Source organism: Aythya ferina (assembly GCF_964211825.1).
Source record: "Aythya ferina genome assembly, chromosome: 8".
Taxonomy (NCBI): Eukaryota; Metazoa; Chordata; class Aves; order Anseriformes; family Anatidae; genus Aythya; species Aythya ferina.
The window spans coordinates 28,026,558-28,303,801 of record NC_140304.1 but is presented as its reverse complement, the minus strand read 5'-3'; the positions used below and the strand labels follow the sequence as shown (position 1 = coordinate 28,303,801).

The 277,244-nt window shown below is 43.4% G+C and overlaps 10 protein-coding genes and 1 long non-coding RNA gene across 17 annotated transcripts; 8 read left to right on the top strand and 3 right to left on the bottom strand.

Moving 5' to 3' along the window:
- Positions 1-3,460: 3,460 nt before the first annotated feature.
- CDCP2 (CUB domain containing protein 2) lies at positions 3,461-8,165 on the top strand (the record flags this gene model as incomplete). The annotated part of the gene is made up of 6 exons (XM_084528464.1): positions 3,461-3,536; positions 4,231-4,578; positions 4,653-4,991; positions 5,440-5,793; positions 7,304-7,482; positions 7,608-8,165. The coding sequence occupies 6 exons, from the start codon at positions 3,461-3,463 to the stop codon at positions 7,920-7,922; spliced, it is 1,611 nt and encodes a 536-aa protein (XP_084384590.1). The 3' UTR covers positions 7,923-8,165.
- Positions 8,166-14,549: 6,384 nt separating this feature from the next.
- On the bottom strand, positions 14,550-19,408 carry TCEANC2 (transcription elongation factor A N-terminal and central domain containing 2). Its single transcript, XM_084528463.1, has 4 exons — positions 19,276-19,408; positions 18,783-18,920; positions 17,518-17,711; positions 14,550-15,675 (listed from the first exon to the last, which is right to left on the bottom strand). The coding sequence occupies exons 1-4, from the start codon at positions 19,379-19,381 to the stop codon at positions 15,487-15,489; spliced, it is 627 nt and encodes a 208-aa protein (XP_084384589.1). The 5' UTR covers positions 19,382-19,408; the 3' UTR covers positions 14,550-15,486.
- LOC311440928 lies at positions 16,513-19,022 on the top strand. The gene is made up of 2 exons (XR_014695653.1): positions 16,513-16,620; positions 17,430-19,022. It is a non-coding gene; the product is annotated as an uncharacterized lncRNA (long non-coding RNA).
- Positions 19,409-19,547: 139 nt separating the features above from the next.
- On the top strand, positions 19,548-29,865 carry TMEM59 (transmembrane protein 59). 2 transcript variants are annotated; one of them, XM_084528462.1, is made up of 8 exons: positions 19,548-19,755; positions 21,918-22,023; positions 24,061-24,155; positions 24,353-24,505; positions 24,777-24,861; positions 25,210-25,291; positions 26,678-26,786; positions 27,510-29,865. In XM_084528462.1, the coding sequence occupies exons 1-8, from the start codon at positions 19,591-19,593 to the stop codon at positions 27,663-27,665; spliced, it is 951 nt and encodes a 316-aa protein (XP_084384588.1). In that variant the 5' UTR covers positions 19,548-19,590; the 3' UTR covers positions 27,666-29,865. The 2 variants fall into 2 exon arrangements, with proteins under 2 accessions (XP_084384588.1, XP_084384587.1); XM_084528461.1 differs by having other exon boundaries at positions 25,207-25,291.
- Positions 29,866-32,006: 2,141 nt separating this feature from the next.
- LDLRAD1 (low density lipoprotein receptor class A domain containing 1) lies at positions 32,007-36,745 on the top strand. The gene is made up of 6 exons (XM_084528098.1): positions 32,007-32,238; positions 32,657-32,711; positions 33,888-34,022; positions 34,346-34,483; positions 34,653-34,781; positions 35,634-36,745. The coding sequence occupies exons 1-6, from the start codon at positions 32,218-32,220 to the stop codon at positions 35,777-35,779; spliced, it is 624 nt and encodes a 207-aa protein (XP_084384224.1). The 5' UTR covers positions 32,007-32,217; the 3' UTR covers positions 35,780-36,745.
- Positions 36,746-39,109: 2,364 nt separating this feature from the next.
- Positions 39,110-45,459, bottom strand: LRRC42 (leucine rich repeat containing 42). Of its 4 annotated transcripts, none has more exons than XM_084528454.1 (8): positions 45,320-45,459; positions 44,461-44,948; positions 42,171-42,302; positions 40,964-41,082; positions 40,462-40,550; positions 40,268-40,381; positions 40,019-40,103; positions 39,110-39,599 (listed from the first exon to the last, which is right to left on the bottom strand). In XM_084528454.1, the coding sequence occupies exons 2-8, from the start codon at positions 44,931-44,933 to the stop codon at positions 39,343-39,345; spliced, it is 1,269 nt and encodes a 422-aa protein (XP_084384580.1). In that variant the 5' UTR covers positions 44,934-44,948; positions 45,320-45,459; the 3' UTR covers positions 39,110-39,342. The 4 variants fall into 4 exon arrangements, with proteins under 4 accessions (XP_084384580.1, XP_084384582.1, XP_084384581.1 ...); XM_084528456.1 differs by having other exon boundaries at positions 45,316-45,397; XM_084528455.1 differs by having other exon boundaries at positions 45,232-45,321.
- A 36-nt stretch (positions 45,460-45,495) lies between these two features.
- On the top strand, positions 45,496-49,858 carry IFT25 (intraflagellar transport 25). The gene is made up of 5 exons (XM_084528460.1): positions 45,496-45,730; positions 45,926-46,032; positions 46,702-46,770; positions 47,990-48,033; positions 48,540-49,858. The coding sequence occupies exons 1-5, from the start codon at positions 45,633-45,635 to the stop codon at positions 48,645-48,647; spliced, it is 426 nt and encodes a 141-aa protein (XP_084384586.1). The 5' UTR covers positions 45,496-45,632; the 3' UTR covers positions 48,648-49,858.
- DIO1 (iodothyronine deiodinase 1) lies at positions 49,375-54,247 on the bottom strand. Of its 2 annotated transcripts, XM_084528459.1 has the most exons (4): positions 53,586-54,243; positions 51,956-52,099; positions 50,547-50,746; positions 49,375-50,067 (listed from the first exon to the last, which is right to left on the bottom strand). In XM_084528459.1, exons 1-4 carry the CDS (start codon positions 54,130-54,132, stop codon positions 50,002-50,004), a joined length of 957 nt encoding a protein of 318 aa, XP_084384585.1. In that variant the 5' UTR covers positions 54,133-54,243; the 3' UTR covers positions 49,375-50,001. The 2 variants fall into 2 exon arrangements, with proteins under 2 accessions (XP_084384585.1, XP_084384584.1); XM_084528458.1 differs by lacking the exon at positions 49,375-50,067 and having other exon boundaries at positions 50,310-50,746; positions 53,586-54,247.
- Positions 54,248-55,261: 1,014 nt separating this feature from the next.
- YIPF1 (Yip1 domain family member 1) lies at positions 55,262-60,267 on the top strand. Of its 2 annotated transcripts, none has more exons than XM_084528453.1 (9): positions 55,262-55,396; positions 55,511-55,674; positions 56,097-56,177; positions 56,293-56,380; positions 56,488-56,604; positions 57,600-57,766; positions 58,214-58,396; positions 59,363-59,454; positions 59,962-60,267. In XM_084528453.1, exons 1-8 carry the CDS (start codon positions 55,366-55,368, stop codon positions 59,447-59,449), a joined length of 918 nt encoding a protein of 305 aa, XP_084384579.1. In that variant the 5' UTR covers positions 55,262-55,365; the 3' UTR covers positions 59,450-59,454; positions 59,962-60,267. The 2 variants fall into 2 exon arrangements, with proteins under 2 accessions (XP_084384579.1, XP_084384578.1); XM_084528452.1 differs by having other exon boundaries at positions 55,263-55,396; positions 59,874-60,267.
- Positions 60,268-60,633: 366 nt separating this feature from the next.
- NDC1 (NDC1 transmembrane nucleoporin) lies at positions 60,634-77,660 on the top strand. Its single transcript, XM_084528451.1, has 18 exons — positions 60,634-60,755; positions 60,842-60,962; positions 61,622-61,723; positions 61,915-62,089; positions 62,582-62,720; positions 64,060-64,168; positions 65,650-65,701; positions 66,333-66,465; positions 68,464-68,556; positions 69,828-69,909; positions 70,813-70,968; positions 72,055-72,309; positions 72,441-72,559; positions 72,811-72,861; positions 74,010-74,073; positions 75,082-75,182; positions 76,156-76,316; positions 77,401-77,660. The coding sequence occupies exons 1-18, from the start codon at positions 60,702-60,704 to the stop codon at positions 77,462-77,464; spliced, it is 2,031 nt and encodes a 676-aa protein (XP_084384577.1). The 5' UTR covers positions 60,634-60,701; the 3' UTR covers positions 77,465-77,660.
- A 9,261-nt stretch (positions 77,661-86,921) lies between these two features.
- Positions 86,922-275,756, top strand: GLIS1 (GLIS family zinc finger 1). The gene is made up of 10 exons (XM_084527455.1): positions 86,922-87,712; positions 170,898-171,096; positions 177,336-178,437; positions 237,158-237,319; positions 240,725-240,835; positions 244,012-244,144; positions 249,885-250,035; positions 264,627-264,811; positions 271,886-272,053; positions 275,106-275,756. Exons 1-10 carry the CDS (start codon positions 87,367-87,369, stop codon positions 275,240-275,242), a joined length of 2,694 nt encoding a protein of 897 aa, XP_084383581.1. The 5' UTR covers positions 86,922-87,366; the 3' UTR covers positions 275,243-275,756.
- The last annotated feature ends 1,488 nt before the right edge of the window (positions 275,757-277,244 follow it).

Genomic DNA, 277,244 nt, shown 5'->3' with positions numbered 1-277,244 from the left:
ACCTTTTTAGATCACCATGTTCACTAACTTCACCTGCAAATACAGCCTTTCTGCACACCTTTGTGTTTTTCCCTTCATTTCTTGTTCATCCCGTGTTGGGATTTCCCAGGGTGACAGATTGACAGATGATGATGCATCGTCATTCCTGGCCCGTTTTTACCATCTCAAACAATACACCTCGCACAAAGAAGATGCGCTGTGAGAGTTACTCACAAGAAGCAGAGCACACTAAAGTGACGGGTGGGTCTGCCTTCCCATGCTGAGCAGGGTCGGAGCTGAGAACAGTTTTGGCCCTGAGGACGCAGTCTGCAGTGCTTGCCATTAAACCACAAGGAGTCCAATGCACTTGCACAAGTGTGAGCATTTACAAGGCATGATTTGGTCTTAAATGGCATGAGTTCCCCTCACATCAGTGAGATTTGTCTCAGTTACCAAATGCCAGGGCTGACTCCAGTATGGATGCAGCTTTTATGCCGACTTCATCAGAGCAAGGGCCTGCAGGAAAGCTGTTCCCTTAGCCCAGAATGGGCTTTGGCTTTTAATGCAAGCAGATGCCATAGAGCTGCCCACATGAGGTCCAAGACAAACTCTCAGCTCCCCTCCAGACCACGTTTCAGCCACCATAAACCACTCTGTAGTGGAGGTGTTTCTGTGCAGCAGCAGGCTGAGAAAATAAGGAGTTGCTCTCCCTGCTTTGTCCCTAGCTAGGAGCACAAAGTATTTTCCTCAGACATCACACGCTCTGAAAACCTCGCTCTTGCTTTAAGCATTCTGCCTTTCTGAGATTTTGCTACAAATCCACAAAGCCTTTTTGCAAAAGGCCCGAGGTAAAACTTGGTGCCTGCTTTGGGAAAGCGACGAATTTCCGAGCAAAAGCTGGGACTGTTCCTTTAAGCGCAACCCCAATATGTCTGGGTATTTCAGCACATATGGGCCACGATGGTTAAACCCTACCCAGCTGGTCTGGCCATTCTGCCGCGAAGCCTCCTGTCTTTGTTCGTGGCTAAAAGGGAGGGTGGTGAGAGACAGAGCAAGCTGTGAATGCTGCGGGTTGCAATCCTGCAAAGGCAGCCTGCAGGGGAGCGGGAGGAGGCGACGCGCTGAGCCGCCGTGCCGGAGGGGACAGGGGTCCCTGCAAGATATTCTCTGTAGGGGAGGTGATGTCCTTGGCATGGTGAACTCGGAGGGGCCTTTGAACAGCCCCCGGCACTTTGTTCTGCGTTTTCTGCCCTTCTCTCTCCCTTCCCCCTCTCTCCTTTTGTCATTTTTCAGGCTGGATGTCAGCGTGCCGCGGGTCCCCTCTGCTGCCACAAGGCACGCGGGATGGAAAGGCTCTGCCCCATGGCAGGAGGAGGAGAGGTTTCCTTCTCTTCCGAGGTCAGGGTGGCCGCTGCCGGCCCTGCTGGGTGCTGGTAGGAGGCTCGGGTGCCCCGGCCACCCCAGCAAGGGGCACGGGGACCGGCCACCCCCGGAGGCCCCCACAGCTCTGCTGGGGAGAGCGGCCTCGCTTCGCTTTCTTTCTTCTTCCTCATGGGCAGCCTAAATACCTTCTTAATTTCATCTCATTATTTCCTGCCTAAATAATTCCCGTTCCTCCTGGGGACCGTGTTTAAACCTTTGATCTTCTCTGAAGTCTCGCAGCCCTGATCACATCCTTTCTATTTAAATGAATCAAACGCCTTTTTGACTCATGATTTATAGATTTGCCCGCCGAGGAATTCAAGGAGCCCCGGTACAGCACGCCTCAAAAAAAAAAAAACCCGCAGTGTCTCCAGCCCGAGCCAAGGCACCCTGGGCTGAGCCAGAGCACCTCTGGCAAGAGCTGCGTGCTGCAGGCCCTGCCTGGCTCCTCGTCAGGGTTATTGCTGCTCCTCGGCCTCCCTTCAGCCCTTCTGCCCTCCAGCCCGCTCTGCCGGCTGACGGATGGCGCTGCCTGGGCTCGGGCCCAGCCTGGGAATTGCCATCCCCAGGTCAGGAGAGGGTGAACGTGCCTGAGGCTGATGGATGCTGTCCCCCGGGATGGGGTCACAGCTGCTGTGCTGCACAGCCTCAGCCTCCTGTTTCCTGGGGGGTACCGGGGCATGGAGCAGGACGGCTGAGAGCGGCCGTGTAGGGGTGGGCGTGATGGATGCGGTGCCCAGGCCAGCCGTAGATTAACTGGAGGGAGGTGGGTGATGCTGGCAATGGGGTGATGGCGAGGACGGCCATGTCACAGCGATGGAGAAGCCAGGAGCAGCCTGTCCCTACACCCAGAGACCCAAGGCTTGGAGGGCTACTCTCAGCCCCTCATGGCCATGGCTAGGGCAGCACGCCGGGCACACCAGGCAGCTGGAGCGCAATCAGCCAGCACCACCGGGCATCTCCATCCACGTGCAGTCCCTGGGATGTGCTCCCAGTGCTCACCAGCACGGCTCCAGCCAGGCCGGGCATGGGGCAGAGAGCCCGGACGAATGTTATTGTTGTTGTTATTACCCATAAATATATGCAGGCACTTAATGACCCTGGCACAGAGCACTTCCTGGCGATTAATGGCCAGTTGGTGTTAATGGTCTTCAGCGGCACCTCGGGCCATCGGCTCCTCCCAGCCCATCATTAATCCACAGGAAATGTCTCAGGCATCGATCCTCATTGCTTAATTAATAAACACAACTTGCCTCCCCGGCTGAGATTTAGAGCTACTTGCTGCTTCTTTCCCCACTGCTCTGAAGGTGACTTCTAGAAGCACGGGTCTCTCTCGCACCTTGCTTGATTTTTTGAGGCCTTTGTGGCTTTTTCCCTCCCAGCATTCATTCAAGAGTGGGCTAAGACGTCTTTTTGCTCCCGGGCAGGCTATGAAAAGCCTGATGCTGGGAGGTTTGCATCTTCTGCCCTCCATCCACTGCAGGACGGTGAGGTCCTGGCGCTGCAGCATCGCGCCTCCAAGCCACGGCCGGGCATCCAAAGCAGGGCCAGAGCACTCGTGGTGTTTCTCCAGCTTTTATCAACAGTTGGCTTTGTGCAGCGAGTGCCGCAGTATAAATCACGTTAATTCCTGAGGTACTTTTCCGTGGTGAGTCTGAAATTCCCATTTTGGTTCGCTGTCTTGCCTGGCGAACTAAATTATTTTCATGGCCCCTTAAGGGCATATTGTCAGCCCAGACTTACTGCCGTTATACACCATATCTGAAACATTAATATCTCTTCTAAATATAGTGTATTGACAAGGTATCTGGTATAGTGTAAATCCTTGGGACATTTGATCCAGATCATTAAAACTGAGTGAAGGAAGGGAGGAATAGATCAAGTTACCTTGCCGCTCTTAATTCAAACAAGCAATGAATTATTCATTCCGCTATTAATTCTGCAGTCCTCCTGCTTTTTATTTATTTCTCCCTGTATTTATTTTTTTTTCTCTCCTGGACAGACAGCTCTGGAGGGATGCTCGGGCACCGGTGACGGGAGCGCTGCCCGCGCAGGGAGGATGGGGCGCAGGGGCACGGGCTGCCTGGCGGCGCTGGCCCTGCTCTGCGGGGTGCTCGGGGTGGCTCCCAGCACAGGTAAGAGCCTGAACACCACGGGGACACCAGGGCTGGCCGGGGAAAGGATCTGGCCCGGGAGCCATCCAGGTGTGTGCAAGTGTGTGAGACAGGAGTGCACTTGGTTTGCTGCATCACGTTGGTTTTATTGAAGATTGAAGTTAGGGATTGTCCAGCTGCGGTTACAGGCACGTTTCTGAAGGGGTTATTAGCTCGTGGAGTTGCACACGTGTGTATGTATACCCACACACACATATAGATGTGTATATATACACATAAATGTTGCAGTATATGTGGTAAACCCACATTTTATCTGTACAAGGTGCCCCTCGGATGCAGGGTGGGTTCAGCACACAGCACAGTACCTGGGGGACCAGGGGGGCAGCTCAGCCCAGCAACTCGCTAACTGGCAGCATCCCTCCCCCCAAAAAAAGGCACCAAGTCCCTAATTACCCAGCTGCCTGCACCACGGCTGCTCCCCCTTCCTGCAGACTTCCCTCCTGGAAGTTTAGTTCAATAACTTCAGTCCTTTAGCACAGCCCCACATCGCTTAGTCACCTCTCCCCGGTAATTAGCAAAGCAGTGGTGGATGCTCCGGTGGTGGGATGGAGCTGGCGTTGTGCACCCTGTCCCACTGCCCAGCCACCATCCTTTTAGGGTTTCCCTCAAAATGGGGTGTCACATCTGCCTCCCACCCCTCTCTCCTGCCACCCAGGCATCAAATGTGGCGGGGTGCTCTCGGCACCCTCCGGCAACTTCTCCAGCCCCAACTTCCCGGGGCCGTACCCCTACGAGACAGAGTGCACGTGGCTGATCGTGGTGGCCGAGGGCTCCTCCGTCCTGCTCTCCTTCAGCCACTTCGAGCTGGAGTACCACGCCGCCTGCGCCTATGACTACCTCCAGGTCTACAACGGGGCCACCCGTGACCGGGGCAACCTCCTGGGCACCTTCTGTGGCCACAGCGCCCCGCCGCCCTTCGCCTCCGCCTGGCATGTCATGGCCGTCGTCTTCCGCTCCGACCGCCACGTGGCCAAGCGTGGCTTCGCCGCCGCCTACCGCAAAGGTAGCAGGGGATGGCGGATGTATCTGTCTGTCTGTCCATCCGTCCTCCCTCTGACCTCAGTTTCTGTGTCTCAGATGCCTGCGGCGGGCAGCTGACGGGGCTGTCCGGGGAGATCACCAGCCCGCGGTACCCCGAGAGCTACCCCAACGACGCCGAGTGCCGCTGGAGCATCGGGGCGGCTGGTGGCCCCGTCACCTTGGTCTTCGCTGACTTCCAGGTGGAGGGTGGCCAGGGCTGTGGTTTCGACTACGTGGCCCTCTTCGACGGCCCCACCGCCGCTGCCCCCCGCCTGGGTCGCTACTGCGGCAGCGCCCGGCCGCCCCGCACTGTCTCCTCCACCCAGCACCTCCTCGTCCTCTTCAAGTCGGATTTCAACATCGTGGGAAGGGGCTTCAAGGCCCATTTCTACTCGGGTGCGGGGTTGAGGGGGGCTGGGTAGAAGGATGTGGGGAGGGGTGGTGGTTTGTAGTGCCTTCCCTCCTGCGGCAGCTCAAGGAGATGATACTGGAGGGAAGATCTTTGGGGGGACTCCATGAGGTGATGGTGGGAGTTATAGACCATGATGCAAAGCAAATAGCTTCATTATGGCTCTTCCAGGCCTTAGCTTGACTTTCTCTCAATCAAGAGATGCCCTTCTTATTGCTCATGATGTGCCATGGGTTAAGTGTCCCCCCTGTCTTCCCCCATAGGACACTGCCCATGGTCTTTACCCAGGTTGCTGCCATCCCCCAAAACTCATGGGTGGACATTGGCCAAACACAAGGCCAAGGAGCAGTAATGTGGAGGGTAGAACAGGCTTTAGCAATAAAACAAGTGCTCAGCAGCCAGGAGACTTCAGCTTTCCTCTTTTCCCCCAAGCAGGAGAGTGCCAGGAAGTCTACACCGCCATCAAGGGGAACTTCTCCAGCCCTCAGTACCCCAACTTCTACCCCAACAACCTCCAGTGCCAGTGGAGCATCCAGCTGCCCCCAGGCTACCGGATCAAAATCTTCTTCTTGGACCTGGAGCTGGAGGCCCGGAGCAGCCTGACCGGTGGCTGCGACTACGACCGCCTGTCTGCCTTCGACGGCGGGGCCGAGAACGCCTCGCTGCTGGGGACGTGGTGCGGGCACGACAGCCCGGCGCCCGTCACCTCCCACGGCCACCGGCTGCTGCTGGTGCTCCGCACGGACCGCAGCACGGCCAAGAGGGGCTTCTCCCTCACCTACGTTGGAGGTAAGGTGTCCGCTCCTCCTGGTGGGGTGCAGGAACCAGGGGGCTTTTAGGGGATGGAGGAGCCAGGGGAGGTGGCCAAGCACTCAGGTGCCAGCTCATGCATTAACACCAGTCACTTTGTGGCTGTGCCATCACATCACGGCTTGCCCAAAGGCCACCAAGTGCCCTGCATGGCACAGCCACAGGTGGAAATGTTGTTTTCTCCTCCACTGTGAGCGGCACAGGAGGATCAGGACCCTGCTGGCCCCATGGGCTCATCCCCACTGCATTTGAGCCCCATCTCCCAGCCGGTGCACCCAAAGTGGGAGGAACGCTGTGCAGAGATTTGTCAGCCTCCGCAAAAGCTAGCGAATTTATGGAGTTCGCTGTATTTCAAGATAATTACATCTGAGCTGACCCGTGTGTTGGGGATGATTCATGCCTGTGCTCGGCACAGGATGAGCCTTGGGTCCACAGAGTGGAGGAGCAGCCTCAGCATCCGCGGGTGGACCCGGGTGCAGCATCCTGCAGAGCTGCTCGCACGGCAGCACAGGAGCCATGGCTGCTGAGCCAGGTTCTCAAGCTTTTATCCCTCGGCAGCAGAACCGTACATCATCTGGGGTGTAGCAGGAGGGATTTTGGAGTACACGGCTGTGGGAGTCGGAGAGGGGATGGAGTTTTCCCCTAGGCCTCTACAACCTGAGAGGGAGAGAGCTCGTACCAGGCACCCAGCAGGGCTACATATCATCCCCAGGACCATGGAGATATAAAAAAGGGGCATCTCCGCTTCCACAGCTCTTAGTCCATGCAAATATTTCCCTTTTGTCTGGGCCCATGAAGTGAGTTGGGCAGGGCGTGTGTGATTTACGGCCGTTTGCATGAAAGCCTTCACGCCGGGAGAGAGGATCCATTTTCTCCTCCTCCTCCTCTTGATCTAATGCACTTTAGTTATTTGGTAAATCTTCTAATGGTTTTATAATGCACTAAGTGTAGCAAAGTGACACTGTTTTTTCATATTGATTTTATTGCATCTTACCAGTTTCGTAAGGCCAGGATTCAGAGGGAGCTGGAATAATTCAATAATTCATACTGCCCAAGTGCTTAGTTCAAGCTCAGCGAGGATTAACCTTAGAGGAGTGGGGCATTCTCCTCCCTACTGCCCTCCCTGCACTGCTGCTTTCTGCACCCCGAGGAGCCACACAGGGTGCCAGAGGGAGGGCAATGGAGAGGGACTGTATTTTGTATAAAATAACACTTTCTACATTACAGGTGTAGCTCTTTTTTTCCCCTGAAAAATCATTTATTTGCTTTGGTCCACAAGCCAGAGCTGTGGCAGTAGTGGTGGGTACCGCACGAGGCACAACAAAGCTGTGAGGCTGGCGTCCCCACCAGCCCCAGTGCCACCACCAGCTCCGTGTGTCACGGGGACAGTGGTGGTGGCTCTGGGCCGAGTTGCAGTGGTCTCTGTAGGTGGCACAGCTGGGGAAATGCCAGCAATGCCTCACCCATTTCTTGTTTTCTGCCCCAACAGTTGTGCCCATGAACGTCAGCTGCACACGGACAGACTTCCACATCCAGATCCCCGTGCGGGCCCTGGCCCAGCTGGAGAGGAACAAGATTTATTTGGGGATGCCCTCCTGTGCGGCCCACATGGTCGGCTCCAACTTCAAGATACACACCCGCTTCGACACCTGCGGCACCGAGTCCCAGGTAAAGGTTTGGCAGACATTCCCTTAAAGCCAGCCGGGCAGGGGCTAGCCCTGGTCCCTCTCAGAGACTGCTCAGAGCTGCCCCATGGAGCTGAGCCCTGAGGAGCCTCAACCCTTGTCTTGCAGAGACGAAACAACACCAATATCATTGTCAGCACGCTCTACATCGACTTCTCAGCAGGCAACCAGGAGGACATCCACCGGTACGAGGTGCAGTGCGAGCCGAAGAGGAAGGAGGCCGCGGTCACCCTCATTGCTGGCCCCGGCCCGCAACGGCTGAGCCAGGCCGAGAACCTGGTGGAGGCCCAGCAGCGGGAGGCAGGAGGGGTGGACACCCGCGAGGCCAGGAGCCAGGACACCAGCGACATCGTCTTCATCAGCATCTGCATCCTGGCCGGGCTCCTCATGGTCATCGCCGTGGTCGGGCTCGTGCTGCTGTAGTGAACTCATCCCTGCTCAGCTCGGAAATGCCCCCCAAAATTGTCCCTCAGCCCAGGCTTAGCGCTAACGCAGCTGCTGAGACAGAGGCCCCGAAATGGAGCCCAAGCCCAGCCTCCACCTCCTCCCCGCGCCTGAGGGATCTGGGCAATAGGCAGCCGCTTCCCTTCCCCATCGGTTTTCCTCTGTCTCTCAATCTGTCCATTTGGCTCGGGAACGCACTTCTCGTGCTCCGTAACTCTTCCCGCACCTGCTTCCATTTATTTTCCCTCTGGTGCCGCTACTTTCGGGAAAGTAACGTTGTTTGCCGATGGCTGCAAATAATCCTGTCAATTATTTCTCGCTGAATTCTTGAGCGTACAGACTACCCCCCAAATATAGCAATATTTCCAACAAATATTTTCCGTGCTCCCATCCATGCCTGTGTGGGTGCCATGGATCCCTGCTGGAGGCGGCTGCAGACGCCGACGTCTCCCCTTGGCACGCAGCGATGGGTGCAGCGCACGTAGGTGCTTCGGGGAGGTGTCTCCGGTGCCCATATGCGGTGTCTGAGCGGTGGGGATGTGACGAGACGCGTTCATCCTCGAGCTCCCCACTGCTTCTCCACGTGTCGTCTTCTCACAGGGCTTACCTGAGCGCTTCAGCCACCCAAAGGCTGGAGAAAATGAGAGCAATCTGTCCTTTCCCCTGTGTTTTCCTCCTTCCCAGTGTGCCCAGGAGAGTGGTGTGCCCCTCAATCCTAAACCCGGGGGCAGGTATCGCTGAGCACCCGGGGAAGTGTCTCTTACATAAAGCAGGGCGATGGGTCAGCTCCTTCTGATTTACACCGACCCCTCGCTGGGGGCTGGATGCTGCCAGTTCCAGCTCAGCATCGCTCTCTCCTTGGGATTTTGCTGTAAGGAAGGCTGGGAAATGTCTTGTCCTGCCCCGATGCAAAACAGGGACAGGCTGGAGACCACCCGAGGTCTCCTGGGTGGGAAAAGTGGTGGCAGAGGCCAGGAAGGGACTTTTTGGCCAGCAGTTTTTAGCCACAGCCAGACACCAGTGATAAACCACCCGCATCCCCATCCCAGGGGCATGGTGCAGGACCAGCCCCAGTGTCCCCTGCCCCTGCACGCAGGAGCTGGCCACCGGCACGTCCCCTCCCTGTCCCCAGGACGGGGCAGGTCACCGTGCTGGCACTTCCCAGGCTGGACAAAAGCCCCTTGTAGCCAGCTGGGGCGCGGGGCCGGAGCACAGGCTGGGCTCCCTGCCACCCTCCTGGCCTCGGACAACCTCTCGCCATCAATGGGGCTCTGTGCACAGGGTGCTCGCCGAGCTGCCGAGCGTGACGGGGGACGGCGAGTCCCAGGATGCGAGGTGCTGGGTAATCACGGGGATTTGTTCCACCTTTTATTGTGGCTGCCCAGTGCTGGGCATGCCGCACACTCCCAAGGGCATGGTCAGCAGCTGGGGTGCTGTTTAGATCTGGTGCCTTGTCCATCTCTTTTCCAGGGGTGGTTTATAAGGTCCAGGTTTGCACGCTAACCCGGCCATAAAAGCTAACGCCGTCCCGATGCTTTCCCAAGCAGATGTGTCGCACACTCTGCTTGCCGGGGATTTATGTGGCCCGAGGGGCACAATTCTGCTGATCCTCGCCTTTCTTTCAAGGTAATAATACAACGGTTGTGGGCTTGGTGGCTGCAGAAAGAAATAAAACCCTCTGAGCACTGGCTGGGTGCTCCCCACTTAGCAGGCAACCCCTCTTTGGTGGATTTCTCCATGAAATACCCAGTGAGAGCTTTTTCCTCGGTGATCCCAGCAGTGCCCAAGGTGCTGGTGCTGGGCACAGCCCCCGCTGCTGCAGTGGGTCCCTCGGTGGGGCTGTTTCTCCTTCCCACCAAGCACGCCCTGTGGCTGGTAGTGTGCTGCGGTATGCAGCAGCACCGTCTGCCTTGGGGAAAAGACGCTTTTTAGCGAAAACAGCTCCAAAATACTGAGCAGATGCTGGTGCTCCCTGTGCAGGACACATTTGGGGTTATCCAGGACACCGGGGTTTGTAACACCGGCAGCCCCAACGAGCTGATGTCCCATGCAGGGGCCGTGAAGTCTGGCTCCGAACCTGCTTTCCCTCTTTATCTTATTTTTTCCCTTCTCCAGGAATGCCAGGAATGAGGCAGCTCTGCTCCTCTAATCCACTCTCCCCGCCCAAACCTGCATCCCCTCCTGGAGCAAGCCTCTGCATTTCATTTAATAGCGACTGCCCCGGGGCGGCGGCACGGGGAGCTGGTAGGCTCCCACCTCCTTGCTTGCTGGTTTTTGGGGTCACTTAATACCAACTTCCCCGAGCACACGGGGGTAGAGGTGGGCACAGCACAGGGACACGGCCAGCCCCAGCCCCCTGCCACCCTGTCACCTTGCAGATTCAGGCACCTGCCGGAGACCCTCGGCGGCACAGATGAGGAGGCAGCCGCTGTCAGCCCCGCCAGCTGGGGAGACATAATGGAGCAAGCATATGGACAATTAAAAATGCAACGGCGGCGTTTACCGGGAGTTGTTTCCCGGTTTATTTTCAGCAGCGCTCGCTCCCATTTCCTGGCCATCCTGCCCCATGGGGACAGCAAGGTCGTCCTCCCCCCCATGCTTCCTGGGGGTTTTGGTGTGTAGAGGTGAAACGGGGGCATTTGGGGAACGTGGGGAGCAGTTATTTGGAGGAAAGCATCGCCTTGCAAGTCACCCCAAACCCTGAGCTGCCAACAGCCTTGCCTGAGCACCCCTGGGTGCTGGCAGGGCTCCCCGCTGCAGCACAGCCCTTGGGGTGCCCGCTCCCAGCCCTGGCAGCATGGCAGCTCCATGGGGTCTGGCTTTGAGGCTGCCCCTGCCTCCCTTTTTGGGCTGGCCCTGCCCCTCACGGCTACTCTCCTCCTCCTCCTGCCACCCAGGACAAGAGCGCGGTGTTTGCAGCGTGAGCGTTTCAGCTGAAGGAAAATATTGGCTGCAGGAAAAAAGGGCTTTGCCATCTGGGCTGGCTGTGTTAAAAGAAGAGGGTTTGTCCATCAGAGGGGCACCCTTTATGGGGAGATAACTGCTCGGTATGTAATAATATGTAATTAGCAGGGATTATCCCGTAATCTAGTCTAATTGACAGCGATCGTAGATGTTGTTCAGTGCACTGCCAGCAGAATTAGCGCGTCATTAATTGCAGCGTAACCCTGGCATGGGCTCCCCCTGTTTGCATCCTCCAGCCTGCCGGAGCACCTCCATGCCTCAGTTTCCCCTGCTGCCCTCATAACCCAGCTCTGGGGTTTCGGGAGCTGCCTGGCCAGGCTTTTGCAGCTCTTTGTTGGCTCCGTGAGCCAAATCGGGTCTGTCCCCACCACAAGAGCTGCAATACTGCAGGGGGAGGTTGGGGACAGGGGGGGGCTGCGGTTCCCCTTCATCGGGGAAGGGGCACGGGGGGGATGTGCGAGGACATCTGGGGCTGCTCCTTGTCCGAGCACCTCCCAGCCCAGGGCCAGCCACCAGCCAAGCAAACCCTTCGCATGGCCGGGCTGCCAGTGAAGGAGATCTGAAAGTTTGGGTTCTTTGTGGAGAAACCTTTGAAGAGCCTCTCGGAAGATGAAAAACGCCGAGGCGCTGCGTGCTGCCTTTCAGGAAGGACGGGGAGGTCTCGGCTACTCCCTTCTCCTCTCGCCCAAGCAATTTGCAGCGGGATGAAGCTCTCCTTCCCCCGCCTGCTGATGGGGATCGCTGCTCACCTCCGGGAAGGGCTTCCCTTCTTTTTGCTCAGTGTGGCAGGACTCTCCAGATCCTTCAGCTTCGTGTACTCTCTGAAAGGAGTGTGTGGGCTGTGCTTAATCTGGCAGGAAAAGGGGAAAAAAGAAGTGCCTTTTCTGTAGTTTGGGTGCCTCCTTGGTTTAATGCTCCCCTGTAAAAGGGCACCAGCTACTTGAAAGGCACTGCACCGGGGAAACACAGCCCAAGGGAGCCACGGCTCAGATCTTCCATCCCTCCTTTTAGGCTGAAAGGGTTTCCCCAGCGTGAAGACAGGAGCTTGTGGAGTCCCTGCCTTTGCCAAGTGTCTTCCTGGCACCCTGCGACTGCCACCACACAGCAGTTCCAGGGTAAAACCAGAGGCGAAAGCAGAAGTGCACACCCAGATCAGTGAGACCCAGCCCCAGGATGCCTGAGGGGCCTTTTTGCCCCCCAGCTGGGTGTGTGACCTTTGTGGTGGGAGAAACCAAGCTGGGGATGGTCCTGCAGGCCCCCATGTCCCTGAACCATGGCTCATCAGTGCTGCTGGCACAGGGACGTATTGCAGGGCACTCAAACCCATCAGCTCACTTCCAACAGCCAACTTCCAACAAAGAGAGCAAATCTGGTCTTTATAGAGTAATTAAAAACTTGGCTGCTGAGTACCAAGGTGCTGAGCATCCCCTCATCACACTCAGCATCACTCTTTGAGAAAAGGAAGCCCTATTTTGTCCTATTGCTTTTTCTTCTCAGTTTTTGTCTTTTTTTTTTTTTTTCCCCACCTTCCTGGTTTTGTCCTCACACCATTCCCTTGTTCTCTGGTTCCCCCTGTGCTGCACGTCTCAAGCCCAGCCCTTGGAGATCTCTTCCAGTTCCTCCAGTCGTGTGTAATGCTCAGCCTGCAAATCTTCATCCCAAACGTTGCTGCTAGCTTCAACATCAGGTTGCAAGAGCTGGACCCAGAGCTATATGCTTAGGTCCCTTAGAAAACAAGTTGTAAAAGTATTAGTCCTTAAACTGAGGAAATTTAGATGAGTTTTCTGTTATGCAGTAACTGCATCCCTGCAGTTAATTCTCCAAAGAAAAATATTTGGTACGTACTGAGAATGAGGCCAAAAACTCTTCTCTGCAGCATGTGCTTCAAAGAGCTGAAAGGCATCCATCCAAAATAGATGGAGCAACAACAAATCTCTTTTCCCTGAAGCCTGTTCAGAAAAGAGAGGTATCAGGGACCAGGAGCGGACGTGATAAAGTCACCTAAAAGAGATGGGCCTGGCAGAAGTTTGCTTGTACCCCAAAACAAAGCCTGATGGCATAGAAGAGACGGAGCCTGTAGTTTGTGTGGAGCAGAAGGGCTCACGTGCATCTCCAGGTTGTTCAGCTCTGTGACTGCACTGTTTGGGCAGCTCGTGAGGTGAGCAAACGGAGCCCAGGCAGGCCTGCTGACAGCTGCTATCTCTGAGGGCTTGCACCACTTCGAAAGCTAACGTGCACAGGCTGAGATGCAAGCAGGTTTTGCAAAGGAAGTACTCTAGGCCATGGTAGGTCCTCGCTGATGTCCACATTGACCTTGTTTTTAGATTTTACAGTGCTGTTGTGAATGGTATCCCTGCCCCAGGACTGTTTACTAGTAAGAGAGGAAAGCATCCCCATCCCTCCCCACTACTGCAGGGGGTTCCCGGAGCTAACCTGTAAAAACAGAAGCGGATTTTGCTGAGTTGTTCTCTGAGTTGAACTGCCACTGCTGTAGAGCAGCTCGCTTTCAGACTGCAAGTGGGGACAGGCAGCTGCTACCTGCAGACAGGTTGAGCTGTATCTATTTGGGTGATTCCTTACTCTCTCCATGAGATGAGTTTTGCAATCCAAGGCACAGCACCACATAGGTAGGCCGAGGTTCTACTGGTGCACCTGAGCTGTGTGGGAAACTTCTCTGCTCTGGCTTTCATGAGGACCAGCAGTTCCTCATTTCCCACATTTGTGCTTCTCACACATTACCTAAATATAGCCAACGCAGCCTAGCACCAGGAACAGAAAGCTGAAAATAAGCACTGCAGGTCATGGCATTGCAGCTCTGGAAGCAAAACCTAAGACACTCATTGATCCTGAAGCCCTTTCATGACAGTCCAAGACACGTGAATTCACTTATAGCTGTGCAGTCTGAGGTTACTTACATGGGAAATGGATCTGATTGCTTGTAAGAAATTGAGGGGTTTCACATCTCTTCCTACAGACTGGTCATCAGGTGTCAACGTCTTCACTGACGCGGTATCCCTATAGTCACCACTCAGGCTGCCAGTTTGTGGTGTACTTTCTCCAACACACCTATTCTTAACTTTCTACCAGTAAAATGTCTTCAAATCTAGGCTCAGCCAGAGCTCTGGTTTTGAGAAAACCCAGCTGAGGACACCTTAGCAGCACACACAACAGAAATGCTCTTGCACTGGCCCAAGCAAACAAAACAGGGTTTAGATCTTATTAAGAGAACCTGCAATTGCATAATAAATTTTACAGAGTTCAACATTTAAGGTAAGTTAGCCTTTGTTAGTGTTCAGGGAAGAAAAAAGTATTTAGCAGATCCACTTACTGACCCCCAGTCCTGTTTAGGATGATGTGAACAGACTGATGGGCAGTTCTCCCACTGCATTATCTGTCCTTAAGTGACTCTCTTGAGATCAGAGTGCTGACCATGACAGATCAAAGCACACTCCCTTATGCTATACTAGACTTCTCGCCCCTGTTAACTCGGAAAATGGTTTGTGGCCAGTCCCTTGTACCAGCACAGAGAACAGAGAGCGCTTTATTGCCTACCAGCAGAGAAAGACTGTGCCTGTCACAGCCTTAATAATAGCACACAGAGAACAAGATGACTTGTGGCACTAAAGAAACCAGAGTAAGTACGAAAGGCAAGATTTTCAGTTTTTAATAACCAGAAGCAATTCATACAATAGTTTGCTGCTTAAATTTGTTTACACAATCATTCTGAAACACGATCTTTTTGGAGGAAAAAAGCCTTCACATGGAATATTTTCCTTACAACCTAATTACAATTTAGAAAATTAATTTCATTTTATTTTCTTGTTACACTAAAAACAAGCACCAGATTTTAATCATGGGGGAGGTATGGAAGTCTGAGTGAGTTGCTCATTAAGCAGAGGTATTAGATAGCACCTATACCCCAGGGCATTTTGGTTTCCACCCCAGGGTTTCAGAAAATGCCCACCATCGCAGGCTGACTGAGCCTATGGAAGGATGGATAGAGAACTACTGAAACCCATTTTGTATCCCACTGTGGAATGCACGGGAGGTCACTTGGCTTGGGTAAACAGGTAGCTCTTGCCACATTCAGGGTCCAGGTACAGCAGGCTTGGCTGATTTATGGTTAACCAGGATTTGCGGTTATCCTCTAGGAATCCCCTCCCATGGAACAATTGCCCTGAATTCCCACTATTTCCTATCAGCCTAGCACAAAGCTGTTAAATGTTATTCAAATAATTACACCTGAAGACCCATCTCAGGGATGGAGCCAAACTGAGGCATGACAAACTGACAGACATAACAAACAGGTGAGTCTGCACGGATGGCTTTTTAGCAGGAAAATATACAGCGGAGTAGAAGAAAATCTTTGAGCAACAACCCTACGCAGACTTCCACCAACTCGGATTTACAGCACCACTTTCATCATTAGTAGTTCTTGCCTTCAGCAGCCCTGCTAATAGAGCGGTGCCAAGTGAGTCACACTGTCAGCACTTCTGCACGCCCCTTACGACAGAAAGGGTTCCCGGTTCCACGGAGATGCAGGCACATGAAGTTCTCGTTCAGCAGCAGGCACGACACCTCACTTTTTATGGCTCTGTACAAACGCGGGGACAGTGAGCGTGCCAGTCTTGACTTCTGCTCGGATTTCAGGTTTGTGCTTTAATGAGAAGACAAGAGCTCGCACCGTTCTGCGATACGGCGTGCTAATGAGACGGGAAGAGAGATGAAAAGCTTCTCGCTCAATATTTTCAGCCAGTGGGTGATCAATCTGAAAACAGCAAAGTATAAAATTAGATCTCTCCATTTAATAAGGAGACCGACTGATTGAAATTGGAGTTTGGTGTTTTTCAGTGCTTCTTCGTTAATCAGCATAGATTCGAGGAAATCTACTTCTCATCACAAGTGCAACAGGAAGAACAATTTAATTCCACCCTAGCAATTAAGGAACACAGCAACACGGTCAGTAGCAGGGAACATATTCACATCTCCAGCTGGGTGGCAGCGCTTTGCCATCACGACAGGAAACTAATCTGCAGCTAGCTTTGGGTATCCAGTTGAACTACAGCTGTAAGCTCCGCTGTACTGTCTCCACTACGATCACTTTTTGATCTCACTGATATAAGGCACCTTGGATACTATTTTAAACCCGATTCCAACAGCAACTCTAAGACACGCCAAACACTTGGCAACTCTGCCTGGCGCTATAAAGGGAAATGTGGGCTCTGTGTGTGTGGAAGGAGGTATAATTAAGAACGCAGAAAGGGATTTACTAAATGTTAATTACGTAGTTATTGCTTCAACATGTGCCAAAACCTGTAATTTAGCACAGCTTAGAAAAAAATCCCCTGCCCATCAAGAAATTGTTTTAATTTCACTTCTGCCTTTTGTTACAGGGAATCTCCCATGCTTCACATACAGGAGATTCCCACATGCCAGCCAGTATTCCTCCAAGTCCTTTCCCAACACTTTTACTCTCTTTTTGCTACCCATCATTAAATTGTCCCTCTGCCAGTCTGCGCTAGAAGTTCAGCTGAATCCATTCAGCCCCCACTCTCCCTCTTCATCAATCTCTCAGGTGTCCCTGCTTTCCATTTGCTGGACCTCTGTGGCTCCCTGTCCTATCTGTGCTGTTCATCATGCTGATATAAGCTCCCTCTGCAGACACAGTGGTAGCTGCAAGCCAGAAGGGCAGCTTTCCTCATCATAATTTCAGGTGAGTCCTGTTCTGAGGTGATTCTGCCTTGTCCTGCCTTACACAACAGTACTTGTTTGAGGGTGATATCACAGCCTTCATGTCCCACAGGCTCAAACTTTACCAGCAGCCTTATTGCTGTGCACAGAGCTGCCTTCCACAAATTAAGCTTGACCCATCAGCCCAGCAAAAGGGAACTAACTCCCCATAAAATCATTCTGAGGCATTCCCACAAAAAGTCATTCTTTTGTCCTGCCTCAGTCCAGGTGAATGGGAAGTTGGAGAGGTTCTCATAGAAGCAAACACACAGCTTTGCAACTCGAGTGCTTATCACTTTTCTTGCCATTTAAAGGATAACTAATGAATAAATTAAAAGGATAATTATTATAGAGTTTCATAGACTAGTCATTAAGCCTTACAGTAAAATCCTGTTCGTTTACTTAAAGATACCAGAGGGATCTGGTATTTATCGCCACTTTATATATTGTCAACCTTGCCTCTGTGTTTTCGCAACAGATGTCAATTTACAAATGCTTAATTACTTAAATATGAAACACCCAGAAGGTCCCAGTGTTGTTTTAACTGCTGATAAGTAACAGTGAAAACTTTGTTCTGCTAACTTCTTGTACAGCCCGGCTGCAGGCGATATGCAGCTATTCTGTTGGCTGGTTACGTAAATGTGCAATATACACCTCGCTTACAATTAGCACGTTTACTTGGTTAATAATAATAATTAAAATAAAATCTACCTTTAAAACAAAGACACTGATAAATGGGGACATGGGGAGAATCACTAAATACAAGAACTCTTGTCCCCACTCTGCCAGCAGGACCAGCTTTATAGAAACTATGACTGAAAAAGGCTTGTCCAGCTTGTTCCTACAAGGAATTATCCTCTGAGCCAAAGATTAATGCTACCTCAAGATCCAGGGCTTCACAAAGCAGCTTCCGTGCGTTCTTTCTGAAAGCCTCAGTCTTGGGATCACTCCTGACTTCTATGGAGGGCCTGTTTGAATGGTTTTTGATGAAAGTTCGCCACTGCGTGTAAACATCTTTGGCAAGGCTGGCCACGTCGTGATCTGAATGTTTGCGCATCTTATTCACGGTGTGACCTGGAAAACAGCAACAGCTCCTTCAGCTTCGGTAGGGGGACCAAATACACCAGACACCAGCCAAGCTGGTGCTCAAACAGCCAAACATTTTTAATTCAGGCAGCGTCAGTGAAACAAGCAAATCATTGACGCAAAGTTAAATATAAAATTACTAGGAATGAAGACTGAAGTTCTCACTCATTGACTCCTGCAAGTGATTTTGCCTGAGCAATTAGCAAGGAACTGAGTTATACAGCTGAAAATTACTTCCTCACATCACCAAGGTGTGAAGAGACACTTACATATTACTGAAATTTTCTACACAGATAGTGGATCTGGTGAAAGTGTTTAAAATTGGCCAACAAAGAGTACTTTTTTTTCTTTTAACTGAAGTTGCCTTTAAGGAAGATGTTGCTGGTGATGGCTATAGTGTTTTAGCATACAAACATCACGGTGACACAAACAGAATCTTTCCAATCGACACAAGCTTGGCAGTGCAAAGACACTTTCCTTTGAGAGACAAAAGGGATCTTTTTCCAGCGTGGTATCTCTCTGACCAGTAGCGCCGTTGGCCAGAAGATGTCACTGTTAGGCTTCTGTGGATCTTGCAGCAGCTCCTCTATTCCCCCCTTGCCTTAGAAAAGGAGATGCTATCTGTGCCTTTCCCCTTGTTTCTGAGTTGTCGCTTGCCACGTTTGGTTCATTCAGGCTCTTCCTGAGACTTTTTCAGTGCCTGCCTGAACGTGCTGGGCTGCAAGATCCACAGAAGCCTAACAGTGGCATCTTCTCACTGGCAAAAAGAAAAAGGCCAGCATGACCGTCCGTCACTCCTGGACATTCTGTGCCATGTATGATCTGCACAGGCAGGAAAGGCAGGGACCATGCAGTGTCACATCATCCCTCCCCCAAGTCCCACAGAAAGCAGCCAGGCACAGACCTGTGCTATCTACATGGTGCTGCCCTTCTGCTGGGGATTTCTCAGAGCAAGGGTGCAGTAAAGCATCCTCTTATCTTTAAAAAGCTTGGGGGAATGGTCTTTTTTGCACCGACAAGCCGAGCAGACACAACAAGCAGGTGAGATCAGAGATGTACCTATTTTTGTTGAAAGCAACACTTCCTTGGAAGGTATTTTCTTCTTCAGCTCCTCCAAAGCCTCGATCAGGTTCTCCTTCGGCTGCCCAGGAAGCTCCAGCATAGACTTCCACCGCTTTATGTCCTCCACGACCACAACTCTCTGAAAACGAGAAAAGCATTTAGGAAGGCGGAATGGTCTTGTGATAATTAGGGACCCCAACTAACGGGGTTGCAATACGTGAATTACTGATTACGGCACGCAGCGGGGCAGGGGACACACCACAGAGCTGCTCAGGGCAGACAGAAGGGGCAAGGTATTTGATCTTGTTACGTCAAATTTAAGGGAAACGGTGCAAAACAGCCGCTAGAAAGGAAAATTTTGGAATTTAGGGACACTTCACTACGAGTATCTCAACAGCACAAGGGTTTGGAGGCGTGTTTGCCGCCGTGGGGGCCGCAGGACCCCCCCCACCCCTCCCAAACCCCCTGAGGGGCCGCGACCCGCCGGGACCTGCCCTGAGGGCCTCGATCGGGGCCTGCCGCAGGGCCGGGGGCTGGGGCCGGGCGCTGCGGGGGCGCTGCGGGGAGCGGGCCCGCCGCACCACGAAGCGCTCCATGCCGCCGCCGAGTTGCCCTCCCGGAAGCGGCCGTGTAGTTCCGCCGGGCGCCAAGCCCCCTTAAGGCATATGGGGCCGAGCCGCGGAGAGGACTACATCTCCCAGCAGGCTGCGCGAGGAGGAGAGGGCGAGAGGAGGGGGTAATCTCGCGAGAGGGCCGCGGGGCGGTCCCGTCAGCGGGGCGGTGAGGGAGGAGGAGGAGGAGGAAGATGGCGGCGCTGCCCCTCGGGCTGCTGCTGCTGCTGCTGGCCGCCGCCCGCCAGGCCCGGGCCGTGCCCGCCGCCTCCTCCGAGGCTTTCGACTCCGTGCTGGGCAACACGGCGTCCTGCCACCGCGCCTGCCAGCTCACCTACTCCCTGCACACCTACCCCAAGGTACGGGCGGGCCCCGCCGTGCGGTGGCTGCGAGGTGTGGGGAGGCCGCGGGGCGCCGCCTCAGGGGGCGGCGGGGCCGTGGTGCCGGTGGAGGGGGTGTGTAGGGGCGGGCAGGGGGCTCGGCCTCGTCGCGGTGTGTTCCCGCTGTAGGTGCGTCAGGTAGGGCCTTGTGAAATCAGAACTATGTGGCAAAGTAAGTGCAGAAGGAAATGAGGTGATGAAAATCATTATATTCGGTTGTTTTGCATCTAGCATGAACAGAATTTGTATGTAGGCAGCACATGTATGCAGTGTGACTTTTTTTCTCACAAGCCAGGACACGAAAAAATACTTCTTTCAGATTCTGCATTCCCCAGTTGTGGGGAGAGGTCCCTCTCTCCTCCTGTTCCCAAAGAGGCAGCTGTCATTTGGCGTAGGGTGCTGCATCGTTTGGCTACAGCAGTGCCCGGGACACCAACCGGGATGCCAGGGTGACTCTCACATTTTGAAGGATGAAGCATAAAAAGTGGCCAGGGAGTAGCCTGGCAGGACCTTCATTCTGTTGTGATTCGTTTGCACAGGGTTTCTCCCGCCTCATGATGAGACAGTGGAACAATATTTAGAGAATACAGCTGCCTGCTGCAGAGTTCACTGTTGGTTCAAAGGTTTGTGCAGCTCAGAACCGCTGCTGTGAAGGTGGAAGAGCTGTCACCGTGACCTCATCTCCCCTGTTTTGTTTTTTCACTGGCAATGTATCGCCTTATCAGCTGCAGCTCTGTAGCAGTCTGAGCCCTGGATGAGGGGCGTTCTTACGTTGGCTTTGAGATTTCACTTGAGGGCAGCAGACAAGCGAAAGTAGTGACAATGTTAGGTAACGGGGCTCTGTTCACTTTCACATGAAACTAAAATCAGCTTTTTTCACACAGCAGCTGGTGCTGGTATCTCCACAGAGGGAAGTAGCAGGGCGTTGTGTGCCGTACAGGTAGCATTAGATCTGTACGTGACATATGCTTTGGTGCCTCCATGCAATGATAGGGAGGAGAAGGAACTAATCTGGGAAATTAGGCCTAAGCATTATCCTAAAATATTTCCAATTAGTTTTTGTTCTATTTGTCACAAAGCTATCAGTAGAGTAGAAGAAAATTGGTTGCGTTAACATTGGAGAATAATAGTCAATTTTCACTAAGACTTTTTGTGGAGGACTGCCACAGAAGTGTTTTTAAAGTTAAGTTTGGTTGGGTATCAAATTATAGAGTGTGGTTTTGGCACCAGTGTGACTGTTTGAGCCACCCTGCCTGTGCTGTCAGAATTGAGTTTTGTTCTGTGGTCCGTTTTCGACTTTTCTGCCTCTAAAGCACCTGAACTTGTGCTCTCAAACAATGGCCAGTTTGTTTACAGTGGGTTATGCAGCAAGGTGTGGTCTGTTTGTTTTCGTTAGGTTAATTCAGAGTCTGTTCACCACCTGCAAAGCAGTTGGGAGCAATCATGTGAGTGGCTGCGTAGTTAAGAGTTGAGATGGGTCCAATTCCTGATCAGAAGTCAGAGCACTCAGGCAGAGGAGGCTGGCTGTGACCCTGCAACGGGGAGAGCATCGTCTGTGGGAAGTGCACGTAGGTAGCTAGCCATGGCATTGCTACCGAAGGCAGCCAGAAGTTCATGTTTTATTTCAACAAATCAAAACAAAGTTGTACTTCTAACTAGTCTGGTGGATATATTGTAACACACTGACAAAAAGTCGTTTTTTTGTCCTCACCTGTTGGGTTCTGTGCTGAAGTTGCACGATGGAGGACTGTGCTCGTTCCGTGGTTGAATGTCAGTAAATCTTTTACAGCGCTGTCTTTATTTTTAAAGCCAACACTTTTTCGAAAATACAGCGTAACTTTGCTGTGAGTTGTAGTACTGGCATTGCAAAATGGGATTTGCTGTTCCAGGTCTGGCTTACCACAGAGCAGAGAGCTCTGTCTGAAGTAAATCAATGGCTGTGTTACAGCCTTAAAGAGCTGTAGCTTGGTTTTATTTCAGGTCATCCAGACTGTCAGCTTAGCTGACTTCTAGGTCCAGTGAAGGGAGGAAGGATGGTGTTCTGGTGTGGGGCTTTTTATAGCACCTCTAAAAAACATATTTTTTTCACGTTTTTTACTTGAATGGAGGCATGCAATCTTCTCTTGTGCCTTCCTTCCCAGGAAGAGGAGCTGTATGCGTGCCAGCGAGGCTGCAGACTCTTCTCCATTTGCCAGTTTGTGGATGATGGCATCGATCTGAATCGAACCAAATTGGAATGCGATTCAGGTAGGAATTTGGTGCTCCTTTAACATCCCATAGCATGGAGGTGCATGGAGGGAAGAGCAGAATCAGCATTAAATTGGTGGGATTATTTCAGTTGCTTCTTGTTTTGTTTAACAACTTCTTGAAGGTTATGTATAGGATATGAGAAGATCTTCTTGGAGGGTTGTATGTTCTCATCAGCTTTCCTTCTTCTGTGATCCGTAATGTTACCATTTTCCTGAATTTCTTAAATTTAATCAGTTGTAAATAAGTTACAAATACTTAAATTCACTTTAATTTTTTTTGTCACGGAAAGCAAAAAATGGCTGGAAAAAGAATCCAGTCAATACTTTTCCTTTTCTAATTCCGTGCAACATCAGGCCTGTGTACAATTCCTAACAAATTTGTTTGTGAAAGTGAATTGTTCAGTCAGAGTAAGAACACAGATTGTAACGTACTGTCTGCTTTGTAAAGGGTGGTCTGGGCTAACCCCTCAGGAACAGGTATGTTTTGTTTGAAATAGACCATTAAATGCCTCTGACTAATTGTCTCAGATCCATGTCAGAGCAAAAATCTCATAGTGAAGATAAAATATGTGTTCTACAGGCCAAAAAGTATTATTTTGGTGTAGAACTTATCCAGTAAGGCAGCTGATGAACAGTTTTACTCAGAGATTAGGTGGGACATAACCACCCAGAGCAGGAATGCCAGTAAGTAGGTCCCCTTTATATTCCAAATATAATTAAGCACCGAGTCAGTGCTCAAAGGAGGCTTTTGTCTTCTCGGGAGCTCATAAAAATCAGAGGGCTAGTGGCTGTCTCAGGGAGCTGATAGAAGGTCTGCAAGTAGAAAGCTTGACATGCAAAGATGTTAATGTGATACAAAACTGTATTAAATACTCCAGAAATGGGCTAATGCTCGAGTCTGTCTTAGACTGTGCATAGCTGTGATACAGCACGTCAATCTAGTTGTCAAACCATACAAGAAAGAGTGCCATAAAAAGGGTGATGTAGCAATAAAGCACATGTAGAGGTAATTGAACAGTTGCTTACTTTGAATTAACTCTCCTTCCTGAGGCTGTTGTCTTTTGCTGGCTTATGTTCTGTAATCTGTTACTCTGGTTGGTACCCTGACTAATTATTCTGTGCTTGGCAAGATGCATCTTGGCTGAGCTGCTCAATTCTGTCTTCTGATGTCTCTACGTCTACTAGTTTGGTGGCACTTTTGCCATGGAATTGCTGTTCAGGTGCTGTGAGCTGTGCTCCAACATATCACTGCTGAGGCTGTGCTTATTGCTGGCGTTCTGGCCTTTGGTGGTGCGTTTGTCACTGTGGGGAAATTTGGAAAGCTACTGTCCGTGTTGTGTTTGAGGCTTTAGTTCAAGCAGTGCTGCGATTAGTCCATCTCAGCGCTAGTATTCTGGGAAAGAGCTAAGCTCATAGGTTGTCTGACTGGCTTCTCTGTGTGTAAATGGGAATAATTTCAGGGTTTTTTGGTCTTCATGATCTCTAGTGAACAACTGCTAGAAGATACCTGTAAAATGAAGAACTGGCTTCATTTTTTGTTTTTTAAAAAAAGTAATATTTTCAACGCAGTTTTCAAAGGAGAATGCTCCTTCAGTTTTCTTGTGATACCTGGACTTCTGCTGTTACCTCTAAGGGATTTAGTCAGCCTAAGCTTCCTCTGTCCTTCTAGGATTCCACCTCTGTTCACTGAGGTTAAAATCCATATATTTATTTGACATGACCTGTACATGAAAAAATGCAGTGTCAGGAGGAGGATCAATGAAAAGTTGCAACCCTGTGTTTATCTTTAACGTTTCTGATCAGTTGCTCTGACTGCATTCAGTTTCCAAAACGTGATCTGTAAGCTCTGATTCCACAACCTTCGTTAGACCTCACAGCAAATGCTAACCATGGAATGATTGCCACATCTTTCCCTACAGATAGGATTGTCAGTCTTTTAACTGCTGCTTTGTTTCTGATCCAACTTATGCTGAAAATGTTTTCTTAACTAAAATGCAGAATTTATCTTCTCATTTGGGGAACTTCTTCCTTGCAGCTTGTACTGAGGCATACTCCCAATCTGATGAACAATATGCTTGCCATCTTGGATGCCAGAACCAATTGCCATTTGCTGAGTTAAGGCAAGAGCAAGTAAGTAGATGACATGTTTTTCAAATACCACCTACTTGTTTTCTGTTCAGCATGTCTTCTGTGCTTTAAACTTCTTCAAACGGAAGACAAATCTTCCTAAGGACTGAAATAAAGACAAGGGGTGTGGGGTGAGCGTGAATATGACTTCTGTCCTTTTCATATAAAAACAAATGGAAAACCGGCTAATATATTTGCAGTTAATGTCCCTGATGCCAAGAATTCATCTCCTCTTTCCTCTGACACTGGTGAGATCGTTCTGGAGTGACATGATGGATTCAGCTCAGAGCTTCATAACATCCTCATGGACTTTCTACCTTCAAGCAGATGATGGCAAAATTGTCATATTCCAGGTGCTTGTCTTTTTTTCATTAGGATTAAGGTGTCCTAGCCACTAAAAATATAATTCTGCTCCTTCCAGTCTCAGGAAAAAAAAATGGAGCACTGTCAGAAGTGTTTAGTTTTCAATAGTATTTTGCTGCCTTTAGCACTGGTACAAGGAAAAAAAAATCCATGTATGGTGTATGTCTTAAGGTTAACTTCCCTGATAATTTTGAAAATGTGTATGATCAAGATCAATGGGAGCTTGCTAGCAGGATCTTCTAACCCCTTATTTTGTTTTAGTCAAAGCCAGAAGTACAGTATGTTCCACAGCTCGAACAGGAAACTGGAGACACGAGAGGATCCTTATCACTGAGTAAAACAGCCGGTAAGTTGTTCTTTGTGATTTGGAAGAGCAAATGCAAATGTTCCGTGTCATGGAAGGGAGAGAGAGGGGGGGAGAGAGAGAGAGAGAGAGAGAAACAGGAAGAAATTGCAGGTGGCACATGAAAGCGAATTTTTAGAAAGCTAAAATATAATTGGGACGTATACTTCTGTATGCACACTTAGCAAAGCCTGTGGTAGAAACCAGCCTCTGCTGGAAATAGAAACATGCAAGCCAGGGCCATTTTAAAAGCTTCCTTTTATGTTCTCTGCACCGACAAACTGTATGAAGTTTGGGGCTTCTACTTCTGTTGCTTTTCTGACAGCTGTTTCTGCTGATCTGTTTCAGCAGACCTACGCCCAGGAAGTTCGCAGATGTACCGAGGGCTTTTTGAAGAGCACGGAAGCGACAGCCTGTTCAAGTGTCTTTCCATGTACGTCTGTCATGTACTGTACCCCGTACGGAGCGTAGCGGTGGCTCCTACCTGTGCGTGGTGGCACTGCTGCAGTGTGTCAGTGCTGCAAGTTTTAGCTTCAGGATGCACAGCAGTTAAATCTGTGTATCTGTCGTGGTTTAACCCGACCGGCAGCTAAACACCACGCAGCCGTTCGCTCACCCTCCCCCCTCCCTCTCTGGGACGGGGGAGAGAAATGGAAAGTGAAGCCCGTGAGTTGAGATAAAGACAGTTTAATAAGACAGGAAAAAAAAATAACAAAAATAATAATAACAATAATAATAATGATGATACAATGGTGATAATACGAAAGTAATAATAGTATGTACAAACAAGTGATGCACAATGCAATTGCTCACCACCCGCTGACCGATGCCCAGCCTAACCCCGAGCAGTCCGGCCCCCTCCCCCCGGCTAGCCACCCCTATATATTGTTTAGCATGACGTCAGATGGTATGGAATACCCCTTTGGCTAGTTTGGGTCACCTGTCCTGGGTCTGTCCCCTCCCAGCTCTTACTGCACCCCCCAGCCTGCCCGTTGGCAGGACAGAGCAAAGGCTGAGATGTCCTTGGCTTAGTATAAGCACTGCTCTGCAACAATTAAAGCATCGGGGTGTTATCAGCACTCTTCTCATTCTAAGCCAAAACACAGCATTCCACCCGCTACTAGGAAGAAAATTAATTCTGTGCTAACTGAAACCAGGACAGTATCTGACCTTCTGTTATCGCTGCTTTCTGTGCTAGCCCAGTGTTGTTTGTGAGCTAGTCTGCCAACTTTGATCCTCTTTCACATTTCAGTTGGCAGAATGTTGATAATTCCTACGCTTTGAGTGTGGAACATAATGCTGACTGTTTCCTAAACTTATTTTTTATGAGTTCTTCTGCAAACTGTTTAATCGATTCTGTGTTCTGCCTGTTCTTGACTTCTGATAATGTTTTAGGGCAAAGCACTTTTATCTTGTTTTGGGATTTTCTGATATGAAAGACACTGTTGTGTCTCGTGTCTAGGCTGAAAATGCCCACTGTATCTTTAAGCTTTGCTGAAGATCAGTGCGTTGGTTCTTTCTTCCCTTACTGATATCTAAATTTTAAAAGGAAAAAGTTATGAAGGATCAGTGAACTGTGCCTCTTTTCTTGAAATTGTGAGTGGGAGGATGCTTAGGGCCCAATAAACAGAATCCTACAAGTCCTAGTATCTTTCAAGTCTAAAATAAGAAAAAAAAGTCTAAATTGTATACTAAGAACTCTAAAGTAGACTAGAAACTAGTGAATCCACATGACATACAGTCAAAATTGAACAGAACTTTTTAGGTCCATACTTTTGTATTCAATATATCAAGTCTAGTAATGTTCTTTTCATTACAGAAATTCCAGTTGGATTTTAACCACTACACTTGTCCTGTCAGTGTTGGTGCTGCTCTGGATTTGTTGTGCAACAGTAGCTACAGCTGTGGAGCAGTACGTTCCGTCTGAGGTAACCCTACCTTATAATTTAAAATACTTTTGAATTTATTTGTGATATTGCTTTTATGTTACAGCTTTTTACAGGCCAATAAACATTTGTGGGAGAGGGATCAATTTGAAAGTTCATTTCGCAGATGCGGTTAGCAAACAGATTTTGTTGTTTATATGATGATTTTATATCTGAACAATTCTTGCTCACTCCTGTGGCCGATAGGTGCTCTGAGCCTTACTCAGGAGGACCAGGTGCTACGTCTTTGGCTTGTAGCACTGCCCTCTGAACTTCTAGGTTGCTTTTCACTGGAAAGCAGCCTCTGTTTGTTTCTCTGCTGAGGGTGGGATGGTGTGGGTGGAACCCGGTATGTCTGTCGTTCAGGAGAATCACCAATGAACACAGAAGTCACCGCAGAGTCTGATCAGAGGGAAACCAACTGAGCTAGTGTGCCTAGTGCCCAGAGAGATTACTGTGCTTCTGAAATAAGCAAGACTCACAGTATTTACAAACTAAAGAGTCTGGTACACAAGCACTACATCTGCTATTGTTCTGGCAGACTTCGTATTTTTATTTGCACTCAAATATAGTTTGTCATGAATTTCAGCTGATGTAGAAAGCCTGGGCTAACTTGTGTTGAAGGGTTACAGCCATCAAAACCAAGAATGTAGTTGTGTAACAAAATGTGTTTTATTCTCAGTATCAAGAGCCTTTGTCTTAAAGTAATCTGTTTAAATATTCCAGAAGCTGAGCATCTACGGAGATCTGGAATACATGAATGAACAAAAACTGAGCAGATATCCATCCTCTGCACTTGTTGTGGTTAGATGCAAGACCGAGGAACACGAAGAAGCAGGACCTCTTCCTACAAAAGTTAATCTGGCTCAATCAGCAATTTAAATAAGCCTCCATTGGAATGAACAGACTAATTCTAACAGTGCTAGAAACTCCTGATTGTTTGTGGTGGTTCTTCAGATAAGAAGCTTAGCAGCCAGTCTTTAAATGCAAATAAAGTTACAGAATCAACAAATGTCATGGGATTTTGTTTTCAGGTAGTAGTGAAGATTTCAGACACCTTGACTTTGTTTCCAGACATGATCACTTTCCACTGGTGTTTGCTATGTGTCTTGCTTACCAAAGCTGTAAGCATGCTTTCCATACTTCTGCCACGACACTTTCAAACTTATTTGTGTGTTCTAGGATGTAATGTGTACATTCCGAGTTAGCTTTGTAAAGGTATAAGAAATTTTAAGTGGGCAGGAGATGCCTTTTTAGTGTTGCACTTTCTGTTGTAGTTAAGAGAAAATATTATAAAATTATCTGCTGAATTTTTTTTTGTACTTGTTAATGTCCATGCACAAACAACCCTTTCTGCAGAAATAAATATATTTTTTTCTACAGTGTGGCAATATCCACGATGGAAAGCATTTGTGAGGTACTGTAGGCCAGGACTCCGTTTGTGAAAGATGGAAACTGCTAAAACGTGTGGACATACCCTTCCCCACACACACCACATGGTCAATTATTTTGTCAAACTTTATCCTTTATGTCTTAAATTGCTTGTAAAGTTAGAGCCTGTGTTTTCTGAAGAAAATCTGCTTTCCACTCTTGATTAACTACTCTAGCCTTGTAACTTCATTTACAGAAACAAGTTGATTCCTGAGAAATGAGGACAAATAAAAATGACTGTATAGAAAACGTTGACTACATAGCTTTTTGCTACGGTTGATTATTGACTACGGTATGCTCAGCACTGTCTGTAGCATTCCTCTCATGGGCAGTGTGACCTGATTTTGCTCTGTGATTCACTAACACAACAACTAACAGTGTCCCTCACGTTTCTAATACATTTTTGCTGTTCTTTTCTTTGAGATTGCTATCGCTAGCTCCCTTAGTATTCACAGTCTGTGGATGTGAGATTTGTTTAAAGGGCTGTTTGTAAGTATTTGGGAACTGGCTAGAAGGCATGGTCTCCAACTCATATTTTGTTGATTATGCAGAAATCCTGTGCAGGTTTAAAAGCAGAAACAAAATTTCTCCAGGTTCTGAATTTGGTGGAAATGGTTGATATTCTGGAGAATACAATATATTGTCCCCTTTCTGTTACAAATGGCTCCGTAGCAGTGCCTGATCGGGCTGTGATGCTGGTGGTTGTGTAACTGCAGATGATGCAGCCTTGCAGGAGCCATTAAGCAGGAATGTGCATTGTTGCCTCCACAGTGCTGCTAGAAACCGCAGCCTAGATGCATTTAAGCAGATTTTCTCTCAGTGAGGCTTAAGAGCACCGAGAGGTTTGTTTTAATCAGGCTCGTATCAATGTACAGAAACTGTAAGTTGAAGTCTTAAATTACTGGTACCTCTTGGTGTTAAATTTGTTGTCAGTGAGCAGTGTTGTGGCCCAGAAATTTGGGTGTCACCAGACATCAGCGTGTACCTGTGTGTGGGTGGCGTTATTGCAAAGGCCTCAGACTTGACTGTCGTGAAAATCAGTTGTGTGATGTTTTCAGAACACCGTTAGCTGCGTGACAGCCATGGGAAATCCCTGTCTGCTGTAGTACTTCAGCTGAGCCATGTGTTTCTGCTCATGCAGTGCAAACCTCAGTGCACAGCCCTGCTCCAGCACAGAATGGCATTGTTCTGCGTTATCAGATGAGATGTATGTGAACGGGTGTTTGGAAATCTGTTAATACGGGCTCAGTGGTTGCCCATATTCTTAGCACTACATTGTTCTGGATCGCCTTTCCAGAAGAGACTTTAGCAATCCCATTTTTTTGTAACTGAATAAGTAACATGTAGATGGTTGAGTCTGTTACAGTATTTTACTTTTCTGTTACTTGTAGTTGCAGAGCGAGTGTTACAGCTTCAGGAAAACACGGCTATTGGCCTGTTTTAAATGTGTACAGTACGGCCTCTGTTATGTTGACTTGATTTCATGAATGTGAAACTCCTTTCTGTTCCAAAATGTCTGACTTTATTGCTTACATTCCTAGGTTTGAGTTAAACAACTTCTGCTTTTATTTGGCATTGTATCTGCCTATGCATCTACAACAAAGGAAGAAAACTCTACAAATGGATCAAATAAAGTTTTACGTGTTTTGTCTCTTGTTCGCTGTTTAATAACGACACCTCAGCTAAGTAACGTGTGCAGTGAAGCCAATGATTCAGTTAGGTCACAGGAAACTGTGCCTGTAGCAATCTGTCACTTGGCACTGCTGTTTCCAAGGTAAGCCAGAGCCTAAGGAACTTGTTAAATGCTGTGCTTATAAGCTCATGTCAAAGCAGCTTTCTTTAGTAAAATTGGATACTGCCTAGGCTGCGATAATTGAACTGTTTCTCAAGATTTCTAGTCTAAGTGGAGTATTTAAGCTATCTTGGCATTTGACTTTGCAAAATGGCTTCTCCTACTTATTTTTTTAAAAAACGTTTAACTTCCTGACATCTTCATTTTCAGAGGCTGCAATTTGGGTTTGATCTCTGCCCAAGACCACTATTTAAGTGAAGGGCCTTAAATTATTGAAATCACAGAAAGAAAGCATTTTATATTCTCTTTAGGCTTGTGTTCCATTGAACTTCCACCAGCTTTTAAATAGAGTCATCCTGACATCAGGGAGGCATCTCTCAAGTGTGTGTGATTCACCACTGGCAGAAGCAGCCATGGCACTTCTGTGTGGGTGTTAGGGTTTTTGTTTTGGGTGATAGAATTAGCGGTCTCCAATCATTCTCAATATATTCATCTTTATTTCCTTTTCAATACTCTGATCTTGGGCTTCAGAAGCTTTTGCGCTTCAGAAGGGTTGCTTGTGTGTGTTACCTCATTCTCAAGTCTTTTTTTTTTTTTTTTTTTTTTTTTTTGGACTGGTGGTCTGATGTGGTGTAACTGATCTGAAACCAACTGCCTCCTTGGTTACAGCTGAACTTGATAACCTTGCTGTAGGAAACAGTGGTAGATGACAGTTCTTATGGACATTTGTCTCTAAGGATTGTTTTACTCCACATCTTAAATGCTTTTTTTAAGGGTTGGTTTGTGGGATGTGCATAGGGAGTCTGCTTGACCTGGTGCGTGGCACTGTTGCCAAGCTCGCTATCACCGAAAGCTTTTTGAAGGTTCAAAATGCTCATTCTGTAGCAAGTCAGATTAGAAACTTAAACATCCCCTCTGAAAAGCAGAAGATCTGGAATTTGATACACAGGTTTTAACCCTTAGTCTCATTCTTCCATGGTGTGGTGAGTGCCTAGAGTCACGGACTGTTTGTGAACTGGCGTTTGGTGTTCTCACCCCAAATTCCTCTCCAACCAGGAGAGCTTTCTGGCACAAAGTTTAATTGTGATAGATTTCAGTGAGAAGCTTCTGCTTTGGACAAATGGGTGTTGCCCTGCTGAAGGAGGAAGGCTGTATTTAACTTGGGCTGGTGCAGGTGAGTGCAGGGCTGGCACGTGCCGTTGCCAAGAAGCCTGTAACTCACGGCAATCACGAGTGAGTTGTGTGCTTGGGCATGGAGAGGGCAGTAGTTACTCCGTATCAGGCATTATTTGTTGTTTTGCATCAATTCACTTGGTGAAACTGTCTTGGGGCCAGCTTTTAGGCAATACAGCTGCCAACTTCTCCAAGCCCTGGTTAACTGGTTCTTAGGAGGGAGGATCCTGTGGGGTGGCAACAATTTGGAGGTGCTTGAGTTCTGGGGACCCTTCTGCAAGCATGAGGAAGGTGAGCTCACAGCATTTTGTCTTTGAAATCGCAAATCCGCTCTGCATGCAGTGTTGAAGCCTGCAGCCAGTTCAGAAGCTGCAATCTATTTCATGCGGAGATTTACTGCAGGCCTGGAAACTTGTGTACATGAATAAAAGAGGACCCGGGAGGATTTGCTCTGCCTGTGCTTATGGCCTAAGCGAGGAAGCTGTTCCAGGTGGCTGTATCCTGCACAGCTCTGCCGAGACCTGATCATCCTGTAGGAGCCTGGGCTTATGGCAGAGGCCAGTGTGTCAGCCTTGTTTTGGGAAAGAGGTGGGGAAAGGAGTTTTGGGTGAAGATGACCTGAATTCCCTTCCTCAGGCCTTTTCAATTCCTGTCCTTTGGTTCCTGGCTGGCACCAAGGCAAATTCAAGCTGTGTCAGCTAGGGGGTGAGCATTTGTCTTCCATGTGTGTCAGGAGCAGCAGTGGGGTTGACAGTATCCAGGAGTCTCTGGGCCCTTTATCAGCTGGGAGGGATGAGAAGCAAGCCTGCAAACCCTGCTTCCGACCAGAGCAAGCGCTCAGCCTGCCTTCCCTGGCCTCTCCTGCACATGTGCTGGGCAGCACCGTGCTCCTTGCTTTCCTCCCTCTGTTGCATTTTGTATCCTGGTAACATCGCTCACGTTACAGCCGGTGTATGCTGGCACCATGGTTGAATTTTGGGGTGCAGAGAGCTCCTTGTGGTCCGCTGGGCTGTTGTGAAGACTGTGGCTGCAGGAGGAATGAACAAAACTCACCCCCAGGTATGGCCCTGCTCTGGAAAAATCTGATGTGCAACTGTTTCCTAAAGTACACTTGTTCTCGATAACGTTGTTTAACTTCTCTATCAGCGGCTTCTGAGTTTTGTAGTCATGTCTACTTCATCTGCTTTGATACAAAAGGGTATCAAGTCCGGCACTTGATATCAATACTTCTGTATTGAGTTAGCACATGTTGTACAAATAGGAAACGGAGATTTGGAAGGTAATCTGAGCGCTTTGTGAGCCAAATCTGGGTCAGGTTTCCACTGAGGTAATTTTTGTTTGTATGTAGAATATTTATCGCCATGTCTATCCATATTTACATATTAATTCCTGGATAAGATGGTACGAGAACTAGAAAAGCATACGTTGCATGGTTATCACATGTCACTTCTGTAAGCGGTGTTTCCTTTCCTTCTAGAGGAACGGTGATGTAGCTCCTTTTGATCCAGCAAAGCCCTTCTCTGAAGAAAGAGGTAATGAATTTAATGCCGAGCTTAACGTTTTTGTTATTGAACTGTAAACCAACTGAAACTATCTAGGCAGCGTAAAATACAGGCAGTATTTATGATCTGTTGAGACTGATGTTTTCCCCCTCTGTAGTGAAACATCCAGACTATAAAATTAATAGACTTCAGCTGCTTTTTGTTGGCCTGGAGTTGGCAGTCTTATGGTATAGTAACATGATATGTAATATTCCTCTGTTGCAGATGAGGCTTATAGCTATTTCTGTGGGCTTTCTATATGCTTTAAGCTTCAGCAAATTTTGTCCACACTAAGAAAGAAAAGGTGAGATCACATACAATCAACAGGAAACCTGCAGATTGCCTCATAACAGCGTTTCCTCACTGCTATTATTTTATACTCGTGTCTGTTTGGTCAAAGGCATTGTCTTGTAGGCACAGACACGTTGTAATTCACCACTTAGCTTTTAAACTGAGATGTCCTGCCTTTGATTCCTGTTCATGCCTGATGGAGGGGTTGGTTACTGCAGCCTGGATCCCTTTGTGGCTGAGCCATGGGTGTGTCTTTGCCTTCTACAACACGCAGCAATTGAGCGAGTGTGAGGCACAGCTAAGAAATCCTAACTTTTTCATCAAGGCTCTTCACGTTCAGAAGCACCAAAATCCAGTTATTCACACAGGGTTGTCTTAAGTGACCCGTTACGCAAGTGTGTGTGTTTCTCAGATGACCACGTTCATTTTTTCCTGTCGGTCTGGGAACAGAGAGGAATCTGAGAGAAGTTACTGCTGGGTTTGGACACGCAGCTCTGGCGTTGCCAAGAGCCAAGGCAGCTGGTCAGCTCGTACGTGTGCTGCTCTGTGTTGCAATGGCTGTGGTTTTGGCCTTTAACTTCCTGATTTTGCTTGATTTATGTGGGTAACCTTCTGCAGGCTGGGCTCCCTGGGAGGCTGCAGCCTGTTGTATCCTGCGATGTCTTTGGGGAGGGAAAGGGGCTGCTCGCTGTCCAGTTCTCACCATTTTGAGCTGCTAATTCACCCTTGGGTGACAGAAGTGCCTGAACCCAGCTATTAAAACTCAACTGCTGGCATGGCAGAGGAGTCACACACACACCTCAGCATCTCCCCACCAGTCCAGAGCCCCCCTGGACCCTCCCCAGCCCCTCACCTCTCTCCTTTGCCTCCCGACAGGCTGCTGCTGGCCGCGTGGGGCCCGCCTGTGCTGCCCGCCGAGATGTGTCTGTGTCACCTCACTGCTCCTCCTGGCTGCCATGGTGGCCATCGTGGGCCTGGCGGTGGCGCTGGGGCTCCCACCACGCTCACCAGGTCAGTCCTGTGAGGGTCGTCGTTGGCCCTATGGGAGAGGTGGAAAGTGGTGCTGAGGGAAACGGTGGTGGGGAGAAGGAAAGGGGCTGAGAGGGGTGGCTGTGAACTGATCCTCGGCTGTGGAAATGCCAGGTGGCACAATTCAAGCTGCTGGCACTCACCAGGAGGACACTGGAGATGGGTTCTGGGCCCTGGTTATTTCCAGATGACAAATAAATTTCTGAATTCCCCCCCTTTTGATTTTGAAATCTTCTTCATCTCTTCCCCATACCATCCGTGAGCATGAGACTGTCAGAAAATAGTGTCCCTTGCTTTCCCTTCAGCGAACCGCCTCTGTGCAGCCTCCAATAACCGGACAGGTTTCTTGTGCGATGACAGAGTGACCTGCATCCCGGCCAGCCAGGTCTGTGACAGAACCTCCAACTGCAGAGACGGAGAGGATGAGCAGGAGGAACTCTGTGGTGAGCACTTTCATTGAGATCTTCCCACCCAGGTCTTCCTGCTGTGCTCTGAAGACCTGTCTCACCAACTGGGCTGTAATTTAACCACTTCGTTAGCTGCCTGTCCCTGTTTCAGCAGGCACAGCCATGCCCCAAGAGCTCAGCATGGGCTCTGTCTCTGCCCTTGCAGGCGACCTGCCCCGCAGCCTCCCCACCTACCTGGTTTTCCGCTGCGGTAACCCTGCGCACTGGGTCTATGCTGACAAGAGGTGCAACGGGATCAATGACTGCGGGGACTGCTCTGACGAGATGGGGAGCTGTAAGTCTGCCTTCTGGCTACAGTAAGCAAAGGGCCTGCTCTCATGAGAGACTGAAGAGGTTTTACAGGAGTGGTGCTCACTAATGCTGCTGGGAACAAGTGGAGGCTCGTGTCCTCTTCTGAGACACAAAATGGCTGGGCTAGGTCTTGAGAGAACCTTGTGGGCTCCTTCATGTCAACATCCAAAAACTGGAGGCAGCAAAGAGGGGAGAGACTCCATGCTCTGAAGGTCTTTTCCAGCCCGAATGGTTCTATGACTCTATGGACATGGCTCTAAAGGATGTAGCGTAGTGGTGGGATTTGGTAGGTCAGGCTGATGGTTGGAGTTAACAGTCTTGAAGGTCTTTCCCAACCTAAAGGATTTGATGATTCTTTGCTCCCAACCCCAAAAGTTGTTCCTTCTCTGTGGTTTGTTGAGAACAGAGTATTTCCACCTTGATGCACAGCTGTAGCAGCAGCAATCGTTCAAAACCAGCCTTTGGTCCTTGGTCAGGAGACAGGTATGTCCCGAAGACCAAGGGGGGACTGAGTGTGTCTCTGTGACTTAAATCCACCTCTACTCAAAAATGAGCAGCAGCTTTCTTCCTAAATCACCCCTGAGGTTTTGAACCCCCGGTGAGACCTGTCTGTAACAGCAGCTTTGTCTAGGGTAGCCTGCTAAACAAGTGAATTACAGCTGGCCATTCCTCCCAGGGTGGCATCTCTGCCCCAAGGATCATAAAAATGTCTCTTTGGTGGGTTTGCAGACTCAAGGTCATCACTAGTGTCCTTTCAATAGCTGCCGGCGTTAGGAAGGAGGCTCCTGGTGAGTGCAGCAGCAGCATTTCTGTTCCTGGTTTCTTGTCCCCACAGTGTCCGCCTGCCCTCCGTGCGGGTCAGCGTGGTGGAGCTGCAGCCCCGTGCTCTACGAGTACTGCGCCTGCGTGCCCAGGTCGCTGTGCCGTGACAGCATCCAGCACTGCACCAGCTGGTCCGATGAGTACCTCTGCACACCGTGAAGCCTCAGCACCAGGAGATGCTGGTCGTGGTGAGGTGTTTCCTGCACTGTCACCTCCCATGCTGCTGTCCTGCTCTGGAAGCTCCGGCCCGATCAGCAGCACGGTGTGGGGACAGCAGCGCCATGCTACTAGCTTGTGGGACACCTTCAAGAGCACTTCCCTCTGACACATCTCCATGCTCCTGATGTCCATGGGCAGGAGAAGGTGGTGTTGGTGTGTAAAGCACGTCTGCGGGTTGTTTCGGCAGCTGCTTTGAAGGCTCTGTGCTGATGCAGCTGGGAGGCTTCCTGTGGGGCCTGGTGTTGGGTGACACGTCTGGGGAGCCACCATGTGGGCCACCTCCTGCACAGAGCTCAAACCATGAAGGTCAGCGTGGAGAGAGTAATGGTGAGGGAACTGCAGTGGATGTATTGGGGTTTGTGGGGAAAAATCAGTGTTCCTGTGGGGTGTAGCTGTCCTTCCAACCAGCCTGGGCACTCGTGGGGGACCAGGGCACATCCAAAGTGTGTTTGTCTTGAGGCTGAGCAGTTTTGGAGTGGCAGCTCCACAAACAGCCACTGGGCTGGGATGCATTGCACTGCGTTCAGTTAGCAAGGAAAAAAGGTTTGGGGGGATCCACAGCAGCCTTGGAGCAGTGAGCAGAAGAAAACCAGAAGCTGCAGCCACTGCTGGGTGGCTGTGGGATGACCTGGGATCTGCTCGGTTTGCTCCTCTGCCAGCCAGGCCTTCAAAGCAGTCCGCAGGATAGTGATGCCATTGAAATTTAAGAAAGCTGTGCTCTTTCTCTGCTCCTTTGAAGAAAAGAAAACCAAAACACTCATCTGTGTCTAAAATGTTGATTCTGAGGAAAACACGGATTTTCAGTGAGTGTTCCTACTGTTCTAGGCCCAAAATAAACATCAGGCACTGTTCTCCCCACCGCCATCCCAGGTCACATATCTTTAAAAATAAAAGCCAGTCCACTCATTTCCTCTCTCTTCTGTGATCTGTAACTCGGCGTCTCTCCATGGCTGGTATAAATGGTGGATGTTTGTTCTAATTTGTAGCTGGGATACAGCCATAGATCTGACAGATCTTTTAAAAATAGCTTTGCTGTGTTCTGACTCACGCTTTACCTAGAATGAGACGGCAAAATTCTGCATAATGGAACAGGTACCATGGAAATTTTTAGAGCTGTGTTTAATAACCCCTCCTTTGCCATGCCAGGCCGGGACGGATGGCTTGCTTTCGCTATGTCTGTAAAGCATCACCTCAGTGCTGCAGCTCAGAGGAGGGACTGAGTTTTTTAGGAAAACATTTCTCACTTTCAAGCTTCCAGCCTCAGCCAAAACATGAAATAGAGATGCATGTTTTTACCAGAAAATCACAAGCATCTAACATTTCAAAAAGGCTGATTTGGGGTCGGTAAATCCTGGTTTGTTGTAGTTGCTGTGCTCCTCTTATTACCCCAAAGCATTTCCGGGGGAATCTACAAGGAATTTCTGCAGCACTTCTTCAGAAGAGCTCAAGGAGGGTCGGTTCAGGGGCAACTCTCTCTTTTTTGGGGAAGAGATGCTTTGTGATTCGGATGGGGTTCAATCACCGGCTGTTTGCCTTCTTCATGGGCTTTGAAATCTTCATGCTCAGCACTGAGACCAGCAAATATGGTTAGTAAGAAACTTGTTCTGCCTTAAAAATATTGGGATGACCATGACTTTGTGGAGCCTCTCACCTTTGCTGTGGGTGGGAAGAGGATGCTGGTTAGGCTGGGCCATGTGGCAATTGCTGGATTCCCCCCATCCTGTATTTGTCAGTCCTGTCAGTGGGGGATTTGTGCCTCAGAGCTCTGAGGAGAGATGAGGGGGTTGAGTACAGAGTGGTAATGTGCCTAACTCGTCTCAGGATAAAATTTACACAACGGTGTGTTTAAAAGAGGAAGTCTGCTGGTCAGCACGAGGAGCTAAGAAAAGGACTAACTTTACCAGGGGTGGAGAATGTAATAAGCACAGTGCTCTAAAATGCCTCTTCTGAGAAGTGAAGCTACACCGTGCTATTTTACTGACACTCTGTGACCTGGGCAGGCCATTCATGCCAAATCACAATGCGCCTGTTTTCTGCCTCAAGGTGTCAGCTCCCAGCTGCTTTACTGATGTGAAACGGAGAACACAATGCTCCGAGGCTGGCCTCTGCATGCTCAGATGAGCAGATCTCACAGTCACAGAAGAGCTAGTAAAAGAAATCCACGTTGGCTGCTGAACCGAAAGCCAGCTGCAGGAGGAGGTTTGTGTGTGAGTGTCACAGCCTTCTTCCTCCCTGGTAGCGGTTCTGCTAAGTCACTGTTTGTGCCATTATTTGTCTCAGAAGAGGGCTGATGTAGTCTTCAGTGGAAGCTATAAATAGCCTAGAGTTTCTGTGAAAAAATGTAGGGCTTCCAAACAAGCATACTTGCATTCTTTGTTTGTTTTTGGAGAAACTTCAGCAATACAGAAACAAAGAGGCAGGGGCTTCCCTCTCATCTCTACTTATTTTTGAGGTGAAGTTCCCTTTCTTGGCATCTTTGTGTTTGTGATTGCCAAGGATGGGCTGTTTTCCTTGTTACTGAATTGTGACAAACACTGAACTGAGGATATCTAAATTGGCACTAGTAGAAGAAGCCTGTCCTTGGCCTTAAAGGGCACAACGATGGCTTCACTGTGCACCTCAGTTTTGTTTGAATTCCAGTCCTGTGTTGATGATAAACAAACCTGTAGTGTTACAGCTGTACTCCTGGCTTCAGAAAGACCAAAGCAGAACGATTCTGAGTATCTCTGCCTTTTGCAGCAAGCGCGTGCTGTTCAGTGAACACTTCCCTTTATGTTTTAGATGAGATGCAGTTAGCGTATGGCAAGCCTGCACACACACTGAGAGGAGGCTTTAAGGCACAAAGCACAGGCAGGATTTGCTTGTAAGGCAGGACATGGTACAGCTGTAGAGTTTAATCTCTGCAGTAACCCAGTTTCAGCTTTCATTTCCTGGGTTAAAAGGAAGGAGATAGGGGACTTCTGTTCTTTGAATTTGTGCGACGTTACCGAGGGGTTTCTGTCTCCGCTTCCCTCCCTCCCACAGGCCCGTCCTTATCCTGTTTGCTTCCTCCCTTTGTCAGAGCTCTATCAGCACAGCCTCTGCTTTTACAGGCTGAGCCTTCTGTGCTAGCAGCACTGGTAAAGGCCCGCTGCACTTGACAAGCACAGCACAGCTTTACTTCCAAAAAGTTGCAGTGATTATTATTAGTCTTTGGCCCCTGAGGAGACAAGAGATGAGAAGGGACAAGACCAGTATTTTTGTGAACGGTATCTATGTCAGAAGAATTAGTTAAGGATGACAACAAAAACTTTATTTGAAAAAAAATATGTATTGAAAATATACAGTAGTAACATCACCCTTCTCCTGGACTCTAGCCCTCCCCTCCCCAAGCCTACGATAACACAAGCAGATCACAGCAACCAGCTTTAACAATACTGGTCTGCTTTGTTACTCCCTCTGAACGCCTCTAAAATCCGTTGTCAGCAAGAAAACAACAAACAAAAGACTCGTTTCTTTCTGACTCAGTAGGTATTTAACAAATCCCAGTCCTCCACTGTGAGGCACAGATGCTTCTGTTTGGAAGTCCTTTCTCTCTCTTGTTCAGCCAAAGCTCTTTTTTTATTGTTCTTTGATTCATGGCTGCCTGCAACCTCCTTTTTCAAAGGTGAATGGCAATTTTGAACTTTTTCCTTATAAAACTGCAAGTTTCCAGATGCTTTGGTTTCTGTCTCCTCCAACTTGCATTTGACTGCTTCCTCTGTTCTGCATGTCTTGCCATCTACAGGGGGATAAACAAAAAGTTCAGAGTTGAGGAAAAACAGAATTATGCCTTAAAATGTACATGTGTGTTGCAAATTGTTTTGGCCAAGCAAACCTGGAAATACTGTTTGTTTTACTGAAGCATACATAGGGGAAATGAACATTTTTATTTTGGACTCAGGGTTTTAAGGAGAAAACTCAGTGATTAGATGTTGCCCTGAGCCTGCTGTCATGCTGAATTTTAAGTGAGTTATCCAGCAATCTAACAAATATATAAAACAAAACAAAACACATGCAAAAAACCTCCCACCACACTGTAAAGCAGTTGCACAAATGGCTGAAATTGCACATCTGAGATGCTATTTGTACTACCAAAATGCATGAAAATATTTCTCCTAGATAATTATTAAATAATGTGGTCTCTATTCAACTACGTACAGAAGTGCTGAGCTGCTGTTCTGGATCTCAAGTCCTCTTGTGGCTTGACAGCCTCCATAACTGCCTGCTCCCACTGCAAAACTGTCTGAAAGAAGATTTGAGAGAGTTAAAAATATTTCTTGTAAAGTTTATAGAAATGTCAACAGAAACAACTCTATCCCTTATTATTTCCTATTTGGTGATTTAATACCTCATAGGCATTATATAAGAAACATTTCTAGAAAGTAAAATAGACTTAAAAACCCATACCTGCTCTGCCCATCCCTCTGTTCTGCAGTTACTATGATCAAATTCTTTCAGAGGCACTTCTGAGTGAACCAAGCCTATCTGCGTTTGGATTCGTTTAATGACGGCATTAACATCCTAGTGAAAAGGGAAATGAAGTGGTCAGAAGGAAAGACCATTTGGTTGTATTTGTCCGTTAAACTTAGGAGCTCTTTTACCTTGAGACCTGTCCCAGAAATGTCCAAACAGTTCAACTTCTTGAAACAAAGAATGTATCCAATTCCCACATCTGTGATTTTAGGGTTACCTGTAATGTCAGGTAAAGTTAGTTAAGTTGCAAGATGTAGAAGAAGACAAAATACCAAGAAACTATTTGTTCCAAAACCTAATACTAGAACAAAGGATTTTTGGCCTCTTCTTTGTAGGATGATTCATGTTTGGAAATTGAGTCAAATGTGGTGTTTTTCCTCTAATGATCAAAATACAAGTTTTACAATATTACTTCCCATATTCTTAGAGACATGTACGTAATTAACAAGTAGCTGAGACTTAGAGGTATGACCTGTGCCTTGTGGAAGCTGGCAGTCAAACCTGGGACTGGGTACTAGGCTCACAGGAATTGTTATTAAATTATTTGTATCCCTTCAATATTAAGTAGAAAAAATTCTTTATCAAAAAAAGATACAGTTTGCTTCTAATATTATACCATGAAGCACTTACAAGACAAGTCTAATACCAAAAGATTCTCAAGTCCCTTTTTCAATACTCGTACTGGTGCTGTCATTCTGCGAAGGCCCGCATCTGATAAAGCGTTGTCTTTCAAGAGAAGCCTTTTTACACTGGAAGGAGAAATACAAAACAATTGTTTACAGTCACTTTATTTAGACAGCTTTGCAAAATATCTTAGAACTCTATGCAGAAAGTCTGGGCTCATCTTGTGCCAACCCCTCAGTCTACTGAAGGGTTAATAAGAACTTTTTATTAACATTAATAAAAGTAGCAAGAAAGAAGCCTGGGTTAGTAGGACTGACAAATATTTTTATATTCCTTCTGCTAGCTCAACAGAAGCACTTATTTGAGCAGTTATTCATGGAACTCCAGTGACAAACTCATCCTAGAGCACAAGCATTTGCTAACAGAGACAAGGAGGTTCTTTATAAATTGAAGTCATTTAAATCAGGACTGCCAATCTCAACTTCACTCAAAACTGAAAAGAGAAAAACACTTGGCAAAATGGGAGAGGACAGATTTGGTAAGAGATGCAGCAACAATTTTTAGGTAAACAATGAGGTATTATTAACACAGATGAACTCAGGGAAAACATAACATTACAACATTTTTCAAAGTGCTTTGAAAACAAAATCTCATCTCAAAATGCATCAAAGTATCGAAGTTTTATATTACTGTAATATCCCCTAGTTAGTAGCTATTCTGCCTACTGTTTTCCCTATTTTTTTACTTTTCAATCTTCAGTATCAAACATAATAAAATTTATTTTCCAAAGTATTAATTAACTAAACATCAACCTAGTGCTTACACAGATCTCCATCTGGCCTATTGGTTTGGTTAAAAATTTGTCTTATAAAAGTTACCCATTAAAGAAGGAAATAAAAATGTAAAGCTGTAACAAATGCTTAAGATGTATTTTTTTTTCCTGCCCAATGGAAGTTATAAAAATACACAAGAATTATCTTGCACATTTATAGCACCTTTGAGATTTAGCATGTCCTTTAGAGCATGTTCTTTTTGTACAATAAATTCTGTATTTTGTTTACCTCAAGAACAGGTTTTATCAACAACCGAAATCTTCAAATTTACACACTACTTTCTGTGAAATTTTTCTGTAAAGTCACACCTGGATTCTTTGAACTGCTTGGTGATAGGAAAAGAAAGTGTCATCTTTAGATACACATCAAGCAATTAGTACCTAGACAGAGCCTCTTTAGTGAGGTGTTCTAAAAGTTCATGTTCATCTCCGAGTTTACAACAGGAAAGATCCAAACATGTCAGATCCCGGAAAGACTTAATTTCTTCTAGTTTTTCAGAGATAAGCAGGTATCTGTAAAGAACAAAAAAGCTATCAGTGTTCAGGGCACATAAGAAGGATCTTCAAGTATTCTCAAGTGTCACAAGCATAAGGCAGTTATTTCTCATATGAATCTGTGTAGAAACTGACAGAAACTGGCCAGCTGTTGTAATTATCTTTTTTACACTGCATTCTGCACACAACACATCCAAATCCCCAGCCTTCTCCTTGAATAAATATTGTTTTGTTATGACACAGAATAATGGACTAACAATTACAACCTCAATTTGCAAACACCACTATTAGGGGCCTGTTTTCAGGTTATTACTGTATTATTTCAGAATAATGTAGAATAAATTACTTTAAATCAGATTCACAAGTTGCTCTTCCTTAGTATCTAGGTGGCGTGGAGACAAACCAGCATTCACACAGGTTTCAAATCTATTCTGAATGCATCAGCATAGCTTGCCAAATGGTAAAATTTTACTTTCCACATGTGAAAATACAATACTTCGCTAGAGACGTGGCCCAGCTCACTAGACTAAGTCCAACAAGAAGCCTGCAGGACCCTGGACTCCAACTGGAGCGGTGATTACACCCCAGGCAGTGGTTACTCAGTGGGTTATTTTTTTTGAGCTGCGTTGGTTCCCGGATCCAATTCACTCCGCAGCCATGCAAACATCTGTGCTGGAACTATTCAGTAGGAGGTTTAGAGGTAGGAATGCACTGAAGAATGGCACGCATGAATATGCAGTAACACCCTGCTTGCACGTAGCAGTTACTACCTTACCCCCATCTCCTTTGCTTTTACCTCTTATTTCCACGGCAATACAACCCCTGAATTCACTAATCTGTCCTGAATTTACCTCATAGTCCCCACAGCAAGACAATTGCTGAGGATAACACCTGCAGTGCTGAAATTAGGTGTGTTTACTAATTGCATCCCTCACTGAATGCCTTTTTGCCCATGGAAGTAAGAGCACCTTCTTGGTGCAAGTAGACCTACCAAACTACTCCACCAAATCCTAGGAGGCAATACGTGCAGTCAGAGGGCAAAGCAACTCTCAGTAGACCACAGAGGGCTTGTGAAGAGTGGGCTCTTTCACAAATATGATTAATCAGAAAGTGCTTTAGTATCTTACTTCCTGGATTTCAAAGACTTGATACTTAACTGAGCTTTCTGTAATAGCAAACTATGCCAGAGGTAACTTCACTTCTGAATTAAGCTCATAAAAAGTATCTGTACTAAAAATAAAGAGGGAGTAGGTTTAAGGGATAAAACAAAAGATAATTGACCTCTGATCAAACATTCCTACTGTGCTTAAAACACCCTTGGCACTTCAGATGAATATGCCTGTACTTTGATTCTAAACTGGATAAACCATCCTTTTTAACGTGTATGGATGGAAAATAGTCTCATTACAGTACTTGGAAAGACTTCAGTAGGAGCAAAGCTTTAAAAGCACATTCAGTTTTAAGCTTGGTCAGACTCTCTTGTAGAGAAAGAAAACGTGAACACTGAGAAGGTAGGAAAAAAAAAAAAAAAAAAGAAGCTGTATTCTAATCAGAACCTCATTAAGATATGTTCAGTATGGGGCTAGGAACCACAATTACCGCTAAGGTAAAACCTGCCTGACTTCAAAGGCTCTAACTCTCACCTACAAGACTGTATCTTCTGCTCAGCACCCAAAATGAAACGGGATAAAAAATGAAATGAGTTAAAAACTTATAGTAAATAATCCGAGATGGTCTGCAAGGGTGTATTTTATCTGAACAGTCAGCTAGGCATGTTGAAATGCTTCTAAGTACAATTAGAAAAATGACCCAAGAAATACCTGAGGTAGCATTACACATACAGACTGCTATGCAAATACTGATTAGCATTGTTAAAAAATAGTTGCAAGTTTAAACCTTCAAATAAAATCCCCCTTTAGTTTACATGGATTTAATCTATTACCTGTATTGCCTTGTATCTCTGTGTGAAACCAGCAGCTATGGGCTGTACTTGTTAGGAAAGGAATGGTACGAAGGGAAACAAGCAGCAGAGTAAGATGAAGCTCAAGTCAGTTGACTAAAAATAGGTGGTGCTATAAGGCCTAAATTTTTTGGAAAGTTACTTTTGAGAGAAAGTAAGGGAAAATTTAAGCATGCTAGCAAAAAGCACTAGATATTTGTTACTGAATGCACTTACCTATTCCTCAGACATAATGAACATAGCACCAAATTGCCATATGCTTCAGTAAACTTCTGTAGAGCTCTCAGTCCTGTAACTGGTTCTGTGAACTTTTGTCTTGCTTCGGCAGCTGAGAAGAGCTTTTCAGCAATCTGCTCTGGGAAACCAATCAACGAGTCAATGTGGTCAACGTTGTCAGAGATGTACCCCAGCACCAGGCTGAAGAGGGACTTGGCCGAGTATCGCAGGTTCCCCTCCTTGGTGTACGTGAAGATGAAGTGATCGGTCCTCTGCCTCCTTGCCCTATCGTCCTCCCTGTTCATGCAGAGCTCCACAGAAAATCCTCTGGAGAACAGCCTGAAAGGTCTTGCTTTGGGAGGGACATTGTGTATGCCGCCCGCACCCTGGTTTACCACGTGCAGCTTCCCATTTTCACGCACGTATATCGGCCCGGTATCCAGCCAGCTTTCCGAGTGGAGCCAGCACGACATTCCCCTGGTCCAGTTCTGCAAAAACAAACCGCAGACAGGTAAAACACACCTTGAAACAGACCCCCAAGCCCCGTCAGCGATCCTGGGTGCCCCGAGTGCAGGTTGTCACGTAACCCTGCAGCGCCAGGAGGGCCGGGCTGGGTGCTGCCTGCCATCAACCCACGGACACTGGGATGGCGAAAGGGAGCTGGGGTGTGAGGGGGGCCACAGCTGTGCTGCAGGAAGAGGGGAACGAAGAGAAAGAGAAAGAGGAGGAGGAGGGTAAATGGCTGCCCGCAGCAGGGCAGCCGAGCCTGACCGAGGAGCCCCCTCCCGGCTCTCAGAGCAGGGTGCGCAAGGCAGGAGCGGTGCTGAGGGGTCCGGGGGGGGGCTCTGCCCTCACCTACCTGCCCCGCCGGGGCCGCCCCGCCGCTCCCTCAGCCGGGGCCGCTCTCGCCGCTCCCATCCCGCAGCAGGCGGGGCCGCGCCGGGGGCGGGCAGCGGGAGGGGAGCGGGGCGCTGAGGGGACGCTGAGGGGACGCGGCCCCGGGGTGGGCTCTGAGGGGGGGGCGCCGCCGCCGCCATTTTCTCGCCCCCCCCCCCGTGAGGGTCCCGCTGCGGCACCGCCTCGCCCGGCCACAACCGCGCTGCTGCGGGGCGTCCCCGCTGCCCGGTACCGGCAGCACCGGGCTCGGCCATCCCCTCCGCTCCCGGTCCCAGATGGGGGCCACCGACTGGTGCCGGAGCTCGGCGGGCGCTGCCCTCGTCCTGGCCACCTCCAGCGACCCGCAGCACCCCGCCGAGAACATGGCGGACGGGTGAGGGCGGCGAGAGGGGCCCTGAGGGGGGGTCCCCTGGCAGCGCGGTGCCTCTCCTAGCTGGAATATTTTCTGCCCCCACAACGCAAACTAAAATCTCCCCCAATAATAACGGCCTCGCATTCTTTATTTATTTAAAAAATTTCTTTTGAGGCTGCTATAAATAGTCCTGTGTGGTTTTCTTTTTCTCCACAGAAGTTCTGAAACGTTCTGGACGACGACAGGAATGTTCCCGCAGGAATTCATTATTGGTTTTCCTAAATGTGTAAAAATCAGCAAAGTCGCCATCCAGTGTTACTTGGGTAAGGCTTCGTGTATTGCAGTACGCAATACAGATCATTCAAAATGTATTCGCTTACATGCACGTTCTCTCAGTAGCCTCGTATGTTTAACTAGTCGCTTTTAACATGTTAATAAAGGTACAGCTTAGCAAAACACTTGTCTTGCATGTCCAAAGTTTTTCATAAATGTGTCAGAAAAAGATGGCCAATCTGCCCCAGCTGCAGTTGTTACTGCGTTCTCATAGCAACCTTGTATTGATCTTCTAGTTAACTTCTGTAGTACAGTGGTGGCTGATCTAATTTTATGGATAAAACCGCAATGCTTACTATTTTAATGATTTATTTTTAATACTGATTTTTATAATTGTGTATAGCAACTCTGAATTTTATTTTCTAAAATAAGGTGAGGGAAAATGTGAGGTGTAAGATCAAAAGCACTGTTACAAGGTGAGAGCATGGGTACAGGAGCTTGACTGTCAGCAGAGGCTGCACAACACAAAATGAAAACTTGTCCTTGTTTGTCCAGTCTGAAACAGGAGTGTGATGGTTTTATTGCAGTCCTAGTCCCTTAACTAGAGGAACAATGGATTAGTTAATACTGATGGTTTGTAGATGGAAAGTGATGCAATAAATATCATTTTAAATAAACTGCAAAATTTATGTTTATATTTTAAATGCTATGTATTTTAGTGCGGACCTTGAGGATTGAAAGAAGCATATCTAAAGACCCAGTAGATTTCGAACAGTGCGTTGAAAAAGGTGAGATTCTGAATCTGAAGTGGATGGGGTTTTGTGGGAGTGATATCGATCTGTGCATTTGCTGATTGACTTATTTCAAAGTTTTTGAATAACAAAGCTTTTGTTAGGCAAACCAGGAAGGATTCCAATTGACTTTTATTGTTATTATCCCAGCACGTATCTGAGAACAAGACTAGTCACATTGTCAGGCTTTGGTAGAGCCTTGTGACCTAGATTTCTTCTGATAATTTCAGTTAATATTGATTAGTTTTTTTAAATTTCACTGGAATCCCTGTTTTCCTGCAAAAATTCCTTGTAGTATTGTAGTACAGAGTAACTTTCACAGTAAAGCATTTACATTTTGACCACAGTTGCCTTAAAAATGCCAGTGGTGCACCTTCTGGGGGGAGCTATCACTTCTTGCATAAATGATACCAAATTTTTGGAGTTCCCCATTGATTTCTTTGGACATCAAGTGAGAATATGGGCATGCTGGAAATTAATAATGTTTCCTGGCATGTAGCCTGGTGCTATACAGTGCCATTTTCTCAACTTGAAAACTGCATTTTCAGATGGCTAATGGTACACAAATGCACCAGGAAACAATACATTTTTTTCTATTGTTAAATCTTAGTTTTACGCCTTTCACTAAGTTTGCATAGTGTGTAAAAAATTATGCTTGTAAAATTGATCTTAGATTTTATATAGGTTCTACTGAGACGTACAGATAAAACCATCCTTTTTATCATTGGTGCACTCTGGATTTTTTCAGTGAGTCATTTTAACTCCATGTCGAGTATTCAGGTCTGGCTTGATGATGATGTTATTAGATATTTGTTTAATAGACAAATTTAAATAAAGTTTATGAACACTGATGTTCTGATTAGCTGTTTGGAGATGTAAAATGATGTAGAACTGCTCGAGCCTACTTGTACAATCTTTTTTGTTCCAAAAATTAAAATCAGACTTACATAGTATAATAGAGTGCCATTTCCTGCATTATTATGTTGTTTTTAATGCCCCTTGGGTGATGTTTTATAAAGCAATGTAATGAATTATATTTTTACACTTGGATATTGTGAAGAGTATTTGTTCTCTTAATTAACCTTGTAAAGAACAATTTCTGTATGTTGTGTGACTTCCTGCTCCTTAAACTCCCATGAACTCTGACATCCAGTGAATTTTTTTCACAGCATTGTGCACTGTTACTCATTATTTGCTGAAAATATGTATTTTCTAGATTTGCAACACACAGAAGGACAGCTTCAGATGGAAGAATTTCCAGTGAGTATTTACAGGATACACCAGCAGTGCTTCATGGAACAGGTTGTCTAGGCTAACTGGGTGGAAACCATGAAAAATCAAAACATGTTTATTTATAATTATTGTTAACTCAACATTAGATTTGGGAATTCATAGATCAGGACATAAGACTCCACTTTCCTGCTGCTCCTCTGTAGATTGGGGTATGAAGTTGCACCTAACTACTGCTCTTGTGTGAAGGAGCTCCTTCCAGAAGAATGGTGGTCTTTCCTCCCTGAATTGTTGTGGTGAAGGCTGCAATCAATATTCAGGGGTGGGGAGGGACAACTGTTTTTAACTGGTCTCCTAAAGAATCTCTGAAGCTGGCTAAATTTTTTAGAACACCATGATTTATGTGTAATTTGGAAACAGACATAGGAACACAGGTTCTTCTAACAAACTTCTGCAAATAGTTTGATAGTTATGTTACTACAGAGACTAAAATTAGCTTTTTTTTTTTTTTTTTTTTTTTTTTTTGTCTTCTACAGCTTCCTGAATTCCCAGCCACTTACTTGCGGTTCATCATCAAGTCTGCCTTTGATCATTTTGTATCAGTGCACAGGGTGATGGCAGAGGGCATAGCAGAAAACACTTAAGTCCAGCTTAAATTTGTACCTTTTTTTTCCTTTTTGTATTATATTTTGATATCTGTATTGCAGGGAATATTTATTATTAAAACTTCGTATTAAAGTGCTTTTCAAAGATACAGATGCAGTGTGTATTCACCACTAGTTTAATGTATGTAATGCAGTTAATTGGTAAGCAACTGCATAGATACTTTTGCCAGGGGCTTGTGTAACATTAGTTTTATAAATACATAGCCAGAGTTCTGTTTGGACAGGAAATTGCAGAAATATATGGAAAGCAGGAACGCCTGTAGTGCATGACTGAGAAGTCTGCAGCTTCCACTCGGCTCAGCTTAGAGCGGACACCTCTGAAAAAAGTCAAGACATGTCCAGTTGGTTCATGAACAGAATTAAGAGTCTGTGCTTAGATGTCCTTAATTATAGTAACAGCTGTCTAGCTTTATAATCTGGAGTGTTATCAAGAATACTTAAACATAGCTAAGTCCATTTAAATCATTGTGTTTAGGTCAGGCTTTCTTAATTTATGAATTAAAACCCAGTTTCCTGTGAGATGTTTCCCTTGCACCCTGAGTTGAATGGAAGAAAATACGAAATACTTACATGGGAGGCATTACTTCTTACTCTCAAAGAAGTTATTCAAAAGTTCTAAAACTGGAAACCTCATTAACTCAAAAGAAACTGTGCAAGAATAATAGGATGTGTATAAACGTCTACTAATGCTTATAAATAACCGGAGGGGAAAAACAAGCTGGAGCCATACAATGCTCTGATAGTTTTTTAATAATTGCAGATCAATCCTTTGTTTCTATAAATATTTTCTAAAATCAGGTCACAGCTGTCTGCGCTTTAAGCTATGACTGTCATAACAAATATTAATAGAAACAAATGTTAATAGAGATTGTCTTATTCAGAAGCCTTCTGAAGTCTGTGGAAGTGAACGTTTAAGAAAATTGGATGTGTACAAGAGAGAGAGAAACTTATTAATGTGAAATTGGTTGTTTTGCATGCCAGTTGACTTTTGCAAATATCACCACCCCTGAGGTTTATCCTGTATGGTATTCCTTAGGAATGTAAATGTCGATATCCAATCCTAATAGCTCAGCTACTGTTTGTTACTGCTGCTGGTATAAGTGCAGTAAGACACTACAATGTGATAGATGAGGTTGTAGCGATGAAACCTGGAAACCTCCAGACAAATAAATGATGAACCACACTGTAAATGCTCTTTAGATGCATGTGTTATTCCCTGTCTAGGTGTTCTCTTATTTGTATTTTTTTTTAACAGTTTTGTCCATGAAAACTTATTCATTGAGCTTTTTTTTATCCAGCTAGTCTTTACTCTGAAGTCCTCTTCTTTCTTTTTCTATTTCAGTTTTTCCAGGATGGCGCGTATTTCCTGGGGGTGATAGTTCCAAGGCCCCACTCCTCCCTGCAAAGGCAATAAAATTATACAGTAATGCTCAAATACACAGAGCAGAAGTCCTTTAGAGCACAGCAGTTAAATCAGAGCTGTGGGTAGGTGTACTTGGGTTTCTTTTGCTTGGCAGCTGTCGCATAGGAGGTGGTATGCGCACAGGTCACACCCTGCTGTGTAGCTGGGGCAGGGCCAATGCTGGGATCCTGGAGCTGGGGAGTGTTCCTGGATCTCACAGCTTAGACGTAGCTAGGTTTTCTAATGAGCCGTGGGATAAATATTTGAGCAGGACTGAGGTGTACATCAAATATGTACACTGCAAAGGCCCAGACTGGTTTTACTGCAAGGCCTTTTCTTTTTTTCCACAGTTAAAGTGCATTGTGTAATTAGCAACTATGAAATAGAATGAAATACTTGCATAAAATACAAAACATTCTTATTTTAAAAGTTGAGAATCTAAATGTATTGTGCCCATTATTGTTGGTGGGTTTTACCTTGTAGATAACCTTCCCCTCTTGAAGCAGATACAGTCTTTCTGGCAGTGCAGCATATTTTGAACTGCTGAGGTTTTCCATAGTGTCTAAAACCACTGGACATAAAGGATTATTTTTCTGAAGAAATTGTGCTGCAATTTTTCGATCTTCAAGGCTTCTGTGATTGTTAATAACGATATTGTTTTTAAAAGCCCATCCATCTGGAACAAATGAGAAAGGTGTTTAGCAAGGAAGATGTGGAATAGACATTGGGGTGGAGATATCCTGTGTGTCACGTACCAAAACTGTGTTAAAAGAATAATGCAATTCACTTCTAACACCAAAACTTGCCATGAAATTAAGGTCCCCTTCAGAGTAGGAGAACACTACAGCTTTGCAGATAAGTAATCACGTGTCTTTGTTTGTTTCCCTACTTTAATTTGAACAAACTGCATTTCTTCCTTGCCCTGGATTCAGAAATACTTGATGTATTTTAGCTGAAATTTTCCCACGTAAATCAAGCCTGGAAAGATACCAGGTGTGGGAGATGCATCCCATCCAGATAAAGTTTGCCAAAATGATTGGTGCAGAGAAGGAGATTTTTAAATTATAAGCTGATTATCAGCTGTTACCTGTTCATTTAGCAGTCTCAGCAATAGTGTTGTTCATTCAGCTTGATTCTACTCATTAAGCCTATAAAATTAATTTTAGATCTGATAACTGAAATATGCAAGAGAGAAGGCCCTTCCTTGTTTTTTAGAAATATGCAAATTAACATTTGCATATAACTTCCTAGGAAAGAGGAAACAAAAGATTTTGGTGGCTTGGCTGTCTGTTTCTCAAGAGCTCTAAGTGATGCAGTGTTAGAAAACTTGAAAACTGTAAACGTTGCCTTTTAGAAAACCACCTTAACCCTGGGATAAAAATCTCTGCCAGCATGTTACTTAGTCCAGTGTAGATAAAAGAGTGTGTGCAGTTTGTTTGCTATTTTTTAATTAAAGTCTGCATCCTGTTCTTGACACATTAAAAATGATTTACAAAAACTACACTGTTTTGTTTTTAAAACACATAACACATGCTGCCATTGCACACTTAACCTTTGTTCTATGAAAGGCTCTTTTCATTTTTGTTCATATTTTTCAAGAGGAGCTCTGCTACAACTGGGAGGAAGTTTTGCACAGATTTAACTATGTGCTTCCCTTCACAGAGATAAGCATCTTCAACAGGAGTATTTCAGTGTGAAGTCAGATGTGTGAGTAAAATCGTTGGAGAATCAGGGATGCAAACTGGTGCCTAGATTTGGTGTGGCCGCTTTTGATTTTAGGAAGATTTCTTTGCTGTTTGTAGTTAACTCCTTTGCTAAAATGTTTTTCTAACAGGAATGATGCATATCTGAAGTTAGGGTAGGCATTAATATGTTTGTACTGCACCTGCTGCGTGAGCTTCTTCAATGTAGATGATAAGGAAATCTGCTATCGAGCTGAAATCTTTGACGAGCTTGTTGAACTCATCAAATTTTAACATAAATGAAGGTCAGGTGCAACTTCCAAAATTCAGGATTAAAGGCCGGTTACCTAGGAGAAAACCAGGGGACACTGTGGTTAAGTTGGTGGTGGGAGAGAGGCAGCAGAACGAATGTATCACCAAGTTTCTATGCAAAACAAGCACCGAGATGCTTTCTGTCCCTTAGCCTGGCACTGACCAGTGCAGGATCCAACAGTGAGCTTAACCAAGGAGGGGCCTTCCTGCGCAAAGCCCAGTGAAGACAGAAGGTACCCAACAGATACACATCTTGTGCCTTCCCCATGACAACCACTTCTCAAGTCACCAGCATTTTGGGATAGCAAGCTGCTCTAAAATGGATATACAGCATGTAGAGCCTGGCAGCCTCCCCAGGATCTTTCATGCTAAGGACTTTGAAAACTATTTAGCATGATCGTTTGCAAGGTTTCTCAACAGACAGTGATTCAGAGATGGACATCTAAGCACAGATTCCTAATTCTGTTGACTCAACTGGATGTCTTGACTTTTTTCAGAGGTGTCAGCTCTAGCTGAGCCGAGTGGAAGCTGCAGACTTCTCAGTCATGCACCACAGGCGTTCCTGCTTTCAATGGATTTCTGCAATTTCCTGTCCAAACAGAACTTTGGTTATGCCTTTATTAAACTAACGTTACACAAGCCCCTGGCAAAAGTATCTGTGCAGTTGCTTACAGATTAACACAGGGTGTACCCATGTGTTTGCATCTGCATTATCGATTGCAAGGCCTCAGTTTAATAGAACTTACAGGATTTTTAGTCCATGGCCATGCTACATTATCTCAAGCATGTTCAAGATCTTCATTCTGGCTGGGCTTAGCTTCAAGAAAGTGCTGCCAGCATATTTTGCATCTTAAAGAATCTAATAGCAGGGGTACCTTTCTGTAGATACTGTGTACCTTGAATTGTGCAACCCTATTTTATATATAAATAAAGAGAGAGAAGGATTTAGTGCCTCCCATGGGGACAGACGCTGCTGCTTAATGATTAATTCCACGTTCTGCAGAGATCTCGGTGGGAGGCAGTGGACAAAGTACAAAGCAACTTCTTTTTCTTCTGCCTCATTTCTAGCTGCTTTAAATCTGCAAAAACACTGTGTGCTTTCTAGTTTCTAGGATCTATTCTGGCTTTCGGAGCTGGCATGGGACTTTGTGTATGTACAGGGAATGGCAGCCAATGGTCGTGACTCACTGCACCCGGTTCTGACTCTGGATCTTCTCCCCCTAAAACAAATTATCACTTTTGCTGTCAAAAGGAGCCATTTCCAGACAGAGCCAACTTTTGCAAGAGGTTCACAAGCGTACTGGCGTGCAGGGATGTTGTATCCAGGACAATAAGCAGGTTATTTTAGAAAATCAAGAGGCAGGCAGCTGGCGTGAGTGCACAACACAGCAGAGCAGGCTGGCGGCGTTCATTTGATGGGAAAGATGCAGCACGTTCCCTGATTGTCCCTGTCCCCTCGCAGCCTCTTGTCCTCACCAACCATTTTATCACACCCAAAGCATTGCAAGGATGTTGACTGACCTCGCATGAAGTCGAAGAGGTGCCGGACGTCCCCCTGGGATGTCACCACTGGCGTGTTGGGAGCAGGCCGTCCCTCGTAGGCTTCGTCCTCCAGCCTCTTCCACTTCACCTTGAGCACAAAGAGTAAATACTGGAAGCTGAAAAAGGTCGGGCCCCAGTTCTCGTAGCTGAACTTGGGGTTCTGGTTCATTCTGCTCTTCTCGCCTTGTTTTAGGATGTGCCTTTTCATGGCGTTGGGGAACAGCACCATCAGCGTTTTGCCGACCACAACGCTCACGGTGACGTGCAGAAGAATGAGGGCTTTCTGTAGCAGCAGCCTGACGCTCCGCATCGTGCTGCAGGTGAGGGCTTCCGATGGGAACGCAGCGAGGCAGCAGGGGCAAAGGTAGCGAGGTGGGGAGGAAAGGCGTTCACGTGGCCCGAGGCATTTTGGCCCAATTTCTGCCTGGCCTGGCCCCCCTTCACCTCCCTGTGGACTCCACATGTCTGGGAGCGAGGAACCTGCCCGTGGAGCTCCTCTGCCTGCACCAGGGCAGGGCTCTAACATGGACTGCACAGCTGCAAGGCTTGTTCAGGGAAATTGGGTGTGTTAGAAACGAGCGGGGCCGCTTTGGGATGTTCTCACAGATTATAAACAAAAATTAGGGGAATGGTGCCCCAGGGCTGGGCCTGTCAGCGCTGAGGCACTTCAACCTATGCCTTCAGGTTCGGGAGCCACCCATGTCCATGGTGGGGGCCTTGGGGGTGATGTGGCCGATGGCACTGGGGTAGCGTGGTGTGTGCTGTGCTGCCGTGCACCGGGACCCGTCACGCAGGCGGGGAGGACACCCAGAAAAGTGTATATATATATATATATATATATATACACACATATATATGTATATAAATGCATACATATACATATATGTATACATATATTTTATAAAAAAATATTTTTATTGTATAAAAATGTATATATACATATATGTGTACATATATTTTATATATATACACACATTTTATATGTGTCCATATTTTATATGGACACATATGTATATATACATTTTACATACATATATATGTATAAACATATATTTTACCATATATTTATCTATACATATATGTATATGTATAGATATGAAAAGTATTTTATGTATATTTGTTTGTATTTTATATACATGTATTTTATATACATTTATTTGTATGTGTGTATATTTATTTAAAATAGAGACACAAAATACACATGTATTTTGTATATGATATATGTAATAATGTATTTTACCCACATAATACTTTAAAATACATATATATTACCATATATATTTATATATAAAATACACACTGCATTTGTATTTGCAAAATGCAGACTATATTTTATATATAAGCATATAAAAATCGGTATTGTATCCATTTAAATACCCATATATTACTGTGTATGTTGACACACGGGGCATTACACCTACACAAGCACGTTAAGCTGTGTGTATATACCCGTAAGACGCCCGCCAGCAGGCACTTTTTATGTCCCACCCCATAACCCCACGTTTCCAGCCCCCAGCCCCGCCTCCCACCCGCCCCTCGGGGCAGGGCCGCGGGCCCTTTAACGGCGCGGGCGGAGCCGGAACAGGAAGCGCCGCGGCGCCTCCGATTGGCCGCCGCCCCGCGCTACGCCGCGAGCCTCCTCCGGAGCGCGAGGGGCGGGGGAGGAGAGGCGAGCAGCGCGGCCGCCCATTGGCCGGCGGGGCGCGGCGTGCGCGGCCCCTTTAAGCGCTCAGAGCGGCGGCGGCTCGGCGGGGGCTGCATGGCGGCGGCGGACGGGCTCCAGTTCCCAGGTGAGGGGCGGCGGGAGCCCAACCCGCGGCCTGGGGAGCGGGGCCGGGCCGGGTGGGGCCGGGCGGGGGCAGCCTCTCACCGCCCTGCCCGGCCCGCGCTGTGCTTGCTCGCAGAGTTCGCCGACGCGGCCAGCCTGCTGGCGGCCAACCCCGACGCCACCACCATCAGCATCGAGGAGCCCGCCGACGGCACCAAGAGCCAGCGCGGCCGGCAGCAGGAGCCCGGCAGGGAGGAGGACGACGAGCTGCTGGGCACCGATGACTCGGATAAAACGGAGGTGAGGGCTGAGCGTGTCCGGAGGGGTTTGTGCCGGGTGATTTAAAGCCCTGCTGCCTTACGTGCCTGGGCTCTTCAGCTGTCGCAGCCTCTCCTATCCATTTATCCATGGATAAATCGCGGTGATTTGAGCCAAGCAGATGTGCCCACCTGCTGGCACAGCAGCAGCTGAAAGCCCTGCGCGGTGTCTCTGTCAGTTCTGGGGGTGGTGGCTCCGCCAGGAGAGCAGGAAGCTTTGAAACGCCCAGGGTTTGTCTGAAGGCTCCGTTAGTACAGCTGTCAGTCAGGGAGCTTGTGACACGGAAGGAGGCCTGTGCTATAAATGATGTCATTTGCGGACGTTTAACTACTGTGTAAGCAAACCACGAATGCATAAATTGCGTGCTTGTAACGTTTTCCACGTTTCTTTTTTGCACCATGAAGCTGCTTGCGGGACAGAAGAAAAGTGCCCCGTTCTGGACGTTTGAGTACTACCAGACATTCTTCGATGTGGACACTTACCAGGTTAATGCTCCTCGTCAGAGGAGGAGAACTGTTATCTGAGTCATGCCTTATCCAGACACTGAGGATTTTTCGTTTTTCCATGTTTCCAATCAGACAAATCTGTGTGTTTTCATAGGTCCTGGACCGAATCAAGGGTTCTGTTTTTCCAGTACCAGGGAGGAACTTTGTAAGGCTGTATATCCGCAGCAATCCCGACCTCTATGGTAGGTATGGGGTGTGAGGCATTCTCTTCTGCACTAAGCATTCAGAGTTGTATTGTTTTACAATTATCCTGCCTTATTTTCTTACTGAACTTGTGTTTCCTTTTAAGGTCCCTTTTGGATATGCACCACGCTTGTCTTTGCCATTGCTGTCAGTGGCAATCTCTCAAACTTCTTCATCCATCTGGGCAAGCCGACGTACCACTATGTGCCCGAGTTCAGAAAAGGTTTGTAAGTACAGTCCTGAGGGTTTTTTGTGTGTTTGCTTGTTTGTTTTAATGTGCTAGTGCAGTGATGTGAAAAACAGGCCATAGCTTTGACTTACTGCTTTCTTTAAATTTTTAGACATGTTAAAGAAGTCCTTAAAGTGGGCTGTAACTGGCAGACCCCCCCTCCTGGGAAGCATAAAGTAGCTGCAAAGTAAAGTTTTAGCAGAGCAGCCAGGAATAATTAGAATAGTTATTTTTCTAGCTTTAGTGCGTGTGTCCAGCAGTGGCAACTGTGGTGCTTTTGTAGATGCCTTCGTGGGCCCGTGGACACCCAGGAGCCTGCAGGCCTCAGAAAGGAAATGACTGAGTTGGGTTTTTACTCACATCACCTATCGAGGGCTGGAAGTGGTTACTTTCTGGAAGACTGAGCACTAAGCCCAACTGATACGTGCTCCAGTGAAGTCAGACTCAGAAGCCAATTACATTTGCCTGTTCTTATAGCTTGAAGGAGACTGCTGTCCCTGCAGAACATAGATGTCTGCTGGGAAACTACTTGAGTAGATTTGACACTCGTGGCCGTGTTCTCTCAATTTTTTTTTTTTAGCAAAATTTAGCATTGAGGGCATGAACCTGCAGCATGTCTGCATTCTGCTCTCACTTTTCAGTATCTGTCAGTAGCTGAATTTCAACTTCTAAGAAAGATTTTCTTTCCTATGTGGCTCTTCTTTTCACACTGAAAATGATAGCATTTTACACCCAAGTATAATAAATAAATTGAAAATGACAATAGAACAGTTTCTGAACTCTTTACTTCTAAAATAATTTGAAATGCTGGCAAAATAGTTGGTATGAAGTGGTTATAAATGCAGAATTCTCAATTTATTAATAAATTTATGCTTTACCTTTTGAAAGTAATTTCAAAAGCAGCTTTCTAGTTTTCATGCTGGATGCTTCATACGTTTGATTCTGGCTTGTATTCTAATACAATGTTAAATCTTTTGACATGTTTCCAGTGTCCATAGCAGCAACAACAATTTTTGCATACGCTTGGCTTGTTCCCCTTGCTCTCTGGGGATTTCTGATGTGGAGGAACAGTAAAGTTATGAACATCGTCTCGTACTCATTCCTGGAGATAGTGTGTGTATATGGCTACTCCCTCTTCGTTTATATCCCCACAGCGGTACGTATGGCCTAAGGAGCGTGTCCCTACATTACATGCCCTGAAAAAACGTCCTGGTTTAAAAACAGGGCTATTTCTTACAAGATTGTTCATATTAGTCAAAGTCTTGGAGAATGGACAAATTTTGCTCATCTTGCTTGGCTAAAACAAAGCTTTTTGTTCAAGCTTGTCTAGCATCAAGTGGTCCCAAAAAGTCTGGGGCAGGTCATTTCCCCAGAGGCAGCAAATACAAGTAAGGGATAACTCAGGGGATGTGAACTTGTCATGCCTGCCAGTAAAGCTTCTTGCTTCTGTGGCTGCTATTAGCATTGTTCATTCCTCAAATAAAGCTTGAGTTAATTTGTGCACAAATTGTCTGGACGTGGTGAAATGTCAGAGAACAATGCACTCAATAAATGAATCATTGTTTCACACAGTCTATTTGACGGTTGTTTTCCTCCCTTGCAGATTTTATGGATTATTCCACAAAAAGTGGTGCGCTGGGTCCTGGTGATGTTCTCCCTATGCCTTTCGGGGTCTGTTTTGGTGATGACCTTCTGGCCTGCTGTCAGAGATGACAACCGGAGGATTGCACTGGCAACTGTGGGGGCCATTATTCTGCTCCACGCCCTGCTGTCCGTCGGCTGTTTGGTATAGCACTGCCTTTCCTCTTTAGCCTGCTATTACCTGGGGCTTGCAGCATGGTACGGTGCAGGGAGGGAGGGGCTGGCTCGTTGCTAGAAAGTCTTTTTTAATCAAGAAACAAGAAGTACCTTTGAAAAGGCTCCAAAGGAAAATCTCTCATTATTTCAAAAATGTATGCCAATCCGACTGACAGTGCCAATAACAAACAATAATGAAGATAGCTTTAAAACACAATTACTCACAGAACAGAATTTTTATCTGGAATTCATTGTAGTGTCAGCAAAGCATTAATCTTTGTTGTATCCAGTGACAGCGTATTCCAACAAATACTATGCTTAGTTAATCCTTTAAAATGATTAAATGCTCAGTTTATAGTGTGTGCTTATGAGTTTAATATATAAAAATACAAACTTGCCAGAACTTAGTAAATCAACATTTTGAAAGCAGAAGACCATGATGCTACTGAAATGCATAATGTCAAGGACTTAAATGATGTTTTGTCTCCTTGTTGCGCTAAGCGGAATGATACGGTACTGGCTTTAGTTCTGACCCCACTTCAGTTTCCAGAATAGATAAATTTGCTCAGCATGCAGGAAGAGGGCAAAACACAGGAGTCAGCTGGGAGTTCCTGTTCCTATAGGAGCTTCAGGCTATAGAAGCCTGGAGCTTCATCTGTTAATCAGCAAACAGTCAAGTAAATTTCTGCAGTCCTGTCTCTTCCAGTACAGATCATTTCAAAGGCCTTGAGAAGCTAAGTGCTGGCTGCTGTTACATTTAAAAGTCCTGTTTCGAGTACTATTTTGAATATTTCTAATCTGATAAAAACACTTAGAAACAATTGAAGTCTTTTGTTTCAGTGCTGTGTTAGCACCCCATGAACAGTGGATGTGGAAAGTGTGAACGGGGGTTGGTGAGGCAGCACTGTGTTTCCTTCTAAATGGTCTTTTTTTTTTCCTCTCTTCAATAACTTAGGCTTACTTCTTTGATGCCCCTGAAGTGGATTTTTCTGCACCTATTGTCCCTGCTCACAACGGAACAACACTAATAAAAGCTCAGTAAATAAGGTAAGGTTCAAATCTCAGATTTCTTCTGTAACCACTTGAAAACATTATCCTCTGGTTAGGGACACAGATATTTTGAAACTCTTTCCAGAAAAGGGTTTAACAGCTGGATTCTGCCAAATGGCGTCCACATATAAATAACATTTATTAGCTTTTCTTCCTGTTGTAATGTTAAAATATAGCCATAAAAATGTGAAAGACTGAGGAACAATGACAAATTACCTTTCTTTTATTTAAGACTTACTCTTGACAAAGAAATGTTTAAATAACATGTATTTAGATAATGTACTCTATCCCTCAGGTCACTTCAACAGCGGCCTTTAGTCCTTTCTAATAAGTATTTATTAGAATTTAATTCTGGAGGTCAAACTTAAGCAAAAATCAATTATATTTGCGTTCCCCTTTGCTTTTAATGCTGGAAGGAAGCAGTGTTTCCCCCGTGGTGTCTGTGACGTGGTATTTTGGAGCAGCAGCTGCGTGTACAGGGACATGGGTGTGCTCTCTGCGCAGGGCTGACGCTGTGGCTGAGCCGTACACCCGGTCTGCATTCTGCATTCCTCCCGTGGCGTGGTTTCAGCCTCAGCTCCCTGCTGGCCGGGCACGCTGCCGGAGGGAGGCGAATCCCAAATCCCATGGGATGGAGGCGATGACGGGGAGCGAGTCCAGGAGACAAGCCACGGCCAGGCCTCCGCGAGCACACCATCCAGAAGCATATATGTGAAAAACCAGAGTATTCCCTAAGTAGAAGTTATGTTAGATTTAAATAAATATCTATGCCAGACAAAAATGATCATTAAAAGCCGTGACACGATTTTATTTGCGTGGGTCAGTGTGAGAATCTTTCCTCCTGCGTGCCAACTTCCTCTTTCTGTGTACCTATAGGGACACAAAAATACCGGTTTTGACACGTGTTACTGTCAAAAATGTTTTAAAAAACTTAAAATTCTGAAAAAGGGGCTGGTTTGGGTCGGCGGGCACCTCAGACTCCCCACAGGTGCCCCTCCCCCCCCCGGGGTCTTTCCCCGCCTCAGGCGGAGCCCGCCCCGCCCCCTACCCCTCCGGCGCGCGGTGCATGCTGGGCCTTGTAGTCCTCCCCGCCCCCTCTCCCCCTTACACCTGGGCGCGCTCCCCCCCTAGCGGCCGCCTTCCCGCTCATTTCCCGGCGTGCCTCGCACCGGAAGCCGCCTCAGCGCTCAGCGGAAGGGGGCGGTGGCCGCTTCGAACGGCGGCGCGGGCGGCCGGGTCCGGCCATGGAGGCGGCGGCGGCGGCGGCCTCGTGCCGGCAGCGGGCGCTGCTCCGCCAGGTGAGCGCGGCCCCGACCCCCTCCTTGCCCCCCACCCGGTCCCGCCGCACCCCCCCGACCCCCTGACGCTGTTTTGCCTCCCGCAGGTGCTGGGCTGGAGGCTGGCGGCCGCCGTCGCCTGGTCCGTGCTGCTGCTGCCCGCCTGCACCGCCGCCTTCGTGCTGCTCGGCCGCGCGCAGCCGCTCCGCCCGCTGCGCTGGATCGCCGGTGGGTGGCACGGGCACCACAGCTCCTCTGTGGGTTTTGTCCCGTCTTGGTGTTGGGCTCGGTCTCACGATGAGTAGGGGCTGCCTGGCGTTGCGTTGCCCCTCTTTGTGCGTTGCTAAGCGTTGTGCAGGCTTTGGGATATAAATTTCTGTGTTACTTACAGCTACCAGAGCCAAGGCTTTCTCTAGGTAGTGATAACAAGCAAGTATATCCTTCAGAGACAAAACATGAGGTGATAGAAGCAGCCCTCTGCTTTGAGTACTTGAATGCACTTCCCCTTTCCCCCATGGGCAACTGCTCCTTCCATGAAGAACTTCGGGTTCCTCTCATCATAATGCTTTGAATTTCAAGTGGAATTCCCAAAAGACCATGTTCAATGTGGGGGACTCTCTCCCTCCAGTGTACGCCCATAAAACTAAGGGAAGTATTTAGCTGGAAGTTTGATACCTGTGAGCAGTGAGTTGCTTGAGGCAGAGAGACTTGATTTCTTTTCCCCTTTGAAAATGTAAAGGCCTGAAAGACAACTAAAAAAAAATCACTTTGTCAGGAGTTTCTTATCTTCCTGGTGTGTATCTTCCTTCACTCTGTTAAATGTCTGTTAATGTCACTGCTGTGTTACTGCACTTTTCTGAGCCATAATTGTTTTTTTCTTATTTTAGATTCCTTCAATGATTTGTATACTTCGTACGTCATCTTTTGTATCCTCCTCATGTCTGTGGTGATACTGGTAATAAGCATCTTCAACGTTGAATTCTATGCAGGTGGGTTGTACACATTGCTGAACTCGCTATAAAATCTGCCTTAAAAGGGATGGCCGTTTAAGGGATTTGCGTTTACATTCAGTGTACTTAGCACTGACAGATTTCTTTATAAATTAATGTAGGGAGAAGCTATTTTTATCAGTATTTTTATCAGTAACCACTGAAAATTCACTTTTGGCTTTTATTTACAGTTGTGCCATCGATACCGTGCTCCCGATTAGCGCTGATAGGAAAAATTATTCATCCTCAGCAAGTTATCCATTCAGCTGTTCATGCTGTAATGGGAATGCTGGTTGCTTGGTGCGCTGCAGTTATGACAAAAGGGAAGTTCCAGTTTCTTGCTGTGCCCTGCACACCTTCAGAAAGGTAATCGTGAGTGTTAAGGGTAAATTATGCAAAGAATTTATGTTGTAAAGTGCATTTACTGATGGCCTTTATTTAAATAGAAGGCTAAAATTTGAGTGCTATCAAAAAAGAGCAAATCATTTGTTGATGTCCTTTAAAATAGGCTGCTGCCTAACTTTTATTATAAATATTGTGATGCGTAGAGAGATAACCGGGCCAGAAAAACGGAATTGCTGGAACTGTTAATGGAAAGTTGAACGATGACAGAATGGTTATTTGAACTGATTCTCAGTCTTCTGGTTGATGTGATGTACTAAATATAAGAAACATCCTTGTACATAAATTACAAAAGTAGGTAGTGGGAGTTTTACTTTAGGAAAAAAAAAACTTACTGAGATATCATCATGTGTACTGATCAGGAGAGTAAAATTGAACTTCTGATTCAAACTTCTGAAGATTAGAATGACTACTTATTTTTTAAGCTTTGATTTAATATTAAGTTCTCTATTTTAGCCCAGAAAATGCTGTTCCTCAGATGTGCCTAAATGAGTATCACCTCTTTTTTCTGCTTTCTGGAGCTTTCATTGGATACAGTTACAGCCTCTTGTATCTTATTAACAATATGAATTATTTGCCATTTCCAATTATACAGGTAAGAAATTTAAACACCTTTGCAGAAAGACATGTCTAAGTGAAACTGACAAAAAAGCCTTGATTTTTTTTTCTTTTTTTTTAAATATGGCTGTACCAGCTGTCGGCAAGCTTTCACCAATAGATGAAGCGTGTACTCGCATAGCTTCAGATGCCAGTGGTGTTCACCTTCCTTCTTCCTGCTCAGCACCTTTCAAATGAACATAGAAATCCAGACTGACAGAGCCCCTCTGTTGTGTGTTGAAAGCTGATTAAGGTTGATCACTGCGGAAAGTGAGCTGCTGAAAACAGAATATCCACAAACTGATCATTAACTTCAGGATTTGACAATAAGGGTCACCTAAAAGCTGCAAATCATGAGTATTAAAAAAAAATAAATCAGATATAATTTAAAGTCTAAAGAGCATATAGAATTTTGCTTACAACTCAACATCCAAAGCTATTTCATGTGTGTGCTGCTATGAAACAGGAATTGCATTAATTCCTTCAGAGGGGCCTCTAGCAGTTCTGAAATCTTACCAGGGAGAAGTGGTAAGGGGCACTTGTGAAACATCAGCTCAGAAATATTTCTTCTGTTCATGTAGTCCCAGCAGCCGCTAACTTTGCATGATTCCTAGATTTACAAAGTCCAATCAATTTGGCAAAATGTGCCTTTAAACAAGGTTGGTTGTACTGGTGGAACACGTTTTAGTCAATCTGTAACCATTTGGTTTGTCAGCACACTGAGCATCGTTTTGGTGATGGCTCTAGTTAGTATTTTTTAGAATTGTATTATTCAAATATTATTTCTTTTTTCTGTAAATGCAGCTTAGCTGAATAAAAAATAAAATTGCTTTTGCCTCGTTTACATACAGTGTCAGACAGGTTGCTTTGTTCTTTTGGAAAGATGCAATTTGTTTGCACGGAGAAAGGCATCAGTATTACACCGCTGTTGCTGCTTGGAGGATTACTGACAACATAACTCAGATATCTGAATTTTCCCGGTGTTTTAATGGAACACTTGTTTATCTAACCTGAAATCTAGCAGATGAAATGTCCCTGTTGTTTGTTTTGTATTAGGCAGCTTTTTAAATTGTTTCCCATTGTATACAGCCACTTTTTCCCTATCCTTTGTTTTCATACTGCTACAAGGAAAGGGATGAAAACTAGAGAAAATTATAAAATGACAGAAATAGCCTGGGAGAATAAGTAGTACTTAGCATTGCCTTAACCTATTTTTAAAAAATTTGTCTAGACCGCGAGTGTTTAAGTACAGTGTCTTTTTTTTTTTTTTTTTTTTTTTTACCGTTTCATTGCCTTGTTGTGAATGCAGAATATTAAACTAATGTTTTTGTTTTTAGCAATACAAGTACTTACGTTTCAGAAGATCTTTGCCTCTCCTCGTTAAACACAGTTGTGCGGAATCGCTGTATTTGGTCAGAAACTTCTGTGTCGCGTATTACTTCTTTGGTAAGGATTCCTAAGTTCTCTAATTTTTTTTAATTCCTGTATTTTTGAAAACTGAGTATTTCAGGCAGGCAGGCATTTTATGCTATTTTTCAGCCCCTCAAGTAGCTTGCTGCAGGTATAGAGGCTTATTTAAGCAAATAGATTTAACAGCTCTCTAAAATGGTGAGAAAAGGCACAGTGCTCATACACTAGTATTAATTCTTAAAGCATCTTAGAATTTTGTTTAGTATCTGAGAAATGTTTCTTCTCCAAGGAGATTAGCACCTTCTGTAAGGATTTCTTATCTAGTTGGTAACACTGTAAGAACGTGACAGTATTCCATGAAGACAGTGGGGAACAGTAATTTTCTAGCCTGAAAATCTGTGGTTTTGGACACTGTGCTGAAACATTGGTCTTCCTCCAGAGGATTGTCTCTGGTTGGTCTCTTCAGTGAGGGAAGGCTCACTACAGGCAGCTGTGAAATAACTCGCACATAGGAGGAGCTACCAAACTAACCAGCGAGCATTTTACAGGTCTGCGTTTGAAAACCTGGCTGCTGTTTTTGTGTCTGTCCTGATCTGTGTCAAAAAGATCATAGACCTGAAAATACTCAAAAAGATCCCAAAGTGCGAATGAAAAATCTTGTTTTCAACTATAATTTATATTCCCTTTTTTCTTTAAATATTCCTAAATCTTCTATAACATGGATAAATATCTCCATGCCTTGGCCTGCTCCTTCCATTGCCTGGTGTTGGGAATGCAGTCTTAGAGCTGAACCCGACATACTGGCAGTGGGTATGACTTCAATGTATATTTTTACTATTTTAAAGCAAAAATTAGCGCTTTTGCTCTATTTCTAAATACATTTTTTATTACTGGGAGAAACCTGGGGAGAAAAAAAGCAATATGCCTCCCTTCTGAGTCCAAAATTTATTCTTTAAAAGTATAGTGAATAATCTATGCTAATGGGGATGATTGGGCTGGACATCCTAAAAATCAGTGATTTTTTTTTTTGCTATGGTTGTAGTTATACTCCTAAATAATGTGAAAGTATGCTAGAATTGTTTCCATTTTATTTACGTTGGGGGTAAATTACAATTATAGTGCATCTCTATCAATTTCCACTCTCTTAAAAGCACTCTGCTGCTGCCTGAGCTGTGGTGAGAATTAATATTAATTGATGTTAGCCTTCTTTTGTTAGGGAAGAAACAGAAATAATTCCAGTGCTGAGAAGCTAGCAAGAAAACTCGAAATAAGATCTACATCTCACTGTAAATTTGCTGTCCCGAAGCCTTTTCTCATTCTCTTGTTCCTATTTTTTAGAAAAACAAAACAAAGAAAACCCAAAGGCAGATTGTTGTCTAGTGCACGCGTTACGAGGCCATTCTGTCTCTATACATGCATTCTACTTTGATCTTTCTTTTGGCCTGTTTGTGTACGTTTGTCAGTGTTTTACTTGTTTCAGTGTTTTTTTTTGTTGTTTTGTATTTTTTCTCCCCTAGGTTATATCCCAAAAGTATGGATAAGTACCACAATGGATCTTCACATAGACAGGTGGGTAACACATTGTGCTTACAGTACTTACAGGAGAATATTGCCAACAGCTCCCTTTCCTAGAGTAGTCCAGCGTAGCAACTTGGTTTTTCTTTGCAACTTTTTTTTTGTGTTTAGTAGGATTCTGTTCCTCACTTCCCAGTGCAGAATCTGGGGAGCACTGGAAGCTTCTGAAATAAATCCAAAGAAAGCCAACCCACCCCCCAGCAGGAATCATCTTACAGATGGTCGTTAAGAGATCCTCTTTGATAATCTTTATTTTCATAAACCTAAAAGAGGCTGATCTCTCCTAATCTCACATGTGTTTTGTCTGCTTCTGTGTATTTTTAGCATATTTGCGTTTTAAATTTGGCTATCATTTCTCTTAAAATGGGGAAGCTGGAGCTCTTAGTACCTTAAGTGACTGTGGCCATTAATACTTTAGTATTAATTTTTCCTTAATTTCAGTAATTTTAGTTTAATTTAATCAGTTACTGAAAAATTAAAGAAATGGGATCCCATAGCATCTTTAAGAAACTTTTTGGAGGAAAAGAAAAAGGCAACTACAATAGCATCAACTGCAAGAATACAGGTTACTATAGCTGTCTTCCGTAATAAAAATATTTGTATCTTCTCGATGTTTTCTCTGCAGTAAATTGCATCCCCTTGACACTCTGAGTGGCTTACTGGACCTGTCTTTGTTCTACCATACCTGGTTATGTGGTGCATTTCTCCTGATTACCTGGTACATTGCCTGGTTACTCTTCAAGATCTATGCTACAGAGGTTAGTATTTGCTGACAATGCTGAAGGTATAGTACAGTGTTTCACAGATACTCTTTTTTTCAAAAAAGTATCTTTGTACTTCATAGGAACTGCCCCATGTTCTTTGTCCTCTTTGGGTGTCAGGATGCTGTGCCAGCACAGGGCCCTTTAACGCCTGGCAGGACTTGTTAGCTTGGTCTCTGCCTATGTTCCCATGCAACGATTTTGTATTTGAGTGTGAGTCTATCCAAAGACTCGTGACAAACAGCTGCAGGTTACATGGGAAGATAATATATCCAGGAAACACATAACTCTCAATCCAATTTCTGAATAGAAAAGAGAAGAAAATGATGTCAGTATTCTCTGAGCTAAGCTCTGGAAATGTCAAATTTCAACAAGCCATCAAAATCCACAGTTCTCCTAAGCAGAGACATGTTAATAGAATTCAGGCCGCAGTATTAAAATAGACTTCAAGCAATCTTGGGAATTAACACATTTTTGCTTTTTCATTCAATCATTGTTACAAATTAATATGGCTAAAAAAAGATCATTTAAATATATAATGAATCTTATTAAAAATAAATCAGATGGTGATGGGGGGTAGTGGGGTGAGGAGAAAGTCTTGCCAGCAGAGAATTGGGGTTTTGATATTTGGCTAACCCAGGTATTTCTTTGTAAGAATAGAGGAAAATGTGTTCATCTAACTTGGATTTTTTTTTTTTTTGAAAACTTCCTTAAACTGCATATCAGTTGGAAAACTAGAGAAGTTTAAATCCCTGGCCAATGTACTGTATGAAGCACTCTTAAGGGATGAAAGGTTACACAGTGCTTCTTGGAGTATTAGCTTTAATTTTAAAAGGTCTCTGTTGTGATTATATGTGGAAAAAACTATATGTTGTGATTATACATGGAAAAATTACCAACAAGTCAAGCATAACTGCTACAATGATGTCAGAATCTGTAGACAGCTGAACAGAAGCTCTGATGTGTGAACAACCTGTTTCAGAGGATAATAGTTGAAGTGCCAGTGGACGTTGTAAGTCATTAATTATTGTATCAGTTACAAAAGTATGGAAAAGAAAAGAAGCATCCAGTTGTGAAGGTATAAAATGGATGTTGCCCTTTTGACTGTTGAACAAAAGATAAGCTGACTCGCCTGAAATTTTTGATTAGCTGAAAACACTTCCAGAGCTGTTTGCAAATGGTTGCAGTGTGTTAACTGAAAAGGCAGTAAAGGTGTAAACTTAGATCAGTTCTACACAAAATCACTTTATTAACCCTTTGAAAGCAATTGCTATTATAAATTTCCATTTTGTAGTTGGAAAGGGAAGAGGAGAAAAAACAATGGTCTGTAATACAAGTTCAGTGACATGGGACAGACAGGTAATCTGTGCCCAAACTCGTTCGTGTTTAGTAGTATTAAAAAGATGAAATATTTGATAAAACTTTTAAGCACTGTACTTTACATTTTAAACAATGTAGCTGCAAGATCAGAAACTAATTTGTCAAATCACAGAATGTGGATGTCATGGCTAAGAATTTCTTAGTGTATCAGTGAAACAGTGTAAGAGAGGAACTCTAAAGTCTTTCATTATTTGATGAGGAAACCCCTCTGGTTTTCAGCACATTGGTTACGCTATACAAGACAGATGTATAGTGTAGATTTGTCTTGTTTCTGTGTGTGGTGTTACTAGATTTTTTTTTTTTTTTCCCCAGACATGTATTCTAGAGTACTGTTGTAGCAATATGATGCACCTAACTATATGGATACGTGGAAGGTATTTGAAGATAAGGGTAGCTGGATTTTCTAAGACTGCGGTTTTAAATGTAAAGAGTAGACTTCTTTTCTTGATGTTTCTGTTAAGTTTCAAAGCTATTTTACAGGAAGTTGAAGCAATTGTGTATGTGCTTTTGTAGTTCATCATTCCTCTAACAAGTAGCGGCTCAGGTGTGGTGTTTCATAAGCTTTTTTCCTTATGTTTTGCTCTGAATAACACAGCTTCTGATGTTTATATTCAGACACATCATTTTCCTGTTCAGCCAACTTTTGCTGAGGAGACAGACCAGTGCCTGCCTAAAATCTTAAACAGCAACCCTCCCCTGATTATAAAGGTAAGTGGTCTTCCACCATCTTCCTGGACAGATGTGTGCTAGGAAGGTGATTCTGAAACCGTGATCTTCTGTGTAGCAGTTACTTTAGCAGCGGTGCCAGTTCTTAGTTCTTTAAAAAGCTTCCTCAGAACACTCAACAAGGCAGTTTCACTCCGTGAAAACTTGGTTAGTAGTGACATCTGCTGGTGCTCACTATGCTGTACTGCTTTTAGCCTGAAGACAGACTACTTTAATTAGAGGTGAGATGCATTTGTCTGCAACACATGTGCTAGTTTGAACTGATGCTAATACAAAAGGTTAAAAAAAATATATATTTTTTTGTTTTATTTTTTTCAGCTTTGGGTCTCTGTCAAGTAAACAGGAATTTTGTCATAGCTTTGTACACTTCTAACGTTTTGCCCCTACTGCTTACGTTTGAGTTCTAACATGTGATCTCTCTTGAAATTAAAAATTATTTCCATATTTCTGTTGGGAATTGAGATTTTTTTTCTGAAAAGACAGTAATACAAAAACAACTGAAATCTGTGAGTAAAGGAGAAGAATTTTGGTCTGTCTGTGGTAGACATTAATCAAATTTATTGGTTATAATTAAATAAAATTGACCTCATGTAAGAAGCATCACATAAATGAAGGTAATATTCTGCACGTGGAAGTTCCATACTTAATGATTATATGGATCTGTGATAAAACTAAAGGTATAATAAGCTGCAATTCGTTTGAATTCTGTTTTAAGCTTTGTGTTATCAAAGGATCTGTGGGGAAGAATTGAGCACAGCACAGTCTACTTTATAATCTCAGCAGTTACTGAAGTGTCTAGCTTATAATTGGGTCTTGCATAGTGAGAGAAATCTGGCTGTCATTGGACTGCCACGTTAACTACTTAATTACATGAAGAAAGCAGTATTAGGTTTTGTACTGTATGGCACGCTGCAGCTGAGCTCTGGCTTGCTAAAGCAGTTCTGTCTTCAGACTTCTGAGCTCTTTCTGTCTGCGTTGTTAGCTGTTAAGATTAAAAAAAAAAATAAAAAAAAAAATAGTGTGGTAGGTCATTTTTAAAGAACGGTAAAGTTCTCTGAAGCTCTATTCAGTAGCTCCATCCAAAGTGGTTCCAGGGACATGGCAGTCCTTTGCTGCCTCTTTTTTTCTTGTCACTGTGCTGGTTTTAGTCTTTGTAAACTTTGTCTCCATTAGCGATTGTATTTGTTTGTGGAACTACAGTTTTTAAGGAACCCACTTGGACTTTGTGTGAACTAAAACGTTTTCCTTTGCAGTTCTTAGCCTTACAAGACTTGATGCTGCTTTCCCAGTATTCCCCCGTTCGACGGCAGGAAGTCTTTAGCCTTAGTCAGCCAGGTAATTACAAAAGCGCTCTCATGTTGATTCTTTTTTTTTTTTTTTTTTTTTTTTTTTAATGCTAGTTGATGCTTTGACTAGTCTTTTTTTTTGAATGCTATGATGTATGCTATGTAAGCTGGAAGACCTCATAAGTAAAAGCATTTCTCTGATGCTTGTTCCAAAAGAATGCTTAATTACCTGTATTCATATTGTTTCATCTACTAAACTCAATAAATATCGGTCCCTGTTGTTTGATTTAAATGACAGCCATGAGGAAACACAGGTCTTAAAGTATTGAAAGCAGGGTCCTCTTGACATCACCAATCAAATAGTCTAAACTGAGTAATCTAACAGATGTGTATGTAAGCCTAATGGTCAGATGTGAGATTAAATTGAGCATAAATAATGAGTCACCACTGGAGTTTTGAAAGCAAACAATGGCTATGATTCTAATTAGTACACAAGCCTCTTGCTATATACAAAGATAGGGCAGAGAAGGGCAAGTGAAACTGCCTAAAAGACTTCAAAAACTTTATGGCACCTCATCAGGAATTCTGATGTTTGCACTACTTCAGAATTGTTTACCATCACCATTGGTATCACTTGGTTCATTTTAGTTGTTTGGCAGATTTCAAATCTGATGGGCCAAACTGCCTGCATTTTCCACTTGCTTAATGGGTTTTGCTGAAGTCTTCTTTAGAGTTACTCATTGACAGGGAGTAGAATCTGTCCGTGTTTTCATTTTCCTTTCAGTATAAATAAATGGTCACAGTGAAAACACTGTGGCTTTTCAGAAATTGAATGGTGCTATAGTCTTTGAAGCTTAAGCTGAGAGCAAATGCGCACTGTCAGAACAGATGCAGTGATGAACATCAGGATCAAACATGCCTACTGCATTTCATTTTGTCTGCATACTGCTAGGTGGGCACCCTCACAACTGGACTGCAATATCAAGGGAGTGTTTGAGTCTTCTAACCGATCTGACCCAGCGGCTGATCGCACAGCAGGAAGCTGCAGCAGCAAATGGGAGAGCAAAACAGCAAGCAGGAGAGATGAAAGTACTTCCACAGACTCCAGGTATTGTGAGGAGATGCTCGTAAGAGTTTATAAAGCATGGAAATACCTTTGCATTACACATAGGTATGTTAATGGGAATTAAATTATATGGAAAAATGAGTAGTGGGGTTTTCTGCAAATAAATGAAACAATAAAAACAAACACTTCCCACCCACAGTTTCATTTCAATTATTCTTGTTGCAATAACCCCAGAATAAATGGAGAACTTTGAAAGAGCATGCTTGCTTGGTTTGCTTTGTGCGATGTGTTCTATACCGTGTATTTTTCCACACTTGCATTAATTAAGAAAGTAACTATCGCAATTCAAGTAAGTGGTTGAGCCTAGTACAGGGAGAACTTCAGTCTTGCCAAGAAAGGTTTTATAATCTGTGTGGCTGCTCTTGTGATTAGTTTAAGATGGTAAAATTGCTCTTTGTTTTGTTGTTATAGGGACTTTGAATATGTTCATGCAATTTACCGAGTATCACGGTAGTGAAAGAAAAGCCAGTTTGACCTGAGTGAGCTGTGTGCGGTTGGCAGGCATTTGGGGTGTTTCACATGACGGACTCAGGCATCGTTCCTGGCAGCAGAGCTGTGTTAGCACGAGAGCTGCCAGGTAACCGAATCCCATAGCAGTCAGTGCCTGGGACACAAGTATGCTCCTGTCCTGGGAGCAGCAGGGAATTGTTGGCACGTCAGAGGTGGATTTCTTCTAGTGCTGCTGTTGCCTTGGAATTTGACACTGACGTGTCTTTCTAACTTACCAAGCAGAATCAGGAAGAATTGGCATTCTTATGTAGGGATTGTCCTTAAGCAGCTTTGTTTTCTGGTACTTAATACTAAAAGTACACTTTACGTTGATACACACCAGCACATAGTAGTGCTAGTTAGCAGTGGGGGGGAGGTCCAGAAAGATCTTCTCCCTTAACTGATGAACTTTTAAAATGTTGATTTTTACTACTTTGCAAGACCACAGTGGGAACAATGTCTGTTAATGAGAATTCTGACAATACAGAAGTTGTTGAAATAGCAATCAAATAGCAGACCCATTACCTATTGCACACGAGCCAGCCTGTTTGTTTACATGCAGTGTGTTTGTGTTGTCAGGAGCTGCGGTGACAGAAGACATGCCATTCCAGTCACAGAGATCTAACGTCATTCACAGAGCCTCCATGGCATCCCTGGTTAAATCGCCCCTAATACCTTCAAAGACATCACCTGGGTCTGATATCGGCTCTCCTTTCAGTTCACCTGCTTTAACCTCCAAGGTGGGAATTCTGGATTTAAACTCACCTTGGCACGGATCAGTCCAAAGTCCTCATGTTATGAGAAGGGGACCAAAGCTGTGGACATCAGGATCAGGTAGACACTTTTCCACTCCACTTGTCCTTAGCCTTCTAGTCATAGCTATAGCAAATGTCAGTACAGATGTATCTCTTTAGGGCTAAAGTGACAGCAACTGCTTTTTTGAAGAAACTGCATTTCTCTTGTAGGTCTGCAAATGAATGGTTCCCACCACGAATCCTTCCCAGTGGTCTCCCTTGCAAGAGTTGGCAGTGAGGCGGTACAGCCCAGCTTTATTTACACATGGCTTCAGAACAAGCAAGAACAGGTAGAGTAAGAGTTGCAGCACAGATGTAAGTTACAGCCAGCACAGCTTAGGTGTTCCCTCTGCTGAAAGAACTTTTCATTTTTTTTGAATGAACACTTCCTTCTCTAATTATCTTATATAACTTAATAAAAAAACCTTTCCCCGCACACCCAATTCTTTTTTACTATGGAAAAAAATAGTAGAGTTGAAGAGGTCCAACTGTGCATACCTTCAGATAAATGCAATATTTTTAATCTTCTGTTTCTTTTCAGATAAAAAACTTCTTGTCAAGACGAGCGCTGATAATGTATTTCTTCAGCAAGGTAGTCATGGGCTTGTTTTGTGACTGAGCAGCATGGTCTATAAATGAACAAGCAGATGGGATCTGCTTTGTCATTGTGCTTCTTACATGTAGCAATGATTATAAAATGATTTCTTTTTAATTTAAGGCTTTCCATATGTACACTGTTGTTTTTACTGTGAGATTCACACACCAAGTGCTACAACGAGGGGAAATAGTGGAGTGGCACAGTTTAGTGGTGGACTTGTTAGTAGTAGGTTAAAGGTTGGGCTAGATGATCTTAGGGGCCTTTTCCAACCTGAATGATTCTGTGACTGATTCCTACTGCAGTAGGCATTCTATACACACATAAAATAATCCAAATACTTGTTTAAACTAGGCTGTTTATAAACTGCACTTTGCTTAAAGTATTGTGTAGTAAAACACAAGTGAGAACATAAAAATTCAATTGTTTCTGTATGCTAATTGTTAGATGGTATGGCCTCTAGTTAAAGTTAGAATCCAGTTAATTTCTTTCCGTCAGTTAATTTTATTTTTGTGGAATATTGGGAATTTCTCATTTTGAAATAGTCATACTAACGTAACTACTGCCTTTCAGGTGCACTGGAGAGCTTAAACTAAACCTGCATAGCATTTATGCAGAAAAACAAATGAGCATTGCTCTTCACATAATTGAACAAGATTCAGTTAAGTTTTACAGAAGCACTCTCCTCTACAGTAGATCTTTGTTTTTCATAGTTGTAAATGTTTCCTGCAAGTAAAGCTCATATTTTTATATGCAGATCTTTTCTGTGCATGTGAGAATGACTCATGCTTACGTGTACAGCAGTGTTTTCTGATCAGTTAGATTGAAATGGAGACTAAATCAAATAAGACCATGCAATAGGAATGGAGGGGTTATATTGCTTATTTAGCCCTTGGAAGCTTGTTAGCTAATATGCTTTAATTTTTTATTGGTAGTTCCAATTTGTAGCTATTGTTTTGTGGGCAGCTCCTGCCACAAGAAAACTTTTGATTTATTGAAAGATCAGATTTTTCTATGCGTTCCTGAAAATTTGTTAGCCTTGCAGATCTTTTCTGAGGGAGGTGACCCTGTCAAATGTCTAATACCTTAATTGAAACCTGCCATGTTGGTGACACTGCACTCAGAATGCTTTGATTTCTTCTCAGCATCCAGAGGCTTCCATCCAAGCTGTTTTCTCCGATGCCCAAATGCACATCTGGGCATTGGAAGGTAAGCAGTTTCTGTTCCCAGCTTTTCTGCACCTTTAGTTTGTTCTGTAGAGCTTTGGTAGCAATTCCTGAACTTGATTTCTGTTGCTTCTCTCCAACATGAATCTCTTTTACATTAGTTTCAGTAATAAACTTATGATGTTTTTAGGAATTAAACCTTCTGTAAAAAGGGTCTGAATTTTTCTCTTGTTAATCACAGAGAGTGGGGGGAGGGAGTGATGGAGGCACTTAAGTAATAAATTAAAAAATAATTGGGAAGAGATAGTCCAGAGAGACTTAAAATAACAGTGAGTATGCGGTTGCACAACAGGATTTTCTTGTTTGTTTCAAAGTCAAGAGCAAACACCAGTGTTTATGGAATCTTTTATAGTATTAGACTGTGCAAACATTGATCAGCTTCCTAGGTTAGATGTTTTATGGGCAGATAAGACAGGCTGTGCCAGACTGAAGGTGATGAGCCAAGAAATACAGTTCTCGGATGAGAATAATACCTACAGCTTCACAAATGAGTGGGAAGTGCTATCTGTGTCGTAACAGGGGCCAAGGGGCTAGGCTGTACAATTTAAAAAACATGATAAGGTAATAAACCAAGAAGAGGAAGCTAAATCCAGATTTTCCTTCAGAGTAGTAAAGTTCTTGTACAAGCTGAACAAAAAACTAAATGATCCAGAAATATTTCTGTATAGCTGGGATTGCAAAACAGGTTTTGTCTTTTGGCTGATGTCAGGTACAGTTCCGATTAGAGGAGTACAAAGGGAGCCAATCCTCTTTTAAAATTTATCTTATTTACCATATCACTTCATTTATTAATCTCAAGCAACTGTACAGCTGTCAAACCAGTGTCTGATTTAGTCCTGAAGCAAGTCAAAGCTGAGGTGCCTGTTACTTGCCTGTAGTCTTAAGAATTCTACCACATTAGTAGAATCTTCAGGCAAAAATGTGATTTTTGTAAATGGTTCGCAGGTTGAGAGTCCTGTAATTATAGTGAACTTTTTTTCTCTCCCCAAAGGTCTGTCTCATCTGGTAGCAGCTTCCTTTACAGAAGACCAATTTGGAGTTGTTCAAACTACACTGCCAGCTATCCTGAATACTCTACTGACGCTTCAGGAGGTGAGAACCATTAACTGTTCCTTACCACTGAACAAGTTTATTACAGGAGAAGGAGTTTTGTTAATTTTATATTTGACCAATCATAACATTAAAGTTGTCACTGCCATAAACGGCTTCTCATCTGCAGTTAACCTAAACAAAACAGCTAGTAGCCACTATGTTCAATATGGAACAGATGAATAAAAACCTCGTTAGATTTATGAAATGTAGAAGCCACATTTTTTTTTTTACTGGAATTGTTCACTTAAAAATAAGTGGTGCAAAGTGTTCAGTTAAACCTTGTTTCAGGGATGCAGCAAACTTACTATATTTTAAGCATAGTTAGGGCTTCATCTTTAGTTGCTGTACACAATTCCTTGTGCAACCCGGAGCATTTGGAGATACTGCAAATTACAGGAGATAAGATCAGCGTGGTGTTTCTCTACTAACACTAAGGCATTACTGAAATTGCTCAAATTATCGAGGTTTGGAAATGAGTATTAAAAAAAAACAAACAGATGTGTTTTCAAGGCATGTATGTCTTATTGAAATACACATTTTATACTTCCTTAATGGAGGAGATTCTTGGAAAGAATGTTGAGGTTATTGAAGCTCTTCGGTGTAAGTCATTTATTCCAAGATCCAGCACTGGGGGGAAGGAAAGGGGAATGCAACTTTTTTTTTTTTTTTTTTTTGGAAGGAAACATGTAATAAAGAACAGCAATGGTTTTGTACTGCAGTGTGTGTGCTGTACTTAGCTTTTAAGACTCATAATCAGAGGCTCTTATTTCACAGAGCATGTTTCTGTGCTCATATTGATGGCCTAGAAATGAAAGGTCTTAAATACAAAGCTTGATCCTAGATGCATATCTTAGTGAATTTCTGAACTTGTGCTTCATTTTTTGTTCTTTATTTAACATAGACATGTTGCTAGTTCTGTTATAAAGTAATTAAACAGATGAAATACGCTCATCTATGTTTTTTTCTCAATTAGGTTGTAGACAGACACTTCAAACTGCCTCATGTTTCCAGCAAACCTCCCAGGATCTCGGGAAGTCTGGTGGACACATCTTACAAAACGCTAAGATTTGCACTTAGAGCGTCTCTGAAAACAGCACTGTACCGGATAACTACTGTCTTTGGAGAACACTTAAAGTAAGAACTGCTTCATGATTCCTTGCTTGCTAAATTTAGTTCAGTTAAACCTTACTGCAGAACCTACAAAAAATGGATATTTGTGCAAGAATCCCTTTAGGACATTATTCTGACATGGTGTTTTAGTATTTTTTGTCTTGGTCAACCTTACAAAATTACTGCATAGGTATATGTTCCATGTTAGAAACTTCACCAAAGATTTCTGGGCAAATGTTTAGTGATTTTTTTCATGAACTCTTTAGATGTGGTTCATGAATACCACTCATTTAATAAATTGTAGCTGTTGAAAAGAAAGTAAATCAGCTAGAGACAAATATCTGTTTAGTGGGGAGAGAATTCTAAGAAACCTGTGGAGCCCCCAAATAATCAAATTCCCACCCTTCTTGGTTGTCTGATTCAGCTGCTGTCACAGTAGGCAGACTCTTAGACTTGGCCTAAATATGTGGGACTGAAACATCCTTCAGAACCTGCCCATCTCCATGGGGATGAAACGTCACTCAGTTTGGAAGCACTAGATGTATGGGAAAGATCGTTTTTGAGAGATTCTTTCTTAAATGATTCTTGCAAGGTAAACAATTGCTCATGAAGCTGAATCAGAGAAAGTTCATATTGGATATTAGGAAAAGGTTTATTCATCAAGGGGCCATTTGGGCACTGGAAAAGGCTTCAAGCCTGCTGGAGTTCAAGAAGCATTTGGACAACGCTCTCAGATGCATGGTTTAATTTTAAGTCGTCCTTTGTGGAGCCAGGAGATGAATGATCCTTGTGGTTCCCTTCCAATTCAGGATGTTCTGTCAGTGTATGATTCCGTGATTTACATGGCTAAAGAAATGGATGAGGTTTCTGAGGACAAGTGTCTTTCAGTAGTGAAAGCTGTTGGGGTTAAGAACTGACACTTTTAATTATTAATATCTACCTTTGTTTGTTTTTCTTGGAACGTGGGTTTTTCATACAGCTGGGTTTTCTAAATTTCAGCTCAAGTGTAGTTGTTTATTTCAATGTATACTTAGTTTTGGCTTGAGGCTTTATTTTGTGGTGTATTACATTTAATGTAAAACCTTATGTTCTGTGTTTTCTTTTTTAGTGCAGTGCAAGTGTCTCCAGAACATAAGAAAAGACTTCAGCAGTTCTTGGAATACAAAGAATAAACAACAGATTTTGATACAGCTACAGTTGGTTCAATACTCTTGGTAAGAAGAAGGTGGAACTACTGAGCTGTTTTATCGTGGCTTTTTGGAAAAGCACGTAGAAGCACAAGTTGCAGAATAAAACTCTTAAAGTTGTAGAAAATGTTTCAGTCTTGGATCGGTTCGTCTTTTGTACAATAAAATGTTTTAAAATTCATCTTGCCTTCTTTTAATATCACTCACAGGTGAGAGTGTCAGTGTGTCAGCTCTTATTTCATGTAAGACTGTGATGTTTGAGATTGTCAGTTACTTTGCCAGTCAGATCCCTCACTGTCCCTCTCCCCTTGCCTTCTTTTCCTATTCTTTCTTGATAAAGGGCTGAGTAGAGATTTACAGGTACTTAATGTGCCTGAGTGTTTCATAAATTCAGCTGATAGTACGTTTAGTGCAGATGAAGGATGTACTTTAAGGATAGGGAACAGATGTGTCAAGGAATAAAACATCCTTCTCTTCTGTCAGATGGAAATACTCCTTCTGGGCAAAATGGGTGTGCAGAAAAGCATTGTTAATGCACAAATACTACTTGAAGCTATCAGCTTGGATTTTATCTCTAAGGTGACCTAGAAAACAGTTCTGATCTACCCTGAAACATCCAGGAAACATTACTCTATGTGGTAAAACTCCAAGTAGTGACGTTGTGACAACATACCCAGATATCTCAAAAAAAAATATACATTATTGGTAGCTTCTGATGAGAAATACGATTTTTTAAAAGCATTTTTAAACCGTATTCGTAAGCAAACCTGACAAAGTTGTTTGAAGGAACGATTCTGTTTTTAAACTGACTCCAGTTACTGTGATGTCTACACGAAACTTGTATGGAATATGAAGTGCTGAGAGGTAGCTGCAGTAGTTGTATCTCAAGGCTGAGTTGGTAGTGAAAAGAATATAGTTCTAATATCCACTATATTCCTTTTGGGGTGGCTTACAGCAAACACCATACGGGGCTGGCCAGCCTTTCATTATATTTAGGGTTAGACACAAAGTTTTTTAAAGTTTTCCCCAAGGTTTACTTGTACCATAGATTTGACTTACGTCAAAACCTCTGCCCGTCTGGTTATTAAATAATTTGCTCTTTTGCTGGTATTGCAATGTGCACCTGGAGTTAAATGATGCTTTAGCTAGTACCTCAGGTGTTAACTGTTGACCCAAATACATTGGTTGAGAGTTTCAAATAAATTTTCTGTGCATTAAAACAGGTGCAGAATGTTTTTTTTTATTGCTCTGGTATTTTGTGCAACACTCCCACAACTGTAAGCTCTAAGTTGTAATTAACAGTGTTATGGCTGTCAGCAGGAGGCTTAAAATGCAGACGTCTTTTTGATGCCAAAGTGCTTGAGGTCTGTCGTCCTCGTGTTGCAGCAGAGATTTGCACACGACATCTGCTAATGTGCGTGTGATTCATGGCATTCTCTGGGTATGACAGAAGAGCTTTCCGAAGCTGATTGCTTCGTGGTTTAAAAGCTACAATTCTAGTAGTGTAGTGTTTATTTTTTGTATTTTTTTTAAAAAGCCTTTACTTAAAAGTGAATCTTTAACAGTGTCTTGTGCGCATGGATCTAAGTGTACAAGGATATAGAGTGTATGATGGGTGCCCTCTGAAGCTGCAGTATCTGGATTACAGAACTCCAGTGCATAACATCTCACTCCAGTTTGGGGTTTGGGAATAATTTTATTCCTGTGGCAAACTGTGCTGGTGTTTCAAGTCCCTTTACACTTCTGTCTTAACATGAAAACAATCACTGTGAAACTTCTGAGAGGTATGGGAGGTCTCCTGATTTCCTTTCTGCATTCTGGGTAATGAGGAAAAATCAGAAAGCCTTTTGACAATTGGTTTCTATGTAACTGCAGCTAAACTTGTTCCCTTAAGCCCGATAATATTTCTCATCTGTTTAATCATCTCTAAGCTGAGCTGCACTTTTACTGGCTTGCCTACTACATGCACAAGTGAAGCTGATAGAGTTTGGTTGATTGTTATTCTGGCAGCCTTGTGAACTACCCGCCTCTCCCCACAGGTTAACTGCAGTCAACAATCCCTGAGATTATTTTCGCTGCAGCTGCAGACGTAGGCAGATTGTTCAGATCTGTTTTCCCCTTACATCTGAGTAATGAGTTGGAGAGTTTAGTTCTGAAGCAGTCCCTTATAAATCAGAACAAGCCGCTGTCCTGCTTCATTTTCTGAGACAGAACTTTGACAATTCTGAGTGAGCAAACAGTGGCCCCAGCCCTTTTACGCTCCTGTATCTGAGGGCACTGGACTTGCTCCCTCGTTTCACCCCTTTGGAGAGCTGTCTTGATGCCAGTTATGCTCAGGGCCTGAATGCACCCTTGAAATGAAGTGGTTGCAATTCTGTCACTGCTTACTCTGAACAGAGGCTGCATTGTGCGTGCTGCTCCTGCTGCCCCAAGGCCCGGAGCTGCCCTCTCCCCACCTTCCTCCAGCATGGAACAAAGCTGGGGGGCTGTGTGGGGTCATCACAGACGCTGCAACTGGAGGACCCCCACAATGCCCATGTACATTCCTTCCCCTGTGGTCTGGCAGATTTTGGCTGTGGCACTGTTGATGTATTTGCTGTGTGGATCAAATGTGTCTGGGTGCTCTGACTGTACCTGGAGGAGTGTTTTTGCCAAGCCCTGGTGCTGCAGGGGGATGTTCCCACATCACCATCTCGATTCCCTGCACTGCAGCTGTGGGCACAGGACAAATCTCATCCGGTGCTGCATCAGCTTCAGACGGAGCTGCAGTACAAACGAGCTGTGCAGCTCCCTCGTGTCTGGACAAAACAGGCTCTGAGAAAGAGAGTAAAACATACACTGCTCTCTGAAATCAGAAGACAAAAAGTGAATTGGGAAACACCGCCCCTTTCAGCTCGGGACGACAGCAGAGCTAGTCAGACAGGAGCGAGATGAACAGCTCTGAAGAAGTCTACCCTGCGATCAAAAACACAGGCTCAAGGAGGAATAGTGCCCTGGGTGGCCTGCTGGATACACTAGCTGATTCTTCTCATAGGTGGTGATGGGACAGGAGGGTTTTTTCCTCTCTCTCTCGTATCCTCTAAAGTGTAAATCAGGAGGGTGAATTTCAGAGAAAACTGGCCTAAACAGCGTGTGTGTGTGCTCGTGCAGTCATCAGAGGAACTAAGTGCTGAGTGAATAGTGAGCCCTTCCCTTTCCCCTTTCCAAAAAACACACCAAAAACACAGGCTCTGCCTTTTGCTTCTTGAATAACCCAACTTTTGTACATGACTACCCAAACAACAGTGCTGGGGCTGGCTGTTGTGTTTAACTGCATCTCATCTGTAAAGGTATGGGGAGAGCCCCGCAGTGAATTTTGGAGGAATAGGGAGGGGGTTATGTAGCCTTCTGCAAACAGAAGGTTGTTACAGGATCTGTGTAAGTGCCATGGGGTGGATACCTTCAGGGCAAGTTGTGAGGACCACGTAGGGAGGTGTGAGCTCAAAGGTTGTTTCGGGCAGTGCCAGGCTGTGGACCGTGACAGTAGTGGTTGGGTTTTGTTCTGAGCACAGAGCTGCTCAGGACAGGAGCTGGGGGCTGTTGCCTTGCAGATGGTAGCTGCTGGGCCCAGGGAAAGTCGTACCTGCAACTGCAAAGAGCGTTGTAGGAAGAGGAAAGCCCGGTCCTAGAGTTAGTGCAAGCTGAGCGCTGCCAGGGAGAAATGGTTTGTCCTTGCCTTTATCACAGAGCCCGTCTGGCACTTCTGCTCTTCAAGGGTGGTCATTATTTGCAAGACTTCCATGCTCCATTTGGGACATCAAGGGTTGAATTGAACTGATGGAGCTAGAAACGTGTTCTGCCGTATACAGTGATGGGAAATGCTAAATAACCTGGTGGTGGAGGGAAGCAGTCAGTCAGTGTCACAAGCTTAGCACCCAAAACAAAGGGATGCCTTTGGCTTCTGGGCCTCTGTTGTAAAACGGGGCTCAGTCTAACCCCACCCTCTCTCACCTCGGATAATGATAACTAAGTCTTTGCAAATCAGTAGGCTGCTGCAGTGATGGACACCATAGAAATGCCCTGGAGAGAGCGAGTAATTCTGTATTCTGTGCAGGGTTTGGCTGATGTGCAGTAAACATATTCAATGTGTGGTCCAGATGCTCTGCCAGTGAAGAGAAGACAGAAGAGTGACTAGCTGCTCATTCAGCAATCGCTATCTTCAGTGCATTGAATATATGGATCCCCGGGCAAAATGACTGTGGGGCCATGTTATAAGCCAGTGTTATAACTCATGTATAGTAGGCGTGAACTGAGGTTGTACAAAATTCTAGTTCTGGCATGTCCCAACTGCTAAGGATTGGATTTTACAAGCTAAATGTTCTCAAATTGTGCTGGCCTGTTTATTTTGTTTGTTTGGCTTTTTAAATTTTATTTATTTTACTGCCTGTGTTCCCTACGCACAATGTGAGAGATGAATCTATTTATGGACTTGATGCAGAGGGATAATATGTGTAGAGATGAATGCTTGAGGAAGCTAATTGCAGGTGTAAACAGCAATGTTCTCAATGGAGGCTGACCGAACCCTTGCTTAGAGGTGTTTTATTTCTTTTCTTTTTCTTCTGGATGTCTCTAGAATGATCTGCCAGCTAACTGGGAGGGCAGGAGGCAGGGAGAGATCTGCAGCTTACGGTGCCTTTTGGAGATACTGATCATTTCTTGCAACCTCTGCAAGACAAAGGTGGGCTCAGGATTACCATATGACTTTCCCAAGATATGCTAGTTATTGAAAAGAGACTTGTTTTTCAAAGATAAGCCGCACTGATCTGAGGAACGTCTTCCTTGTAACTACAAGAGCTATAAACAAATCTGTAAGTTATGAGGCAACAGCTGAGTACATCACTAGATAATGTGTGGTCAGTTTGACCCTGCTGTCTTAATTTAAGAGGTCATTTTAAGACCGCTATAAAGAAGGGCTTTGTGCTGCCTTAAAGGGATACGGGCAATCTCTAAGAAACGGGCATACTTATAGAGACAATCCCTTTGGCTCAGTTTTTGTTTGGTTGTTTCTTTTTTATTATCTGCGGTGCAGTAAATTAAAACAAAAACAAGTCTGGACTTGGCATGCCTTTGTAAATAAACTGCTGTGTGTGAATTGACAGCTCGTTTGCAACCAGGTTATTTATAACAAAGTTTTTTTTTTTTTTATTTCTCCCACCAGAGAGGTTGTTTTGCTCTATATTAACAAAATGCTTATGGTAACAACTCCCAACCCCTGTCTATGCTGAAGCAGTTACACAAAGGCCTCACAATTTCAATTGTGTCTCTTTGAAAGAAAATAAAACAAGCAAAATTTTAATTTTGCTCCCTGCTGGAGTAGGAGCAGGGATTGCAGCACATGAACTAGAGATGAATTCCTTAACTCTGTTTGCTCCATACAGCTCACCTTACATGCAACCATTCTGCTTCATTCATCTACTCCCACAGAGGAACTATGCGGGGAAGTGGAGTTTTGGGCTTCTACGAGTTTCTTGAAGATCTGGTTTGTGACTAGCCATCTTGCTGCGCCCAGTCACAACCATCTGTTCCTGAAGAAGGTAAAGAATACATGTCCAAGAATGGATTTGGTGAACTGGGATCTCTGTCACATAATGCCCCATCCCTGCTCCTGTTTCCCTTACCTTTTACAGATGATCTCTCTCATTGTCTTCATCGTGGTCAGTTCCCAGATGGAAACACTTCAAGCCAAGGCAGTAAGGCCTCTGCTTTTTCAGCTGGGATCACGGGCTTGTGTTATCCAGAGCAAAGAGGTTGGGTGCATAAAAAGTACCTGCAGGCCTTAGCAAGCCAACACTGTAGCTATGACCTGACCTTGGCTTATATCAGCTGAGGAAAACTGATGTTTCAAACTTGTTAAAATTACTTTTCTCCTCACCGCTGTCTAAGTTTTCAACTGGACCTTGTGCAATACAGCCTTTTGTGCATGCTCAGGCAGTTAGGCTAATGTGCTGTGGTGGTGTTGGGCTGCCCAGTTCCTGTGGCTTAGTGTGGTCCAGCAGATAGTTTTGGTGTGAGCACCTTGTCCCACCACCACCAATTTCCCAGAGCCACGAGGGCAAGGAACTGTCTCATTGAAACTTGGTGCTTCAGTGCTGTCAGGAGACAAGGACCCAGGTCAGCACCATTACACCAGCAATTGCCTGTGTCCTGGCTTTTTCTTGGTTCCTGTGAGGTAAGATTTCACCCCAGGCTGGGTTCTTCTCTTTCTTTGGTCACCAACTAGGAGTGACTGGGCAGATGGGCAAGTCTCTGGTTATTTATCACTTGTGTCCTACCCACTGACCTAGGGAGAAGATATTCAGGCAAGCAGTTGCACTCCCCTGGGAGATTTTAGCCCACATTGCAACCTCATCTTTCACATCTGACTCAACATAAAGCAAATCCCATGGAGCAATTTTAGGACTGAGGGTGTCCTATCTGTCTCAACTGCAAGGTCTGTTCTGGTGACAGAGACTTCATTAACAGAGGGAAGAGGTGACTGGGATAGCTGTGATCTCTTTATGCTATGACCCATGACCACAGTCCTTAGTAATGGGGAATGTGAAACAAAGAGGGCTCATACGGAGAAATTTCCCCCCTCATTCTATTAGTGGGTATTACTGTCAATGGGGAAGGAGGACAGTGACTGATTTTCATGAGGACACCCCCATCTAGTTGATGGTTGTAGTGACAGCATTGGGTGAATCACAATTGCTGCACAGCCCATGCATACAGCAAAGTCATGGTGACCCAGGGCACACAGCAGTCAGAGCCTACAACACTTGCTTGGCCTTTGTTCCAGAACGGAGACATGTGAAGCATCCTCTGATTCAGCTGGGAGAGAATGGGAACCGCTTAACACTTTTGTAAGCATGGTGATTCAACGGGCACTTGGTCCTCCCAGCCGGGAGCCGAGGCATTGCTTTGGAAGAGCTTTAGGCATCAAGTCTCTTCTGGGCACAGCTAGGTCTGGAGGTGGGTGTCCATCCATTGCCTGCTTCTCTTGCTCTATGATGGACATCCCCACCTAGACTTCTTCTTTTCACCTCAGAAACTAAGGAAATCGTGGTGTGAGTGAAGTTTTGAGTCCACGGGGTCTCATTCCCTACTGTGCTTAAAGGCACTGACCCTGTGAGGTGATCTGCCATGGAGGATCTACCTCACGGTGCTGGGCCTTGTGCCAGGCGCTGCTGAAGCTCGGAGCTGCGATGTGCTTCACTCCCAGCCCCTCCTTGCCCACTATGTGTAAAAATCCCTCTCCTGCCTCTCTCACAGCCCGGCCTGGGCCCTGAATATTTCTGTGGGGTGATCTCTGGGTGATCCTGCCCGGCAGGGGGTCGCACTAGGTGATCTGCAGAGGTCCCTTCCAGCGCCGGCTGCTCTGTGATTGCTGGGCCAGTGGCGGCACCTGCCGGTGTTGTGCAGAATATTCTGGATAATGCTGAGAGAAACATCTCAAAACAGCACTTCGGGGCAGGGCCAGCACGGCCCGGGTAGGAAATGCAGCATGATGCGGGTTAATGGGGTCAGAGCAGCGAGGTGCTAAGCGCTGTCCTTTTTCCTGCATGCTGTGGGATGACTGCCAGCCAAGAAAGAACCCCCCCTAGGAAGTTATACAACACCTCCAATGCTCCCTGTTTTCCAGGGAAAACCCTGCGTTTTAGCTATTCAGTCAGTTTGTATTGATACAGCTAATCTGCACGAGCTGAGGCCGTGTTCCGGATCTACCCAGACCCTGGGCTCTTCCTTCACTGGGAGCGGTGGATTACCCTGGTTACACTGTGTTCTGGAATAATATTTCCCTCAATAAATTTTACTGCCTCTTCACATGTCGCTGGGGCTTAGGCTGTTACCGCAGTGTGTTTGCGTCTTAATTATTGTTTCTGGTAGTGCTGCCAGGTGACTCGAGCATTTCCAAATAGAAGAGAAAGAGCTGCTCTGTGCTGAGCGCCTCGCAGGCTGAGGGGCAGGGGATGGCTAAAGGCTAGCAGAGCGCTCAGCGATGGGGCAGAGCTGCTCTCTGCAGAATAACATAGGCTGAAAGTTTTTACTTTCTGCTTCTCAAGGCCCAGGATATCACCATTAAAAATCAGTGTTTGTGCCAGCTAGTTGATATTTAGTTTTGTTTCCTATAGAGGTAAGGGGGGAATTTCTCCCTTTGTGTAATGTCTTGTTCCCATTAACATATTCTGAGGACACTGACCAGTTTTTCAGCCAAATTTGACAGACAGCTATTAACTTCTGGTGATTTAAGACACTGCCTTACTGAAGAAAAAGACCCCCATGGGGTAAGGCTGGCAACCTCCCTGTTTGGTAGACCTCGGGGCATCCGTGGTGGGCAGAAAGGGGGAGAGGCACTGCAAATGAGACTTCGTACTGCTGCTCCCAGAACTGCCTGTTCCACCCCTACATCTCACGTCTGTTATGGAGAGCTGCTGCCCTCCCACCAAATACACAACATGCACAGCATTTGCCAAAAAATAAAGTCATGCCCTCCTGTCTTGACTGTTTCTTTATTCCATGGGGTAGCACATGTTATTAAGGGGATGGATAAAATACTGTGAGTGAAGCACTGTGCTGCAAGACGAAGATCTCTGTCCTCTAGCAGCAGCATGCTCCTCAGGAGGGACACAGCGAGGCGCCAGCTCAGTAGCTGTCCCTCTTCCTCGTGCTAAACCTCCCCTCTGGGTGTGCTGTGAACAGGAGTGATTTCCAACCAGCTGTCTGAACGGTTTATTCCATGTAAATCGCGTGGGTCCGAATCACCCCTACTTTGAGCTGTGTCGCAGGCCTGTGTCGCCACACCTGTGCCGAGAGCAGCAAGCGGGGCAGCGGAGCGCGGACACCCCGCAGCCAGCAGCGGGCTGGTGCAAAGCTGCGCATCGTGGCTCAGCCTGCGCTCGCCTGGAACGAGGCCCAAGCTAATAAACCCGGCTAGATTGCTTCCAGACCCGAGCTGGGCCACGAGGAGCCGGCGCAAATGTCACTGCTGCTGCTGCTGCAAGCTCTGCTTGCTCGGAGCCAGCCTCAGCGCCTCGGCCGAAGCGGGCCAGCTCCTTAGGCACCTGTAGGGCTGCAAGGGGACGGTGTGGCAGGGCCGGGCGCTGTGTGCCTCTGACATCTGCTTGAGGCCGCTGCCAAGGCTGAGAGGCTGTGGCGAGGCTCCCGAGCACGGGGCGCTGGGGGTGACCCCAGCAGAGGGGTCCCGACCCCTCAGGGCTCGCCCCGGGGAAGGGGGTCCCGCTGTTCCCCTCGCCCCCCTTCCCTTTCCCAGCGGGCGGCCCCCGCTGTCAAAGCCCCGAGGGGGCGGCCCCGGCGGCACAGCCCTCCCCCTGCCCGCCCCGACCGGCCCGAGCCGAGGGCTGGCCCCCACCACCACCACCACCACCACCGCCGCCGCCGCCGCCGCCGTGTAATGGCCCGGGCCGCCTTCCCTCAGGCAGCCGGCCCTGCGGCGGGGCGGAGCGGCTGAGCCCCATGAACCCGGCACGGCGGCGGCTGTGGTGGCAGCGGGACGGGGCTCGGGGGCGGCGGCGGCGGAGGGAGGCGGCGGGCAGCGCGTCCCCAAGGGCGGCCCCTGCCAGGTAGGAGCGCGGCTGTCCCCGGGGCTGCCCCTCACGGAGGGCGGTAAACACGCGGCGTTCCCCGGGCGGCCGGGCTCCCCCTTCCCTCCCCTCCCCTCCCGGCTGCTAGGAGCCCGGCGGCGTTGCCTAGGCAGGGAGGGAGGCAGGGCAAGGCGGGCAGCCGCCCTGACGAGCCCGGGAGGGTTCAAAACCCTCCCCTCACCACCGCCACCGCCGCCGCCGCCGCCGCCGCCGCCACCTCGGGGGGTGAGGTGGTGTGAGGAGAGCGGCGAGGGCCCCCCCCCGGCCATGCACTGCGAGCTCGCAGCGGGGCAGAAAGGCAGCTCGGGCCGCTTGGAGGTGACGGCTAAATGCCAGGGAGCTCCTCCGAAGGACCAGCCGCGAGGGATTTGTCCCGGCGCCGGTAAAGCTCTCTTGAATCCTCAGATGTCCTTGAAGAGAAGCGGCAGCACCGGCAGCGAGCGAGCGGAGCCGCAGCAGAGCCCCCCTGAAATGTCAGCGCCCCTGCTAGACTTCGTCCCCAAAAGACCCAGCATATTCGAGAGGATCCCGATCCTGCCCAGGGCGCAGGAGCTGCGATGCGCTAGAGGCTCCAAAGATTATTTCCAGCAGCAGAAACACCAAAGCGTGAAGGGTGAGTCTTAAAAACGCACGACCCGGCCACCACCGCCACCAAAGCGGCACCCACCAACCCACCAGAAACGTTTATCGAGCTCCTTTGTGTGTGTGTGTGTGTGTATGTGTGTTTTGCTGTCTTCCCTTTTGCTCATCAGGCTGCTTTCTAACTTATTTATTGAACGCTGCAAACTTTCAAACATTTTTCTTCCATGCACCTTCCCCGGGCAGGACGCACCGGGCTGCCTTTTTGCAGATGGGCAGCACATTTTCTTAATATTCCTTAAGAAATCCTGAGCCCAGCATCTTCCCTGGTCCCACTGAGTGGCCGCTGCCCGGTGCGGCTGCTCCGTGGTGCCGGCGGTGGCTCCCCGGTGGTGCCCAGCACAGGGCTCGGCTGTGTGCATGGGGAGCGTGTTCGCGGGGGTGCCTGGCTGACAAGAAATGCCTGCTTCTTACTCAACGGTTTCACCACGGTTGCTTGGATTTACGGTTTGTGTTTTCAAGGAGGTGTTGCGAATGTTGGATTCGGGCGGCGAATCCTCGGGCTCCGGGATTCCTGGTGCCTGAGAGGCATGGCGTGAGGTCAAGTTCTGCTGGTTTAACAAATGTCCGATTTTCATCTGTGCGTTGTTCAAGAAGTGGTATTGAAGTTAGGTCAGGAATTGCTCGCTAAAGTCTGCTACCCTTTTGAGCTAGAACTTGCTAATTGAGCTAGAATTTGTTAATCAAGGTTTAGTTTTAGAATAATTCCTCTGAGGAGTCGCTGGATGGATTCTGAGGAAATTCAAGCATTCCTTTGCGCTTCAAAGCCACTTGCAGAGACCTACGTGCACCTAAAGTTATTAATATTAAGGCAGTGTTTTCTGTAGTGTTAACAAGGTAGTTCTTCTGTTTGCCTTCTCGGTTCTTTCCCATTCTTTATTGTAGACATGTAGATGCTGCTACCTTGTTGGGTTGAGACAGTTCCCACTAGGATTTTTTCAGTGCATCCCTTTCTTTCCATCCTGAAGAATAAAACGGATCGTGCACCCTTGGACTAGTAACATTTTCTTTTGTCATCTTGTTACCTAGGGTGATGGCACCCTTCATTGCCATGAAGTTATGTTAACAAATACCTCGGTGTGTATTAGGTCTGTCCTGCAAACTGTAGGACGTGTTTGTCCATCACCAATGAGTACAGAGTGGAGCAGCAGGTTATAAATTACCTTTTTTATTTTTCTGTTTGTTAATACTGCAATTCTCACTTCCTTATTTTTTTTTTAAAGTTTCTTTGTGTTTGGCAAGGGACTGTTACACAGAACCAGATTTGGAGGGGACAGATGGAGGGAAGGAGGATTCACAACGTACGACGGGACAGCTAGGAGCTCGGGTACTGCTGTGCTGCTGCCTGTAGAAGGAACTCGTGAGATGTTCGTGTTCCTTTTGGTCCCAGAAGTGAGGTTGTTGCCACTTCACTTGGGTTCACACTGGCTTAAAACCCGACCTGTGCATTGTCTTACTCAAATGGACTGTTGAAGCACTTTCTTTTTTCCCCCTCCCTTCTCTCCCCTCCCCCCCCCCTTTTTTTTCTTTTTTCCTTTTTTGAGCTACTTACTCCTCTTTTCATCCATATTCCTCTTGTGTCTGTTGCAGAGGGTAGGGATATAGGGGAGAGAAGAGTAAAAATGTAATTTCCACTTAGTTGGGACTACTTAAAACAGATGTAGGTGGGCACTGGGAGAAGGATGCAAATTCATCTTGTCTGACTGATCAATTCTCCCTTTTTTCGACTGGGGGAAAAACAAAAAGTGTTGTAAGCTTTGTTGCTGTTTTTTGTTTAACGCATTTTCTGTCCAGGGTGGTACCTTGTGGTTGCTTCAGCTTATGCATGGCTTGACTCATGGGAGTACGTAGGAGGTCCCCATGGCCGGGATTGGGTTCGTTTACTGAGCGTGGTGATTTGATGGATAACACTGGATTTTTCCGAAGACGGCAGTGCTGTTTGTTTGGTTGCTTTTTTTTTTCCCCCCTCCGAAAATATTTTCAAGAGAAGCTAGGGAAGATAAATTTAGGGCTAGATTCTGACCCCAAACATGTGGGCTGTCCTTCTGGCTGCCCAGCAGCAGCATGTGGGCAGCGGGGAGCTCTCCCACCAGATGCTGGGAGCTGCCGGCCCCTGCTCAGAACCCAGCGCTTCTGAGTCAAGTGTGCTGCAGGCAGTGCCGCAGAAATAACTGAAGTCACTCCATTACTCACTGTGATCTAACCGTAAAATCAGAGCTCTGGGCATCACAAGTGAGCTCTGCTGCTGATGGGAGAGCCACTGTTCTTTCAAGGAGTGGTGCGAACCATCTCCCAACACCAGCGGTTCTGCCGGGGAGATAAAGAAGAGGGCCAAGGACAGCTGTACGTAGATGTCAGATAACAAGATAAAGCTAAGGAGCGGGAATGAGGGAAGCATTCATGTTTACCCTGTCATAGGTTCTGAGAAGGAAATGGGTGACGGCTTGATTTCAGATCATCACGCTGTGCGTCTCCTGCTCTCCAGCCCCGGCGTACCGCGTACCCAATAATTCCTCCTGCAGTCTGGGTTGGATTACAGAACGCGCCTCCTGCTTTTGGTTTATCCACAGTTGAAAGCTGCAAGTAGGGAGAGAAAAAGACTCCCTTTAACAAGAGCAAAAACGATTTTTATAGTTGCCTGTAAAAATATATTTTTTTCTAAACACATACATACATATTTCAAAAAAGAACGAATCAAAATGATGCGCTGCCCTGTTAATAACATGAGCAGCTTTGAAATAGTCACAATGGGGAAAAGGCATCCTGCTGGGGTAGTGTCCCTGCAGCGTTACTCCAGTGCTTCACGGTGTTTCGGATGGATCCTGCAACGCTTCTGTGCCTGAGCAGGGCTTTCTGCATCAACAGCCAAACAAAAACTCGAGGGGCGGTGGGAGGATTACTCTTGGGAGTCAGATTGTTTGGCGCTAAGCCTTGTAGGATGGAGCTGTTGTTTGTTTACCAGAAATATCAGTAGTTTGGAATTGTACTTCATGTTTTGTTCTGTTTGGGAGCTGTTTATTTTAAACACCCAGTTTTCACCCAGCCTCCCCCTTCTGGTACGGTTGGCTGTGATGCACACCAGGCATTTCTTGATCATTGGTTTCCCCGTGTGTCACCAGGCTGAGTATTTGTGCCCAGACAGTACTTAGAGGAATTCATGGTCTGCGTGGCATAGAATAATTGTACCAAGAGGTATGACGTGTATTTTACAGTGCTGTCCTGTGATTGTGTGGGTTTGATCCTGTTTCATTGAATTTTGTGCTAGGACATTACCATTTTGAAAGTAACACAGAACAAAATAATTGTTGTCAACAGGAAAGAAACTTGGGGGAAAGCAAGCTTTAGTGGTGACAAAAGAGCAATCTATAAAGATGTCAAATCTCTTTTTCTTTTTTTCTAAACGACATTGATTATGGTTGTTACCAGGAAACACTTCTCCTTTTCATTCTTTTCTAGTTTCGTTCGGTGTATCTAATTCATGACTCAGTAGAAATGACGAGATTTATCCTGTTGGTTGTGCCACTGGGAAATCAGCCAAATGGCCCAGACCTTTGCAGTAACCACTTCAGATATTAACTTTCAGTGGGCAAAACAATAAGCTGTTTGGATTGCAGTAGCTGGATATTTCCTTGTTGAGAGTATTTATTATTCAGACAAGGAGAAAGTTGTTTTTTTTTTTTCTTTCTTTTCTTTTTTCAATGTAGCCACGTTTGGCAAACACACAACCAATGTATAAGGGAATTAATTTTCTTCTGCTGTTGAGAAGGTGCATTAAATCTTGCCACTGCAACCGCCTGTGCCTACTCCCTTGGTTAGCAGGACAGTGCTTGCCTAAGCAGCAGCTTATGCTGTTGGGATCTTAAGTAAAAGCATATGTTTGGGTTGTATGACTTATTAGGTGTATTGGCCGGTCTTGGGCCTGATTCTGCCATTTTCTTTTGTACACCTTGTCTGTGCTCACCTAAATTATCCCACTGAAGCAAATGGGACTGTCTAGGGCTGATAAATATTATCTGAGCTAATAAGGAGACAGGGAGTGGTGATCACTGGTACAGTGATCCCTAAACTTCCTATTTTATATAGAGCTGTAGCACTGCTTTTTTTTTTTTTTAATTTTCTTTTTCACTGCAGTTCACTTACAAGCCTGCTTGTTGTATTATGCATTTGCATTCTCCCCTACAAACAGGAATTTAAAGGTTTATTGGAACTGAACTCGCGGTTACACAACTCCTTTTTATGTCTTTTTTTTTCTTTTTTCCTGATTTCCCTGCTTTGTAGGGGGAGAAAGGGGAGGAAGCTTCAAATTGGAGAATGTGTGCTGAAAATCCATTTGGGTTAAATTGTGACTGTCCCCTCCTCTGTTAAACTGGCTAAAGTGCTTACTCATTTTGAATAGGAAAATAACTTTCGGTTACTTGCTGCTGACGGTTCTTCTAGTGATTTGTGTTGCAAAATCAGAGTCTCTTGAATTGAAGATGACCCTTTCATGGGATTAATTTAAAAGAGGTTTAGTTGCATCTAGTAATTAAAATCTTGTCATTTAGGGATTGTTAACAGAGAACGTTTAGTGAATACAAAGCAGGAGATCTAATGATAGACCTACTGGATAAAGACATTCAGTACTTGTTAAAGCAAGAAAACCCTTCTGCTTCAGGGAAAAAAAAAAAAAGCTGTTGGAAAGAGGAAGATAATAAATGTTGCATCTATCTTAATACTGTGTAGAATTAGTAAATAATGTCAGATTACAGGAAATGAGTCTGATCTGTGGAAGAGATTTTGTAACTTCTTGAGTTTTACTTGATGAAATAAAAGCAAATAAGAAATTACTTACTCTGACTTTAAAATGGAATAAAAATGTGGCTTATTATACACTCTGCTGAAAGAGACGAGAAGAAAAAGACCTTTTCCTTTCTTCTTTAACGGGAAGGAAAAGTTTAAAACCCAAATCTGCGTGTCACTGTGTTCCTGTCAGTAGCCTTATCTTCTACAAATACTTGGGACTCCAAACATTCTCAATGATCTATTCAGCTGTATCTAAATGATTGCTTGTATGCTAGAGTTCAACCCTGTAAGCACATAAGCTGTTGAAGCATACGCTAAGGGGTTTTAGCAGATTTGAAGTTACATTCTGGAGGTGCTGGGAGATTCGATCGAGCAAAGCTGCTAAATGTAAAGTGAGTGTCTTCTGGGAGATGGCACTTCCTTATGGCAACAGAGCTTTATTTCACTTCCAGTGAGCAAAGATGCTCAGTGTGTTGAATAGGAGGGACAAAATTTTACTCCAAATGATTAAAATCAACAGGAGTCTTGCCACGAACTTCAGCTGGGTCAGTATTTCAATCCTAATATTACAGAAGTCCTTTATCCTGTGTACAGGGCAAAGCTTGTAGAGCAAATAACAAGCTTGTATTAAATCCATCTGTAAGCTCCGAAGCAGAATAATGTATGGGCTATGTACGAAGGGAAATCTGGACTTATTGTGAATGTAATTTCCGTGTTCGGCACCATGATTAGCATTATTCCAGGAACGCGAAGCTCTGCCGCTCGGTGATCTGAGAACGTTGAAGATGCTGATGGCCAGGTAATTGGAGAGGGAATACAGACGTAAACCGCTCCGCGCTGTGCCCCAGGTTTCTATCATTATATGTCAACAGGCTTGAACAAGGCATGCAATCTAGTAATTATTTCACAGTGCCTGAGAACTGCTTTTAATAGAGCGTTGTTTTTGTTTGCTTTTTTTTTTTTTTTTTTTTCCCTCAGCCACCAAGCGTCGTTTCCCAGCACACTGATGCAACTCAGAGAATACAGGGTTCCAGCGCAAGGGCAGTGCTCGCTCGCTGTGGTACAGCGTAATCTGGCTCTCCAAATGTGCAAACAATAGCAAAAGTATGTGTTTCTGAATATGGCACAGCTGTTATCTTCTCCCGAGAGCAGGGAGCGTTACAGTGACACAGACAGCACGGCCAGTTAAAACCACTCATGCCATTTTATTGCGTTTAAATGGGGCATGTAAGAAAGCAAGGGCCGGTTCTTCCATCCAGATAAGTATCGGGTCCTGCTACTGCAGTGCTACCTTTCTACACGGCCTTTGAAGAACAGAGGCAAAGAATTCCCCTTTTCCCTTCCCCTCCTCTTACGTTTCTGGCACCCACTGTGTGAAATCTCGGCTGGAACCTGAAGCTTTCTGTTCTCAGAAACTGCGCTTCACCAGTAATCTGGAACAAGGATTTTTTTTTTTTAATTAAACCTGGAACAAGGATTTTTTTTTTAATTTCAGTCATTAGTTTGGATATGTTAAATGACTGTTAATCATTAAGGCTGCTTGTAGAAAGAAGACTACTTGGAAAATAAAAGAAATGTTGCCAGAGCTACTATAGGAAATAGACGCAAATTCTGTGTTTTAGGTTATTTTAAGGTTTTGTGTGTTTAGGAATTGCAAGGTTGAATTTAGTCAAATCATCACAAAGTGCTTGAGCTCCCTCTTTCTAACAAAATATTACTTTATTTTATTTTTTGTTTCAAGCAATTGTATTAGTCTAAATCTAATACTCATGTCTGACTTTCCTATCATTATGTCTGAATGTATATGTGATTATTTTGCATAGTGGACTGGTAAGGAGCACTGTAATTGAATCTACCCGATCAAATTTATTCTAGGGGTTAAACAAATGCAAAACATCTTAAACTGCTTTTGATTCTGGCATTACATGCATGATAAGAAGAAGGCTTTGTGAGTGCTATAGCATTATCAATCTTTTTAGATTGAGAGAAAAGCAAATACATTCTTACACGTGTTTCTTTTTCTTCTTTTCATATTTAACCAGAGGGAAAAATGACACTAAGGCGACATCATCAAATACTGTAAAACTAATTTTTTCATACAGATCTCCATTGTTGTTTTAAGTGCTTAAGGGGCTGGCTGGTTGGTTTATTTTGGAACTTGCTGAACTATATGAAGTGTGTCTCCAGGGGCCTGGTATTTTAATACCTAGAAGGTTGTATAACAGTAGATGATGTATTTTGCCTGCCTTCCTATGTTGTAAATAAATTACATGTGCCGGCTTGGGAGAGAGTATCTGAGGTGTAAATCAAAGCCTAATATAAGAGGGAAAAAAAGAATTAAGTGATATTTTGTGACTGATTAATTTTATTTATACATTTATCTGTAATCAAAAGATTTAAGAGCAACATTATGTGTAACAATGTTAACACGAGGCGCTTTCCAAGAAGAGGTAGAGGGTCTAGTGTTGCTTTAAATAAAGTGCTGTGATTCATTGCTTTTTCACAATTTGCTGTGGTTAAGTTGCTTAAATACTGAAGTCAACAATCCCCATGGCAAAGAAAGATAATGTGATTTTAAGCGTATTGTAAAATTGAAATGTCATAGCTTCCAGTATACAATCCTAGCTAAGTCTTGCTTGTAATAAAAGGAAAATACAGATTTGTGTGTCAGTTTTTGGAGCACAGGCTTCTTTGAGTTTTAAGAATCATAAAAGTGCTTCAAACAAGCCACACAAAAGTTTATTAATATGAATGTTTTGCTAAATACTGCATGCTTAATGCAATCCCCATTCCTTTATAATAAGTTTAAATATTAATTCTTTGGAATGCTAGATGCCTAAAGCTAGATAGAAATGCTGTGCAGTTTCAGATATCTAGGAGTGGGCTTGTGAAACAGGATATTTAACTGGGAGAGATGAGTAGCACATTTCAGAGTTATTAGGGCAGAACAATAATGCAAGAGGATGGCTTAAAAAAAAGTTATGTTTTCTGTGCATGAGGCTTAAATACCTTAGACTTATTTATTTGAAATACAAGAGTAGATTTCCTATGTATGGAGGCTCTAGATTGCATTTTTTATCGTTATTTTGCTTTACTTCTCTTTACCCGCCTGCCCCTCTCTGAAGCAGCTGGCTTTGATTTAACCTGAATCCTTCGCAGAGCCCAAATGATCAGTCACTGCTGATGACTGCGTGTTGTGTTCTTTGCTGGAGCATCTCCACAGACTGGATGCATAAGGGAGAAAACCAAATAGGCCAGGAAAAGTGTTGAGGAAAGCAGCAGTTTGCCTTCGTTTCACCCCAAAACAGATCTCTTCAGTTGCTGTTCACTTGTGTAAATCCTGCCTGCCTCCCAGCCCCTGTCTGGGCTGGGCAGAGAAGGGAGAGTTAAAGTGAGAGCAGATAAAAAGAGGAGATCTCTGTTTTATTTCCCACTGTTTTCCAGAAAGGATTTAACTCCTAACTCCTGCTTTGCCCTGCTGCTTCCCCTGAAATTGCTGGGAGTTGGGCCATTGACTTCAGGAGCAGGCCAGGACTGAATGCTTGTGAAAATGCCATGCACAGAAGAGCAGCACAGACCAGAAGATCCAAGTGTTAAACCTGCTCCCGGAGAGAAAAGTGCAAGCAGAAACAGCCCAGTAGCTCAGATGCCAAGGTCAGACAGTCAGAACAGCATGTTCATCTGTAATTTCCCTTCCTGTTCGGGACCCCACGTAGGTCTAAGGTCAGTGCGATCTGCTGTCTCCCATGAGGCAGGCAGAGAAGTGGTGAAGGCAGAGAGAGAACACAAAGACTGTGCCAGCAGCTGGCATGGCCAAGGGGATGTAAACGTTTGGGATGAAGAGGGTTAGGGTGCTTGGACTCCGTTCTAGGCCGTGCCATTTACTTGCATTGTTCGGGGGCAAGCCTGTTTATTATTCAGGACATTTCTTCAGCAAGAGCGTAACGGAGTGTGGTGTGGAGAAATACAAGCCTGCTCTGGAGCCAGAAGCAGTGCAGTTGTGTCGGCACACCATCAGGGCCAGCTGAATTTTCTCTGCTGAGGGACAGGCTCTGTTGGTGCAGGTGGTGTGGCTGTGTGCTGTTTGAGGTCGGACCTGGTGTTATCGCGGGATGCCACACTGCAACGTCTGCGGCGCTTACTGAGCCTGGCTGCTCCCCTTCTGCTCAGCGTGCACGTGGGCTGGATTTCTTCCAGCAGGTGGGAAGGTATCTGACGGCTGCTGTTCTTCAGGCAGGGAGCACCCGTTGGGTTGTGTGCCTGCACGGCTTGGGGCACAGGTCGCTGCTACAAGGTTCCTGAGATCCTCACCCCTCCAGCAGAGCAGGCTTTCCACACAGCTGAAACTGCCTTCCAGGACTCGAAGAGGAAAAGGCAAGAGTAAATTCCTCTTCTCTGGATATCTGATTGTGGTAACGTTCAGTTTCCTTGAAGTCATCAGAGCTGGTTTATGTTCAACGGCAAATGAGTTGGCTTCCTTCCATTCTCCCTAGATCTGGTGCAAATCTGAAGCAGCACCATTTTGAACCAAGAGTGGATAAAAATGGAGCACTCGAGCCGCGGAGGGCTAATACACAGAAGTTTCTCTTTGTGGTATGGACTTAGTTGACGTGGCAAAAGAAAGATATCTCAAGTTTTTAATCTGAACAGTTTTCCTTCGTACTTTTCCTCCTGCCAACTCAGTGCGGATTGGTTTCTATTCTTTTTCTCGGAGTTCTTGAGCTATTCAGTAAAGTTTGTTGACTTGTCATATTTTCATGAGGATAAGCTACAGGCTGTGTGAATGGTTCTCTTTTCAAAACAAAGATGCTGCATTTCAGCATCTCTGAATGAATAGACAGAAAATTTAAGGGGATGTTTGCCCCTAGAGCCCACGTGCTCTTCCCCTGCACTCGGACCTCAACTTACTCATTCTACTTTCTCAGCCTACTGGCCTCCGTCTTTGACTTTGTACAACTTTTCTGATGGCTTATTCAAAAAAATATACGTATAAAGGGATGTAACTTACTGGAATTGTGGGTTAGATACATGGAAATGTGGCAACTCGTGTAAATAGCTTTTGGCCTGTTGAATGTGTAAATATTCAAAATCTGAGAGGGTGATTTGGCCAGCTCTTGCTGGAAACATTATTCATGAGAGATTCTCTTTCTGTTGCTGCATCCTGTCAGAAGCTGTTCAGCAGAGATTACTGGCATGGATACTCAGACCACTTCGTCAGAATTTGCTTTTATGCCTGTTTCCTTGTAAAATCACCACTTCCACAAATACTTTTACAAGTGTGTATATTTTGCTGGATTAGTCATAGAAAGCAGATATAAAGGGGGGCAACAGCTAGAAAGTGAGAGCAAACCATCTCAGTGACTAATTGCGAATTGTGTTTGGGCCCTAATGTGTGATGGCATTGGCTACAAGTGCAATTTTTTTTGGCGAGTTTGGGTAAAAACACAGCATTTTGCAGAGGCTTGCTGCTTCAGTGGTATCCAGGTTGAGTTTCTTAAAATGGGACTAGCCATCTTGGGGAGCTTTCCTTGCCAAGAGTTAGTGTTAACGTCTACAATGGGGTTTTTATTAGCTGCTGGAGAAGTTGCTGGGAGACATGGAAATTAAGAACAGTAAACAGAGGTGAGAAAGATGCTTTATGCATGGGATGGCTGTTTTGGCAGCCAGCAGTCACTCTGAAGTGACAGTCAGGCAGTTGCAGAGCCTGGAGATAATATGTGAGTTGAGGAAACTTGGTGAAAAATAGCCCCACCTTATAACCAACTGGAATTTAGGTAATAATGAAATCTGTTACTGACTGCCACTAGAGAAAGCAACCTGAGAGGCTGGCTGCAGCTTCCAGTGTGAAGTCTCTTGACTACATTTGTTAGTTTGATGAGCAGCCCAGGTTTAGAATTAAACCTGGATATTAATGGTAAGGATCACCTAAACATGAAATCTGCTGGTCTATGGATGAGGGTTACACTGCATGTGCACGGTACCCACACCAGTCTCGTTCTGCTTGTGTGGAAGGAAGTATCCCATTGCATCCTATCCAAACCTGAGCGTGGCAGGAGGTTGTCCCCCTGGGTACTAATCACAATGTGAAATGCATGAGGCATTCAGCACCTTCTGTCTCTTCTATGTTGGTTTATTCTTCCGCAGGATTTGTGCAGGCTGGATACTAGGGAAGAACTTTAACTACGAGTACACTAACCCTTTGACATGCTTTGCCCAAGCAGGCTGTGAGGTGTTTGTCACTGGAGTTTTTAAAGACAGCCTGAATGGAAATCCTTCCAAGGGATATAACTGCGGGTACACCACTGTCTTTTCTGCAACATTTTCATTCCCACACTGAACTGCTCAGGCACGATGAAGAGTTATGAGAGGTTTGTCGAGCTCTGGGCTGCTGTTCTCTGACCTACTGAATGAAGGTCAGATCTCCCCTTGCCTCATGTTGGTGTTCCTGGACGCTCATTTGTTTGTCAAGAAAATGCTGGGAAGGCACTCGGACTGAGTGAGGGGCTCAAAAGCAGCAGTGGGGAGAGCCAGCGGTGGGACAGCTGGGCATGGAGAATGATTGATTTTATGTGCAAAGCAGTTGTGAAATGTTCTGTGGCATTCTGGGGACATGCCATTGCTAACACACGATTGCCTTTTGGGGATAGAAAATGCCAGCCATTGTTCTGAAGAAGGAAATAGCCTTATTGATACTGAATTAGGCTCAGATTGAATTATTATTATTCATTTGTAGTACATCCTGTTTTCCAAATACAAAAATCGACTGGCCATACTGACATCCTCCAGCACTATCAACCTTTTGCTGCTGGTCAATCTACAGCGTTATGTTATAGGTGGAGTTTACACTGTTTTGAACTGAGGTGAGTTATGACAGAAATCTGCATTAACAGGGGAGCTGTTCTGCTTCTTCCAAGAGGCAGTCTCATCAAGCGTGTTCGTGTCTCAGAACAAGTCCAAGAGTGAGGCTGGCAGAGGTAAATGTGTTGGTGGATTAGACTTAAGCTTCTGGGAGACACTTTGAATCATCACGTGCCATGTTGATGGGAAAATAGCTGTCTAGAAAATAATATGTGGCCTTTTGAATGGATGGAAAACTGATTGATCTATAGAAAGTGAGACGCACACCGAACTATCAGTGGCAGTATTTTTACAGGACTCTGAAATGTTGTTTGGTTCCCAGTGTTATCTAATAGGTTCTACTGAAATCCTGACAGAAAATGTTTGCCACTGCCAGTGCAGTTTATCTGTTGCTTCAGATTAAGGCAATAATAAATGAAAATTAGAAAGTAACTAATGTGAGACATGGATTTCTTAATCAAGGATTAGGAACTGGACGATGGATATTTTGACAGAAACACTTGAGACTATTCCTTGTGATGAAGAGTATGAACTGTTCTTACAGATGGCAGGCTGAATGTCCTGGTAAGCAGTGACAAAAGGATTGTGATGAGATTGGCATGGGAAAATATATTTCTCGTTGGGTATGAGGTGATAGGATAAGTTATTAAAAAGCATTGGGAAGTGATGGGACTGCTAAGCATCAGTCTAGCTGCAGGATAGGCTAATGTTCAAACTTTATTAAATGGCTTTGAACAATTGAAGGATTTGGAGAAGAACTGGAAGATGCTAACCCACACGTGGTACGGACGGATTAATGGCACAACGAGGGCAATCTGGTCAGTTCTGGAGATGCACCAGAGGAGAAAAATATGTGACCCTTGAGTGCTCTTTTAGGTGCAGATAAATTCAGAACAAGGTCTCGTGGCTGGAAACCAAAGCCAGGGAAGATCAAACAAGAAGGAAGACCCATGGTTTGGATTTCAAGGATATCAAAGGTGGCACAGCTTAACAAAAGATACAATAAATCCTTTGGTACTTGGGAGTCTCTGTGTCAATTTTGGATGTTCCTATGGAAGAAACAAATCATTTCAGCCATGAACAAATCGTACTCAACAATAGAATCACTGGATAAACAAGCTGGACCATCCCAATGGCTTTCACTTGCAAGTTGTAAAAGATAAAGTCCCAGGTCACCTCGTGCTGCTGGAGTGCTCTTCCTTCATGTGCCTTCTGCATTGCAGTCCTCAGGCTTAATGCCCATGCTGAAGCCAAATTTGGGGCTGCAGGCTGGGCTTCATGAGGAAGAGTGGGGGCAGGCTGGGGAAGGAGGAGCGTTACTGCTCCAGAATCACACAGTTCTGACAGAAATTGTGGTAAAGCAATCGCTACCAACTACTGTTTCTTCCAGACCCTCCCTTTCTCTCCTCCTGTTATGTCTCTCCTCAGCAAACAGCACCACTCCTCCATGGCTAGACGGGGCTCTGTTCAGAGACGCTGTGATGGAACCTCCAGTCTCCTAGGACCTGGGCTGAGACCAACTAAAACCAAGCACAGGGTTTAAAACCTGAACACGTAGGAAAATGGTAACAGCTGTGTTCTTCCTCCTCTTACCAAGCCCCGATGATTTTCAACATTAATATCTTCCCTTTCTTTGCTTTCTGAAATGAAAACAAAGGCGCTTAGCCTCCTTGCTAGCACAGCCGTGGTGACACACTAACACAGTTATTACAGCAAACATTGTGGCCCTCCCTGGTCATGATGTTTTCTTTCTGTGGGGAGACTGAAATACTAACTCACAAATAATGTCTTTAGAAGTCATATTAGTCACACATTTTTAAGACATTCCAAAATCATACCAACCTCCTTCTGAGCTTGTCTGTTGCTACCAATGATTCAAAGTTTTGAAAACTCTCCTTTAGTTTTGATTTACATTTTGGTCTTGGGCACTTGTTATTTCTGGCAAATGCCAGGTCAGTTTCATTAAAGAAAAATCTGTTTTACAGCCATGCAGCTCAGATCTGCTGCGCTTCTAATAATTGATGGCTGGTTTCCTTATTTCCTGCATTGTAGAAAAATAAGGACCTTGTTAGACCTAAACAAGCCTGCATAAAGTCACAGTGTGAAATATCAGGTTGGGGGTGAGCAGAGCAGCTGCGGGCAGGTTTTACAACTTTGGGCCACAGTTGATCGAGGCAGCCAAGGGAAACTGAGATATACCCATGTGACTAAAATTCGGCTGGGTTCTTTGGCTCCCTGGCCTGAGATTTATATTTGTGACACCTTCCTTCTCTGTCAGTCCCCGGGCCAGACACAAGTCTGTCTGTATATGTACTTAAGGCTCCGCACACCCTGTGGTGTGGCCGCTGTGCCCGCTGCTTGCCGTGCCACCGCGGGACACGTCTATTTCCAACGCTGGCTGTCTTGCTCCAGCAGCCCACAACAGTACGAGTGTGTGCTTTGGAAGAAAGCAGCTGCCATGTGGTGGGGATGAAAAATCAAGAGCAAACACTTTCAGAATTTCTGCAAGTGGGCAAATTAATTTCAATCTCAACTGTCATCACAAGGACCTTTTTTTAATTCCCTTTTCCTTTGGGTGGTATCTTTGATTTATATTTCTGAATGAGGCAAGTGATCACCCTTTGGTGCCCGTTAAGAGTGTGTGTGGTTCAGTTTCCTTATAGGTTATAAGTTACAGAATCAAATCAGTTTATCAGTTTTTGTTATTGCAGACAGGCTTCTTGGGTTTAGGATTTTTTTTGCTGTTGTTTTGCTTTTTTTGCCCCCTTTTTTTTTTTTTTTAAGAGCCACTGGAATTCAATGATGCCAATGTTAATTGAAAACAACCTGTAAGTCTTCATGAAGAGCTAATTGCTCTCAGGTATTCTTCCACAACGCAACAACTGTTGCATTGATGCCTCCTACCATATTGCCAGTCCATAAGTCTGGTAGCGGAGATAGGATCCTACCTTAGAGATTCGTGCAGCTAAATGGTTCCTAGGAAGCCAAGCAGTGGCACTTGAACAGTGTTATAAAACATTAAAAAATGTGTTTTTTTTTCTTCTTTTTTTCTCCCTATGTACTTATCAGGTCCTGTCTGTTTCCTTTGAGAACTGAGTGGCTGTTTTCAGGCAAGACAGCTATGTGATGAGCCTCCTAAGCCTTTCTCTGAAGGACTTGGTCCTCAAAGGAGGTACCAAAGAGTTTATAGAAACTGTAGAACCACCGAAAAACCAAGCCTGGAATTTTGTGCTGTTAAAAGTCTGATCAGAGAGGTATTCAAGCACCTAACTCCTGCTGACATCAGTGGATACTCAGTGCCTAAGTACCTCTGGATCTGGCGCTCAGTCCTCTGGTGTTGGATGTTACGCAGCTCGTCCTTTCTGTGGGTCTCCTTTTATGGCACTTTCTGAGTGGTGCAATAGTATTAATTTTGAATTCTTCCCATCGTGAGTTCCAGCACACGATGCCTAGAAAGCCGTGCCATGTGAGTATCCACTGTGCCAACCAGGAGCTAGGCAAGGAGTGGGGTGGGAGAGCGACCCAGAGAAACTCCCCTGCTCTTGTATTAATTGTTCCTGAGGAGGGATGGGGCTGACATTCAGGCATTGAGACTCCGTTGAGGGGAGAGCTACACTGACATGTTTGTTTGTTTGGATGAAGGGCCAGGGAGAAGTGGGAGATTTTTTTGGCGTTTCCCCCACTCAGTACTGATCTTATCGTGCTGCTTTAGTAGCAGAGCTCCTCTGGCTCCTTTCCAGGTGATACCATTGGAGTCCGTCTGAGATGTGTGAGATAAAGGATCTCAGGGAATTACAAGTATTATGACTTTCCTATCATCCAATTCTGATGAGTGGAGTTTTCTGACCCAGAAAATTCGCCTGTTTTTTTAAAAAAAATCTATTATTGCAAGAAAAAGCAGCACAAGAGCTGGAAAGTGGAGCCTGATGTTTATAAGGGCCCTGAGAGCAGCTGCAGGTTTTTGGAAGACTTATTCCTCTGCCAGCAAAGGGCCCTGGTGTTCAGCCAGGTTAGATGTAGCCTGGGAGAACTTGGGAACCGTGCACCATACACTAATTCTGTGCCTGGCACAGAGCACGTGAGGTGTCCTCTCAACGGGTAAAATATTTTGGGTGCTTCCAGTGTGTCTTGTGAGATGCTCTGGAGGTTTGAGTCACTACCCAGCATCTGGACCAGTTCCCTATGTTTGTGGTGGGCATCATCAGGGTGCTGTGGGGATGACTGTCCTACCGGGGTGCTGTGCTAGTCTCATGGGCTTGCACAACACCTGGTTTTAATGTGGGGCTGTAGGTTTGGTGGTGGTGCCAACTGAGTGACACAAGAGCAAAGGCTCCTGCAGTAACTAGAATCACCCTTGTCTTTCTTAAAGAGACTCGCAGCAGTGGTGCTGTGCTTCTATTTTGATTATGTTCAGGTGAATTCAGTAGTGATGCTTGGCAATACAGGGGGATTTTTTAGTGCTGGAATGCTTTCGTGGCTTGGTGTGAGACTCCAGCCAAGTGAGGACTGCTGGCTGGTGTGAGATTTGCTTGTTTGACTCCTCCTCCCTTGCTTGTAGCTGCTGTGATCTTTTTCCTGCTGTGTTTTCATCCCATGGCCTCTTCTTTTCATCCCCACAACACCCAGTCACAACTTCCCCGACCTGCACTGGGACTGACCTGCTGGGCACCACGAAGGTGTACCCAGGAACTCGGAGGAGCTCTGTGGGGTGTGTGAGAGCTGGAGGCTGAAGGGCTGGGAGAAGGTGGTGGTGGGGCTGGGAATGGAAGAGATGGAGCACTGGGAAAAGGCATTTGGAACAGGAGAACCCAACGGGGACTGACTGCTGTGTAGAAGAGTAAAGGCCCATCTGCACAAAGAGGAGAAACAGGACCTGCATGAAATAAGTGTGTGCACAGGGTGTGATCAGAGTGGCCACTAAGGAGAGAAACAGATATTCCTTGTATTCTTCCTAGAACTTCAGAATTTAGCTGTTGGCTTACGAGCTCCTTGCTTTTCAGATTTCACAATACTTGTGAGGAAAACATCTGAGTTTCTTTCTCAAGGACTCTGGAGCTGTTCACAGTCCAATTTCTCTGGTTTTAGATAGCAACTAGAAATGTGCACCACGTGCCAGATCCTACAGAAGTTAGTAGAACCTCAGGGAGAAAGAACATAACTTTTAGCAGAGCTAAACTGAGCGAGCCATCTTGCACATTGGCCAGCTGGAGGACACAAGGAGCAGCACGGTGTGCAGAAAGGTGCTGGGGGATGGACTGGGACCCCGACACAAACATTGGCCCGTCTTGTTCCTGCTGCTGCAGTGCAGAAGGCTGGGCAGGGATGGGGACTGATCCCAAACCCCCTGGCTTGGTAGCCCCCGGGGTCTGGGAGGGACCACCACATGGCCCATTGAATCCAGCGTGTTGCTACTGCAGGCAATCGACACGGAGCATCTGTCCCACACCACCCACAAACCACAAAGCACTCCCCGACAGCCTATAACAAACTGAGATCATTAGTGGAAAATACCAAAAGCCACAAACTGCTGTGCACAGTAGAGAGCAGGAGAGGTTGAAAGCACTGACCATGGCCTGCAACTCTGGAAAGGCAGGGAGTTTCCTTCAGTGAAAATTCCCAGATGATCCAAACGTCAAATCTGATTTTTTGCCTTAATGCACTGGGTGCATTAAGGGTGGGGGAGGCTGCACCACCGAGCACCTCGCGTCCTTTGTGTGCTTGGGCAACTGGGGACAAGCTGGTGTCCACCAGCCCAGGAGTGGAAGAGCTGCTCGTGGGGATCCTGTGCGTGCCCTTCGGACTTGCTGGTGCTAACAGCAAGCACAGGTCCATGCAGCACACAAGACAAGGTGCTTTTTTCCCCCCTTTTTTTTTTCTTCCCCTCCGTTTTTTTTTTCCTCTCCCCCTCTCCATTTTAATAACTGAACCCAACAGCTCCTCCGAGTTATGAGGGATTTTTACAGCGCAGTTGCATGGTGGAGGGACCTGGTTTTCATTGTGCAGCCCGGGATATCAGTTTTAACCCAGAGGCAGTGATGTTATTTAACAGGTGCCTTAAAGGCATAGTGCTTATTTAATCACCGTCTCCATATCAACATTATGTAAATTGAAATTGCTTAGGTACGCAATTAATTGTGAATGCTTTAGACGTTTTTAAAGGCATAAGACAATACCTGAAGTTCCATTTTAAGAATATCCAGGTCAAAGGACACACATGTTTTTATTTTCTTATTTGAGGTATAATGTGTTCAAGGCAGATTTATGGCACAACCTTTGTTTATTGACTTGTACTTTTCCACATGAAACTAATGGAACATGACAGATGATATTTATGAGGCATGTGTTCCTGATTAAATCATGTTAGACATTAAAACCTGATAAAAGAATGTATTTTAAAGGGTGGATTAATAGAAAAGGAGGCAGCATTGATTGGGGAGTTTACACGGAGCAAGACACATTGGTCTTAGACCGAGTATTTATAGGTGAAATATGTGGTTATAAAACTTTAGAAGCTGAACAGAAAAAGATTAATAAGCCTTTGCTTTTTGGAAAGTTTGAGGTTTGTTCTTCTCCCTTTGTGAGCCACTGGCCACCTTGTATTTCTGGTCTTTCAAGCACATTTATTCAGTTCTGCTTAACAACTTGCAAGCCTTTATGGCCTACTGCTTTTACTTTTGGTTCTACGTGTATGGTGTGCTTTGGGATTCCCAGTCAGCAGGTTTGTGCTGGCAGCCTTTGATGCTGCTGAAAACTGCTCTGAAATGTGCTCTGAGTTCTGCTCATATGGGTGCAAATTGGGTAAACCAGCAAGAGTCAGATGGAGCTGCTCATTTCCACCTTGATTTGTGGGGCTTTGCACAGAGCTCTTAGTAAGAGGTTAGTGGGGAATCACCTCGTGTAGGATTTTGTGTGTCAGGATTAGAGTATGCCTCAAAGTATTTCCTGTGGAGAGCAATTAGAGGATTTTGGTAAACATTAAGAAGTGGGAACAGCTTGAATTTGTTTTCTTGTCTTACTGAATATTAAGTCTAAAGGGAAAGCAAATACCTGTGTTCTGCTTTCAGTTACACAGGTGCAAACCTGGACCAGTTCCACTGATTTCAGCCACGCTGGTGGACCTAAGGACATGTTCTGGCTCTGTGCAGTATTTTCATTCCTGAGTTTTAGCCTTCTGTGACTGAGTTTGTGGAAACCTGGATTCTTCTTAAAACTGTGTCCTCTGTAGAGGTGGCAAATTACTGCATAAAAAGATGGCCCTGAGTTCATAAGCTGTGTTTTATTGCACTTTTATGTCATGTTAGCTTCAACTTTTAGAAGCACTAGTCACTGAAATATAAGGAAGTGCTTAGTATATTTTTATGACAATAAAGTAAAATATGCATCTTGTGCAATATTCTCCTCCTTCTTATAACCTATTCATCATGACTGAAAGAATTCCGCCAAATTGTGAGCTGTTTACTTTTAATCTGAAAGCAATATCTATTCTGGATGAGATATGGTAAAATGTGTTAAAATTGTAGGTTTTGAATATTTAAATGAATAAAGAGCTTGAAGATCTTCTACAGGAAGGAATATAACTTATAGACACGTTTGTGATTTCCTCGTGTTTGGACATTCAGGATAGATGAGGAAAAACTAGGGCAAAATAAGGAGGCTGTAGAAGAAATACAGTTCACTATGAATAGTGGTGTTTTTATAAAGTGTTGTACATTGGAATTTAATAGGGTTAAAGCAAGACCTTGCACCTAGTATCATGAAAGCAAGTTGTATTTGAAAATTTGCTAGCTGAGGTAAATTCTGGCTGGTAGAAGACACAAGTATTTATGCTGCTTTGGCTTACAGTAGCAGTGGTACTCCTAAGCCTGGTGAGGACATCGCAAGTGTCTGCCCTCATAGCTGGGCTGTGCAGTTCTGGAAATGCAGCACTTTTAATTACCAGTGAAAATGGCTGGTGATGTTGGCCAGCACCCAAGCGGTGACAGACATCCTCCTTTCCCCGGCCAGGATCAACGCTCCCCACTCTATTTCTGGTAGATCTTCGCCAAGTCTGTTTTATGTGCCACCAAGGACAGATATGCTGTGTGTCCCCCTGCCTTTCACAGGTGCTGCCTCCCCTCTCCTGGCTGTTTCACCAGTCTCCTTTGCTGAGCTTGACTCGTCCTGTCAGCAGAAATCGCTGGGACTCGCGTCTTTTCTGAGTCTGTGTAAGCTGAAGGAAACCTGAGTTCCTTCAGCTCCAACAGATACTGCTTCACTTGGAAAACTGGCCATGCTATTAATGATTTCCTGTCTCATAAAAGAATTGTCCACGGAGTCAAAGTGTTGGCACAAGGTTGCCAGAGCAGAAGCCTTGCCGTTACAGCTTTCCTCTCAACATGGCTTCCTGCTGAAGAGGCCCTTGCTGGCTCCCCCAGCTTCTCTCCTTCCTTTGCTGTGTCCTGCCATGCTTCAACAGAGCAGTTCTTCCTCTTTGACTCCTTTCTTTTTCTTTACGTGTTGCTTGGCTTATGGCTGTTCTGTGTTTCTGCATCTCCTTGGGGCGGAGGATGCAGAGTGGTGTGGGGCATTGCTGAAGGAAGCTAAACAGGCTGGGCAGGAGGCCTTTAGAAGATGCATATAGTGGCCAAGTTATACATCAGGATCGCCCCAGATGGTGCTTGAGAAGCAAGTAGGACCTGTTAGGCCCTTGTTAAGAGAGGACAGACTCGAGAGAAACCCAGCTGGTATGCAGGCCGAGGCAGTCCCAGCACGTGTCGTCACACCAGGGTAGCTGAGCACTAGGTGTCACTGAGGTAAAGTCCATGTCTCACACCCTGCTGTCTCTTACAGTGCCTTCACTTCATCTCTGACAGGTGGTAACAGACATGTTTCAGTCCTTATTATCTAGCATGTTCAAAGCATTATGCTGGAGATTTACATTTATACATGCACATATGTATACATGTATAGCATGAGCTCTCTGTGCTGCTGGGAGGCAGTACTGCCCTATTTTCCACCACTACAGTTTATAGGATCAAAGAGTAGAAGGGAAACATATAAGATACAAAGACTGTGAGAAGTTTTTGTTTTATCTGCACTTCTAATATCAACAGAAAGAAAAACACCTATCAGCTAATGCTGATTAATTACATCTCTGTGCTGGCAGCCAAGAATGAAGAGTATCATGCCATATAGAGTATAGAAAATGTGTTCTTTTCATGAATCAGCCAGGGAAGGCATCCAAGCACTTTCAGTAGGTTGGTAAAGAGTTTGGCTAATTTTCAGATTTTGAAGCCATCTGGAAAAATTTAGCCAAAATTATCTGCTTCAGAGTCCCAAGATAAATCATTTTCCTACTTATACAATTGTTCATCATTATGCTGGTCAGTTTAGGGCTGATTTAAGTGTGAGATTATAACCTGGGTTTTGGTGGCAAGCATGACATCAGTATGAGCTCCAGCTAAAGGGAATAACAGAAAAAAAAAAAGAGTTTAATGGGATGGAATACTGACTTAAAGTCTTTAAAGAGAAATAATCCTGTTTAGCTGTATACTTTGTCAGACACTACTTTCTGACGAATGTTTAAATATTTCAGCGTGTGCTGTATTAGATGCACTTATATATTTACATATTAGTGTGTACTAAAGATAGCTTATATAAAATATAAGTAATCTTTTTTTTTTTTTTGTGAATCAGAAGAGTCCTACACATTACTGCATAAATTATGTTTATTGCAAGTAAAAAATTTGAGAGCAGCAGCAAATAATTCCCTCTTTAAAAGCAGCTTCATTATATTCTTTAGCTTTTCCCTGCATTCATGCATAATCAAACTCTTGTAACTGAGATCAGAGGGGGAAAGAAGACAGAAAGTGAATGTTGGTATTACTTTACTTTTAAATGAAAAGGAGTTAATGAACCTGATGCTGTGTAAATGGTAACATAATTTACGGATGTGAAATGTCCTTGCATTTTATGTGCTTGAAAAAAAAATAATTTCCAGTGCTACTCTTATTTTTAGAAAATGTTCTAGAAATCAGTGATTTTGATTCTGGAGACATCAACCCCCTCCTCCAGTACCTTGTCCTTACGTACTTGAGTAGCCTTGCTGACCTCGAAGGTCTGCTTGCACAAGTGTGCTATTAGTGAGCCTGGAGTCGCAGACCTGGCTGTGAAGTGCTGTAGATACATCCGACCGGCGTTCTTGGGTCGCATAAGGCCTACATTCTTTGCACAGATGTTGTGGCTGACTGCATGTGTAAGAGCTGCAGCCAGTTGACAGCACTGCAGCCTCTCGGCTGAGGATCGAGGATCCCTGGAAACGTCTCACAGGCAGTGTTTACAAGATTGAATCCTTAATTTAGAATTTCCATTTTGCCAGCAGAGGTGATATATTTTGCCTTGTAATTCTAGAAAAATTTATTATGAACGTGTAGTATGTAACCTAACAATGGCATCTGTCTCTGGTTACGGTGCTGAAGTCTGGCAGCGTGGCTGCGTGTCAGATTGGAGTTTTGGGCCTGACTGCCCTGGCTCATCGATGCAATCGAGTGAGTCAGGCAGCTTGTCTGTGCCTTGGGCTCCCTGCTTCCAGAGTGAGGATTGCGATACTTATCTGTTTTTATAAAGTGCTTGGAGACTGAGGGGAGAATATGTGGTCCAAGAACACTGCATATAAGTAAATATTGTAACCCACAAATCCTCAGAGCTTGGCTTTCGAGAAGAGTGGTCAAAAGCAGGATTTCGCTTAATGTGGAACTGATGAAGCTACTGAATGCAGCAGCCCTTCAGTGCAACCAAAAATATGTGCAGGGAGAAAGAAACCTCTGGTGCCCAGTTCTGTCTGTGCCAACCACTACCCATCCTTCTCTCTCTCCCTCTCTCTGTTCTCTCTATTCTCTCTATTCTCTCTCTCCCCCCTTTGGAATGAGGTTTTGTATGCTAAGAATTACTCAAAGCTCATAAAATGCAGGGCTTGGAGCTAAAATAACTAGTATTTCCAGGACACACATCATAACTGAAGATGATAATGGTGTGTGTGGGTGTGAGGACACGTGTGTCATTGTAAAGAACTAAGGATTCCTACCAGACAGAAGAGTTCTCTGAAGCAAAGCATAATACACACTTCAGGCACATGCTTTAAATGTCTGCCAACACTGAAAATCTTTGTATTTTCATTAAGTTGCTGCCTTAGGATCTGTATCCTAATGCAGTTCCTCTGAAATGGGAAGGTAGACTTTCTCCTTCGTGCTGTTTATGCTTTCGTAACTGTGTGATTTTCACATATTCTAGCAAGGGTAATATGTCAGGTTTAAAAAAAAATTGCTTCCATTCATGTTGAGTTGGAATGACAATCTTTTTACAGTATTGGGGAATTAACACTTAATTTCTTATAACTGATTTGCCTTTTTTTCTCCCAAACAGAAGTGGAGCAGCTTCTGTGAATCTTGACACAGGTTCTGTAACAATCCAAGGGTTACCTTATGCAGATCTGCAACCCAGGTAGGGTGAGAGGGGCAGTTCTCATAGGCACACACCTGGTGTGGACAGTACATGAGGTCAAGTATGCCTCATGCCCAGGAGGAATAGCTGCAAGTCTGAGGCTCAGGATAACAGGTCACAGTGGCTGGTAGAAGAGCCCTTAAGAAGCTCTTGGGGTGGTGAGAGCAGAACCCCCGAGGTAGGTGCAGACCTGCAGTCTCTTCAGATTTAACTTGAAGAGTCTCTTCAGGTTTAATCTTAGTTTCTGAACTAAGTCTCACAGCTCTTTAAAAAGTACCTGGTTGAATTGAGGGTTTCTGATCACCTTTAGTTCAGCAGACGTGTTGAAGCTTTTCCTTACCTTACCCTTTCAGTCTCACTTTGGATTCACTTTGAGGTACAGATTCCTTGTCTTTCCTGAAATCCCTGTGCAAGGCTTCTTGATGTGATTGCTGCATTTCCACTGCCTGTTCTGGGGTTTCCCTTTTGTTCTCTGTACATCATCCAGTTGTTTTACTTAAGTGCAAATGATGATAAGTGACTTGAGAATTTGCTGTGTGCTCACAGAGCCTTCTGGTACCTGTGTGTAGTTACCATCCAGATTGTGTAAAAACATTTAGAAAAGGTTTTAGAGTATTTTTCAGTGCTAGGTTCATACAGCAGTACCACTGAAAACACTGGCCTTGGTCAGGCCCTCTGTAGCTTCCCTAATAGTAGGTTAAGTAGAGTCCCAGATTATGTTAAAGTTGCTGTTCTGAGGTGTTTCTTCTCTTCCATGTAGTTTATTCGTGGTCTTATTTGGAAATATGACTGATATTTTAATACTCAAGTCTAAATACTTAGCGAACCCTCCCTTGCTTCTAACAAAATCCCTTTCTTGTCCGCTGCTAGTACTTCTTTGTTAAAGGGAGTTGGGAAGTTATTTGCATTTGGAAGGGAATAAATAAAAGCAAACTAACATTAAGGTGCGGTTACAAAATCTTGCAGGCCCTTTGAATGCTGGGCGTCTGCTTATTTTGGAGTATTTGCTGGGTTAAATGTAACATGGGTTTGACTGTGATGTGTCATAGACTTATCAAAGCCAAATTACTCATTAAAACAATGCTGAATTGGAACCATAATGCAGTAAACTAGCATATAAATAAAAGGTTAGCAGAAAGGTAACTTGATATATGAAACCATAAAAGAGATTTCAGAATTAATGAGGGAGACAATATTTCTCCTGTAGAGACTTAAAGATTTGCTTGAAACAGTGTAACAGCAACACATTATTTATTTCTCCTGTTGCCTTATTCTTAGGCCCATGGGACCAGACAGGAAGGAATTAGAGAGCCCTATATTACAATTTAATTGCTTGAAGGAAAAATATTATTTTTTATTGTTAACCATTAGCTGCTTCTAGTTTTATTAAAGTCGTATATGTCCATGCTCTAGCACCAATGTTTGCAGCATGCAGTCGGGACTAAGAAAATAGTTCACGTTGCTATAAACTCTGCTTAGTGGGGGAAAAAAAGGGAAAAGAAAAGATGGGTTGGAGCAGCCCCAGTGTCTGTTCAGGTGTTACATGTCTAAGAGCAGCATTTTCTTCCCCTTAGAGCAGATCTGTGCAAAACCAGTCCTGATCTTTCACTGAAAAGTGTTTGCATACTAAATCCCCTGTTTTCTTTGGGTTGAGCCATGGGGAGCAGCTCATGCTCTTTGTTATTTTGTTTTCTTTTCTTTGTGCTGGCTTGGAATTTCTGTATAATGTATTTTTTCATCACTTAAAATGTTAGTGGTGTTTTTGTTTGTTTGTTTTGTTTTTTAACCACAGGCTAGAATTGTGACTTTATTTGGCCAGAGACATCCCTGTTAAATGGACAGGTCTGGTTTTTTTTTGTTGTTTTGTTTGTTTGTTTGTTTTTTTTAAGGCAGGTTTGTTTTTTGTTGCAGGGCTGAGGGACAATGAAAGTCTTCGGCTGCTAAAACTGTTGCTCAGTTTTGCAAAATAAAATTTCTCATGTCAGCTATGCTGCGATGACTGTCCCCTACTGTGCTCTTGGCCTGTGGCAAGGGGGAGACAATGTAACTTAGTTTGTCTCACCATGGAAAAAATATTTGAGACGAATGATCTCACACCTGCTTCAGGCTAAAAATGCTTGCTGTATGAACAGACAGAATGGCTCAACTGTTAAGCTGGGGTGATTTGACCGCATGGACAGATAAGTAAAGCTGAGACACGTCTGTAATGCACAAAGCAGTGTGGTAATGGCCAAGTAGCAGTTCGGTCTTCAGTACATCTACTCAGTGGCCCGACAGGTCAGTACTGTCATCCACTGCCTTTTTTGTAGGCTGAACATTTGCTTTCTGTCATAGAAATGTGAGGGCAAATCCCATCCCTTCATCCTTTGCTGAGGTTCCCAGCAGTAACGTTGACTTTGATGCAGCCATGAAGAGACCATTGCATTCACCAGCTGGTTCCTCTTCCAAGTTCAGCTTTGTCTCTGAGGTAGGTTTAATTCTTCTGATGGCTGAGAGGCAAATGGCTTTCCAGCTTGTGGATAACATGCTTGTAGGAATATTTGAAGAAGTGTTGTGCCTTCTTGTAAGTCCAGAAAATGATGGTTGCCTTTCTTCCCTTCCACTGTTAAATTCAGACCCATTGAGAAGTATTTTCAGCATCTGTGGCTAAACTACCACGTGAAGGCAGTTAGCTAGGTTGCTGAGATGATGGAGCTGTGGCAGCTCCTTGCTGGAGGCTGCTGATGCTACCTGCAGCTGGCCTGGATTCCATTTGAAGCCAAAGGAGTCATCCAGTCTAAGAATATCTTGCATGTAGCCAAGTATGAATCATTCCCTTCTTATTACCCAGTGAAAGACAAGACACAGCAACAAGACAGAAGAACATCTCAAGAGATTGCAGTGGCTTGTAAATCAGCTCAGAAGGTTAATGGTGACAAGCTGCTATCTACTGTTCCAGCAGTGAAATGGGGGAGTAGTATTTACCATCTCGTAAAGCTGGGTTTTGTGGGCTTTGGCTTATGTTGGCAGCCCATTGTGTGCACCATCTGCAGGTCTCCTGAAAGGGTTGAAAATTTAGTCTAGGTATTTCTGTGTATATACATGGATATATGCACAGTTCTCAGGGGTTCGCTTCTTAAAGAGCTTTTTTTGGAAGCCCCATGAGCTAGCTCCTAGGTAGTTGAGGAAACATGATCCGTCTGATCTTGTGAAGCGCGGCTGAAATTTGAAATATATTGAGGACATTGTGACTGACTGTAGACTGTATTTTTTTTTCTTCTGAGATAGAGTTAACCTCATGATACCAGGGCCAGTTTTGCTTTTCTGTGCTCTTGCAAACATTCAGTAGGGAAGGTGCACTACTTCTGATGAATACTTTCATTGTTTGCCATGGACTCTGGGCAGTAACTTTGGCCTTACTGGGAAAGATTCCCATTCTTTGATGCTCTGATTCTTCAGCCAACTCTACTCTGTTGAATATAATTTTTAATCAAGTTTTCCTTTTAACTTGTAATGTAACAAGTCCCTAAATGTGTTACTTACTATCCACCAAAGAGGGTTTCTTGGCAGGGTTTCCAAACAAAAACAAAACAAAAACCCCTCTATCCTGCCAAAGTACTCTTAACGGATGAAGCAACAATTACTTGTGGCTTTGTGGAAATAGACTATATACTGTATATATTGTGGAGCAAGAGACCACGATGTGTGTAGTGATGATTTGAGGTATTGGGAAATTAAGTGATCCATCAGTATCAGCGCTCGATGCCAAGTATTTAGTTCAATGCTCCAATTTTCTGTGCAATTGAAAGTGGGAGTAGGCTTTTCAGGAAGGAGGGTCTAGTGGTTAATGCACCGAGCTGAGCCTTAGAAGGTCTGGCTTTAATTCCCCAGTCTCTACGGGCTTGCTGTACAACTGTGAACATGTTACTTGAACTCTCTGTGCCTCAGTTCTCCTCATTCCTTCCCTGGTCCACTTTTTCAAACTCCTTGGGGAGGAATTGTCAATAAGCATTGTAGGTGTTATCTAGACAAAAGGTACCCCATCCCAGTTGGGGGCTGGATATGCCTTGACCATAGAAATATTTGTAAATGTTCTGCCAAATACAAAGCCATCGTGTACATTCCCATGGTAGGAAAAATCAGCGAGGAGAAATGGCAACCACTACAACTGCATGTTTTCATTTGGACATCTTGATTATGTGAAAGTTTATGTGAAGCTGCTCCCATTTCTACCCAGGTCCCTAGCAGTACTATTTTCCTTTTGGACAAGTTTGAATGAAGATGTACTTCTTTAAGAACAAAATTCAATCATCCTTTCTCTTCAGAAACCTTCTTTCTGGATAGTTCTTAAGGCATTCTGGGACATAACACAGAGTGGCAGCTAGAGAGGCCTGTGAACTCGAGGGAAAATGTTATTCTGAACAGTCCAGCAGCTTGTCCTGGACTGATTTACTGAGTCTCCTTGTTTCTAGTCCCTCATCTGTAAAAGGCAGAAAATCATAGCTACCCTGATACTACCCTGGGCTGTCTGTGAAGATTCACTGATGTCTCTGAAGCATGTTGAAGCTGACACTTCTCCTGAAGTCTGACAGTGTTAGTTGTTGTGTTCAGTGGAAGCTGGAGGCTGGAATAAAAAAGGCATCTGCTTGGGTCAGTACTGAAGTGCATCAGCAGAAGTTAGTTCTGTCGCATTACAGTAGCCTAAGGGCAGCAGGCCAGGGCTAGGCTTCTTCAGCAAAAGGCTGGGAGGGAGCTCCCAAAAGCCCTGCCTGCTCTGGTTCTTGAGGGGTTTGGGTTTTGTGAGAGCAGGGAGCAGAGCTGTATTGGCCTGACGGAAAGAGCATTGTTGCAAGTCGCTGCCCTTCCTGCCATCTTGCATGCATTTAAAAGCAGAAAATTCTGTAATCCTGTAATAGCTGTTCCTGAGGATGAGCCCTATAATGTTTCCCTGTTTGGAAGCACCACTTCTGTGTCTGTGCTAATTTTTGCTGTTGGAATAGATAAAGAAGCTTTATCCCATGAGCATCTGACTGAGTCTTTACTGTCTTTACAGCCTAGTGAAGACAAACCTCCTCTCTGAACACTAGTGGCACAACAGACAGATAAGCCAACTTCATTCAAGCCAAGGACTGGCTTTAGGAATCAAGGTGTTTTGTCATCATTGAAATGGTGACAATAGTGGCTTCTTTGCAAGATGGCATTTCCCAGCCAGTGGGAAGGCAAGACTGAGCGTCTTGTTTTGTTCCTCTTAGCAGAAGATTTTGTCATTGGACCTAGGCCTGAACAAGGCAGTGACCCGAGAGCTGTTTATCTGCGGGCAGGTTAGGCATCCGCCGCTGGACATGTGCGTAATGTACTCCACACACTCTCGGAAGAGTTTGGCAGTTGCTATCGATTTCGTTTTCACACGTAGATTTGGCTGCTGGGATCTAGGCCAAGCTACACGTGCTTGGAAGACAGCCATTCAGGATCACACCGGCAGTCACCTGCGGAGCTGAGAGCAGACTGCCTATGGTTACTCTCCCTGCAGAAGAAGGAGATTTGTTTTGCTTCAAACAATGGGTAATGAGATCTCTTGCTCTGACTCCTGTTTGTGGAGATCTAAGTGAGTAGCACAACAGTGACCGTTCATGAAAATAGGATTAAAGTATTTAAAAAACAAAACACCTGACAATCTTGAGCCAGATCTGCTATGTAAACTGAAATTATACCGTGCTGGAGTGAGCTACCACAAGGAGGACCTTTCTGACCTACTGGTGGAGTTTTACTGTCGATTAGCAGCTCAGCCCTTGACTGATATGCAAAGATATCTTCTAGTTAGACCCACTGGATGTTTGTTCCCCCTCGTGGTAGAGTTAATTGAAGTTTTGGCCCATAGAAGGCATGGCAATATCGCAAGGAGAGGAAGATACGGGAAACAGTGTTCTGTTGGACTTTTACTTCCTGGTAATTCCACCTAGGACCTAGCTAGTTATCATCTTTGTGTTTTATTCAGATGGGTAACAAAGTAGATAGACAAATCAAATTAAGGATAAGTGGGACTTTAAGGTGTGGTAGGACTTCTTTCTAAAGGTAGAGTCCATGTGGGTTATGGAAGCTTTCCTTTTCTACTAGGCCATTGTCTCAGCAGGCACAGGAATGCGTATGACCAGCTCTACCTGTATATAAAAAGAATAACTTGCAAAAAAATGCTTTAAGTTACTGTTGATATACAGGAGATGAAAGGGTGGGAAGAGAAGAAATAGATATTTTGTAAAGCAAACATTCACAAGATCTTTTTTCAGATGCAAACTCAAAATCTGCTTTCTATGTATGTATACTTTTTTGCCAACAAATGTCTGTAAGATTTTAGAATAGAATCAACTTACTTTTTTTTTTCCAAATCTCTACGGGAGTTATCTTGACTTGTAGCCAATAGGATCTGTCTGGCCCGCAGACTCTTCCTGATGGACAAAGTGCTACTGTTTGCTTATAGCTGCTGAAAGAATCGGAGAATTGGAAAAAATACTTAGTGATAGAACTTTCATCTGCTCTCGTTTGACACTCCAGTTAATGAATGTCTCATGTCTAGCCATCCAAAGGAGTGATCTGTGAAAATCTAACACCAGCATTGCATGACGTTTTTCACAGCTAAGGCAGAAGCATCGTCTCATCAAGGACTGAATCTTCACACCTTGAAGGTCAAGTGTGAGGGCAAGACTGTAGCCAGTTTGCTTGAGCTAATACCTAAGTAGACTTCTGCATCCACAGGTGTTCAGTTTTCATCTACATCTGACACGCTGACAGGTATATAAATACATTGACACATTTTGTGTGTGGCCCACAATTTCCTGTCCTTTGAAAGCCCAGCTTAGAATGTGACCTTGTGTGGGAGAGACTCAGACTGAGCCTGTCTGAACAGAAGATGCCTTTTAGCAGAGGAGTGGTCCAGCTCTCGAAAAAGTTCTGGACTATTGGATGTTACAGGTGGGTCAGGTGTCACAAACCAGATGGTATAAAATCTTTCCCGTTCTCCTGTAGTTCTCTAAAACCAGCAACATTAGCACATTTACACTCAGTACAGACATTTTTTGGGTGGTTGAAAGCACCTGATCTGTACCTTGGGTAATGCCTGATTTAAACACATTCCAAACTGCAGGTTATGGCACCAACTCAGTCTGCAGCTAGGGATACATAGACTAGGTTTTTGGCAGGAACTGTCTAACTTTTGTCTGCAGAATATAATCAGTCTTTATAGTGTTTAAGACACATAAATCTTATCTTCCCCCAAACTGTCTGTAGCCCATTTCCTTCGGGGTTGGGGGCAGGGAGAAGTCTAGGTAGATGGAAGGACAATTTGAAAAAGAGAGAGCTCCTGTGAAGTCATTTGAGCATGAAATGTTGGATTTAGACAATGAAGTAGCTTCCTTTCCTATTCTATTTATCATTTTAATTGCTTAAAGCATATTTCTTAGAAATAGTCAAAATACAGACTCAGACATATTTATATTTTATGCATCCCTGCTGTTATGTTTTTTTGGATGTAAAATGGATTGGCAAAACCCATGGAGATGTTTATACAGAAAACATAATATAATGAAACTCTTACTGTGAATTTTGTGTTGATAGCATTTGTAATAAATCAGGAGAGTCAATTACTTTACTCTGCTATCTGCACAGTAACTACTGTCACATTGCATGAAAATATTACTTATCTGCTCACTGTAAAGATGCCAACTGTCTCTGGATCAAACTGTGCTGAACGATGAAGTCAGACTTCTTGCAAGTTAGAAGGACTTGCAAATCATAGAAATATATGTGCTGGTGAAAAAGCCAAAGGTTTCTGACAAACTGCTTTACGATGACTTTTCTTATTTGTTGTTTGTGTACTGAAAAGGAGGAGGGGACTCAGATCAGTTCCTTAAGTTGTTAATGTTGAAGTAGTTCTTTGGGGACACAGAGGAATCAAGTCTTATGTATCGTAAGTGCTTACTATTTGGCAAGCAGAGTCAAGGCATCAGTCTGGCAGGGTGTCCTACAGGGGGAGAAACACTGGGTAGGTAATGGACTCTCTTGTTTCTAAAAGTCTGTCCTTTTCTCAAGATTTCCTCTGGTGTCAGGCTGAGCCTGGAATGAGGGATTCGAGACCACTATTTTTAAACAAAAATACCTTGAAAGGACATTCTGATCTCAGCTTTTGAGTATTGAGTGTGATTCTAAAAATAGTAATATGTCTCTGCCTACAGGCCAGCGTGAACATCTCGGGACATAATTTCATCTATTTGTTAATAACTGCAACTCTTATAAAATTTGAGGAAATGTCCCTTTCAGTGTGTGTGAACTTTGAATGCTTTAGCTCTGGAACCAGCATAGGAACAAATAATTCGAGGTTCACCCATTTAAAAAAAAAAAAAAAAGGGGGAAGGGAGGAGCAGAAAAAAAGAAAAAAACATATATCATTAATCTGAGAGAGAGGACTGAAACTGCACTTGCTTGTAGGGCTGATGGCTGGTGCCATCAAAATCACCTGTATCGGCTGTGCAGTTCTCAAGCCAGTCTTGGCTGAGCTGGCTGAGATGCCTCTGAGCTGACTACAAGGCCCTTTCTGTGAGCTGACAGTTGGCTTGCAACAGAAGAGGCTGAGTAATCAGGCAATTACAGCTGAAATCAGAATCAGCCACTTGAAGCCCGTGTTGTTTTTGCATTTCTGTTATGTTTGGAGTTGTTATGTGAGTTTAAAGATCTTGAATCATTTTCTAAGCCTGTGCATTGAAATTGATTGAATACTGGATGCTGTAAAAACAATTACTTCAGCACAGATATACTTACACAACTCCCTCCTAATTTTTGGTAACCAGGTTCAGGCACTTAGTTATCCTTGGTGAAAAGCCATTGGATATAAACAAGTTGTAACCTCTGTGCAGTTGGATGGCTGAGGAAATTAATGTCTTTTGGTAAGAAAGTGGCCTTCTCTTGTTAGTATATCTGGCCCTTGCAGGACTGTGAAAAGATTTGTTGTTACCATGCCTAGGACTCTCTTACTTAATTCAGTACCAAAGAGAACATTAGTTTTCTACTTCTGAGCTGCTGTGCTTTACATTCAGGATCTTTCACTGCACCTTTTACATCCTCCCAAGTTTCACACGTGCAGAGCAGTTCTCAGAATGTGAAGCTGTTCCTCTTACTGCACAGCAGAGTACACACAAACACTAGGCGATGTATGCAACATGGCCTTTATCCCCTTTGGGTATTTCCAAAATAATTAAACAATTTAAAACATGTTTCTACAGATAAATACAAACCCTACACAGTGATTACTAAGGGCTTGTAATTTCTCCTCCTGCAGTCAGGCTAACGCAAAGCTTGCCATTTTGTACGCTGTTGTAGCTTTATCCATACCATTGGATGCCCCTTAGATCTGCACATAATATTCTAATTACTAATGTAATTTCCCCACAAATATAGAATGGATTGCAGAATCTGGTGAACTCTGTATGAATATTCTTGTTGTCATCCACATACTGCAGACATAAAACCACTAGCAGTCTTTTGGAGAAATCCATTGTTTCATCATTCATAATTGTACAGCACTTTCCAGAAATTTTCTCAGAAGCATCTCTCATGAGTTTTGGAGCCATAATTTCCATTATCTCATGTTGAGTAACTGGATTTGTGAATTTGTCTTGAGTCATTTTCAGCTACTTTGAAATATGAGGATCAGATTCTGTTTGCAAACGAGTCAGCTAAGATTGATTTCGGCTTTACTCTTTGCTAAAGGGTGTATTTTCAGTTTCTTTACTTTAGTGGTCTTGTAGTGCATGTCTTTGTCAGGCAAGATAATATCTCCTACTTAGTACTTTCATAAGGATCTTCCTGTTTTCTTTTTTCTTTAGAGAGCACTGAAAACTTAGCATTTCACCCACATTCTTGTGGTCTTTTGAATGATATCAGCTGCTTTGCAGTGATCTCAAATGGGTTTTAAGATTGTTTTTCCCAACTGGAAACACGGGTGGCATAACAGCTTAATTGTGCATGTAGTCAGAAGTTCAGCTTTTGGGTGCAGACTACAACAGTAGGTACCACGTGTCCTACAACCACCTTGAGAACTGAAGAGCTATTAAAAAATGAAATTTGGGAGCTCAATGCAGCCTTTTTCGTCAAATAAATGAAATATATTTTCATAGGTGGCATATCTCAGAAGTGTTTAACGTACTGAGCTGTGGTTTGATTCTGCTGCAGACAAAATCAGATACAGCTGGAGAATTCAGCCAGCAAAAGCTCTGTCAGTTACTTCTGTAAGTTTGTTGTTGTTTTCTTTTCAATAATCAAAAAGCTTTAAGTGATTTTTCTTTCCTCATTTTTTTTTCACCTTGAAGTTACATTGTCTAATTCTAACTTTGTTCAGTCGCTAACAACACGCTGATACGGCACAAGAGCAGATTGCTTATTACTTCTGTAATCTCTTCTGGAAAAGTAAAACACTTTTACACAGCTTCTGCAGGGTTTGTGGACCTTGTAGAAGGAGAAGAGCAATCCACTCGCTGTTCCACGCAGAAATAAGCATTCCACACCCCTGGCAAATTGAAAGAAACGTCTCAGGGCCTCTTGCAGTGCTGCTCATTCAAAGCAGTTTCTGAGGGCCAGCTGTAACAAAAATGCTAAGGCACCTCACATGCCTTTTTGGTAGAATTTAGGAGCTGATGCTAGAAGGCTTTGTTGGCTGCCTGCTCAAGTGTTCAGTGCTTGGAATTAGAGAAAAACCGGGAAGAAATGTGCTTTTGGAGTGCTTTCAGTGCACTTTGACTTTTTTGAAGTACAGGGTATCAGTAGTGCAGGTTGCAGAGTTCTTACTTGGAACTCTGCTCTTCTGTTGCAGAAACTTTTTCATGCCTTGAAATGGTACATGCTGATCCCAGATGTTAGAAATAATCAAAGCAATGCGATGGCTAAAACCCTTAGTATCTAAAGTGTTGGTCTAATCTGCATGCTATGCACCTTCTTGAAACTGCTGATTCAAAATTCAGGGAAAAAGACTAAGAAATACTAAGATGTCATTTCAAAACTGTAACTAAAGGCAAGTAAAAGTGTAAGATCCTGAATAAAAAAGTGAACGATGAGGGAAGGATTTGGTTTTTGTATTTCATGTGGAAAACAGGTTCAATCAGATGAACTGTATCGGCTAAAACCGTTGTCTTCAGATGGCTGTGTCTGTATGGCTACGGGAAAAAAATGAAGTACGTGGTCACTAAGGGGAAAATGAGATAGGTAAGGGGTAATTTCAAGGAATATGGTAAGAAGGAAATAGAGGGTCTGCATTGCTGTGTAGATCTTCAGTTAGATGATACTGATGTGTTGGGTACTACTTGGTCATGACTTTATTCTGAGTTATCTCCCCTGTTATGAATAGATGCAAGGGTAACGTGAGGAGTGTGCTCTCTGTGTTGCTCTCCTTTTATGAACGCACCAAAGGTGAGAATGGTAAGGTAGGTTCTAGAATCTGGTGTGCCCAGCCTCGGTGAGGAAGATCTCATGCAGGCAAAAGAGAACCATTTACTGAAAGAGAAAGACGTCCATGGCCACCTGCGTTCCTGGAGATGGAGCAACAGATCCAGCAGTGAGCATCCTTTCGGACACATGTAACACATTCAGAAGCTCATCTAGTATTAAGCCTCAGAGATAATGTGGAAAAATGCAAAATATCTGAGGACCAAAGGAAAAGAGCACATCCTTTGAGCAGAGGGCATGTTCTTTGCTGACATAACTGGCTGAAGTTGAGACTTGAGAGAATTTGGCCCATACACACTTGGTCTCCTGTGTGGGCACAGGTCTTCCACGGTGTTTGACATAAATAACCCCGGCCCCTACTCTGCTTTTGGGGAGGAGATTAGGGGTTTGGGAGTCTGGGAAAAGCATGTGTCTGATGACCCTTTTTCAAACCAGAATTGCATATCGTATCTTTGCTAACTGTAATGTAATATCATCACACATGAAGTGCAGGAGGTGAGAGCTGAGTTTTAGCTGGTATGTCTGTCATGACTACAGAACTAACACCTGTGATCATACAGCGATTGATCAGCGACTGATCATACAGTGATGTTTAAGTTGAAAGTAGAGCCTATTGATTGCAAACATTTTTTTTTTTTTTCTTTTTTTACAGCTATACTTGACAGGATTCTTTTCCAGCAGAAAATTTCAACTTGGCATTTTCTCTTTGCATTACATCATTCCATGATAAACAGGCCTCAAATCAATACTTAAGAGACATCCAGATATAAGGGTTTAGGTCATTGCTTAAAAGACGACTGTAAAGATGTTTGTATGGAAGTCCTATTCTTTTTCTCTTCTAGATGTACATCTTGGGAATACATTTTTGAAAAGAAATCCAGAGTTTGGGTTCAAACTGTTGTCTCTCTTGCCATAATGAAGCCAAAGATAGGCCTTACCTAAAATCATTCAGATGCTTTCAGGCTTCTGGAGAGTTGAGGTTTAGATCCTAGGTTGTTTTGAGGTTAATGCAAACCAAATCCTTTTGTTAGTCTTCCGCAACACTGCCTGACTAGTAATGCTTTACTTCAAGGTGAGGACTTGAGGTCATGTTAGCGTGGTTCGGAGACTTACTGCTTGCTCAATGTGAGAGTAGATACGTGTCTGTGCATCAGTTCTGAGTGTTACAGGGCAAAATGAGGCGCAGGTTCAGAAACCAGCAGTCTTGATTTACAAGGACAGCCATTTACTGCCGTTGGGCTACAGTATTTCCCATGGATTTGCAAGGGTGTTTCTGTCAGTAAGTATGACTGCTATTCACAATTACTTTTAATAATAATAATTTAAAAATACATCTATGAGAGAGATTCTTCCTGGTTTTCACCTAGCTACTTGGTGTGAGATGGGAGGCATGGGTTTCCTTGGGGAGGGCAGACTCAAAGTCTAGCCCAGAGCACGATAGGACATCGTTGTGTCTGTCCAACATACGCAGCTAAATCAGCCCTTGTAGATCTATTTGGGATCTAGACACTGGAGACCTGCTTAAGGGCAGAAGGCTTGTGAAGTCATCATCTTTTATAGGATTTAGGAAGACATTAGGAAAACATCTGTTGGAGAAGAATTGGATGCAGTTTATTCTGATTTGAGGCAGGGTTGGACAGTTGACATCTCTGGGAAACTTCTAATCGCTGTTGCATGAGACTGGTGATTTTGCTCAGTCCTCTCTGACATATAAACGCCCAAATTGGATTAAAGGTCCATACTCTGCCCTACTGGAGCTGGGAGCAAAGGCTGAGGGAAGAGCAGCAGAAGAGGGCAAGCGTGGAGTCAGTCTGCCTGGGTGCATTCTTCCAGCCACCAGCAGTTGCAGCTTAGGGACTTGTTTAACTGATACTCGTGTTCTGTTTTATAGACCTCGACCAGTTTTACAATCACATTTTTTTTTTTCTAATCACTTTTTGAATGCGTGCCTTCACAATATCCCATGACAGCGAGTTTCCTAACTGGGTGTTAGTTAACTTCCCCACCAAAACCTAGCCCGTCCTGACTCTACAGAACTGCCACACGATGTTTTCATTCGGTACATCCTCTGCTTTGCACCTTACGGGACAGTGAGTGGCATGCCCCATGATCAGTATGATCATGTGCACGGTGTTATTTTACTGGTTGGATTGCACAACGTTTAAAGGCATGTCAGGGAAGGAAACGTGTCATCGGTACAGGATAAAACTCAGCGTGCTGGAAGCAGACGCGCACTTGAGTTTTACAGCATGACCTTTAGGGTTGAATGAGATAATTTTAAAAGGCCATCTTGCTTCAGGGAAGCCAAAATGGGATGGGAAATGGGGGAATCATTAAAAACATGAGTCCTAAATTGTTTTTGGTCTGTGTTAGGTTCAGATATTTGTCCTAACATCTGGTTTCTCTACTACTTTCATCTTAAATCTAAGCTGGATTTTCTTGGTAAACAAGCAGTAAATTCATCACTATGAGCTTTCTAAAAAGCATTATAAGTTATTTTAAAGATCTTTTTGGAGTTTTATTTTAATTGCACAATAAGCTTCCATTCATGACTAAAGATGCCTGCTTGGGGCGTCAACAACAATTTTTCTTTCCTGTGCTTCAGCCATATTTTGAGAAATCGGCCAGAAAAACCTTCTTAAATTAGATACACCAATAGCAATTGATTCTGAAAGGGAGAGAAAATAAATTATTATTCCTTCAGATATTCATACAGCTGCGAATACATCTTGATTCAATTTGTACCAAGCGGTGGGAAAACACTTTTTGAATGGTTCGAAGGCATTTAATAGTCCTGCGATGCACAGCTGATTTACAGCCGAGCTGTACTGGATTTCAGTGTCATGTGTCTGCGAGTTTGAAGGTATGATATGGAAAATTATTACCTTCCCTGTTATTCTGAGTAATTGCTCTCTAATGGACTCTTCCAGCATCGAGACCGTTTTATTGCTTAAGGTAACTGTTAGCCGATGCCAGTTACTACAGCTCTGACAATACGCTGCCTCCTAGGAGGAGGCTTGTTCCCTCGGGGACAGATGCCCTGTGCTCTCCACTGTTGGCTTTGCATTTGCTTTCCTAACATGATTACGAAACAACTCAGAAAACTTAATTAAAAATATAAAGGGAAGTCCTTTCCTTGTAGGGTTGATAACTTGAGACAGCAGGAACAAAGAGATTACCAAAGGGATTTGGACCGCTGGTCCATCTGAATTCAGGGTTCTGTCTGAAGCAGCAGTGAGTCCTGAGTGCTTCAGAGCAGAGATCCTACTGCACAGTAGTTACATGATGATATCTTTTTACAGAAGTTTTGTTGAACATCCTCTTTTATGAGGAGGTGAGAAGTAACTCTAGGTAACTGTTCTGTGGATAGCTTTGTACTATTCATCGTGTAGCTTGGTTACCTATTTCACTCTGTTTTGGAGGTAAAGTTCCAGATCTCTGCAGGAGTTTTTAATCTGAAGTGTTCTCTGCTTTTTCTCATCTTTACCACCTGGGTCTGAAATTGCCTATGTTTCTGTAAGGTCTCTTTTGGCTAGAGTGTTAGCTATATTTTTGGTAAAAGGTATTAGCTGTTGATACATTAAATGGATATTGTGATTTGTCCTCTGCCCTCGAGTGCTCTTTCATTGAGTTTGTAGCATGGTGATGTGCCATCTGAGGTTTCTTAAATAATTGAGAAATAAAGTAGCTACAGCTAAACTACAAATTACTGAATATGGTGTCAAGCACTGAAAGAAAATAGAAAAAAAAAACACAACACAAGACTTCTAACATTGCACAGAAACATCTGGAAGAGGACCTTGGTTTCTTTGCAAGGTGGAGGGCAGGCAGGAGCAGAAATGTTGTGGATATAAGCAAGGTGAGCTCTGGAAATGTTGCCATTTTGTATAGCTCTCTTAGAATTGAGATGGTTTTGAGTTTGGCAAAAAGGAATTCAAAGTGCCTTTGCAATCACTTCTCAGCAGAGTGGTGACATCTCCGCAGAGGAGTTCATTTCTGCTCTATACCACCTAGTGGTAATCCTCAAGCTGCTGCAGGGGTTTCCGGAGGCTTAGTGTGTATGTTGCTCTTCTCTCCTTTGTGAGCTCTTCACAGCAGGACATCCTCCATCCTCACATAAATCACCTCAGCCTTTCCTTGTCAATGTGCTCTTTGGCTGTCCTGATCTGGTGAGACTTCTCTTGTGCCTGCGTGCTGGAGAGGAAAGAGGTGAAGCTTCTCACCAGAGAAGAAAAGAGGTGGTCTTCCAGTGATAAATGAGCTGTGAGCTTAATTTGCTTCTGAGAAGATCACTTTCTTTCTAAAACCTTTGCTGTTTAATTTGAATGACAGAAGAGTTACTCAAGAGCCTGATCTTACCTTCTTACTTGCTTTGTTCATTTAGGGCTGGTTAGTACTAGAGTGCTCCTGAGCGAAAGTCCCCATGAGGAGGGTGCTGAGCAGGATGCAGTGGGGCTGTGCGTTTCCTCCCTGGCATAGCACCGCTGCTGTTACTGGTCAGGCACACGCTGGGGCTGGGGGTGCTGAGACGTGGCTGAGCAAGCTGCAAGGTGGGGAGATTTGGGCTCTGCTTCTGCCCTAATCCCGCAGTGTGGGAGGCAGCATCACCTCTCAGCAACAGGGAAGGTGGCCTCAGCTCCCTCTAAAACACGTGGATTAAATCTAAGGGGTGGCAGTGCTGGCATCTCTGGCTTTGAGAACCTGTTTTGGTGTTTGTTTGCTAGTTTTGTTTGCTAATGTGGCGATCTGTCTCAGGCAATAGTCGTGGACCTGTGAGGGTCCTTGTGGTGCTGAGCCTGGAGATGCAAAGGAGAGCCAAGCACACTCATTTCACCACGCTTGTGCTTGTGCTGTGAGGGAAAAAAATAATGTGGGAAAATAATGATGTTTTGAAACAGGGCGATACACATCTACAGACTGATGCTGAGAGCAGAGGGGAGTGTAGGGGGAGGGCAGGGGCTGTCACCAAATGATCCAAGCCATAGGAGACCTGTCTAGTCAACAGAGCAGCAAATCTGAGCTTTCCTGTGTATATTTATTTTCACGTCACAATCTGTTTAAGCAAGAAAAGCACATTCTAATTGCACTCTAAACAAGGATTTCTCCTTCAGCATTTTACAGCTGTTTCTCGTATGTGGTGCCAAGCTGATCTTAGTGAGATGTTCTAGCGCAGCATGGCCACGAGCCCAGTGGGCGGATGTTTCTTTTGCTGCTTTTTCATTCACTGTTTCAAGGGGCAGTTGAGGAAGAGATACTGTTTTGCTCCTTTACAGCGGTTTGTAACTCACGAAGCCCGTTCCAGCCTACAGAACTGTACATCTGGCTCAGAAGCACTCGGGTGGCCCGGAGAATGTGCTCAGCAGGAAACACGATGCTTCTGGAGTAAATGCTGCAGTCTGACTGGAGTTAACTTCATTTAAGACTAAAGAGCAAAGATAATAGATAAGATAGTGGCTGCTGGAAAGGTGATACCAGGAGCTGAGCCGAGTTACGGTGCCTCTCAGAGCAGCTTGAAGTGCTTTGGGCTGTAAAGCTCTTGCATCCCATTAGAAGCTGCCTGTAGAGCAGCAAGCTAATGATTTGATCCTGCCCTTGTTCAAGCTGATAGGAGTTTTGCCAAGTGCAGTGAGAGTTGGATAGCGAGGACAAAGGGAGCAGAAGGGCTGTTACCTGTGCTAGAACACTGCGAGAAAGCTTGTCTTTCTGTGTCCTCTAGGACTTACAGTTAGCTTCAGGGGCCTTTGTTTCTCCTGTCTTAAATTCAGAACCTTTCCAAAACAGACGTCAAAGTTTAAGATTTTGTGACCTGTTGTCCAAGAGAAACTCCTCCGTCAGGCAGCGTGAGGTCCTGAAACAAGAAGAGGCAAAAAACATGCTGGGAAAATGAGCTGGGTGCCGCAGTTGCGTTACACCAGCTACGAGCAGCACCTTGGGAGCGCGTGTCCCTGGGCAGCAGCTGCGCTGTGCCTTCTGCAGCCCGAGCAAATCCACCCCTGCACTGCGTTTACGATTGCGATGTCACCCCACTAGAGGGATTTTTCACTTGCTGAGCTCCGCCACACCGCGCTGCGTTTGCGTGCAGGCTGCTGGAAGCCACGGCAGAGACGCAGGACACTGCTCGTGCGTCCCGCCGGCTTCCCCTCTTGTTTGAAGCGGATTTTAGCAATGAGAAATGACACTGGGGTTAGTGGTTTCAAAGGGAAATGTGGTGGAGTTACATTCTTTGTTCTCATTCATGCAGTTATACGAAAGGCCCAGCTTCTTGGAAAGCAAAATTCTTTACTCTTAGGTGCTGAAATGTGAGTGTAGGTGTCCGGTTGCAAAATGCATGTTTGAAAATTGCAGCCCGTTCTTATGTATTTTTAAATAAGCATCAGCGATACTGGGGATAAAAATAAAGCATCTATTCCAGCTGAAGAAACCAATACACTCCAAGGTCCCTCTGGACTAAGACATCTTGCTAGTGGCATCTCAGCTAATTTTAGACTCCCAAATTAGAACCATCGAAGCTGAGAGGCCAGATCTATAGGCTCGTTATGGAGTTAATGAAAAGCCAGAGATACTTCCCAAAGGTTGAGTCAGCCACCTAAGAGCTGGAGTTGTGTGTGTCTCTTTGCTGCCTCTCATGCACGGCTACAATGCTCACAAGGCAGACAGAATAGATCCAGGACTGAATTTCTGTGTGAAGTTCTGGGTGAGCTGTGCTGAATTGAGCCACAGATTTTGATGAGTTTTCAAAAGAGGGTAGAGCCAGCCTGATACTTCTTGGCACAAAAGACCAGATACAGAGTTGTTATGGAGATGAAGAATCCCAATAAAGGCTGAGATGAAGTCAGTATTAATCAAAACTGGCTTTAAAAATATTTTTCTAAAATGGAGCAGTACCAATCCCACTGAGTTTCAACGAGCCTTATAGCCAGCTTCCATTGCCCTTAGTACACAACAGTTTCTATACTTGTCTTTTCTGAAATGCCCTCTTATCAGCGTGCTCCTGCAGGCAGCTTGGTGAGTCTCACTGACTTCAAGGGAAGACTGCACAAAGCAGGTGGGTGACAACTCGGGGAGGGTGATAGCTGAGGAGTAATAGGCTACATTTATCCCAGGAAGTGGCATCATTTGGGGAAATCACAGGCTAACTGCAGTGCTAGTGAGATTCCCATTTCCAGATGATAACAGACACAAAAGTTTGGGGTAAGTACTGCTGAGATATTAGGGAGAATGGGCATTTTTGTCGGAATCGTGTTACAGGAGATGCCCAACGGACACTTTGTAGTGTTCATTAATAGATCGATGAGTACAAAAGTGAAACAATTACTTTAATAAGAATTTTTCGTCAAAGCCAGGTCAGGAACAGTCTCCTCTGCCAGCTCAATGAGAAAAGTTGTAAGAATCAGGCCCAAACATGATTAAAGGGGTAGGAAAGTGGAGTCCGTCTGTGGAGTCAGTCATAATTCCAATTTATGGATGCAAAAACCATCCCATTCACTAAACAAAAGATTTTCCTGGATTGTTTATTTTCAAGTTCCCCCACTGGTCATGTACTGATCTATTACGTATATAAAATTCTAGGTGTAAAATCTCCTTCCATTTGCTTTCACAGTATGTGCTGCGTTTATTCTAGTTTCTGTTAGAGTGAGGACAGAATTTGGCTACTTCACTGTGCAATAAATCAGTGTTCTCTACTTCAGCCTACTAAGTGCTTATTTCTCTATCTAAATATTATCATTTTCTTCTCCTCCTCTGAAAAAAACAAAGAAAGAAATTCTTCTGAAATTTTGACTCATACCAGAGTCCTTTGTAACAATGGAATGTGCAATTAACATCAACCCAATTCTTATCTGAAATTGTAGGGGAAGAGACAGAGCTCATTCTTGATGCCTCTCTTGTGCAACCCAGCGTTCCCTCAGAGTAGCAAGATTCCAGTATTAGTGGAAAGCTTTTTTTGTAAGACGTCCCAGCCCGTGCCAGCGCGGCGTGTAATGCACACCAAACAGGCTAGCTCATGAAGAAAAACATGTTTACAGAAACTGAAATGACTTCTTTGTTGTTTACTCATGAAAAGGAGAATGGCGTCAGGAGTACTTCGAGAGGGAATCTAGCTTTTGAATTGTGCCTGGAACAGTGCTGCAGTGTGACTAGACAGAATTTTCATGATCTTGAGGCTGTTCCAAGAGCTGCTGAGCAAATGCCCCATCACACAGTTGATCTGTTAGGCACAGAGAGAGGCATTGTCATCTCAACACATGGCTGCACATACCATGCTGCCCAGTCACCCCAGGGAAGGTGACTCACTGTTCAATAAAAGCAAATCCTGCTCCATAACATCACCTACCTCACCCGCACTTCCAGAGGCTGCTGTCTTAGCTGGCTGATGATTCAAGTTCACTTGACCATTTCAGTGCTTCAGCACCTGCCCTGAATTGTCTGAGGCTCCCAGTAATGTGTGAGGGGGGCAGTGATGCCCCCTTAGAGCACGTTGTAGAAATCTTGTTCCCGGTTTTAGGCTTTCGGAATTCCTCTGGTTATTATTGCCTGTTCATTTTGATCTGCTCCCTTCCAGGGATTTTTAATTGCTACTTTTTTTTTTGTTTTATTATTTATTTATTTATATTTATTTTTTTTACCTCTGGTAGTTATGCATCATGAGTACTCGCTAAAGCTTTCCAGCTTCTCTGGTTTGCGGTCATTTTTTTTCTTTTCTTTTCTTTTTGAACTTGAGGCTGAGTTGCTTCCCAATATCTTTTACTAAAAAACTTCTCACTCTCTCTGTTGTGCTTTGCAGTGCTGGTGCTTGTGCTTCCAAACCAGATGGCTTTTGTTGTTGTTGTTTTGCTTTGGTTTGTTTTTCCCTAAAGAGCAATTTGTACTTCGTGTCGTGGTACTGTCTCCTGGCTCCAGACTTGAGATCCTGGAGATCCTACCTGTTGTGGGCACGGGCACTGTTTCATCTTGGTTCACCTGGGTGTGGAAGGTGTTTGAGTATTGTCTGCGCAGTCAATCAGCTAAAAGATTTGTACCCTGCTTCTTCCAGTAATATCTGAGAGTTTGCCAAGGTTACCAATGCTGAGAGTGTCTGGGTGGGAGATTCTTAAGGCAACAGAAGGAAAAAAAAAATATGGAAAAATTAAAAATACTGACTGTAGAGGATGCCAAGCAATAGACTGTACAGATGACTTTACCTTCTCCTCCCCTGGTAGAATAGCAGCAGGGCTTCCAACTAGGTATCGGAGGAGAAGGAGCCGTCACAAGTAATGTTAATAGAAACTATTTGTGTTGTGCTTGCCCAGCCAGCACAGCTCTGAGTGAGTTATCTCTGCACAGAGCAATACAGAAGTAAGTACCTTTTGTTTTTTTTTTTGAAGAGTAGGTAATGGGGACGGGGTGATTCACACACAATCCATCACTTACTGTAAGTGTGTTTCCCTTAAGGAGCTTACTCGGGGAATTGTGTAAGCACAGCAATGCTTTTGTAGGGCTTATCATATGATTTCTAGGTCCTTATCCTTTAATTTCTTTTCTGCTCCTGGGTGATTGCTCCTCTAGACTCTCTGCCCTTTGAACAACAGCATTCTGTACTTTTAACAGCATCTGCTATTGCTGTTCTCCTGGCTCTTTACAAAGTTTCGCCTCACCCCTGTGCCTGACTTTATCACTGTTTGCAAGCGGGGAAACACTCCTCTCCCACCTTTTGGGTGCATCTTTTCCTACTGTGGTACTCTGGAGCCAAGCTGAAAGGTGAAATAAAAGGAAAGAGCCCAGTGCAGCTGTCGGTCTAGGAACTGAAGAGTGATTTGGCCAAATGCTCTTCCTCCTGCCAGTGCAGAGTTTTTCTGTGCTGCAGATTCACTAGTGATTTATACGTATGGCCAAGGAGTGCATTTTCTGAAGAAACTTTGGTGTAGCTTGATTGATCTCTTTCAACAGGCTGTGTTTCCTTGCTTTCTGTCCTTAACTTCATCCCACGCATGTACCTATGCTTCCCTTATTAAACAACAAGCAACAGTGTGCTCTGTAGGATTATTGCTGTCTGTTTGGCTTCCTCCCCTTTCTTATTGTTCCTCTGTCTTGCTGGAGTGCTCTCGTCCTTCTTGTGCCTGCTGTGAAGACAGGAGCTATTCTGGTGCTTCCCCTGCCTCAGGAGTGGGAGGTGAGTGACTGGCTAACCACACACAGAACTGTCTGCTGCCCTCAGCACAGCCAGGAGACAGGGAGACTGGGACAGAGACATGGCAGCGAGAAATAGCTGGGTGCAGGGGGAACGTGGGGGTGACTCACGCAGGATCAGGAGCGTGACACCAAAGTGTGCCGCAGCAGTGGCAACTGCTTCATCCTCAAAGGCCGATGGCTCTGTGGGAAGTGGATTGTGTGTGACTCAGTTGGCTTTGCTGACTCCTGCACCAGGCTGAATGAAGCCCAGGCTGACCCTAGAGGTCTGCAGTGAGTTCATCCTGTTGATGCACACAGCTGCGAGATGGCTGAGCCCTGCCTCAGCCTGCAGTGCTGGCAGGAGCTAGGACTGCTACAGTGTGCTCAGACCAGAGGAGAGCAGAGCATGGAAGGGTCTTCCGAGGCTCAACATGAAGCGGTGCTTCAGAGGAAGAAATTAAAGGGTAATGGGTAGGCTCTGACAGGCACGGCTGCTGCTGCAGGACCTTTCCTGGCTGTAGAGCAGCACCTCACTCAGCTGAATCCCTGTGGGCAAGGCACTATCTTTCTGTTCAATCGGTGTGTACAAAACCAGTGGGTATCTGTTCTCTGGCACAAAGGAGCCTTGACTTCAGTGGTTGCTGCTGGACACTGCTGTTAACGTGTTGCACAAGCAGACTGGGGCAGTTGCTGAACGGCTCCACAGTGAAGTAAGCAGACAGCACAGCAGCGTGGCAGCTTTCCTTGTGCCTCAGCCTGATCAAAATATCAAAAATGAACAAATATGTTGGCAGTAGGACAATGAGTGAGGCTTCATATTTGGTAATAACGTGATTTGATGAAATACTGAAGAACAGGCGTGCAGTTAGTTTAGCATGGTTGTAAAGTGCATCTTGTGGGGATTGGCCTGAGGTTGTGAGGTTAGTGCACTGAGGGTTTCTTTAAAAAAAAAAAAAAAAAAAAAAAAGCAACATGTGATATTGCTAAAACATCTATTAAACAGAGTAAGTGCTGGCTCAGAGTAGCTGACAACAGCAAACAGAAAGTAAGTGCATCCAGTGGGTTTGTATACGGCGTGGCTTAGTCTGTTTTAATACTTGAGGCTCAAACTTGCTGGTAAGGACAGCTGCTAATCATATCACATTCCTTCTAACCTCCACCGGATTTACTCTGTCATCCTTACAAGGGTCTGGTTTGGGTTGGGGTTGGGGGAGGCCTGTTCATGGGCTTCAGAGGGAGTCAAAATAGGATTGCTTTTGCTCCCAGATCAGCTCTCGGATTTGGTAGTGGTCACTTCAGGATCAAGTGCAAGGGATTCACTGACATGCTCCTACGCAGGCAGCCCTTTCGAGTGCAGCTTAAAAGAATGGGAATATTTTTATTCGACTGATTATTTTTCCAAGAACTAACACAGTAATTAGAACTAGGATATTGCATTTTCCAGTGTCATTTGGTAACAATTCCAATAAATTTGATGGATTTCTACCCATATAAATTCACCGAAGGATCCGAATCAGGCTTGTTTATATTTGCATGATTCAGTTGTAATTGCTTTCGTGTCTTCACTGTTCTTTCCATGGAGATCTCCTTGGACTTTCGAGTTTGAAGAACTGTTTTGAAACAGGAGGTGCAGAGAGAAGGGGGAGGATAAAGGCAGCGAGAGAAAAAGCCTGTCTGCAAGGCAGATTTTTTTCCAGGCTCTCACAGCTATATTAAGAAGCACCTGGAGACAAATAAAACCAGAGGTACTCCTCGCCCCAGCACAGAAGCTAGTTACTCATAAAAACACGTAGACCGTGGTGCCTAACAACATACTTGGGCAGCTCTTGTGTGAGCGCTGCACCAGGTTATTGTGTTACGGGCTCCCTGCGTCTCCTCCTGCCTGGAGGACAGCCTGCCAGCCGCCAGGCGTGCTCCAAACCCCTGCTTGTTGCTACCTGTTCCCCAGCCACCGTGAGACGAGGGCGCTTCGCCTGAGAGCAGGCTCCCTTTGCTTGCTTCGCGTGCTGTTAGGCGAGTATCCTCGGCAGGCCCCAGCCAGGATCTCTGTTTTCCGTTCGATGCGCCTGCAGAATTCCCATGAAAGCCGATGGCCGGGGAGCGGGGTAGGCCGGGGAGGGCTCTGTGGGTCGGTGCAGCGAGCGGGGGGGCTGCCAAGTTTCTGTCTGTCGCTGCGTGCACGAGGCGCGCCGCAGCCAGAAAGCAGGCGTAGCGTGCCACAGAGGCCGGCACGAAGCCTCCGCGGCCCTATCTTGTCTTAGCAGGGGGGATGAGCTGGGGATGGAGGGGAAGGAGCTGCATCCCTCTGGGTGCTGAGATGAGAGCTGTGTTGGGGTGGGAGGGAGAGGAGCGGTGCCTCGTGGGCCCACAGCCACCTAGGGCAGGAGCACGGGCCTGTGCTGGCACTGTGAGGGCCCGCAGCGTGTCCCCGGGAGGTAGGAGCACTCTGAGAGCATTGCCCCGCTGCCTTGGTGTGGCTCCGGGACAGGGAAACGTTCACTGTCCCTTCCTGCTCTGCTCCTGTTCCCTCAGATGCCATCACATTCAGACCAAACGTGGCACCTGTCTGCCTCGATAGTCTGAAGTGAGAGGTGTTAGTAGGCGGATGGGAAGGGGCAGGGGGTAGGTGTGAGAACAGGGAAGCAAGAGAGGGAAACTCAGTGTAAGAGACTACCAGGAGGGTTGTTTTGGCATCCGTGGGCTCAGGGAGGCACAACAGGGCTGGGTCATTTAGGGGGAATGACAGTTTTGGTCAGTTCAGTCCCTTGTGTGTTTCTGAATGATCTGTGACTAGAATTGATCTTGGAGTCCACATATATCCTGTGCAGTTATACTTCAGTGTTTGGGATCTACTCTGTGCTTCAGCTGTTCAGCAGGATCTTCCCATAGTTGCTAGTGTTGCTGAGCTGCTTGATGCCATATCTCTCTAACCCAAATACCCATCCTGGAGGGCAGGCAGTTCAGGCCTAGGAATGGACGTCCGTGGTTCACCTAGTCACCTGGCTACTGGCATGAAGCATTTGCATCCTGAAAATGTGCTAGAACAAAATGGAAACAGAAGTGGCAGCAGGAAAATAATACTGAGTACCACCTTTCAGAGTCCCTGGTCACCTGGATTTCAGGCAGAGTGAAAGGTAAGGAGATGGCAATTTCATTTCCTGCGACGGAGTGAATGTTTCAGTGCATCAGGATCTAGTTTATCTGACTTAGTCCAGCCACCAGCACACAGTCAGTCCCTTCAGTGTAGAAAACAGCTTCAGCTTTCTTCTCATCCAAGTTTGGGACATTACTGTAGTTTGTTCAGGCTCCATCTGAATGTTGAAATACATGTGGCAATATATATTTTGCTGAAGAGTGCATAAAGAAAGTCAGCTGCTAAATCACACAAAGACCGACATCTTCTGTCATTGAAAAAATGAAAAGCAATTGAAAAGAAATGAAGAGAAGCAGTGCAACTAATATCTCTCAGGTCTGGTTTTCTGATACAGTGACAAAAATTTTGAGGCAGCCCTGTTAATGACGCTAAATAAATTAGTGCACAGTGAGTTCTAGTACAGAATTAAACTAGCTACAGTCTTACGGACAACCTAGAAATGCATTCCTCAGTGTCAGAGCCATCCACTGGTTCCTCCAACCTATTTTTCAACCACATAAGATTTAATTGTTGCAAATGGAATACTTGTTCTACAGAAGTCCAATAAATCTGCAGCCTGTCTTCCCAGTAATCAATCACAGATTGTGAATTGCATGAGGAAAAATCTATAAGATATGTTCTTCATGTCTAGTACGTTGGGTTATTTTCATGTCTTGTGGTTTGAATTTGGCCACTGTCATTTTAGAGGAATTTCCTGCCATCTGCATTCAATTGAATTTTCTCACAGATTTGGGCTTGCTTGTAAATACTGGGATCTGGCAAAAGGAGTATCTTTGTTCTTCAGGGGCATTTTCGAAAACCGTTAACATGGTGTTGGCAATGTGCTGGGTTAGAGAAGATCCAGGAGATGAAAAAGGTATAAATCCCTCCTTCCCCGTAACGGCCGATGATCTGTCTGGGCAGGAAGAAGAACAACGAGTGCAGGACTTTGTGGCAGAGTTTATCGTTAGCTATCATGGTGTTTCACATTTTGCTTACTAGTAGCGCATTGGTCTTACTGCCTGCTTGTGACCATGTACTCAGGCAACAGGGTGAGCAGCCAAAATATTACAGTGAATTCCTGGGGGATCTCATTGCACAGTCCCAAACAGATCGGGAGTCGATTTACCACCAGCTCTAATTTGTGTTTTGGCTGCTGGTTTTGCATAGTGAGTTAATATCCAAACAGTGAGCATTAGCATATGTAGATTCTTAGAAATCACACGTTCTGGTGACGGTGGGGCAAAGGGAGCTCCTCCATCCTCAGTGTAAGGCGTTGCTGCAGAGGGTTGTGAAATTCAAGGTAATCACATCATCCTAATTGAAAGCTGGAGAGAGCACTCGGCATTCCTTTCTGAGAAGAGTGTGTATAATCGAATGAAAAAAAAAAATAGCCAAATGTTGAGGATCAAATTTAAACCAACAAAATGAAAACAATCAGAGTGGAGTTAAATGCTGTCTTGGACTTAACCTCGCAAGGAGGAATAATAGATAAGATGGATTTACACGTGCACTCCGTAAAATAGAAGAAGTGTCTCTTCTGTGTAACTCGGAAGGAATCTGCTTTAATTTATTTCATTTTTCAGATTTTTATTTGTCAGACTTTGTCATTTGGACATAAATCAGGGTCAGTTCCAGTCTTGCTGTGAGAAGTAGGCCTGTGCAAATAATTGTAAGATTACAATTTCTAGATTTATCGTGTCTCTGGCTCTACCAGTTTATTCCATTTGTATATGGCAAGGTGTATTTTCTGACTGTCAGTTCCTCAGGCTATCGTTGGTCTTACAGAATGATGCTTGGTTATTGCATCTTGGATGTCAGTGGGCCAGATTAGACCTTCCCCAGTGCTTTTAACCATGAGTTGTACATCTAAACAAACATGCACAACTGCCTGGACTACAGCATGGGTCTGTTGACAGTGCTGCAGAGGGAATCTTGCTTCTGCTCCCTTAGTTCTGTAGAAAGGGAGGGGAAAAGCAACTCTTAGGGCCAGTGCAGTCCTTGGAGTGTCTCAGTGTTGTTTAGCTTTGGTTTCCTTAGCAAGCATTTTCCGAATTGTGTCTGAAAACGGTCCAGTCCAAGATGTTAAACAACATCTGTCCAGGGAGCTGGAGGGTGACATTTTTGTATCCTATTTTTGTATCCTCTTTCTGTAACAATCAATGCATTGTTTTCAGTATTGCATTTTCCGTGGTCTGGAAGTGGTCAGCGCCCGGGAGCAGACTCCTCGTGCACCTACAGCGAGCAGCCTTTGGGACTGCACCCCCTGCTCTGCCCAGGGATGCTGAGCTCTGGTAGGAGCAAAGTCATTTCCTCCTGCGTTTACATCTCTGTGCTGTTAGGACAGGCAGCTTTTTCAACAAGGGCTGGTGTAAGCCCTGGTTATACGGTCAGTTTACTGCTTTGAGTAACGTTTGCACTTCTGCAGCAGGCAGGCTGACAGCGTGAGGAAATGGGCATAATTCAGCAGGGTGATGCTGTGTGCTTCTGCCCCGTGCCTTTTGAGATAGTAGAGTGTAGCCCTGACTGGCATGGGTCTATTCATTGCCCGGCAGTAATCTCTCAGGTGGAATATTCCCCCAAGATTAGGCATATGTTTTAGCTGAGCGTTCCTAAGATTTCAAAAATCTTGCTGAGATTTGGAGGGGTTATGCAGTTTTTGCTTCTGTGCATAGTTTTTCCTCCTGCCCTCTTTCCTTATTTTTTATATTGGTTTTCCTGTCATAACACTGGTATAGCTATTTATATTTTTTGAGGCTATTTTCAATGATGTAACCATATTTTAACTTACTTATAATGCATTGTGCAGAGCTGTTCTGATTTGTCCAAGAAGCTGAGGCCACCGTTGCTTTATGAATAAATAGATGTTTATTCACTACTTCTGTTTTTAATATGGCATGACTATCTGAGCAAGGATTGCTGGTTTGATCTCGACAGCACAGCCCATGATAAAACATCTGGAAATACACCTTCCAGTGCGTTTTAAGCCACAACGCTGAAAGAGAGGCTCTTTTATTTAAGTAAAGTTTCCAAGATTCTCTGGATCACCAGTTTAATTTGCTTGTTTACCAAACAAAGGGTTGCATTTTACACAAGCCAAATGAGCCTGGCACTGCAAATAAAAAACAGATTACATTCGTTGCCATTAGTCACTCAAACTAAAAGGGCAGCTCCTCCCTGAAAAGCAACTCTAAAACAGCATTGAAGACTTCAGTGTTTTTGTCCCTTAATATTTCCAAAACATATGCACTAAAGCAATGCTTTATTTTCTTATGTCACTCTTGCACAACTCTAGTGCATGATGGCTGTGATGGAGCCTACTTTCATTTTCTCATTTGACCTTTTATTAGTGTTTTTAAATCAGACAAGCCTCTCTCCTATTCACTTGTGTAGTCCTCTCTGCCCGGACTTGTTCCTGGTTATACTGAGGCAAATCTGGGTGCTGCTGCAGTCAGGAGGAGCTGGAGCCCCTGCTCTTCAGTGATTTTTTTTTGGTGGATAAATGGTGGGGTAAATCTTCAGCTTTTCCTCCCAGTGATTAGATCACATCAAGTCCTGAAAAATTCCTACTGCTTGCTTCAAATATTGCTCTGCTTTCAGTATAATACTTTGTGCTTTGTGCTCAGGTAAATTGATAATTTACTTTGTCAGTGATTGTTGGTCTTTTCCAGCAATCCAGCTTTCCCTTTGTTCCCTCTATTGTGCCTTCACATATGTGATTGCGTTCCTGCCTCTCAGACAACTATCTCCCTTCCTTCTGGATCTCCTAAACAAACCCTCACTGAGTTCATCAGCTTGATGCTCTTCGCCGAAGTCTCTACTGGAGACCAATAAAGCCAACAGGGAATTAGCTGACAAAGACAATTGTTATTGTTATTTCCAAAGAAAACATGCTTGCATTTTCTTTCTTTCTCTGAATAACTAAATGATGTTAACAATTGTTCTCTTGTTTCTTTTTCCTTTATTTGTTTCTCTCTGCCATTTTGTTTTTTGAAGTTAAACTACTGATAGAGCTTGCATGCTGAAGGGCATCTGTCAAGCTTGCCACAGTAAGAAAGACATTACGGTGAGGTTCTGGGTCATTCTGCGTAACCCTAATTCTGAGCCACAGTAAGTGGGGTTATTCCAGAGAAAAGGGTATCGCATTCAGATGCTGTAGGATCTCAGCTTTGATAAGAACAGCGTGCTTACCCTATGGATAGCAAAGGACTAGTGAAAGATACATGGGTGTTATTGCAGTTGTGGTAAGCATATTGCTGTTGCTGGGCAGCTTCCCTACATGTGCTCATTGAATTTCACCTGTATCCTCAGCTAAATTTAAATAAGAATTTAAATAATCTCTGCTGAGATATAGTGCCTGAGTGTGTATATACACATGACATGTGTAGGGAGCCCAGGCAGAACTTTCTGGTTTCAAGGGCAAGGTGCCCCAGCAATAATGAGCCAAATAAACTGGAACTTTGCCTTAACCTCCTACTTATAGTTGCAGATGTTGATGTCCCCATGAAATACTCATGAGCTACCTGATGAGATCAGATGGGCTGAGTATGATTTTATATTGTTCTCCAAATGTTGCATTTGTTCGAGCTGCTGTGGTGTGTATCCTGCTTCTTTTGATGTAACTGCACAGACAGTCTGCTGCTTTACTGCTAAAGATATTGATGGAATTTGGAGACCAAGCTTCAAAATACATCATTAGAGATTGCTATGATAAAACCTTCTGTAGATGAAACCAAGAGTAAATGCTAACATTCCTATCAGAAATTTCTACAGATCCTCATCAAAGGGTCCTCACTGAAGATGGAATAAATCTGTGTGCTTGCACTGAGTATACCTCGCTGAAATTTTGACCCGGGTGGCACTGATTATTGGAAAGGACATTTGCATTGCACTTACCTATCATGTCTTTTATAGAGGCCAAATGCTTAAGTGCAAGCAGATGAGTAATTTAAACCATCATGGACTATACACAATCCAGAGAATAAACAGATCATTAGATAGTGTAAATCAGCAGCGAAGCTGTAGAAAAAAACATGCCAGCTAAAAGATTTGATATATTATCCTTATAGTTTTCTAAGACATGCACATTTCATCCTGATACAACCATCTTAATTTAAGCCAGAATTTGTCTCTGAAGTTAGCGTGCAGCCCTGAGATATACTGGGGACATGGGAAGCACCATTCAAGGGAGTGAAAAGCTCCCCAGTAGGGTAGCTGTGCGTGGCGCAGAGGTCTCTGGCTTTGGCCGTATTATCGTTCCGTTTTATGATGTGTGACTTGTGCTGTGACAGATTAGAAATATGTTTTTGGAAGCTCAGAGAGGCATAAATACATGCAAGCTCTGGGAAAGTGTTTAAAAACAGGAATGACATCTCCTAATTATATACATTATATTTCTTCTAACTTTTTGGCTATTGCTTTGTTCTGTGGTTCTTGATAAACAATTGGTTTTATTTAAGCCGAAGCTCTCTTCTCCCCAGACCCTGGACTTCCTCGTGAGCTGGATACACAGCCCGTCATTTGTGGCCTCACACAGTCACTACGGGGATGTTCAGGAATAATATTATGGCACATCCTGCCTGGTGCTAAGTGGAAAGACTGAAGAAGCTGTTAGGGATAAAAAGAGAGAGGCTGCATTCACAACAGAAAATTGTAACTTCATAGCCAGCACCTTTGCTCTTGGAAAGCTGGGAACCTCCCAGAAAAAAGCAGATAAAATGCTTACTTAGGCTTGTATCATAAGCACACAATGGGCTGCAGAGATCATGCGACCACTAGGTATTTCTTAGCTCAGGTGCCCTGAAAGCATTGAAGGGGAGCTGAAGTCGGGGTAAACGCCCAGCTCAGGTAAGCTCTCAGGCCTTACACTTTGGTCAAAAGTCTGCACTGGGCTAATTCCCCAAGTGATGCTGATATTGCCAAGAGACAAGAGGGCTGTGGCTGTTCCTCCTCAGCTCCTAGTATTGAACCAGCCTGACTGTGGAAATGATCAAATTGCATCTGCTGGGAGAAAACTCTCTGGTTTGTTCTCCCTTCGTGCCTGCTGGCAGGCAGGGAGTCAGCCTGCAGGATTTGGGTAGAGAAAGTTACTGTGCTGTCTTGACTTGCAGGCTCTTCCCATGCAGAACTCCTTGGAAATGATGTGGTTAACAGTGTGTTTGTTTAAGAGGTAAGGGGGGGAGGGAAATTAGTATCAGGTAAAAATATATATGCGTGTGTATGTATATAAATTCCCAAAGCATTCACAGCCAGCTACTTAATAGTTTTCATTGAATTATTTTTAAAATGAGAACCTTGTTTCCTTTATTTAATAGAACAAAACGACTTCCATATTCTTGCCTGTAACTAGCAGGATTTATATAGCATTCTGCAAACAAAGTAAGCATTAAAGTCTCTTTTGCCCATCTGTGGAATGAATAATTTTGTGCAAAGCATTTATTATAAGCACACTGTACGCTTAAACTTTTTACTGTAGTGGTGACAGATCCAGCACAGAACTGGATTGTTAAGTAGCAAGCGCGCCACACTTCTATACTGTGTAAAACTTTACCAACCTTTCTAAAGGCTCTTGGGTTCAAAGGAAAGTTTTAGCTCACTTGGCTAACTTTTGGGTGCTACTTAAAACGACTCTGGCTGTTAATGTTGCAAGTCGAGCCGAAGAGGTTACGGGGAGATGGAGTTAGAACTGCATGACTTCATGAAGGTGAGTGGAAAGGTTTGGGTCTGGTATGTGTGGACATTGGCCACCCGCTTCTGCCCTGGGAAATTGGGCCAGGCAGCAGTGGGGTACGACTGGGTTAGGTGCTCAAATGTCTTTGGGAAAAGCTTAAGATTTCCCTATTATTTGGCAGCAGCTGGGACTAACCCAGAGGAGATGCGTCGCAAGCACCTCACTATAATGTAGGTGCTTTTAGGATGAGGTACACTAGGTAGTTATGATTTATATGCACCCCAGTCTTAGGGTGCTGTCAGTTGAAGCAGTGCCCCTTCTTCGAGCTGCCTTATTGCACCTTCCAGTTAGCTGCTCTTAGGGTCGCACTCCCCACTTCCTCTGGGATTCAGTAGGTGCTCAGTACCCAGCTCTGTTGTAAGACCCCATAGCTTAGGTTCTCCAAAACATCCTTCTCATGCCTCTAAACACAGAGGGAGCCAAATTCAGAGGTGGGGCATGAAAAAAAGCCAAGTTTCAATTAAAGATATTTAAAAATGTATTTCTAATGTTTTCTGGCAGCCAGAACACCAGACTCCTGTCTCTTTATCCCTTCCAATCCGCTGCCCTAACTCTTTGAGCTGCCTGCCATGCCTTTACATCTAGCACTGGGGCCAGTTTTGTCTCCAGCGAAACCTCTCATTTAATTTTCAGCACCCAGTCAATGCCTGAATATTTGCCTTTCTCCATCTACCTGGTCACATTTACAAGAACTGTTTTCTTTTTGGTTGTTTTAATCATACCTGGACTTAGTAATAGGGTATTCATGCCTCAAAACTAACATATATCATGTCCTTTATCATTTTGATAGGGCTGCTGCAAGTCCTGTGTATGTTCTGCCTCTGATGTAACTGACATTTCATCTGCAAGGTGAATGTCTCTGACTTTTGTGCTCACTTAGTGGCTTTTCTGCTAGGAAACATGGTCTGGTTTTGCCGTGTTTGGGTTACATCTGCTGCAATAATGACACCTGAAGGGCTGAAGAACACGTCCCTCCACCTTTCCAGCTCTAGCACCAGCACTAGGGCTTCTGGTGGGCTGGCCTTGCTTCATACAGCTTGTGGAGCAACTCTCAGAATAAACATTTAATTCCTTTCTGCATCTTTGAAATACAACTGAAGCTCAGAGGGTGTGCATGTGTGACAGAGATTAGCTATTGTCCTCTATATGCAACTGCATGCTCTCAGAGGTTGTTTTTTCCCTACAATTTATGGTTAGCTAAAAAAATAAAATCCTTCAAGCCCTCTTTCGCATTGTTCAGCAGAAAAGCTGCATTCTTTCTCAAACTTCACTTCATGTAGTGGTCCTGTGCTATCACTGTGTGTGTAATTGCAGATCTCGGGAGAGAACTGCTGCTGTTTTTGCCCAAATGCTGGAGAGACCTATAAGAATAGGCCAGAGGAGTGCTGAGTTCTGTATTCCCTTTCTGGATCAGGGGGTGAAGGACCAGACACTCCTGAATATAAGCCTTTGAATTAGGTTTCTGTTGCTCTTTGAGCCTGCATAGGTGAGCTGATGGAACCAACAGGAGCTACTTCCCCAGCACGTGCAGGTTTTCAGATCCTTGAAATCTCAGAACAGCCTTGGAGAAAGGTTGGAAATATCAGCTCTTTGGCTGTGCCACTTCCAAAGTGTCCTCAGGGTTGCACCCTGCAATCTTAGAGGCATGGACAAACATAAGGAGGGAGGAGCAGTGGGAGAGTTTCACGTTACTGTGAGTCTTTGGTGTGTAGTTGGAGTTTATTGTTGTAACCAACAACAATAAACATAATAACTGAGAATAGATAGGATTATTTCAGGATGTTACAAAGTGTCAAAAAACAAAGCGATTTGTCTTGTAAAAGCCTATTTTGTTGTTGTTGGATGATAACCTAACCCCGTTTATTTCCCAGCGCTCAGTTTGCACATCCGTTCTGATGTTACTCTCCAGGTTTGTTTGTGGTTATTCTTTGATAGGAACACCTAAATCATTTACTGTTTACAGCAAGAGCTGTTTAGCTGGGATGGTGGGTTTCTTGATGTGCGTAAGACATTTAGGCATTCATTCGATATGCAGATGGGAACCTTCTTTGTTGTGTGCCAGGAGGAATCCGACGAAATATTGTGTAAGTGGTGACTGCGATTTTTGCTTCTGTTGAGTCTTGCACCTGATCCAGCGTTAGCTAGAGTTTTAAATTTATAATGCTTGTGTCAAGGAGAAACCTGAAAATAAATCAAGTTTTATAGTCTCGATAATGTAGTGTCTGTTCCAGCTGATGCTTTATTTCTTTAGCCCTTTGATTCTTTCCATATGAAGGCAACAAATACTTCCATCAGGTTGATATGGCTGTTTCTTTTCTTAGAAGTTGGATACCTTCTAAATGGTTCGGGCAACTGCATCTCCAAAATTTGCATAAATAAATCAGCTATGTACTGTGGCTTTTTGTGATGTTCAGTGTCTTTTTATTATTTGATGATTAAACGTATTGCAATTTACTAATGAAGAGATGTATTTTGAAGAGCAAAGGTCAGGGCCAGATTTGAAGACTTCCATTGCCTGAAATGTCTAAAGTAATTTTAATCAGGGAATTTACTTGCCATCATCAAAGCACTTTTCCTTTCATGATTTGAAAAAGTTTACTGCTGATGTTTATAATTATGGAACACCACCATCAAACCCTTTGCTCATCAAACTTCATTACAGTGATTTATTTGACATGTAGTAATACTTGTAATGCAGAACAGAAACAGAGCTATTGATTTACCAGCAAATTCATTAAAATTGTGTAAGTATTATTGCCAATAGATACACAAAGAACATAAATTATTTTATTCTGTTTTTGACTTACAGAAGGTCTGTCGAGGAGCTCCATATAAAGCAGTGCAGCAAGCTCCTATTTCTGTACGTTAGCAGATACTGCTGGAATAGCCTTTCTTGTTCCAGAAGCTCGTACTGTTGAATTTTGTTTGAGGAAGTATTTTGGTTGGTGCAGTCCTGTCTTGCAAAGAGACCTATTTTCTGACCAGCAATGAAGTCAAGAATATAGTGAATGGCATATCAAGATTATTCTGTAAATATTAGTTTTTACATAATAAGAATGAAAAATATTTTGCATTTTTTTGCATCCCAACTTCTTGGTTGATCCAGAAGCTACTGTGCATTTGGAACATCTTCCTGTTATGAAGAACTTCTTAAACTCATTTTTATTTATATTAAAATGATTCCAGAAGTGCAGGGCAGGACATTTGCTTGTGTTGTATCTCCAAACTGTTCTTTGTTTTGTATCTCTTAGATTATGTTACACAGTACCCACGCCAATGGAGCTGCAGTACTGACTGATTCCTAACTGGTGCCATTGGCCAGAAATCATTACTAACTCTCATGCTGTCATTAGTAAGTGCTGAGAACTGCTGATACTGTGCAGGATGAGAAACACCGTCCTGTTACTCTGGTGATGGAACTATCCAGAGATATTTGAAGGCAGTTGGGCTCTGGAGTGAGTTGTTTGTCTTTGTGGGACTTCCCCAGTGAAGGTCAAATGTTTGAAGGGACTCCTGGTGCACTTAAACTGCACTGAGTGTAAGGGTTTGTTTTGTTCTTTGCATTTTAATGCTTTCCCTGGATCTTTTTTTTTTCTTTGCCATTTTCTGTGGGCAGCTCCATTTTGTGCTTATCATGGCTCTGCCAGATGCCACACTAAATAGTTTGCTCCTTTCCCCAGTACAGAGCATCTACTGCAGTGTTTTTTGGTTTCCTTGCCTAGCCCCAGGCAGGATTTGTTTTTTTAATTACAAAGTTAATTTTGTTTCTTTGGACACAATTCAAACAGCTAACAGTAATGCTCATATATCCCCTAATGCCTGTGACAGGTTTTCCATGTAAACAAAAATTGCATCTGTCCTCAGGGACTGATTTCTGTGAGCATATATCATGAAATGTTGGCTATTTTTATAAGGTATGTAAATGAAAATGGAAAATACTGAGAGGCTGTCCTGGAATGTGAAGAGCTTAGATTTCTGTCTGAACTTGGGTAAGCAAACCTGTCCTTGCCTTTGAAAGTGGTTGACTTTGTTGATTTAGGGCTTCGTTTTTGGCCAGTTGATAGTGTATGACCCTTCTGCTCGGTCTGTATCTAATGAAGACTCCAGTGAAGTTAAAACTTGAGTAGTTGGGAGTCACTTGAGACTATGCTACAAGCAGATAGAAAATGTGAGCCAAATTGCTCATTGGTCCTAAAATTAAGTGTTTCTGAAAAAAAGAAACTGGAGTCAGTTGGTGGGGAAGAAATTGGAAATTCCAAAATCAGTTCTGTTTCTTTTTCTTTTCCTTTTTATTTTTATTTTTTTTTCAAATGTAAAATCTAATTTTTCCTCAGCAATTTGAAAACAAGTAGGAACGGATCCTTCCCCATGTCCTTGCCCTCCTGCAGTGGGCAGGAAAGGCGCCCTTGATGCCAAGCTCAGGTTCCTGTGGGAAAAGGAAGACTTTCTCATGTTTTATGGCCAACTTAGACAAAGACTGCAAGAGTCACAGCTTTCTCCTACCATCCATATTGTGGCATAGGTGGCATACTTATGTCAGCATTAGAAATGAAGCAGAGTGCCCAGCTGATGTGAACTGTAGGATCGATGGGAAACCTCGTGTTTCTGCATATAACCTTGAAGCAAAGGAGCTAGGAGGAAACTTTCCTTATGAGAAGATTTTCTCATCTGTAGTTTCAGGTTTCCATGGTTAAGAAGCATTTCATGCCTCACCAAAGGCAGATAGGCCAATCCTTCCTCGAGCAGTCACTGTAGCTGTTTCCATTCATGTCTGAATGCCAAGACACCATAACGTGGGATGCAGAGGCAGAGCAAGTGAGCATAACTGTTTATTTCCCTTTCCTCAATTGTGTGAAGCAGCTACATAGCTTTTTCATCTGACAGTTGTTAAGCATTTAAGTGCAATATTCCAAGAGATGCATCTTTGCCAAACATCCTGTCTCCTCTCCTCTGTTTATCCAGTTATTTAAGGAAACAAAGGGGAATCTTCTCTTATTTGTCTCTCATTGCTTCTGCAGAGCAAGGTATGGTAGGACACGTGTTTCATGCAGTCTCCTTCCCTACCCTTTGCTTGGACACTGACATGTTTTTGGAAAATTTTCTTAAAAACAGAAAGACTTGATGGATCCATTTAGCCCAAGGACAGACCATTTAGCTTAGCTTAGTTGATGTCTGCTTTCAACCTAAAAGCACTCTTTAGGCCCTGTCAAGGATGTAACGGATCAAATCCTTCCCCCCTCAGCTGTGTTTAGACACAGCGTCTGTCTAAACACACACAGCTAGGTCCTAGCTTGTGTAAATCACCGTAGTCCATCCACTAAGGAGTTGAACTGAAGTAAAGGAGGTTTTGATGATTTGCATGAGCTGAGAACCTGTCCCATGGTCTCCTTGCAGTAGAATTTGACTGTGCTGTGCATGCATGACTGTAACTGGAGGCCAGCGCTCGTGGGGCATCTGTATTCTGATCATCCAGCAGGATTACTAGAAGCGTACCGGGCAGCTCAGGCAGTCATTCACACAGCACAGCACAAGAATGACTGGACAGACAGCACTTCCTTCGCAAGAATTTGTCTAGACTTTAGAGGTTTTCCAAGAAAAACCATTCCGTGTATACAGTCATTGCTCCTGAGGTGCGTAAATGTCTCTGATCCTGCTAGGAGACAGATGACTATTGTGCTGATGGCTCAGCTCCTGTAAAGAGCTGATGGATAGGAAGCAGAGGTGTTCATAGGGGCACGGGGCCTCAGGGCTTTGGCATCGGGATAAGTTACTGGAGAGCAGCAAATCACTGTGTCTGCAACCAGATGCACACTTTTACCTTGCAGCACCTCCTGGTCAATGAGAGGTACTGTACCTCTCGTTTCCTGAAGGAAAGCTGTCTTAAATTGTGTTACGCTTACTTAAGGAAACTGCCTGCACATCACGGTTAATGCGAAGTGGTCATTATGTAGTAACTTGCCACCTTGCAGAAATCGATCTGCGTCAGAGCTCCTGATCTCTACGTTTTTGTTTCCTTTTATTTTAAAGACAGCATTTTTTTTCCCAGTTCTCAGAGAGATCAGAAACTTCAATATGTTGTTTTCTCCCTGTTACTTTCCTTGGAAATTCAAAAACAGTCTTGATGCTCCACTGAAGAAATATCCTTCCTTAGAAGATTTCTGGTAGAATGGAAATTCAGAAATTTGATTTCCTCTCTCTCAAACCATCGCATTCCCCTCAGAAAAATCCTCCTTCTTTTCCTTCCCTGAGTGCTCAAAAAGGAAGAGAGAAAAATATTGCCAAGTCCCCATTAGGTTAGGGCTTTATTGACTTTATTGGCTAATTTCATTATGTCTTTCTTCAGAAGAAGGTAGGACTGGGAACTCAGCTTTACGCAGTGTTGATCCTAGAATCACACAAGTCCTCTAAACTGGATGAAGTGGAAGGAAAGAAAAAGAAGCAGAAAGAGGGATGTCCTCCTTTTAAAGCAAGTATTTTCTCTCAGCTACGTTTGTTGCATGACCACTACCAAGTCAATGCAGTGGACACGTCCGGAGAAAGCACTTACCCTCATCTCACAGGTTTTGGAGATATCTGTACCGAGTCCTGGTCAAGGAGTGCATTTAAGTGAGGGTGAGATGCTTGGCCTTCTTCTTAGCTAGAATCCAGAGGGATACATGACTGGAGGGAGGTCTGTGATGAAGGCCCTGCCTCAGGTTTGTTCCAATCTCTGATGAGATATGGAGCAAGGCATGTCCCACGGCCATTCTGCCCTCTGAGGGTCCCCATTTTGCTGGGTGTGGGGCCTACAAACATACCGTATTCCCAAGGCAGGAAGGAGGGAGGGCCGTGCTAGTTGCCTCCCTGGCGATGACAGGCCTCGAGGCCTTGCAAGTAAGTCTGTGAGAGATAGGATGGGGGAGCTGGGCTGAACCCAACAGGGAACAAGCTGGGGAAAGGGAGGGAAAAAGTGGTGACAGGTTCTCCAGGGCTCCTCTTCTGTCCCCTTTCTTTTATCCCTTCCTATTGTTTTTCCTCTGTGGATGCAACCATGGAAATGTGAATAGGCCACAATTTAAGGTGAATGGGAAATAAATCTGCCACTCAGTAAGATGTATTAAATTATTGTCTTAAGCTTGACTTTCCCATAGGCTCAGATCTCTGATAGAGTTAAGCTAACTGCACTCTGCCCCATGTCTGGCTGCTCGTTGGCTTGAACTAATATTTTTGGGAATTATGGTTTTGATTAGACTGAGAAATTATTTGGCCTTCCCATTAAACCTCACTGAATGTACTCTGGGAAGGCTCTGCCTGCCTGGCTGCCCTTTCACCAAATGGTAAGCTGCTGGGGCATGGTCCTTGCAGCACACGAGACAATGCAGGCAGAGCTAATTTACCAAAAATGAAGACAGATTGGAAAAGGTATAGTAACCAACCCTATAGAGCTTGCTTTCTGCCTTTCCTTCTGCCTTTGTATCAGTTTATTTGTGATAGGAGGCATCCTCTTTTGTGAGTGACACTTGCATTGAGGATTCCCTGAGAACCGTCTGAAGATCCTTCATTTTTCACTTAAAATTTACCACCAAGCTTTCTTCTGTCTTGCTGTGACAGCAGAGGCTTAGGCAGTTCAGAGTTCAGGCTTAGCTCCAGTGAGTATCCCAAAAGATGGATGCAATTCTGGAGCCTGTTTGAATTATCCAGGCTTCTCCCTAACAAAGATGGTGCAATCCCAAATGCACTCGCTGGCTATATTTTAAGATACTTCTTGTGGAGGCTTTATTTTAGGCTTGTCCAGCAAATATCTACTGTATTGAAATGGGGGTGGCCAGACAGCAACACTTTGACGGTAACTTCTTTTTATAAGGTGATTTTATGTCCCTATAGAAGGTGTGTGTTTCTCAGCCCTTGATATATTTATTTAAACCTTTGAGAGGCAGAAGTGCTGTTACTCCCATTTTACCAGAAAGGTTTAAAGCACGGGTTGAATTCAGTGACTTACCTGAGCACCACCCAAAATGTGAACTATCACCTCCAACATGTCAGTCATTGCTCTAATCCAAGGCCCATCCTTTCTTCCAGGCCTTTAGGTGGGCACAGGCCACACAGTCTTTGAAGATATACCTTACACTGTTCGAGGTGAACGTAAAAGTCCCTTAACCTTACCCTAACTAAAGTGTCCCAAGAAAACAACCATAAAAAACATAAGCTGTGATGGAAAGGTTGAGCTTGATTGGCAGGCCGAAAAGATTCAGATAATAAAGGGTCATTTTTGAAAACGTAGTAATGTCTGTGGAAAATGTGGAAGATTAGTTCCATTAAACACTGCAGGCATGTCAGTTCTAGCAGTCATTTCTGTTAGCTGGCCATAATAGCGTTTTTTTTTTTTTTGCACCAAATTAAAACAGAAGAATTGGTGAGGTTTATTTCATGTTGCTTGAATCTGTCTAAGCTGTAATTTGTGCTGGACAGGCACATCTACAGAATCTGCAGTTTGGCAAATATTTGTTGTTCTGCAGCATGTAATCCACCAATACAGAGTTTGCTTCTTGCTCTTGTAATCTGACATGAATTAAAGCAGTCGTAAGGTTTTTTCTTTTTATAGAGGAGTGCAATCTTCCTGCATTGCAGTTAGTAGCTGTTGCTGGAAAACTAATTTGCAAAAATATTATTTAGTTCTCTTGTGCATGAATAGGTACTTACTTTGTGAAGGCTCAGCCTCTGTTTGCTATATAGATCAAGAACTGGTATCTTGACAGCTAGTAACCCTAAGACCATCCCTGGAGCATCCAGAAGGCACTGATTTCAGTGGGATGTGTAGCTTACTAGGTGCCAGGGGCACTTTTTGTGGTGCCTGGGTATCTCCCACCAAAACCTGCCCATGTTCAATACTGATTTGCTTGCAAAACTGGTGAAGTGCAAAGCACAAGATAATAGAGCTACAGTAGTGGAGCATCTGTGGAAATTCTGGCTCTCTTGGCTTTAGCTAAGAATTACGACTATTTCTGGAGATTTTAAAAACATTTGGGGAATTAGCAATCATTTTTCTCCACATACCAAAATACTGGCAGGATGAAAACCTGAAGAAAAAGATGTAATTTCTGGCAGGATGCACTCTTTTGGGTTTGCATTTTGTTACGTTTATCTGAGTCCATTGTTGCGATGTGCCTTTAAAAAGCAGTAGTTGTCATGCAAACCCTCCTGTGATCACTGAGCCAATCTGTAATCTTAATGGAAAGGTTGGGTTCAGGGTAATCAATTAATCTTACTCACAGGAATAGCTTAATAAAGCTTAAGGGCTGCCTTGACTGACATTAAACTTTTCTTCCTGTATCCTTCAAGAATCAATAGGGTAACCTCAAGCACTAACGCAGTAGAGAGATAAAATATACAGAAGCCTTTGTCTTGCAGCCTTTTTGCATAGTTCCATGTGAATAAACACCAGGGCTTTTGTGGTGAATCCTTATGAAACTTTCAGTAGTGAAATACTCGGAAATGTCCGTGTCACACTGCTGACTCATGGGAAGCTGGAGAGCCTCTGCTGCGCCCTATAAACTATAGGTAAAAGTGCATTGCTTTGTTTAAACTTTGACTTCAATGTATGTCACGCTGCAGTAAAGCTGTGGCCTTCGGTATCTTCTGGAAGCGTCACTGTTGGAGAATTACGCAATAGACATAAAACTTGATGGCTGGAGAACAAGATGTAACATACCTTAGAGGGTCAGGGTCATAGAAAGTGTCAGCTTTTGGACGTCATGTTTTCCTGGCAAGACAGCGAGAGTTGCCATCTCTTTGGACTAGTAGGGGAAGGGACATTTATAGGTAAAACTGCGAGGACAATGCATCCTTTCGGGCTAGGAATGATGTATTCCCAAAGGAGCACAACCTTGTTGGGAAGCTGAACAGCGAGCTGACAGGGAGGTGCTGGGATTTGACCAAAGTTGTGATGGGCAGAAGTGCTGGAGGGAAAATAGTGTCAATTTAAATAGGTACAATCGAGGTAAAATTCATGAGTGAAATCCAAATACCAGTACTTATTTCTGATCTGGTTGTTTCTTAGGTAAAAAGCTAATAGACTTGGAAGATTTTGGCTGTAGAGTCTTGATTTGGTCCACTAAGTATTTTAAATTATTGTTCATGATTAGTTTGTAATAAAAACGTCGATGATTAAGTCTGGGAGAGCTCAGAGTTTAGTGCTTAGATTCTACATGACATTCGTGTCTTTCAGAGGGAACTTTGTCCACTGTTCCTCATTTATAAAAATTCATTACCCGTATAAATCTCATCCCCAGATGTTTGCATGTCTCTGGAAAAAATACAGATGTCTCTGAGAAGTCATGTTTGATTTTATTAAAATCACTTTTCCCTTTGTACGAACCTAAGTGCCTGAACTAAAACAGCTATTGTAGGACTCTGAAAAGAAAGCTTTTCAGCAGGCAAGGAAGCGATGCAGCAGGACGGCGATGCTGAAACACAAGGAGGATACTGAGAGCAGATGTAACTGTGCTTCAGCAGGACCGTGTGTGCTGTCAGGTACCCTCAGCAGAGAGCAGCCATGCCTATGTATGTGGTTTGGTTTTGTTTTAGAGCAGAGGACATATTTCAAAGGACCACAGCATATCCAAGCAAAAACAAATAACCACATTTTATGTTTATTTATTTATTTATAGCATTTCTTGCCTAGACTGTTATTTTTCAAATGATTTGGCCTTTTGTACCATTTTTAGTCTGTTCTGTACATTTACATTGTCTGGGGGCAGGGCTTGTCTGTCTTGTCTCGTATTTGCACATCACTAGCAAAAGGAAATTTACTTTAGCTCTGGAGATCTCAGACGTTACGGCAGTGTGGGTAATGAAGGAGTACTCAGCTTCCTGTCTTTACCCCAACTGATCCTGTCACTGCGTGTCTGTGAAGAACAGCTCTGTGCATGGCACAATGCAAACTGGCCTCAAAATACCTTAGTGTTGTGCTGAAATCCCGTACTGACAGGCCATGCTGAATTTGCAGCACTGGGTTATTAAAAATACAGGGTTACCAAGCAACAGTGTTTATAGAAGGAACATTTCTTGTTCCCAGTTTTGCCTGTGACTGCTCTGTCTATAAAATAGCTTCAACCAGCAGTGTCGAGGGGGTTTTGGTGTAACAAAGTGATTAATTTTGATACTAATGAAACGAGGCCCTGCTGCCTGCCTTGTGCTGCGCTGTGCTTGTGGTGCCTGTAGGCAAGGTATGGATCTTGCAGCGGGTGGCTTGCTTTGAGCTCTGCCTTTATTTTACCAAGGGTATTGTTCAGTTTTTTGTTTTTTGTTTTTTTTTTTTCTTCTGTGAATAGCAGCTCCCTTCAGAGATCCATACAATAAAGTAAATGTCTCACATTATTACACAAGATAAGGACTTCCAAAGTAAAACCTTGCATTGACTAAAATCCAGGTTTTAACTCAAATACAATATTCTGAAGAGCAGGAGAATGTGGTACCACATAATAAGGAAAATGCTGTTGTACGAAGCAAACAAGTTCTGCTTGTCCCTGTGCTGTGCATTTTTCCCCTTCTTCCAGTTGATTTATTTAGCGACTTGCACAAGCCTCGAGGCATTTTGTTGAATTCCAGAGGAACTTTACTTAGATAGAGATGTGTGTGATAGGACTAAAGCTCAAGTATCTGTCATTTAAATGCTAATATCTCTGGATTAGAAGAACTTGGCAGTAATTACAAGAGCTGGTGATGTTGCATACTGATTTAAAGTAGTTGGTGACGCTTTTGCTGGAAGTAGAACGGACAGTTTGACACCAGGATCAAAGCAGAAGGAGTTATATTTAATAGAAATTGCCTGTGGAGTAGTTTGTGTTGGAAGAAGTGTTACACAGACCCAGATGCTGGTGAAAAGCTCTTCACTGCTGCGTGCGGAGAGTGGCCGAGCCCAGTGGACAGTGACAGCAGGGCGTCATTTTAATGAATCACCAGCAAGCTTATCAGAAGAGAATTTTATTTCCCCGTATGTCTAGATTATTATAATGGCATTAACCTCTACAGAGAGTCCTGAATCCGTGCAGTATTCCCAAATGCTGGTGTTTGTATTGGCACTTACATGTTTACAGATGAAAGTGCAAATCCCATCTTCTCCCTCCTGATTCGACAACATAGGATGCTACTGCAGCAATTATTTCTCCTGCAGCCTGCTGAGACTCCCTCATTTTTTCCTTGCTGAAGTTGCTGTCAGGTGCTGCATTTTGGCTAGACCTCGCTCTCTTTAAGAAGTTTGTTGATGTCCAAGCAGAATGCATGCCAGCAGATTTTGCGATATCATTTGTAAGACAAAAGAAAACTAGAGATGGAAGTCACATTTTTGTGCACAAATTTCTTAGCCCTCTGTTTATGATGCCTTCTGTCGTACCTAATTCCTCCAGGACAGTTTATGTCTAGATTTGTCCAGCTTCAGTGGGAGCACGTTGAGTGAGCACAGAACAGAGTGCACAACACACGAGATCTAATCCAGCAACGGCATGTGTGCAAGCAGAACTTTGCATTCATGCGTTGCACCAGGAATTTCACTGGGGCTCTGCCTGGGCACCCAGTTCTGCCCACACGGAATAAATGGCAAATAGGAGTCATGTGTCTGAAGAGCAGCACAGAGCTGTCAGATGCTTCTTTTCGCCAGACTCTACTATTTGTATAAACACTGTAAGCACTCTGTTGCAAAGCTTGGAAAACATTTTGCTCTGCCTTCTTTGTTTTGGTTTGGTTTTATTTGCATGCATCATTTTACATGTGAGGAAATTAACCCAATACAACCAACCAGATTGTACAGGAGTTAGAATAATGTCTTACATGCAAAACTTATATCCTCCTGTCCTTTCTCTTGTGGAATGTGATTTTACAAAAGAAAGACAACAAAAACACAACAACGATTTGAAACAGACACAGATTTGCTCATAACAAATGTTGAAAAAAACCTCCAGATATCCCTGGTTTGTGAATGTGCACGTTATTGAGAATGCAGTAGGCTCAAATGTTTACTTTCAGCAACGATCCCAAACTCTGGGAACTTGTGTGTTACGTACAAATATTAGTCTTTCATCTGTCTTCACAACAAGCAAATATTGGGAGTTGAACTTGGGCATACTTTCAGTGCTGCTCGGGTGAAGTGTTGTAGACACTGAGGCACAAATTTGCTTTTGCAGCAAATGATGTTGGCTTGTTTTTCTGTGTATCTTTGAGATAATAAGTATGGAGAAAAGATACATTCATTATTAACTTCCTAGAGACTGGCCATCTGATTTATGGCTTCAAAGTATCTCAACTTAATCTGTCAGAACTGATTTTAAACCTCATTTGTCTTCTGGTTTTGGCAGCGCTCTACCTTGAATTTGACCGTTTGACATGCATTGTACTAGAGTCACATTTTAAAAACATTTACAGTATGTTGCAAAAAAAAAAAAAAAGGAAAAAAGAATCAATTTGGTACATCTGCTTTCAATATTATGCATCTCTAAAAGTGAAAACAGTTTGAGAATTGGCATTGGGAATGCTCTTGTTGTAGCTGTGAGCCCAGCATTTAGGTAACTTTTATAAGAACAGAGTAATAATTACAGACAATGAATTGTCAGTGAATAAAAGTCTCCTGTGATTATCACCAGTTACAGTTAACAGCTCTGGTGGCCAGCAGATGAGATGCAGAACACAGCTTTTCACAAACTGAAAGATAGGGCATTTCTCTAAAGATTTTCTAAAATTGCTTTCAGAGAGAGGCTACGTTCCTGCCCAAGACATTAGCAGCCCCCCGAGGCTTTGCACAGACACCTCGCAGGGTAAGTTACCACATCCAGGAGGATGGCTGCATCTCGGGAGCTGCTACAACTCTCCCTGCTCTCCCTTTGCCATAAAGAACAGCCTCAGCTTTGGGCTCCTCTCCAGCCTGGGCCTTTCAGGCTCTGACCACTGCTCCTTCCCTAACGCTGATGCGTGGACCTGGAAAAATCTTCTCCAAGTGCACACATGGCTCAGGCTTCCCTTGTAGTCCCCATGTTTGTTAATTGTAGCTGCATGGGATTGTTTTTTCTCAGAAGAGCCTTTCCCCATCTTGAATTTTTTCATCCCTGCTGTCACTGTATATTAGTTTTTTCCTGCACTAGTCTGGGTGATTATCAGCAGGGGAATATTACATGAGTAAACATCACATAAGAGGATGCGTTAACAATACAAGAACAGGGTGGTGGCAAGCTGGATGAAAGTGCTGGCAGTGTGGATAGATAGGGAAGGCATTGCCTTAGGAATATTGCACAGAAGGAGCTTATGAGACCCAGAAGTAAAGTGAGGACTGAGAGATCCAAGTCAGAGATGAAGCCCGTGTTGTGAAGACCTCGTGGTGGGAGCTGTTCTGGTAGGAACTGCTCAAAGAGGGAGAGGACGCAGGTGCTGGGGTACATTTTGTAGCTGCAAGGAGCTACCTTTGATACTTGTCATCCACAAAGAGGTGTCAGAGACTGAATATTAGCAGTGTTAGGCAGATGATAGTGAGCCAAGGCAGTAGGGTTCTGTTTGGTTTTGTGATTGAGATTACCAATGTGAAGGTGAAGAGGGAGAAGAGAAATAGAGAAAGGACCAAGCTCGTTGAAGGGAAGAGGACACGAACACAATCCTTCCCCTGGACAGCTCATTGAGGTAACTGCTTCTCCCAGGGCATCACAGGGGGTTGGGATGGCTCCTACTTGATTATACCAAAATAACTTGATGTTTGTGCGTCCAATCACCAGTTCAGAAAAGACCACTGGGCTTTACTTGTGTTCACCGTGGACCTGCCTGGTGTGGTGTCATGGTGTTATTGCCTGCATTCCCATCAACGCAGGGAAGGATTTAAGCAGTTTCCTTTCTTTTTTTTCTGTACGTGCCTGATGCTGAGCCTGGGGTTTTTATTCTTTCAATTATGCTGCGTAGCATTTGGAATGCTTAACAGAGCCAGGCACAGGCAGTGCATAAGGATGAGAGCACTGGAATAGAAAAATAAACAGCGGAAACCCACAGCTGAACTACCAGATGCTGGGGTTTGTCAGGAGTTTTTTATAAGACAAGACTCTGACTGGGGTCGTTATCCCCACCAGCCACTTGTTAGTGTAAGTCTCTTTTTTTTTTTTTTTTCTCCTTCCATCTCCACCCCTCCATATCAAATGTCCCTGTCCAAGCATGATGAAACAGCTGATTTGTTACCGTTTTCCTGTAGGAGAGGACCTACGATGTCCTCACACACAGAGGTGTGCAGGCCACCGTGTCACCTCTGGGGACACTGCTGTGACACAGGGCTTGTCTTAGACTATAGGAGAGCAGAGGGAGACACAGGCCCCCAGATGCACAGATGTTTAGGAGGGATTTTCTTTTCTTTTCTTTGAAAAGCACTGAGATGGGAGGGGTTCCCTTAGCCCTGAGCATGGGTTGCAGGGGCAGAACCTCGTACATGTGTGTGTTGCCTCTTTCCCTGCCTCTTCTCATGGTCCAGCCCTTCCCCACTTTCTGTCCTGCTGAACAAAACCTGCTGGTCTTCACCAGCACAGCCCAAGCCCATGGCTGCACTTGTTGCTTCTGCATGTCACAGGGTTGCCCTGTTTGGCCCATGATGAAGACAAAAGATATAAGGAGCACTAAATTACACTCGTGCCAAAGCCACCATTGCTGTGCTGAGTGGCACTGTCTCACCATTCCTTACTTGTACCCCTCAGTCCCTTAGGCTGTGAACTTTCTGAGGCAGAGGTCTTATTTTTGCTCATCCCAGTGCAGAAATACGGGATTATAACCCAAACACTGCCTGTGTCCTGGAAGTAAGAGCTGGCAATAGCTCGGCTATTGCACCATGGCTGCACCTCAGTCAGGTGGATGTCAGGGAAGAGGCTGAGGATGATCAGGAGCAGACCTTGGCGATGGATGTCCTGCTGCAAAGTTAGGAAATATCAGTGGACTTCAAAGGGGAAGCAAAACCAGAGCAAACAGTGCCTGTGCTTAACAGTGGCTATATTGCACAGCAGCCTGAACATTGAGGGTCCGTGTCCAGAAGGAAGGTCAAGAGAGATTCCTACAAAAGCCGGTAATTGTTTTCTTTTTTAGCTTGTTTATTTTCTATGCAGTTAGCAAAACGTGACTCCTCATTATGTGTGGTGTAACCAGTCATTAGCTGTATATACATGGCTGGGATTCAGTTACACAGAAACAAGATACTTTGCTTTGCCACGCTAACTGAGAAGAGGAAAACACACTGACGTGCAGGGAATGGAGACCTGAGCTTTGGGAAGCCACTCCTGCTCGCAGGGACCTGTCACTGCAGCATACCTACTGGTGTTTCTGTAGGGTTTAGGGCTTCCTAAGCATATGTGAGAGCACGTGGCTGACAGCACGACGGCTGGCATTCAGGCTTGCCTTCAAACCAGCCTCTGTGCATTTTTGCTAGCCTGGGCCATTGGACTGCAGGTAGGGATTTTGGAGCCGTGCTGCTCTCATCTTTTCCCTCTTGCTGGCTGCAAGGATCCATGTGGATGAAGGGCTATGACAATGAGAAGGAAAGATTCCTCATTTTTCTCTTTTTGGGTACTTGCTGAGGTTGCCTTCCCCCCCCCCCAGCTAATTTCTTAGTCAGTTCAGGACCACATGGGACTTCTGACAGGTAAATGTGGATTTTTGTGCGTCACGCCCTGCTCTAGCAGCAATCATTTTAGCTCTAAAAGGCTATGGCTTAGCGTGGGGCTCGGATGACACACGCCTTCTGCTTCCAGCTCCTTTATTTTTCAAATGGCTTGAGTTACTCCCACTCTGCCGCCTTCTGCAAACCAGCCACGGGGTTTAGATGTATTCTGCAGAACTTGCGCTAAACCAAACAAGGCAAACCTAAGAAAGCCTAAATTAAAACAGCAGAAATCTCACACTCAGTGACTCTATTGCTGGAGCCCTTTTTGCCTGTAAACAAAAAATCCAAATGGCTGATTTTCCCCCCTCAGTTTCATAAGTGGTTACTGAGCTTCTGCAGTTGCTACATTCCTTAAAAAGTTGTTATTTCTTTTTTGGTCACACACTGGGGGACTCCATTGTTTTCAGTGGTGCCTATTGAGTTAGGCCCATCGACAGCAGAACTCATTCTGGGTCATTAAGTTTGGAGGCACAGTAGTATAATTTGGTGACTTTATTCTATTCCCTAGCAGAGCTTGTATTGCAGTCACGCACATGCTGAAACAGAATAACCATCCTTCTCCCTTCCCCCAAACCCGGACAGCTTTATAGGACCCAGCCTGGCAGCTTCAGGTGAAACACGAAGAATTTGCTGGCTGAACGAGCGGTTCTGTTCCGATGCTGCAGCTGAATAATAAGAAAAGAAAAATTTGGAGAGCTCTGCTTATGCACATATCAGGCAGAAGGAGGCAAATGACATTGTTGTCTTCGAAGTTATTAATGGTTCTAGCACTGTGCTGCTCTGGTGTTGACAATTTAACAAGGTCCTTTGGAAAAACTGGCTGTGATTAAGAGAAGATTCACACAGATGATTCATGATCTGGCGATTATTCTCTACCGTGAGAAAACGAAAAAGGCCAGTTAGTCACTGAAGAAAAGGTAGGAGCAACGTCTGAAGCTGTCTACAGAGGGAGAAAGTCCCAGGTACTTCTCGTGCCTTAATCTAGCACACGAAAGCATAACGAGACCCCTGTGAAATGAAGACAAACAAGGTCAAGCTATTCAAAATTCATGCTGAGAGCCTGGAACAAGCTGCCACAGCAATTCCCCATCATGTAAAGATTTGATGTCTATCTAAAAGGTACACCTTAGATCTGCTGTGCCAACAGCACTATAGTGCACCAAACACACCGACCTTCTTCCTAGGTTCTGCCTGTGGTCTGTGTAGTGTTTGGAAGTTGCCCTGTGTTCCTGCACTACATCTGCTCTTCACAGACTGTCACCTCACCATAAAGTCTCTGTTTCCCACTTAGAAGTAGTTCTTACAGGGCACATTTCTGGCTCCTTCACCCTGACATTTAGGGAGCTTAGCACAGCTTTTGACTTCGCTTTACCTCCTATAGGAATGTTTCTCTATCCATTTGTATCTCTACTTGAGCAGTAAAAGTTTTTATTCAAATGGAGATGTTAGGACTTGTCCCTTCAGTGTACTGTTAAATACTCAGTTCTAGAAGACTTCTTAGGTGCAATTTTGCTCCTTCTAGTTTTGTGGTAGTATTGGTATTTCACTGGCTGTGGCAGTGACTCCTAATTGACAACCAGGCAAGGACAGAACTGGACGCTGATGCAACATGATTCATGAATTACTGTCTCAGTTTCAGTGGATCGATTAGATCAGCAACTTAGAATGATCTCATGCCCTTCATGAATTTTGGAGGGCTGGGACAGTCAAGAGGAAAAACACTGTAAATCTAAAGATCCAGCCCAAAGTAGAGTTTTGGGAATGCCCTAGCACTCGAATCTGGGCAGTGTGCAAATATGTGCACTGTTACAAGAGTGCTTATTTACTGTTTTATGTCATTAAGCTGAATTACGGAGCGATGAGACCATGGTGGAGGCAACCTTTACCTTTGCATGGATGTTTAATAAGTTCTTCTATACTGAGATTTCTGGGCATTTTTCAGAGGACAGTTTAATGCAGGAAGAAGAACCCAAACCAGTTGCACTGGGTCAGTGCAAAGGTTCCCTAATCTCATTATTCTGTGATTTATCCAAGAAAATAGATTAAATAGAAGATAGCTGTGAGCGTAGGTGTGCATATCAACAGGAGTTACTTATTTGAGTTGTCAGATATGTGCAAGGTTAGGGAGAAGTGCGCTCTTGTGGAGAGCCTGCAAGAGGTCCGTTCACTGGCAGTGAATGCAGAAGGGTAAATTCTACTTGAATAGAGTTAATCCTAAGCATAGTTCTGGTAAAATAGAAAGCAACATTGCAAATCACTTGATGTTAAATATATTTCAAATCAATCCTTGAAATAATGCCAAAATCCTGGCAGAAAGAAACGTCAAACAATGAAAACAGCAAATGAAAAGTAGAAGGGCCAGGCTGTTGCTCTTTTCAGCTTATACTGGAGGGGATTGTTTTGTTTGTCTTGAATTCTCTTTCTGGCAGTTTTAATTCTAAGCTGCAAAGAAGCTGTTACTGTGTTAGGTATTAAGTGGTAAATGAACAAAGAGGCTGTGTGGCTGAAATGGTTTCCTGTTTGGGGTAGCAATTTGAGTTTTCATTGTAAAAGTTTTTTTTACACAAGAGCACAAAGAGGTTGACTGGGGATGTAGGTTACTTGGTGAGTGAGGTTGATTGGGGATGTAGGTTACTCGGTGAGCGTGAGAGGTCTGCACTGACTCTACATGAAATGCGTGGATGTGAAGATGTCTCCTTTTCAGTAGAAGAATGGAGAAACCACATTGTGTTAGGACCTGTAGCCTCCAGCGGTCCAATGTCTCTTGACTAATTTTTCATCCTTATGATCTCTAGAAAAACAAGAAAAAATGCCCGGAAGAAGCTCCAGGTGAGCTTGGAGTGAAGCTGTCAGTTGAACAGAGTCCTATGAAACCTGTCATAGAAAAGGAGCTTAATTCACATGTTTTGGGAGACCAGCAAATGGAAGACAACCCATGGCTGGAAGCTGATGTGCAGTGCAGGTTTACTACCTCCCCCGTCGTCTTCCCTTTGTGCATGGGAGTATTGCTGTGACACAGCTTTAGCACCCAACGTGGAAAGTTCTTCCTCTATTCCCAATTCATTTTGATTCCTATTATGAATCATCTTCTTTCTCCCATGACTATAAGTAGCGTAGCCTCCAAATACATGCTTCAGAATTAGATCCCTAAAACTAGATGCTGTGCATGCCCTTCCCACCAGTCCTTTTCCTCTGTCTAGTTTGCGCTGAAAAGAACAAAATGCTTTTTGGTTACCAGCATCCTCTTTTGTTTAAAGTTTCTGCATAAGCCTGCGTGTCTACATCAATTCTGTCCTTGCAGAAGTTAGCTTCTGTGGCTTTTACTGACTTGGTGACACTTCAGGCTTCTAAATCTTTCAGCCCAACATCTTGATGGAACTAATTCTTGTTGTGCTCAGCTGGAAGTATGGGTGGTAGGTTTTTTCCTTTTTAATATATAGAGTGCATGCTGAGCTAGGCAGACATAAAATTCCTTCTTGGGACATAGAGACGTATATGTTTACACAAGACACATGCAAGGTGCCATATGGCAAAAACCCCAGCTTTCATTCCCTGCACATCCTTGTGTTTCAAATGTTTGGGAGAGCACAAGCCCCTGTGGAGCCTTTACATGGTCTGCTGGCTAGAACTTCCATGGAAAAGAGAGACTAAATGGACTAAGTAAAATATAGGGGAGTGGAGGTCTGGGAGTTTAAAAGTTCAGAGTTTAATAAGTAAATGGGAAAGCAATAACCCACATGCAGCTCATAGGAGGCATGCTTTGGCTATTAGTGAATTAGATGACTTGGAGAAAAAAAAAACACAAAAGGAATAGATTTTTTCAAACTGTGCATGTATGGAAAGACCGTGTCTCTTCAATGGAGTCATATAATCGATGATGAAAGCATGTTTACAATAGGAACAATGCAAGCACCCACATCAGAAAATGTGTGAACTTGTGTGTTGAAAAAGTCACTCTGGAGTTCTTTTAACCTACGGGCTGCTGGGAAAACCCTGGTGGTGTCAATCTAGAGCAACAAAAAAAAAGGGGGGGGGGGACAAGGAACAGGTATACATAACCCTAAATGGTGTAGGGTTGTCTTCTACCTTACATCAGGATGCTCAGTGGCATTTATTCACAAGGTATTGATTGATTTGTCCTGGTTCAGCTGATCTCTGGGAGCATGGGTTGTCAATCAACCTGATCCACGAGAGCAAGGAGTTAAAACCAGGTAGACTGACGGCAGCTTGTGTGTGCTGTGTGTGTTGCTTGCATAGAAAAAAAAATACAACCGTCTGCTACCCAGGTAGTGTGACCAGCTTCAGCTGGGGTTGAAGCTTGTGCATCTAAATAGTAAAATAGGTTTGAGAGCACCAGCTTTGCGCAGTGCAGCAGCTGTCTGTTGCATCTGTGGCATCCTGGAACGCGTAGCGGAAGGCGAGGCACAGGATGGAGAGGGTTAAGGACAGTGGTGGAAGTGAAAGCTTCAAACTGAGCTTAGAAATGAACGGGAAATAGAGGTGAGTGGAGAAGTGGGAACAAAGGATGGGGCTAAGGGCTGTACTCGTGTCTCCTTCAACATGTTTATTCATAAGGCAGCAGAGGCACCCCTGTTCTTCTCTGTTTGGCAGAGCAAGGAAAACTATAATGATATATCCTATCTATTAGAAATACTGAGAATTAGATCTATTCCATACGCAGTCTTCTTTTTTTTTTTTTATTAAAAAAAAAAAAAAAATTATTAAAAAAAAAAAAAGAAAGAAAGAAAAAAAGAAAAGAAATACATCGCATTTCATTACATTGAGCTTATATTCTCCAAGTGCCCATTAGAAAGGTTTTAGGATTTCCTTTTTAATTAAAATAATGTTTGTTGAGCTTAATATTTTCCTAAAACATTTATTTTAATGTCTTTTCCCCCTGTTACTAAAACCCAAGCTGTGAGGAAGGATAACTGACCACAAAAAAGGCCAGATGTGCTGAGAACAATATTTTTCAGATTGCCTGGCAACAGGCACAAGGTAATTCCAAGACGAGGAAACTCCGTAACAATGAATGTAACGACAAGCCCTGTGTTTCATCAGGCTGGGAAAGGTTTTGTCCTGATTGCCACAAAGAAGTGCAATGGTCATTTTCAGTCTGCTCTCAGCTCTGTTGGGGGATGTAATTTAGAGGTCTGAAATCCAAATGGGAAGCCAAGAATGTTGAGTTCCAAGCCTGAGTGCAGTGAAACAGTCACTGTGATAGCAGGCAGTTATTTTACTTCTCTGACGATCGATTCACCATTGCCTAAAATGGTTATATTCTTAGCCATCTACAGCCTGACACACAACATCAGCTAAGGCTGTGAAGTCACTGGAACCTAAGCACGTGGCATGTGCTCTCCTGAATCTCAGCCACGCTCTCAGACTTCAAAAAGTGTTGTGAAGGTCTTTGTTGGAAATCTAGGCCATGTAACACTGCAAACCAATGCCATCTATTGCATGTTACTGCATTCTTTGCCTGCCTCTGTTGGACTCTCTTTAAATTATGTCTTTAAACTGTCTTTAAAATATCATGAAAAAGTCAGATATGGGAGCCATATCTATCCGCACGCTCCAAGACGAAGAAGTTATAGATCTCTAAACTACTGAAACGTTTTCGAGTTAAGTTCAACTGATATAAAATTAACTGTGCTTCTTTATTCAGTAGTGCCAACCCTACTCTTTCACTCTTTTAAAATACCGTGTGTAGTCTGCAAAAAAAAAATTCCACAGAACAGAAATGGAAAGAAATCCAAATAACTTGTTTGAAAAATAAATTGAACATGAAATAACAAATATAGATGTAGCCAACACTTAGGGCACAGATTTTGCTAAAAAGACACACATGGGTTACATTAATCTATCACAAGTTTTTAAGATTGATACTCTACAATTTATTTCACTAACTGGTTTGTTTTAGTTTACAGGAGTTTTCTTAGTCCTTCTGTCTTCACTCATACATCAATGTGAAGGTGAAGTATTTCTGTTACAGGATTACACAGGATGGTTCAAAAAGACTTGGAAGAAAGGGGTCCTTCTTTTTTATTGAATGCTGTCGGCTTTAACCCTACCCTTTTATAGATTCATATCACCCATATATATTTTCAAACAGGAATCCCTGTAGCTATTTTCAAATAGCTGCCACCTCTGTTGTGATACACAAATGTAGGACAATTGGATTCTCCACCTGACTCTCACTGTACAGTGTGGTTTGCTCTGTAGTAAAGAACCTGTTGGTTCTCACATACTTCATTTTTTTGAGGTATTGTAAAAATATTATAGAAAAGTAACGCCAGGCCTCTACCAGCTGTATGAAACAGGCCTTAAAATGGGAACAGAATGTAACTGACCTGGGGTGACCCTGGAATGTGGCGTGAGCTGCTCCGTTCATCTTGATGAGATATGAACTCTTTTGTACGTGGTGGTGAAAATTCAGTGACTTCAGTGCTGTTGTTGTTAATCACTTGAGTCCTTGTGAGGACAAACAGCAGCAAAAGAGACTCAGACGTCTCTCGTCTTGATGCCATGGAGAGAGATTTGTTACCTTCTTTTGCTGGTCTAAAAGAACCAAAGGAACCGTGTGTTCCAGCTGGTCGCATTGAAAGCCCGTATGCTCGACCCCACGGGCTGCCCAGTGGGCTTAAAGAACTGCACGACTACATTTGAACGTTCTTAGTAGCTTTTCTGGGTAGTGTTGATTTTGTTTGATAGTCACTCTTGATGCAGTTGCTTCCTCAGCACCATGTTCAGATCCTGCGTTTGCTAGCTGTGCATTACAGGAGACTCGGATAATTCATAGAGCAAGGAGGGAGTTCTGCACCTTGGCACAGCGCTCTGGGACGATTCAGCTCTAAGGGGTTTCTTGTTGTGTATGAGATGGTGCAAGTGACTGCAAAGAAATCAGTTAAAATATCTGACCATCCCAGCTTTGGGTCTCCAGACCAAGATCTGGCAGTTTGTATTTGGGTTATCTTGTTACAAGCTTGAAGATCTAAGTGAAAATAATATTTCATTTGGGTAAGGCCTCCATAAGCAGCCTTACATGGCCTGTCATACATGGCTAGTTACACCAATATATTTCTGAAGTGGTTTTCCTTCTTTTAAGCTGTGTCCACAGTCTAAAAATGCATGCCCCAAATCCTATCCATTGTGACTATATTTCCATGGAACCGAAGGAGAAACTGTGTGTTTCACAAGGCGTAATAGGTATAAAAACCTTTGGGAAAATGTTGATTTTTTTTTTTTTTTTAATTTCAAAAATGCTGTATTTTCATGAATCATTTTGAAGATTCTGTGTTTTGAAATATTTTATTTGTTAGAGCATTCCAGTAGGTAGCATAGTGCTAAGCATCTCTTTTGACATTGATGAATTACTGACTGTAGGAGCTGTGGCAGTCACTCCAGCCGTGCAGTAATAAAGGTTATTCAGCAGTACTTGGTCATAATGGGATACTGAATATCTGTACAGGCCTTCTCTACAATACCTGTTTTTTCTGCGTTGGCACCTTCTGGGTTAATAATTTTCTCTTGGAGGGCTCTGATAGATGGCCTCTTCCAGCATAGATGATTTTCACTTGTTGGAGAAAATGTGGCACCATTTGGTCTTTCTCTATCCCCACGTGACTCCTCCAGCTGCCAGGAACAGCGTTCCATTTCTCAGTGTTGTCGTGGTAAATCTTGGACATCGCATCCAAACAAAACCGAGAATGGCAAAATCTTTTAAAAAAAGAAGTAATTAAAGAGAATGAAGCAGTAAGAAAAAAAAAGGGCAAATGACCTAGTTTGGTCTTCACCACAGAACCCACAATGCTCTGGGGATATCTAAGTATGTTAGGCAAATATTTCAAATCTATCTCTATTTCGAATGTGAGTCATTTCAATTATATATCATCTCAGTTATTTGTTCACTGGCCTTAATTAGGTAAACTCCAAAGCATTGCAACATGTGTTTATTGTCGAATAATTGCCCTTTTGATAAGCTCTTGCTCTTATCTATCTACAACCATAACAGCTAATTTTAACACTAAGAGGGAAGCCTTCCTGAATGGTAAGCAAGATGCTCCCAGGGAAGAAGAGGTGTTGCCCTTTAGTAGGGTTATTTTTAATGTTGATCTCGTTGTTACACAGACAGGTTTGAATGTGCCCCTGGCAGGAAACACCAGCCTGACTCTGCAGATCCCGACCAGTTGTGTGCGGTCTGTCCTGAGGTGTGTAGCCCTGTCACAATCCATGGGACCAATTCTCACAAGTCTTAATCTGACATAAATCAAGGAAACACTCCCCCAAAGTTAGTTACCCCCGAAATGAAAGCAGCAAGGTATGCAAAGCTGAACCAACCTGATTACTCATATGGAAGGAATTGCCTGATTGCAGCCTTTGCACACTTCTGCATCAACCTCTTCCGCTCCCTTTGTGAGTGTTTAAATGTAAAGATATAAATCAAAGCTGCCGGACAGCAAAAGAGAAAGACAAAAGTTACCTTGATGGATTTCACTTCCATGAGATCCTTCTGGAAACCATTCTGCTTTTATTAGATTTACTCTCTGTAAATTAGGATTAGTTTTTTATATGGATTTATGAAATAGCTATGGTTCTACTGAAAGCAGAGTGAAGGCTCTGGTGTAAGGCAGGGAGTGTGCTCTTTTCATCTGGTATTGGTAAGTTACAGTATGTAGGTTAAAGGCCCCTCGATACCAGTGAAAGAGATCTAGTTCCAGACATGGAAAATGCTTAAATCTTGTGTTATGCCAGCCAGTGATATTAATATTGCATAAAAAAGCCAGTTGTCAAAGGGCCAGATTCTCTTCTCAGTTACACTGGTGTAAAACAGACATTTTTTTCTCTTTTTTTTCTTTCTTTTTTCCCGGAGGCAATGAATTTGCTCTCCCATGTGCTCGAACATTTGAATGTAGCCTCCAGTTGTCTGTGTTCAGAGACATCTCCTCGCTGTGGTTTGCTGTGTGGAAAGAGAAAAAAGGTGAGATGCTGGTGTTGTGACTTGTCCATCGTTCTGATTGCCGTACGGTGGGCACGTTTCAGAGGTGTTCGGATGCAAATGTGACTTCACACAAGGCACAGTTGTGCAAGAAATTTTTAGCTCTGGTTAACAAATCTGCGAGGGACTTTGTGAAGGGAAATCTGTGGCAGATTGTCTGAAACACCCGTCATTTCACAGATTTAGCATGGCTGTTCTGTTCCTTTGCAGGGAAAAAATGTATTTTCTGATTTGACAGTTACAAGAGAAGATACTCGTTTTTGACAGCATGGGAATAATGTCCATGTTATTCTAGGAAATCTCCATCTTCACACAAATTGGTATCAGCGTGTGCTACAGTTGGTATTGCTGAATTTTGAGTGAAAGTGTCAGGTTTCCTTGTCTTGATAACATGACAAAATTGATAAAATGCATATTTAGAAAGCCCTAATGAATTTCAGATGTATAAATAGGGAGTGAAAAAAAGAAATTCCTTAATTTTATCCAGTGTAAATCTAAAACCCTTTTAAAGTGTCCATGGTATTTTGGAGGGAAGATGCAGTTTGCATCCAATATTACTGGTGGAAAAAGTGAGGAACTGTGGCCTGGATACTGTAGGTATGACTGATTTACCAACGTCTCTTGGTGGTGTGGCCTTTAAAAATGTATAGAGCTTCTTTCATCTGTGTTCAGCAGTGTATTTAGATACCCTTTAGATGTGATTCATAAATCCAAATTAACAGCCACAAGTCTGTCTGTACAGTCTTGCTAAGGTAGACATTACCATTGAAATGAGTTAAATTGTGATAGGAACAAGCCAGAATAGGAAAGGAATAAAGCTCTGTGGAGCTGTAGGTTCCAGAGGATACGATCATTTATGCCATGATTACAACCAGGGCAGAGCTACTTGTCACAAACACCCACTGTAAGCTGAAAGGTATCCAATACGATCCTAAACATTTTGGTCCAAACCCACCAAATACAGCTGACTGCTCTGCGCAGGCGAAAAGGTGCTCCATTTCTGTACAGCTGCTTTGTGCCTTCAGAGTTGTTTAGAGCAATCACAGAGTGTCGGTGAATATAAATATCAGTGAATATCCCAGTCTCTGAATATAAATCTGAAATAACCAAAATATTAATTACCATGAAGAAGGTTAATGGTCTGTTTTGTATAATTTAAATACATGAAACTCCTCTTATGTATTATTCCTAAAAGTCTTACATGGTCTGTTTATATATGTAACTCTGCCCTATGCTTTCTAAGACTTATGATGTACCTTAGTATTGTGCCTGGACATGGTTAAGAAAAATCCCGTATTGTTTGTCCAATTTTAAAGACTCTTGCTTAAAAGAAAAAATAAATCATACAAATAAATGATCAAGAAATGTAATGCGCCAGCCAAACACTGAAGACTTTTCACTGGAACCAGGGAATTCTATTCTGGAAATGTCACAATAATGCCTCAGGAGACTTGTAATTTGGGTGTCACATGTACCCACTCTTTTCTATGGGTCTGGATCCTTGCCTGGACTACGTCTTCATCTGCCATGGTCTTCCCTTTACAATGGTGCTGCGAAGCACGATGGGGAAGCTGTGGAGCCCAGCCAGTGGAGGAGAATGGACTTTTGTGCTGGGATCCCTTTCACAATTTCTCCAGTTACCAGAGACAGTTTCTCCATTTTTTCTACTCTTCCCTAGTCACCTGTTTCTTCTCATTTATACGTACCAAAAACCAGAATGTCATTCTCATTGCTTTCAAAGCATGCACTGACTGTAATTGTAGAGGACCACAGCAGCTTGAGCTCTCCCACTTGCCTTTCGTTAGCTTTAGGATAGCAGCTGTACGTAGAGGAAATGGGGGTTCACGTGTGTTAGGGGTACCTCTGCTCTTGAGAGGCTGTGCCAGGGCAGTACCACCAAAAATGAGCACAATCTTGGATCTGAACTTCATAAGCGATGTAACAAAGCTGCAGCTGGTTGCAAGGCTTCATGAGTAGAATTTTGCCTACTCATATCATGAAAATATTGTTTGCTACATATTGTGATATCCATGTACCTGCGTATTATTATGCCTATATCTCTGGGAAATACCAATATTGTAGTGTTGAAATGGCAGAATTTGTTCTGCCAATGGTGGGCCCACCATGGGCTTTGGAAGAAGGACTAGGCCCAAGAGTGGCTACTCAGAGGGATTCATTTCAGTTGACTGCAGCTGTCTAAAAGTCAGGTCCTCAGTTTAAGTTACTTCTTGCTAGTATTTGATCAATACAATCTAAGTTCTTAGTTTTCCCCTTTTCCTTTCTTTTCAACTAAATTATCATTAGGGGCTATATATATCCTTTGAAAAATATCGCTATAGCTCTAGTCTGTTTTTCCAAGTCAAGTGAAATGTAGTATTCACCAAAACAGAATTTATTATTATTAGTAGTAATGGTATCATTTATACTAACAGCTCACATTGAAAATACAGTTAAATGTATACATTGAACCAAATTAGTTACATTTTTTTCCACACTGTTGACCTGGCAGTAAAGGAGAAACATGCCCATCTAAAGTCATAATCACAGAGATAATTGTCTGCAAAGAAAAACTTGACTTACGTCACTGTTTTCAGAGAGCTTCACTCCCTGAAAATAAAAGGACTCTGAAACAAAATCTAACAAAGGCAAGATTCTGCCATAAAAATACACAAAAGGAAAGGAAGCTATCATACTAAGGTTTTTTTTTTGAGTTAAATTATGCATAGCCACAAAACTTAAAAAGAGAAATAAACGGTCATTGTTCACAGATTCCTTTGGAATTAATTTTTGCTTCCTTGTGAAACCTTTAATTTCTACTGCCATGCCACTTACAGGGATTTTACAAGGAGTTGCAAAATCAGCACACAGAGTAGTAGTAAGTATAGAGTATTCTTAGTCAAAGGCTTATGATAATTTCTTCTTTTTTTGACAGTTAATGGTGGCTACAATCACTGTAACTTGATCTCTGAGAAGAAGAACATGATGGACATGGAGATGACAAGTAGCTCAGTACCTGTCTGCAGACAAGGACTATTCATCCACACAGGAAACCCACTCATGCGAGACCACCCACTGTCCTGTGAGAGATTGCTTCATGTTGGTCAGCTGAACTTGACGCACTCTGATATAAGGTATTGCTGCAGGATTTGACAGTTGATATACTTAGCTCTTCTGAAATGCTTCATTTTTTTGTAAATGGTTCTGCGTATCATCCATGGGTGCTATATTTGGAAGAGTATTTTTGGCTTCTGCTTCATTTTGGAAGTCCTTTGGGTGCTCGTTTAACCACACTGCTTGTTTGCAGGTTCTCACTGCAGGGACATGGACATATGCACAGACAACCATCCAAAGCAGTGCCAGTAGGAGTCACTGTATATGCAGTTGCAGCCCCCCTGCACTGAAGTTGAAATACAGCTTCTCTGTGGGGGCTCTTCCAGCATGCTCAAAAGTCAATGAGAGTTTTGCCAGGGGCTTTAGTAGGGTCAGACTTGCCTCCTCTGTACCTCCACCCTCCACACCAATGCCATGCTGTTTCCAACTTGCAGCCTGGAAGGCAGGGATGATACTTACTCTCAAGCCAATGTCTCCCATATGGCAATTTGGCATGTCACCATCAAACCTACAGGAAGCCAATGCCACTTTTATTTCTACAGCATTTCCTTTAATGAAGTATTTTCAATGTTCCCATACAGCCACATCCTTGGTATTTGCTTTTAAGGCCGTAATGTGAAAATTTGGTCTCTGGTTTTGATATATGCACTGTAGTTGGATATGCTATGAACAGAATCTCTATTTAAACATTTGCTATAAATTAATTATATGAAAACACAGGACTACATTATTTTTTTGTTGTTGTTACAAATTTAACATTACCAGATTTTAGACAAGTACCCTAAACAGACATCCATTGTGAATAGAAGCCTGCTACAAATTAAAATCTGTCCATCTATTTTAATTACAATGCTTTTTGGCAGGGGATGTAATACAGAATAATCTTGACCTTTTTGAAGAGCTGTAGAAAAGAAAAACCTCAATAAAGTTGCAGCCTTTATCTTAGATACTTGGAATAATTGGCACTCTGCGTGGAACTATCAGGCCCAAATTTCCATAGTCACAGCAAGAGGAAATACAGACTATAGCTTGGTCTTGGAAATCTGGCTGTTTCTGATTTTATTGTACATATTTATGTCTTATTTCCCCTTTTCCATTTACTAGTGGGGTAGAACATCTGTGTTTTTGGGAAGAGGAGGCACACAGAATATGGCAAGCAAGTGGAAAGAGCTGTTTGTTTGTTTGAAAAGAACAAGTAATATCTGTGCCACATAAAATATTCTGCTAACCCTGCAAAGAGTTGTAGATGCTGTTGAAGCTTCATTCAAGTCTGTTTCCTCCCAGCTTCTTCATGAATCAATGTGGGACTGCCACTTACCAACCTTTTTTATCCTGTCAGTGAGGACAATTATGAAACAAAGATAATTAGGGCAAGAGCAAACAAAAGGAGAAAGAGAGTACTCTGCTTAGATCTTTTTGGACCTTTTTGTGAAATTTATAATGAGGAAATGACAGATACCTGCATACCGTGGATCACAGTACCCACCGTCAGAAATATGAACCCATTCCAGCCCCCATTTGAGAGAGGATTCCCAGCACAACATAAAGGATTGTCGGCTGCATAACATGAGAAAAGTGGCAGGTGACAGGCCTAGTTCTGTCCTCTTTGCTTAATAGCATGGTCTAAAGCCTTGGGGCTCTGCTGCTTCCTAATCAACAGTTTGGAAACCTTCAGAAAATATCTTGAAGGTCCCTTCCATTCCTTTATGGGTTGTTGGTGTGTCTGGTCAGTCTTTCTCTACTTGTATGTCCACCTGGCTGGTACTACTTCTGTCTGTCTGGGATGTACAAGGTAATGCCAAGCCCAGCTGTGCTCTGTGGATCTCCTAGACACAATGTCCAATTTTGTCCTGGTGCTACTCACCACACGTGTGGTACAGAGCCAAAATCTCGGCATGTGAGGGAAGGTGGACAGCAGCTGGGATGACTTCTCTTCATGGTGTTTGGTACGCTAAGGGTCCTTGACAAACAGGTAACAAAAAGCATGGGCTTTCCTTGAAGAACCAGAACTAGGTGATCATAGCTGAGGTGGGGGCGAATGAGTGAAGTCAGTGGGAGCCACGGGTGCTCTGTGCCCCCCCAGATTTACACCTTCCTCAGAGGAGGAAGGTTGAAATCTGAAATATGAGAGAAATAGGGCTGGAATGGATGGGTACCTGAGCATATGGAGGGTAGCGCAGACAGTTTGGTTGTTCTGTCCAACTCTAGTGACAGGCATAGAAACAAAGGAAGATACAAATTCCAACAAGCTCTCTAAACTGAGCTTTGAACCACTCTGCATTTCTAGGATATGCAACATCCAAAGAAAGCCCAGACAAACCAGAGAGCACCTCCCCTAACAATCCAAAATCTCCCTCAGGACTTGGGGTTATGACTGTCTTTGTCCTTTTTCCCTCAGCGCACTGAAACTTGTTATCCCCTTCAGCTTCTCCCTGAATTACTTTCTATCAGAAAAATTACTCAAGGGATGACTGCCTTAATCCAAGAATCACGATCCCTCTTCCTCCTGCCCCCTTTTTCCCACTCAGTTAAAAGTTTTTAAGTTGTGCAACATAACTGCTGCTACATGCTATCTGCGAACGCGATGTGTGTGGGACTGGAAAAGTCCTAATACCTTCTTCACCACAATTGGAGTCAGCACACAGCAAATGTTGGCCTTTTGTCAGATAATCCATTATCAGGCAGAGCTAACCCGCCCACACTGTGCTCGAAGCCCAGCGTATAAAACCCAGGGAAGACACTGCAGCACTCAGATAGTGCTGCACGGGGTCCCTGGATGTGCAGCACAACAATCCCCTCCAGCCCCTTAAAACTGCCAGTTCTCACTGATTGCACATTTACAGTGGCAACTGAAGGCGTGTACGCTTGTTTTGTAAATAATCTGGAGATCTCAGATACAGTTGGCTTCTCCTCTGAGGGCAGTTGGGAACTGCAGAACTTCTGGCATGGTGCTACAGGCCTCACGCTCTGGCACCAGTTACCACGTGAGGGAGTCTCTTTGGAAACGCTGTTTTAGTGTCGTGAGAGGCTGCTGTTACTCTGCGAAGGCCTTACATTCAGTTTTTGTATGCTGAGCAGAGTACACAGATGCTCCCTGTGAAGAGATGTCCTTGGGGTATATTCTCCTTCCAACCCCACTCCCTCCCAGGGCCACTCATCTGGAAGCCCCCAGAGCCACCCGAGCCAATCCACATGCCCACACAGTGTGCTTCATGCTGTCGTGTGATCCTCTGTTCCTCTCCCTCTTCTCTTGGCTGTTTGTTTCATACACATTTATATTAGGCTACTGTCCAGAGATTATGAAATTCTTAAGGCCAGCGTTGCCTGTGTGTAGCAGACCTGGAATCTGATCTCCAGCTGCAAGATGCCATTGCAGGAGCAAATAGTGTAGTAATAGGGTGGAAGAGGAGCCACAAAGCACGTTGGGTTCCAGACACCTTGTCTCTCCCTCACATAAGCTTTGTTTGTGTCCCTTCTCCCCCCACCCCCAGGGCTGGGAGGAACCTGCAGGCTTTTCCCTAGACCAGTCATGGTAAAATTCTGCCAGGAATACAGAAAGTTTGCATTTATGCAACTTTGATGTTCTGTACCTCACCGCTTAAACATCAGGAAATTGAAACAAAGCCAGATGCTCCCAGCAGAGTTAACAATTACAAAATATGTCACATATTTAAATACACAGTGCTAAGGAGAAAGCTGTAGCTCCCAGAAAAGACTTGCTTCCAATCTGCACAAGAAGCTTGCACTTACCATCAGGTAGGCAGAGCATGGATAAGACAAGGTTGTACCTATAGGATGCTTAAATTCAGTGCCTTCATCCCTTTTGTTTGTGAAATAAGGTATTCCAATGCTTTATTGAAAAAGGCCTCAAAACTGCCCTCTTTCTCACCTGTCTCATGTTTTGCACGGTAGCAGCATCACAGCAATACAGTCCTGAGTCTGAGCGAGACCTTGTGCTAGAAATGCAGATGGATGTCGCTAGGAATTTGGAGAATGTAGTGTGTCTCAGGGTAAGGACGCTTGTATCCATCCCGCTTGTACTCCGCACCCACTCTAGCTTGAACTCCTCACACGGATTTCTGGCAGGATGGGAGCTTTACAGAAAGCTTAATAATATGACACCAATTATCACGGGCTGAAATGTAAGGATTGGGTTAGCTTTATGTGATGTAAGAGACGTGTTGTGTTTGCTTTAGCCTGAGGCTTTGGGACCACTAAGCTATGGTACAAACTGAATTATTTAGAAGAGTTCTTGTACAGAAGAAACTAAATAATAGGAAATATTGTGCCTGGCATGGTATGCTGTAAAACTTTTCTCAGAATGAGTTTAAAACAGCACGCTTTCTACTGAGCAGTGAAGCTACAAGCAAGCAGGGCAGGGTTTTCCAAACATGTGCAATAAAAGGTTTCTACTTATGCTTATGCCACATATTTTACAGACATATGGTTCTGTAAATGTTAAAAAATAATGCATGAATACTGATGTGTTTTTTTTTAAACTCACCATCTGCAAAACCAGGTGCTTTAAGTTTACCCTGAGACCAACTGTGCAAACCTAAAGGGAGAAATTATAACTAATGGATTATGGAAACCTCTAAAATTTTTAAATGTAGTCTTTTTAAACTTCTGGTGGCAGAATGCAAGGTCTGATTGTTCTGTAGCAATGAATGGTGGGGAATTTAATTTCTCTCATGGCCTTAAAGTTTTTGCAGCCCTACTGGCTGCAAACTGTTGTAGCTTAGGAACCTGTCACCAGTGAATGCACCACTACCAGTTGTGCGCCTTGGACTGGTGTCATTTTTTGCACCCTTCATTTCATGGGAAGGAAGTCTTTTTGAAGCTTTTTGTTGTTGTTTTTATTTATTTTCTAATTGGCAGTTCTTTGAGAGCTGTTACCAAGGAGGAGGTAGAAGTGGTCCCAGCTTTTAATGTTTGTAGTGCTTTAATGGAAATAATAGAGGTGAAATCATCTAAGTCATAAAATAAATGCTGTTTACTCAGCAGCTCTCCAGTTTAATGTACGGATATGTCCACAATATTTTATGTATATGTGCTTCATGCTTTAAAATGTGTCAGATTTGTCAGCTACGGTGTCACACACAAAAGTTGCCAAATGGCCAGGTTTCCTTCAGCTTTTGTGGCACTAGCATCAAAAAAGCATAAAATTCGTTTATGTGGAACATGTCAGCGTAAGTGCCATGGAGGACTTTTCTGGGGGGTTTATTAGCTCAGGTACAGCTTTCTTGCACACAGATGTACTTTCCTCTTCTAGGTCTGGCACATCGCTGCATGTTGAAGCCACAGGTTAAACCCTACTACACTTTCCAGATAACTAAGAAACACTGGTCCTAAGAAAAACACACAGTTGGGTCATGCACAGTAAATGTTTATCACCAAGATAAATTTTTGTGTGTGTTAAGGCATAAATCAATTGCTAACTGCTCAGAAGATGTAATCCGAAGAGTTTTTCTGAAACGTCTAGGTAGGGTTTATGCTTCCTGAGTGATTGGATTCAGCACACATCAAAAAAGATAGAAAATCACTTCTGCAGAAACTCACTTCTTATCAGTTGCAGACCCATGCAGATTATCAAAAAATGGAAATGGACATACACAGACTGCCAGTTTAAATCTACTGGTTGTGGACTTCTAGTTATCTTCTGTAGAGCCGTTGGAAGTAAATAGTTGTCTGATTTCTCATCTGCTCTGGACCACTAGTTGAAAGTGAGCTGTTCTGTATTTGTAATCCTTTTTTCCCCACTGATCGAGTGCCTTTTTTAATTTAGCGAAGCACAGCATCTCCGTCACGGGTGAGCAAAATTCAGCTTTAGCCTTTTTTTTATTCGTGTTAAGATTGCCAAGGCATTTTCCCAGTGTGTTCTGAGGAAAATGCTGATATTTGAATAATTTGAAAATGCCCAAAGCTCTCAAACTTCATTCTCAGCTATTGTTTTGCCCAATCTATTATGCATTGAAAACCTAGATTGTGATTGATGAACTGCCCATAGCAGTAGAGGGGAGACTGTCTGTTCTGTGCGTAACTCAGAGTGTAAAATTAATCCCATGTAAAATGATGCTGCCTATACAAGGGTTGTAGAGGAAACACCGCAGAATTTTTTGATGTAATTGCTGCTTTAGACAAGCAACATTCAGCAGAAAACAAGTGCTTCCATTCTTCGGGGCTTAACCAATGTTGTGTCTTGTACAAAAATGATAAATCCTGTGGTAGTTCGTGATGCTTAATGCAAACTACATTACAGGTCACCCAGGTTTCAAGACTCGGTAGATTCTGCTGCTCCATGCCTGAATGGAAGTCACCCAGCTCAGCACATTAAACAAGAATGCCCCGGTGATTATAAGGTTCTGTCTGAGGCTTCCACGCATAGAAGGATTACAGAGGGGATGGAGCTGAGAGCCTCCGGTAGCCTGCATCCTGAAATAGACCTAATGAATAATAGCTTTACAAATTCACTTTCTTCCTACTTGTTTAATAATGAACACAGCTCCTCCCTGGGTCCATTGTCACTTGGCACCCCTCAGCACTCGGCTAGGCTACAGGCGAGCAACCTGAAGAAGAGATGCATCTCTGTTGTGCCGTCTTCAGCTGAAGGAATTGACATTACAGCTATCATCCGCACATCACAGACGTCACTGGTCACCTGTGTGAATGGACTGCGAACTAATTCAGCTGGCATTTCCTCTCATCCCGTGGAGATCAGTCATCACAGTGCTCAAAAATCCTCTCGGCCACAGTCTTGCTCTCAGCCTGGAAACCCTTGCAGTATTCCCTCCCCTCCAGCATGTCTTGTACCTATTTCCACTGAATGTGACAGAAGTGACTGTGAGCAGATACAAATGCAGCAAGTCGAGGAGAATGGAAGTCTCAGCCTTATGATGAATGGTAGTAGCATTCCTCATCAAAACACCTCCCACAGCACTCAGAAGGTGAGTTTCTTAAAACAAGAACCAGCTGACGATTATTCCTCCGCTGCTGATCTTTTCCGACATCATCAGGGGCTGCCTCCCCCTTACCACCTACACCAGCAGCTAAGCCAAACTCAAGGGACACTGCCTCACTTGCACGCCTCTATGTCTCCCAAATCCCTTCAGCCTAGCGAAGGGGACGAACAGGACCTTGGCAATGGCAAGCAGGTCTGTCGGTGGATTGACTGCAGTGCCACTTACGACCAACAAGACGAACTGGTCAGACACATAGAAAAGACGCACATTGACCAGCGGAAAGGAGAGGACTTCACTTGCTTTTGGGCAGGCTGTGTCCGCCGATACAAACCCTTCAATGCTCGTTACAAACTGCTGATTCATATGAGGGTTCACTCTGGAGAAAAACCAAACAAGTGCATGGTAAGTCTGGAATTTATTTGTTTGAATAGAAGCATACTACTCTGTTCTCTTGTTTGCTCTCTCTTCAGTCTTATTCCAATATAATTGTTGTGCTTTCCTGTAAGAGTCTGCAGCAGGCTGCAGGGGAACTGGAGAAAGCCTTAATATAGAAGGAAATGTTTGAGTAAGAAATACTGTAGTTCTTGGAAAAGGGATTCAGTTTCCTTATATGAGAGCTTAACTTTTAATACAGCGCTTTATTTTTTTTTTTAATATTCATTAAAGCATTAATAAAGTGATGATCAAAGCACACAGCAGTCACTTAACGTAAAACAAGTCACTGAGCCTCGGGTGACATTTTTAATCAAGAAACATAAAACACATCTAATGAAATTCTTTTCATTCCTTCAGCTGAACAGTAAACCATAGAGTTGCGAGTGCAAACGTTTCAGAAGGCAGTTTAGAAAAGAAAAAGAAACTTGTGAAGGATTTTAAACAGTTAAAAGAATAAAAGGAATATCTTCAATTACATTTTCAAAGGTTCTTAGGGGCTTTTTTAATTTGCAAAACAGAGCTTTAAAAATAAGTAAAAACTATTGTTCTCTTCTGATCAAGAAGATGTAAACAACATCAGTGTTCCAAAAAGAGGATCTTGGGAATAGCACCATCTCTGCATCTGCCCACCATGATGACAATATGGCTAAACTAAAATAAAAGTTAATGACTTCCATTAAGCTTTCCACATGTTTGCAACAACAATGATATAAGACCCTGACTGAAACAGATGAAGCAAAACAAGTTTGACATAAGCTTCCAAATTGGGCCATGAAATTTGGAAAGTCTTATTTGTAACACCCACATGCGCACGCGTGTGCGTGCGTGCACATGCACATACGCGCACACACAAATGAGCCCAAACAAAAGGGATGATTATAGCAGCAGGTTGTTGTTCCTGATAGGCAGAATTTTTGACTGTGTGTCTATTTATTGTTATGATCAGAACATGATATAATGGAAAATGTTCATAAGGAAGTTAGATCAAGACAAACTTTTCCATGGCAAGCTGTAGCTTTCTATGGAGGAAAAGGAAAGCATGTTTTTATAAAAAGCTTCCTTTTTTTTCATTTGTTTGAGGAAAAGCTTGCTGGCTTGCAATGGGTATGGCAGGGAGAAGGAAGAAAAAAGTTATTCAGGGTTTTACAGAGAAAAATTTTCTCTAGGTAGTCACCTGATGATATTCTTACTTCCATTACATAAATAAGCAATGTTACCTTAATATCCACACTGTTCAGTGGATATTCCCTGAAATAATACTGGAAACAATGAAGATTTTTAGACAACGCCATCATGTCCAAGATAAAATGGAAAGTTTCTAAGACTTACCTGTTTCTTTCATTTTGAGTGAAAGAACTGACTTGCTCATTTCCAGACGTAGCTCAACCCTGTTTTGTAAAAGTATAAAGGAATTTGAAGTTCCTGTAAATATCTTTTTTTTGGTCATAAATCATCCAAGGATAATGCAGCTTAGTTGCTTCTTTCTTAAGTCTAAGTAAGCAGTGAAAGTATGCCTATTTTATTTTAGCCTTCCTTTTCTTTGACTGTTTTTAACAGTCTCTGTAATGAAACTGGTCTTTTCCCTACTTTTATCTCACAGTTTTTAAAGGAAATATTCAAACATGAAACCTTGATTAGCTTTACTATAATGCTGAAAGAATCAGTAGACTCCATGTGTGCGGGAACTTTTGCCTTTTTTCTGCAAAATGCGTATTTGACAGGTATTGTATAGCAGATTTCTAATGTTACATTCCCATTCCTACAGGAAACTGGATAAACCAGAGACATTAAATCATGTAACATCTTAGCAAATGCTAAAGATTTCGCCTTTCAATTCTGTACATCTGCATTAAAGAAGTGGTTTTTGATAGTGTCTCAATACTTAACATTGTGAATAGGTTGCAAAAAATTTTGCATCTGCTGTTGCAGATAGCTTTCATGGCACATGTATCCAGCCTTGGCATGTAAGCACATAAAGATGTTTTATTTCAGCAGATAGCGTATTGTTGTTCCCAAAGCCGGGATTGCCCCAATCAGAATTTGGTGCTTTACATTGCAGAACTTGCAGTTAACTCTTCTATTCCCAGACCAACACCCTTCCGCTATCGGCAGATGTATCTGTGTATTAAATGTCACAATCTGGAATCCTCTACTGGAGTACAACTGGATCCAAGTGAGCATATGAAAAATAAGTTGTCGTTGCAAATTTAGTTTCCTATCCTGGAAAGACCTTGATCTAGCAGGGACAGGATCCAAAGCTGCAACATGGCTCCTTAAAGTTATTAATATCAAGTGGGGATTATTTGCCCAGTGAATTCCATTCCACTTTAAACAAGGGTTGCTGTGCAGAGTTTCTTTGTGCAGTGATGTCATGTCATTTTAAATGATGGCGTTTCTTTTGATGTGATAATAATTGTGCTGTTATTCCTGCAAATTAAGAAGGCAATTCATTCTGTGTCTATAGAGGTCTGAGATTTTGTTTCATTTTTGCTGTAGCCCTGTTAAAGTAACTTTACATCTCTTGGTATTTGTAGTGGAGATTTTCTTTCGCTGTTCACAATTACCCATTGTACTTTCTTTTTAAGCCCTCGATTTTGTTCCCATCTGTAAGATTACTGGCCGACTAGGTATTGAGCTGCTCAGGAGAAGCTAACAGCAAGCAGCACCCCACCATCATACATAAAAGTACTTTTCCATGTAAAATTATTAATTTCTTATGACAAGCTTTGCTACTATGTACTGTAATAGACAAAGGAATTTTGGAATTCAAGCTACTTGAGAACAGGAAATACATGAGACATTTTGATTGAAAAGTAAATGGTTCACTAAAACAGCAGTTAATCCTTTTATTATCTTTCCAACAGCAGTTTCCACAATACTTTCATGAGGTAAGCTTCCTTCAGTCCAACTGTAACACTCTCATCGTTACAGCTGGTTTAAATTTAGCTAGCCTGCTTCTTTCTTTACTACAGATAGTCGACAGGCAAGACAGTATCTGGTGTAGAGATGTGCTGATGTTTCGGGTCCATATTCTGCTTGCTGTGTTTCATTGCCAAAACGTGTACTATGAGTATACTGTTTTCATATTCTGTTAAATACTCTAATTTAGTGGTGCCTTCTTGTCATTGTGTCCCTCAGCTTGGTTTTTCCTTGGGCTCTGCAAGTAGTCTAGAGGAAACTACCTAATCTCTTTGCAATATCCTGTTATGTTTCATACTTAACTCATGTTATTTTAGTTTTATTAAATTTGGGGTTCATCTGCATTATAATCAAAAATATATCCAACAAAAATAATGATGCAATGCCTTTAAGACTTTAACTTCTGAAGATTAATTTCATGCTTTTTTAGATTTGATGTCCCAGACAATTGGAATTTTGATTGTCTGAGACAGCAAAAATTAGCAAGCTTAAATGGTTTTTATTTAAAAAAAAATCTCATAGCTGCATCTTTTGCTGTCTTTTAGTTCTTCCAATACTTTGGTGGGTAGAACCCTGCTGATCTCTAAATATTACATCTTTGGTTTAAGCCTCTGCTTACAAATGTAAATACAGAGCTGCTCATTTAGTTGTCTAGCACTGTTTGATTTGGAAAAATCCATGCTCGGCTTATCAGTTTATCCTCTTGTGCTTTTCTGTGGCTTCATAAGGAGTAGAAAATGAAGTAAGCATCGCTGCATGCATATGTGTTCAGGGAAACTATGTTGCAGGCTTTCACAGACGTGAGCAAAGGTATTATATTTACCTTTTTGTAATTTCTACATATGCAAACCTTGTTTATCGATATTGGCTTTCATAATGTTCATGATATCCATCAAAAGAGCTGGGCGGTGATAACAGCCATTGTTAATGTTTCTAGTTCATGCATTTCAAAGAAACAAACGCCTCCTGTGTATGTTGTAGCCCTGCCTGTGGCATCGTGTTTCTGCCTGGGTAAGACTTGGAAGCAGAATCTTTTGTCCTTGTGTACCTGCGGTGTGTTCAGTTTGGGAACAGTCATAATGCAAGGATTTGGGTTCTGCCGTCGTGCACCCTGAAACTCAGCACTTGTGCTGTTTGTGGTTAGTTCTAACCTAAAGGTGAGGCTTTATAAGTCCTGTATTGAGACATAGAGCAGATAAGGAACTTGCCTAGGGGCATCCTGAGGCAATTCCAGCATTCCAGCTCAGCTGTGTTCAGATCACTGCATCACACAAAGCGCTGGCAATTCGACCTATGAAACAGATTTTTGTACGGATTACATAAAAGATAGCAGTCCTGCTGTACTTCTTGTTATTTTTATTGTACCTGTATGACGCAGGTGGTTCAATGTGGCATAACCCTGTGACAACTCCCAGCTGAGCGCCAGGAGGCCCCGCGCGAGGCCTTTGTCGTCATGGGCAGCAACCCGGCTGTGGCGCTTAAGGGCGAGAGTAGGCCTGTGAGGCAGATTAGTGTTACTGCCACTGCTGCTAAGGAAACCCATGAGGAATCTCTGCTGTCAGTAGATAGCAAGGATTATGCTGCCTACGGTCAGTGGGGAGCGTGTGCCCAGCAGTGCACGCTGAGTAATGAGATCTCTGCAGGCTACATCTGCCGGTGAGCCCGAGCGGGTCCTGTGAGCGCAGGGGAACGGGCCTGCATGCCCGGGCTGACGGGAGATCCTTCACCTGAACAGGGAGCCGGAGCCGAGGGAATGCTGTGGAGCTCTGCAAAGTGTTTTCAGCTTTTGGTGTGGAGGGTGTCATGCGCTGATGCCAAAGGAGTGCTTTAAGAAAACAGTATTAGCCACACTTTCTTTCCTTTGAAGTCCTTAGGAAGCAGCCGTTCTACCAAGGCTGCCTCGTTACAGATCTCTCTTTTTATGAGGTCCCTTTGGTGGCATTTCCCAACACTCAAGGAATTGCCCCATTAAAACCACTCTGTGATTAGAGGAGAAGTAGACAGCAATTCAGTGGTTTGGTGAAAACACAATGTTTATCTGTTTACGAAACCCACTAGAGACTGCCTGACAGTGGTGCAGATGGGTTCAGGCATGCCCCAGCACTGCGGGACAGGCAGGCAAATGGCTTTGGACTCCTCACTGCCTCAGTTCCCCACCAGCATCTGGTGAATTTGAACTCTTGGTGTCCACGGGGGAGCTCCAGATTGACAGATCTTGCAGAGCAAAAGCTCTGAGACTTTCCTCTGTGACTGGGGTTGTGCCTTGGTTCGCTGCAGCAGAACAGGAATGCAAACCTGGGGTTCTTGGTGCGGCCAGGAGCCACGGTGCAATAGTACAGCACGTTGCGGTGTCTGGGCCGCAGAGGGAGTAGCTCCAGTGATTCCCTGAGGGACTGTCAGCTTCCCAACGTGGGGCATCCCTCCCCTGGGACTGCTGACCTTCAGGACGTGCTGTGAGGTGCAGCTGCTTTCTCAGGTTGAGAGCACTGGATGGGCTGAATGTATTTCCATCTGAGCAGGGCGGTTCTTTTTCTCTTCTTTCTCAACAGCTTGATATGGGTTAGGTCTCACCACATACTCTCGGGCCTTTTGTTTGCATAAATCTAAATAAATACAGAGGAAGTAAGTTGTGACTATTGCTGCCAGCACCCAGAAGGGTATTCAAGCTCAGTTGCATGCCTTAAAAATTTGACACAGGATATTGAAGAGAGCTGATAAATGGAGAATGGTAGGCTTCACATGGAAGCATTGGGCTTCCATGGAGGGGGCTTTTAAATACATACCGTTTTATCCACAGGAGCATTTATTTCCATAAAGTTTATTTGAGTGATAAATTATTTAGTAATTGGGGACCTTGTTAAAACTACTTTTTGAGTGCAGTTTTCCTTGCATATTTATGCAGAGCTAGTCACTGTGTGTAGATACTACTGTTAATTCTTTTAAGAATCAAAGCGGGATAGTAACAGTAATATCACCACAACATAGTGGGTACTCACTCTGTGAACCTCACTGCCATACCATATAATGTAATTAATTACCACTATTGTGATTTCTCACAGTGCTGGATCCTTTCAGCTAATAAAACTCAGTATCTACTTAAGCTATGGGGACAAGACGAAGCAGATAGTGGTTTAGGGAACAGCTAGACTTGTGGCACAAGCATGGATATTTCTTTCCATGTTCCCCACTAGAAATGTTACTAGATGTTCCAGGCCATTTTTTTCCAACCAGTAGCAGTATCATTGCAAAACAGAGTTTTGAGAAGAAAATCATTAGTGAATCTGGATCACATTCAGTTGGGAAAACAGAATGATTGGGGGACAGTGAACAGGACCGGAGGATTTTGTTACTATTGGCATTTTCTAAACAGTGTACTAATTTAGAAATAATGATTTTTATTTTATTTTATTTTATTTTATTTTTTGTATTTTATCTTTTTTGACTTTTCAGAATGAAAAGTACTAAACAAAGAGGCTTTTCAAGGTTGTATAAAAGCTCTTCCCATTTGATTTATTTAGAGTTTTTATTTTGTTAGAGCAGGCCCCAAGCAATTGTATCTCAGCTCATTCTGGACTGATTTCTCCTCCCTTCATTCTTCAGTGTTTTGATTTGGCTACTGAAAAAAATATATCTTTAACATAATCCCAGCTGTGACATTATTTGAGTAGAGGTAAAATGAACCACTTTCCTCCAAAGCAGCAGATATTTGTCAGAATCCTAAATGCTCCGAGCTTTTGACAAACACCTGACAGCAGTCTGATAGCGATTATCTTAAAGGAAGGAAACATTTTTGTGTTGAAATGCTTCTACATAACTGTGCAGCTTGGCACCATTGTGGCACAGAGAAGTAATTCGATCAGAACTCCTCCGCACTGAGCTAAGTCATTTGTGTTCTTTGTCAAATATATAGGCTAAAGTATGCCCAGTTTAGAAACTTACAATTTATTAGTTGTGACCTATGATGTCTGGCTGCCAGACAGAATTCTAGGCATTGCTCCCAGGTCTTTTTGGAAGATTTTTCCTAGACTTCTTTCCCTTTCCTTTGCCCAGTTTGCACACAAAACTTACATCTCGATACCATGTTTTTATCCTTATCCCATTGCCCCACAAAACTCCATTAGTGATTTCTTTCTAGTGATTTTAAGACAGAATATTTCCAGCTCTACTGTGGCCTGGCTCTGGATGATAGTCCATATGTAGATTTATTCAAGCCCCAGTCTCAGCACAGACCTATAAACCTCTCACGGGGCATCACCTTTTGAAGGTATCTTGCAAGCAGCCTCTTAACTGCCAATTCATTCCAGCTGCACCACAAGATCAATTTCTTTGCCATGCAGATCAATGAATTGTATCAAATAATCACATCTGAAGATGCAAAAAGGGAAAGGCTTTCCAGCCTGTAAGTGCTGGGTTTGCAATAACTCTTAAGGATTTGTGGAGCTCGCCATTTCCAGTGGAGCAACAGTGTGACAAGACTTCCTTCTCACTATGCATCCTGTCTGGGACTGAATCATCCATCAGTGTCACTATATGAATCTGCACGGTAGGAAAGAACAAGTGGTACACCCTTGGCTGGTCAGATGCATTCCCCATCTAGTCATTATTTTTTGCAGTGCAGTAAACATACTTGTGAACTACCTCCTTCCTGTGGGAACGTCTTAACACACCCCAAGAGTACCTCAAAGATGGGTCCAGCATCGTTTTGGCTGGGTGAGTTGTCTCCACAAGGTCTGGGAAAGTAGGTTGCATTGACTGATCTGTGGGCAGTCGGCAGTTATCTAATATCTGGGAGCAGTGACAGAGGATTTTTTTCCCCCTAAAATTTCATTTTTAAAAGATTTTGCATCTGAACGTTATTAGTCTTTCCACTTAGAAAGTGGAAAGCTTGAAAGTTCTAAAATTTTAAGCAGTCTTTGTGACTGTGTACTTGAGGTTAAGTGCTTGGCTTTATTTTATTTCTGTGTATGTGTTCTGTGGGGATTATTAAAAACGGCTTGGAATTGTTCTGAACTCTCAGTGATTTAGCCTTCCTGAACAACGATTAACCTCAAGAAAGAAAATAGCTTGAATCACCTGGCAGAGGGTTTGGTCAAATTAAAAAGCAGTAAAATTAAATATTGTTTAAAAACTGTGCCAACGATATACTCATTAACGTTTCTTATTAGGCCAATACATTTTAATACTCCATATTAGTGAAACATATGTCATTTAATAAAAATGTTAATCTGCATTTGCAGGCAGCACAAAGGCTGTATAGTGCAGTCCCAGGGGAGAAAGAGGAATTTAGTGCACATTAAAAATTTTATACAGTCATTTATGCAGTTGGATCTCAGTTCTAAATATGATGCATTTGTTTGTTACTTCAGGGCAAACCAGCAACACTTAGCTTTTAACAATCAGATGAGAAATAAAAAAAAACATCATTCTGCAACATGGGGCAGTTATATTGGCATAGGCTTCACAACAGGCCAGATTCTGAAACCTTCCCTCACTTGTTTAACAAGTTGTCCAGTGGGCCTAGTAATAAATAATGTGCTATTTAAATTCAGTTTGTCAAAACTTGCCCTTCTGGTATTTGACAGTCCACAACGTGCAAGATTTTCAGAAGTGCGCCCTGCATTTGGGTAGCTGTATTGTGGAGGTCCCTACCTTGAATGGGGCATGTCTGAAGTTGAGGTTCTCCTCCTCTCAAAGCAGACAGCATATAACGGAGGTACTGAAATTTCATGAGCACTCCTGGAAACGCTGACGTTAGATCTCCATTTCCACACGAGCACAACGAGGTTAGTCTCCCTGGAGCACAGTGAGTGTGAATAATCAGAGAGGTAGCGAGGCCAATAACGTAACACATCCATAATGCTGCTCTGCATCTCTGACAGTTCCTTCTGCTGTGAACCTCAAAGCTCTTGCAAGCTTCTGCCAGTGTACAGCATCTCCTGTGCAGAAAAGTGTTGCACCCAAATTCCAGATTCATTAAATTCAGGCAAATTACTCCGCTACCTTCTGTCCCTGTTTACACTGGTGTAATCGTAAAGAAAGCCTGAATTTACATCAGGGTGTGCGAGCCCAGAATGGCTCAGCTACAAAGTGCCAATAGTCACACATTGAGTCCCTGGCAGAAAAGGCAGGAAAAAAGAACTGTTTCTTCCCAAAGTATTTTCTCTTCCACCTATTTCTTAGAGTTCCTGTGAGACTGCGCTCCTCTGTTGACCAAAAAGTCCCTTCCGCTTCAGAGCATTACTCACGTGAGTAAGGGTTTGCTAAACTGAATTTTTCTTCAGCCATACAGTGGCTTTCAAATAAATTGTTGCCCTTACGGAGTGTTCAGAGCCCCGTGTGCTGTCTCCAGGACACCTGTATTTTCTGTGTTCAGCAAGTGAAATTTTTACACTTACATCACAGACATTTGTCATTGCCCGACCTTTCTGTTCACATCCCTGGGCTGACTGTAGAATGAGGAATATGAGTTTTATTCCAAAGTCTGCTTTTGTTGTCTCTAGCAGCATTGTCCCTTGATCTCCTCCTTTTATTGCTGTGTACAGATAACATATGTGTGAAGAGATCCTCACTCAGGTACGGTGTAGCTGCAGCGTTAAATAATTGATTTTGATCTTTCTTTTGAAACAGCATCCAAGGCATTTAAAAGTGGGAAATGGAAAAAGCATGTTCTCATAATCCAGCTCAGTAAAGTTTGCACAACTGCTCTTTGTTTCATCATCCCTACAATAAATCTTTCATTTTTGCCAATTGAGAATGCCTACTAAATCTGCAAATGATTACTTCCCTGAATTGTGTTGGGATTCTTGCAATACATTTTTCTTACATGGGTAATGATAAAATAAGAGTCCATCAAAAAATATTTTATTGCCTGGCAGAGAGCCTTTTATGAAATGGTTTTGATTCAGGGAGATTCTTCCAAGTGTTTCAGAGCCATTGCTTACAACTTGCCTTTAACCCTTGCGTGGAGGGCTGCCAGGCCCTGGGAATGGCAGCAGGAAGGTTGGTCCGGCAGCGACAGGCAGGGCTCAGCGCCTGGGTATCAGTTTAACCTGCAGCCCTTGGCCCCAGGCTGTGAGCACGCCGATTCAACGTGTACTTGTACAGGGTATTGTGTTACTATTAGATTAGAGAGCTGATGAATGTCAGACAGGTGGGAACCTTGTAAAGCTAATCTGCTGTGTCCATGTTGATATGATTTCACTTGCTGTTTCAGCGAGAGAGTGAGGAAGATGGAGTATTAGAAAAACAGGAAAACACCAGGCGAAACTGGTAGGGCCTTCTGGGTCACTGAGCCCAGCCTCCGTGAGGCCAGGTATCATGTCACATTACAATAATCCCTTCAGTACACCCAGAGGCACAGATACCTTTCTGTCCCGGCCTTTGAGAAAGATGCAGTGTCGACACTTGGAAGCCAGGGTCTTTCAGAGTGGTGTGAAACAAACCCAGCCTTGTTTTTGCTGATTTCAAAATGGGTACAACTACATTTCTCTGCCTTTGTGCAGCAATGACCGGCTGCAGGAATTGCTTTGCTTTCCTTTATAAAGAGACACGGTCTCGGACTGGTTCCCTGTAGATCTCCAGCACAGTGTCTCCACAGAAAACAAGGCCCATGGGGGTGCTCCTGGAATGGCCCGAGTCCTGGTGCCTGCAAACACGTTCTAGGGTGCTGCAGGGAGAAGGGGTCTGGCAAGAGACCTACCTTGTGGTACTTGCTTGGACTGACAGAAAAACAGCAGTAGACCTGACTCAGTATGGGGTGTTCTCAGCAAAACCACATCTAATGCTTGACACGTTGCCCACTTGCCTCCACGCAATAAATTCTCTCCTCAGACATGACATGGGGAGAGCAGAAAAAAGCAGAATATGTGAAAATATGTAAAAGCATCACAGTTATTCCCAGACTTTCATCTTCCTGCACATCCTCAAACATTATGACATCTTTAATTGCATGGTTGGGGTGATCTCAGAGGTCACTGTTTACAACGCTTTGGTCTAACTAAACATTTTTAGCTTTTGTTTTGTCTTCAGGAGTGAAAAGATGACAGCAAACACACAGAAACCTGGCACATGCATCGGCTGCGCAGAGCACACCAGCTTAGTCAAAGTTTTTTAACCAGGTAGATGCTAAAAAATAGCACGCTTTACACTAGTTTGGCAAACTTCTTCTTATATATATCTTACTTGAGGGCTGAAATGATAGGCCAAAGCTATCTCTGATGATGACTGACCATTTTTCTTTGGATTTTGAAAGGAGATGAACAGAAAGACTTTCAGGTGTGAAGAGACTGTGCTGAATTTAAAGGGTGAGGAGTCAGAGGTTCGCAGTGAACATGCCAGGAAAGGCCAGGTGAGGGATTCTGTCCTTATATTATCTCTCCTTATAGGTGAATACTGAAAAGCAGCAAATTTAGACCTTTTAAAGGAAAGACATTTTAGCACTGGGCAAAGTAGAAGGGATCAGAGCAGAAGGAACTTTTGTGAAGCGTGGACATTCTTGAACTGTGGCTTGTGATATCTCTAACGTTACATTGATTGCTCTCACGCAACTTGTAGCTGGGCCACTGGAATGACAACACGTTTAAAACATGAATATTTGTCTCTGCATTACTTCATTTCTAGTGCTGTAAAAATACCATTCACATAATGGGGTAATGGCCTGCAAGTTCTCATGATTTCAACTGTTTTGGAGTTACAGGAGTACTGTTCCTTTATGGCAAGCATCCATCTCTCATTTTAACATCTTTGGCACTCGCCTAAAGGATGGGAAATTAAAAAATGATTAAGGGGACCGAGACACAGTCTTTTAAGGAAAGATTAAAGGAATTAAACAAAGGCTGGGGAGCAGAGAACAAGGAAAGGGAGGGGTTGTTTAGATGAGAGCAGAGAATGTAAGAAGGGGAGATCAGGCATAACTGAGCAAAGGAAAATGTAATTCTAATCTTTCAGTCAAAGTTTCCTAATTATGAGATATATTTTAGGCTGGAATAATTTTACAGTGAAAATAATGGATACCCAATTGTGTGAAGAATATATGGTAGACCGTCTGAATAAATGAAAAACTAATTGTAGAAAATAATCTTTAATGTAAACTATCTTCTTGCTGATTTCTGCCATTCTGTGAAAATTGATTTTATCGTTAGGCATAAGAGAAGGACCTGCAATACCAGGCACAGGAATACATTTTTAGCCTTCAGGTGTCTGCACTCTAAAGATATTATTTGTGTATTCTGTCCTCCTAATGTTGTTGTAAGGTAGCTAGGGACAGGCAGCATGCACAGAGGTGGTGCTCAGCAGCCCATATGTTGTGTGTCCCACTATCCTTCCAGGCAAGGCTGTCAGCCCATTTCACAAATGAATGCTTTCTTTGCACACTGGCAAGCATGGAATCAGGGATGACTGGTAGAGCAGTCACGTTGCCAAGAATGATACCTTCTGTTTTGCTTTGCTCTTACCAGGTTTGACCTTTATAGAACAAAATGTTTCTTCTCACCATGAATGAAAGCCTTGCTATTCATTCTGGTGAATGCGATTGTACCACACGGACCATTGTGCCAAGAACGACTGTGCCATGATATATGGATATTTTATTTCTGTTGGAAAATTGGGCAAATAAGGGCTGTTGAGCACAGCACCTTCACCTGCAGATTCTTGCTTCAATTTCCTCAAAATTCAGGCAGTGAAATTCAAGTTTTGTTTCAAGCGTGATGCTTTGATGTGCATCGATCAGATCAGATCAGATTGGGCTGTGTTTTGTCTGGGAAAGGGTGCAGGGCACAGCTGCATTGTGGAGGTGACAGATGCACAGGTACGGGCTCACAATCAGGTGACAGTAAGCCAAACCTGGGGAGAGAGAAGGCAGCCAGCTCTTCCCTCGCCATCTCCTCTGCTGAATCTGTACCTGGGCCTGCATTTGCCAATTCTTTGGCAAATCTGAGCAGGATAAACATAGCAAAAAAAACAAGATAGTGAAAAGCATGATAGTGCTGCCTCCCTCTTTTACATCTGGCATGGACTGAGATTTCTTGCAAAGGTTTTTGGTGGCTGATGAGGATGTGCAGAGCACATCAGCTCCCTGGTCTTAGCATTTGCCCCAGCTGTTCTGAATGAGTTGTTCCCCTGAGCAGGTGAAGGCACCTCCGTTAAGCATTGGTTTAATGCTTGTTGATCGCCAACAGACTGTTTGTGCATCACCAGGGGTGCAACTTAGAAGACAGATGAAGCTTGTTTTGAATATTTCATCTTGTCGAATACAGGCTCCGATACATATAAATTGTTTTAGGAAAGTCTGTGTTGAAACACATCTCTGAATGGCAAGAGAAAGAAGTGGGTATTGCAGTCATCCCAAATACTTTCAATTTCGATTGTTTATAGCAACGCTGACAGAAACTAACACTATACACAAAACTGGTTTTGAAACTGCCCTTTTTTCAGAGTTAATGACCCACAGGCTAATGGAAATTTGCCAGTTTTTACCAGCTGGGATCTGGCCTGATTTTGCTGGGAAAGAAAGGGGCACGGCAAAGAAACCATTCGGATTTCTGAAAGTCTGTGATGGCTGTCTTCTCTCATTATATAGCTTTTGTATTTTATTTTTATTTTTGGATATTGTATTTATAATTGACCTGTACTTAATAAAAATGCCTGCTTTGCCCAAGGACAGCATACTTGGATCACCCAGGAATTCCCTTTGATAACTGTGTTTAGATCCACTTCTTTGAAAAACCAAACCTATTCCAGTCAATGCGAAAGGGCTTCTATTAAATCATGACTTTGAGGATCCGCTGACACAGGTCAGTTGCTCTAGCTCCATCTGGGAGAAGGTAGTTGCATGTATTTTATGATATGCTGCTCTGTTTATTGCACTCGGGCCTTTCTGAGGTATTACACTGGGACTTCTCACATGATAGGCATGGCTGATTTGGCTCACATGATTAACCTGGAAAGGGCAGACTCTGTACCTGAGTGCATTTGTTTGTAAAATCAACAAAAGAGAGGGAGCAAGCCATTTGTAACAATTATAAATACAAAAAAAAAAATAAAAAAAAAAATCCCTAAAGGCAAGGCTATACCATGCATTATGTTCAAGCAAGTATGGGATCATTAGTGTCATTCATAATAATTTGATTTACCCCCATAGCTTCAAAACAATGCATGGCTCGTAGCCTTGTGAATTGGAGTGCATTAAGAACTGCATGGCAGCCCTACAGTTTTAGTAGGAAAAGTCTTAGGTCTCACTATGCTGAAGGCTCTTTTGTTGTAAAACTTTACGAAGATAGATGTTACTTCAGTTCACAGTAAACAAACTGACTCTGGAGTTTTTGGTCTCAGTTTTCCAGAGACAAATTGTGAAAGCTTCTAATTGTAGCCTAAACAAAACCATATTTTTCATAAAAACATGGCAGCGTATCATTCTAAATCTACAGTGTTTTGCCCAGGAACCATTTCAAGTACAAAACTCCAGCATGCAAAATAGCCACCTTAGACAAAACAAACTATCAAACCTGTATATTAAATTGAGTTCTTTTGACTGCAATGTTGCACCAAAAATGTTGTCATTGTTTCAACTCTCTTTCCCTCCATGCACTCAAAGACACCAGTGTATACTTAAGAAAATGTTAAATATAGAATACTGGCAAATTTAGCTCAAATACAGTTACTGGTAAACAACTATAGCAGGGCTGCCTAATTTCCAGGCCTGATTGCAGCCAATTTTAATTTAGATTATGAAAGATGAAGAACAGAAAGCCTTAAAAGACCAATTTCTGGTTCTTTGCTACATTTATGAGCGTACAGTGGCTTTACTCGTGACCCAAGTCTGGTTCTGGTAAATTCTGATAAATGTTTCGTAATGTTATTATAGAAACAGACACATCGTTTAGCTATCAAACCATTGGCCTTATTCAAGGGGAAGAGAGGTTGATCTGTCTCTAGACGTGCTGGAGCAGCTGCAGAGTGGTCACTGGGGCTCCCAGCTGGGACTGCAGCTACTGCTGCGTGGGCAGGCAGGAGGTGGTGCCCTCCCACCCTCCAGCAATCCCATTTTGCTCTGTCCCATCCGCTCTCAGGCATCAGAGGAGAGAGTCTCTCTGGGCAAGGCAGGGTCTCCATCCTTTGAGCACCTGCACAGAGCCTGCCCAGCTGCAAGCTCTAAGCCTCTGCCAGTTCCTAAAGGCAAATTTCAGCTGTGCTGAAAGCAAAACTCCCAGTGACCACAAACAAGCAGGAGCACAGCCAAGGCCTTTATGATACAAGCGTAATAATTGAGCCCCGATTCACAAGATACTGAGTGCTCCTGTTACGGAGGTAGATGACTTCCCCTGGGCCTTGCTGTGTTCCACACAGCTCCACTGTATGGCACCTCTGAATGCTGCTTTCCTGAAGCTCCTCGACATGTTTGAAAACATGGTGATTCAGTTTGGTGATTCAGTTTGGGAGGCTTTGAAGTTTTTAGCTCAGGTTTAGGGAAAATGTGCAACGTGAATCATCCAGGGACTTTGTTTTCTCAGTGAGTTCTATGGTAATTGCACACTGCAGTAATGTTTGGGGCAAAACGATATAAGACATTGGAGCCTTTTGTTACTGCGAGTCATATCCTCCTGAAAGCCAAGTGTTTGTCAAATTAAGCAGACAGCTCATGCCTGGCTGTCTTTTGGGATTAAAAGCAGAGGGAGGACATGTCTTACTTGCATGTATCAGTACGCAATGCTAGAAGGAGAAAGGGAGACAACTCCTTTATTCTTTCTTACTCTGAAAAGCTGTCCCTGTGTTTAGTGGTGGATGCAGATTTTTGACTTTACCGCACAGTGCTTGAGTTTTTGGTCTTGGGGCGTCCAGGAAACAAAAATTAAGATGGAAATTATTGGGAAAAGGACAGTTCATTATTTGTAGGGGATTTGTGGTCATCTGCCAAGGTCAGTGGAGGGTTCAAATATCCTTCTTTTTTAACCTGTCCTCTGTAATGGCTGCTCCCTGGAGGGAGCTGGCTGAGAATAGGAGGAGACAGGTGAATTGCATCTGCATTTATAGAAACCTAGAGGTTTATCAGCTCCTGTGGCTGTGAAATGCAGACTTGGCAATACCAGAGCCAGAGAGGACAGCACTGGCATTTGGCACAGGACAGGTGCTGAACGTGTTCAGGTTCAGGACAGAGGCTCCATTTCCCCTCCAGGAAGACAAAAAGTAGCTGTGTGGGAGTCGTGTGGCTCAGCCGCAGTCCCCGCGTGTGTTTTGTTTGGATAGCAGCAGTGTCCTATGCAGTAGTTATTTTGGAGCTGGGCTTCCTGTGTTTGTTCCTGGCCTATTCATTAATAATAATGGAGTGTGAAAACCTAGCTCTGCTTTCGAGTTATCAAAATAAATTCAGACTTTCTGACCAGTTTTTGTCATAAGTGGGGTATCTGATCTGAGCTATTTAAATATTTGTTTGCGGCACTGCCTTCCTGCTGCTTTATTAAGCCTTCCAGAACGCTGGCTCCAATGAGGACGTGAGTTCACTTTGAAGGGAAGGGGTTTCTCATTCCCTTCTAAAGCTAATCACTACGTGTTTGGAAAGATAAATAGACAACACAGACAAAATATGAGCAACACATGTACAACCTAACAGCCTTGTAACAGGGAAAATAAGAAAATCAGAGGTTACATCATTTTATTGTAAGAATACAGTATTTTGTTTTCCAAACTGTTATTCAACAGTGGGATGAATCCTTGAGTCATCTTGTGTTTGAACTTCCAAAACGGCCTGTGGTTGTTCCATCGTTCCTCTCACACAATCCCCAAAGACACAAGAGTTAGAGGCAATGATTAATTTTTCTGCCTTAATGGCCTGATCCAGCATTTGCTGATGTTGAGAGAAACCTCCTGATGTACTTCAGCAGACTTTGGAGCAGGCCAGTGATTTTTCAAAATTATGCACAAGCAGCAAATGAGAAGCAAATCGGGAAAATCTTTCCAAGTGCTGTGGACCTGATTTAAGAAACTGCTGTATTCTGTTGTAAGACTATCTAGAAACCCCCAAATACACATACAAATACACAAACACATGGCTTATAATTCATCGTGATCACTTCCTACCTTTGATCTTTTGTTCTACTTGACTTGTGTGCATATGTGTGTATGTGAGAGTAAATAACCTAATCCTAATTGTCTGAAGATATACATACAGACATATAACAACATGTATTGCTTACATAATGCCACAAATGAGCATAGTGTTTGTGTGTAAATTATATTTATACATAAATTTCCTGCAGCGTATATGTAGAGCCAGTATAAATAAATTCTTGTCACGGTAGTGGGTTTTATCTATATATTTGCCTTATAAACTAGCAGGTAATAATTTAATTCAAAAGGTCCTTCCAAAAATGCAATTAATGTCTTTTGTTATAGTTTCCCTGGGTTTAATAATCCTCTCTTCCAGATTTATATTGGTTTCTGGAAAGTAATGCTTATTAGAGTGTTTTTCCAAATTGGCCACAATAATCCACTGAAATCTGCCAGCTGAATCATTGCTATGCTTGTGAAATTGCCAGGATCGCCTGACAGTTATTACTGGGGCAGGAGGGGAGGGGGAAAGGGAATGAAAGTTTCATAATATGTCACTGTTACTGATACCTCCGCTATGGGTCTGAGATTTGGATTGAAATGTTTACTGAATTCTCTGTGAAAGGTGGAATGCGTGGTGGCAGATTGGCAGCAGGGCTCTGACAGGCAAAATTCAGTAATTTCATTAGGCAGTTGTACTTCATTGTGGGCGTATTTTAAAGCATACGCATATATGTGTGTGTGTGTAGGTAGGTGTATATATAGGTATGTACGTGTGCATTTTGCCCCATGCATACCCTCCCCGCAGCCTGGTTGTTGCAGAAAGGGTATATACATGAACCAAGATCACGTTTTACATAAATCTCCCACCACGAGTGCCAAGTCACCACCTTAAATCATTCACCTGCTGCCAGGCATGTTAGCACCTTAACATGCTTCTTCTCTTCTGTATCCTGCCGGTGAACATGGGAGGCAGGTACTGAACAGCTGTGGTCCTAATACATTTCATTTTCTCCCATACTTCTGAGATCTGTAAGGAGCTGATTTTGCAGTGTCTGAAGTAATCTTTCACGTGAAGTGCTGCAGAACGGACCCTATCCCTGCTTTTGAGAAGGATTTACATCCCTAGCAGTTGCTGACAAAGGGATGCTGGATCCCACTGCCTCGCTGCAAAGGTATATAAAAGAATAGCAGGGCTATGGCCTGCCAGGGCTATGCCAGAGGGAGCAAGACAAAATGCCACCCCCTCAAGAGCCCTGGCACTACTGCCAGCACAGAGCCCACGTGGGGATGAATGCTGGAGGCTGGGATAAATACTGTCACCAACAGCCATCCCTGGTGAGACATTGCTCAGAGCAGCACCCACCCCCAGAGAGCATTTATGCACGGGATTTGTGTTTTAGAGCTGGAAATAGGCTTTTGTTTAAGTAATCTGACTAGGAGGCAGGACGGGTGGTGTAAGAAAGCTGCGGGACAGGCAGCTGGATGGGGCTGCATAAGCATACGTGGACATGTCTGCGTGGAACAAATGGCATCTGTTGCGGTTGCAGGGCTGTCAGTGCCCTGCTCAGGTGCAGCAGATCCAAAATCTTCCTGATAAAAGGCCAATCTGGCTTGGGTTTTTTTATTCGTGCTGTTGCAGCCACAGCAGTTCTATCCTGGAAGCGTTGCCTGTTTTCTCTGTACTGTGGGCTGAGATAGTTGGGTGCCCACTTCAGGACAGCCAGAAAAAATAACAGATTCTGAAATATTTTTCATTCCACAACATGTGGTCAAAGATGAGTTCTGTCTCAGCAGACGTTAATGTGCAAAATGAGGCTTTAAAGCAATAAACTTCCCCTAGGCTTTCCTCGTGATGCTGCTGAGTTTCCCCTAAGCACCAGGCAGGGCAAAAGGCACGATGCTCTGCAGGTATCCTTCTGGTTCAGCTGTCCCCTGGCGTTGTGGCTGGGGTCAGCTCGGGGGCTGCACACTTTGTGGGAGCAGCCACACAAACAAGCTCCCCCTTTTAATGCATTTTCATCTGTCTGTGGCAAGCTGTAATGGCAGGCAACACGTGAGGAATCAGCAGTGCTGTTTACATTCGAACACCAAATACCGAAGTCAGTGCAAGCCAACTGGACGGCAGAAGCAGTCATCTCCAATTTTTATAGCCTTATAATTTGTAAGACAATTTTTATTACTCTGATTGGAACAGAGATGATGTTTGTAATGCCTGTTTATGCCATTTCAAACTTGAACATAAATCTCCTTTTTTAAGGGGATTTTGTGGTTTTCTTGGCTTTATGGATTTTTTTTTTATCCTTCTTTTATGCATTCTGCTAAATTAAACCAAAATAAACCCAAGGAAAAAAGTGATTCTTTAAAACTACTTTATTATTTTATCCCTTCTTTGGACAGGAATTTTCATCAGGAGGCAAGGGCAGAACATTCTATTCAGCCTTTGCCTGCTGATTTACGCGGCCGTCGTTGTAAAAGCCATTATGACGGCCAATAACTAGGAACAGGAACTGCAAGGAAAAGCTTTGTAATACAATGCCGCTCCCCTTTTTCACCAACAGCTTTGTTGGTGGTCCAGACATAATTCAAAAACGTGTTAGATGGTTCTCAGAGAGAAGCATGGAGCTTCTTTTGTTTTAGGAGGAGTCCAAGCCCAATAGGGCATCCTGTAGTCTTCTGCCTTGGCTCTTAGGTGCAGTGACAAGAGAAAGTTGAAGATTAAGTAATGGGAGCTGTTATTCTTCCTGCCCAGCAGACCTTGGGTTCTGGTGGGATAGCTTAGAGGGGATGCTTCTAACCACAAACACTGGCAAAATCCTGTGGGATTCTGCCTTAATGTTAGGGATAATATTTAAGATTGAGAGTGTATACAGGGCAGTATGGACCTGCAGGTCTGAGCAAATGATAACTGAAACCACGGATATATTTATAGGAAACCATGGAGAGATTGACCAAATGTGTTGCTGCCAGCAGTATTGTTTGACATGTAGAAGTACTTCTAAAAGATAGCGAGTCTCTCCACCTGCATATCTGATGCTAAAATGTGAGTTTGTTATTGCAAGGGAGTAGGACTCAGTTGCCACTTGAAGTTGACAGCTCATTCAATAGATCTGTTCTGAGCATTGCTGTGACAGTAGGCCATGGTGGCATCAAAGAAAAAGCTTTTGCCAGCAGTTACTGGAGAGCAGCAGGTGAGATATGGCTCGTTTTTCCTATGAATATGTATAGAAAATGACTGTAGCAACACTGAGGTTGCAAATCCTAGCAAATCCGGACTTGTTAAAGTTTCCAAATGTAAGTGGTAGATGTTTTACCAGCATTACCAAAGTGTTTATATTTTAATTTTTTAAAATTCCCATTGCTTTCAGCTGTTCATTTCTACGGCAGTATGTTTATGGGCGCTATTTCCATATGGGTACTCAGAGCTGTTGGTTGTGCAAGGAAAAGTTGTTTGTTTTGCCCGTATAAGTGTGTGTGTATTGTACTTGTTCGGTGGTGGGTTTTGTTTTTGTTTTCATTTTGTTCTTACAGATTAAGATTTTTCCCATTGCAAAATGGATGTTGGCATACAGACATGACCACAAGTGAATTGCACTTGTTAAATGTTTAGATGAACAAATGACATTTGCAATTTAAAAAAAAAAATCTTCTCACATAGAAAACATAGGCAAAGATAATGTTTATGGAAAAAAAAAATCTTTTGCCCCTGGCTCCATCCTCTAAGTACCTCTGCCCTGGTCTCTGCGCTGCTTTGGTGCAAGTGAGATGAGAATCTAGCCCCTTTCATGACTGATCTCCTTTGATTGACTAGGCAATGCAAAAGACACATGCAGCATCAAGTTGTTTTAGCAACTAATATTTGACAATTTTAAAAAGTTTTCTTTAAGGCTGAGTTTTATGTAAAGCTGTTTACATTAAAGTGACATCCAATTAAAGTGTATCATGTAACCCACATCACAGTTCAGCACACATTTTCTGTTTTAGCTGACATATGGCCCCATTTATGAAAATAAAAATCATCATGTTTTGATGATATGTTCACATAATTTATGTGGAAAAGCAGGGGGGGAGAAGCAGAGAGAGGGAATGCTTTTACTGTGTAAAGCTATTATTTTCTGTGACTCATTAAATGTCTTTTAACCCATATGCACAGGCAAATCCCTCCTCCATCAATTCCTGCCTAGGCTTTTCTCTCCCCATTCTCCATGCTGGACAAAGGGACTTAATAGATTTAATGGGTAGAGACAGTTTGCACGGTATCATCTCGTGCCATAGGCATTTTTTACAGTAAAGGATTCGTTAGTATTATGAAGAGGAGATAAAATAGTTAACTTAAAAACAAATCTGAGGACAGCAGAAATAATTAAGCCCCGCTTTTCTTCGGGTGTGTCAAGGCTGTGTGCCCATGAAGATTCTCTGATGTCTAAGAAAAGATAACCTACTGAGGTCTTTCCTTCAGTTTTTTTCCCTACTCAGCTGCCAATTTCCATGAAAACTTGTAGGAACTTCACACCTTTGCAACCAGCAATCCTCTGTCAAATTTGCCTGGCATTTTCTCCATACACAGAAAAATCATTCTGGCTCACCTGGGTGTTTCTGGACAACTTAAAGTGGAAAGGGAAGTCGCTTTCATTTGGGTAACCAATTGATAAGGAAGATGGTTTGATTTACGAAGTGGCCATGAATCAGAGCTGTGTAATGTGTCAGCACAAACTTGGGTTTGTCAGGCTACCTACAGCCAAGGCTGGGGGTTTGGTGTTTTATCCACAGCATGACCCTCTTTGGAACTGACTCTGCAAAACAGAAGAAGCCTCAAAGCTGATCTTAATCCTCTTAAGGCAGTGTGATGACAAAGCATTATTTAAAACTATAGATTTGCATGTTTCTTGTTAAACAAATGAATTTAAACTCCCAGGCCTTATTTTGTTTTTGTAGCAGCACATCAGTGGAAGAAAAGGCTCTGCTAGCCAGCACATTCAGCATGTGCAGAGGAATCAGCCAGTGAGTGTGCAGTGAAACCAAGTTAATTCCTGGATTTCCCACATACATTGGAAGGTGGACTTGTCTTTAGGATGGAAGCAACATGCCTACAGCAGAACATTTGTTTACTCACAGTTTGGGATTCTTAATCATTGTTTAAATGGTAGCTGTTGTTGCACATTGGAGTGCAAGACACGTTGAAGATAGCTGGATAGGATAAATCAATATGCCATCTTCTCCTTGCCAGGAGAAACTAGACTGTATACCTGCAAACTGTTTTTTTTTTTTATTATTATTATTATTTTTTATAGCATGAGACTGACAAACGGAACCTTTGGCCTGTACAATTTTGGTCAGTAGATGTTTGACCACTGTCATAGATAGGAGTTGAGTCATGTCCTCTGTGAATGGACTCTTTAACATACACTACAAAAAGCTCCAAAGAGACATGACCCCAAATCAGTGAGGCAGATATTAAATTTGGACTGTCCCGTTTCTTACTATGTATGGCCATGAAACCTCACCAGCATTTCGTATTTGTTGGAGGAGGAACAGAGCCTTGTCAGTTGTACAATATTACACTGTAATCACCCTCCATTTTCTGCTTTCTAATGACTTTTTAGAGTCATCATTCTTGACATAAGTTAATGTAGAAAGGAAAAAAACCTCACTTCCTCACTTGCCTCTAACAAAAAACTAATAAACTTACCATTTACCATCTAAAGTCCAGTGGGATCTAAACTGCTGATGATAATATTAAGTCCTGAGAAATGTAGAATTTCCAATAGAATCTGGCAACCTCTGGCAGAACCTCCTGTTTATAATGAAGTATGTGTATTATGTATAGTTGGATGGTGATCCTAATCAGGGTCCTGAGATCTGTGCACTCTGGTTTTGATCATTATTACTGAGATTAAATAGGCATAGAGCCAAGCTGTTGCAATGTAATAACCTAGGAGTTGAGCGGGAGGGAGCAGAGGGTGAGGGATTATTTATTGGTTGGATAAATGGGGTTAGCAGTTACTGGATGTAACAGGGCCTTATTTTCCTGAAGTCAATGACCATTAAAACAATGGGGCTTATGAATGAAGAATGCCTGTCAATTTAAAAAGCAGAAAATGTATCATGAGTGAAGGACATGGCCAAAATCAGGCCCTCTGACCTTGAAGTATTTTTCAATTTGCGGATTCCTAAAAAAATGGTTGAGTGTACTCTTGGATAGCAAATATATGTCCGCTGGTAATTGGCTTTTTGTAACGATGTTTTATAGCAGTCTTACAAGGAGTTAACCAAAACACTTCTCAGACCATGGATACGACCCCGCTGGTCTTTTTCTTTCTTAGCTGGCTGTAGGTTTGTGCATAGGAGTTATTCAGCAGTAGGCAAAAGAATTATTTTCCAGGTTTTAAGAATGCAGAAATCTATTACATATGCGTATAAGCTTCACTTTCACCGAGATCATTAAATACAAATAGAAATTCCCTCCTTAGTGCCGAATTGTGCTGTTTCCCATCAACTCATCACCTCAGAGAGGCATTCAGGTTCCCCGAGTAGGTAGAGTAAAGCTGGAATCGTGACGTCTGCTTCTGTTCTGTAATTTGATTCCTAGAGTTTTGGCAGTTTCCTTAAGGAAAATAATTTTACAGGGTTGGGGTTTTGGGCTTTTTTGTTTTGGTTTGGTTTAAATTAAAAAAGTCTGAAGCTTTCATCAGAGAAATTTCTGTATCCATCCAAAGGAAGAAAAAAGCCCTCAAAACTATCCCAAAAAATTGTTCTAATAAAAATTAAGGAACAGTTAGAAGGAACAGAGGTTAATCTTCTTAAGATTCTGGCTTACTCCGATGTAGATGTTAACAACAGCTAATGGGAATGTCATGTGTTACTTGGGGATAGTCTAAAACATGCACATACAACATGCACATGGGAAATCTAATAGTTGGCTTGAAATCACTCTTAGCAGACTGTTTCACTTTGTTTCAAAAGCAGAGTCAGTGGTCAGTGCTCCCAGGATATCCCGGCACAGAAGAGACACTCTCCTAAGTTCCCTGCAGGAGCGGTCCCTGCTAGTTCTCTGCTCTTTGGTTTGCCGGGTTGCTCACCGATTTCACCTCACCTGGTCTTGAAGCAGCTCTCGGTAATGTGATGGGAACCTAACTGCACTGCTGTGCTCAGTAAGAAAAGGAACACGCTCATCCTGACGTGGAAGGCCTTGTAATTTCTGTGCCACCAAAAATCCATTGAGAAGCCTCCAGTGTGACAGGTGTCAGAGCTAAGGACAGAGAGGACAGACTTGGATTTGAAAACAAAGAATTTCCAGTTGTCTGAGATACACAGTCAGCTTGAGCCAAGAGAGGAATGGTGCCCAAAGATTTGATTTTTCAGAGGTGCCAAGTGCTCAGCACCTTTAAAAACGGACTACTTGTAAAGTTGTTTAAATATGGCTGTAGGTGAAGAAGTTGGCCTAGTTTCACTTGACATTAATGGTTCACTTCATTTGGAGTTAAACAGAAACATCAGGATTATCAGAATAGCAGGACAAAAATAAAAACATAAACTGCGGGTGGCTAAGTATGTTTTTAGCACAACAGGTTCTGCTCTCTGTTGAAAGGTGATTTGCCAGGTGTAGTAAATCTTTTCCTCTGCTGCTGGCTGAAATGAGAGCTTCTCAGCGAGCATTTCTGTTTGCCCATCTGATGCAAGGTGCCCACAGATTACCTTCCAATGAGGTTTGAACTGTGCTCACCTCCCGTTTCTGCACCAGGTCCTTCCTGGGTTTCTGGAGGCTATGAAGCACACATGTTGTGCTCAGCTTCATCACAATTCATTCCTGCTTGAAGTTTGTGAATTTTCTAGAGGAGACAACAATTAAGAACTAAAGTTACCCAGAAGAGTTACCCCATCCTCCTGTCTGATGTATGTGTCCACTTCTGTCTTTGTCCCCTTTTTCTCTTCTTTTACTAGTGATTTAGTCTAAGGTTTCTGTCACACCTGCCCTGTTAAAAGTCTCCAGTTGGCATTTTGCTCCACGTCTCAAAGGATTTGATTCCTGTTCCAGTACCCTTCTCAATTCTTCTGGTCGGTGGGGAATGTCTGCCAACCCGAAATGGAGGAAAATCTCCATAAGAGAGCTTTTCCCACACTGGAGTACTTCAGCCAGTCATTCTGGGAGAGACAAGGTGTTGTCATGGTGTCTTTGACTGTTAGGAGGATCCTAAAAGCCTGATTTTGAACATTAATGGCTTGAGCCTGAACAAAGTGGTCGAAACATCACAGAGAAACTCTTTGGTGTCCCTGCCTGGCAGGGCAGTTTTATTTTTGTCTGTCACTCATCTCTGACCATCCTAGGTCTGTAGATTTTGGGTACAGTTGTGCTCAAAAAGCACAGAAGCTTGCAAGAAGGCTACAAGCCAGCTTCCACAGCCAATGTGCCTGGAGCACTGTGATTTTAATCATATAATTTGAGTTCCCTGCACTGCAAGAGTGAACCTGGCTTAACCCTGTGGTGGCTGGGGAAGATTGTGGTTGAACTTGTGACAGAAATCATTTTCAGGTTCTGCATTAACAAATAGGTACAAGCAAGGTGGAGTTTGCAGTGTTCTGCTCCCATGCAGACAAGTCTTTTTTGTCACAGGCATTCACAGTTGTGATTTGAGGTTAGTGAATTTATGGGAAAGGAATTAAGGGGGTCATAAAACAGGACTTAACCCATACTTACCCATCTGCAGCACTGCAAGCACACTGTTTCTGTTTTTTCTTCTGGAGGCAAGTTCTGTGAACTCACTTTAATAACCTGGACAGGATAAAAGGTTAAATACATATAGCCTGCAGAGCTGCTGAACTCCAAGACTTTGGGGATTTGTTGAGCCTCGAATGGATCCATGCACTGTCTGAGACTCTCTTCAGCTCCAACTGGCTGTTAAGACACCAAAATTATTTGGTAGCCTGGTGAAGCGTACCACAACCGTTCCCTGAAGAAGAAGAGGTGGACACATGCTGAACAGATTAAAAGGCTTGTCTGACAGTGACTCCTTGCTGAATGGTATATCAAAAAGCGAATACAGCTTTTAAATCCAGAACACATGGCCTCTGACTTGATGCTACGCAGGCTGACATTTGAACAGCATCACCACAGCAAAGTCTACATTACATATTTAATAGGTATATACATACGTAATAAACGTAGAAAGTCAAAAGGATTTCCAGAGATTTGTAGTACATTATTGTAATCACAACAGGCTTTAAACATAGGTATGAATTTCCTATGAATGGGGAGAGACCAAAAGAAAGACTAAAGGATTAGGATTGTTCATCTACCTGTGTTCCAAGAGGGCCAGTTTTTAAGTTGCCTCTTTTTCATGCCTTTTCAAGGTTTTTCACTGTGTTCATCGTTCAGATAAGCTGTGATGATTAAAAAACAGTGTGTTAATACCCTCACCCAAATAATGAACCACCTTCCCAATACATGGGCTGCACCTTTGGGGTACATGGCCTGGCCACTGTGTGCTCAGAAGCAGATCCCACAAGGATCATAGCCTCTGTTGAATGTTCTCCACTCCCATGAACTCAGGTAGGAAGCTGAGGCTTTTGGCACCTTCCATCAGCCCAGCAGAGCTGAGAAAGGATCACATCCAGTGAGCATATTGATTTCCCTCAGTGCTTGCCCCTGGGCGCCCTGCTCAGCGGTGAGTGCCGCCTCCGCTGCCACAGGTGCAGTAAGAGTGGATCAAGGCATGCAGAGGAAAAGCTGTTTTGAAAAAAAATATATTAAAAAAAAAAAAAAAACTTTAAAAATAACCTTGCACAACAGCTCTGGACTCAGGATCTTAACAACTTCATAAAAGCTTGTTGCTGGTGTTGTAAAACTCTAATACACAAGTTCGTTCCACATAAGAACACGGCTGTAAGTTTTTAGCTCCAGATGCCAAAGAGTGAGCCCAGCCTGTTTAAAACGTGTTAAGCTGCAACAAGCTACATAAGTTAATACCAGCCTTCTCCTTTTTACCTGTTCTGCTTGGGCATGTGCCAGTGCCAGTCACTTACATACCCCTTTACCTCGATTCACTGGAGGAGATGAGGCTGCCAAGCCAGATATTTACCTTGGGAACACACATTCTTATCCTGTAGCATTTCATCAGCCACAGCTAAAGAAAAGATTTATGGACTTTGTAACTCTAAGATTATTTAAGTCACTTGTTAGCCAAAAATAATGTAAAGACATACAGTGCTTGTTTCAAAAAAGTTTGTAATTAGGAGCCCATACTTTGCTCTGATTTACAATGTACGCTTGGTATCCAATTAGCAATAATAGTGTTCTTTTAACTAAAACACATATCCTTCCAAAATTATGCAGACTTTCCAATTACTGCACTATGATGAAATTATAGCTAGAGACTCATAAAGTTGTGCATAGTTTATAAATGCAATATATTCTTAACTACCTTGCGGTACAGTATATACTAGCAAGGCTCATATGTTCTCTGTGTTATGGAGGCTTGTTAAAAAACACGTATAGGATTATTGAAAAAGTATGTCCAATAATATTTATGTACTTACTACCATTGTGATAGGCGGTCACTGTTCATTCTGATTAACACTTCTGCTCTGATACAGCATGATCAAGTGACTCAAAATCTCTAAAACACTAGAAACTGTTTGGCAACTTCTCTCCAAATCACCTGGAAATTTAAGTCCTGGAAAGGTTACTGTTTGATTTCTTTGTTAATGTATAACATCCCCTTTATTTTGCATAACAAGAGATTATTTTTCTCATTTTTTAAAGCAAATTTGAATTGCAGTGCCTCGCCAAATTATATCCAGTGTCTTCCTCTTGCTGTTCTTGCAGCCAAAGCCAGAGCCCAGCCATTCTCACTGGTGTGGGAGTGAGCTGCTAATCAGTAAACAGTGTCCTACAGTTCAAATCAACACCAAGAGATCGGGCGTTCGAAGTGCAGAACAACCTTTGATTGCTTTCTGGTGGTGGGAGAGGTGAGAGAGGAGCTTCTTACTCGGCTCGTAGCAATCCCTTTCCAGCTGTGACATTCTGGCACGTTTGCAGAGGGTTATTGATGAGAAAACCGTGTCTTTTACAGGATGGGGCGACTGACTAAGGCCTGTTCAACACTGTGAAAGTGTCAGTAACACTTAATAAGATGACTAAGCAGACTGCTCCAGGGCTTTTGTAATGTATTTATTATTATTTATTGCTCAGAGCGTGCTGAGGACTGTTAGTCCCAGAATGAAACTCCCGTTCAGCCTGCAGAAAACGTGCACGAGTACAGAGACTAGTTGGAGAGCGTGTGCGTTGTGATGCTGTAAGAAGTAGGACGTGTGTGTGTGTCTTAGCTGGCACTGCTAGACTAACTTGGGTTTGCTATTACTGTTCATTCAAAAATGATTTCAGCTCTGCCAAAGCCTTGTGATCTCTTCGAGGTGAGTGGATAAGGAGAAGATTCAGCAGGGGTGACTCAGGCTGTTGTCACCCTCAGTCATCCTGTGACCTCCTCTTCCCCAGCCCCGTGGGAAGGCCTGCTGTGCAACACGCTCTGTGTCACAGCCCGGGAGAGAGGCCCTCAGCCTGGGGGAGAGGAAAGAAAAACTGTGACGTGGTGGCAATGCCTTGCCCTTTACCTTCCCTACCCCCACTGAAAGCCCCTGTCTCGGGACAGCTATATGCCATAATCAGAGATCAGAATTATAGAATGAGTAACCTATGACTCTCCCAAGAACTTGCTCTTTCCTTGTTTTTACAATTCTTCCAGCCTCTATAAATGATACTTCTTCAGTGTGAGTCACTTGGGGGGACAGTTTGGGATCTTCAAGTTTTGAGGCTATTTTAATTTTTCAGGCTATTCATTGTCTGCATTTGCTTTGTTTCATTTGGTTTGGTTTTCCTTCAAGCTCTCAGTACTATATAATATAAAAGTATTTGGAGCTGTATAAATTACGGCCCAAGACGCCTCAGGGGACGTGGCAGTGAGTTACAGCCTGCATGCAGTGTCTCAGCTGCTCCGACTGACTGGGCCAAGTGGAAGGAGGCTGAGAATTGTTACAGCTTGAGGAGAGCTCGGTGCCTGATGGCAATCGGTGTGTTCAGTCAATAAATCTGACCTGATTCACGCTGCCAAGCTTCTCTGGCAAACCCAGTGGAGGTGTAGGGCTGATGGATGTGGAAAACCTGTTCGCAGCATTTCAGGGTAATCTTAAGAATCGTCCCTGTTCCAAAGGGCTTGCCTTGGCCCTGGGACTAGCTGTCTCCACAACCATCCAGTGAAACTTCCAGAACTGGCAGCTGAAATCCAATTTGTTACCAGTGCCACCCAATGCTCTGCCACCCTGATCTTCTCTCTGACTCTTTCTGCAGGTTTGACTCAACCAAAAAGAGGGACTAAATTGAGAAGAGCATGCATGGCTCATGTCTGCTCTACTCTCAGCTGGTATCTGTCACATCTTGCCAATTTAGGTAGCCCAAGGTACTAGAAGCAGTGCAGTATATGTAGGACGGAGGCGAAGCAGAGCCGTAAGTACCATGGGAGCAGCCAGGAGAAGGCAAAGGCAGATCCAGGGAAGGTGGGGTTCAGGCTACGCAATGTCCAACAGCTGTGGAAAACAATAACGGATGGATGAAAGGAAGATTTATGGGAAGATGGTGTGTGCATACGGGGGCATTAGAGCTGCACTGGTTCCCATTCAACTATCTGTTGAAAACCTCAACAGAAGAAAGCCCCTCACTTCAAAGGGCTTACGTCAGCTGAGGAGCTGTGCTCTGTGGCCTCTATCTGGAGAAACTGCAAAGGCTCAGAAAACATGCTAGCAGCTGGTAACGTGTCTGTAGCTAATAGTATGGAAGCACTTTTATGTTCGTGTGTTGCAAATATTTACACATTAAGTCATGGTAATTAGGAATAATTAGAGTGGAATGTACCTTGTATTCACAGTGCCAGGAACTAGGTCCGTGTCATAAACACTGAGTTTATTTCTGTTCAAACTCTACAGCACAGGACACAGAGTCTTTAGTGCCTTCCCACGCTGTGCCCAGCGCTGGGACACAGCCCTGTGGCACAGGCAGAGAGGGCTGTGAAAGACCTCTAATGGGTACATCAGCAATGGTCAAATCCTCTTAGGAAAAGATGGCTTTAGAGATCGATTCCATCATGTTCTCTGTAGTTCTTCCCTTCCCTCTGGCTTGCAGAATCGGTAAGGGTGCTGGCTGTGGAACTGGAATGGTTTTATGGCCCTTCAAGCCGTGGTATGTAGGGGCTTGAAGGTAAGGGGAGAAGTGAATACTATAATTAAAATACTATATTGAATACTATAATTGAAAAACAGCATCAGCAGCAACTAAAGAGCTCCTAACGCAGGAGGAAAAGTCAGCGTTCACTATTTAGGCTACCACTTGTACCACAAAGACAGTCACTTAAGTAGATGGGCAATTCTACGTTCTGTTATAACTGGTGAAATAAACTGGCTAGGTTTGTGATTCCAGGTCTTGAATTTCTTCTGATATTTATGGGCTAGTATCTGAACTTTGCCTTTGTATTTGATTAAATCAAATATTATAATTGACATTGCTATTTAATGTTTTTGTCTTACAAAATAATTTGTGGAGTAATACCAAATATTCCTCACCAGCTACCCAGAGCAAGATTTGTTTTCTACCAGAAATACGCAGTACCTAGCGGTAAGAAGCCTTTCCCTCATACTGTTACTCCCAGCCTTCCTAAAAGAAGGACTGCTAAAAATAAACATATATCTTTGTTAAGAAAAATGTTTCCCCTTGGGAAGTGGAGAGGGTTTATCTAATGCTTAGCAAAGGGCCCAAGGAATTAGAGGGACCTGTCCCAGAGCAGCTTTCCTGGTGAGGTGACAAACAGCCACAAGTAAGGCACTTAAACCCTGTTGTGGGAGATTCCCTGTGGATTGCAGCGTGAGCAGGAGGTGCCACTTACAGCAAATCCAATTTGTAGAAACTGTTGACATCTCTAGCAGCAGCCAAGAGTAATGATAGGCTTTTTGTTTGCTGATGCCATAGCAATACTGCTATTTCATAGTGTTGTTAGGCATCGTTATTTGATGTTCATAAATGTGGTGATTAAAAATGACAGAACACATAAACTGCTTCTTCCTACTTTGTATTTATCCCGAGATATTTATTAATTTTGTATCTCCCCAACATATTATTTCTTCACCTAACATAGCATCTCGCAGTACTAAGCCGTCCTCTGCCACACCACTTCAGTGCACTCTTCATTGCCATTGACTTCCTACCATGTTTGTCATTAGCATGTGCTTGGTGGTCCCTGGTTTTGTGGCCCGGTGGGACAGGATGTTGTACGGCAGGTGAAGACCTTGTGTATTTTGGACAGCCCTGGCATATGTGCGAAGTTCAAATGTACTGTGCTAGTGCAGTGGTTGTGAAGATCACTAAAAAGGGTGTGAAGAAGTAGAGACACGTCCTATCCTCGTCTTTCCATTTCTTAATACCGTACAGAACTGTTGTGGCTTGAGGATCACACTGCCATCTCTTCCTAATTCCTATTCTTCCTATTCTAATTCTTCCTATTACTTGTGTTCTGAAATTGGACAGTGATGGGAGGAGAGGCTGTGTAGTTTTAAAGTGAATCCAGTCTTCAGAGATAGTTGAAATCTCCAGCTACCATGAAATATGTTGTCACTTCAATTACAGTTGCAAGTACCTCTCTCTTATTTGTTTCCTGTAATACCAGACAGACTAGGTAAATATATATCTTTTTTTAATGAAGCACAATATAGTTTTTAAATGGTTTATATCCAGTTGTTTCCAGTTTCTTATAAACTCCTGATTTCTAAATATCCCATTATTTGTTCCATATGTTTCACTGAAGTCATTGTTATCAGTACAGCAGAAAATGCATAAATAATCTAGTAATTTAACATAAGTTTGTGATTTTTCTTAAGTTACTGTCAATCAAATACCATTAGTATAAACCGAAATCAAAGCGGAGCCAAAATCTGTAATTAAATCATGGAGGATGTCCTGAGACAATGGGAAAACAGGGAGTGCTCTCGTAGGCTGTACTGGGCACAACTGTCATTGTGTTTGTGAGCAGAGAGGCCGCAGAAGTCTTGAAGGAGGTACTTCTTCATGACAGTGACTCTGCTTTTGTCAAACAGGTTTCAAAGAGCAGTCATGACACTTGGTATTAATCCATTTGTCTCTGTTTTTCACTTGAGCTAAACGCCCCGTTCTACATGAGGGAGTAAACACAGCTCACTGCGGTGATGAAATAGGAGAAGTAAAAAATGGTTGGGGAAGATGCTCAGGAGGAGAACAGGGCAATGTTGTACAAAGCCTCCATCCTGTGCAAAAGGAGGTCACGGAATGGAGCTGGCAAAAGTCAAGTTATGCTTCCTGTAAAAGTTGAGCACTTCCTGACCAAAAAATGTCCTGATTGCCCAATGCAAAAGACAACTTTTTTCGTTTTGTCTACCCTCAGTCCATTTCCAGTAATGAAAAAAAGAAAAGGAGAAGATAGTAAGAAGAAAAATGTGAAAGAGGAATAGGGGGAGGGAAAACAACTCAGAAATAGATAACAGTTTGTGGAATCCTTATAGAAACATTCATCACAATCTAAACAATATGAATATTTTCAGATGTTCAGAAAATGTAATTTTAAATTGAAGATGGAAAAAGAAAAAGCAGACCACTCTGCTGAACTCTAACTCTAAAAACTCAATTCTCACTAGTAACCTAGGAGGTCACTGGGAATTATTTATGTGACCACAGTTCCTTTTTTTTTCCCATAAGATAGATTTCTTTCAGACTTGCACCTTTGCGTTGAATGTGTCCTGGTTAATAGTGCATAGCTTTGATATATTTTCCACCCATCTCTGTGTTACCAACTGATAAACAGCATCATGCTTCTGAATCAGATCCGCAGGTCCAGATACCTTTAAACTTGCGCATTTTCTCCTCATTGACTCAGGTTGTTGCCACCGAGTCTGTCTTCAATTTTTGATTGCCTTAGAGCTGTGTTTTCAGATGTATGCTTTTAGTAGAGATTACGCTGATGAGGTCAAATGCATTGCATTTGGTCTGTGGCTAAGAACCCAAGTTCACCTTTCTGTTTTCAGGTTCTCCATTCAACTCATGTGAAAATCCTATTGGACAAATATAGTGTGTTCCCATTATAGCTATATATTGACAAGTTCAGGAAATAGCCAATTTAACTACATAATGAACACTCATCTGCTATGTGGTTAGTCTCCGCTGTGCTTTATTTCGTTCTGGGACTCTCTTTCTCTTCTGAATCTCCACTTCTGTTCATAGACCCCTGATCTGAAAATGCAAGGCCAAAGGACAGTCAGTGGTGCATGAAACAGCCTGATTTCTTTCAAATAACAACTCCATTTCCTCTGGAGAGGTAGAAAGTGGGAGGCCAACTGTAGACCTTAGCTTCACGGTGTAAACCAGAAAACTGAGAGGGAGACATTCGCTAAGGGAAGCCATGGCAGTCAGTGTAGGGCAGGGTGTGCTGCAGTGTTGGAAGACACGGTCTTTTCAGAGATGCTAGGAGCAGGTGCTATAGCTCAGTGCAGCTCACAAGAGAAGAGGACTGCTGATTTCAGAGCTGCTCTAGAAAACCATATCAATGCTGGAGAGGAGGAGGAGATGAGGCCAGACTCCACCAGGCAAGAACGAGCGGCGTTATGTTAGTGCTGCTGCAGTGATGGCCCTTCCAGTGTTTCTGCTGTAAGCTCCATTTTTCAGGGGTTTATAACTTGCTCATAAAAATTTACTGCAAGCTATAATTTGGCACACAGGGTTGCAGCCTGAGAGAGTACTGCTTTTCTTATTTAAACTGCTCTTGGTTTATTGACGGGCCTGTTTTCAGATTGCAAGGGAGTGATGAGTGGAATAGAAATCTAATTGTTTCAGAAACTTTTTTTCCCTTTTTAATACCCTGTAGCCCCCAAACAGCTTTAAACATCTACTGGTGCCTCTGAGTATTACAAAGAATTAAAACTAGTTAAGAAATGCATGTTTAAATAGTGGCTACTGTGTATATTGAGTAATTATATTTACAGCGTATCGTGTCTCTCCGCCTGAGCGATCCCAGAGCAGCTTTCCAACTTTTTAGATAGGGAAATGTATTTCCCCACAGCTGAAACAGAGACATCAAGCAGGATAAAATGAAGCAATTAATGGCATGTAGCCATATGTAGCAGGATTGATTGTGACTTGGGCCAGGCTGTTCAGTTTAATTCATCTGGTCTTGTAGAAGATGCCAGAGATGTTGTGAATCCATTTTTCAGGCTCTGCCTTTCTCTTCTGGAGAACACAGGTAAGAAAGAAAAACATTTTGCAGTTACGGTTTAAGCCACTGCTGTATTAAAGCTTCTGATGTGAAAGCACAGCTGTGGATGCTTGGTTTATTAGCACTACAGGCGAGGAGTTCAGGCTCTGCAGGTGTCTGGGTATCTGAGCCTGGGTATCTCTGCCCACCTGCAGCATCCTGCTCTTCCCTGCCTGCCTTCTGCCTCTGGCTGACATGGCCAGCACGGTTCTCATCCCAGCCTTCCAGAAGGAAGAAAGGTTGTAGAAGTGTGAAGTAAAGCACTCAGAAATTGAAAAAGATCCTGCTGAAAGCTCTATCTTATGCTCCTGTGCATATGTGTATTCCTGCAAGCTGGAATTACTCACTTACACAATTTTAAATACGTTAAATAGTGGTAAAATGGTTTACTTATTCATATTTATTTTATTTTTGTATGAAGAATGGATTTCTAGCCAAAACAAAAATTTTCATTTAAATGTTCACCTGGTTAAATGTTTTGAGATGCCTTGATTTTGCTTCATTGTGAGGCCTTACCTTTCTTGACAGAATGCACTTTTGAAAACATATTTGGATTGCTTTTGTAATAGCTTCCATCCATACTGGTAATGTGAAATAGGGAGAAAGACTGGCATTTTGTGAATTCAACTGCTGGGACCTCCTTGGCATTTTACTGCGCCCGTGCTGTTGAAAACCCAGTTGTATCTTTACCTCTTGTAATGAAGGTCCTGGGCTCAGGCTCGTTGGATGATTCCTGTTGCAGACCTGAATTCGTTGTGTGGAATGTCACAAGACTGAAGCAGCGTGGCAAGGTGTCAAGTCTAACTTTTCCTCCTTGCACCCAGAAAAATGAATTTTACAATCTCAAAAGGTGTTTTTACAATCACAGGGTATTTGTATGCTCGGGAAGCTTTAAACTGCACTTCTTGTGCCTCCCACCCTGACTGATCTCATCCTTTCAAGATTTGTCTTGGCTAATTCAAGATTCCTATTGCACCCTTGGGGACACAGCTTCATTTTTTTTTTTTTAAAGAAAAAAATTGGCTATAGAGGTACATACCAAAAGACCAAGCAAAGGAATTTTTTAGACTGTGTGTGGTCACAGTCCTTCTGCAAATCAAGTGGCTGTGCTAGGCACAAATTGCTCCACTGCCGTATCTGTTTCTCTTGACAGAAAGCTGGGTCTGCTGGCATCCCACGGCAACGATCCTGCACTGTGAGCTCTCACACTTCACCCTACAGGCTGTGTGTGTGTGTGTAGGGATTCGCCATGCTAATTTGCATGGCTAGCAGTAGAGAGGTTTTTCCTGAAAGATAATAAATTGCAGACGCTGCAGCCTTGTCGATGTACTTGGGAATGATCAGCGCTTTGCTGTTTCTTCCACGTGGGGACGGCTACTGCAGAGGGGAGACACCTGGCACAGGGGCAGCTCATCCCAGCTCCCTAAGCTGTGCCTGTCCTGTTCCTGCTTCTGACTGCTCTCATGACAAATTAGAAGCATTCTCACTGACCTGTCTGAGCCTTTCTGTGCCATCTCCCAGCTCCTCGGGACTCTTTAGGCTGAAACTGCTCCAAGAGGGAGGCTGAATAAGCACTGGGAAGGCAAGGAGCAGCAGAGGCAGCACGGAAGGGGCATTGTGTGGCAGGGCTGTCATTGCCAAGGGCTGAGGCAGTGCAGAGGGACAGTGAATGAGAGTGATGAGAAATTATTGTTCCAAAATCAAAGAAATGAAATGGCACTCAGTTCTGCTGACACACAGCTGAGATTGCTCAGCGGCTATGCCTACACCTTTGAGAGTTAGGACATGAGGAGCTCTGGCACTGGTTTTCTCTGTTTCACTCTCCTAAGATAACACAGGAAAAGATAGGGATGTGTAGAAGTTACTTAGTGCCATTGATCTCTAGCCACAGGAGAGACTTTACTGATCTTTAAGGTCATTCTATGATTCGATGAACTGCAGATACATGCTCCAGTCTCAGCTGTTTAACGCTTCTCCCCCCTCCCCGTTGTTGTATTAACTTGCCAGCCCAAAGCTCAGTGAACCCAGGGCTAAAGTCCCCTTCTGACAACTTGTCTCCTCTTCCAGAACATCCAGTTCAGGTAAGCACAAGCATCTGGAAAACACGGAAGAAAAAGTTAATGCGAGGCAGAATGAGAAAAAAGATGGGTCACAGAGCCTGCAGTGCGTCCTTAGCCAGCTGGCAGGAGCTGGAAAAAGCCACTTGGCATTTTCTGCCGGCCTCCTCACTGCCTTCACCACCTTCAGAATAGCTGACAAGGGGAGAAGGTCCATCCCCACAGCTCAGGGAGTATGTTTGACATGAGTTACCTTTACCTACCCCAGGTGAGCTCAGGGCTTGCCTTGTTTTGGCACTGAGCGCTGTGAGCAGCAGCAGCCTGGCCTTGCTGGGAGCAGCAGGTCAGCAGCGTGAGGGTGTTACCTGTGGGTATAAACCAGCACGCCCCCTGACTTCCAGTGTTATGGGACATCACACAGAGAAGGCAGAGGTAGGATGGCTTTGCTGGGTTCTTTTTTCCTTTTTTTTTTTTTCCCCCCTATGAATTATGACCCTCCTTACAGTTTTTTCCTCTTTGCTTTTGGAAATCTGGCTTTGCTCTGTAGGTGATGCTGAGGAGAAAGCACTACCAGGTTGTGTCAGCAAATATTAGGGGTACACAGCGTGCTGTTCATCTGCAAGGATTTATGTCTGGATGATCAGATGTTCTCTCTCCCTCTGTGTTACTGTATGGATTTATAGGCATTATCCAGACATACTTTTTCAAAATTTAGCAGACATTTCTGATCTGCACCTACTATGTGGATGTGATGCCTATATTATCTCAGATGCTCTAAAATACATGCAGCTTTAAAGGCAAATGACGTACTGATTTCTGTCAAGCTGGGTTTGTAAATTCTTAGAGCTTTTATTGGTTTATTTTTTGTTTCTGTGGACCTGTGGAGGATTTAAGAAGGCATGCATTCACTTCCATTGTCTGTAGCATAAAGACTTGTGAAGAGCCTTGTAGATATAAACTAAAGATTTATTGTCACCATTTCTTAGAAAGACATTTTTCAAGTGCATGCCAAAGTTTGTTGATGAATGCCTGTGTGCCTGTGAAAATGTCAGCTCTTGGAAATGAATGGAAATGGCAATAGTAATAATCTCTTATAGTTGTATAGAGTCTTTCATTTTAACAAGTCTAAGATTGCTTCACCCAGGCACATGGCAGGCTGCAGGACACGGTTTGCATGGCTTGGAGACTTCTGGCAGGACAGGCTATGGAGAGGGAGATCTCACAGAGCTCAGCAAGGATAAGAGCATGGCAGTGGGCTGCAGTTTCACTGTATAGCTGGCATTTACTTCAAAGATTGGGATGCCCTTCTCTGTGCTTTTGTTTACTGCCCTGTAACCTTGGCTGGGCTAGACTTCAATAATAATTTTGCCATGCGTGAGCTTTCAGCAGAAGATGTGGAAACGTGATTGAAAAAGCTCTTCCCTGGCTGTTCATTCACGCACCAGGGTTTGAATGGTGCTGTCCTTTCTTTCCATTACTTGTGTCTGTGGGATCTGCACTTTGAACTGAACAGATCCCTATTAAAATTAATGTTTTCTATTTTTAACTGATAAAATCGCTGGCCTGTTTCACAGCATGGCTGTGTAAACGCTTTTGTAAGCTGGACTGAGGGCATGCAAAACAAAGCAGGAATGAGCAAAAAGCGGTAGCAAACAGTGGCAACAATTCCTTAAATCAGTGCTGGTGCCAAAGACGCCTACAGTGGTTTTTGGTCATAGTTTCCCTGAAGTAAGAGCAGCATTATTTGACAAAATGCAATGGTGTACACCTGATGTTTTCAGTTTCTCCCCCTAGAAGTGGAAGGGAAAGAGGTCTTTATTTAGTACATCACTTGAATTGTGATGGTTAAAATAAGTTATTGTATGCTATAAAGTCTAGTGATCATAGAATAGTGTTGGGGTTCAGCTGTGTACTCTGATGCCATCTCAAGTAACCAGTCTGGTGTATAATATTTAATTAAAAGCAGAAAAACAGATACAATCGAAAGACATGGGTCTGAAGCCTTAGGAGTGGTGGCCAGCCTGGTCCTTCTAACACACTAATTAACAGATCTTGCTCTACAGCTGCATCTGGGACCAGTCGTTGTACGTCCTTTATCTCTTTAATTCCTTTTGCAAGGAACAAAACAAATTGCAAATGAAAAACACTGGCTTATTGTATTCATTTAAGGACATGCTAATTGAAAATGATTGCTTCATACTGGGATGGATTTGAAAATATGTACATCTCTCTTTCCCTCTTTTACACATAAATCCATAAAATACTTGTGTTGAAATAAGAGTTACTGGGTCAGAGGGAAGTGAGATAAGTAAACGAGAGACTGGCAGTCAAGAGGTGGCCACACAACGGGACAAATTAGAATATCCCGAGTCCAACTCCTGGCACCACACAGGTCTACCCAAAAATTCAGACCATGAATTCCCGTGCCAATTCCTGTGCTGGTTCCAAGATCCCTTGGCACGGAAGTGATTGCCGAAATCTACATTTTCATTAAAAACAACACAAAACAACATTTTGATTTTTAGGGCCCACAAAGTTAACTTGGAAAACACAATAAAATAAAATGAAAAAAATGAAAACCTTCGACTTCTTGAAGCATAGTTAAAGCTACTAAAGAGAAGTGTAGTGGTGGTTTTAGGTTGATCTGGAAGGTGTCTTGATGGGAGAATTGTGTGTGGTCTCTTCATATGACTTCGGTGTCTTTCTCAAATGAACTTGTGGCAGAGATAAAAGGGACATACCAAAAACCTTACAAGAGAAGGGGATAAGAAAAAAATCTGATGATTTTTATTAATTAGAAAATAATTATCAAAATTTCGGAATTGGAAAGGATTTTTTTTTTCATTTCTAACACGTGAAAACCTTAGTAGAAAGACCTTCAGGTTACCTAGGGCTTTGTTTTTGTTGTTGTTTTTTTACTAGATGAAATGTGTACAATGTATGTTGCATGCTGGTGGTGTCCATTTGAAGGATTAAAGTAAAATAAAAGACCAGTTAAATGAACCAGCGTACTACATCACAGAGTACATGGTCCTTGTGTTATAAGAGCACACACTTTTCCAGTTAGGAGTGCTGTGCACACAAACAGAGTATTAAGTCCCATACACAACAGTAGATCAAAGAATAGCAGTAACTGTATGTTTCCATTGAGAACTGTTTCTGACAAATCACAGATGCATAGCAATAAGCTCCTTCGTGGCTAAATTACCAGTTATTGAATAGTGGCCAACAGCAAAAAGTGGGTCCTAATGACCTTCCTTTATTACGCAGAATTCATGTCTTCGTTATCTTGTTTGTCATCGCTATTGTTACCATTTACATCCTAGAACACCTACCCAACACTGGAAGGGCATGAAATTTGGCCAGCGTTATGTTATGCTCGGGGTTTAGAATTTACCAGTATTTCACAACTTCTCGTCTGGTATTAAAAACAACAACAACAACAAGGTTTGACTTACTGTGGTCCCTGACTCCAGATCCCCCTGTCCTCCGTTAAATGTTAGCATGTATTTGGAGCTGGGCTGTTGTGTTTGGCATAAAAACCTTTTGGGTTTGTTTGTTTGTTGTCACTTGAAGATATCAGATGAAGTGTTGGTGGGTTTGCATCTGGGACAGCTGTGTCAACTTTCTACTAAGAGTCCAAGCCTAGAACTTAAGGGGAGAAAGACAGGATATCCCAGGAGAAGTGGTGAGAGCTTGGCATTATTGAAATTGTGCGTAGTACCAGCGGACTTTGCGTTTTTTACATCAACCTTCTTGTGCTGGACTGGTTGCCAGTGGGCTTACAGACCGAAGTGAGCAGTCCTGAGCCAGCACCCAATCCATCCTTGTCTGCCTGAGATGGGGGAGCTGAGTAACTCGACTGTTCGGACCAGAAAGGATTCACAAAACTCGCTTTGTTAAAGAAGTGACTTTTCAGAGCAGCCTACAAATGGATTCAATAATTACATGGTCTTGGTAAAAGTAAAATAATTTCTTCTTACTTTTAAATTTGGCAGTTTCCAGGCTGCCATTTTTCAGAGCGGACCTGTTGCTGATGGCTTTCTCGGCAGAGGCTGGTTTTGTGTCAGCCCTGCCTGAGGTGGCCGTGCTGCTGGACCCAAGAATAGCTCCAAAATAATCCAGGGGAGAATGGCTTTCCATTCCCGTTTTTCCCTGGAGCGGCTTGTTCATTGTCTGGAGAAGTGAAGCTCTCTACCAAAAACTTGTTCTTTGCATCCTTGTCCATTCCACTGAAAGCCTTGTAGGAGAGGATCCAAACATCAGGGATGATTCAGCATCATCCAGTCATCCTGGGAAGGGAGCAGAGGGCAGGGTAATGCCACAGCAGGCTCGTTGGGTTGTCTGCAATGCCCAAATACATTGCATTTTTGTGGTTTAGTTTAAGAGGTCACGGCTGAGGTTGTGACTAGCCCCTCAGGTTGGCACAGGGTCTCCAAGGCAACTGGAGATAATACAAAATATTCCTTGCAGATGCTGCTGTGGGAAAGTAGCCTTTCAGCTGTGCCTTTGTGAATATACTCCTCCTGTTCTCTTTTCTGCCCCATGCAAAGAATGTTTTCTATGCTGAGAAAACTGATTTGAATGTGGGGGAAAAGGGCTCTAAGAAAGGGTTGCAAGGACCTTAACTCCTTAAGACGTGAGCCCACTGACCTGATTCCTTTGCCCTGCAGTGCAAAGTTCCAGCTGATCTGCAGAGATGGTGGCCTAGGGGAGAAGATGACATTGCCCAGTGCTCTTAGAGGCTCTCCTCACTTGGCTGCATCTTTTCTGTGCCCTGATGGAAGGTCACTTCCTATTGTTACTGACACCATTTGCCAAAGTTTTGTGTGTGTGGCTTTTAAGGCCGCGCTAATGCGTCTCTGGTAATCTGCTGGCGTAATCCTTTGTGGCCAAGGATGTCGTCCGTGCTGTTGTTGTGCCAGGGCTTGCTTGAACTCCGAGAGCCTGCAGGCTGTACTCTTATGTTGAGGAGCTGTGATTTTGTCATGGTAAGTTTTGAGAGAAAATCACACGTTAGTCATGGTAAAAAAAAAAAAAAAAAAAAAGTCAATGGAGAACCAAGGAAAATAATGAAAAATTGGGGCATGTTTTGTGTTGCTTGACACGGGGTATTTTGGTACACAGACTTGGTTGATCCTAAGCAGAACTAGGTTCACACATCAAAATCAGTAATGCAGTCTTCATTGTAAACAGGATTCGGAGGCTGAGTGAGTATCCTGTACTATTCCTGTACCATTTTTATGATTTCCTTGGCCCCCATTCTGGGCTCTGATTTCAAAATAGCCTCTGTTCAGTGGGTACAATCTGCTGCACAGGTTGCTCAGCATTTGTTGTTCGTCCTTTGTCTGTTTTTTCTTCACTGCTGTTTTTCGTGGTTACCCCAGAGTGAAAGCAAGACAGCGACTGCATTGAGACCTGACTCACCTGCTTACCTGAAACCATTGGATGTTTTCTCTCCACACCATGTCTGTCCCTGTCCTGTTTCATGCCTAAGCATGTAGGAGGCATCCTCCCAGAATTTTTGATCATCAAGACTTTGGGGAGGCTGTGATCTTTCAAATATTAAAGCTGCCTGCCTCCGACAGTGGGTAATGAACACAACAATACGACAGGTACCAAGCGTTACATCCAGAAGCTTCAGCAGTAGGTATGAAAATGGGTTCCACAGATGGGGAGCCACCTCCCCACCATGTAGCACTCCTCTAAGCATTAGGGAATGGTGGTGAGTGGGAGGCTTCGTGTCCTTCCCAAACTGTTTTCTTCCACCCAGCTGTATTTGGCTGAAGAAGCCTCGGTGAAGGTAACCCTGTAGATAAATGTTGCTTGGCAAGAGGAATGACATGACAGAAGTACCGCACCCCAAATGTATTTAAACCCTTAGGTTGTCCCTTGGTGAGTTCTGGGGAGCTCTTTTACTTGCCCGACTTGGTTGGAGAATGTCAGGAGATTCATGAGATGGTGTGTACAAAAGTATTGGCTCCACAAGGACTAAGAAGAACCATTGTAATGGTGGAGAGCCATTCTGAACCTCTCTTTAGGAGTCCATCACGTTGGCTGTGCTTTTAGGAGAGATTAGCATAGGTCACTTAGCTAAAGAGGTGTTTTTGAACATCCCTATTCACCTTGTCTCAGCAAGGGACAGTATTTGAACCAAAGTCCTCCATGTTACTGTAACAGACCGCTGGCTAGTGGATAGTAGCTAACATATAACATATACTATATATGTTATATAACATATATAGTATATGTTATATAACATATACTATATATGTTATATGTTATATATTGATAACAGCTAGTAGAACTCAGCTGTTATGGCAGGGAAAAAAAAAAAAAAGGAAAAAAAGGAGAAAAAAAAAGAGGAAAAAAAGATTTTAATGAATGTGTACATCAGTAGTTCTGCACGTGGTCACACGTACAAGGGCTCTGTGACCCATTACACTACTCATTATTTGCAAGAAGTGTGTTTCATGGCATTGCTACATGTGAAGTCCCCGTTTTAGGCTATGTGAAAGGCTGATTCTAGGCAGTGGTTTAGAGATAAGTTTCTTGGGCTGAGAATGTTTTGAAGACATGCAGCACAGGGAGAACAGCCCTGCACTGTTGATCTCATCTCATGTAGAGGGTGAGGTCATGTGCACATAAAAATCATGAGAACAGGAAAGACTGCTAGACCCACCACTTGTGCCCCTTTTATTTTCCTTGCATGTGTTTTCCAACTTTTCCACATTTGCCTTGTTTGCTCTATAGCTTCTCTGTAATTAGTGGCTAATTAAAAAGGCACTGACCTCAAAGATGAAATTTAGAGAATTATTATTTCATATGCTCACTTTTGGCAGTGAGAAGAGGACACAGAATGCTCATAAGGAGGGATATGAGTGTTTTCTCCCGCAAAACATTGATCCAGGACCATGTGGACAGAAGGAAGGGCTGCACCTCTCCATCCCCACAGAGCCTGGCACTTGCAGGGCTGCACCTGGAGGGAGAGGAAATAAAGAGAGTTCAGTGGGACAGAGGAACCCACAAAACCTCCTCCCTGCTCTCCAGGGTATAAAGCAGAAAAGAAAGTGGAGCAGTACGAGGCAGGGGCTGTCTTTAGTGGCCTCCTCTGCTGAAGGCAAGCCGTGCCCTTTCCACCCTACAGCACCGCTCTGTCAGCAGCCACCTCCTTGGTCTATGGCGTGCCTGCACTCCATGGTGCTTGCTCGGGGAGCCTGGCACTGCCTTTCTTCAGCCCTAGAGTCTGAATTAACGAGCTGTTCTGGGAGGCAGAAGGGCCACCCTTTTCTTTGTTCAGGCCACAGTAGATATGCCACAAGCCCCCCTTGCCAATTAGATTCCTTCTCTTCTAGGGCAGCACAGAAATGCACATATCTTTTCTTAAGTCTCTGGCTCCAGTTCTTTGTGGTCAGCCTGGAAGGAGTTTTGCATCCAAAGAAGGGCTTTTGTGCTGAAAGCCTGTCTATTTTTTCCCAACTATATTAGTTGGCCTAATAAAAGACATTATTTCTCCCTGCAAAACTTCCTTCACTGTCCGATACATGCATTTGCCAGCGTACAGAAAGTTGAGGTTGTTTTGGACTTTATTCTGGGGAAAGATAAAAGGACACAACTTTTTAAAAGTTTTGGTAGCTTTGTCCTAGTCATTAATTAAATGCTAAGGTTACGCTTATTCTCAAAGAATGCGTTGTGGTCACATAGATCACCATGAAATCAAAGCAAGTTTATTCCAGAACCCCTTGCTTAAACAGGAAAATAACCCAACAATCTTCCTGTTTGCTTAACAGTGAGGTGGCTGGAGAAGAAATAGAAGAGAAAAGGTACAGATCACTGTAAATGTATTCGTATTTCCCAGCCTTTATGCACATGGAGCATCATTTGCCAAAGCATAATGGGAGTGATTATCCGAATTCTGTGTGCGTACACACTGGGCCAAAGTGGACCCAAATTTTGGAATAGGAAATCACCTATGGGGATCTGCTGTGAAGGTGGTGGTGGGAGAACTCAAATGAAACAGAAGAATCTTTTCAGTGTTAAAACAGAGGCATGGAAATAAAGTTCTTTCCAGAAGAATCACAAAACACTGGAGCCTAAGACCAAGGAAAATTCGCCTTTCCTCTGCAACTCTTTGAACAGCAAGACTCAGTATATTCTTGCTTGTGAAGTGCACATGCAGTGCGAAGATCTCAAGGTGCTTTTGTGAATTCAAACCCAAAGAATTAAAGCTCTGAACAATACACAGAGATACGAATATGTTTATGACCCCATTTTGTAGATGACTAATGAATTTCAGAAAAGACAAGTACTTAAAGTGCTGCTTTAAATTTGGAAATGCAGTACTCAGATCGGAGGCCGTGCATTGCCTATGCCCTTGAAATAACCTTATTCATCTGCACCTGGAAGTTGTTCTCCATCCACAAAACCCAGTGGGGCTATTTAAAGCCAATTCACAGGTGTCTGAAATTTTACATATAGAGGTGTGAGGCTATTTAAAACATATGTGCAGGTGTTTACATTGCAAAGTGCAGGAGCAAGTCTGTGCACATCCAATTTAGGTTTCATGTTGAAAGACGGGGCTACCTTAAAGGAAGTCCAGGAACAGGTGGCAAGGTTGGCATGTTCCCAAATACATCAGAAAGGAGATAAATCATACTATAAAGAGCTTATTTTCATGCTGTGTAAAGTGAATGGTGGTTGCATGTATGACGTTATTTTCTTTCAAACACGGAGGAGAGTATTTGAAGGCATAAAGGTACATGAGCAAACTACCTGAAGATGGTTATGTGTCTGGCATTGTTTCCAGAGTTATGGGCACTTATCTCCTGCAGGAAGGCCTGATTCTCCAGAGCTCAGTGGCTTTATGCCCGTGATGGATGAGTTCAGGGTGCTCTGAAAGCAGAACGGAACCACGAGTGGCACCAAGCAGGATTTTCCATCCATTTGGTCATTTTCACGTGGAGAAACAACATGATGTGCGGCAGGGAACAAAGCTCCATGAGTCCAACAGCAAGTGAAAGCAAGGTTAGCTTGAGTTTCAAGAGAACCCAATAGCTCAGAGGGATGTCTCTGAGGCTCTGGTAGGATTACACGCGGCTGCTCACATTGCCTGCAGCAGATGCACACGAGCAGTACGGCAGCACCAGAATGAGGTATTACAGAAGTACCTAGGCCCCGTGAGGGAAAATGGGGGTCTTGGTGTCGCACAGTCCCTGATCAGTAGGGATTTCGGTGTAAATAGGCAGGAGGCATGAAGGACAAAACCACACGCAGGAGATTTACTTAGGGTCACCCAGTAAAATACCAGCTCTCCAACACCCAGCGCTGTGTCTCATCGATTGCACAGCACTGCTCTCCAGTCCAGCACTTCCTCGACACCCGGTTGTCCCAGTTCACACTGCCAGCAGACCACAAGTGATCCCTTTGGGAGATCTCACAGGGTTTCAGCGAGGCGGGAGGCACAGGAGCAGCAGGGGTGCTTGGCGTGCCACCAGCTGCAAGGATGGCTCCTTGGGCCAGGCGTGAGTTGTTCAAACTTTTAAACCAAATTCCTCCCGGTTGTACTGGGCATGTGAAGGCTTCTGGCTAAGAGGTTTTCAGAAATATTTCCTAGTAGCTGTGTTGGCTGGTTCTGACTAGCCACTCAGTTCTGGAAGGCTGTGGGGAGCAGAGCACAGAAATGGGACATTGGAAAAAGTGTCTAGGGGAATAGTTCTCACCTGAAGTTGGTCTGGGCAGGTGCCGTGCCTGGCATCCCCAGGGAGCAGAAGCACAGGACCAAGGTGGATGGCTGGGTACCCATATGGCAAGCCCATAGCTGAAGGCAGCTGCCTTTCCCCTCAGTGACACAGAGGACCCAGGGGTGGAAGAGAGTTGTTATAGGGAGTGACAGCCCCACAGACCCCCCTCATCCTCGTTAATCTCTCTGGGCAGTGAAAACAAGAGCAGTACAAATCCTTGATCACCTTAGGTGCCTGGAGGTTGTGCATGGAAGAGGCAGGAAGGACAGAAGCTTTTGAGGGGCCTGGAAATCAGGGACTGTGATAGTGTCCTGCACAGCCTCTGGCCCTGAAACAGATAGGGCAGGTCCCACCATGATCAGCCTTCTCTTCTCCCCCTCACCTCAATAGGAGCAGGAAGAGCAACTCTGATGGCCACATCAGCCCTCGTGTGAGCGGAGCAGCTTCAGGAGGAGCTCAGCTTATTGTACGAGGAGCCTCACGAGGGCTTCAAGTCACCCAGCACCTTCAACACATCAACCCTGGATGCTCTCCAGAGGCAAAAAGTGCAGAGTCAGAGTGCAAATGTAAAACCAAAATATATTCAGGCCCTGGGAGGTTTGGTTTGGGCGCGGTCCGAGTTTTGCCTATAGTTTTGGGTCATTTCCTCTTGTTTTCCTGTGCTGGCCCACACTTGGCCTTGGCCTCCTCAGTCTGAACCTCCACAGCAGGACTCGGCAGCACTTCGAGATACGGTGTTCAGTCTGGTGCTGTTTGCACAGATAGTATCTGCAAGTGTCAGGGCTCCAAGTACAATGAGAGGAGGCATAAACAACTTTAAAAACAAAATAAACTCTTGCTATCAGAGTCACAAGGCGAGCTGTCCAACACAACATTGGTCTCTGATTTTATATTTAATTTTAGAAGCTGAAACTAAATGTTTTAATTTTATATTATTCTCAACATAATGCTAATTTGCTCCAGATGTCCACTCGGAGCTGAACATTGCCATTTTGCATAGAAAGCATGTGCGTCAGTGATTTATTCCAAATAGCTTCTATTTTACTGCATTTCATTTTATTCTCAATGAAGTACTTAACAACATGTTTCTCTTTAAGAATCTTACTTAATCATATGGATATAATTTTTTCAATTTACGTTTTCAGTTCTTTAGTGTGGTGGCCACAGGGTGTTTCTTAACCTAGGAAGATTAAATGCACATGTTGAAAGCTGCTCATATTTGATTTTGAGGCACTTTCATTTCAAAGTCCTCCACGTAAGGTACAGAAGTGATTGTGGTTTCCTGCTAGGTTGCAGGATGGAGGTATAACTCTCAGGAAAACCTTGCAGATACCTTCTAAATGCTGGATAATCATGCATGACAATAACATAATTTCATTTCTTTCAAAACTGTGGTCTACTGAGAGTGTTTAAGACTTTTTTATTGGGGTTCAGAAAAAAAAGAGATTTGATTTTCTTGTCATTTCTGGGCTACAGTTCAACATTTCAATTTAAAACCTATTTCCGTTGAGTTCCATTTCCAGTTTTCCCTCAAAATATTAGGGGAAAAAAAAAAAAGAAGTTTTTTATTCATTCCTTTATTTATTTATTTAGCAGCATATTAAAAATTATGCGAGGCAGCTCGATGCAAAACCTTTGTTATCCGAGCCTGGCTCGTGCAGCCGTTCCTGTGCACGGGCTGCTTTTGGTCAAGTATGTCAGGAATGTCCCTTGGCAGTGTCCTCAGGAGCTACGTCATGTGTGCTAGAGCAGCTCCTACAGAGGAGCCGGCATGGCTGTGTGGCTCCTCTGAACCTAGGAGGCGAAGTTCAGGAAGGATTCTTACTCTCATTTCATTTTGAAGCTGTTGCAAGCGAGGTCTGCAGCCAGTTAGGATGCTCCTGCAGCGGTGGTACAGCCTAAGCATCACGCACCAGTTTCCTCAGGTATCAAAGCCTTTTCTTCTTCCCCTTGGAAAATCTTTTCAGCCATATGATCCATTTTCCTCTTAGGCTTCTAGATGGCAACCTACAGCCATGGAATCTGTACTATGAGAGGTCATATCATTACCAGGGCTGGTTATTCCCACCTGAAATGGTGTTCATCTGTATTCATTTACCTTTTCTTGCGGCATATTTTTTTATCTTGGCCTTTCATTTTTCAGAACTAACCTTGCTGTTATTCTACAATTGTATAGTTTATTACACTGAATTGTTGACACAGCTGGTAGGGAGCTAAGTGCTGTGGTTTCACACAATAAAATTTCAGACAATGTGTGTAGCACTTCTTTTTCATACATATCATTTGAAAGCCATATGATTCACCAATATGTGTTATTGTTATCCACCCATGTGGGATACAATCTATTTTAAATTAGTGAAGTGACTTGCTAAACTCCCTGTAAACAATAAGACTGTGGGAAAACATTAAGTGCTATTCAGAAAAGAACATTGCTATACTGCCTTTTATCTGAAGGATCCCACAGTGCTATAGAGAATGAGGGGACCTGGCACTGCTGCCACGCCGTCTGCTCTTAGCAGAGCTCAGCTTCACAATAGGCTTCAGGAGGCCACTTCTCCACCTAAAGCTGGAGCAGGGCTTGGTGAAGATCATCACTGACCACACCAGGACATGCTCAGCTTGCTAGGATGTAGTAGGTCACCGTGCACAAGAAATAACAATGGGATTTGGGGTGTATGTTAGCAAAATCCTGGTTTAACAAATCCCATGGGGCCTTAGGCACAGAATCCAGTATAATGGCTTCACAGTGTGTGTCAGCCACCTTAACTGACTAAGTTCATGCATTTAGCCCGTGGCAATGTGAGTGAGCTCAGCCCCTAATGAAGGCATCCCGTTTTCTTGGATTTACCAGAAGGAGTCTATGGTAAATCTGTGCTGCGGCTCAGGTGGAGCACAGCAGTCACTTACTAAGTGCAAAAACGCAGCTGTGTGTCGGGATTCTGAAACATGGCTCTGCCAACAGCACGGTGCCTGACCAGCCTAGGCACTGATGTGACTTTGGCAAAGCCAGAAGGAGATTTCCCTTAAAACACATGGGGTGTTGAAGCCATTTGCCTAGGAATACATCTATCTCAGATTTTTCTTCATGGAACGAAGATGGCCAAGCAAGATGAAACAAAAACACTACAAGACAAAAATTGATGTCTCGGGGTAAAATGAGAATTTACTTTTTGTAGAGTAGAGAGTCTGTTTTTGCAGCAAGAGATTTATTCTTCTCCATGCTGTTCCCCCTCGGCTCCCCCACTGTTAAGGCGCCCTGTGGGGCTCTGGCATGGCGAGGCTGGAGGGGGTCAGCGGGTGAAGGAGGGAGCTTTGTCTCCGAGGTTGTGCTGCACACTCGGGGCGAGGGAAAGCAGAATAAAGTAATGAGCCTGCCACGATAGCAAGCCCCCAGCACATTGCACAGCCTGTTCCTCATTCCCAGTTCTTTACTGGGGCTCTTTTACAGAGCTCTGCTGGCCGCGTGTGGCAGTGCTGGGCATGGCTGTGGGCATCTCAGCAAATCCCTTGCTGTAATCCCTTGGATGACAGGCGGAAACCCAGCCTTCATTTGAGGACAATCAGATTGGCCCAACATGGCATAGAAAGGAGCAGGAGCCTGTGTGACCGGGGAAAATCCCACCAGGTCATCTACTGCCTTGGCGAGAAGGACCTTGGGGAAATTGGGGCATTCCTCCTGTCATTTTGGGCAAAGATGCAGCCAGCGCTGGAAATCTCGTGCAGCTTGGTGTTAATGTGCAGGGAAACTTGAATCTTCTCAGCTGAGCTTTAGAAACAACAGTTCTGGAGAAAAGCTACATTACGTCCACGTGGAAATAAATACTGATAGAGCGTGAGAAGGAAAGTGCCTTTTAGGAAAAATAAAAAATAAAAACAAACCACCCCATCTAAAATGAGAAGAAAACAGCACTAAGGTTATCCATTTTGTGAAACACCTTTTGTGAGAACATCCATGATCTCTGTTGAACCACATGCAAAAAGTTTTGTTTGAAAAAAAATATATATATCTCACATAGATGATTAAGGTTGAACAAAATAGAGTTATCTTGCTGATAATTTTTATATTTTCTAACAGAACTTGGTTGTGCTTGAGTAGTTTAGTTTTCTGTAGCCAGCAATTTCCAGTTGTAGATCAGTTTTCACCCCTAGGATCCTCTTGTCTTTGATCAGCCAAGGACAGCAGTCACTGTGAGCTGTGATGACATGTGACAGGGAAGCTGGGACTGTAAAACACATTTACTTATTGGTCTTGACAAAGATATGAAATGGATTTCCCAGGATTAAAAAAAAATATATATATATAGTAGTGTAGGAGGATCTGTCCCAGCCAAAACTAGGACAGTGGGAAATGAGGGTGGACAGCGATGCCAGATGACACCGTATTTGTTACAGACAGGGTTTGGCACATGCCGGTCCCAGATCCTGCTGTGGCTGGGGACAAACAGAGCACGGATCTGATCCAAGATGTTAATTCTTGTGGTGCATTGAAAACTCTCCCTGTTTAGAGAGACACTGCTAGCATGCTACAAAGGCAGGCTGGGTTATGTGCAGATCTTTCTCTTCTTGCATTAATTCATTAAAAAAGAGAAAAATATGAAAAAGAGGGAAGTTTTTCATTTCACTTTTCCATCTAAGTGTTTGCTAGTAAATACATTCAAAGTTATGTTGATTCTAGTGCCTGATGCCAGTATAACAGTTGAGGATTGTTTGCTTAATTCCTGAGTGTGTGCATTGTTTTTAGGAAATATTTTTCATTCACATATTTGCCCTGCCTCTCTTCAAATCTTCCGTCGGATGGGGAATGCAGCCCAGGACAGGCAGTCGTTCTGCCGTTCTCTTTGCAGATCTCTCTCAAAGAATCAGGAGTGAAAAGTGCCCCTGCACCGGGCACTAAAGGGTTGGTGGATTCCCCATCGTGCAGGACTGCCCTACGCTGAAAGAGAGTGCTCAACACGTTAAACGAACAGCTTACAGAAGCAGGGTGTGTAATTTTTAATAAGTGGGATAAAAACCCTCAGTGACATCTTTAAAATATAAATGCCTTTTCTTGTTTCTTTTATTTCTTCCCCCCCTTATTTTGCCTTTTCATCTCTTCTCCTTTCAATTCCATTAAGCTTCATTGTATAATAATGTATCACAGTGGACTTTTTTCAATTATGTTTTTGATTTTTTCCTGCTTGTTACTATAAAACTCCAGATGTTTTGAGACTTCATGGTTCTCTGGATATTTTTTCCTTTATTTTAATCTTCTTTTGTAACATGCCACACATGTGGTATTTTGGCCTTTTAAGATGCTACGCTATGCTAATCAGCCATAAGTTTTGGGGTGTTTTTTTTTTTTTTTTTTTTCTTTCTGTAATGACTTTTTTTTTTCCTTCTTGCTGTTGTCCTCCCTTTTTTTATTATTTGTTTTTCTTTTTTTTTTTTTTTTCTTTCTTTGTTTTTGTAATTGCAACTGGTTAATTCACATAAACAATAATGGATTCTCCCCTTGTTCTGGGGCTGCATTCATTATTTTAAGCAGATTATCTCTTCACTCCAAATGTGCAAGCTCTTCTACCTGCAAGTAACTTGTGAGCTCCTATCCTACCTTGCATGTCGGTGACATGTATTATGCACAGAGCTGTTTGCAGCATAGCTGTCCCCCCAGAACACAAGCACGGTGCCTTACTTTCAGATGTGGGCCAGAAAGCAACGACAGAGGCAAGAGTGTAGGACAAAATTTCAGTAATTTCAACTGAAGTAGGTAAAAATAGGTAATACATTAGATGCAAACTGGAAGTGAAATGTTTTCTTGTAACGTTAGGCAAGACAATGACTTGCCAATACAGAAGAACAGTTTTGAAGTATGTGTAGGAAACTACATTTTTTGTTTAAAAATCTCAAAGAACTGGAGAGAAACATTTTTATTTTATTTGTGGTTCTTTGCTGGCACAGCTGGAGAGGGTTTTTAATTGATTTTGTTCAATCTTAATTTTGTCCCCATAACAAGCAGGTCTGGCTTCGGATACTGGAGCAGCAAATCTAGGATTGTGTGTTGTTCTTTAATTTCAAATAACTTGCAAGCTATTCAAAAAATCCCAAATACATAATAGTTTCCCAATCACATATGAGGAAATAAAGGGACTGACATGTAGATTTTGGAAGGGGTGTCTTCTTTGCTTGTTACAAGACCATCTGAATTCTGCGTTCTGTTTTTTAAGCTGTTGCTCCATGCAATGTTATTTTTGCCTGCAAGCCATAATACTGCATTCAGTCCAACTGTAATGAGGTTTCAGAAAATTGTTTGGTTTCCAAATGACATATTTAGCAAAACCTTATGGCAAAATTTGTGGCTGTCATGCTGCTGATAGTAAGATATCCCCAACTTCCCTGGTTCATTCTCATATGTTGCAGCAAATAAATGCAAGTACCCCTGTTTAGACAAATGTTTATCCCTCTACTTGATTAAAGAAGGATTACTGAAAAGAATTTTAAGACTTGCAACAGGGTTTTGTGAAAATGATAGGATGCTTTGATAATTTCCCAGATATTTTGAGTTTTGCTAGAAAACATATGAAGCTCTCCTCGCTAACTGAAGTGTCTGACCTACTGGTACTGCAAGAAATAAATCTATAAATATTTCAGTGCTCAGAACAACATTCCCGCCTTTCCTGACAGATGATAATTTACAATTACACGAGCAGGACTTGCAAGAGCCAAGACTTGTAGTGCTACTTAGAGACAGGCTGAGCTTCAGTGCCTGTCGTGATGCACTGATCTCCAGCGCTCCCTGTGACAGCAGACCTTGGGAGAGGATGGGCAAAACTCGTGTTTAACACCAGATTTACTCGGGAACACAGATAATATTGGCTTTACAGAACAAAACCCAGGAACCAAATCTCATCTGCCTCTAGGCACCCAGAGAGCAGGACATGTCCCACTGTTGTCCCCGTGCCGGAGATCTGCCCAGGGGCTCAGGCAGCTCGGACAAGGAGGCTGCTCAGCTTTCAGGTGCGAAAGCAAGAGCAGAGGACTCCCATCTCAGGGGATGCTTGCAGGCAGGTGGTAGGATTTTGCAGTCGGAGAAGTCTGTTTGTGTGTGGAAATCACCTCGCATGCAGAATCAGAGCTGTTTGCTGTTAAAGGCCTCATGACTTAAATGAGTCTGTTGTTATGCCCTCGGTGGGCCACGTCTGCATTCCTCGCGCACCCATAACTCCTGGTACTGCCAGAGGGGGGGTCAGGAATGCAGACTTAGGGCCTTATAAAATGCATAGGATTGAAAGAGAAGAGCCAGCCCAAATTCTTCTTTAATTCACTGACGTATGCCGATCAAAAACCTCTTCCAGGACTTTCAGCTTATTAGTATTTCCCAGTGTCACGTTAATTAGGAAATATGCAACCAGTCTAACAGCAGGAAGAAAAATGAACTGCTGGTGTACAGTGTGTGGATGTCAAATGATTGGCTGTTGGCGAAAAAGCCAACAATGTGAACAATGCACTGCATTTATTCTGTGGCTTGCTTTTCTAGATTTTTCTTCTTCCCGTTCTGAAACCTTTTACCTTTTCATGTCCCACACACCAGCAGCCATACAATAAGCTGGATGAAGTCCAAGCTCCTTTTTTTATAATAGAAATAATAGAATGAGTCCAGGTAATACTTTCCAAATGAAATGTCATGCAGAAGTGTCACTTTGCAAACATAAATTGTTCAGACTTCAAAAAAAGACGTAGAAATTGGCAGGTCCTTTGTCTGTTACAGATATCTTCCATTATTATATTGCTGCAAAGGGAAAAAAGCAGCTTCTACCCGTTTAAATCTGTAAACTGGCTCTATGAACTGGGATTCTTTAGGAAGTTGAGAGCTTAGTCCTATGGGTACTTCTTATGCACCCAAATCGTTCTGTTGAGTTTAATAAAAGTCCTTGCATGAGTCATGTTCCTCATGAGCAAGTATTTGCAGGCTTTACATTGTAGCTACCATAGAGAATTAAAAATTAATCCAATCAGGAGTTTGCTAGAAAAAAACAAATCTCCACCTCAGATGTTTTGATTCTTGTGTTGGGTGGATCAGCTCCCATGCTTAAGTTACTGACATTCATAACAGCTTGGAGCCTTGTATGCCTCCTGCCATCTCACCAACATTAGGGGCAGTGTGTTTTAAAACATTGATGCTATTTAAAGGGTGGCATGACTATTTCCTCTCCTCCAGAAGGGATACACAACCTCACAGGATCCTTTTTCTCATGACATGTTTTTCAATAAAATTTTCCCAATTTGGTAATCAGCTGGGAAGAAAGAACATTTCACAATGTTCATAAGGCTTGTAGGTATTTTGACCAGACATAAGATTTCCTATTGATAGTATTAAATGCTTTGGAATGAAATGTTTTGGGTTTTCCATCTGTAGGCTGTCTGAGATGTCAGCAGCCAATATGACCTGCTCTTTCCCTTTTCGGTCTATAAATAAAAGGCAGCTTGTTTAACAGATCTTGGAGCAGAGAGCAGAGGTGTATATTAATGAGCTTTCTCTAATGGCACACTGGACCTATTTAGCACTACGACTGTGAAGGCTTCTCTTTTTCAGTCATAACTCATTTCCTAAGAAAATGTCAGTTATTGCTTCACCTTATGGTCTGAGCTGTTTAGTTTATAGTTTATTTCTTCTGATCTGTACCACTGACAGATATTCTAGACATGACTGTGATTAAATATGCTTATGAAAATGGTAAACATTTGATAATGTAAGCCCTCACGGGAGTACGCTGTTATTTCTGCATGGCAACATTCTCAGGTGCATTCAAAGTATAATGTGGAAGCAAAGAAAAAACATTTTAAGCAATTACAGTTATTAGATTAAATTGTTTGGTTAGGAAAATTGTGATGTGTTTAGATCACTGTGAGATAATTCAGTGTTTTCATAAATATGCCTTTTAAATGCATGGTACTCCAGCAGTAACGCTCCAGCGTGGCTGCAGTGTAAGATACAGATAACGTGTATTTCCATCTGGTATTGAGCTAATTTAGTCCTGTAAATTTCTACAGCATAATTTTTCCTTGTAGAAGCCTTATTCTGAAAGCACATTAGTTATAAAATCCAATAATTACATCATGCTATTTACTGTAATCATGTGGCATTGTTTTGTGTCTGCGCTCAGATGTGTGCAGCGTAGCGGTGTCTGAAGCACACATTGACAGTCTCACAAAAAAAAAGACAAAAGTACTAACTGCAGTATAATTATTATTTTTAATTGATGAACTTGTTTAAGAGTTATGTTGACTTTTACAGACTTTAAGGATCATGCAGTGTTTGTTACAGTTATCCCAGGCATCAAACGTCAACAAAATGTTTAAGACTGTAGGATTAGGCAATGACAGATTGGGACCAGATGTCTGGGAGATACTGTACGTAGCCTTCTCAGTTGATCAAATAGCTCTTACCATCCTAAAGTCCTTTGGAAATTGAACATTTGCTCTTTGTAGTTGAAGCTTAGACACTTCTGGGATTGTGGGGATTGTGGTTATTTGAAAAGGTTGAAGAACCTTACCCCTTGTCTCCAGGAGTAGTGCTATTTGGTCTATACATAACTGTATGTGCACCCCACGTATCAGGGGTAGGTGGCAGGGTTACAAGTGACAGAGAACAGCAGCGAAGTCCAGGAATTACCTTAGGAAGTCCTCCTGGCAGTTCCCTCAGCAGCCCGGTTGAGGTTACTCATCCTTGCCCCTGTACGGGGGAGGGAGGCTCTTCCGCTTCAAGCCGGGTCCCAGCAGTGCTGCCTTCACGTGTGGACTCTTAGGGAAGAACTGCAAAGGATACAGTTAGCAGATCCAGCAAGACATAACAGAGTCAAAACAGAGGTTTTCCTGGAATCCTTCAAAGCAAAGACCTTTCTGCAGCTCCGAAGGAATTGTCCCAGCCTTGTGCTTGTCAGTCCTGGCCAGCTCCTTTCCTCTCTCCCTCTCAGGCCTTTCACCTTTGCTCTTCCCCTCTCCTCAGCCAGCAAGGTTCCCACCCCCACTCCTTTTTCCACTGATTTTCTTCCTTTTTAGCCACTTACCTTTAGCAACCCTGCCTTCCTGAACCTCTGAGCTGTAGTCACACCGCTCCTTGCTGGTGTATTCTCCCACCTTACAGTTAGCCTGAATCGCAGGGCACTGTGACTGCCCCACTCACTGTATGTTATCCAGCGTACTGGAGCTGGATAATATGAAGAATAAAAATCAGAAAAAATAATAATATAATTAAGAAAAGCCATTGAAGTCAAGGCATATGTGGTGACGGAGCGTTTGGATTATGCGTTAGCACCAAAAAAAGGCTGTTGACCACAGTAAAAGTACAATAAATTCATGTTTGTGTGAGTGTTGCTGCTCGCATTGTAGCTCTGAGCGTTTATGGTAGGGCCTGTTCCTTTTCTTCCTTAAGTCCCAATCCAGCAAACTCTTAAACATATGTGCGTTCATGTGTTTCAAATTAAGCTTGTGTTTAGATGTTTTAGGACATTTGCCATTGGAATTTTTGCTACTGACATCAATGGGAATGGAGCTGGACCTCTAATTAGTTTGGATTATTCTGCATACTTTCCTACTTCACATTAGGCTGTAGATACGAAGCTGAAGACTGATAATCCACTAGAAAAACATGCTGAGGGTCAAAATCCTGCGCTGGTGACTGGATAGCTCAGAAATGACTGCTGTGACATACCAGGTCTTTCTGCCCCTGAGACGACACGGAGATGAGGGTCAGGCTGTGCAGTGTCACCGTAGTGACTCCGATGCTGGCAGGGTGTAAAGTCTGCCAGGGACCCGTTAACAAGCAACGTTGCCACCTGATGTCCTCCTGGGCAAGGTGTTTCGATGCCATCTGTCAGAACCAGCCCTTTAGAGAGGGCAGTGGAGCTTGTAAAAGGCTCGGGCTGGTCAGGGGAGACTGCTTGGGTCACGGGGAATAGCTCACGCAGGTGGGACAGCACAAAAACGACGGGAGAAGCGTGCTCTTGCTGCTCACCTGGGGTTCAGGTGAGCGAGGCTGCAGAGCTGAGCTGCAAAACAGCTTTGTTAGACCCTGGGTCTGATCCCAGGCTACCTTGGGGCTGTGGATCAGGGAATAAAGCCAGGAGGAGTTGAGCTGAAATTGAGAAGGGTGTTGGTTAGCAGGGGGTGATACAGCAGTATGAGCACGGCACTGATCAGAGGACACTGAAGAAAGGGAGCAATAGGAAAGGAAAGGGAGCTGGGAAACAAAGAGCAAACCACGTTCAGCACCTCACAACTCCAGTTACCAGGGGCTGTCCTTGTGAGAGATTTGAGGGGCCTTTCTCCATCAGCAGTTCAAATTGCCTCCATCAGGCACCAGGAGACCGGGTGCCTCCAGCTTACTGCCTCTTCTAGGCACCATCTACATCTGCCTTCCCTTCCCATCCCTCTGCTTGCAAAGTCAGAAGTTTGCACACACCAATGGGTGTAAGAGGTGTGTGCATGACAAGCAAAATACATCAGGGGTTGGTGACATTGTCATTTCTGTGAGGCCACCCAAAGCACCACAGGTTGTGAATATCAGTCTGCAGAACAAAATCCTAACTCAGCAGAAGGAAGTGGTGAGATCCCAAATTGTAGCGGAGCCAAGTTCCTATCTGTATAGAGCCACGAGGAAATCTGCAATGCCATGAGGCTGCAAGGCAGAGCGGGCAAAATGGGCACACCACCACATGTGAGTGTGCAGGGAAGTGTCTGTGCACATGAATAAGCATCTGAGCCTGTGTTCTGGGTTTGCTGGTGCATGTGCACGTACATGTATCTGTGCTCACCTGAGTTAATCCTCAAAGCCCATCCTAGACACAGTTCCTCCAGTGCAGTCGCCTGTTGTCTGTAACACTGAAACTCACCACTGAGCAATGCAAAATACTCTTTCTCTGGCCCAGTAGCTGGAAATTTTAAGCATTTATTTATTTATTTATTCAGATTTAATTTGAAACAGCTCCTTCTGTTATGAATGCTATGCAGCATATTATTACTGAGTTCCTTAATGAAACGGGTGCTTAACAAATCAGAATTGCTCAGGTTACTGGTTGTGTAAATGCTGAGGACAGATCTGAATGATACGGCTAGTAAAGAAAAGGGTGCAGAATGACAGCAGAGCTCCTTTGGATTGATCTTCAAATGGATCGGGTCTTCTTGTAATAGTCTGTGCTCATCTGCTCCACTGTATAGAATTTCAGACACCTGAAACCAGGTTCTTGCCCGCCACAAATAGCTCCTCGTGCTCTCTGTCCGTAGCAGCTAATTGTTATTGCCCACAGTGGATCCTGTGCCAATTAACATTTGAGAGAGCTCATCAGAACACTTGTTCTTTCTTTGGATTTTCTGTACTGGCACCATGTCTTCAAACTTTCAGTACTTCAGACAAAACGTGTGAGATATTTATAACCTGTGTATTATTATTGAGCTACACACCATGTCTTCAGTGACAGATTAAATGAACAGCACAAAATGTTGTGTTTCATCCATAAATTTCAACAGATGTTTGAATGTTGGTTGATTTATTACATGTCCAACTTGGATCTTACACTGTTCTCATTGTGGCTGCACATGGTTTATTTAATAGCGCTTTACAACGATTTTTTTATGACTTTTTCAGTTTGAAGGTTGCAACAAGGCATTTTCTAGGCTTGAGAACCTTAAGATTCACCTCCGGAGTCACACTGGGGAGAAGCCGTACCTGTGTCAGCACCCAGGCTGCCAGAAAGCTTTCAGCAACTCCAGCGACCGGGCAAAGCATCAGCGAACACACCTGGATACCGTAAGCACGATTTCATACAGGGAGTTGCACTGAGTTTTCCAATAGTCCTTGTACACAATCTGTCCTGAAACTGAAGGGTGACTTTTCCTTTTCATGAGGAGCATCTCAGAAAACTCAGCTATAAGCAACTGTACTTTTGTTTTTAATTCAGTGTTATTCAGAAATAAAAAATGGCTTGATCTCAGAGAGGCAAATTCAACTGTCTTATTCATGCTGAGGAATAATGTACACAGGAATAAGTTACTCAGCAAACCCTCCCATTGTTCCCATTCTAGTAAGAGGAGGCACCAGTACAATAAGGTATAGTATGAGTGCAAGCTGAGTCATCGCTGCTGTGCTCAATGTATGTCATTGTCTCACTTCCTATCCTGTGTTGCTTCATTAAAGTCTGTTCTGAATGAATGCAAAAGCAGCTCAGACATTTAATGGAAGGTAAATGCCTCTCAGTTTTGGACATAATTTTGTAAAGGTAAAGATACAGCTGTGGTGTAAGCTAAGTACCCACCACCAGTATGAACTGTAAAGGTATGAACCTTTATATAGAGTTGGTGGTTCTGGCTCAGCTCTACAAGTCTTCCCACTTGCCATGCAGGGAAGATGGGGACCTGTCTGGTGTCTTCAGCTCTGATAAAATTAAATCGCCATATTATGGGGAAAGAAAATAAGTAGGCAACTCTGTAGATGAGTTAAGTCCCCAGCATAAAGCTTTTAAAGAATAACAGCCCAAGTTATTCCTTTGTCTTTTTCAAAGAAATGAGTATACGGTTTAATGTTTGGCCAAGTGTTTATGGGGCAGAACTTTTGAGTTTAATTGATATTTACTTTTTAAGCAGTTACACATTTCAGACAGTGCAGCATTAAGGAATGTCTCATGTACATTATGCCTTGCAAAAACAAACAAGTAGGAGAAGCGAGTCAGTCACATTTTCCAAACCAAAGCACACTTACAATAACAATGTTTTATTTATTTGAAAGTCAACCTGAGATATTTGAATTTGTAATTAGTTCTAAAATGCCTCTCTTTTGAAACTGGATATACTAAATTGGGTGCATGGTTTTGAAATGTAACTGCTTGAATCTAATGGATATATTTTTTATTAGTCAGACTCACAAATGGAATGCCATTTATTAGTTTTGAAAGATAATTCAATGAGTTAACAAAATAAGCAAAAATATTTATATCTGTTGATCTGTGCACTATTGAAGATAAATCTCTTAACTTTCTATTTTCTTTTCTTCTTCCTGTATCTCTGTCTTAATTGTCTGAAATGCTCATAAATCAGCAAAAAGGTACAGTAATCATTTTCTACTAACTTTCTTAAATGACTAAAAATATCATCCATGCTCTTCTGTTTCAGGTTCTTCAAAAATGTTTCTGTAACCCTACACTATACTAAATGACTTCCACTTATTTGCATTAATTGAAGTCCTGTGATTTGACTTGGTGTATTGTATGAATGTAAAAAATAATTTTTTACATTCTACGGGCTACGGGATGGTGCTACTGTATAGACTGCACACTGTGTTAGCTCAGTGGCAAAATAATTGTCCATAACATCGAAGCAAATAGCCAAAGCAAATAGTCAGATTTTCATCTAGTGTCCATATCACTAAATTGAATGATTCTATCAGTAATTCAGATTATACCAATTACTTGAAAAATACTCTGCTCTTTGTTCTGCAAAGAGGCATTTGTTGAAGTTTTCCATGGTCCTTCCTCAGGTGTCAGTTCCCTGTGTGTTCCAGACACTCTCCATAAATCTGCTTTGCCCTATAACTTTCTGGGTAGGTGCTGTGTTAGCCCGTAAGGCCATGATTTGGTGAATGATTCTATTATTCCTTAAGAAATTTCCTGCTGGCTGGGCAGAGCAGCAGTACATATCCTCTTGAGGTACTTACAAAGAAAAGGGGTTTATACAGACTACTTATTCCTTATTGAGTGCATTTGGAATTGGTTTTAAAGCTTCTTAATGTAGGTCATTCCATCATTTATCTACTCCAGGAGGAGAATCTGTAAATAATTTCAGAGACTTACTGTGTACGCTAGTTTGATCAGATCTCTCCTAAATCATCTGGAAGTAGATCTTTCTCCTAGGCAGAAGCAGAACAAAGGGAACGTATCTGTCCTTGTGGTAGAAAGGGCACGTCATCACTCCTCCACAAGTAAAGCAACCAGTGTAAAGGACCTCACAGTCACTTCTCCCAAAACTTTTTTTTTTTTTTTTTCATTTTGTGCATCCTCCATCTGAAATCAAGGGGAATAAAGAATGTGACCCTGGGGTCACGACAAACCAGTTTTCTAGCTTTGGGAAAGCACCAAAAAGACTTACTGGTACAAGTGAGAAGGCCAAGATTATGTTGACAGATGAGGCAAGAAAACAAAGCACAAAGGCATGTTCGGCTTTGAAACGCTGTGAGCTTTGACACGCAGCACTCCTTGCTACCAGTTAAGTCAATGGTTACTTAACAACAAGTGCCAGAGTCCTTTTGTTCAGCTTGGTAATTGCACATTCACTTGGCTGCTGTACTGCGGCACGGAGATAGTGTTTCGCTAGCTGGAAGTAGGCATAAGTGAGAGGAGAACTTGGTGAGGCTTTCCATTGCTGGGACTCCAGAATCAGCAGCTAAATTGGAGTGCCCTTTAAAATTTATTTATTTTCATAGGAGAAGACCACGCTGGAACTGCTTGCCCAGGCTCAGATGGCTTTCGTAGGAAAGTGCTCATATTGTGCCACGTTTCAGCGAGCTCTGACACATGCCAAAGTCAGCTGGAAAGGTCTTCCCAACAAAGTCAACAATAGTGGATTTTTGTTTTTGTATTGATTTTCTCAGATGTTAATGTTTGATGCAGGTTGTTTGCTTAGGAGTTATAAAAAGAAAGACGTTGATGTTGTTCAAAACAGGAAAAGGGTATGAAGGAAACCAAATGTGTGCTATTCCACAAGTTTTACTCTGCTGCATGTGGAACATAGTTGTTGTAAAAACTATGTAAACCAGAATTAGAAACCAGAACTTCTATATTTATAATTTTGTTGGGTGTTCTCGTGATCATTTAGTCTACTGTTAAGGCTAGAAGACTTAAAGCTCTCAAAGCCCATCCAATTACATCTCATTAGCATTTAATTCAGCTCAGTAATATATCCAGTGTGCAGGATTACAGATGTGTCAAATGCTCTCAGCACTTGTCTGGAGAGCAAAGTCAGAGCCATCGGCGCTGCTCCTCTGTTTGCGCTGTGTCAGGCGTTTGTACTCAGAGTTTGCAGATCTGGAAACGGCAAGCAGAGCAAGCAGCTCAGGCTTAATGCCGTGGTGCACAGAAATGGCTCTGTGTCCTTCAGGGCTCTGTGTGCCAACTGCAGAGATGCACAGGAATATGAAATTTTTTCCCTTTCCTCACACCTACAGAAACCGTACGCCTGTCAGATTCCTGGCTGCTCCAAACGCTACACCGACCCCAGCTCGCTGCGCAAGCACGTGAAAGCTCATTCAGCCAAAGAACAACAGGTGCGTAAGAAGGTAAGACTCACCAGGCAAGAAGTGACGCATCTCCAGGTCTCCACAGTTTTTAAATTTAACTTTAGTTTATATATTTTCGAATCAGGGTTCCTCTGCAATACCGCTGCAAGAAAACTCAAATTGTGCTCATTTCCCTGTTGGATTTTGATCGTTATTGCTCACCAGCTCACTTCATAGTTCTGCACTTCCAAGGCCACCACCTGGTAGTTTCACTTTGTCCCACGCTTTCTGCCCAACCATTTCTTTCCTGTTCACAAGCCCAAATTTTGCAGTCATTCACATGAAATGTTCACGCATTGAGTCTCTGCAAACAGCTAGTAAATACATGCTAGCAGATTATCTCAAATTCAAGTGAAACAAAGCCAGCATACTATGGAAACGTCAGAAAAGGAGTGCTTGTAATTGATCAGAATGAACCCCCCCACGCTTCTCCCACCACATCTGTGTTTTAAACACATTTACAAGTCATTCCAAACCCAGGCTGCTAGTTGTGTTTCACTAGTATTAGATTCAAATAAGCATTTTGGTTTCTACGGGCTGAATCCTGAACTCATTATTGAACGGGGAGGCTTATGGGCTCCAGCCCAGGATCAGAGACTTGTTTATTACGCATTTGTACACGCAGTTTGTAAACAGATGATTGGGACCCCACAGAGCCGGGCTGTGACAGAACAGACCATGAGCATATTTGCGGCCCAGGAGTGGCAGGGAATACACGGCTTAGCAAGCAATGACAATTAGCTCCAACAAGCAGCAGTGGTGTCCTCAGATCCAGTCAGATCTTTTATGTCGGTGGGCAGGGCTGGAAAGGACTGCCCAGGATTGCAGCCCAGCTTTGTTTTATAGGGTAATGTGGTTTCACTACAGCTCTCGCCTTGGAAGGTTCCTCAGAGTGTGCTGTGCACATGCCTCCCACACCAGAGGTTGCAAAGCACTTCTCAAGAATACCATAAGGGAACCTTTAGGTCCTACTTGACAGTAAGAGACAAAAAGCTGTAACCGTAATTAGCCACAGAAAGAGGTAGACTAGTGTCAAAATCTTTTGCAATAGCAAGATCTTTGCAACAGGAAGATTTGTTACATGGAATTCTCAGATGACCCCGGAAAGCAACCATGCTCTGTGTTCTGAGGGAGAGAACTGCCCACCTTTTTCCTTCCAGTGGTTGCTGATGTACTTCTTGGGGAAAGGAAGGAGGGAATTCTTTCCTAACAGCAGATATGGGTATTGTTTGTTCAGTTCTGACTACAGGACTTAATACAGGAACTCATTAACAACCTTTACGTCTGGACAAAGGAACAGTCCCCATTATTACACCCCAACAACTGATGAGGCCAATTGCCAGTTTTGCAGAGGAAGGCGGGGAAAATACCTAAATCCAAATTTTGCATTAAGGGGCAAAAAGTACTTCCTGGATAAGCAGGGGGAGGCCTTAAGCATAGAAGGAATACAGCAGGGCAAATGCTCTGCACACACATTGAAAACTCGGGCTACTTGGACATACCAGGACACCAAATATCCAGGGTTTCATATCTCATAATCTCCTAGCTTGAGGAGTTTTTCTGCATGTATATACACACCCTCCCGTAGACTTATCAAGTCTATCTTAAAATAATGTCAATTCCTTGCTTCCCACACCTTATTTGGTAGACCAAATCTAAATCTGCTCTCCTCCAGAGGTTAGAAATCATCTTCGGATTTCCTGTCTCATTTGCCCATGATAACTTTATGAATATTTGATCCTTTGTCTTTTTTCCTTTAACCTAAAAGGCATCTGAGAAAGCAGTAGATTGGAAGAGCATTTTGATCAGGCTCTCTTAACAGGGACCAAGCTGAATCTGATTCATAAAGAAATAATAAACAGATATTTCACTTAATCATATTACAGGAAAAAAAAAAAACAAAAAAAAACACCACCCTTTCACAACTAAGTAAATCTCATTGCTATTGAAATAGTGATGGTCTACGTTGGATTTCAGACATAGGATAAAAAGGGAAAATATTGTTCACACTCACTTGCTCAATTTTGGTTACTACTCTGGAAAGTCAGTTTCCTGTTGGCATCAGCTTCCTCGGAGTTCTGAGCAGCAATGATTTAGCCAAGGAAGAAAAATGCTCTGCCCGCATGTCTCAGTTGAGATATGCTACCAAAATGTGCCATCTCTGATACAAAAGAAAATGTCCTGTGCTGAGACTTACATCAAAGGAACCCTGAATATTACGAACATGGCTTAGATGACTGCAGCGGTAATATTTGGTTGTTCTGAACAGCTTTACAAGCACAAAATACGAGAAAGTTAGCTGTTAATTTAGTAGTAGTTTAAGTTTAATTGGCTGCAGATGCACTTTGTGATCCAAATGTTAGATGTTTATCTTGATCAAACAAATGGCTGTATAGCAGAATTCTGAATAGGTTTGCCTGGATCTTTTATTTAGAATAACCAAACCCAGGGGAGATTGGTATGCAAAACTGTAAACAGAGAGACAATAACTATTTATTAATGGCTATAGAATATGATGGCTGTGTGTGTAATGTGAGCACTATATTATGACAAAAGCTTGGCAACGTCAGCATGTTTGAAAGAGAATTAGAAATGCTTTTCTTTCTTAATTCTCCTCTCCTGCTGTTTTTAATATGATCGACATTGTGGTTTTCAAGAGTTTGCTTCAGACACTTTTGCCAGAGCTTTAATTTACTTGGAGAACAGCTGACATATTGGTGATACCTCGTACACATTACTGACAGCACATTATTCCACCAGTTCTAATCTGATAAGCACAAACACTTTTCTTTCCCTATCAAATGTCTTTCCAAGTGTCACAGTAACAACGTCATGCAATCCTTTTGCCACAGAACCCAAGAAACTATAGAAAGCCTGAAAATATGCAGTTAAACTACTATGGAAGGATTGAAGAAACCCAGGGTACATTATTGTCTGGAGCAAACTGCTCTCAATTTAAGATTAACACACTTAACTTGTGTGCTTAAGAAAACCCAAATTATGTCTAATTAGAAATACCAACTAATAGATATATCCTTAATTATACCAAGTTGCTAAGAATGTCATTTTGCTCCTTCCTTCTGTACATAATCTTTAAGCAAAGAGACATATGAATTTAATTAGACGTCATTTGGTTTACTTTGAAACAAAATGTTTGTTTTATCTTCCTCTTGTAGCTAAATTCATGTACTGATATCGAACAGGATGTACTAAGTGAATGCTTAGCTATACAACAGCTCCACACATCTTCACAACACATTTTGGATGGGAAATGTGGTCGATCTGTAGGTCATCACGATTTAATTACAGGTAAGAATATTTCTAATAAGTATCATGCTAATGTCAATACAATAACAGAAAAGCTTGTGGGTCTGATTTGCCACAATGGAAGAGGTTAGAAAAAAATACATAATAAAATAAAATGAAATAATTTTGTGAGTTCTTTGCTAAGATCATCAATAAAACATTTTAGCTTTGGGCCAAATGAATCTGTTTTAAATTGATTTAGTAGCTCAGTTCAAGCTTTCCAGATAAATCCTAGCTTTTTCCTGTTGAGACTTAGAGAAAACCAAAGGTAAACTGGGATTAGAAAACAAGAATGCCAGATGCTCATTCACCTGCACCAAGGGATGAGCTGGTGCTCTTTATTACTGTATTTTGCTTTGTAAGAGTACTAAGTAACTAGAGTTACTTAGGGAAGAATTTCATCCTTTTTTTCTCACACCAGATGTTAAAAACAGCAACAACAAAGTCATCCTTTTTGACACCTCCTATTCCCCTTTCTAGTTTAAGTTGCACTAAAACGTTGGAATGTACCTGGTGAGCAGGATGGAGTAGGAAGGGAAATGACCCATCATTCCAGCAGCGCTCCCCTGGGAGTCTGCACTCCCAGTTTATATGTGGCTCCTCAAGAGGTGGCAGGAAGCTGGAGGGACTTGGGGGGATTACTTCAATGCTCTGGCTTTGTCATCTGCACTCCTGAGATGTGTGAGGGCAACACATGGCCTCTGCTCTCCACCCTTGGCAGTCCAGCCTCTCCCTTCCAGGCAGGACAGGAAAGCCCGGTGACATTGCCCTCAGGATGGGGTGTGGTTAATAACCTCAGGAATAGCCTCAGATTTCAAGTGGCCACAATAAAACAAGAAAAAAGTTACTGCTTACAGATAAATGGACTGGCCCTGACCTCACAGTGTCAGTTCTGAGAACCTCATCTGAAATTAAAGGTTTAGTCTGTCAATAATACTGGTTTTCTCCAATAATTTCTTTGCAGATTATATCAGTCTGTCACAGGGTTGTTGTAAAAAACTTAGTAAATCTTTCCCGATACTTCCATCAGGTCACCCTATAAGAGACCCCATCACATGCACAGTATGAAAAAGTGCTAGGGAAAATAAATCACTATTTTACAGTGAAACAGAGGTTACTTCATATTATGTGTGGTGTAATTCCATAGGCAAAACTGTTCCTCTATCATTATTTAGGGCAAATAAGCTAAAGTGCTGATCCTTACAGATTTAAAGCATAAGGACATTCCTGCTGCCACCTATAGTTTGCATGTTTGCTCTTTCACATAAGCAGAGATAATATTTCTGGACAAAGCAGCTGTAATACTGTATATAGGATATGTATGGATGAATACAGTATATGATGGTCTCTTAATGCCACTTGAAAATATGAAAGTGTTCATGGTTTAAGCTTTTTTCTTTTTTTTTTTTTCCAAAGAAACCACATTATTAATGTGCAGAGCTCTGGGCTTTAGGGATCACTTGGATTCCTGGAGAGTTTCAGTTTTGTCTTTCTCCAAGTTAAAGCACATTTTAAATATGTCAGGGATGAAAGCCAATCATAGAAAAATGAAATATGTAAAAAACTCCCGTCCCTTGTGTCAAACTTCAAAGCAGGTTTGTGCTTAGGACTGAGTAAGACAGTGAGCAAAAGAATATTTTGCAGTCAGAGGAACCCATTGTTTGCTTAGATCTTCTTTTACCTTCCTTGTAAATTGCTTCATGGCTGCTCACATTCAAGTCCAGCTGTGCCCAAGGGCTTCTCTCGCTCTCCCAGCAAAGGAAGTTATCTCCATTCAGGTAACCCCATGCAGTCATCTTTTCTGGGCCTGCCCGTTTTGTTATTTTTTTTTTTCTGGTCTCTCCTGGCATAAAGCTGAAAAAAAAAAAGGCTGCTAGTCACAGATGCTCAAAGTACCATTTTGGCAACAGATGTTAAGGTTAAAGGCCAACCCATTTAAATTATTGATTGATGACACATATTTACAAGCTGAGGTGGTCAATGCATGAAGAGGCCCAAGATGCACAGCCCTGAACTGGGTTGGGCTTGCAGGAGCAGTCATTTATAACAGCTCCAAAGGCTTCTGTGCGACTTCAGGTACTAAGAATATAGTACCTGCTGTAAAAAAGGGAAAAGAAGCTGGAAAAGAAGAGGAATTTTTGGAACTATTGAAAATGATACTGAGTGAGGCTGGAATAGCAACTGCTCTTCCTCCTTGACTTCTTCCATTGTAGAGGCACCTGGTTTCTCAGGCAGAGGGAGTCCCTGGAGCAAAGGAAATGCAGCATTTCTCTGCTGTCAAATGACTCTTCCTTACTGTTAGGGATTGGCAGTGGGCAGGACTTGTCCACCCTCGTGTCAGCAGATACCTCTTTCTTTCCAGAACAAGGCAGTTCGCTCTCATTCTTTCCTGATAAACTGCCACTGCCATTATTTCCTTCTAAAAGTGCTGTTGTTGCTGGGCTTCACACCCAGTCATGGGATCCGGGTGACAGCAGCAACTCCAAATTTTGAGTGTTTTAATTCTGTAAATACACACATTGAAATTTTGACAGCCAAAATGAGTTCCAGTAGCAGACTAAATGGCTCATGGCCTGCATAGAGCCTAGCGCGGTACGCCCGGCACAGTGCCCACGAGCAGTGAAAGGTCTGTTCCTCTGAAGGAAGTGAAGTTAATATTCTGTTGGAGTGCCCTTGTTTTGAACTTAATATTAAATAAGTTCAATTTGGCTCTTAGTGACTCAAGAGAAATGAATGTCTCACTGCAGACTCGCATGGAATCCCATAGTAAACCCCGTCTTCCATTGCTTGTGCCACATGGCCTTGGAAATACTCCTAATTACAGGCAGACACCCCCTGCAAGCAAAGTGAGCAAACAATAGGGGCAATGCTTGGCCTACATTGGCTTGTCTTTCGGCTTTCTCACTATCCAGAAGCTTCAGGGGCGGATGCGGCCCGCTCCAAGCGGAAGGCTGTGCAGTCTCAGAGCTTCATCGCCAGGCCCAGGAGCACACGGCCCCGTGCCTGGTGCCAGAGCAGCCTCGCAGCTCCCTTTTTGCTCTCCCTGGCCCAGCGTTGTGCAGATCGGGGCTCTGGGCCTAGTCTCATTTCCTTAGGAAGTGAGACTTACGTAATCGTTGTGCTCGCCGCTGTCCACATGTGTCAGTCCCCTTCCCCACAGTTTTATTTTTTTAATCCGTTAGCCAAGCTCAACCACATTTGACAAACGCCCCAGAGATAATTGCGTTCTGATGAGTCTCATGAATCCTGGCAGCTGGATACCAGAGAGTGGCACCCAAAACGAGCGTTCCCCCCCGCGGGAGCAGCAGGCAGGGCTCAGCTGGGCCACATGCTGCTTGGCAGCCGCCAGCGCACGTGCGGCGCCACATTTGTCAAAGCGTCACAGAGGAGATGGGGACAGCTGGCTTCATCCCGACGTGCTTCGGCTGAGGTTGCGGTGGGCTGCCGAGCGAGCGGTGCTGTGGGGCCGGGCTGTCAGTGCGAGGGCAGCCAGCGGCCTCTGGGGTGAGGCAGCACACGCTGCGGTGTGGCAGGAGGGCCGGGGGGACCCGAGGACAAGAGATGCCGCGTGTCCAACCCAGCAGGAGCGAAGGCGTTGTGGTGAATAAAGATGCAGGAAAAGGAAAGCTCACTGGTGAACTAACCCCACAAACCTCAGCACACATGCTCCAAGCGGGGTGCTTTTCCAGAGGAGGTGTAATCTGTAAGTGAAAACACGGATTAATTCAGGGTAGATGGAAGGAGCCCTGCTTCAATGGGAGAGGAGCTCCAAGCCCAGTGTGGGCAGTGGGTGTCTGCCCACGTTGTTCCACAGCTGGGTAAATTCCTCTGTGTACTGGTCCTGGCAAAGTGTGACAGAAAGGGAGAGCGGCAGCAATTGTGGTTTCATTTTCTTTTCTGATGGGGTGGGTTTGAGTGCATGGGATTGTGCAGGACACAGCTCTCAGACATAAGGATGTGTGGGGTGTTTTTATTAACTTTTTTTTGCCTCTCTAGAGGGGCATGCTGGCTGTGATTTTCTTGTTGTAAAGGTAATACCTGAGCAGTAGCTGAGAATCAGGTACTGTGGCACTCTGTCTTCATCCACCCCAAGCAAAGAACTGAAACCATCCATGGTAACTGGGGCAGTAAGGAAGAGCCCAGGGGAGACCTCTGAAACATTCATGAACTGTTCAGGGGTGGGACTGTAAGACAAAAAAAAAGTATGTGTTTACTGGCTGCTGCACTATTAGAACTCTCTTCTGTGAGTTTTTTAACTTTTTTGGGGTGAGCTATCACCAAGGGGCCATTAAGGCTATCTCAGTCAGATAGAGAGCACAAACCTCCCTTCCTAGATTCAGCAGTTTCCTCCAGGCTGTGCTGCCAGTATACCTGAACTGCGTGTGGAAATACAGCTCAAGTGTGAAATGACACAGCACAAAGTCGAATGGGTGTTTGGCTCATCTGCCAAGCCTGAGAACAAATGTGTGAACAAGAAGGATCTGTGGGAAGTGGAATCGATTAAATCGTAAAATAGGCTGAAGTAACAGCATTCTCACAGTGTAGCATCCTAGCTACTGGCTTACTGTTATCAGAAGAGGCTTTGACAAATAAATCCTTGCATCACCTGGGAACATCTGACTTCTTAAAACCCCTTCTGTCTGGCTTTCGGTGCAGAAAGCAAGTTGTTTTCACTGGCTGGTTGACAAATGTTCTGTCTAGCGGGAGACAGAGATGATGTGGTTCATTTTCGTTCTTTTAGATCTGTCAACAGCCGAGGACTCATTGTTCATGAGAGGTTTTTGACTCATCTGAAGTCCCTGACAAAGGTGGCTGGAATCTTGCCCTAGTGGTTCTAACTCTTCAGTCACAAAGAAACAGATGCTGACATTCAGCCGCTGCTTACCCACCCGGAGGGCTGTCACACATTCCGCCTGGCCTCAGCTTTTCCTGTTGCTTTCTGCCCGTTACACGTCCCTCAGAGGGTTTGGGACGAGAGCCATCCCGAACCCTGCCAGTGGTGTGGGACACGGCAAAGCACGGCTGACACGCAGCTCCCTTTTCCTCGGTGTGTAACTCTCTCACACTGAGCAGGACTGGAAAGGTGGACACTGCAGAAAGAAAGAAGGCACAGAAACTAGCCCTCAGAGGATGTGTGGGGACTGCTGGGCTGTAGCTGGGCACTGGGAGCTGGCAAACCTCATCCGCCCCCCACAACTTTCACAGTACAATGTCAGTGGCTGCCCTAGTCCATGTCTGTGTACATGCCTCGGTGGGCCAAAACTCTGGGAGCTGTATTGTAGGTAAACGCAGAAGGCAGAGAAGCAGAGAAAAGAAGACCAGGCTTTGCCAAGAACTGCATTTAGAGGAGCCAGGCCTTTTTCCCCCCTGCCGTAGGGTGGCATGAGCAAACAGCATCTAGAACACCGAAGTACAGCGAAGGCAGGGTGAGAGTCCTGCCAGCTCCCACAGGCTGCTGGGGGGAGTGCATCCACATCTCCAGTCACAGGACCATCCGAGAGTGTTGGAGGGGAGACACACACGTGTCAAAATGACCTGATAAAGCATGAGTGCCATGGCAAACTCAAGTATTCACTACCATGCTGCGTGTCTGGGTAGGCGACTGCCCCAACAGAGGTGTGCTGCCCCGTGTGTGTGTCGGGGTGGGCTGGGGGACAGGGAAGGAGTTGGAAACTATCAATTCACTTGGATTCTCCTTTCCTTGCTTATTTTACATTGCAAAATGATGTTTGTTTGTTCACAGGCATGTACAGTGGTTCCAGTGCTAACCATAATGGTCCCTCACCAGGTGTATTGCCACCTCCTCACGACATCCCTTCAAGGCACCATCCTCTTGACTCCACCCTCTCCAGTCCACATCACCACCAGTCACCACTGGAAAGTGCCAGGGAAGGGTATGTGTGTGAAACATGCTTGGCCTCTGTCAGGCATGATAGTGAACCATTAATTGTTTATCTTGGTTTGCATGAATGCTGTTTGAATGAAAAACACTGACTCAAACTAAGCAATTCTGTTTGTTTTAGAATTATAGAGTAATTTAATTTGGAAGGGACTTCAAAAGTTCACCTCATCCATCCACTGCGCAAAGCAGGGCAAACTTTGACATTTCTAAAAATTTGACATTACAGCCATATCTTTGTCTTCCACGAAATACACTGGGATTTTGTTTTTCTCCACAGAGTGCAATTGTATTTAATTTTTTAAATTCTTCCTCAATGACTTCTTGTAGATTTGGATAAGTGCAGAGAACTTTTCTTAGCTAAGATGAAAAAATTCTCAAAGGGTAAAATCCAAACTATGACTCACTCGGGAATAAGGCAGTGTTTGCCTTTATAAGACTTAGTTTGTGTCAGAATGGCAAGTTTTCTCACTTCCTTGCTCTCTGTTGAGATTTTGGTAATGCATTTTTCAGCTGTAAGCATTAACCAGTAAGATCCTAATCAGGGAAGGGGATATTATCACAATGATTGCAGAGATTGCATTGCTACAGTACAGATTGTATTGCATCGCTACCTTATGTGATATTCCTATTTTACTATTTCTTCAAGGCTCTCAAAGCATCTCAACAGCAAAGAATCTCTGTAAGCCACAAAATTCAACTCATCTTTCTGCTACACTCATGGTGCCTTCACTCATGTAAATCACACATCAAACTTGGATTTTTTTTCTTCCCAGTGCTTTGGACAGGGAGGGTACTCTGATTTTGCTTTACTGATGGGAACTTGAGATAAAGGGAGATGAAGAAACTTTTTACCTAATAATACGTTGGGGTTCTTCAGCAAGGCCAGCGAGTGAATGTAGATTTTTTCTATCTTTGTCAGTGACTGACCCATCCCTTCTTTTATATGAGGAAAGAAAAGCCCAGGAAGTTTTAATTGTACTCTTTAAGCAACAGATAGAAGGTGGGGTGCATGGAAAGAGCACAACAAGGAAAATTACACCTGGAATAGTTGAAGAACTGTCTGACTGAGGAAGTTCATTTAGGAACAAGCTGCTGTCTTTTTTTTTTTTTTTTTTTTTATTGGGGAATGAATGCTGTAGCAAGCTTAGCTTCTATACCCTGTTCCTCCCTCAGCCACCTCTTCTGACCCATGCCAGGAACAAGTGCCTCCCCACCATACAATGCATATCTGCCCATCATATGAGTAGACTTTGCCCCTAATTACTGAAAAGCTTACATAAGATGTCTGCATCCAAACCCTCTCCCTCCCTGCCCTGCCCCCCACATTCCTCACCTTTTATTTCCCGTTGACAGACTCATGCCCATGGCAGAGACATGACCAACAGGAGGCACTGGGCAGGAGGATTTAGGTGGAAGTTGCAGCAGGTCAATGTGAGGTTTTCTGTAGCAGAGAAGGCAGTGAGTGCAAACAGGAGGAATGGAGATGAGAGTCAAAAATGAAGGTAATCCGCAAGCTACTCTTTCCCTGCAGCATGGGACTAGTTGAGCCCAGGGGAGCAGGATGCTTTCCTCCATGCTCCCCAGTGCACTGCCCAGCTGTTTCTTCCTTGATTTGGTTCTAGGGTAGGCTTCCTAGGGTAGGCAAAAAGTCCAACCGAGAACTAAACGGCCTAAGGGTACACTATAGAAGGGACTTAACAGGTGGTCAGTAAGGTAGATTTGTTTCAAAAGCACTTCACGTCTTGGTACTGTTAATAAAAAACAAAAGCAAAGAGCTGACCAGAATGGGGGCAGCAGTCAACTCGCCAGTTTGAGGGGTTGGAAGGTCCCAGATAAATTCTCTGTCCTACCCCTTGTGTCTCCCCACCAGAGTACAGCACTTCTCTTCAGCACTCACTGTGCTGAGTGAGCTGAGCTCCTCACCGGCTCCTTCTCCAGACGTTTTGATCATTTGCTTAGGCCAAAGCTTACATCAGAATGGTCACTGCTGTTTTCAGTTCTAGTGGAATTAGGATTCTTCCTCAGAGGAGATGACAGTGCTGATGCATTATCTCAGTGCTTACATACTTAAGCAATGCAAAGTCTTTGTGGAAACACCATAGTTAATATCCTATGACAAAATGTAAGTCTGGGATGATAATGGATTTCTAACCATGAACCAAACATCAGGAAATAGAAAAGGGAATGTATTTTTAATGGTTATTTTAAAACAGGCTATCTAGTTTCATGACATAATGACTTGGAATTTTTCAGGATCTCAAATACCATTTTCTAAACTCAAATAATCCACATTCAGTATTGTCACACCCAACCCCAGATCTTCTTTCTGTATTTTATCTGTTTATACTTACACAATTAAGGACTGCTGAAATAAAGCCCATCCATGGCATTTTAACTGCAAATACAGAAAGCTTAGTGTGAAGTAACAGCCTTTGAATTTCATTTAGCACAGTTTTGTGTAAAGCATCCATTCATTTAACTAAGAAAAATCACTTAATGATCTAATACCTGGAGCCACTGAATTCTAGACCTGTTACCCCTTTCCCAGTTTGCAGCAGCATGCCATTACTCATACAAAATACACGTGGTTTACAATAGGAAAGAAACACCTAACACTACCTTTCTTCATGTGAACTGCTCTAGCTGGCTGGCAAACATACAATGTTTTGCCTCATTTGTCAGCTGTCTCAGCATTCACGTTTAAGTAAATGCAAAGAATTTCTATACTGTGAATCTGTACGATGACAAGACTGGATTGCATAGTTTAAGTCTGTGGAATGAACTAAGTGATTATTATCAAGAAATCTAATTACTGAGTCATCAAATATGCAAGATGCCAAAAACTACATGAGGCAGAGTACAAATAGTCTACTCAAATTCGACAGAAGATTCAGAATTTGATTTAAAGGCTTTTTTTTTTTTTTTTTTTTTTTAATAAAAAAAAGCCCTATGCCATACCATCCTTTGCCAAAGTCAATACCAAGTGCAGCAGTCAATTTTCCCAAATGGCTTACTAGGACATTTAAACAGTTTGACAAAATTATCTAATTCACTTGAAAATGTTCTAACAAAATCTGACTTCATTACCAAATGTATTTATACTGGCATTATACAATATGGAGAACATTTTTTCAAATTCTGGTATGAAATATACGCTAGACCAAATAATTTACTTTAACTTATATTGATATTAATTAAACTAAAACTGTGTGACTGAGAAATACTTTAGCATCCAGAAAGAGGGCTTGTCATGATTAGAGTTTAAATATATATTTATTTTTTACTTCAGGTAGCAAAATGTTATTTTAGCATTTCTTGCAGCATATGCTATATATAATGTCTAATTTGGTTTCATTTTGTCCATTGCAAAAGTAGTCCATTTTGATTTGTAGCAGTATGAAGATGGAAGCACAACTTTTAGTATTAAATCTTAGGTGGATGTTGCACTTGGCTTTCTCTCTGCTATTTTTTATGCTGGTATTATCTAAGTCATCTAAAAATGTACTTAGTTGTATTTGTAGACCAGTTCCCTAAGTTCCAGTTTAAAATGTTTAGTGTGATAAATTATTGGTTTAAATGAAACTGATCTGACTAAAGTTAAATGAGTTTAAGTGGTGGCACAAAGTAAGGGATTTGCACCAATTCAGCTTAATGACCGAACAAGGTCACTTTGTAGGATCTGAACACAGTCCCTCTATAAGTGACTGTGAGGCCCTCGCTCACTCGTGCCGCTCATAACAAACAGCACTTATGTTCTCAGAAGAAGCTGGGGGGACTGACAAATAGTAACTTCACCAAGAAGGTGATGTGTCTCCAAGGGAAAGGAAAGCAAAACTATTTTTTATATCCTCCTGTGGCAATTTAGTTCATTTCTGCTCTGTAAACACAACAGTCAATGAAGAACTAGTGAGATTAAGACATCTGTGGTGTCCATAGGTGATGATTAATGAGAACTCTGAATCCAGTCTTATAATTATGGTGAGTCTTTAATATCGAGGATTAAGTCATCAGGGTTAGAGGAAAGGGTTTATAGAACTCTCTTTTGCCCAGGCTTCTCACCAGCTAACTGCAACCAGTTCAAACCATGCTTCAGACCTCCCTGAAGAGCCACTTACCCATACAAAATCACAAGAAACAGGACTTAAGAGCAATCAAATGAAAAGAGACATTTTAATCAGGCTGCTTAAACATCAGATTTTTTGTTTGCTTGCTTGTTAGCACCTGTTAATTCAAATACCACAGAAATACTTCGCTGTAAAGAGATCTCTGTTAAAAGTTTAGTCCTTCATTTCTCTCTACTTCAAGTAAAACAAGGTACACAGAGCCTCCCTTTTTGCTCAACAAGGGAACACCAGATTTGAAATTCCTGATATTTTTAAGGTTGAATAAAATGCGCAGGATAAAATCCTGTGTGTTAGTTTTTTGTTTGTATTACTGCCATGTTATACTTAATAAGAAAGGTGTAAGCCAGATCTTGCATTGCTAGAATCTTTGTAGGAAACAAACTTTTACTCTCAAGAAGTACTCTGGAGAACTAAATACCTACACAGTTTTAAAACAGTTCCTAGGACCAAGGAGATGCATCATTCATTCATTGTGAATTCCACTGGAGAATACTCTTCATTTATAATAGAATACACAAGTCAGTGTTTTAGACTTTCTTTCAAAAGCACTAAAACCAATAACAAGAAACAGATATCCCTGACAGCTGAAAACATTTTCAATGGAGGAAGCCAAGAACCCATCATAATTTATCTCAGTGTTATGGACCTGAGCACGCAAAAGGGGCATCAGTACATCTGTACAAAGAAAGAACAATGTACAGGTGCGGAGCTGAGGTTCATGTAACAAAGAAAATCAGTAATTAAAAGCATCTGGTTGCAAATCCCAAGTCATTTATCTCATTGTAGAAAATGTGATCAGAATTCATTTATAATCATGTCCAGATAGGCTTATACAGTTTTTTCCCCCCGTAAAGCAAAATTAGCATTAGTTTAGGCTTACTTCAATGATACGCAGTTAAGAATAACTTAGTGTCTGATCATGGGGTAAAATACTGTTTGGCCATCAGCAGAAATAGATGGACGTGTATTTCATGTATGTTTCTAATAGAGCTGGATTGCCACTCATTAGAAAGCCTAAAAAAAGGGAGTGCTATGATCACAGCGTCACAGAGTGGCTGAGGCCAGAAGGGACCTCTGGGTCCTCTGGTCCAACCCCTGCTCAAGCAGGGCCACCAAGAGCAGGGACCCAGGCCCACATCCAGGCAGCTTTCGGAAGATCTCCAAAGAGATCTTCTTGCTCCATCACCCTCACAGCACAGCAGAGCTGCCTGGTGGTCAGACAGCACCTCTTGGGTTCCAGTTTGTTCCCATTGCCCTTGTCCTGGCACTGGGCACCGCTGAGAAGAGCCCTGCGCCGTCTTGTTGCACCCTCCCTTCAGGACTCGTAGGCATTGATAAGACCCCCTCTTGGTGACTGCCCAGAAGAGACATTGTAAGCAAAACTAGCTTAGAGTAAAATAGAGACAGGCACAAGAGAAGGAAGGAGTTTAAAAGAGTTGACCAGAGTAAATCAAGAAGCATTTAAAATGGATTCAACCACAGCTCTTCTGCGTTATGTTAATGATCTAAGCCATTACTGGTTTTATATGTAGGTAAATTAGTTTCTCTTTCATTTTGTTTTGTTGTCTAAGCAGAACTTCTGCAGTTAGACATAAGCTATATACACCAAGCATAATAATTTGTCATGATACAACAACTTGTTATCTTAACATCTCCCCCTATTAGTGCCTTTTTGGCTGTAAACCTGAGGAAAGCAGGTGTCAGCTACCTGTGAAGAATCTACCTACACCTAGAAGCATCTTGCTGCACTCTTGCCAGAGAAAAATGTCCTTAAATGACTAAAATAAGACAGATCAGTCAAGCGTGCAGTACGTCAGATAACATAGTGTAGACAATACCTGTGTTTGATTGCATGTCTTTGTAATTGACTTCCTGGCAATCACTTGAACCTAAAGCAGTGTTCTTTATCTAAATCTGTTTTGATATTTCTTTGAGCACATTAAAAATGATTTTTTATTTTATTTTTTCTACTTTGGTAACGTTTTCCTGCTAGACTGTTAGAAAGAATAAGATTTCCAAGTTCAGTTACATATAGTGCCTTCCACTGTAGTGATTCATCAGCTTCTTTTCAATGAAAATTATTGAATGAATCCTTAAAAATAAAAATGTATTTTATTTTGGCATAGTTCCTATCATGATTACCACGATTAAACTGCTCTGCAGATATTGCATATCAAGTAAGAGCAATTGTAGAGATATTAATTTCACATAGAAAAGCCCAGGTTTATGTACGTGAGTCCTTTTGTGTAGGTAGTGAAATGAGTTACAAAACAGTGAGTTATGTTTTATGCCCAACTATGAGACTTGTGTGTATTTGTTAGAACAGATAGTGAGTGTTTCAGTAACTGTACCTGAATACAAGGTCCTTGCAGAAAGCTTTTGAGTGTACCAGGAAAGGACTCCTCTGGTTCCTGTGTAATTTGCATCCAGAAGCTGTTTGCGTATCACTGTTGATTGGTAACATTATTCTAAAGCAATTAAATGACCTAAGACTCTCAAGTCCTATTAAAAGCTTCTTTGGATCGTGTTCTCCATGATGCTTGTGAAACCCCTCTAAGTGTGCTCGTGCACTCACTTGTTGACACTGCTCAGTGAAGATGCAGCACTGGATTAAAGCGATCCAATGCAGTATTCTGAATTAAGAAGAGTAGTTTGTACTTATCTAGAAGCTAGGAAAAGGCTGACTTTTCCTTAGTACTGCTTTAAAGGTGCTACACATGGGGGTATGTCACACGCTGCACTAGTAGCAGAGGCAGGAATAGAGTCCAAAGCTCTGAGCAGCAGGCACCTCCTCAAGCCAGCCACAACCAGAGCAAGCAAACAGAAAAAAATAAACAAAAATACTCTGTCGTATCTTGCAGTCATAGAGCAGAGACTGAGTATCAGACAGCCCAATTACTTGTTTGCTTGGTGTTTATAGAAAAGGATAATAAAATGCAATGATGCCCAGCAAGGTGCTCTTCAATGAAGGATTTATAAGATATCAGGGAGAGGGGGGAAGAGAAGAAAGGAAGAAAGAAAGAGAGAAAGAAAAGATTCCTTGCATTCCAGAAACCTAGCCAGAGGCACCTGGCAGTGATTAGTGCAAAGGTTCACCAAACTTCAGATAGAGTCTGTCTTTAAAAAAAAATAGAGGAAAAAAAAAAGGGAATGGTATAACTGTTTCCTGAGCATGTGCTGACAGAAATTCCCGTAGGGCAAGACCCAGAACAGAAACACGTGGCAAGAGATTGGGCGCTATCCAGAGACCAGATTAGCAGAGCTTTACACATCATTTTTAATATTATGGGAAGAGATGAAAATCAGTGTTAACTTTTTTTTTCTTTTTTTATTAAAAAAAATAATCCCCTGGTCCTGGAGCTCAATTGGACTTTCTCACAATATAAGTAACTGTAAGGCTAGGGGGAGTGAATTTATGAATGAAAGGGATGAAAGGGTTGGCGTGCTGGATTTTATGGTAGAACCTGGTTTCATGGAAACACCTCAGGTTTTGCAACTAACTGCAATGCTTTGCAAGTCACTTACGCTAAATCATGGAACTTCTTCACTTTGTGCTTCTCACATTGGTGCTTATTATATACTTTTCTTCATTGTAACAAGAGTTAAAAATAATTCTTAAAGTCTAGATTGTGTTATGTGTCAATATGGTATACATGAGAACTTTATTACGTTATGGCCCAAAATCTATGAAAACTTACTTGAGATAAAGGACAGATGTTTTTCAGTCTGGATTTGGTCCTGTTTCCACTGAAGTCATTGGGACATGGGTTGAGGTTCTTCATCTAGCTTAGGAATCTGCCAATCAAACCATCACATCATAAAAAGGAAAAAAGAAAAAAAAAAAAGAAATGACAGTTTTCATATTGGAAACATCCCTATCTCAGATATTTCTCTTTTGTGGTTACATTTCATTCTCAATTATTACTGAAGAATCTTAGTTTGAATTTATTTTCATTATTTTTCAATTTTCAATTTCAGTATTTGCCATATAAATGTACTGTGTGTGGCTTTTGGCAGTCAAGGCATGATGAACTAGATGATGAAAAAACTCCTCTTAAAACTGCTCTAAATCTGGCTTTACAATTTGCTACTCTGTTAATTTGTCCAGGAACAGCTATTGAACAGAGTGGCTAAAGCAAAGTATAAAACTATTTCTAACTCCAACTAAGTACTATGGATGGATACAGAAACCGTACATTACCATCTTGACAGAAAAATCACTGTCAATATGTATTTATTTTTGGTTCTGTATTTTACGAGAATATTTAAACAAAACATTTGGTGTGAATTGTGAAAATGCACAAATTCTTATGCACCACCACCTACTTGGGGAAACCAACCCAGGAAGCAGGATAAGTGATTCTGAAGTGAGATAATGGCACTTTTAGCCTCTTAGGTGAGATTGAGGTCTTGTGGAGATCATTGCTAACTCATAGTTTCTTCACACGTCTGTCTTACAATTTAATCTTAATTTTCACAATCAAAAATATGTATGTAACATGAAAATACAATTACAAGAAAATTACATGAAAGTCTTATTGGGATTTCTGTTTGAGATCCTTAAAGGTTCTGTTTGAGATTCTTGAAATTCTCACTTTATAAAATGAGAGAAAACAGAGAAGTATCTTCTGTGGTTTGACATTTAATTAAAAAAAAATTCTTCTGTTAAGATCCAGATTTCTGTGAGTTTCTACTAGTATGAGTGGCTTTGCAGTACCTGGCTCTTTATCTGTGTCTAACACGTGGTGTAACAGCTCTTCATGGGTAGTATCCCATCTGTCTTCAAGAGCTTACCTTAGGAGGGGCCATGAACCAGGTATTTTACAACTGTGTTTAGTTTAGCATGGTGCAGCAATGTGTGCAGTATCACAGACAAAGTATGTCATCAACTTAGGATCAGTTCTTCCAGTAGTGTTCTGTCAGTTGCATGGATGATGGAATTACAAAAACATGATTTTTCTGATTAGTCCTTTTACTAAATTGTTTAGTGATGCATCCTCAGAAGAAGAGTGCATTAGCTTTGCAATTCCACCTGAAATCAGAAGTCCCTCAAGACTAGTATTATGTCTTCAGCGCCATCCTACACATGGTGCTTCAAAGGGAATTTGAAAAAACCCACAATACCTGGTCAATCATATGAAGTTGTGTGATGAGTGAAGAGTGAGAATTCCTCTCTGACTTGTTGGGCGATCAGTTTACATCCTGAAGCACAAGATTTGATTACCCCTTGCCTAGCATGGAAATGTTGGTTTTGGCCATTAAATTATTCAGTCCCTTTAAAAGGAAAAACCTAGCTAGACTGTTTGAGTCTGTGACTTCCTGTGGCTATGAGTGCCACAGGCCACGGCATGCTGTGTGAGCAAAATGTTCCTTTTGTTCTAAACTGACCTGCCTCTCCCTGTGGTGAAAGCCCTGTTTCTCCTTTATCTTGGGCAGGGTGGAGAGGAGGCTGGCTCCTCCACTGCACCACTGTAACCTGAAAACTACCTTTTAAGTTCTCTTCTTTTGCTGCCACTCTTCTAGTTTTGGCAGTTTTCCTTTGTGAGAAATCTGTGCCTTACTATTCTAGTGCATCTTTGGCTGTTTTTATCTCTTACAATGATGTAATATATCAAAACTGAATACAGCTCTTCTGGTTTTATTATTATGTAATATACAGTCATTAATAAGTTGATTATTCCTGCGTCCAACTGCGTGGTTCCCTTTCTGTTATTATCACTGCACAACAAAGTTGCATGTTACTCCTACAAAAAAATTACTATTCCCAAAAGATAGGTTCAAAACTAGTCAACACATACAAGGAGCATAGACTCTTTTGCCAAATACTCTAATTTCTCCAAATTTGGTCTCCTCTTGCATCCTGTTTTCCACATTCTCAGTATACTCAGATCTGGTCTGAGCTTCTTGCAAGTGCCGCTCTGGGTAGCTTATCAAGGAAAAGGATTTTCAGTGAATGGTCACCAGTTCTCCCCCGCTGTCTTCAGGTGACCAGTAAGCATTCTCCTTAGCACTTCCCTTCAGACACACCCCAGCAGGATGCCACACGAGCCTCCTGGTCCATGCAGTTACAATCGTTTGTAATTGTTAAGCGGCAGCACCTTGGTTTGAGATATACACAGCACTACAGGTGCAGTTTTGATACCATGGGGACCCAAAAGAGTTATGGAAGAACTGGAGGTAAGGAAGTAAACTCAGGGTTTAGACAGCTGATCCTCCAGTTAGGGTGTTTACCAAATAAAACAAGGCTTGAGTTGTATATTAGGTAAAGATGCTGCTTCCAGGTTAGGGGGATTTCTGGGCACAGAGCAGCAGTGATGGCTGCCATATAGAAACCTACCCAGACAGCACCAAAAATACAGCAGAGATTTCCAGCCTACAGACTCCTGAGAATCCACAAGCTGTTCCTAAGAGATCCAAAAGAGTCTGAGAAGCACCTACTATTATTTGGTGCCAAAGTCACCAAAAGTCTTCAGGTGAAAAAGCCTTCCTACCTGCTCCATGTATTACATTCAACAGTGTTTTGTTTTGTTTTGTTTTGTTTTCCTTCATATAAGGGACATATGGTTTCTGATATGGAGTAATAAAAGCTTTGCAGTTTGTTAATTTGTTATTTGAGATAATGAAAACATCTAATCATCAGGCATCCTTATAAGACAGGGTACACTGTATCAGCAGAGCAAGCAGCCTGTAAGAACTGCTCATCCTTAGCTTTGTCAACATCAGGGAGATAGGAAAAAGATGTATTCTCTTGAACAGAAAGATTCAGAATAGTCAGGAGCCCTCAAATTTAATGAATTAAAGAAGGATTTTTCTGCGTGTATGTGAGAGGTAGGGATATTCATATATATACAAGTATATATTTATATTTCTGTGCTATACGTAGGCACAGATATATATTAAAAAGCCCCAAAAGGACCTGCAAACTTACTGAATTATGCAAGTTACAATTAAAATAAAATATACAGCATATATTTGTTATTAATATCCAAACCAAAGCAAATTGTGGTTGTAGTACAGTATTAACAGGAAATGTACAGGCTATTAGTTATTGAAACATATGCCTGTGCTACTGCCTGGGAATTTTTAATGTAACCAGCTGAGTTTCAGCTTTAAGTACTTTGCCATTTCTTCTTCCATACAGAAGGCAGCTCCTTTTAAGCTCTTTTCTGCTGCTAATGCATTATATATTTAATTTGTATCAGGAATAATTCCCCCTATCCTTTAACAGCCTGAGTGTCACAGCAACCTGAGCAGCAGGCAAATATTCAGGGCAGAATTAAACACAGGGCACTGGCAATGGGACAATTATTTGATGAAGAACTCTCCTTGAGAGTGCCAGGGCACATGTGCATGCACACACACACAGTCGTATTTTCGGGGCCAGCCTGAGCTGTAGGCATTGTGATGACTATTTTAAGGAGACAATCCCCATGATGGCCACTTGTGCTAATACAGTCTGATTTTTCTGCTGAGCAAAGCTCTTTCCTAGCTACAAACTGCGCCCCAACGTATGGGAAACGTGAAATTCCCTGTGTGGGAGAGCCTGAGCAGAGCAGAGCAGATTTTACAGTTACCTGCGCAAACTGCTGGGAGCTCTTCATGCAGAGGAGGCACAGCTCATCGTGTTACACGGCGCGCTCGGGGTTTCGGCTCAAGTTGCTGTGCTGCAAGTTCCTAGGATACTGGCTGCCTGCAGACAGCTATGTTTGCCGAGCTCCAGCACCGTGACAGCAGGGCCGAGTGGAAGCGGGGAGCTGGCAGCACAGCTCACCCAGCCGGAGCAGGGCCCTGCGCACCGCCGAGCCCCTGCTGCCTCCCGGGTGGCTTTGAGGCACGAGCCCTGGCACAACTGCTGAGCTCACGCACAGGTAAAACAAGAATAGGAAGGAGAGCGTGAGTGGGGACAAGCACTTGCAGCAGCACGACAAGCACTACAAGGTGTTGTGAGAGCAGGCACGGGAAACCCAAGACGGGCAGTTGCAGAGTACGTGCTCACCAGGAGCATTTTCCTCCCTCATTCAGCGTGGTTTCTGGCTGGTTGCTGGCCTCAGAGTTTTCAGTACTCTTTTGTTTCTCTTTAAAACATGTGTGTGGCCATTACCCATATAAATGTCACTATCATGATCTCTTTTAGCTATTACCCTTCCAAAGAAAACAACTGCAATCTTTTTAATCTCTTTTCAGATAGAAGCATTTCCAGGCTTCTAATAGCATTTCTGGCGTGTCGAGGACAATGTCTCCGTGTGCCGTTTGAGCAGGCTGGGGACCGTTCTGTAATTTGTGCTTGTGCTTTGCCAGCACTCCCGGCAGCCCTGGCTGAAGCTGCACCAAGGCTTTCCTGCAGGTCCCAGCAGATAGTGGCAGCCCCATCTTCATGCAGCACTCACCACAGACACACATTGGAGAGAATTTGTAGAGGATACAAGGTGGAGCTGGGCAGCAGGACAGATCAGTTTTGTTAAACTCTTTCTCCACCGAGACGTTTGAGGAGCAGCTACAGCCACATGGGAGCTGACCTTTGCGTTTAGCTGCTGCTTAGCAAATAAACTCGGCATTTTCCCCCGAGCATCTGCTCCTCAGCCGTTTGCAGACTCTGAAAAGCATTTTCTGTCTCTGACCTGAAGAGGGCACAGAAGTCCCCCATTCCCCCACCGACACAGCCCTGCACCCCTCTTTTCCCATGCCCGTAGCCCCAGGCGTTTACCCGCTGGTAGGGTATGGGCCATCCCAGCTCGTTTCAATTTTTGTTGCTGAGTTCTTTTTAAAATTAACTTAAAACCAAACTAAACCTCCTCTTTTTCTCACAAAAATTTTATTTTCCAGTTCTTAAATATTGAAAGCCTTGAAAATACCCTTGCCTTAACCCATTTATCAATGCTTGTTTATTTCTTCAGTTTAGTTTGGGATATTCGGGCTCTCTTTGGTCCGCATTATATGCCTTATTTTTCTTCTTTGGGGTGAAGGAGTTATTTCATGATAGGATTGGCTCTGACTGGTTGATTTATTTAAGCCCCTCTTAATAGAGCGTCACTGTGACGCTGTGTCACTGTGACAGTTTTGGCAGCGTTCCCTTGCTTCTCACATTACATTTGATTATGCCGTTGTCACAATTAATTCACAGTTCATCTGTATTTACCTCTTGAACACTCCCAGGTAGTGCTTAGCCCTGTGTCCAGCACAGCCTCCCTCCACAAGTTTTAGTTCCAGCTGCTCCAGCAGTGCAAACTGGTGAGAAACTGCTGGCCAGAGCATGACGTGTGCTGCCCGAGCGGCTTGTACAGTGCCAGAGGAAGTCACCAGGCTTAGCTGATTCTTTGTACTCCTGCGATGGTGTGTGCTCCATATTTTTTCAATCTAGGTGGCATAGATTATAACCTTCTGTGGCATTTTTATTTCTCCACCTCAGGCCCTGCAGCTATGAAGATTCAGCAGCGTGGCTCCCAGGTAGTTTCTCTGGGGTTTGAAGGGTCCAGCACTGCTCCAAGAGACATTTCCTATGTTTAGCTAAGGCTCCAGAGACAGCAGAGAGTATATGGTGGATGCCTCTTCCATTCAGCCCTGTGGCCAAAAGACTTCTCTGGCAAAGGCTGGGCTTCTTCTGGGGCTGCTGCCATAGCTGGCCTTGGTGGGATGGGCAAGCCGTGGCCAGGAAGAAGCACAGCTGTGACTCCACCAGGTGGAGGTGTGCCGAAGGCTTTTGTGGAAGTGGGTTAGTGGGGCTCTTTCTCAGCTGCTCCAGTTTGCTTTGGGAATGCCGGGTCAGGCCTGTCCCCTGAGCGGGACTGCCCCACACTCCTGGGCTGGCCCAAGTCCCAGACGTTGGAGGAATTTTCCATCCAGCAGGAACCAACCTGTCCCTGCCGTCCTCTGGGCAGTGCCGCCAGAAGCAAACCCTTACTCAGGCCTTTTGTTTGAAAGGACAGTGCCATCTGTTGCAGCTCCATTTGTATTTCTTGCAGTGAAGTCTGAAAAATACCATGTGAGGAATGACCGAAAACTGATGCTTTTCCTTGTCTTGGCTGAAACCCGGGTGTAAAGCTTTACCCTGCTACAACGACTAAGGCACTAGAACAATGCACTTGCATTTCCTCATTCTAAGTATGTTCCCCATTCCTGTTTCTGGACATGTTTCTCAGCTTACACAATTTTAAATTAAAACTGACCCGTGTCTAAGTTGCTTTCTGAGGAGTGATGTCATTTTGATTCTGTCATTACGATTAGTACAGGAAGTCAGCGTAAAGGAACATAAATCATTTTCTAACTGCCTTCCCTGCTAATGAAGACCTGAAAGCAGCCCTGCATTACCATGCCTTTTTTTTTTTTTTTAAACAACATAATTTATATCTGCAAAATAAATGTTTCCATAGTTTTGCCATCATGGAAATGAGGCCTTTCAAGTATTTCATTTTCCCATATTGTGATGTGATATGTGAAGTTTTTCTGAATTTTCTTTTTCTAGGCTTGCTCCCAACATAATCCCTCCGCTTGTCAGCCCCCTGAAAGCATTAGTTCCACCTTCCCTATTGCAGAAGCACGGCTCTCCATCATCGCACAGCCAGTCACCGAATGGGCAGCAGTTTTCTGGAATACCAAATAAACCATACGCTCAATTTCAAAACCAGTCTGTACAGCAGGGATCTCAAGGTAACTCTTCCTTTTTATTTATTTATTTATTTATTTATCAAAGTTGTTAAGCTTTCCTGATTTGTAGTTGGGGAAAAAGAACTGATTTCAGTTTTTACATTTTCTGCCAATATTGTTGTTTTAAGGGAGTGACAGCATTTTAGTGGGAACTCCTATTTTAAGATGGTTTGTTTCATGCAGGGAAACATTTTCAGACCGCTTCGTACTGTGATATCATATCACACTAGGGAAAGCTATCACAACAGCTGATCCATTGCATTTATTCATTTTTTAAAAAACATGACTTCAGAAAGGTCTCCTCACAAGAATGAGTTGTCCCCAAATAACTCAGTGATTTAATGATCAAGTGAGCTATTTAGCCCTGTCTCACTCCTTGATTGTCAGTAAGGATTGCTGTCCCAGCACAACTGGCTGTGCACCTCCTCCGACCAATTAGCCAGCCTTCAGCCAGATTGGAGAGAGTGACCCTGGCAAAGCACGAGTCATTTTTAGTTTGCTTGCTGAAATAGGTGGGGTGAAGCACACTTGGCAATGCCCTGCTCTGTCCGTTGGTGGTGCTGTACTAGACATGAACTTAGACAAAGAAAAATGATGTTGCTATTTAATATTTGGCAGTTTGGCTTACGTATTATATAATATAGTAATCTGCAAAGGTACTTTGCATAACGATAGAGTGTGAGCATGTTTTGAGGACAGGAATGGGAACAGCTAAGCAGCTATCCTACTGCTTAAGGTAAAACATTTTTTTGTTGTTTTTTTGAGTTACCTAGCCTTTATAATGGGAACTTATTTTCCTATTCCACAGTTTTGCTGGGGGAACTAATTAATGTTTCTATATTTTTTTGAGGTACAAATTAGCAAGTGATATAATTATCACAGATTCTTCCAGTAACAGGAGCTTGCATAGTTAAGAAATATGTCATATAATCCAGATGGTATGCTGCTTAAGCATGGTGAATATTCACAATAAAGAAGTGTGCAAGACATCTGTCTGGTCGCGAGTATAACCAAGCATATGAGTTTATACAGGCAGATAACCAGTTTTTTTGAAACTCACTCCACAGCTGTACTGTCGTTTGTATAAGGTCATTTTTGGCTGGCAAAGTATCACATGTGATCTATTTACCAGTGCGTAAAATAGGTTTGCTTTCTCTGAAGAAATTCTAAGGCTAGGTCTGAAACGCAGGATTTTAACACAAAGCCAATAAGCAATTCACAGCCGTAATGGGGTTCTGTATCCCAACAGTTCCCTCTGCCCTTCAATCTCTGAGGACTCTTTTTGCTCTTTGGTTGGACTGCCTTAGTTTGAAAAGTTAAAGCAGATTATATTAAATGATTTGTGCCAAAGGAAAAACTAACTCAACCTGATGCTCAACAGATTACTCAATTTAAAAAGATTAACTCTGTGAGGGAAAAGTGGCAGATTTATGATAGCATATAATGATATATGATTATGTTACTATAATGAGCTAAATAACTACAAACCACAAGAGGAAAGTTTAGCAGCTCATTACTATGGCAGAAACAAATGCACAGACAGAAAAAGTTTTGAACCACTTAAATAAATTGACTTTATTCCTTAAGAAAACCACATTTCCTTTTGAATGAATTGTTGCTTTCTAAGTGTTATGTCGCGTGGTTTTGAAAAAGCAATAATTTTCCACTTTGGCCAAATGTTGAAGTATTATTATAAACTCATTATGGAAATGGTCATTCAAAAATCAATTTTGATTAGCAGCCTTTGAAATCAATTGATCTGTAACCTGTACTTAGCTATACTTGCTGTAAGTCTTTTTTGACTCTCAGTTCATTAATAGCACTTTTTTCTAATGGAATCTGTAGTAATTTTGTAGTTTTGAATTTTTACTGAACAAGGAATACTCTCTAAGTTTACCTGTGGAACTAGGAGCCTGTATAGAAGCACATAAATACTGTGGATCTGCAGTTTTTTTCGAGGCATCAAGCTTCACCAAGCTGGTAGCAGAAATATTGATAACGAAAGAATAATAAGCTGACATTATTTATATGTTTAAAGCTGGTAGTAGTAAGATCACATGGAAATTATTATATGCTGGAAGAATTTGGCAGGCGATAGAATCCTGTAGTTATTTATACCTGACGTGCTTTCTCCTCAGAAATTTTATGGAATTTGAAGAGTTTAGATTTATTTGTACATACATGTAAATGACATGACATAACAAGATGGAATTTAATAGACAGATTTCAATTATTTGCTTATTACATCATTCATTTTAAAGCTCCTTCAAGTTTTCTAGGTTGTGCCTTAGAGAAACAGAGGCAGCCAGTGCACTGTGTGAAGTGGCTAACTGCAGCTTTTCTGTAACAAATTATTTCAAAGCAAAATTTTAGCTAAATGTTATGCTTGGAACTCAGTTTATTCCTTTATTAACTGTTATATTTCTACATCTACTGTACATAAAACATTTAATAGTGATCATTTAAACTGACAGGACATTTAGTAAATTCTTCACTTGAAAATTAGCCTCAGAAAATTTGGTTTAAATCAAACAAACTGAAGGAAAATCTGAAATGCATGTGGAAAAAAAAATATTGGTGAAGCACTTGTTGCCAAGTTGGTGCTGCGCTTTTGCTCTCCCAGAAGGAGCAGTGATGTTTGCACCAGACAAGCCTCCCTGCCTACTTCATATTTTAGCCACCGAGGAGAGTTTGAAGAACTTGTAAAAAATATTCCCATGTTTTATTTTCACTAATCAACCATATGTAGCTGCTAATTGAACCCTTAGTTATGGGACTTTAATCATATCTTAGCTCCTAATATTTTCTGAGGTAGGTGGTGGGGGGTAAGTCAGGTAGAAGCAAAGCATTTCAGAAAACCTAAAGGAACTGTAACTGAATTGGGACAGGAAAACAAGACTTAGGAGAAGCCACTGAGGGAACTGGGGCTGTTTAGTCTGGAGAAATGGAGGCTCTGGGGAGACCTTATCGATCTCTACAGTTACCTGAAAGGTTGTTGCAATGAGAATCATAACATCATAGAATGGTTTGGGTTGAGGAGGGTGTCAGTCTCTTTTCTCACGTGATAAGTGATGAGTCATGACAAAATAGTCTCAGATTGTGCCATGGGAGGTTGGATATTAGAAAGAATTTCTTTATGAGGAGGGTGGTTAAGCATTGGAACAGGCTGCCCAGGGAAGTGGTGGAGTCCCCATCCCTGAAGGTATTGGAGAGGTGTGGACGTGGCATCAGAGGTGGGACTCGGTAGAAAGGGTTATGGTTGAACTTCATGATCATGAAGGTCCTTTCCAAATCAAATTATATGAGTGTATGATGAAATGGAATGAACCTTTCCTTACTACTACATGTTTTAAATACCGTAAGGTCTATCTTGTATTGCATATGTAAATCAACCACTGTATTGTCTGCAAGCATCAAATTCATTTCCTGTGGTTGTGCAACATGAATGAAATCTTATCTGGCAAGGGTACCAGTTGTTACAAAAGTCCCTGTGGTTGCCTTAACTCACATGGCCTTTCCATCTTGTCTAATGACTTTGGTTTTCAGGAACACTTAGCATTTCAACAAGCTGGCAATTTTCCCTTTTTATTAGTGTAAAAGTTGCCGGAGGCTCAGATCTCTGAAGCAGACTGACTGGCCTCTTGAGTCACACCAGGCTATGGAGGGCCATCAGCAAAAGCCTCATACCGAAAGAAACCCTCCAACTGTGCTGCTGAAACAGCGGGTGGGAGAATAGCAAGTACAAAAAAAGTCATGAAGAAAATCTTACTGACACAGCAACTCCCTGATCCTGCTGTCGTGCAACCTGCAGATATGCAGCTTCAGTCATTCCAAGACTGATTTCCACCTTTCAGGATTGACATTCAACTAGTTACATATTCAAATAAAACTTTTAAAACTATAAGCACAGTTCTTCCTACCCAAGTGTTGTTTCATCCCCAGTTTAAGTGCAGGGACAGTTTCAGTCAGACCGCTCTTCCCGTAGCCATTGCACTGCCTTTTTTCACACATGCATGGAATGCCTTCCATAAAGCCTCCATCCCTTTCTTTATAGAGCCTTACTGAATTCTCATTTCTATGAAGCTGATGACAAAGGAAGTCAACTTTTATAATCTTGCTGAGGTCCAGGGGGTTAAAAGTCCCATTTGTAAGAGTCATGGTGTGCTTTACTTGACTGATATTCTTGCTGCAACCTTTCCCTTCCTAAATCCGTCCTTTTTCTCTAGTTTGCTGCCTTTATCACATCTGCAGGCACATTAGGGCAGGAATGGTGTATTTCTCTGGGTTTTCTTTGGGAAGCACTTTTCAGGAATTTGAGCACATACAACAGAATAATAATACTAGTATTTTCCTACATTGTGCCTCTTCACTGGACAGTTCCAGTAACACTTTTTGCACTGCCTTTTCAGATTATCACTCCATGATGCCGCTGGATAGATACTGCAATCGAAAAGAGAATTTGATTGCTTATGGCAGCTCTTCTCCAGCCTTCTGATTCTAAGGCAGACAACTGCCTCGGATATTCTTTCCTGAGCAGCTAGAGAGTGTAACTTAAAACACCGCAAAAGAAACCTTTACCTATAGGTCTTAAGCAAGTCCTGGAACCACCTAGTTTCAATCCATTCTGTCATGCTTGGCTGTTCTCGGATATTCTAAGCCACTGTGCCAGCACTGCAGATCATAAAGATTTTAATTGATTTAACAAAGGCAAGCTAGGGAGCATGACGAAAGGGCAGCAATTATAGAGACAGAGAAAATACACATCATGCCTTCCCCAGAAGTGATGTGTATAGCAGACATTCTAGAAAAGGGTCTTTTTTCTTTTTCCCTCCCTCTAGCAATGCATGTAAGTGCTCTCTGCAACCAGCTATACCTCATCTGAAGCCAAGTGTCTCATTTTTTTTCACTGCTCATCTCAGAAGGATATGTTTTTAGAAGGCTTACAGCAAGGAGTTCATGCTTTGTAAACAGAAAAGTCAGGGTAATTATCAAAAGCCAATCAATAAAGCACTGTACCTAAAACCACATCAAAAGATGGCTTTGCTACCTCTCCTAAGAGCTTCTTGCTTTTTTGAGCCAGACTCTCCAGTCAGTAAATAGAGGTGGCTGTCTGTTTATTCTGAGGAAAGGCATGCATCATTTAATACTCTGCTTTCCAAATTTCTGGCCCACCTTCTGCATAGCAGCAAAAATGTACTGCTTCAGTACAGTGTGCTTAGTGTCTTTATCTAATATAGTCATCCATTAGTACGTCACCAATCATGGGTATCAACAATTTATTATTTTTTTGTGGTGGAGGATCACAGGTTTTCAAGAAATGAATCATCTAATCCTTGCAAATACTGCCAAAACACACATTAAACTGTGAAACTTCAGAGCAAATCTTTCACCACTGGATGAGTTCATTGCATTTCTACTAAAGAATTGCCTCACTTAGCCTTATTTATTACTGTCACAGAAAAACATGACCAGAATTCAGACAGGCCCTGAACTCTGCCTGATGGTATCTACTTGATCAAACTTTGGTAGTAAAAGGAAAAGGCAGAAAAAGAGAGGAGATCTTTCTTAACAGGAAAAAAACGTATACACTGCATGATTTGTAGGGGACAAATTCTATCCCATACAGCACCTGGACACCCTGGTGGCAGGGACGGGCATTATTGTATTTCTAAGCAAACTAAACAGCTGCACAACTGACCCAGCAAACTTGGTCTTGTGCTGGTGAGTGGAGCAGTGCTGACTCCTGTCAGCTGCAGAGCTGGCCATGGCTCTGACTGAACTACCTGAAGCTTTTGCAGTTGGTCTTTGGGAAGTGTTCCAGCCTAACTGAAGAAGACTGGGCAAGAAACAGTCCTCGTTTTTTGTGGCAATTTGGGAAAAGTCCTGATGATACATTCTGTTAGACTTTAAGCCTGACTTGGTTGACTTCAGTCACCTATAAGGCAAGGAACATCACTTCAGAAGGGACTTTAGGAGAAGACAGGAAAAGGGATAGTTAATCTCAATGTGCAATTAGTGTGCATTGCATCTGGAGTCAGGAAGAGGAGAGGCTGTTGTGACAGAAGGAATGAGAATTAAATCAGGCCATGTTTGGTATAAATTTTGTGGCATGCTTTGAGGTCATCCTTATGGGAGCAAATATCATCTTTTAAGATGCTGGCACAAACTTGCAAGTTGTAAAATTCCTTCCTCAGCAATTAATTTGTCATTTACTACTAAATATCTTCTTTGTTGTGTGCAACTCATTCACAATTTCTGCAAGCAAAAACAAAACTACTGATCCACCAGAAATAAATATGAATATATATAAAAGCAGGAGATGAAAATTCAGGGTACAAAAGTCACATGCCCCAAAAGCAGAATGACTGAAGCAGCCAGAGACCCTGCAGATTTATCTTGGCACTTTGCAGAAGCAAGAAGCAAGTAATCTCTAACTGAGCCCTAAGTCTCCACCTGATGGCCACCTGGAGACAGACCTGCACCTCTGGTTTGATTCTACTGACCGTGGCCATCTGTGTTCACTGAAGAGTTTTCACTTAAAATAAGAGGAGTCTGAGAAAGGAGGGGTTTAAGGTATTCTTAAAGGTATTTGGAAGAAAAAGTGCTGTTTCCAGCAGTGTGTAATGCATCTTGGATGAGAAAAGACTTTACTCTGCTGCAAATAGAGCAGTGTTATTCATTTAAATATTGCATTATTGCATTAAAATCAAAAGTAATTCATTATAGAAGCATTCCCTTAGGGGCTGAGCTTCCTGGACCTGATCCAGTGAAGTACTTATTACTTCTCTATGAACACAAGTGGGCTGTTGACTTCATTCATCCAGTCTCTTCTATTGCTTGAAATAAAGCACATCCTTAACATTTTTGCTTGATGGGGATTACAGTCCACAGCACCTTGTGGGACTAAGTCTGATGTAGCTTTCCTATTATTGCGCCTTATAGGATAGCATGATCATTTTTCCATAGTTAAAACTGAGGAACTGAAGAAACCCCACAATAGTAATGAAATACTGTGACAGAAATGGGGCTAATACCCTTGCAGCAGTGTTAAAATGTGTATGCAATATCTGTTTTCAGGTTACCAAGGCAGCTTTCACTCAATACAAAACTGTTTCCACTACGGAGACTGCTACAGAACAATGGACCAGTCTGTCACCAGCGATGTGCTAACAGGGGAATCCCATTGCTTCAATCCTCTGAGACAGAATGGCTATCACATACTCAATGCACCTTTAGCTTCAACAGGTAATTTTTTTTCTGTCTATAAAGAATTACCCATATATTTTTAGCAAGAGGGGAAGAGAACACATTTTATAGTCAGTACTATTAGAAGAATATGTTTGCACTAGAAACTAAGTCACTGCAATTCATCTGACTCTATAAAAATCCCACTAGGAAAGCAAATTTTTCTTTAATCCAATATTGGTTTGACAGACAAATTCTCCTTTCATTATGCTGGATATTACAGGGAACGCACAGCTTCAGGAGAGCTGACAAACAAGACATTTCTCACATTTATTGTGTGGGGTGTTCATAGTACATGTCTTCACATATGCTCAGGCAGGCGTTTATAATCAGACAGTAGTTGAGAAGACAGCAAAATACTGGAGAAAATAGCAGCTGGAGCTTCATGTCCATCTAAGAATAAACGGATGGCTTTGCTTTACAATACTGATGTTTACAAAATGGAAAGACACTGCTTTGGGAAATTTGACTAAAAATATTAGTTAGTTCCTTTTTGTTTGGAAGTCCCCTTTTATTTGTGCTGGTCATTGTCTGTGCTGTGCACATTCACTGCAGTTGTATTTCCCTGTTCAGCTGCATATTTGCATAGTGCAAAATTTTCAATAAGTTACAACAGCTAGAAGACTATAGTACTTCAATATGTAGGCATTCATTTTTATAAAGCATTTCTTCTACTTTTAAAACCACAGTTAAGAGTTGACAGAATTACTGAAATCAAACAAAATGTGAGTATTGTCAGAGCCATGAAATAGTATCATTTACTCCAATCTTTACTTACGTATCTCCAAGAAATTTTTCATGTTGGAATTCAGGAGGGCATCTCAGCTAAGGACGATACTGAAAACATATGTTTAAATGCTTTTTGAAATGGGGTCTGAGTCGGACCACAAAATTAGAGTTGACTTTCCTGTTTGTTTTGTATTAAAGGAGTCTCTGTTCAGAGAGAGCCTGCATGCATTTGTCTGGTGTTCCGTACTAGAAAGTGTATGCATCAGTGACTAGCACAAGGGAAAAGTTTAAGATGAAGTTTCAACTTCAACTTTGAATTCTTTTGTGTTATTCATAAGTTTGATGTTACTAAAACATAGTTTTTTCATGTTAACATCAAATTTCAAGTTTAGATTGACAGACTGCAATATTTAAAGAACAGACTAAATAAACTTTCCCAAAGAAATTGTAGGAGCAAAGAATAATACTATGGCAAGACACCAACTTCAACAACAGTTGATTTTTCTCTCTGGGTCTAAACTATTATGAAATGTTTCTGTGTAATATTTTTGTTTTTAGAGTGGTTATTGAGGTATGCAAATACTTAGAGGCTGAAACACATATATATACATATGTGAAATACATAAATCTTATCTCATCATTTTGTATGTCAGAAAGAACCATTGAAGTTGGCAAGATTCATCAAGGCTACGTATTAATTTTTTTCAAGCTTTTATAGCACCATTAATATTAAACGAGTTCTCATCTCACAGGCATGCCAAATGTGACTGGCAAACAGCTGTTCCATGAATCACATTAACAGTCAATAAATTTTTATTTTCTGTTCAGGAGTTTGGATAGTTTACTCTATCTGGAATCTAATAATGATTTCTGGGTGTATGCTTATCTTGGGTTTTGTCCATCTGCGGTTGTGCATCCACCCTGTGTACAGGCTCATCAAATAGAAATTAGCATAACGTAAACACTCACAAATCTTATCAAAATACCAGTCACTCCACTTGGACTGACACCCAGCACAGGGCAGATAAACAGGCTGACTTTCTCTTTCGGGGTCTTTGGCCATATGCTGCATGCCAGAATTCTGCAAACAGCAGAATTTGACCCATAAATGAGTACGTCGTAGGAAAATGCAGAACTATAAATAAATAGAGAATTTTGTCTCCAATAATAAAACCAGCCCTAATAGTAAACTACCTGTCATTAAGTTCTAAGGACTCCAAGACTGCCTTTCCCAGCAGTGCTGGATAGCCCGGAGACCTCACCTAAAATCCTGGAGCAGTTAGGTTCTGCCACACCTCGGCACACACGTGTGCAGCCTTAGGCAGGCTGAAGAGATGAGAAACACTGAACAGAAGGAACAGCCTCATTTTATAGAGGGGGAGATCCTAACAAGAAGGATCTTAAGAGAGATCTTAACAAGAAGGATCTTGCTCCTTGTGTTGCCTCAGCTGACTTAACGCTGCTGATGGTTATTGAAATTGTGCTAGGTGGGCTCTGTGGGCTGGGGGCAGGGGTCAGAACCCTGTGCTGAAGCTCATCCAGACACATTCTTAAAGACCCAACCCAAAACAGGTGGTACAGGCAAACCTGTTCCTTACCACAGGGATGCACAGCTCGGGGCAGGTTACAATATCTGTGGAGGGTTTTCACTGTGAAAGGAGAAGGACAGAGAAACTCCTCCCCACCAGAATGGCTTTCTGGTAGCCTGATAAGCACCAGCCACCTCAGACAGGTGAGGAGCCAGCAGCATGGTGAGCTTTGGTGGGCTGAGGACAACATGGTGCACAGCTCCTTTCACTTGTCCTGTGAGCCTGACCCAACCCAGACACCACTTCCAGACCTTGGCTCTGCAGTATAGAGGGATACAACAAATGGCAGGATCCAAATTTCTGCAGGACCTTAAGCTTAAGAGCAGCTGGGAGACACATGGAACATTTTCGTAAGTGCCATTAAAAAGAAAAACATACAAAACAAGAGGACTACATCACTTTTAGCTCACACTTACTAGGATCCTTGCCCATTCATTGTTTAGACATCCTATTCAGATAATAACTGTAAAGTCCCGAGGGAGTCATGCTCTGATACTTGCACTTCACTTGCAAATGGGTAGCTGTCCGCAGAAATGAATGGGAGCCTCATACACTATGACACAAGTGCCCATGGAGATTAGTTTGTGTATCTCCTGGGTAAGGCTTTGATGGTAAATCCTATTGTCTTGTCATTAGCACTGTGCTGTGCTGCATAATCCCAGGCCTCAAACCATGCTTCCTTCCTTATATGTACTGCTGCTAAATCGTGTCCATACAACTTGTCACGCTTGCAGGCTATGAGGCAATCTCTGAAGCTCAGTGTGCGTCTGAAGACATGGTGTCCAACGGAACTGACGAGAACGGATTTTTCCAGAACAGCGCCTTTGATCACTGCTTGAATCACATTCCTCCCATCTATACAGATACCTAAGAGCAGTGCTGACCTTCCTTCCTTTATTATACCTATAACTGTGTATGTAATAACAAAGGTGTTGCTCAAGTACTTTTATTTAGTCTGTATCCCTATATGTGCTCATTTAAATAAACACCTCACATTTACCAAACCATTTTATACATGAATAGTCTGTATAAGATAATATTGGAACCTGTTCCTTTGCTGTGGCACTTTGAAATTCATGCTTTAAGGGAATGAGGAGCATTTCAAGCAGCTTGTTTTGTAAGTTCTCTCCATAAAGTGTAAATGTAAGTTATATAATAAACTTGTAAAGATTTTTTTTTTCCTGAAAGGTATGTTTCAGTTTGAGAATGTTGGTCCCTTTAATCAGTTTTCACTTAACTCATTGGTCAATTCTTTTCTTCTTTTTTTTTTTTTTTTTTTAACTAAAAGGATTTTTTTAATCACAGACCTCATGTATATAAAAATCTTTTGCTCGGCTGGTTTTATATTTTCAGTTTTACAAGAAAGCATTAAAAACTGGAAACAAGTCTACTGTCATTTCTTAAAACCATCGGTCTGCCTGATGAATCCTCATATCACATTCTTAACATGCCCAGCAGTGATTTAAACCAAGCAGCGACATTTCAGCAGGTGTGAAATTAAAGCAGCTCAGGTGCACATGGGGAAAACCAAGGGGCCTGCAGAATCCCAGTGACAGGGCCAGAAGCTGCCCATGCCAGGAGCAGGGCAGCCCAAGGCAGCTGTCCTGTGCCTGTCGGAGCCAGGGGAGCTCACCTGAAATGCTGCTGATGCCCAGCACCACCAGGTAAATCTCCACAGGTACCACCACCAACTCCCAGACTGAGAATTAGTTCCTCTCTGGCAAATTCCCCTTCACCCGCAGCTCACAGTTACCTGAGCTACTTTGGGCACCACCAAAAAGCTCACATTGGGTCAAAACCTCCCAGTGACCGAGGGTGGTGCTTCTCCTCCTTCACTCCCTCCTCCTCACTACCAGGAGCTGCTTGGCAGCCCCGTGCTCGTGCAGTGTTGTCGAGGCCCTTCCCTCATGCCAGGCATGCCAGTGCTAAGCCCCAGCCCTTTGGTTTTCAGGCTCATAAACCAGCTAGCTGCCCCCCAGAGGAACAGCCTACACCAAGGAGCAGCTGCTAGAAGATGGCACACCCCCCAAAAGGACCGGCAGAAAAATGTCAAGCACTTGGCTTCAGCAAAATAGTAAATTCCGTGGGGGAAAAAAAGCTAAATTCGGTGGCATGTTAAGAAAATACCACATTTTGCAGCTGCATATTCAGAATCCAGTGAGCAGCCCCCAAGCTGAATGGGGTGATTCTTTGGCAGCACTTGCAGGAGCGGTGTTAGCAGGTCCACAGGACTGCTGTTCTCCTTACAGTCACAAAGATATACAACCACAGCGAATACATATATATTTTAAAGCACAATTTGGTGGCAACGTGTGAAGCCAGCAGCCAAAGTACTGGGGAAAACGCAGTAGCAGTGTGAAACCAGAGGTCTCCAATGCCCCAGCCACTCCGAGTGTCCTTTGCAGCCCCACCGTGGGCTGCCAGCTGCAACTCTTGGCAGTTCCTAGCTTTGGCAAACATCTTGTAAGGAATCAGAGGGGTACCCAGACTTGCAGACAGCCCTCAGGAAGCAACTCTCAAGGGGATCAAGACCCTGCTCTCTGCAAGGGTGTTAGCCCTGAGACCAGCCCACAGCCTTTGGTCCCCAGCTCCCTGCCTCTGTTGGGCACTTTGCAAACCTCTGCAAAGCAGTGCTGGGGTGGCAGCTGAGGAGAAATGGGAGAAAAGAAACACAAAAATGTTTCTTTATATGACACTGTAGGAGCACAACCAACATTAAAGGCCCAGAAATGTGGGATGCAGCTCAGATCCAGCACGGCACCTGGTGGCTCAGGAATCCTCTCCCATGTGAGCATCGAGCACCCAGGTGCTGCTGCACCTCTCCTCAGCCAAAATGACCTCTGCAAATGAGGGAAAAACCCTGGATGCCATCT

Bases quoted from the DNA above. Each gene is read 5' to 3' on its own strand.
- TCEANC2 (XM_084528463.1), bottom strand. From the start codon at position 19,381: ATGGAGCGCTTCGTGGTGCGGCGGGCCCGCTCCCCGCAGCGCCCCCGC. The intron at 18,921-19,275 runs GTCCCGGCGGGT...GTTTTCAGAGAG, and splicing joins GATCGAGGCCCTCAGGGCAG to TTGTGGTCGTGGAGGACATA. The intron at 17,712-18,782 runs GTACATCTCTGA...GCTGTTTTCCAG, and splicing joins GTTGCTTTCAACAAAAATAG to GTCACACCGTGAATAAGATG.
- TMEM59 (XM_084528461.1), top strand. From the start codon at position 19,591: ATGGCGGCGCTGCCCCTCGGGCTGCTGCTGCTGCTGCTGGCCGCCGCC. The intron at 24,156-24,352 runs GTAAGTAGATGA...ATATATTTGCAG, and splicing joins CTGAGTTAAGGCAAGAGCAA to TTAATGTCCCTGATGCCAAG. The intron at 25,292-26,677 runs GTACGTCTGTCA...TTTTCATTACAG, and splicing joins CTGTTCAAGTGTCTTTCCAT to AAATTCCAGTTGGATTTTAA.
- LDLRAD1 (XM_084528098.1), top strand. From the start codon at position 32,218: ATGAACAAAACTCACCCCCAG. The intron at 32,239-32,656 runs GTATGGCCCTGC...CTTTCCTTCTAG, and splicing joins TGAACAAAACTCACCCCCAG to AGGAACGGTGATGTAGCTCC. The intron at 32,712-33,887 runs GTAATGAATTTA...GCCTCCCGACAG, and splicing joins GCCCTTCTCTGAAGAAAGAG to GCTGCTGCTGGCCGCGTGGG.
- LRRC42 (XM_084528454.1), bottom strand. From the start codon at position 44,933: ATGTCGTGCTGGCTCCACTCGGAAAGCTGGCTGGATACCGGGCCGATA. The intron at 40,551-40,963 runs GTAAGTGCTTCA...CTGACATTACAG, and splicing joins TTTGGTATTAGACTTGTCTT to GTAACCCTAAAATCACAGAT. The intron at 40,382-40,461 runs GTAAAAGAGCTC...CCTTTTCACTAG, and splicing joins TTTCTGGGACAGGTCTCAAG to GATGTTAATGCCGTCATTAA.
- IFT25 (XM_084528460.1), top strand. From the start codon at position 45,633: ATGGGGGCCACCGACTGGTGCCGGAGCTCGGCGGGCGCTGCCCTCGTC. The intron at 46,771-47,989 runs GTGAGATTCTGA...TGTATTTTCTAG, and splicing joins CGAACAGTGCGTTGAAAAAG to ATTTGCAACACACAGAAGGA. The intron at 48,034-48,539 runs GTGAGTATTTAC...TGTCTTCTACAG, and splicing joins TTCAGATGGAAGAATTTCCA to CTTCCTGAATTCCCAGCCAC.
- YIPF1 (XM_084528453.1), top strand. From the start codon at position 55,366: ATGGCGGCGGCGGACGGGCTCCAGTTCCCAG. The intron at 56,605-57,599 runs GTTTGTAAGTAC...ACATGTTTCCAG, and splicing joins TGTGCCCGAGTTCAGAAAAG to TGTCCATAGCAGCAACAACA. The intron at 57,767-58,213 runs GTACGTATGGCC...CCTCCCTTGCAG, and splicing joins TCGTTTATATCCCCACAGCG to ATTTTATGGATTATTCCACA.
- NDC1 (XM_084528451.1), top strand. From the start codon at position 60,702: ATGGAGGCGGCGGCGGCGGCGGCCTCGTGCCGGCAGCGGGCGCTGCTC. The intron at 74,074-75,081 runs GTAAGCAGTTTC...CTCTCCCCAAAG, and splicing joins GCACATCTGGGCATTGGAAG to GTCTGTCTCATCTGGTAGCA. The intron at 76,317-77,400 runs GTAAGAACTGCT...TTTCTTTTTTAG, and splicing joins GTCTTTGGAGAACACTTAAA to TGCAGTGCAAGTGTCTCCAG.
- GLIS1 (XM_084527455.1), top strand. From the start codon at position 87,367: ATGCACTGCGAGCTCGCAGCGGGGCAGAAAGGCAGCTCGGGCCGCTTG. The intron at 87,713-170,897 runs GTGAGTCTTAAA...TTTTTTTGACAG, and splicing joins GAAACACCAAAGCGTGAAGG to TTAATGGTGGCTACAATCAC. The intron at 244,145-249,884 runs GTAAGAATATTT...GTTTGTTCACAG, and splicing joins TCATCACGATTTAATTACAG to GCATGTACAGTGGTTCCAGT.